The 288,358-nt window shown below is 44.1% G+C and overlaps 2 protein-coding genes and 2 pseudogenes across 5 annotated transcripts; 3 read left to right on the forward strand and 1 right to left on the reverse strand.

Annotated features, from left to right (window-relative positions):
- Positions 1–26,011: 26,011 nt before the first annotated feature.
- On the forward strand, positions 26,012–43,461 carry LOC129734852 (zinc finger protein 462-like). Its single transcript, XM_055700184.1, has 4 exons — positions 26,012–26,613; positions 28,850–28,986; positions 35,913–36,136; positions 40,195–43,461. The coding sequence occupies exons 2-4, from the start codon at positions 28,863–28,865 to the stop codon at positions 40,324–40,326; spliced, it is 480 nt and encodes a 159-aa protein (XP_055556159.1). The 5' UTR covers positions 26,012–26,613; positions 28,850–28,862; the 3' UTR covers positions 40,327–43,461.
- A 1,022-nt stretch (positions 43,462–44,483) lies between these two features.
- Positions 44,484–149,425, reverse strand: LOC129734833 (zinc finger protein 462-like). Of its 4 annotated transcripts, none has more exons than XM_055700125.1 (13): positions 149,138–149,425; positions 102,995–103,246; positions 97,040–102,504; positions 95,391–95,555; positions 93,838–93,941; positions 90,511–90,629; positions 78,401–78,592; positions 71,273–71,531; positions 68,900–69,036; positions 61,749–61,972; positions 57,564–57,690; positions 47,810–47,924; positions 44,484–46,659 (listed from the first exon to the last, which is right to left on the reverse strand). In XM_055700125.1, exons 2-13 carry the CDS (start codon positions 103,212–103,214, stop codon positions 46,455–46,457), a joined length of 7,332 nt encoding a protein of 2,443 aa, XP_055556100.1. In that variant the 5' UTR covers positions 103,215–103,246; positions 149,138–149,425; the 3' UTR covers positions 44,484–46,454. The 4 variants fall into 4 exon arrangements, 3 of the variants coding, with proteins under 3 accessions (XP_055556100.1, XP_055556099.1, XP_055556098.1); XM_055700124.1 differs by having other exon boundaries at positions 93,838–94,106; XM_055700123.1 differs by having other exon boundaries at positions 93,838–94,109.
- Positions 149,426–206,477: 57,052 nt separating this feature from the next.
- On the forward strand, positions 206,478–209,407 carry LOC129734948 (acrosin-like; annotated as a pseudogene).
- A 30,590-nt stretch (positions 209,408–239,997) lies between these two features.
- LOC129734949 (coiled-coil domain-containing protein 183-like) lies at positions 239,998–245,419 on the forward strand (annotated as a pseudogene).
- Positions 245,420–288,358: the final 42,939 nt, after the last annotated feature.

Below are 288,358 nucleotides of genomic sequence, written 5' to 3' on the forward strand. Positions count from 1 at the left end.
GGACTATGTCTATGTGACCCTTTTCAGCTAGCCAGTTATCCACACACCTCGAAGTGACTGTGTCTGTGGATGAGTCTATGCCGCAGCAGGTATACCTGGAGAGACTGTGGCTCATAGCTGACGCTCCACTTGGAGCAGGTTGCAGTCTGTGGATAAGTCCAAGCTGGAGCAGGGGCAAGGGGAGGAGTTCATTGCAATGTTAAACCCTGTGGGGTGGTCCAAACTTTCCATAGGTAGATATTGTAATGGATATACCTTTAAATTGTTGTAACCCATGGTTTGAGTTTCATGTTATAGGAATAAGTATAGTAGCAACCACCTGAACCATTGGAGGACAAGCCTTGCAAGAAGCAGTGCAAGTGCAGCAGTGACCCAACCTGAGCTGGCTTTGATGCCAAATAACCCCATACAACACACAACCTCTCTTCTCCTGAGTGACCACCATAAGAGATCGTGTTCATGGACTAAATGAACTCAAAGGACATTTTGTGGACATTTTATAGACATTTTTACAGGGGTGGTGCATAGACTAGGGGGATGATATCTGTGTATTATATCAAAGGATGGGAAGGGTGATGGTGGTTAATGAGGTGGTATTGGAAAGTGTGGCATGACGTAAATGGTATGGAATGAGGGGTGGATACTGTCCTGGTTTCAGCTGGGATAGAGTTAACTTTCTTCTTAGTAGCTAGTACAGTGCTGTGATTTGGCTATGATGTGAGAGCAATGTTGATAGAACATTGATGTTTTTAGTTGTTGCTGGGTGATGTTTATACTAAGTCAAGGACTTTTCAGTTCCTTGTGCCCTGCCAGCAAGAGGGCTGGAGGGGCACGGGAAATTGGGAGGGGACACACCTGCCTGCCCATGGGAAGTGGTGAATGAATTCTTTGCTTTGCTTTGCCTGCATGTGCAGCTTTTGCTTTACCTATTAAATTGTTCTTATATTAACCCTTGAGTTTTACATTCCTTTCCGATCCTCCTTCCCATCTCTCGGGGGGGGGAGTGAGCAAGTGGCTGGGGTGTGGGATGGGGGATGGGCATCAGAGTGAGAATCAAAGGTGGCTGTAGAGAGCTTTATGGCAAGTGCTGGAGGCCACCATGCCTGTAAAGGACCTTGAAGGCTAAAGAAGAAAGAAAGTAAGATCAGGTTGGCTGAACACCTGGAAGAAAAATGGGATATGAAGCAAGACTGGAGCAGATGCATGATGCCACATGCCACATCAACGGCTGGCTGAGAACATGAAACTCACAGAGATAAGAAGGAAGAGAGAAAAAAAAAATGCAATAAGTTCAGTGTGTTTGTAGCTTAGTAATTAACCAATTATATGTAGCCAAGAAGTGTGTGAACAGTATTGATTAACCAATGATATTTTAGTATGGTGCGTGTGAACAGCGAACAAGGATATATAAACGTGGGTTTTGGACTAATAAAAGGTCTTCTGGTTGGATTCAGGAGTCCGTGTCTTCATCTCCTCAGGTGGCTTTGATGCTGTGCAAGCACTGTTATGCAATAGCTAAAACATTGGTGTGTTGTTAACAAATCTAAAAGGCAGCACTGTATGGGCTGCTATGAAGGAAGTTGTTTCCATTCCAAGCAGACTCAGTACAAAAACAAACACTTTATTTCATATGTGCTTTATAGTATCTTCATTGCTAAGGAAACACATTTGGTTCTACCTAAGTCTGTATACAAAGATGGAGGTAGCACAATCTAGTAAATAATTATAGAATTTGTGAGGTACAAGCATAAATTTGTCTCTTAAATTTACTTCCTAAGCAATCAACCTGACCTTTGTAGTTTCTTCTCCAAAATTAGGTTCACCTATTTAGGCTAAGCTTATCAGTGCAATAATTATCATTATGCATTGGCCAGAGACCAAGACAACAGATTTTTTACTCCAAAGATAGTCAGTTCTATTCCACACTTCAGAAAGTTCTCTCGACACTGTTTGCTTAAACAAACATGAAGACATTAGAGGTAGCTTTCTGAAACTAAATAGTGTATGAACAGGCTGCGCATATGAAGTTCTGTATTAACCTGAACAGATGAATAGATTTCTGTAATGAAAGTAGAGCTCTGAGCAGTAGAAAACACTAAACTGTGCATATTTCAAGAACAGCAGCCAGATAGATTGGCTTTGGATTGTTCTTAGGAGGACCCCTTTTAGTTTCTAATGGAGTATTAATGGAGAAAGCTTGTGTTCTGTAAGCAATGACTCTTGCAAAATAAATTTTACTAGCCTGACCAAAATCTTTCAGTATTGTTAAGGAGACTTTTCACTTGAAGAATATTCCCCAAAGGAGAACTGCTTCAGACAGAGTAAAAGCAAATAGTAGTTTAAAATATAAACAGAAACAAGATACTTTTTTCTAAATAGTTCTAATATTGAGCATCAACATAGAAGCTTGAGGGGTAAAACAAGGGTATTTTAGATGCTGTCGTGGTTTAACCCCAGCTGGTATTTAAGTACCACGCAGACGCTCGCTCACTCCCCCATCACCCAGAGGGATGGGGAGGAGAATCGGAAAGGAATGTAAAACTCGAGGGTTGAGATAAGAACAATTTAATAATTGAAATAGAATAAAAATGAAAGAACAATAATAACAATGATGACATTAACAGTTATCATGAAAAGAGGAAGGAAAAGAATGACATCCAGAAGGAAAGGAAGAAAGGAACACGTGGTTCACAATGCAACTGCTCACCACCCACTGACAGATGCCCAGCAAGTCCCTGAGCAACAATCTGCCCACCCCGGCCAACCCCCCAGGTATATATACCAGCCATGACGTCCCATGGTATGGAATACCTCTTTGGCTAGTTTGGGTCAGCTGACCTGGCTGTGTCCCCTCCCAATTCCTTGTGCCCCTCCAGCCTTTTTGCTATCAGGGCCTGAGGAACTGAAGTGTCTCACTCACATCAAAGTCAAAACACAGCACCGTACTAGCTCCTAAGAAGATAATTAACTCCATCCCAGCTGAAACCAGTTCAGATGCCCACTATCAGAAGTTGAGATTGGGGGGAGACACCACACCACCACACACAAATGTGCATTTCAGCTCCAATTCCCTTATCAAGTTATGCCTCAGATTGAAACACAGATGAAATCACAGAGACAGGGAGAACTGTAATGAGTCAATCTTAACATTTTAGACGACACTCTTACCCAATGTGTCTATAGCAGCCAACTGTCCCCTCTTCTCCATGTTCATTTGTTGTTCCCTGCAGTGACAAACAAAAAAAACAGGAGAGCCTGGAAGGCTTCTTGGCTGATCCTTATAGTTGAAGAGACTTGCTGTATTTTACCCTCCTCCACCCAGAGAAGGGAGCAAGGCATAAAGCAGGAACATAACCCTGGACTTCAGAACAGACTTTGTCCTCTTCAGGAATCTGCTTGGAAGAATCCCATGGGATACAGCCCTGGAGAGAAAAGGGATCCAGGAGAGCTGGATCATTTTCAAGGATCACCTCCTCCAAGGTCAAGATTGGTTCATACCAATGAGCAGTAAATCAAGAAAAGTTGGAAGGATGACTAAATGAATGAACTCCTGACTAAATTCAGGCATAAAAAAGAAGTGTAAAAGAAGTAGAAGTATGGATAGGTGACTCAGGAGGAACATAGAGACACTGTCCAAGAGTGCATGGTTGCAGTTATAAAAGCTAAATCCTATATGGATTTGAATCTGGTGACGGATGTGAAGGCAATAAGAATTGCTTCTACAAGTTGTCTTTTCCTACTGAGCTGATATCGTTCAAGTAATTAGTCCAATGTCATAGGCCTACAGTTTGACCTTTGGTATATTGCTTTTTAGTTGTTAGAGATATAACTTTTGTTAGATAAAGCACAATTAGACAGGTGTTGTGATAAAAATGCATAATTGGCAGAAATAGGAAGATTAAACTTATACAAGAATATTTGCCCAACAACTCACTATACCAATTGAGTGACAGCTCAGAGTGGTCCACCAACCAATAAAAATCAGACAATCTGGAAGATGCTATCCACCTCATAAAACTCATCCACCTCAGCCTGAAGGGGAGCAGCACTTTACCTTTGGAGATGCCTGACTGCAGAGGATCTCCAGGGATACCTGGGACCAAGCTCGTGCAACCAGAACCAGCACACTCAGCACCCTTCTCCTGGCTACTGACAACTGCCACTCCAGTCAGCAAGGAAAGGCAAAGTAGAGTAATCACTTTTCTGTAGCTCTGAAGTGTTCTTTGTGTTATTAATCATACTTTCACAGAGGCAATAAATATCCAAACTCCTTCACACAGATCCAATTATTGCGCAGTAATTAATGTATGCATTTGGTCTGTCCTGACATAAACCATGACAAAAGCACATCAGGAGCAAAAGGAAGACTAGGGAAAATGTGGACCCGCTGCTGGGGGCAGGGATCCTAGTGACAAAGGACATGGAAAAGGTTGAGAATAGTCAGTGATTTGGTCTTTACTAGGAAGATTTGCCCTGGGGAATCCCAGGCCCCTGAGACTAGAGGAGAAGTCTGAAGCAATGAAAACTTACCCTTGGTAGAGGAATATTGGGTTAGGGAATATTTAAACAAACTGGACATACACAAGTTCATGGGACATGAAGAGATGCACCCATGAGTGCTGAGGGAGCTGACTGATGTCATTGCAAGGCCACTCTTGATAATCTTTGATTAATCATGGAGATTGGGGAACATTCCTGAGGACTGGAAGAAAGTGTCACTCCTATCTTCAAGAAGGAGGGTCTAGGAAACTAAAGACTGATCAGCATTACCTTAGTCCCTAGGAAGGTGATGGATCAAATCATCCTGGAAACCTTTTTTAAATGAATAGAGGATAAGAAGACAATTTGAAGTAGTCAGCAAGGATTTATGAAGCAGAAATCATCGTAATAGCTGTGGTGGGTTGACCATGGCTGCCTGCCACACCCCCACCCAGTCGCTATGTCACTCCTCTTCCTCAACAGGACAGGGGGAGAAAATAAGATGGAAAAGCTCATGGATTGAGATAAGGACAGGGAGTTCACTTACCAATTAGTCACAGGCAAAACAGACTTGACTTCCAGAAAATTAATTTTATTGCCAATTAAAATAGATTTGGATGTTGAGAAACAAAGACAAAAACTAAAACACCTTCCCCCCACCCCACCCTTTTTTTTCTCCAGGCTCAATTTCACTCCTCCATTCCTGACTGTTCTACCTCTCCCCACCCCCTGCAAGTGGTGCAGGAGGTATAGGGGGGTTGTGGTCAGTTCATAGCAGTTCTTCTCTGACACTCTTTCTTCCTCACACTTTTCCCCTGCTTCAGAATGGGTCTTCTCCCTAGGCTGCAGTCATTCAGGATAAATCTGCTTTAGCATGGGGCCTCTATAGGTCACAGTTCCTTCAGGAAATATCCACCTGTTCCTCCGTGGTCCCCTCCACAGGATGCAGGGAATTCCTGGTCCACTGTGATCTCCCAAAACTTGCACAGGCTGCAGAGGAATATCTGCTCCAGCACCTGGAGAACATCCTCCCTCTCCTTCTCCAACCTTGGTGTTTGCAGGACTGTTTCTCACACTCCCTGCCCCCATCTGTGCAGCATTTTACCCTTTCTAAAATGTTTTCATTCAAGTGCCACCAGCTTCACTGATTTGCTCAGCTTTGACTAGTGGTGGAGCCATTACAGAGCCAGCTGGAACCGGCTATTTCTGGCATATGGCAGCCCCTGGCCTCTTCTCACAGAGGCCACCCCTCCAGCCCCCACCCCTTTGCTACCAAAACATTACCACCTAAATCCAGTACAGCAGCCTGATACAGTGAGATGACTGGCTTGGTGGATGAGGGGAGAACAGTGGATAATGTTCATCTTGACTTCAGCAAGACTTTCAACACTGTCTCCAACAACATCCTCATGGACAAACTGATGAAGTATGGACTAGAGCACTGGACAGTGAGGCGAATTAGAAGCTGAACTGCTGACCTCAAAGGGTTGTGATCAGTAGCAGAACATCCAGATGGAGTCTGATCCCATTTAACCTCTTCATTAATGAACTGAATGATGTGACAGAATGCACCCTCAGCAAGTTTGCTGATGATCCAAAATTGGGAGGAGTATTGATACGAGACAGGTATGTTGCCATCCAGAGGGACCTTGACAAGCTGGAGAAATGGGCTGATGGGAAATTCATGAAGTTCAACAAAAGGAAGTGCAAAGTCCTGCACCTGAGGAGGAACAACCCCGTGCACCAGTATATGCTGGGGGCTGACCGACTGTAAAGCAGATTTGCAGAGAAGGACCTGGGGGTCCTGGCAGACACCAAGTTGTACATCAGCCAGCAACATGCCCTGGCTGCAAAGGTAGCCAACAGCATCCTGGGCTGCATTAGGCAGTAGAACAAGGGAGGTGATACTTCCCTTCTACTCAGCATTGGTGAGACCAGTTCTGGGCTCCACAGTACAAGAGAGACATGCAGGGACACAGATGATGAAGGCACTGGAGCATCTCTCCTATGAGGAAAGGCTGAAACAGCTGGGACTCTTCAGCCTGGAGAAGAGAAAGCTCAGGGAGGAATCTCATCAATGTATATAAATATCTGAAGGGAGGATCTGAAGAAATAGAGCCAGGCTCTTTTCAGTGGTATCCAGTGACAGGACAAGTGGCAGTGGGTACAAACTGAAACAAGGAAATTCCATTTAAACATAAGAAAAAACTTTTTTACTGTGAGGGTGATCAAGCACTGGAACAAGATGCCCAGAGAGGTTGTGGAGTTTCCATCCTTGAAGATGGTCAAAACCCAACTGGACACAGTCCTGGGCATCCTGCTCTAGATGACCCTGCCTCTGGCAGGGGTGGGGGTGAACTAGACAGTCTCCACAGGTCCCTTCCAACCTCAACAATTCTATGATCCTGTAAAGCAGAACATAATTTCTTTCGCTGCACCCACTTAAATAAGCAACTACCCTGTGAGCAACAGTGACCAAAGAAACAATTTTCCTTGATGGGAAAAGACATCAGCAGATGCTTCTTGAAGACCAATAACTTTATGTAGCTGTACAAGTATTAATTTAAAAATATTGGAGATACTTTAGAAATATAGTGAAATTGCATACAAAGCACTTACTAGTAAATTATGTACTTGTATGCAGGAGGGCAGAAATGAGGTTGTAAAAGGTAATATACTCTGGTTTAGATCACAGCAATCCTTAAATACCATTTACTCCCCACCCACCCCCACCCTCAATGACAAAGGTTCTATTGTCTGTACAAAGGACAGATTTTTTTGGGTACTGATTATAACTGTAAATTAAGCTTTAAATAAGGCACAGTCATGTACAGACCAATCTGTTATCACACACAGTCCATATATTTATCTTCATGGTTGTATTGGATTTATGTGGCAAAGTGTACTGCTTTTGGCTAGGATGGAGTTAATTTTCTTCATAGTAACTTGTATGGGGCTATGTTTTGGATTTGTGATGAAAACAGTGTGGATAACACAGGGATGTTATAGCTATTGCTGAGCAGTGCTTATACAGAGTCGAGGACTTTTCTGTTTCTTGCCCTATCTCACCAGTGAGTAGGCTGGGGGGCACAAGAAGTTGGCAGGGGACAGAGCCGGGACAGCTGACCCCAACTGACCAAAGGGATATTCCAGACCATATGACATCATGTTCAGCATATAAAGCTGGGGGAAGAAGAAGGAAGGGAGGATGTTTCGAGTTACAGCATTTGTCTTCCCAAGTAACCGTTACACATGATGGAGCCCTGCTTCCCTGGGGATGGCCGAACACCTGCCTGCCCATGGGGAGTGGTGAATGAGTTCCTTGCTTTGCTTTGCTTGCATGCACAGCTTTTGCTTTACCTATTAAATTGTTCTTATCTCAACCCTTGATTTTTATATTCCTTTCCGATTCTCTTCCCCATCCCTCCGGGTGAGGGGGAGTCAGCAAGCGGCTGCGTGGTACTTGGTTGCCAGCCAGGGTTAAACCATGACACATATTAATAACTCCATCCCTAAGAAACACATCTCTATTGAATTTTACTGGATTCTATGCGCTTTTATCTCCCCATTGAAATGGTGCTTACATCCCCTACACATCAAGATATATGTGCTCTCTGTTACAGCAGTTTCTTCTCAAAAAATATCCCTAAAAGCTGTACCATTTCCTCCCCTTTTTTTTTTTTTTTTCCTACAAAACCCAAACATGTGCCACTCATTTTTTCCTTATTACAGCTTCATTGGACCCCGCTCCATTTACACAATTCCTTTTGTCTGGAACCCACTCTCCAGTCATTTAGTTCAGCTTAGGTTAGTACCTAAATTAAATTTCTCAACCTAAAATGCAGCATTCTCCAACACCAGAAAGATATTATGTATACATTCAAAAAGTCCCAGTAGACATTTAACAATAAAACAAGGATGTACTAGATCATTTAGAAGTTGTTTCACATTTCCATAACTAAGTTTCCTATTGACAATTGTCTTAAATAAGCAAGCATTTCCTAGGCGTTTAAACACTGTGGCAGAACAGTGAAATTTGAGAACCCATATTACATTAACTAGAAATTGTCAGAGGACTATGGACACCCTGCATATTCCTTGTACCTCTCTGGACAATCAAAATGTTCAGTGAAACTGAAATAACATACTTATTTTCAATTCATAAACTTGATAAGGAATTTCAGAATATTTGCTGAGATTACAGCTTTTTTAAAGCATATTTCATGCCTATGTAATGGTAATTGCAGTTCCAAAATGGCATTCCCAGCAGCACTAGGCTTAGAAGCCCACAATGAGAAATGTCAACACTGCCACTGCAGTCAAGAAATGTAGCTACATAAGTCTGCATCAGTTTCAGGGTGTATTTTTTTTTCTAACGTACAGCTTAATGCACACACTGTTTCATAGATCAGGGGTCTCCAAAGTGGGGTGTGCAAGATGATCTGTTGAGGAGCAGGAAGAAAATATTAGAACTTTCATTTATACTTTTTTTTATCTAAAAAAAAAACCAAATTAAGCTTTACTAATATACAGTTTGACACTGGCGCCCTCACTCCATCCGTCTGTATGTCAGACAGTCCCGTATCACATACAGTAAGTAAGGTATCCTAAGGGAAGAGCAGGTGTTCCACAATGCAGAGGGGCTGACAGTGGCGCCCTCACTCGTCTTTGTTTTCAGCATGCTGCAATGTATTACAGTTTACCTGTGCCCGGTTAAGTGGACTTATGAATTATATTATCTAGTTTTAACTAAACTAATGGAAGATTTGGAGAAACAAGTATTAGAACAAATTACACATTGTGGGAGGTTGGCTATACAGTTGGATAAAAGGACAGATGTTTCTAACATGTCTAAGCTTACGGTACTTGCTAGATTCTGTTTCAATAATAAAATACACAAACTACTACTTTTTTTGTGAGCCACTAAAGGAAAGATGTACCAGAGAAGATATATTCTCAACAGTAAATTACTTCTTTAATAAAATAATGTGTTATGGAAAAATTCTGCAAGTGCAACCACTGATGGAGCAGCTACTTTGGCTGGAATAAAAAAAGGATTCTGGGGTACGGTTACAGAAATAGTGTGGAATTCATTCACTGCATCATTCATAGGCAAGCTATTGCAGCAAAGAAATTGGAGCCAGAAGTGCACAAAGTGCTACAGGATGTCATTGATGTGGTTGTTTTTATAAAAACAAGACCTTTAAATAACAGAACCTTTACAATACTTTGTAATGAGATGGAGATTGACCATGAAAATCTTTTGTAGCATGCAGAAGTTCACTGGTTATCTCCTGGCAAAGTGCTTAAAAGAGTTGTCAGACAGGTGTTCCAAATTTGCTGACCTTTTCTGTGATGACAGGTGGCTGTCAGTAGCATGCTACTCAGCAGATATTTTTTAAAAGAAAAAAAAGCCTACACAATCACAATGACTGAGAAAATAACTGTTTTTCAAAAGAAACTTGTGCTATGCAAAGACCATTTTGAAAAAGGTTGTTTGGAAATGTTTCCATTCTTACATTATTTTGATGCCAAAAACAATGTGCATCACCTATAAAAACTATCATATCTGCACACTTGAACTTGGAAATTGAATTTTCTAACCTGTTTAAAAATCTTCCAAATGAAGAGTTTCAGCAGCTTTTGAACCCATTTGTTAAAAACATAAAAATCTAACACCTTCTGATTAGTTTTCAAGAACAACTGATTGACATCAGAGAAGATGGAATTTTACTAGCCAAATTTGAAAAAAACCCTTCTCATAATTGGTGGGTGTGTACTCAACCAGCTTGCAGATATGTGATTAATAGAAGGCCAGTCTGTTATTTAACTTGACATTTAGACAAAATATATAAATATCTATAGTGAAGAACAGGAGAGAGTCTGAAAGACATCGGATGTTACAGAAAGTTGGTGTAACATGGCCTTGGGAGAAGGGATAGACACCATAAATAGGTCAAGCTGGGGCATAACAAGATAAGCTCAAGGAGAACCAAATAGATAATGAGACCAAGCAGAAAATTACTGGAACTATGTGTGAACTATCCTAATTATCATACTAAAAGATCCACCCTTGAGCAAAGAAAGCCCCCTACTAACAAAGCCCCCTCCCTGCAGAACATGCACAGTGAAAAAAAAAGAATACTGTACCTTTAAATGGAGACAAGGCTTGTAAGAACCAATAAGAATTAAGTGTGACTAAACGTAATTATAAGCAATTGTTCAAAGTGTATAAAGTGTTTTACTGTGTGTTAAGAGGTGTGCTAGCCTTGTGGATTTAGCACCTAGTACCCATCTCTGCAGACATGCAATAAACATATATCTCAACTCAGTGCATGGATTGGCTCTTGCACACCAGGATAATAAGACCATGGTCAGAAGGCTCGTGTGTCTGTGGTGCCAGTAACTGGAGAGACCAGAGTGAGTAAATTGAATACCAGCAGCTGGAGTAGAACCTCAGGTCACAGGGGCCTGTGTGTCCATAATGCCAGCACCTGCAGCAAGTATGGGTGTGTAAGTATGTGAGCACTAGAAAAGATCAAGCCAGACTTGTCAGCAAGTACTTGAAGGAACCTGGGAGCCAGGTGTATCTCTAAGGGTGAGATCACAGGGGGATTTGCTACTAGGGGACCAGAGGAGTCCTAGCCAGCTCTGTTTATGTGAGGAGGTCTACCAGCAACTGGAGTGGGGCTGTGGCCTCAAAGGCTCGTATGTCCAAGTTCTAGCAACTGGGGAGACTGGGATCCTGGGGCCAGCTACTGGAGAGATCTAAATTGTACACACACGTGGTTTTATTTATATAAAAACATACTATTATAAAAGAAATAAAATTATAATATATTTTTACACACACACACATATATATTCCCACTAGCAGGCCATCATCCTGATCAGCCAGAAAGGGGAATAAGATGAGGCCATTTGTACTGTTAGTGCAAGTGCTGAGTGTTTCTGTCTGTTATCTGTGTGGCTGGCTGGGTATGTGTTGTGTATTGGGGGGGTGACACACAGAATCACACTCTACAACTCAGAGTTAAAAAGCAGTGTGTTTATTACAGCACTAGGTGCAAGAAGGATCTCTCCTCCAAACTTACACACCTAGTTCAACTCACAGTGCACATTCATACAATTAAGTTGGTTAGTTCCGCCCAAACTCTACGCCTCCTAACTCGTTATTGGTCAGTTTCTTTCCCGCTTCTATTTAAAGATACAGCTCCGTTTCAATTCACTATACATGCTCCCCAAGCGGGGGATCTGCCTCCTTGGGGGGGGGGGGCGGGCATTTGAGTAGGAGGTCGTGATCTCCCACTATCACAATTACCTTTATCCTTCTTTAGCTCCTATTTCTAGTATCCTTGAGTCTTATCTCTTCAACAATTTGTTTCTTTTCAGAGTTAGCACGTCCTTGTCAGAAGGCTCCTTATCTACATTCTTATTGAGCTCATCTGCATCTGTGTTAACAACCCCCTCCTTGGAATGCTGAGTGGGCTGAGCTTCAAACCGCCTTTTGCAGACAATGGGGCTCCTGCTTGCCATTTGATGGCTCCTGTTATCTATGCAATTCCTGCCTGCGGCAGTTTTAGGGCTTGCAACAGAGTTTTAGGTTTCTTGCTATATTATTTTCCAGGTGTGTGGGGGTGTATGTGTGTGTGCTGGGAATACATAATACATACTCCTTGTTACTGGTTGGACCTGGGGGCATGGAGCTGTGGCAGCCTTGACTCTATCGGGCTGCCAGATTTGACCCTATTCCCTAACAGTAACTACATCTCCCATACAGAGCATGAGTACAATGTCGATTCCTACACGTTTCTTTCATAAGTTTCCTCTAAAATTTAGAAACCAGGACACATTTTCTCCATTCCATAGTGTCCTGGCTTCAGCTGTGATGGAGTTAATCTTCTTCGTAGTAGTTAGTACAGTGCTGTGTTTTGGCTGTGATGTGAGAACAATGTTGATAGGACACCGATGTTCTTAGTTGTTGCTGGGTAATGTTTATACTAAATGAAGGACTTTTCAGTTCCTTGGGCCCTGCCAGCCAGAGGGCTGGAGGGGCACGGGAAATTGGGAGGGGGATACAGCCAGGACAGGTGACTCAAACTAGACAAAGAGGTATTCCATACCATGTGATGTCATGCTGAGTATATAAACTGGGGGAAGGAGGATGAAGGTGGGGATGTTTGGTATTATGGCATTTGTTTTCCTGAGTAACCGTTATGCATGATGGAGCCCTGCTTTCCTGGAGATGGCTGAACACCTGCCTGCTGATGGAAAGTAGTGAATGAATTCCTTGCTTTGCTTGTGTGCGTGGCTTTTGCTTTACCTATTAAATTGTTCTTATCTCAACCCTTGAGTTTTACATTCCTTTCCGATCCTCCTTCCCATCCCTCTGGGTGGGGGGGAGTGAGCAAGTGGCTGTGTGGTGCTTGGTTGCTAGGGGTTAAACCATGACACATAGTTAATGAGCCTTGATTCTCAAATAATGGGGCCTCTAGCTAGTATTCTCTTAAACCACATTTTATAACAGTTCAGGTATTCTACTGTCACTGAAATTGGGAATAAAAACTCTTAACACCAATGTAGCATTAAGAAGCAGGCACTCCTTTATTGCAGCACTGGGTGCTCAGTAGAATCCCCACAAATCAAGCACAACTATGCAGATTTCACCATTATATTTATACACAAAAATTACAAGGTTGTACACTACCAGTTACAATGATTGGTCAGTAATTTGCATATAATTATAATATCTGCTTTGTCATCTTCTATTACTGCACTTGCCCAGAGGAAGGGTCTTCACCTGGGCAAGGGTCTTCTTGATTTGTGGGCGTGTTTTTTAGTATTATAATGAAGGTAGTTCACTTTGTGACACCTTAAAAGTAAGTTTTGTTGCCAAGACAATATATTTACTTTGCCAACTTGTCCAATAACTCATCCTATACACAATAGAACCTAGGTGCTCTGGTTATGGTCTAGAGGGTAAAGACTAAATTTATTATGGTCTATAGAATAGGGACTTCAAGTAACACAGTCTCGGATAACAAGCAGCACAGCAACCAATACATCATTGGTTAATAAGTGCTAACATAATGCTAACATGGAGGTTAACTCTTTAAAATCAAGGTGTTCCTATAGTTAACTGTTTCTCAAATAAACACAAAATATAGAAAGATTCAGCAAAACTTTAAGACAATCTGCAACGCTACAATCTTCATTTAGCACTTTCACAAACAGAACAGTTCATGCTTCAAGTCTACTATTAAGTGGAAATGCTCATTAAACCAATACTTTAAAACAAAAGTAAACAAAAACTGAAGTCACACTAACATTAAGGTTCTGAATTAAAATTCCAGCCACTTGATAATCCAGAAGAGAACAGTTACTTGTGTAAAAGCCATGACAAGAATTATGGCTGTTTATTATATTCTGAGTGGAATATACACTTAAATATGAAGCAATATACTTCAATATTTTCCTTATCACCAATAAGAGTTTTGAGCAATGAGCCTGAACCGCTGGATCAGCAAGATATTACTTTGCACTACAACATCAAGTATGTTTAAATTAAATTTATAGTAAGAATAGGGAAAGAAAATGTTAGAAACGGAAGCCAATTTTATATCAACAAGTTTCCCAGGCCTATCTCAACTAAATCAGATTTGACCATGTTACAGTACAAGGCAGAGCTCATAAACAAGTCTTGTCTAGCAGTGAAGTACACAAGTACAGTACAATAATTAAATAAAACATTTCCTGAACAAACAGAAGCTAACATATTCAACAGAAGTCACAAATTTAACTGAGGGCACTAAGCTATAAAAACCCTTTTTTCAAAATCAGACTAAAAGGGAACATTCAAGCAAATAGTTTTGAAACAGTTAACAAGGGCCATTTCAGTTTTTAAAAGAGGACCCAAAAACATTCTTTCCTTTTATTCAGTTGTACTACTTCAGTATTTTCCATATTTTTTTTAAAAAAAAGTTCATCCTTAATTTTCTAATTAGTACCTCAAGGAAATTTAAAGACACATTTTACCCCCACAGAATTAGAATTGGTAAGATCAACACTTCATCATGTACACTAACATAAAACACTCCTGGATCCTACCTGTATTCCCTACTGTCATTATGATTCCAAGCCGAGCCCTGAATTTACTGGGGAATATTCTTTGTTCAGTTATTGAACAACTGTAGAAATTCTATTTATACTTTGCAGAATGCTTTTCTATTTTCCCCATAGTCTAGCTTCTAGCTAATACATTGTGTGGTCTCAAACTAGAATGCTTGTTTGATTGGTGAACATTCCTTCAGTCCTGTCCTTGCTCATATTTCCCAGGACCTTACTAAATATTGAGAGCAGAAGAAAAAAACCACACAACTTTCTCAGAAGTAAATACTGGGGTTTTAAATCCCCAAAGGACTTTAACACATATTTCAATTAGACATTCACAATCTCCCTCAGTTATTCTGTCCAGGTTCAAGAAACTCTGTAACCTGATTTTAACTGTTCTCCCTTATTATGCTTTTGAGATGGAGGAAATTAATCAATCTTCAGAACATCAGTAGGAAAAGTTAAAGCCTTTCATAGCTTCACTGCCCAGATGTAATATAATAGACTGTTTCAAACACACCCCCAAAAGCCACACTCACCAAATTTCTTAAAGGAAGACAGCAGTAATGCTCAGATCTTACTGTAAGAGACAAGTATCCATATTCCTCAGGGGGAGTCATAAGAAACTTTCCAACCTTGAAAACACACTGAAGGCCCTTCTTCCCATCTCAGTATGACTGTACTTGCCTAAAGACTTTTCAAAAAACTCCAAGCACCAGCACAGAAACTCCTATCCACAAATAAATTATCTCCCCCTATCATGGTTTAACCCCAACCAGCAACTAAGCTCCACGCAGCTGCTAACTCACTCCCCACAGTGGGATGAAGGAGAGAATTGGAAGGGTAAAAGTAAGAAAACTCGTGGGTTGAAATGAGAACAGCTTAATACCTGAAATATAATTATAATAATAATGATAATTTCTAATGAAATGGAAAATAACAAAATAGAGAGAAAACCCAAGAAAAACAAGTGATGCAAATGAAAAACAGTTGCTTACCACCAACCGACCAATGCCCAGACAGTTCCTGAGCAGTGGCACCTGGCCAGCTTTCCCCCTAGTTTATATGCTGAACATTATGTCATATGGTCTGGAATATCCCTTTGGCCAGTTAGGATCAGCTGTCCTGGCTGAGTCCCCTCCCAACTTCTTGTACCCAGCCTGCTCACTGGCAGGGCAGCATTAGAAGCTGAAAAGTCCTTGACTTAGGGTAAACACTGCTCAGCAACAACTAAAACATCATTGTGTTATCAACATTATTCTCATCCTAAATCCAAAACACAGCACTGCACCAGCTACTAGGAAGAAAATTAACTCTATCTCAGCTGAAACCAGGACACGCTCTCTCCTTACAGAATTGCATAGTCATGGTAACTTACCAAGGAGAGAAACTGATTCTATTAGAAATCATAACATATAGCCAAACACCTGCTGAGCAGGAGCCACCAATTCACTCCCCAAAAGTGTCTAGCAGAATCTCAAATGCACCTGCTCACCCCACAGGGACAGAGTAATCATTATAGTCCGCATTGTAGGGTAAACAAGAAAGCCTTCCTACAGTCATCCTTCTTCCTCAGACATAGGTATCCTGCTCTCTGTAGGGTAAACAAGAAAGCCTTCCTACAGTCATCCTTCTTCCTCAGACATAGGTATCCTGCTCTCTGTACACACTAACCTCATCCAGTAGGAAAGCACAAGAACATCTAAGAGCAAACAACCACCAACTCCTCTTCAATGCATACTTCTGGCAGAAAGAACCCTACAACTTCCTCTGCTTCCTTCCCTCCTCTATACCTGCTCTCCAAAAGGCCATGACCCACTTCCAGTACTCCTTATACAAACCAACAAATGTTATAATTTATGCCCATTACCCACCCATAAGCACTCAGACATGATACTGAGAAAAAAAGGTTATAACACCATACAGTTCTCTTTGCCAACTTCCTCCAAAGAAAAAGGTACAGTTCGTGCTGTCCTCTATTTGCCATGCACAGACTTACTCCAATCAAATGAAAAAGGGCAGTACTGAGAGGGGCTATGGAGAACTGGACACACACACTGCCCCCCCCCCCTTCACTTCTTGCCCCTGCCTGCCAACCCCTAATAGTTATGGAGTAGAGCGTTCGCCTGTCCCACACACCCCACACAAACCCCTTTTCCAAGAAAGGAATGTGCAGCGCCTGCAGCAGGAGTGAACTGATGCAAGTTAAAAGAACAGAGTGCAAGAGAGCTCCCCCACCCTGGGGCCTGCACCATCTCTTTAGGGTCTATGTCAATCTTGAAAGTCTGTTGCAGCATTTTCAGCATGATCTGCATGGCGGTAGCAAAGCACACTTCATCAGTGTGATCTGCATGGTGGTAGCAAAGCACCCTTTGCACTCATTGTTCCCACAAGTTCCAGGACTGAGAGAAAGAAAAAGAATAAAGACAGAGAAGCTCCCACGGCGGCTGCTCACTCCTGGGCCCGGAGTCACATTCACTGCCTCTGAAAGAAGGGAGGAGGGGAAGACGGAGAAAGAACGCGCGCACAGGTTCTGTGTATGAAGACGAGGGGAAAGGAACAGCAGGCAATGGACGATCTTCGGGGACTAGAGGGAAGTGGAAAGGGAATAAGAAGGAAAGACGCGTACGCAAGCAGCAAGGGAAGACAATGGATGACAGTATGGAAAAAAAGTTTGAGGAACATGCACATAGGTACAAACATGTGCAAGCAAATGCATACCTTTTCTGAAGTTAGGAGCTACTTCATGTCTTGTCAGTTTTTGCTGTTATCACAGAATCGTTCAGGTTAGAAGATACCTCAGGAGGACTCTAGTCCGACCTCCTGCTCAAAGCAGAGGCAGTTGAGGTCAAAACAGGTTGCTCAGGGATTTTATCCAGTCTAGTCTTGAAAACATCTGTCCTGGTTTCAGCTGGGATAGAATTAATTTTCTTCCTAGTAGCTGGTAAGACATTGATGTTGTAGTTGTCACTAAGTAGTGTTTACCCTAAGTCAATGACTTTTCAGTCTGATATGCTCTGCCAGAGAGAAGGTGCACAAGAAGCCAGGAGGGAGCAGAACCAGGACAGCTGACCTGAGCTAGCCAAAGGGACATTCCATACCACAGAACATCATGCTCAGTATATAAACTAGGAGGCATTGGCTGGGGGCCACAAATTGCTGCTCATGGACTGGCTGGGCATCAGTCAGCGGGTGGTGAGCAATTGTATTGTGCACCACATGTTTTTCTTGGGCTTTATTCCTCTCTTTGTTATCCCCAACTCTGATTTTGCAAGTATTTAAATACTTGTATAATATTTGTCTAGTTATGAGAGGGTTTTAAATACTTTTTTCCCCTCTAATTTTCTGACTGCTTCTCTGTTTCTAATACTTAAACATTTACATGTGTTGTTCTGATTTGCTCTTATTGCTTGTTTTAGGTGGGCTGTTTTTAGTGTTTAGCTGTTGTGTCCATGTCCATTGATGGCTCTTAAAGTATCTACAAATAGATAGAGCATAATTTGACTTCCAAATAAGTTTTCTGTAACTGGATGAGAACCTTAATTTAAAATAATTTTTTCTTTCTGAAAGTACCACGGTTTCTCTTCTGTTAGGACTCTGGCACACATTTCATAGTTTCTATGTAGCATATAAAACTTGAATGTTCATTTCCCTTCAGCAGGGGGATTTTTTTAATATATTTTTCCCTTGTGTATGAACCTATGGTATCCAGGCATGTATGAAACCAATGTTTTCTGCATTCCGTTGTAGTGGAGACCATGAGTTCCTTTCATATATGTAGGCTCTTTTGAAAGAGATGATGACTTTCAGCAGAGTTGACAGACGGTTTGTGTAAGTTATTGTGCCTGTACTCTGGATAAATTTTTCAGAATGGCAAAATTACTTTTTAGGCACTTCTGGAAATATTGTCTCTCTCTTCCCCTTTCCGAGTCACTAAGACTTCCTTTGGCTTTCCAGTAAGCATACCAGCAAACTGCAGTAATTCATTGTTGCAGTTCGAGACCAAATTGACGGTGTGGAGACTAAATCGGCTCAGATACTAAAGCACTTTTAGTTGTAGTTATAATTAATGTTAACAAGTGATACAGCTTCCCTGTTCCATGGGAGGGACAACATAGTCCAGTAGAGAAGCTGGGTGGGTCAGCATAATGATTTCTAACATGACCTCCCTGTCCCACAGGGGAGACAGCATGATCCTGCATGAACCCAGTGGGAAGTTGGATGGGTCAGTGTAGCAGATCCAGCTGCACAATATGCAGTCTGACTGCAGGTCTGGGGGTCCCCACTCTTTGCTCTCAGGTGCTCCTAAGGCCTCTTGTGGGGTCTCTGTCAGGTCTCTCCCCGAGCAACAGCACACTATGTCAGTTATAAGATTGGGTAGAGAATGCCCAATTCTGATTGGCTAAAATTCCTGAAGTTCCTAACAATTGGCTGTTGCCTCACTGGTGCTCACTGTCTGCCCATCTGGAAGGGCAATGGTGCACATGTGGACAGTCATTTCTATTGCTTTCTGTTCAGAGAGCTACTTTCCCTTTTGGGTACGGGAACACTATTGTATTGAGATGCTGAAATCTTTTAGGTCCATAGTGCAGGCAGGACTTTAACATCTTGCTAATCTTGTTACTCTTTCTGTACAGGTAATCTCTAAGTAAGTTTTATAGTAAAAATTTCAGTAATGAGATTTGCAGCTTCCCTGTTGTTATTCTGTGTTTTTCTGCTTCAGTTATGGCTAAACTTGCCTCTTGACATATCTGTGGGTACCCTTTCTTTTACTTCAGACTGTGCCATGGTATTAGCTTGCTCAATACATTTTTGAAGTGGCCCACTAAGTTCCTCATGTTCATTCTATGTAAAATTCTTTATAAAAACAGATCTCAGTGGTATTCCTTTTCTTTGGCAATCAGCATCAAGTATTCCATTTGTTCCTCCTTGTGACAGGTTGTGGTGGGTTAACCTTGGCTGGATGCCAGGTGCCAATGAAGCTGCTTTCTCAATCCTCCTCAGCAGGGCAGGGGGAGAAAATATGATGAAAAAGCTCATAGGTTGCGATAAGGACAGGGAAATCCCTCACCAATTACTCTCACGGGCAAAACAGACTCAATTTGGGGAAGATGGATTTAATTTATTGCCAGTTACAAATAGAGTAGGATAGTGAGAAACAAAAGACAAAACTAAAAACACTTTCCCCCCATCTCTCCCTTCTTCCCAGGCTCAGCTTCACTCCTTCATTCCTGACTCTTCTTACCTCCTTCCCCCACCCCTGAGTGTTGCAGGAGGACAGGGAATGGGGACTGCCATCAGTTCATAACGCTTTGTCTCTGGTGCTCCTTCCTCATCATGATGTTCCCCTGCTCTAGTGTGGTGTCCCTCCCACAGGGTACAGTCCTTCAGGAACAGACTGCTCCAGCATACCCCCCCTCTTCCCCCCCTTTCTCCCTCCCCCCCCCCGGGCCACAGTTCCTGCTAGAAAACCTGATCCTGTGTGAGCTTCTCCATGGGCTACATCTTCCTTTAGGGAATATCCACTTGCTGCAGTATGGAGACCTCCATGGGCTGCAGTGAGGATAGCTGCTCTGGCGTGGTCCTCCATGGGCTGCAGGAGGAAAACCTGCTTCACCATGGTCTTCTTCACAGGCTGCAGGGGTATCTCTGCTCTGGCACCTGGAGCACCTCCTCCCCCTCCTTCTTCACTGACTTTGGTGTCTGCAGGGCTGTTTCCTATTTTTCTCACTCCTAACTCTCAAGGCTGCTGCACAGTGGGTTTTTACCCTTTCTTAAATATGTGATCACAGAGGCACCATCAATGCCATTGATTGTCTCAGGTTTGGGCAGCTTTGGGTCCATTTTGGAGCCAGCTGGAACTAGCTCTGTTGGACATGGGGGCAGCTCCTGGTGTCTTCTCACAGAAGCCACCCCTGCAGCACCCCTATGCTACCAAAATTTTGCCACATAAACCCAATACACCTGGCTAAAAATAAATTCTCTTATGTTCCCATACCAAATTTTTGATGGCAATTTGAGCCAAGTGGTTGGCCTGCTTATTTTGTTTCTCTTCTTGAGTTACCTTTGAATTTGGGATATGCGAGTTAATATGATGTATTAAAATAGGTCTTTGTTTCAGCTGTTGCATTGCTTTCCATTCTGCTGCTGCCCAAATTGGTTTTCCTTGCCACTACAAGTTAGCAGAATACAACCCCAATGCCCTCAGACACTCCTCATAGGACTTGTGCTCCAGACCCTTCACCAGCTTCGTTGCCCTTCTTTGGACACGCTCCAGCACCTCAATGTCTGTCTTGCAGTGAGGGGCCCAAACCTGAACACAGTATTTGAGGTGCAGCCTCACCAGTGCCGAGTACAGAGGGACGATCACTTCCCTAGTCCTGCTGGCCACACTGTTTCTGATACAAGCCCAGGATGCTATTGGCCTTCTTGGCCACTGGGCACACTGCTGGCTCATATTCAGCCGGCTGTCAACCAGCACCCTCAGGTCCTTTTCCGCCAGGCAGCTTTCCAGCCGCTGTTCCCCAAGCCTGTAGCGTTGCATGGAGGTGTTATGACCCAAGCAAGTGCAGGACCCGGCGCTTAGCCTTGTTGAACCTCATACAGTTGGCCTCGGCCCATCGATCCAGCCTGTCCAGATCCCTCTGTAGAGCCTTCCTACCCTCAAGGAGATCAACACTCCCCCCCCCCCCCCCCCCCATCTTTGCGTCATCTGCAAACTTACTGAGGGTGCACTCAATTCCTTCATCCAGATCGTTGATAAAGATATGAAACAGAACTGGCCCCACTACTGAGCCCTGGGGAATATCACATGTGACCGGCCACCAGCTGGATGTAACTCCATTCACCACCATGCTTTGGGCTTGGCTGCCCAGCCAGCTTTTTACCCAGCGCAGAGTACACCCGTCCAAGCCATGAACAGACGGTTTCTCCAGGAGAATGCTGTGGGAGACAGTCTCAAAGGCTTTACTAAAGTCCAGGTAAACAACATCCACAGCCTTTCCCTCATCCGCTAAGTGGGTTGCCTTGTCATAGAAGGAGATCAGGTTAGTCAAGAGGACCTGCCTCTCATAAACCCTTGCTGACTGGGCCTGATCACCTGGTTGTCCTGTACGTGCCGCATTGATGGCACTCAAGATGATGGGCTCCATAACCTTCCCCGGCACCAAGGTCAGACTGACAGGCCTGTAGTTCCCTGGTTACTCCTTCCGAAAACTGAAAACAGAATACAAGCATAAGTTACACTTAGCAAAACATAGCAATTGCAGTACACAGTTCAATCACAATACCAATGTGATTCCCATTACCGATCTCTATAATGTGACCACCCCCATGATTGTCAGGAAGGAAAATGTGGGTTGAAGCCAGCTCAAGCCTGTTGTTCTCTTTGACATTCTTTTGCTAGTTATTTTTTATATTTTATGATGGGATCAGCCACCCCCCCACGCCCACCCCCAGTCTGGCTAACTACAGGAGACATTCACACCCTTTTAATGAACACAACCAGTTGATTCACTCAACTGACATAGATGTTTATCTAAAACAAAGGCCACCCTCCTGTCCCCTTTATATTGAGATAAAATCAACTTCTTTGCATTAGTCTCTGAGCTTCATGGGCATGTCACCCTTGCCCATCTCCGCTGAGCCTTCTTCCATTGTAGAGGTTTATTGGTCAGTCACACGCACAGGAGCATGTTCTCAAGGCCATTACCTCTGCAAACTGATTGGAGTGTCCAGTCACTTTGTGTGATGCAGCTTCTCCTGTAGAGGGGTTCCAGGAAGTGGCTTGTCATCTCCTGTTTCCTGCTGTGATGTTACAGGATCTGCCAGTAAATGGACTCCGTTTATTTTTTACACTTAATTCATCATATGCTGGGGCATCAACTGTCCAAGGAGTTTAGTGTTCCTTCTACTGTTGATATGCTGGCCACTGACTAACAAGCTGAACTAATCCTGATCTGGAGCATGAACCAGTATGTGCCTACTGGGTAAGAGCCAGGACCCATTTTTGCCACATAGCAGTGGTTGCTCTTCCGCCAGTGGATTTTGAATCCTTAAACATAAAATTCAGGACCAGCAGTCTGGGGCATAACCACAGTGCCTGCTCTGTGCCTAATACTTCAGTGGCACACAGAACACCTCCATATGGAGCCAGGACTTCTTATTCTGGAGGGATATAATTATTTTCTACCCCTTTGTAACTCTGGCTCCAGAATCCCAATGGCCACCTTCCCATCTTGATGGGCTCATTGCCACAAGCTCCATATGATGCTGTTTTTTTTCCTGCACTAGTATATAACAAATGTTTTACATCACTACTTTCCCAGATAAGTCCTAATGCCATGGCATGGGCTATTTCCTGGTTGAGCTGCTCAAAAGCTTGCTGTTGTTCCTCTGCCTGTTCAAACTGATTCTTTCCAGGTTACTTGATATACAGATTTGGTCAGTTGGCTATAACCAGGGATGTGCATATGTCAAAACTCAGGGTATTTTGCATGAGGGCAGTGTGTGCTAGGGCATAATACTGTTGAGGTATCCAGATAGTCCAATAGATTCAGTTATCTCCCATTTTCTGCCAGGCCAGTGGTGAGGCCCCTATAATACGGTAAGTTCAGTTCAGGCACCCAAACAGTATATGGGCTGGAGGTGAGAGGAGGAGGAGGAGCTAATGGTTTAACTGAACATTGCCTTGCACTTGCAATTCCTTGACTCACAGTGCTAGATACCTAATGGGTTTTTTTCACCCCACTCAGCCATATTCTCCCCCTTTTCCTTCAGGACCATCCATAAGTCCTAGTGTGTAGGGTAGGAGCATGGAGAATTCCCATATTTTCCTGATGTTTTTTCCGAGGTCAACCAGACCACTGGTCTTTAGACATTACCAACGATGCTCTTCCTAGTACAGTACATATAGGTCACTCATTGATCAACAGGGCACCGAGCTGTCAGGTGATACCAAAAGGGCGTTAATAACTGTCTAACCATCAGAGCTATTGGGCCATGGCATCAGTGGCCACAGCCTTACTGGGGTTCCTCCTCCCCTTTGCCTGTGAACACATTCCATCAACCCAAGCAACTGCAGTTGATCACCTCCCTCTTCCCAGTCCCTCCATGGGGATATCTTATTTTTGAGAGCAGCAAGATCAGACCATTTCTTAACATATCCCTCTGTCAGCTGATCCCCAACCCCACCCCCATTACATAGGGCATAGGACACAAACCCCCAAGAGCTTTGCTCTGCTGAGCCATCAGCTATATCCCTCCTCCTCTGGTTTCTCAGTACCTCCATAGCCACTGCAAGGCAGTTTTCCCGAGTGTGTTGGCTGTAAGTTTCCCACACAGCCTTAATCTTGCTCTGAGTAAAGAACCTGTTGTGTGATCATGTTCTGGGGAACAATGCCCCTGTTTGCACAGGTCTACTTAATTACAGTAACTAGGGGCTGCCTGATAGGCTTCTGTTATTAATTCATCATTAGAGTCCCAAATATCATCATCCCAGGTTTAAGGATCCCAGTCCAGTCAACGTGTGCTTACTGACTGTTCCTGTAGTGGCTCGGTGCATTAGTCTTTAATCTGGCTAATTAGCACCACTATGTACTAAAGTCTGATTAAGGCTCTCCCTTTCGCACTGAGCATTTGCTACTGCTTCCTTTAGCAAACCGTTCCTCTGGGAGAGAATGGCAGCTTGATTTGCAACTTCTCTTGCAAATATTTTTGGAGCTCCACTTGAAGCCTACCTACAACGTGTGCTGGCATACCTTCACAGAAAGCAGCACATCTCTCTCCTAGTGTTTTATATGTATCCTCTTCTCTCTGCAAGGCCCAGGCTAATTTTCTTGGAGTCTGTACTGGGAGGTGGTCCAGGTTCCAGGCAACTAGAACATGGACATGAAGCAAGCACCATCCCATCTCCTCCCAATCATCTTCCCATACCAGTACCATTTTCTTGGGTCCCTTTGGACCCTTCTTTTCCCAGCTATTCAGTATTCACACTCACCCCCAAACACATAATGGGCCCACCACTCACACCACAGTACACCACCACAAATTCCCAATAGCAGAATCAAGGCTCCTTCTGGAGACTCAAAATCATTCCAATTATTCCAGATCCAGCCCATGACAGTTCCCGGTGTTGCCCACATTCTCTGCTAATTACCGTTGTGGGAAAAACAGTTTAAAGTTGGGAAATTTCACTTGTGTTAATTTATTGCCAACCAGCCCAAACCTCCCATCATTGATTTGGGCGTTGAGAAAAAAAGATGACACTTAGACAAACGCATAAACACCTATCCTCTCTCCTCTCCAGTCTCATCTTCCCTTATTTTCACAAGTTACACTCAGTCTGTCAAAATTCCTCTAATAAGGAATTGGGTGGTGTAGAAGGTTGAGGTGATATGTGTAACGGTTTCTGCCTTGTGTGCCTGCTCCAGCATGGGTTGCCCACACAGGCTGCATTCCCTTCAGAGGTGTATGTACCACACACACACACACACAAAGTACCTCTCCAGCCACCACTGGCTGCCTGTGTATTTCTTAAATATGTTTGAGCAGGAGTGCTGTGTACTTCTTTTATGGGATAACATTTTGGGTTTTTTCTTTCCCACAGTTTGCCTCATGGCAGGCTGGAAGCAGCTGAGAGTGACACAGGGCCTTAAGATTTGAACGGGTAGAACTCATTGTGAGCAAACCTGCTGTAGAAGTAATGAGAAGAAAGAGAATAAATATATTGTGATCCAGTCTCTGCTCATGCAACTGAGCTAGAAGAAACAAAAAAAAACCCTGAACTGTTTTACCAGAAGCTTTCATGTCTCTGCTGTATACCTGATGATGAAGCTGGGGAGCCTGGAGTCATTTTCCTCCTTAAGTTTTGGTTTTGTTTGGTACTTTTTGTTGTTGCTGTTGGCCTGTTTTTCATTTCTAAAGCATATATAGCTATCTCTATGCCAGTGAGGAAAGAAAGCAACCATTTTACTCTCTTGAAAACAGATGAAGTCCAGACACTGAGTGCTGTACAGGCCTGTTTGCCTTTTGTTTCTCTTTACTAATTGGTTAATTTCCAACAAGTATGTGTTTTAGAGAATTCATACATATGCAGCCTCAGGGAATTATACTTTGGAAATGAAGTACCTGTTAAAACATGAGGTGGCTAGTATACTTTGTATTCTGACTTTTTTTTTTAATCATCTTTTGTTTTCCTTTTCAAAAACATTAAGAAAAGAGCCTTTTGTTATCTTTTCAGGAATGTCACACTGAAATTCATCTGTGCTTTGTCTGCTTTCATTTGTACCATTCATGGGCAGTTGTGGATTAGATAGGACAAAGTAGCTGAATTCCTAACTTCCACATTCAAATCAAAGTATTGGGAAACTTCCAAGACTCACCTCCTTTTTTTTTTTTTTTTAAATAAAGTATTCTAGTTTTCAGTTTGTGTGATGAAACATATCTAGTCTGTGTTTTTTTAAATATCATTAAAATGGTGTGACAGCCTTGTGTTGGGTTGTATAAGGGCAAGGGAAATATTGTATCCATTTCCTTTTTCTTTCTGTCTTTAATAAGTTACTCTCATATATTTATCGCTCCCCAGATCAGATTTTAAAAGTCTAAGCTCAACTGACCACCTTTTACATTGTAGAATACAAATCGGGTTAGATGAAGAAATGGTAATCCACTTATTTCTTCAGAAGACTGTCTGCTGGAGCAGGCCTGGAACCTTTTTAAATTTCATTGACCCACCTGGAATGACAACCCTCCCTCTTTCTTTATAGACTCTTCATACTCGGAACCTCCTGATGTTCAGCAACAGTTGAACCATTACCAGTCTGCAGCTCTGGCCAGGAACAATATCAGCCGAATCCCACTTTCTGGGAGTGCTGCAGGAGTGGAAAAAACAGAAGCTATCCTTAACTGTGAATTTTGTGACTTCTCCTCGGGTTACATACAGAGCATTCGACGTCACTACCGTGACAAGCATGGAGGGAAGAAACTCTTCAAGTGCAAAGATTGTTCCTTTTATACAGGCTTTAAGTAAGTGTTGTGCAAAACAAACAAACTGAACTTCTAATGGTATATTTTTAGCGCTTCAAAAGACTTCTGAAATCTTTGTGTGAACTGGCTGTACCTAAGAGACACATGACCAGTGGTGACCAGGGAGAGGAACATAGGAAATGCCATACCAGATCACAGCAGCAGCCGTGTTAATTATTTTTCTTCATTCCTATAACAGCCTGTACCATCTGCTGAAGGGACAAGCATGAGAAACACTTGCAGTAGGCTGTACTCACTACAGTAAATAGTACAAAGAGTGGCGTTTTTTTCCTCCTCACAATTTGTAATTAGATGCTGGTCCTCACTATCAAGTATGAGGAGTTTTCTCTCAAAAAAATAAGGCATGTTTTTGGAACAGTTAGTATGAAGCATGGGGCAGTCAAATATTCTAGGTAGGTTATAGAATTTCTATTCCCTCTATGAAGAAAGCTCTCATAATACCTACCCCCCACAGTTTATCTGGCTGAGATATAAAGCATGCTCCAAAGTGCCTGATAGTATATAGAAACATTTCAGCAAATCCAATTAAACGTTGCATAATTTAAAGTTTCAGGTGTATGTTTAAGCCATGTTCCCTAAGGAAAAAAAGGTTTATGCAGTTGTGCTGTTTCTCAGTTTCCTTCGGATATTTTGAACCCTCAGTCATAGCCCCCTTAGCTGACATTCAAGGTCTCAAAGCTATTATGTCCTTAGGAGATTTGTGAAAACAGGTAGCGTGGTTGGATAAAGGAGACAGGTTCTGTTGAAGAGTTATGCTCAACCTTTCCTATTAGAATCATAAAATCACAGAATATCCTGAGTTGGAAGGGACCCATGAGGATCATCGAGTCCAACTCCTGTATGCTGGACGTTAGACATGAGAGACCTCATACAAGAGCAGCCTCAAGTTATACATTCATAAGGGATCAGGTTTTGTTGCTTCAGCTCCTTGCTAGTTATACGACACAACTTGCTGTTTAATTCCAATTACTATTACTATCGCTACTGCAGATTATTATTTGTTTAAGCATTTCCAACTCTTGATAGGTCCAATGTATCTTTTCACATTTTCCTATTGCCATTTTCTCCTACCAGGATTAAAAAAAAAAAGCCTTAAATCAAGCTGTAATTACATATGTTCATAGTTACATAAAGAGAGTTGTGTTCTTTATTGTGGAGTCTCAAACTTTCTGGGATTAAGTCTTTCCTCTTTAAATGTACAACATACACACATGAGCTCTTATTAAAAAAACCAACTTACAGTCACCACAGAGAATTAAAACACACAAAAGCATCCACTGAAGTTGGTAAAAAACTCACCTATTGGCTTCAATGACCATTGGATCAGGCCCAAAGCCAGTTGTGTTAGTAATCTGTTTTGCATTCAAGCCAACAGACTTTGAGAACTTTCAAAGGGGCTTTAAATTCTGTAATTTAATGCAGCCAGCAGCTTTGCTCTTGCAAGCTTTAGCACCACCTCAGGAAAAAAAATGACCTAATTCCCCCAAGTTTACAAACACCTCTCATTTTAGTATTTGACCTTATAGCTTGATAGGTGCATAGTTAATTTCCTCTGCGTGTATGTCTCTCATATCTTTTAAGTATGCAGCTAATGGTATGAGATTTGTTGTGCAAAAGTACTCTTCATTTGTACTCTTCGTTCTCAGTCTTGAGTTTTCAGGTCCTCATAATTGAGGCATCCAAACTAATCAGCTTGGTGTCAAATTTACTGTAGGTGCAAGTCTATTTCATATTGACTCTGAACATTTCAGCTGTTGTGGGGCTAGTCTTATAAAGAGAGAGACTGTTGAGGATTTTTTTTTTCCCCCCATGAGAAATAAGATTTTTTTCACCCTTCAAAGTCTAGGACAGTTGAAAGGATTTTACCCAACTTGCTAAAATGTCTCTCTTTGCCAAAGTCAAGCAAGTAACAAGCACAAAAGTTGGAAATACTTTTGCCATCTTAACTATAGCAATGTGACTATAGAGCAATCACTGCAAAAGAGTATCTTGTGCAGAATGTGTGTTCGGTTATTGGGGATATGAGCCTGCAAATGCTTATGCTCATGTAATATCCATGTGAGTAGTCCTGCTGAAATGCCATGTGGTTTTATAAAGCGAAGGCTGAGTGGTATCTGTACCATTTTATACAACGCTTCTGTAATAGAGCTGTGACACTTCAGCATTCCATACACACCTCTTCTGACTGCTTCCATGTCTCCCTCCCATTTCACAGATCTGCTTTTACTATGCACGTGGAAGCTGGACATTTGGCAGTTCCTGAGGAAGGACCCAAAGACCTTCGTTGTCCTCTTTGCCTATATCACACCAAATACAAACGTAACATGATTGATCATATAGTTCTGCACAGAGGTAAAGATGTTCCTGTATATATCTATATCTGACAAAGAGAATGCTGAACAGAACACCACTCTTTCAGATTGATCCATTAAGTTTGTTCTCTGTATGTCAGCTCAGATATGTTGACTAGATCAGGCCTAAGTACATCTTACTTTTCTGTGAAATAAAAAGTTTACCAATGTAGAAGTGGGACAGATTTAAAATTCTTTTTAAGCTTTTCCTCTAGAAGAGGTCAACAGTCGTCAAGTACCTATTTAGCAAGAGTTAGACTAAGTTACAACTCGGATCTAGGCCAAGGTTGTTTGCTATGTATGTGTTTTAAAGTGCTTGCTGTCATAAACACTGTGGTAGGAAGGTTTCAGTTAACTCTAGAGGCTTAAAAATAACCCTTGACTGCTTGCTTGAAATTTCTCTCTTCATAACATCTTCCTCACACATTTTTAAGAACAAGACAAAAATTAAAATGTTTATTTCTCTCCCCCACCCCCCCACCCCCCCTTTTTTTTCTCTTCTTTTCTTTTAATCCAGATAAAAGCAGGATTAGGGATTCCTATTCTATTAACTACAGGCAAGCTCAGAAGAGACATATTTTGTGGCACTCCGGGCTGAGATTCCTGCTGTTGTGGATTAACCCCAGTGGGCAGCTAAGTCCCATGTAGCCGCTCGCTCACTCCCCCTTCCAGTGGGATGGGGGGGAGAATCAGAAGGGTAAAAGTGAGAAAACTTGTGACGGTTGAGATAAAGACGGTTTAATAGGAAAATAAAAGCTGCGTGCGCAAGAAAAGCAAAACAAGGAATTCATTCACCACTTCCCATGGGCAGGCAGGTGTTCAGCCATCCCCAGGAAAGCAGGGCTCCATCTCGCATAACGGTTACTTGGGAAGACAATCACCATCACTCCAAACGTCCCCCCCTTCCTTCTTCTTCCCAAAGCTTTTATTGCTGAGCACAACATCGTATGGTCTGGAATATCCCTTTGGTCAGTTGTGGGGCCAGCTGTCCTGCCTGTGTCCCCTCCTGACTTCTTGTGCACCCCAGCCTACTCGCTGGTGAGGAAAGGCCTTGACGCTGTGTAAGCACTGCTCAGCAATAGCTAAAACATCTCTGTATTAATAACACCGTTTTCAGCGGAAATCCAAAACATAGCCCCATACAAGCTACTATGAAGAAAATTAATCCTGTCTCAGCCAGACTCAGTACATCTGCCCACAGCTATCACACTTGATGCTTGTAGGTCTGTCAGCAGCCAAAGTTCAAACCTGTTTGTTGGGATAGTACTCTACCAGCCTGCAGGCTGGGCTGAGTTTTTGAGCACTGTATTGCTGGTGAGCAAGCATGTTTCACATGTCATCTTTTTCTTGGAGAGCTTCTGGTATTGCAACCACTGTCATAATCCCTTGTAGCAAAACACTTTTCAATGGCAGCGAAGTAAACATATATCATTCAAACTTCTTTCTGCTGTATATGCTATTTTGAAGGGGCATTTGAGAAAAAGGCTAAGGGCTGCTCAAAGACCCAAAAGGCATATAACAAAGCTGTCTTAGTAAGTTTAAGGGTTCAAAGAGGTGCTTTTACTTAGGTGCAAGCTTGTCCTTGAAGGTATCATAGTGTTGTATTTTGCCCAGCTTCAGGGCATGCTGCAGGATTACTCCTCTGGAGAAAAGGGGGGGGGGGGGGGGGGGGGGGAGGAGGGGGAGGAGGGAGAGCAGGGAACAGAAACCCTGGGGCTCCAAATACTGGCTTAGGCCATATTGTGAGATCGTGTTTTCTGGTATGTGGTTGTGCCCAAGATCAAGCGGAGAAGTTCTGACAGTTTAAATGCAAATAAACAGAGAGGAAGATCTTGCTGGGCCTAGTTAGGCAAGCTTCCAGCAAAAGTAGACAATGCTATGAATGTCGAGATGCAACGGTGGAGTAGCACTTCATGGGTTCAAGCAGTTGTGCTGGTTTTACAGAGCTGTTTCTGACCAAATGCTAGGAAGCAGGGGTGGTTACCCGCGAATATGTGACACCGGATCTGTTCTTTTGTATAGCTGTGGCTTCAGTTGCACAAAGCACCCTTGAGCCCTTGTGCTGCTGAAGCAAAACTGTAATAGGAGGGTATGTGATTATACACTCACTAAAGTGTTGGGGGAGGTAAAACAGATCAAAGGCTTTAAAGCAAATGAAAATTTAGCCTTTAAAGTTTTATAGGCCCCTGAGGGAAGGGCAAGGATTTTTCTCAGGCATGTAGCACCCTGACTGTAAAGAAATTAAGGTCCTTTCTTAAAATTTTTCATTCTGGTGTATATATCCAGATTAAAACCTATTGTTGTGTCTAATTGTGGCAGCTAAAGCAGAGGATTTTGATGGGGTTTAATGTGCACAGAAAGAAGGTGCTGCTGTGCAGACAGGACTGAAGGATGTTGCACAGTCTCAGATAGCCTTCCTTACTTGTAGCCATTTGGATTGATAAAACAAGGACAGTCTCAAGCTGTGGTCTAAGCACACTTGTTCTCCAGGTAAAGGAAGCAGTATAAAGTCAGAAGACTGAAGGCTTTGATCCATTTTATCTTCTCTCCTATGCAAAAATCCCTATCCCTCCAGCAAAGTGAGAAAACACTTCTAGATCTCTAACTTACATTATAGCTTTCAAAATGGTGGCATCTCAAGTCCCTGATTTGGCAGCATGCAGTTGAAATGAAGACTATTTGCCTCTTAGTGAATAGCTACAGAAGTTGATTCTTACCAAGCTACAACATTTAAGTGTTATGGCCAGCAGGATGTTGCCAGTTTGCCACTGACAGCCTTCTGTCATGTGTCACCTACTCTGCTCAGTCAGTTCCTCAGAGTGATTTAACTTTGATTCATAGAATCATAGAAAAGTCTACATTGGAAGGGACTTCTGGAGATCATCTGGTCCAACCATCTGTTGGAAGCAGGACCTTAGATTAGGTTATCCAGGGCCCTGTCAAGCCAAGTCTTGAATATTTCCAGCAAGGGAGATTCCACTTCTTCTCTGGATAACCTATTCCAATGTCTAATTGTTTTCATGGTGAAGAATTTTCTTATATCCAGATGGAATTGCCCCTGAAGCAACTTGTGCCCATTGCCTTTTGTCCTGTCACCACACAGCCTTATGAAGGGAGTACCTCCATCTTCTCTATAACTACCTTTTAGGGATTGGTTTGCCTTCATTGTTACCAGGGCACACTGCTGTCTCATATTCAGCTTGCTGCCCATCAGGATCCCCAAGTACTTTACAGCAGAGTTCCACCCCAGCCAGTTAGACCCCAACCTGTACTGCTGCTTGGGATTATTCTGTTCCAGGTGCAGGACTTGACATTTATCTTTGTTAAACCTCAATCAATTCTTGTTGGCCCAGTCTTCCAGCCAGTCGAGGTCTCTGTAAGGTTGCTCTTCCTTCTGGTGTATCTACCTCTCCCCCCAGTTTAGTGTCATCTGCAAGCTTGGTGAGGGTGTATTCAATACTGTCATACAGATCATTTATAAAGATATTGAATAGTACCAGACCCAGAATCAACCTCTGAGGAACTCCACTCATGACTAGCTGCCAGTTTGACTTTTCTTACCTCAAAAGGTGGTAGTTAATGGCTCAGTTTATCCAGTTTTCTACCCAGCTTGTGATACATCTTTCCAGTCCAAATCTTGCCAGCTTGTCAACAAGGATGTTGTTGGAGACCATGTCAAAGACCATGCTAAAAATCAAGGTAGATGATGTCCACAGTTCTCCTCTCATCCACTGAGCAAATTATTTCATCATAGAAGGCAGTCTGGTTGGTCAAGCACAATTCATCCTTTGTGGGCTGAAGCAGGGAGTAAGTATGGAAATTACAAACTCAGTAGCTACTTTACAGGCAAACAATGAGAAGAGATTTGGCTCTTGAGTTCCTCTTGGCCTTCATAACAGGCAAATCTTGTGAGCTCTTGAAAGTTCCATAACGGAGAGTGAACTCCTGCTACGTGCCCAGCAGAGCTGTTGGCCTTTCATTTAGTCCAAGCAGTGCAATTAGTTTTTATTATCCTTGCCAGCAAATTTTCCCATCATGAAATGCCCTGATATTTTTCCAGCACTGAACACAACCCACCAAGATCAATAGTTAGGGTTTCTTGTTTATAACCCTCAAGGCATTTGTTTTTTAGTATTTATTTTACTATTTTTTCTTGGTATAAATAATTGTTTTGTCCTTCCATTTCATAGAATTGTCATCTGTTTCTCTGGAATAGTAAACTTTCATATATAAGGGCTTTAGAGTGTTAATGCTTTTTTTTTTTTTTTTTTTTTTTTCCTATGTTGTGAGAAAAACATATGCCTGCTTTGGCTTTACATACTATAAATATTTAGCGCATCATTCATTGCTTTTCTATTTAATCTCAGATCTGTATTACAAGTAGCCCAAATGTTTCAATCTAAGGCAGTGATTAAATTTCTTCAGAGATGATGCTGGAGGTGGGGGTGGGGCAGAGGTCCCCTTAGTCCTTTTGCTAAACTGTTCCATGGCATGTCATCTTTTTACAGCGCATACATGGTAGCCTTTGTGGGCACTGCTGAACTTTAATGAAATTTGTGTACAGAAGCCAAAGCTAAGTTTCACAGTTTCTGGATAGAACTCACCTATTTGTTGCAATTTTGCCAGTTGCTCAGATACAGTAAGTGTATAAATGAGTAGCCAAATATAGAAAATGGGGGTGGGGGTGTGATGAGAGACAGCTATTAAAGTGGTCAGAGATTATTAGAGCATCACCTTGCTAAATATGATGTTTTAAATTCAAATCACTTTGCAATTTTTAAGTTAATTGTTTGGATTAAGCTCACTGACATGAATACATGCACATTTAAGTTTACAGTCATTACTGTCATGGAGCAGCAAGTGCCAGCTGCTCCCAGGGAGTAGAGGAGGATAACATGGACAGTAGGGGTGGAGCCTTGCTGGCCAGGGCCCAGCCCCACAGTACCTGAGCAAGGCAAGCAGGACAGACCCAGAGATGATGGCCAGGTTCTACCAAGAGCCCAGATCATCAGGCAAATTTGCAGCGATGATACAGATCCAAGATCAAACCAGGAAGTTAAACCACAGGTCAGAACCAGATCCAGTGATTGCCAAGCAGGTCCATGGTGATAAGGCAAGTCCAAGATCAGGCTGGGAAGTCAGTCTATGTTGTGTTGCCTGTGATTTGGCAGATGTGTGGGTGGGTGATTGTCAGTGAGATGATGGGTTTTACTGATATGAATTAGGATGATGCATTGCTCCAAAGTGGTGGATAAAACCTTTTATACCATCCCCTGCTTTAGTGTTTTTTAAAAACATGTGTTATGTGCTAGAGAAAAATCTCATTTTCAGATGCTTTAGTGTTTCTTTTTTAAAAACTTTTAGTTGGAACTTTTTTTCACTTTTAAAAGCAGGTTACCTTATTTCAGTGAATTCAGTTGCACAGAGCTGTAAATACCTTTTAAAATATTCTTGTTATGTGTCCAAAATGACAGCTTTAACTCCTGTTATGTCTTAGAGCATGTGCACCCCCATCCCTTTTCCCACTTGATCCTGAATGGACACAACTTAGCATTTTTTTGCAACTTCTTTAGCTGGAGAGGACCCACACGTTTTCAGAGTCTCACTCAGATATAGCTTTGGGGAAAACTTCCACTTTTTAAAGTGCACAAAGAGAAAGTTCTGAGGTAGGAAAACTTCCTTGTTCAAAAAAAGGGGAGGACAGGGAGGAGAAGAAACTGAGGAGGGTGGAATATTTAGATGGGCTGTGGAAAATTAGACTCATGAGCAGTGGGGGTTATGCATTGGCCATAAACAAGTGGATGAATTATGTAGCTCTTGCCTCCCTATAGAAATTATGAGAGAGGTGTCAATGGACACAAGTCCCCTACCCTTCATGTTTACCCTCTAAGAATCAGGCCTGGGAATATTTTTGTTTGAAGATATCGTTAATGAGGAAGATCAAACTCTTCCTTTAATCTGCAGTCCATAAGGAAGAATAGTACTACATTTCAGTGTTCTACTTCAAAAGGACAGTTGAGTAACAAAAGCTGTAGTGAAGATCTTCTGGTGACCCTCTGCTGAAAGGTCAAATTTGGGATTTCCCCTTGCATGCACAGCTCAGAGAACCACAGTGGATGAATGTTACACACATCAGGATTCCGGCTCTATAGAAAGACTGAAATTAATTGTGCTGCCCTATTAAAAGTGTGTGTTTTGTATGAGAGGAAGGAAGTAGAGAGTTTAATAACTCAGTGAGAGCATTTTCAATACATGCTTGTAGCATAATCAGAATCGTGGGAAGCATGAAATTAAGTATGTGTGGATTTTGAATCTTAACTATTAAAAAGCTGAGGGTGTATTGAAAATTTCTGCCCCTGGCTGATTGCTGCACAACCAACTTCAGGAGAAGACACTGCTGTACGCAACCTCTCACTCCCACTTTGAGTAGCATTAAATGTGATGGTGAGAATACCAGCTCTGATCATCAGAAGCTGGGAGGGCGATGTATTTGGAATCACCCTACATGCTCCCTGTTTATTACAGTTCTAGCACCTTTTACTGGCTTGTGTCATGTATTGAGCCAGAATGGAGCTTGGTCTGACTGATTTATGTCTGTTTTTATATTCCTGGGCTCTGCTACTCTGTCTCACAAATTTGCCCCAACGCTCTTATCTGCCCCAAATCTCTTCTTCCCATCCTGTTCACCAATGAGTGGTTACATTTGCAAGGACACCTGCATTTGTAGTCATGTAGGATTAACTCTCTCTGTATAGAAAGGGAATTTTCTTGTATTTCTTTGTTGGTCCAGTTTTAGCTCGGCAGATGGATTGCATACACAAATAGCAGACCCTGTTTCTTGCGTGGCTGGTATGTTACAAGCTGTTGACACATTGCCTGATGGTTTTTATTTCTTAAAACTTAATAAACATTCCCCTCTCCCCACAGAAGAGCGGGTTGTTCCCATTGAAGTTTGCCGTTCCAAACTGTCAAAATACTTGCAGGGAGTTGTTTTCCGCTGTGATAAGTGTACCTTTACCTGCTCCAGTGATGAGAGTTTGCAGCAACACATAGAGAAACACAATGAACTTAAACCTTACAAATGTCAACTCTGCTACTATGAGACCAAACACACAGAGGAGCTGGGCACTCATCTTCGAGATGAGCACAAGGTAACATCCAAAGGGATTTAATTTGTAACAATCTACTTCTTGCAAATGCTATATCTACTTTATTTGCATGTCCACTCTGAATAGCCAACTTGCATTTTTTTTCCAAAATTTGGAGAAGGCGCCTGTGCTGGGCTTCAGTTTCTCTCAAGTTCTGAATTCTTTTAGAAATTCAAGATTGTGGGTTTCTAAAGCTGTTGAGATTGACCAGAATTCACTGACTATTGAATGTAGAGTATGATTATCTGGAAAAAAGCATTTGTATATTGTGAGCTATTTTTTTAAGTTAAGAAACAACATTAAGGCTATGTGATTCAGACACTCACAGGAGCTTCCAAAGTGTAAGCTTGATCTGGCAACTTAGGCAAAGTGACATGCCATGCATATTTTAAAAACACAAGTCAGTACATTCCAGTTTACGTTTAACGAGGGAAAGATAGAACTTACTGCTTAAGTTAAGGCTGCTTTGGTGTTTGTGTGGAACCTTCTGAGTACAGACCTGATCCATACTTGGAGAAGTCAAGCTTTCCACAGGCTTTCTGTCTGCTTTGGATTTCTGTGGTTCTTAGCTGTGTTGCTGTGAGAGTAGCAAAATTCTAGAACTGAGGCATGTTTATAGAGTGGGGGTTTTTGTTAGTTTGTGGAGACAGAACTCATTGAATCCAGGTATCAGGACCTGAGCTGCCTGACTGTCACTAAAAACTTGTTCACACTTTGTTGACTGAACAACATTTTGCCCCCCCTCCTCCCCCCCAAAATAAAAAAAATATGACAAAATGAGTGTCAAGAGCACCAGCAAAACTGAATGCGTTTTTTAAATGAACACTGTGAACTTATGTTGGCTTGGTATCCTTGTCTTCCTTTATTGATCCTTATTGCTACTTGAGAATCTTTCTACAGTTTAACTGGTATCTGAAATGTTGCACATCTCCCAGTGACCACAGCAAGGGTCCTAGGAGATCCAAGAAGCACTATTCCCCACCCCTCTGACTGAGTGCATCAGGCTGGGAAGATTTTCCCTCTACTTGAGTGTAGTAGGTTTGCATGGCAAGGTTTCAGTAGCGGGGGGACTACAGGGGTGGCTTCTGTGAGAAGATGCCAAAAAGCTTCCCTCGTGTCCAATGGAGCCAATGCCAGCCAGCTCCAAGACGGACCTGCCGCTGGCCATGGCCAAGCTAATCAGCAATGGTGGTAGCGCCACTGTGATAGCATATTAAGAAGGTGGTGGTGGTGGTGGGAATTCTGCACCAGCAGGAGAGAGGAGTGAGACTATGTGAGAGCAACAACTCTGCAGACACCAAGGTCAGGGAAGAAGGAGGGGGAGGAGGTGCTCCAGGTGCTGGAGCAGAGATTCCCTTGCAGCCTGTGGTGAAGACCATGGTGAGGCAGGCTGTGCCCCTGCAGCCCATGGAGGTCCATGGTGGAGCAGATATCCACCTGCAGCCTGTGGAGGGCCCCAGGCCAGAGCAGGGGGATGCCTGAAGGAGGCTGTGACTCCGCGGAGAACCTGCGCTGGAGCAGGCTCTTGGCAGGACCTGTGGAGAGAGGAGCCCAGGCTGGAGCAGCTTTGCTGGCAGGACTTGTGACCCCACGGGGGACCCACCCTGGAGCAGTCCATTCCTGAAGGGCTACACCCCCTGGAAGGGACCCATGCTGGAGCAGCGTGTGATGAACTGCAGCCCACGGGAAGGACTCACGTTGGAGAAGTTCATGGAGAACTGTCTCCCGTGGGAGGGACCCCACGCTGGAGAAGGGGAAGAGTGTGAGGAGGAAGGAGCAGCAGAGACGTGTGATGAACTGACTGTAACCCCCATTCCCCTGTGCCGCTCGGGGGGAGGAGGTAGAGAAATTGGGAATTGAGTTAAGCCCGGGAAGTAGGGAGGGGTGGGGGGAAGGTGGGGTTTTTTTCTGATTTGAATGGTAATAAATTCAACTTAATTCCCCCAAGTTGAGTCTGTTTTGCCTGTGATGGTAATTGCTGAGTGATCTCCCTGTCCTTATCTCGACCCATGAGCCTTTCATTATATTTTCTCTCCCCTATCTGGTTGAGGAGGGGAGTGATAGAGCGGCTTTGGTGGGTACCTGGCATTCAGCCAGGGTCAAACCACCACATTGGGTCTTCCTTCTCTCCAATAAAAAACCTGAAGTGACTACTCCCAGTAGTAACGATAATTTTCTCCCTGTCTTTCTTTAATATTTTCTAAATATTATCTGGCTAATTTGTGCCCACTCTCTGGGCTTAGGTGCACGATTGGCTTACTGCATCATAAAGAGTTTCTGTGCATGAGCTGAGTCACAGTAAGTGCCATGCATGTGGCTGCCTTTGCTTAAATCTGAATATGTAACTTGTTAAGTCAGAGCACCTCAACACAGCTGTCACTTCTAGGAACATGATACTAACACACTGCTGTATTTAGGGTAGCTTCCTATTTGCTGATATGCTACTGTGTGGTGGGTTGATCTTGGCTGGCAGGGAGAAGCCCACCCAGTCACTCTCTCAACTCAAACAGGACAGGAAGAAGGCGTTGTGGATTAACCCCAGTGGGCAGCTAAACTCCACGCAGCTGCTCGCTCACTCCCCCTTCCAGTGGGATGGGGGGGAGAATCAGAAGGGTAAAAGTGAGAAAACTCGTGGGTTGAGATAAAGGTGGCTTGATAGGAAAAGCAAAAGCCGCGCGTGCAAGCAAAGCAAAACAAGGAATTTATTCACCACTTCCCATGGGCAGGCAGGTGTTCAGCCATCTCCAGGAAAGCAGGGCTCCACCTCACATAACGGTTACTTGGGAAGACAATCGCCATCACTCCAAACGTCCCCCCCTTCCTTCTTCTTCCCAAAGCTTTTATTGCTGAGCACAACATCGTATGGTCTGGAATATCCCTTTGGTCAGTTGTGGGGCCAGCTGTCCTGCCTGTGTCCCCTCCTGACTTCTTGTGCACCCCAGCCTACTCGCTGGTGGGGCAGCATGAGAAGCAGAAAAGGCCTTGACGCTGTGTAAGCACTGCTCAGCAATAGCTAAAACATCTCTGTATTAATAACACTGTTTTCAGCAGAAATCCAAAACATAGCCCCATACAAGCTACTATGAAGAAAATTAATCCTGTCCCAGCCAAAACCAGTACGGGGAGAAAATATGATGAAAAAGCTCAGGAAAAGGTCAGGATAAAGACAGGGAGATCACTTACCAATTACTGTTGGGGCAAAACAGACTTGACTTGGGAAAAATTAAGTTAATTTATAGACAATTAAAATAGAGTTGGATGGTGACAAACAAAGACAAAAACCCCTTAAACACACACACACCCCACCCCACCCCACCCCCGTGGCTATTTTTCCCAAGCTCAGTTTCACTCCTTCCTTCCCAACTCCTCTGCCTTCTCCCCCCACCCTAAATGGCACAGAATGGCACGGGGGATATGGGGAATGGAGGTTGCAGTCATTTCGTAACAGTTCCTCTCTGCCGTTCCTTCCTCCTCACACTTTTCCTCAGCTCCAGTGTAGGGTCCCTACCGCAGGGCGCACAATCCTTCACAAACTGCTCGAGCATGGGTCCTTTCCAGAGGTTGCAGTTCCTGTCAGGAGAACCTGCTTCTGCATGGACTCTCCATGGGCCGCAGTTCCTTCGGGGAATATCCACCTGCTCCGGTGTGGTCTTCTCCATGAGCTGCAGGAGAATCTATGCTCTTGTGCCTAGAGCACCTCCTCCCATTCCTTCTTCTCTGGCCTTGGTGTCTGCAGGGTTGCTTCTCACACTTTTTTTTCCTTATGCCTCACACTGCCATGCAGTGTTTTACCCTTTCTTAAGTATGTTATCATAGAGGCACCTCAAAATGAGGGAAGCTTCTCAAATAACATCATTTTGAGAAGCAAAATGGAGAAATTTAGTATAAAAAAGGAAAGAAGAATCATTAACAGTGAATGTAATTGTGTTTGAGAGGAAACGAGTATTAATTTGACTAGGTGCCTGATAAATTTCCCATTTCAGCCTATAGGTTTGTTGGTGGGTTGTTTTTTTCAGTAGTTGATGGTGGCGGTTATTGTTGACAAAACCATTTCTTTTAAGGTGAGTCGTAATTTTGAGCTGGTTGGACGGGTTAATTTGGATCAGCTGGAACAAATGAAGGGGAAAACAGAGAGCTCCAGCAGCGATGAGGAAGAAAAAGAGTTAAGCCACAAGACTGAAGGCAGAGGTTAGTATAGTTGCTTTCTCTTTTATGCTGGATACTGTAATGGACACTGCCAGTTTTATCAAGCAAGACCAACTGTTGACTCAACAGCAGATTCCTTAAGTCATGGAAGCTTGTCAGTATGGGCAAAATGGAGCTTTTGTCAAGACACATTCCTCAAGGAATTTTGTGTTTCTAATGCTTATGACAAGATTTCTGTTTAAGAAAACCAAATCATGCTCCAAAAAAAAATGTTATGAGAAAATACTGGTAACATCTGTGACTGTGCAGATAACATCTATGAGGGCTTAGAAAAATACTAAGTAAGTGGAGTATTTTAGTGGGCTGTCAGATTATTCTGTGTTGGTAACCCATGTTCAGCTTTGCTGCTCCACATTATAGCCATGAGGGATATAGTTCAGTGGCCAAGTTTATTCTGGGGCTATTGTCTGCCCAGTGCTTACAAAGCATTCCTTCCCTCCTCTTTGTGGGAGCTGACCCTTTTGCCATCACTTTGGTTGGCAACTCTGAAGCCAGGGTAGTCCCATTCCTTACCTCCAAATCACCGTTCCAACTGTGTACTTTACATTTGTGCCTAAATTCACATCTATGAATAATCCCACTGGGTTCAGTTAAGTCTTATTCATGTGTTTATTGTTCAGATGGTTAGCTGAGTAGGGATAAAGAAAGGTAGTTCTTGGTGAATTGGACTCTGAGGGTTGTTGTGTGTTTTTGTGTTTGTTTGGGGTTTTTTTTGCCTTTAATATTAAAATAATTTTAGTGCAAATATCTGGTCCTGACTGGAATACTCCATGTTTTCTCACAGTCATCTGCCCTATAGTGCATGACTTCATCAATGGAATGCAGTATGTTTGCAATTCTTGTTCAACAGTAAAAGGAGCTTGATTTGAACTAATAACTGCAGTGAGCCTCGTCATGCCTAATCATCAGGTTCCAGGGGTCATCCAACCTCCTGATGCTGACTGCAGGCTGCCAAGTTTCTATGTACTTATAACTAAAAGCAAGCTGCCATGTTTACCTTTTTCCTTCTGAAATTTCAGTTTTCAATTGAAAACTCATTTCAAGTTCATTCAAGAGTTATTCACAAAAGAAAACATGTCTCCCTAGGTATTCTCAAACCTGTAAAAGGTAAAGATTGCTAGATTCACAAGCAGTTTACAAAACATGAAGGGGCCATTAACACTTCACTTTGTGACTGGTGATATCTTTATTTAATGAGGAAGAGAGTTAGATAGGAAACAACTTTTATTGAAAAACATCCTCCACGAGATCTTTGTTAGCAGCCCTAAAGGAAATCAGGAGAGGAGCAGGAGGGATGTTGATTTCACACATGTTCCAAAGTTTGACATTATTAGCGCTGCACCCTCATGCAGAAGTTTGTTCAAGTGTCTGTTCAGCGGGGGATGTGACCCTAAGAGCTTCAGAGCTGAAAGAATGAGTCTAATGCTTTGACTAAAGGACCAGCTTCCTCTAATTTGCAGCTGTAGCAGACATTAATGTTTTGTGTAGACCAACAGCTAGAAATGGATGAAGAGTCATGCTGTCTTTGTGAGGCTTGCATCAGCACTACACACAAGCGCAGGTGCTGAAATGACCCTGGAAACCATGGTATCCAGACAGAGAAAAAGAAGGTACTATCAGCTGAGCCTCATAAATCCCTATAAACTCTACTATGGGAGAAAAAAAATAAAACTAAGATCATCATTTAAATTGGCTTCAGGATACTTGAGATTCTTGACACTTATTATGAAAATGTAAGAATACCACCTTCTAGGTTGGAGATTAAAATTTGCAGGGAGAAACAGACATAACTGTGCTTTGTGTGATCAGTAATTAAGCTAGGTATAATGTTTTAGCAATTTTTATTTGATTTTATTTTTTCACCTGCAGTCTTCTGTAATATCTGTGATTGGCTGAAAAATCTGTATTTGACTGTTCAAATGAGTGGTCTAAAAATCATGCTTATTTCCCAAATTGTATTTCACCGCTGTTCTTTCCCAGCTTCCCTTTAGAAGTGACAGTTGTTAATTTTTCTCCTTTTCAGGTAATATCAGTTCTAATTTTTAATATTTTTTTTACTAGAGCAGATAAAAATACAGAAAGTCCTTATGCCATCTACAAAAGTCCAAGTTCTACTGACTTTATCTTTTGCAAAATGGTATCTTGCACCTGGTCTTCAAGTGTCCAACTGACACAGGTGCTGAAGACATGGCTACGTGGCTTGGGTGCAGTGTCACATGTTAGCATCATCTTCTAATTGATATTCAGAAGCTGCTTCCAATTCAAAAATATGGACTTCAAGAGAGCATACTTCAGCTTATTAAGGAAGTTGGTAGGTGGAATTGTTTGGGAGTCAGCACTGAAGGTCACGTGAGTCAGTGTTGAAGGGCAAAGGAGCTCAAGCAAGCTGGGAGATATTTTAGAATAACCTCCTCCAAAGCATGAGAATGGTCCATCCCAATACTCAGCAAAATGAGTAGATATATCAGGAGATGAGCTTGACTACACAAGGGACACATGACTGAGCTGCAGTGCAAAAAGAATGTATACAGGATGTGGAAGCGAGGACAGGCTATAAACGAGGGTTATAAAAGCATTGCCTAGGCACGAAGGGATGATGTTAGGAAACCCAAAGTCCAACTCGAGTTGAAGCTGGCAAGTTATAAAAAGGGCAACAAGAATTGCTTCTACCACCAGGTCACCAATAAAAGACCATACAAGGAAAATGTGGACCCACTCCTGATTGGGGCAGGTGATTTAGTGACAGGGGGTGCAGATAATACTGAAGTACTCAATGCCCTCTTTGCCTTGGTCTTCCGCCACAAGTCCTCCCAGGCCCCTGTGCCTAGAGACAGGATTCAAGAAGTAGAGGAACTACCAATAGTGGTGAAAGACCATTTCAGGAATCTCTTGAATGCAACCCATACAAGTCCATGGGACAAGTTGCATCTCAGGGCGCTAAGAAAATCGGCTGATATTCTTACAAGCCCACTCCCTATCATCTTTGAAAGGTTGTGGAGATCAGGGAAGATCCCTGGTGACTAGAGAAAGGCAAATGTTGCACCCATCTTCATAAAGGGCAGGAAAGGGGATCTGGGGAAGCTATAGGCCAGACAGCCTCACTTTGGGCCCTGGGGAAAAAAAAAAAAAAAAAAAAAAAAATCACAGAGCAAGTCCTCTAGGAAGCTGTTCTTGATCACATGAAGGAAAAGGTGAATCAGAATAGTCATCCATACTTGACCAACCCAATGTAATTTTATTGTGGAAGGTATAGGTCTATGCATGAGAGAGCAATGGATGTTGTATACCTTGACTTTAGGAAGGCTTTTTATATTGTCTCCCATAACATCTTTGTATCCATGTTGGGATGTTATGGTCCAGGTGGATGGGCTAACTGGATGAAAAATTGAGTGGATGATCAGGCTTAAAGGTGTATTGTCTAACAGGTCATACTCTACCTGGAAGCCCTGCAGGACTACTGCAGGGGTCTATCCTAGGACCTTGTCTGTGTAATGACCCTAATGTTGATCTAGTTGAGGCGACAGAATGCACCTCATCAAATTTGTGGATGACACCAAACTCAGGGGCTGCAGTTGATATGCCCAAGGGTAAAGCTGCCTTTTAGAGGGATCTAGGCAGACTGGAGGAATGGACTAACAACCACCTCATCAATTTTAACAAGGACAACTGCTAAGTCCTGCACCTGGGAAGAGCCCCTTGCAGTGATACAGGCTAGGGACTGAGTGACTGGCTGGGGAGCAGCTCTGCTGAAGAGACCTGAAAAACAGCAAGCCAAACATGGGTTAGCAGTATGCCCTGGCAGTGATTATGGCTAACAGTATTCTGGTCTGTATCAAGGAGTGTAGCCAGTAGACTCAGGGAAGTGATTATCTCCCTCTACTCAGCACTTGTTAGACTGCATCCAGCTCCCCATGAAAAATTAGTTATTTAAAAGTCAGGAAATACCAAGTGCTGAAGACAATGGGTTAGCATTTTGCCATTTATTTCCTTCTGCCAAACTCTGAAAAAATCTTTTGTATAAATAAAACAATGAAAAAATGTTATTTTCAATTCTATACCATTACAGTCAACATAATGCATCTAAAATGTGTCCACAATATATCAGGTACACATTTTTAGGAGAAGGAAAAAAACATTTCTAGGCTTGTTAAAAGGATAATGGTCCTGTATTTTTATTAATAGGTTTGCAAAACAAAATCTAATCGATTACAGTATTTACATGTTATTTGAAAAATAGTGATAAAAGCATGTCAATTGTTTCTTTTTTTCATTTTTGGTAACTATTACAAACACTCAATCCAGGTATGAAACTTTTTAAAGTCATTTGAAATGAGGCCAATTAAAAAACAAATACAGGCACAAAATTTACACTTTTCCCTCCATTGTGTTTTCTACATGATGCTCCCTCCCTCCTCCAAAAAAAAAAAAGCAACCCTTCCCAAACAAAGCTAAAAAAATCCTGCAAACCCACAACTGCTAGATCTTTAAAAGCAAAATACCATGCTTCAAGTAGCACTAATTCAAATAATGCAATTTTTGCCATCAATTTTATTTGAAGCTGTCTAGAGCAATATTTCCTCAGCAGCTTCTTCATCCCTCCCCAACAAACAAAAGTAACCCCAAGACAAAGACACATGCATTTCTAGAACTAGTTTTTAGTCAAGTATTTCCTACTTATTGGAAATAAGTTCTACATACCATGAGCACCAGATCCTGTATTCCTTATTCAAGGAAGATTGCTGTTGAGTTGAGTAGGATTTCCAAAGTGCAGGATCAGCCACAAGATATGTAGATTCTTATTCATTCTATACTGCTCCCCTCATGCTAAAAAGCTAAGGAGTAGGGGGAAAAATTAGCAACTCCCATCAACTCTCCAGACTCAATGTAGTATGTAACTATTTTACTTCTGCTCATGAAAAGATGCAAGCACTGACATCATTCCCTCCCACTATACCAAGACAAAAAAAAGCACACCCACCCCACAGAGTGGGGGGTGGGAAGAGACAACGATACCAATCTTGACAGAAAGTACTGGTGAGAGATGACTAGATGCTCATTTAAATATTGATATAATTATGAGGACCAATATGTTTGGCCCATAAGCAGCATAGCTGTTCTGTTAGCTTGGTTCTTGAGTTAAAAAAATACAATTTTTTAAAACACTAAACAGAAATAACAAGTTTTATATTAATGGGAATTCTTTTCCCTGTCCCCTTCCCCTTTGGAAAGTTACCACCACTCATTTTGCATGAGAAAGTTAATTGTGCCATTTTTGCAATAGTTAAAGCTGATAGGAAATAAACATATGGCAAACAAAACCACACAGTCACATTAGATCTATCAAATACTGAAGTTATAGGTGAATACTAATGAACAGCTTACCTGGAATAAAGGATGACAATTCACAAACCATTATCTAGAAATTAAAGACTTTTTATTTATTATTAAAAAAAATCACAGTATTTTAAGAAATTAAATCCACAGTGGGATTTTAAGCACAATTTGTTTTCCTTTAAAACTTTGTTGCTTCCTCCTTTCACCACCTTGCCCAGCAGTCTCTCAACTTTAAGCATAATGACAACAGGCAGTACTAATAAATGCAGAGATGTCCCTTTGTTAATTTTGAGGTATTAGGAAACAGGTGGCTGTTTTAAGCAAAGCAGTTTATCTTTTTTTTTTTTTAGATAAACAAAGTTGTGTTCAGTCTGGAAAGTAATCATGTATTGAAACTAGAAAAACACACAAAAATTTTTGTGTTGAAATGTTACACCACCATCCCCAACCATGCTCATTACACTTCTGTTTCCAAACAATGCAAGTCTCCACTGCAAAGCACATTGTGTAATGTAGAGACACAGGGAGTTGTTTCATTAGTCCAATATGAATGTAATTTCCCATTGTCAAGATCCAGAAGAAGAGATGCAGTGATGTAATGGAACCACTTATTCCATCATGTAAATAACTTTAATATACACACACTCACATAGGTACCAGTGCTTTGAAAATAGATCATTCATTCCTAAAAGCAGCTTTATTTCTTCCTTCTGCCCACCCCACCTGCCCATCCCTTCCAATTCACCACTGTTCAAGTAAGTTGATTAAAATAACACCAAATTTATTCATTATTGGCCTCTGAGGTCTCTTGGAGATGTTTGTCAGCAGCTACAACACTGACTGTAGTTTCACTGTTGTGGGACAAGTCCACCACCATTTTCTCAGTGCTTTCCTTTTCTTCTATTGTCAGTGTATTAACAGTCTTTTCTGTGTTCTCCTTCAGTTTGCTGTCCTCTCTGGTCCCTTCCTTACTTACATTCAGAGCCCTGAAAATCCAAGCAGCAGAAAATGGAAATCTTTACAATCCAAACATGCTTTGGATACAAGGAAGAGTACTTCTCCCAAGCAGTTAACACCAATAAATCTTATTAAATAGAAGTACTTCAAATGTTGCAAGTTTTAAACAGACGAGAAATAATACTTTCTCCTACCCTTTATCCCTCCACAGCCTAGCTACAATATTACATTCAAATGTCTTTCACATGCCAGTAATCCTGGCTGAGATCTCCTCTTGGAAGAAACTCTAGTCAGCAGAGACATCCGTTCTATTGAACAGATCTTTGTCAAGAGAAGGAAAATTAATGTTCCAGAGATGCCTATTATTTCACAGTAGACTGATTTATGAGCATGAGAAGAAAAGATCTTTACTATTAACTTCACTGTATGCTTTTTGGGGAAAGAGAACACTTATTGAGGTTTTCCTTCACTTGAAGCCCTTAACACTTCTCTGTACATAATTCTTTGCACTGGAACCTCAAGTTTAGTTGCAAGCATGCTAAAGAGAAATAATAAGGAAAAGAAAAAGCCAAAAGAAACCCAGATTCCATATAATTTGCTGTCATTTCCATGTTGCTCTTCTGGCAAGAAAACATCAATAAGACTCAAGTAATGTTAATTTTAGACCAACCAACTGGTATTCACCTCAAAATGAAGTTTAAGCTTTAGGATCATAAAGAACATTTATGTAACTAATTTGGATTTGATAACACTAGATTTTAACTCCCAGAGGCAATTTCTGGAATGATCTGTATTCCAGAAACCCTTGGCCATCTGTAGATAAGTTTCCTTCAGTTTGAGGTCTGATCTAGACCTGAAACTGGAATCATGTTTGGACATACAGAGATATTCAGGTAAAGGTTTAAAAACAGTTATCTTGGATTTCTGGGTTCCTAGGTCAAACAGGAAAGACAGAAACATCTTAGCTGAGTAAATACATCTGATAATTGCATCCAACAATGTTTGTTAGACAGAATTCTTCCCTTGTTAGAATTTGTCATATCCCTGTGTTTGCTTTCATTACAGGTTGTTTTGTGGGGTGTTTTTTTTGGGGGGGGAGGGGGGGAATGGATGGGGAGATGCACAAAGATCAGCTGTTATATTTCGCTGCTATGCAAAGGAGTCTACAAACCAACTTACATGCCATGCCTCAGGATATGTCGTTCCCACTCAGAGCCCTCTGTAAATGATCGGCCACAGAACTCACATGGAAAGCGCTTCTCTGGAGCTCCACTGTCAGGATACATCACGGACTCTGGGAGAGAACAAAATTATCTGCACATTCATGAGCATCAGGGCAAGAAGGGACCCTTATGATTATAATTATACTCTGATCTTCCCTGCTGCCCTTCAGGAAGAAAAAAAAATATCCCAAAGCATTAAAAGGAAAATCTTGTGCTAAGTAGGTGTTTCTGAAATTTGTCCTCCCTATCCTAAAAAAAATAAAAAAGTCATAGAATGGTTTTGGATGGAAGGGTGGATAATCTAGTTCCAACCCCCCTCCCCCCCTGCTATGGGCAGGGGCATCATCCACTAGACCATGTTGCTCAAAGCCCCATCCAGCCTGGCCTTCAATACTTCCAGGGATAGGGCATCCACAACTTCTCCAGGCAACCTGTTCCAGTACCTCACCACGCTCACAGTAAATAATTTCTTCCTTATATCTAGTCTGAATCTACCTTCTTTTAGTTTAAAACCATTACCCCTTGTCCTATCACTACAGACCCTACTAAAATGTCTATCCCCATCTTTCTTATAAGCCCCCTTTAGATACTGAAAAGCCACTATAAGGTGTCCCTGGAGCCTTCTCTTCTCTAGGCTGAATAACCCCAACTCTCTCAGTCTGTCTTCATAGAGGAGGTGCTCCAGCCCTCTGATCATGTTCATTATCCTTCTCTGGACTCCCTCCAACAGGTCCATGTCCTCCTTATGTTGGGGGCTCTAGAACTGAAGGAGCTCATTTTACTACTGAAAAATGCAAGGTGTGAAAATTCTATAGCCACCACTATGAGAAAAGGTCAATTAACTATAATATGGAAATGGGGGTGTGGGACTTTCAAAATAACAGAGTGCTTCCCACTCAGGTATTAATACAAAACCTTTGTTGTTCATGTAGGTACCTAAAAGTGAACTCAGGTTCTCTGAAGTGACCAAGATTCCAAGAAGCTACAGAGCCATTCTGAAAAGTCACAACATGCTGCATCTGAAAAATCCCATCCCTCATCTTAAGTCTGTTATATTTGCAGAGATGTTTTATTGCTCCCTGTATTTGAACAAGTAGAGAGATTGCAGGGTTTTACATTAAAACCAGCACTGAGAGTTTAGTGTGGAAATAGCTTGAAAGCAAAACCAAAAGGGAACACTGAGTCAATATATGATTTTGAAATCAGTGGTACAAATCTTAGGAAATGAACACTGGGTATACTTGGCATCTGAAACTCATAAGAGATTGTCATCCCTTCAACATGAAGTCTTATGAATAAGAGAGTATCACTGAAAGGATGGTATCTTAACTGCACAGGTGTTTCATCTGATCCTAATTTATACAAAACATTTACAGCCTCATTTGCAGAGATGTCAAGCACTTAGCTTTACATCCAAAGTTACTGACAGCTAAGGGAACAGCATTTCTGAAAGCCAATCTCAATGTCAAAAGAGCCAGTTTTAACAAAAGAAGAAACATTTTCTAATAAATATCAGCACATAAGCCTTTAAAAATAATTCCATGGACCATCTCACTTCATTCTTTTCACTAGAAAGGAGACAGCATATACTCAGAGCATTAATTTCATAGCAGGAATTACCTTAATTAAGAAGTCAACAGAATGTCTTTCTTACTCCTCCCAAATTACATCATGAAAGAAAAGGGATTTTACTTCATTTCGGTTCTTATATCTGCTCACTTGGTTTCTTCACTCTCAAGTTTACTCCATTAGAGATCAGCCTATAAACTCAGAACCACCCACGTGCTCACTTTTCTTCTCTATGTTAGGTATAGCCATATATAAAGATATAATACCTTCCATCTAGAAGAAAAAAAGCTTATTTCATATTTCTTGGTATCAGTGATTTACTACATGGTTAAACAACAACAAAGCAAGGCTCCCTTCTGATATGAACAACAGAAAGAAAGTGGGTACAATGGGCTCCATTTACATCTAGATCTGACTCCTGCAGTTAATATCATATACACAGTCCAAATTTATAAAATAACACCAAAACACATTACCCCTATACCATGACTAATCCAACACCTACAGAGAATAGATTTTCAGAGCCAACAGCTCCTCTTCAGTAAAAGAACAAAACTGTTGCAGCACAAACTGAACTAGCAAGCTGTAACAAAGCTTTACCATTAATCAGATTCTACTGTCCACACCATTTTTTTTCTGTCTTCCAAAGGCCAGACAACACTGCCCCATCTAAGTTCTTCCTTCTCCAAGCTCCCCCACCATACAACCTCCCTCTTCCACCCTCCTTAGAGCTATTTAACCACTTAGCAAGAACAAGCTACAGCTGCTCATCATCCATGTCAATCAACCCACTGCCTTCGAAGCAAGGCCACAGCTGCATATTATCAATGTTAATCAACCTACTGCCTTCATTCCTCTACACAAAACCAGAGTACAGTAGACAATACGAAATTTATTCTAGGACTGTGCAGACATAATAGAGCCTATTTTGCTCAAATGAACTGGGAGAATTTATAATTCACATTAACAAGCACTATCCTAATAATACTGCTGTCCCTTCTGAATATATTATATGAATATATTATATTCCCCATGAGTCCCTGATTAGTTTGGTTTCTTGGACTGTGAATTCAGATTGCCTCCCAGAAAGAGCAATCAGGCTGTGCACTTACCTGGGGTCTACAAAAGAGAGGTAACATATTGCATACACACCTGACTTGCATTTCATTTTCCCACATTACACACACAAGCACACATGCACACTTTATTTTCATGTACTGAAGAAAAAAAAACAGAGAAAAAGATTCAAGTTTCTTTTAAAAGTGAGATATAAAGGTCAATAGACACAAACAGTCCATCTGGGATACAACTTCTCGCAAGAACAGCTACTCTTTCCCTAGAGTATCTCAGAAGAATATCCATTTCCATGCTCATCTTCTTTTTCTAGGTCCAAATATTTTCTTTTGTCCTTTACCAGAAACCAATCTTTCCTTTCCTTTTTGAACTGGTTTTGGCTGGAATAAAGTTTTCTTCATAGTAGCTCGTATGGTGCTGTATTTTGGATCTGTAACCAAAACAGTGTTGATAACACAGGGATGTTTTAGTTATTGCTGAGCAGTGCTTACACAGCATTAAGGTCTTCTCTGCTTCTTGTACTGCCCCACCAATGAGCAGGCTGGGGGTGCGCAAGAAGTTGGGAGGGGACACAGCTGGGACAGCTGACCCCAGCTGACCAAAGGGATATTCCTCCAGGTAGAGTATGACCTGTTAGACAATACACCTTTAAGCCTGATCATCCACTCAATTTTTCATCCAGTTAGCCCATCCACCTGGACCATAACATCCCAACATGGATACAAAGATGTTATGGGAGACAATATAAAAAGCCTTCCTAAAGTCAAGGTATACAACATCCATTGCTCTCTCATGCATAGACCTATACCTTCCACAATAAAATTACATTGGGTTGGTCAAGTATGGATGACTATTCTGATTCACCTTTTCCTTCATGTGATCAAGAACAGCTTCCTAGAGGACTTGCTTGTGGATAACTGGCTAGCGGAAAAGGGTCACATAGACATAGTCCAGCTGGCTGGACAAAAATGCACATCGCTCTCAGCTTATCTGAAGTAAAGCAAAATACACTGTCTTTGGCTGTCCTTGTTACACAATAACAGGAAGATTTCGGTGGGAAAAGAATGTTGCAGGTGGGAACAGATAACTACAGAAGAGAAACTAGGGGCGGGCTTGGTATTTAGGCAACTAACCAATAATGAGCTTAACTTTTGTAATATGTATGAGCTAATTATAAGAAGGCATAAAAGGTGACTGTAAGGGACAATAAACGAAGTCTGCTGATCACTCATATTGAGTGACTGTGTCTTCCCTCCGTTGCGACAAATGGCGCCCGAACAGGGACCCTAGAGAGGGCTGAACCTGCGAGCCACGGTTCGACAGAGATTCGGGTACTGGTCCTGAAAGCAGCGCAGGAGGCGGAAGGGCACAGTCCCCGCGCCCGGGAGCACCTACAGAGGGTCCCGCCGGCCACGCGTCGCCGAAGTCTCGCAAAGGCTGCAACAGCGCTGACGAAGGTATGGGGAGACAAGCGACGTACGATTCGCTCATATGCTTTTTAGAAAAGCGGAGCGTTCGGGACATAGATTGTAAAAAGGAATTCCTGGGGTTATTAGCGTATGGCATAGCGTCCGGGACCCCTGCAGCAGCAGCGAGCGGCGGCGCAGCCCGGCCCGGCAGGCCCCTTCCTGGCCGCGGTTTCTCTCCAAGGCGGCACCCCCCCCCCTCCGATCGGCGCCATGGCGATGCAAGCGGCCAAGCGAGCTGACATCTGGCTGCCCCCAGAGGTCAATCGGGTCCTTTATATTCGGAACCTGCCGTATAAAATCACAGCGGAGGAAATGTATGATATTTTTGGGAAATACGGACCTATTCGACACATCAGAGTTGGAGACACTCCTGAAACAAGAGGAACAGCTTAAGCTTCTCAAGGAAAAATACGGAATTGATTACAAACCCACCAAAAAAAAAAAAAAAAAAAAAAAAAATGCTTCAGATGTCCCCTACAAGAAATGGGTTTCTGCCTTGAACTAGCAAACATCTCTGTGCTTAAAGAGAAGCCTTTTTGCCTTGATGGAGATAATTTATTCTGTATTCTGTATTTATGCTGTATTCTGAATGTGGAAATTGGTTGGGACTAGGAGGCTGGCTTAAAGGCATTTTGCAAACGGGATTATTATTTTTGATCATTATTGTAATAATAGTTTTTTGATCAAAACCAGCCAAAATTATTTGTAAGCATTAGGCATATCTGAAGAGAATGCTTTTATTTGAATCAGCAGTTAAGGTGTAGTTTAGTCTGAGGCTGTGGTTTTATCTGCTTCTGGTGAATTTTTGAAGTGATGAAATCAGAGATACAAGGTATACTAAGAGTTATGAGGTAATAAGGTAATAATCTAAGTAAGGGTGCTGTCTTTTATATCTACAAGTGCAACATGCTTTTATGTAGCAGAGAGAAACTTTAACAATAATGTTGCTTGAGCGAGATGTGCATGTGACAACTTGGGAAAAGGGATATCACAACTGGAGTGCAACAGTGTTTCTACGTCTGGCAGAGTGTAATCTTTCAAGACCTGAGTTTAGACAGTCTAAAATAAATTGTTAGTATTCAGAAAACCCATCTTAAGCCTCTTTTGCTTACATAGTGTTATGGAAGTCAACTGCTATTGTAGAGAATTAATGATTTTTTAATACATATTAACAAATACTACTATTTTAACTTGAGGCAGTTGAGTGAGAAATACTCACGTGTAGCATTTGAGGGAATGTCAGCATAAATCGCACTTACAGTAAGACTGCATTTTTAATTACTGTACTCGTTAAGATTCGATGATGCCATAAGGCTAAGGCCTTTTATCACAGATTGGTTCTGAACTAAAAGGTGTGTGCACATGTAGATATGCACATTTGTGTTATTTTCCTTAATTGGCTACAAAATAATATAATTAGGTTGGGGACTAGATCTTGGGAATTTGTCTATTATACTTCTGTTTGTTAAGGAACGTGCATAACATACAGCACCCATGTAGGCTTGGCTTGTGGCATAGTTGTCAAATTTAGCATAGACATTCAGACAGATAAGCAACGTACTCTTCTTGTGTGTATCACCTACAAGCCATTATGGCTTAGTGTGTAAATCTGTATGTAACTATTGAAAAATCCCCTTATGAATGTATATAGCTTAGAACTAATTTTTCCCCTTTGTTAATTCTTTGATATCAATGAGGTATTCTTCAGAAAATGTATGGACTGGTTGGTTGCATAAGGGCAGTTGTTATTTGGACAGAAAATTGTTAATGGTCAGGGATTTTCCACTTAAATATTTACAAATATTCCTAGTCAAACATCAGTTTGGTTTCTTTTTGGGTTTTGAGCTTGCATTAGTCCATGTTCAGAACTTTAAAATTACCTTTGAATTTTTTAAACTTTTTATATCACTGGAACAGAAAGAGCATCGAAATTAAAGCTTCAAGCTAACTTTATTTTTCAAGTATTTCAGGAATTATACTTCTGAACTGAGATTTTATAAGTTGGCTGTGTATTTTCCTGTGTTAAAACGCTGTTATTGAAAATGGTCAACCAAGCCTATGTCGCCCAAAATAAAAACTGGGGAATTGTGGATAACTGACTAGCTGAAAAGGGTTGCATAGACATAGTCCAGCTGGCTGGACAAAAATGCACATCGCTCTCAGCTTATCTGAAGTAAAGCAAAATACACTGTCTTTGGCTGTCCTTGTTACACAATAACAGGAAGATTTCGGTGGGAAAAGAATGTTGCAGGTGGGAACAGATAACTACAGAAGAGAAACTAGGGGCGGGCTTGGTATTTAGGCAACTAACCAATAATGAGCTTAACTTTTGTAATATGTATGAGCTAATTATAAGAAGGCATAAAAGGTGACTGTAAGGGACAATAAACGAAGTCTGCTGATCACTCATATTGAGTGACTGTGTCTTCCCTCCGTCGCGACACTTGCTCTGTGATTTTTTTTTCCCCAGGGCCCAAAGTGAGGCTGTCTGGCCTATAGCTTCCCCAGATCCCCTTTCCTGCCCTTTATGAAGATGGGTGCAACATTTGCCTTTCTCTAGTCACCAGGGATCTTCCCTGATCTCCACAACCTTTCAAAGATGATAGGGAGTGGGCTTGTAAGAATATCAGCCGATTTTCTTAGCGCCCTGAGATGCAACTTGTCCCATGGACTTGTATGGGTTGCATTCAAGAGATTCCTGAAATGGTCTTTCACCACTATTGGTAGTTCCTCTACTTCTTGAATCCTGTCTCTAGGCACAGGGGCCTGGGAGGACTTGTGGCGGAAGACCAAGGCAAAGAGGGCATTGAGTACTTCAGTATTATCTGCACCCCCTGTCACTAAATCACCTGCCCCAATCAGGAGTGGGTCCACATTTTCCTTGTATGGTCTTTTATTGGTGACCTGGTGGTAGAAGCAATTCTTGTTGCCCTTTTTATAACTTGCCAGCTTCAACTCGAGTTGGACTTTGGGTTTCCTAACATCATCCCTTCGTGCCTAGGCAATGCTTTTATAACCCTCGTTTATAGCCTGTCCTCGCTTCCACATCCTGTATACATTCTTTTTGCACTGCAGCTCAGTCATGTGTCCCTTGTGTAGTCAAGCTCATCTCCTGATATATCTACTCATTTTGCTGAGTATTGGGATGGACCATTCTCATGCTTTGGAGGAGGTTATTCTAAAATATCTCCCAGCTTGCTTGAGCTCCTTTGCCCTTCAACACTGACTCACGTGACCTTCAGTGCTGACTCCCAAACAATTCCACCTACCAACTTCCTTAATAAGCTGAAGTATGCTCTCTTGAAGTCCATATTTTTGAATTGGAAGCAGCTTCTGAATATCAATTAGAAGATGATGCTAACATGTGACACTGCACCCAAGCCACGTAGCCATGTCTTCAGCACCTGTGTCAGTTGGACACTTGAAGACCAGGTGCAAGATACCATTTTGCAAAAGATAAAGTCAGTAGAACTTGGACTTTTGTAGATGGCATAAGGACTTTCTGTATTTTTATCTGCTCTAGTAAAAAAAATATTAAAAATTAGAACTGATATTACCTGAAAAGGAGAAAAATTAACAACTGTCACTTCTAAAGGGAAGCTGGGAAAGAACAGCGGTGAAATACAATTTGGGAAATAAGCATGATTTTTAGACCACTCATTTGAACAGTCAAATACAGATTTTTCAGCCAATCACAGATATTACAGAAGACTGCAGGTGAAAAAATAAAATCAAATAAAAATTGCTAAAACATTATACCTAGCTTAATTACTGATCACACAAAGCACAGTTATGTCTGTTTCTCCCTGCAAATTTTAATCTCCAACCTAGAAGGTGGTATTCTTACATTTTCATAATAAGTGTCAAGAATCTCAAGTATCCTGAAGCCAATTTAAATGATGATCTTAGTTTTATTTTTTTTCTCCCATAGTAGAGTTTATAGGGATTTATGAGGCTCAGCTGATAGTACCTTCTTTTTCTCTGTCTGGATACCATGGTTTCCAGGGTCATTTCAGCACCTGCGCTTGTGTGTAGTGCTGATGCAAGCCTCACAAAGACAGCATGACTCTTCATCCATTTCTAGCTGTTGGTCTACACAAAACATTAATGTCTGCTACAGCTGCAAATTAGAGGAAGCTGGTCCTTTAGTCAAAGCATTAGACTCATTCTTTCAGCTCTGAAGCTCTTAGGGTCACATCCCCCGCTGAACAGACACTTGAACAAACTTCTGCATGAGGGTGCAGCGCTAATAATGTCAAACTTTGGAACATGTGTGAAATCAACATCCCTCCTGCTCCTCTCCTGATTTCCTTTAGGGCTGCTAACAAAGATCTCGTGGAGGATGTTTTTCAATAAAAGTTGTTTCCTATCTAACTCTCTTCCTCATTAAATAAAGATATCACCAGTCACAAAGTGAAGTGTTAATGGCCCCTTCATGTTTTGTAAACTGCTTGTGAATCTAGCAATCTTTACCTTTTACAGGTTTGAGAATACCTAGGGAGACATGTTTTCTTTTGTGAATAACTCTTGAATGAACTTGAAATGAGTTTTCAATTGAAAACTGAAATTTCAGAAGGAAAAAGGTAAACATGGCAGCTTGCTTTTAGTTATAAGTACATAGAAACTTGGCAGCCTGCAGTCAGCATCAGGAGGTTGGATGACCCCTGGAACCTGATGATTAGGCATGACGAGGCTCACTGCAGTTATTAGTTCAAATCAAGCTCCTTTTACTGTTGAACAAGAATTGCAAACATACTGCATTCCATTGATGAAGTCATGCACTATAGGGCAGATGACTGTGAGAAAACATGGAGTATTCCAGTCAGGACCAGATATTTGCACTAAAATTATTTTAATATTAAAGGCAAAAAAAACCCCAAACAAACACAAAAACACACAACAACCCTCAGAGTCCAATTCACCAAGAACTACCTTTCTTTATCCCTACTCAGCTAACCATCTGAACAATAAACACATGAATAAGACTTAACTGAACCCAGTGGGATTATTCATAGATGTGAATTTAGGCACAAATGTAAAGTACACAGTTGGAACGGTGATTTGGAGGTAAGGAATGGGACTACCCTGGCTTCAGAGTTGCCAACCAAAGTGATGGCAAAAGGGTCAGCTCCCACAAAGAGGAGGGAAGGAATGCTTTGTAAGCACTGGGCAGACAATAGCCCCAGAATAAACTTGGCCACTGAACTATATCCCTCATGGCTATAATGTGGAGCAGCAAAGCTGAACATGGGTTACCAACACAGAATAATCTGACAGCCCACTAAAATACTCCACTTACTTAGTATTTTTCTAAGCCCTCATAGATGTTATCTGCACAGTCACAGATGTTACCAGTATTTTCTCATAACATTTTTTTTTGGAGCATGATTTGGTTTTCTTAAACAGAAATCTTGTCATAAGCATTAGAAACACAAAATTCCTTGAGGAATGTGTCTTGACAAAAGCTCCATTTTGCCCATACTGACAAGCTTCCATGACTTAAGGAATCTGCTGTTGAGTCAACAGTTGGTCTTGCTTGATAAAACTGGCAGTGTCCATTACAGTATCCAGCATAAAAGAGAAAGCAACTATACTAACCTCTGCCTTCAGTCTTGTGGCTTAACTCTTTTTCTTCCTCATCGCTGCTGGAGCTCTCTGTTTTCCCCTTCATTTGTTCCAGCTGATCCAAATTAACCCGTCCAACCAGCTCAAAATTACGACTCACCTTAAAAGAAATGGTTTTGTCAACAATAACCGCCACCATCAACTACTGAAAAAAACAACCCACCAACAAACCTATAGGCTGAAATGGGAAATTTATCAGGCACCTAGTCAAATTAATACTCGTTTCCTCTCAAACACAATTACATTCACTGTTAATGATTCTTCTTTCCTTTTTTATACTAAATTTCTCCATTTTGCTTCTCAAAATGATGTTATTTGAGAAGCTTCCCTCATTTTGAGGTGCCTCTATGATAACATACTTAAGAAAGGGTAAAACACTGCATGGCAGTGTGAGGCATAAGGAAAAAAAAGTGTGAGAAGCAACCCTGCAGACACCAAGGCCAGAGAAGAAGGAATGGGAGGAGGTGCTCTAGGCACAAGAGCATAGATTCTCCTGCAGCTCATGGAGAAGACCACACCGGAGCAGGTGGATATTCCCCGAAGGAACTGCGGCCCATGGAGAGTCCATGCAGAAGCAGGTTCTCCTGACAGGAACTGCAACCTCTGGAAAGGACCCATGCTCGAGCAGTTTGTGAAGGATTGTGCGCCCTGCGGTAGGGACCCTACACTGGAGCTGAGGAAAAGTGTGAGGAGGAAGGAACGGCAGAGAGGAACTGTTACGAAATGACTGCAACCTCCATTCCCCATATCCCCCGTGCCATTCTGTGCCATTTAGGGTGGGGGGAGAAGGCAGAGGAGTTGGGAAGGAAGGAGTGAAACTGAGCTTGGGAAAAATAGCCACGGGGGTGGGGTGGGGTGGGGTGTGTGTGTGTTTAAGGGGTTTTTGTCTTTGTTTGTCACCATCCAACTCTATTTTAATTGTCTATAAATTAACTTAATTTTTCCCAAGTCAAGTCTGTTTTGCCCCAACAGTAATTGGTAAGTGATCTCCCTGTCTTTATCCTGACCTTTTCCTGAGCTTTTTCATCATATTTTCTCCCCGTACTGGTTTTGGCTGGGACAGGATTAATTTTCTTCATAGTAGCTTGTATGGGGCTATGTTTTGGATTTCTGCTGAAAACAGTGTTATTAATACAGAGATGTTTTAGCTATTGCTGAGCAGTGCTTACACAGCGTCAAGGCCTTTTCTGCTTCTCATGCTGCCCCACCAGCGAGTAGGCTGGGGTGCACAAGAAGTCAGGAGGGGACACAGGCAGGACAGCTGGCCCCACAACTGACCAAAGGGATATTCCAGACCATACGATGTTGTGCTCAGCAATAAAAGCTTTGGGAAGAAGAAGGAAGGGGGGGACGTTTGGAGTGATGGCGATTGTCTTCCCAAGTAACCGTTATGTGAGGTGGAGCCCTGCTTTCCTGGAGATGGCTGAACACCTGCCTGCCCATGGGAAGTGGTGAATAAATTCCTTGTTTTGCTTTGCTTGCACGCGCGGCTTTTGCTTTTCCTATCAAGCCACCTTTATCTCAACCCACGAGTTTTCTCACTTTTACCCTTCTGATTCTCCCCCCCATCCCACTGGAAGGGGGAGTGAGCGAGCAGCTGCGTGGAGTTTAGCTGCCCACTGGGGTTAATCCACAACGCCTTCTTCCTGTCCTGTTTGAGTTGAGAGAGTGACTGGGTGGGCTTCTCCCTGCCAGCCAAGATCAACCCACCACACAGTAGCATATCAGCAAATAGGAAGCTACCCTAAATACAGCAGTGTGTTAGTATCATGTTCCTAGAAGTGACAGCTGTGTTGAGGTGCTCTGACTTAACAAGTTACATATTCAGATTTAAGCAAAGGCAGCCACATGCATGGCACTTACTGTGACTCAGCTCATGCACAGAAACTCTTTATGATGCAGTAAGCCAATCGTGCACCTAAGCCCAGAGAGTGGGCACAAATTAGCCAGATAATATTTAGAAAATATTAAAGAAAGACAGGGAGAAAATTATCGTTACTACTGGGAGTAGTCACTTCAGGTTTTTTATTGGAGAGAAGGAAGACCCAATGTGGTGGTTTGACCCTGGCTGAATGCCAGGTACCCACCAAAGCCGCTCTATCACTCCCCTCCTCAACCAGATAGGGGAGAGAAAATATAATGAAAGGCTCATGGGTCGAGATAAGGACAGGGAGATCACTCAGCAATTACCATCACAGGCAAAACAGACTCAACTTGGGGGAATTAAGTTGAATTTATTACCATTCAAATCAGAAAAAAACCCCACCTTCCCCCCACCCCTCCCTACTTCCCGGGCTTAACTCAATTCCCAATTTCTCTACCTCCTCCCCCCGAGCGGCACAGGGGAATGGGGGTTACAGTCAGTTCATCACACGTCTCTGCTGCTCCTTCCTCCTCACACTCTTCCCCTTCTCCAGCGTGGGGTCCCTCCCACGGGAGACAGTTCTCCATGAACTTCTCCAACGTGAGTCCTTCCCGTGGGCTGCAGTTCATCACACGCTGCTCCAGCATGGGTCCCTTCCAGGGGGTGTAGCCCTTCAGGAATGGACTGCTCCAGGGTGGGTCCCCCGTGGGGTCACAAGTCCTGCCAGCAAAGCTGCTCCAGCCTGGGCTCCTCTCTCCACAGGTCCTGCCAAGAGCCTGCTCCAGCGCAGGTTCTCCGCGGAGTCACAGCCTCCTTCAGGCATCCCCCTGCTCTGGCCTGGGGCCCTCCACAGGCTGCAGGTGGATATCTGCTCCACCATGGACCTCCATGGGCTGCAGGGGCACAGCCTGCCTCACCATGGTCTTCACCACAGGCTGCAAGGGAATCTCTGCTCCAGCACCTGGAGCACCTCCTCCCCCTCCTTCTTCCCTGACCTTGGTGTCTGCAGAGTTGTTGCTCTCACATAGTCTCACTCCTCTCTCCTGCTGGTGCAGAATTCCCACCACCACCACCACCTTCTTAATATGCTATCACAGTGGCGCTACCACCATTGCTGATTAGCTTGGCCATGGCCAGCGGCAGGTCCGTCTTGGAGCTGGCTGGCATTGGCTCCATTGGACACGAGGGAAGCTTTTTGGCATCTTCTCACAGAAGCCACCCCTGTAGTCCCCCCGCTACTGAAACCTTGCCATGCAAACCTACTACACTCAAGTAGAGGGAAAATCTTCCCAGCCTGATGCACTCAGTCAGAGGGGTGGGGAATAGTGCTTCTTGGATCTCCTAGGACCCTTGCTGTGGTCACTGGGAGATGTGCAACATTTCAGATACCAGTTAAACTGTAGAAAGATTCTCAAGTAGCAATAAGGATCAATAAAGGAAGACAAGGATACCAAGCCAACATAAGTTCACAGTGTTCATTTAAAAAACGCATTCAGTTTTGCTGGTGCTCTTGACACTCATTTTGTCATATTTTTTTTATTTTGGGGGGGAGGAGGGGGGGCAAAATGTTGTTCAGTCAACAAAGTGTGAACAAGTTTTTAGTGACAGTCAGGCAGCTCAGGTCCTGATACCTGGATTCAATGAGTTCTGTCTCCACAAACTAACAAAAAACCCCACTCTATAAACATGCCTCAGTTCTAGAATTTTGCTACTCTCACAGCAACACAGCTAAGAACCACAGAAATCCAAAGCAGACAGAAAGCCTGTGGAAAGCTTGACTTCTCCAAGTATGGATCAGGTCTGTACTCAGAAGGTTCCACACAAACACCAAAGCAGCCTTAACTTAAGCAGTAAGTTCTATCTTTCCCTCGTTAAACGTAAACTGGAATGTACTGACTTGTGTTTTTAAAATATGCATGGCATGTCACTTTGCCTAAGTTGCCAGATCAAGCTTACACTTTGGAAGCTCCTGTGAGTGTCTGAATCACATAGCCTTAATGTTGTTTCTTAACTTAAAAAAATAGCTCACAATATACAAATGCTTTTTTCCAGATAATCATACTCTACATTCAATAGTCAGTGAATTCTGGTCAATCTCAACAGCTTTAGAAACCCACAATCTTGAATTTCTAAAAGAATTCAGAACTTGAGAGAAACTGAAGCCCAGCACAGGCGCCTTCTCCAAATTTTGGAAAAAAAATGCAAGTTGGCTATTCAGAGTGGACATGCAAATAAAGTAGATATAGCATTTGCAAGAAGTAGATTGTTACAAATTAAATCCCTTTGGATGTTACCTTGTGCTCATCTCGAAGATGAGTGCCCAGCTCCTCTGTGTGTTTGGTCTCATAGTAGCAGAGTTGACATTTGTAAGGTTTAAGTTCATTGTGTTTCTCTATGTGTTGCTGCAAACTCTCATCACTGGAGCAGGTAAAGGTACACTTATCACAGCGGAAAACAACTCCCTGCAAGTATTTTGACAGTTTGGAACGGCAAACTTCAATGGGAACAACCCGCTCTTCTGTGGGGAGAGGGGAATGTTTATTAAGTTTTAAGAAATAAAAACCATCAGGCAATGTGTCAACAGCTTGTAACATACCAGCCACGCAAGAAACAGGGTCTGCTATTTGTGTATGCAATCCATCTGCCGAGCTAAAACTGGACCAACAAAGAAATACAAGAAAATTCCCTTTCTATACAGAGAGAGTTAATCCTACATGACTACAAATGCAGGTGTCCTTGCAAATGTAACCACTCATTGGTGAACAGGATGGGAAGAAGAGATTTGGGGCAGATAAGAGCGTTGGGGCAAATTTGTGAGACAGAGTAGCAGAGCCCAGGAATATAAAAACAGACATAAATCAGTCAGACCAAGCTCCATTCTGGCTCAATACATGACACAAGCCAGTAAAAGGTGCTAGAACTGTAATAAACAGGGAGCATGTAGGGTGATTCCAAATACATCGCCCTCCCAGCTTCTGATGATCAGAGCTGGTATTCTCACCATCACATTTAATGCTACTCAAAGTGGGAGTGAGAGGTTGCGTACAGCAGTGTCTTCTCCTGAAGTTGGTTGTGCAGCAATCAGCCAGGGGCAGAAATTTTCAATACACCCTCAGCTTTTTAATAGTTAAGATTCAAAATCCACACATACTTAATTTCATGCTTCCCACGATTCTGATTATGCTACAAGCATGTATTGAAAATGCTCTCACTGAGTTATTAAACTCTCTACTTCCTTCCTCTCATACAAAACACACACTTTTAATAGGGCAGCACAATTAATTTCAGTCTTTCTATAGAGCCGGAATCCTGATGTGTGTAACATTCATCCACTGTGGTTCTCTGAGCTGTGCATGCAAGGGGAAATCCCAAATTTGACCTTTCAGCAGAGGGTCACCAGAAGATCTTCACTACAGCTTTTGTTACTCAACTGTCCTTTTGAAGTAGAACACTGAAATGTAGTACTATTCTTCCTTATGGACTGCAGATTAAAGGAAGAGTTTGATCTTCCTCATTAACGATATCTTCAAACAAAAATATTCCCAGGCCTGATTCTTAGAGGGTAAACATGAAGGGTAGGGGACTTGTGTCCATTGACACCTCTCTCATAATTTCTATAGGGAGGCAAGAGCTACATAATTCATCCACTTGTTTATGGCCAATGCATAACCCCCACTGCTCATGAGTCTAATTTTCCACAGCCCATCTAAATATTCCACCCTCCTCAGTTTCTTCTCCTCCCTGTCCTCCCCTTTTTTTGAACAAGGAAGTTTTCCTACCTCAGAACTTTCTCTTTGTGCACTTTAAAAAGTGGAAGTTTTCCCCAAAGCTATATCTGAGTGAGACTCTGAAAACGTGTGGGTCCTCTCCAGCTAAAGAAGTTGCAAAAAAATGCTAAGTTGTGTCCATTCAGGATCAAGTGGGAAAAGGGATGGGGGTGCACATGCTCTAAGACATAACAGGAGTTAAAGCTGTCATTTTGGACACATAACAAGAATATTTTAAAAGGTATTTACAGCTCTGTGCAACTGAATTCACTGAAATAAGGTAACCTGCTTTTAAAAGTGAAAAAAAGTTCCAACTAAAAGTTTTTAAAAAAGAAACACTAAAGCATCTGAAAATGAGATTTTTCTCTAGCACATAACACATGTTTTTAAAAAACACTAAAGCAGGGGATGGTATAAAAGGTTTTATCCACCACTTTGGAGCAATGCATCATCCTAATTCATATCAGTAAAACCCATCATCTCACTGACAATCACCCACCCACACATCTGCCAAATCACAGGCAACACAACATAGACTGACTTCCCAGCCTGATCTTGGACTTGCCTTATCACCATGGACCTGCTTGGCAATCACTGGATCTGGTTCTGACCTGTGGTTTAACTTCCTGGTTTGATCTTGGATCTGTATCATCGCTGCAAATTTGCCTGATGATCTGGGCTCTTGGTAGAACCTGGCCATCATCTCTGGGTCTGTCCTGCTTGCCTTGCTCAGGTACTGTGGGGCTGGGCCCTGGCCAGCAAGGCTCCACCCCTACTGTCCATGTTATCCTCCTCTACTCCCTGGGAGCAGCTGGCACTTGCTGCTCCATGACAGTAATGACTGTAAACTTAAATGTGCATGTATTCATGTCAGTGAGCTTAATCCAAACAATTAACTTAAAAATTGCAAAGTGATTTGAATTTAAAACATCATATTTAGCAAGGTGATGCTCTAATAATCTCTGACCACTTTAATAGCTGTCTCTCATCACACCCCCACCCCCATTTTCTATATTTGGCTACTCATTTATACACTTACTGTATCTGAGCAACTGGCAAAATTGCAACAAATAGGTGAGTTCTATCCAGAAACTGTGAAACTTAGCTTTGGCTTCTGTACACAAATTTCATTAAAGTTCAGCAGTGCCCACAAAGGCTACCATGTATGCGCTGTAAAAAGATGACATGCCATGGAACAGTTTAGCAAAAGGACTAAGGGGACCTCTGCCCCACCCCCACCTCCAGCATCATCTCTGAAGAAATTTAATCACTGCCTTAGATTGAAACATTTGGGCTACTTGTAATACAGATCTGAGATTAAATAGAAAAGCAATGAATGATGCGCTAAATATTTATAGTATGTAAAGCCAAAGCAGGCATATGTTTTTCTCACAACATAGGAAAAAAAAAAAAAAAAAAAAAAAAGCATTAACACTCTAAAGCCCTTATATATGAAAGTTTACTATTCCAGAGAAACAGATGACAATTCTATGAAATGGAAGGACAAAACAATTATTTATACCAAGAAAAAATAGTAAAATAAATACTAAAAAACAAATGCCTTGAGGGTTATAAACAAGAAACCCTAACTATTGATCTTGGTGGGTTGTGTTCAGTGCTGGAAAAATATCAGGGCATTTCATGATGGGAAAATTTGCTGGCAAGGATAATAAAAACTAATTGCACTGCTTGGACTAAATGAAAGGCCAACAGCTCTGCTGGGCACGTAGCAGGAGTTCACTCTCCGTTATGGAACTTTCAAGAGCTCACAAGATTTGCCTGTTATGAAGGCCAAGAGGAACTCAAGAGCCAAATCTCTTCTCATTGTTTGCCTGTAAAGTAGCTACTGAGTTTGTAATTTCCATACTTACTCCCTGCTTCAGCCCACAAAGGATGAATTGTGCTTGACCAACCAGACTGCCTTCTATGATGAAATAATTTGCTCAGTGGATGAGAGGAGAACTGTGGACATCATCTACCTTGATTTTTAGCATGGTCTTTGACATGGTCTCCAACAACATCCTTGTTGACAAGCTGGCAAGATTTGGACTGGAAAGATGTATCACAAGCTGGGTAGAAAACTGGATAAACTGAGCCATTAACTACCACCTTTTGAGGTAAGAAAAGTCAAACTGGCAGCTAGTCATGAGTGGAGTTCCTCAGAGGTTGATTCTGGGTCTGGTACTATTCAATATCTTTATAAATGATCTGTATGACAGTATTGAATACACCCTCACCAAGCTTGCAGATGACACTAAACTGGGGGGAGAGGTAGATACACCAGAAGGAAGAGCAACCTTACAGAGACCTCGACTGGCTGGAAGACTGGGCCAACAAGAATTGATTGAGGTTTAACAAAGATAAATGTCAAGTCCTGCACCTGGAACAGAATAATCCCAAGCAGCAGTACAGGTTGGGGTCTAACTGGCTGGGGTGGAACTCTGCTGTAAAGTACTTGGGGATCCTGATGGGCAGCAAGCTGAATATGAGACAGCAGTGTGCCCTGGTAACAATGAAGGCAAACCAATCCCTAAAAGGTAGTTATAGAGAAGATGGAGGTACTCCCTTCATAAGGCTGTGTGGTGACAGGACAAAAGGCAATGGGCACAAGTTGCTTCAGGGGCAATTCCATCTGGATATAAGAAAATTCTTCACCATGAAAACAATTAGACATTGGAATAGGTTATCCAGAGAAGAAGTGGAATCTCCCTTGCTGGAAATATTCAAGACTTGGCTTGACAGGGCCCTGGATAACCTAATCTAAGGTCCTGCTTCCAACAGATGGTTGGACCAGATGATCTCCAGAAGTCCCTTCCAATGTAGACTTTTCTATGATTCTATGAATCAAAGTTAAATCACTCTGAGGAACTGACTGAGCAGAGTAGGTGACACATGACAGAAGGCTGTCAGTGGCAAACTGGCAACATCCTGCTGGCCATAACACTTAAATGTTGTAGCTTGGTAAGAATCAACTTCTGTAGCTATTCACTAAGAGGCAAATAGTCTTCATTTCAACTGCATGCTGCCAAATCAGGGACTTGAGATGCCACCATTTTGAAAGCTATAATGTAAGTTAGAGATCTAGAAGTGTTTTCTCACTTTGCTGGAGGGATAGGGATTTTTGCATAGGAGAGAAGATAAAATGGATCAAAGCCTTCAGTCTTCTGACTTTATACTGCTTCCTTTACCTGGAGAACAAGTGTGCTTAGACCACAGCTTGAGACTGTCCTTGTTTTATCAATCCAAATGGCTACAAGTAAGGAAGGCTATCTGAGACTGTGCAACATCCTTCAGTCCTGTCTGCACAGCAGCACCTTCTTTCTGTGCACATTAAACCCCATCAAAATCCTCTGCTTTAGCTGCCACAATTAGACACAACAATAGGTTTTAATCTGGATATATACACCAGAATGAAAAATTTTAAGAAAGGACCTTAATTTCTTTACAGTCAGGGTGCTACATGCCTGAGAAAAATCCTTGCCCTTCCCTCAGGGGCCTATAAAACTTTAAAGGCTAAATTTTCATTTGCTTTAAAGCCTTTGATCTGTTTTACCTCCCCCAACACTTTAGTGAGTGTATAATCACATACCCTCCTATTACAGTTTTGCTTCAGCAGCACAAGGGCTCAAGGGTGCTTTGTGCAACTGAAGCCACAGCTATACAAAAGAACAGATCCGGTGTCACATATTCGCGGGTAACCACCCCTGCTTCCTAGCATTTGGTCAGAAACAGCTCTGTAAAACCAGCACAACTGCTTGAACCCATGAAGTGCTACTCCACCGTTGCATCTCGACATTCATAGCATTGTCTACTTTTGCTGGAAGCTTGCCTAACTAGGCCCAGCAAGATCTTCCTCTCTGTTTATTTGCATTTAAACTGTCAGAACTTCTCCGCTTGATCTTGGGCACAACCACATACCAGAAAACACGATCTCACAATATGGCCTAAGCCAGTATTTGGAGCCCCAGGGTTTCTGTTCCCTGCTCTCCCTCCTCCCCCTCCTCCCCCCCCCCCCCCCCCCCCCCCTTTTCTCCAGAGGAGTAATCCTGCAGCATGCCCTGAAGCTGGGCAAAATACAACACTATGATACCTTCAAGGACAAGCTTGCACCTAAGTAAAAGCACCTCTTTGAACCCTTAAACTTACTAAGACAGCTTTGTTATATGCCTTTTGGGTCTTTGAGCAGCCCTTAGCCTTTTTCTCAAATGCCCCTTCAAAATAGCATATACAGCAGAAAGAAGTTTGAATGATATATGTTTACTTCGCTGCCATTGAAAAGTGTTTTGCTACAAGGGATTATGACAGTGGTTGCAATACCAGAAGCTCTCCAAGAAAAAGATGACATGTGAAACATGCTTGCTCACCAGCAATACAGTGCTCAAAAACTCAGCCCAGCCTGCAGGCTGGTAGAGTACTATCCCAACAAACAGGTTTGAACTTTGGCTGCTGACAGACCTACAAGCATCAAGTGTGATAGCTGTGGGCAGATGTACTGAGTCTGGCTGAGACAGGATTAATTTTCTTCATAGTAGCTTGTATGGGGCTATGTTTTGGATTTCCGCTGAAAACGGTGTTATTAATACAGAGATGTTTTAGCTATTGCTGAGCAGTGCTTACACAGCGTCAAGGCCTTTCCTCACCAGCGAGTAGGCTGGGGTGCACAAGAAGTCAGGAGGGGACACAGGCAGGACAGCTGGCCCCACAACTGACCAAAGGGATATTCCAGACCATACGATGTTGTGCTCAGCAATAAAAGCTTTGGGAAGAAGAAGGAAGGGGGGGACGTTTGGAGTGATGGTGATTGTCTTCCCAAGTAACCGTTATGCGAGATGGAGCCCTGCTTTCCTGGGGATGGCTGAACACCTGCCTGCCCATGGGAAGTGGTGAATGAATTCCTTGTTTTGCTTTTCTTGCGCACGCAGCTTTTATTTTCCTATTAAACCGTCTTTATCTCAACCGTCACAAGTTTTCTCACTTTTACCCTTCTGATTCTCCCCCCCATCCCACTGGAAGGGGGAGTGAGCGAGCGGCTACATGGGACTTAGCTGCCCACTGGGGTTAATCCACAACAGCAGGAATCTCAGCCCGGAGTGCCACAAAATATGTCTCTTCTGAGCTTGCCTGTAGTTAATAGAATAGGAATCCCTAATCCTGCTTTTATCTGGATTAAAAGAAAAGAAGAGAAAAAAAAGGGGGGGTGGGGGGGGTGGGGGAGAGAAATAAACATTTTAATTTTTGTCTTGTTCTTAAAAATGTGTGAGGAAGATGTTATGAAGAGAGAAATTTCAAGCAAGCAGTCAAGGGTTATTTTTAAGCCTCTAGAGTTAACTGAAACCTTCCTACCACAGTGTTTATGACAGCAAGCACTTTAAAACACATACATAGCAAACAACCTTGGCCTAGATCCGAGTTGTAACTTAGTCTAACTCTTGCTAAATAGGTACTTGACGACTGTTGACCTCTTCTAGAGGAAAAGCTTAAAAAGAATTTTAAATCTGTCCCACTTCTACATTGGTAAACTTTTTATTTCACAGAAAAGTAAGATGTACTTAGGCCTGATCTAGTCAACATATCTGAGCTGACATACAGAGAACAAACTTAATGGATCAATCTGAAAGAGTGGTGTTCTGTTCAGCATTCTCTTTGTCAGATATAGATATATACAGGAACATCTTTACCTCTGTGCAGAACTATATGATCAATCATGTTACGTTTGTATTTGGTGTGATATAGGCAAAGAGGACAACGAAGGTCTTTGGGTCCTTCCTCAGGAACTGCCAAATGTCCAGCTTCCACGTGCATAGTAAAAGCAGATCTGTGAAATGGGAGGGAGACATGGAAGCAGTCAGAAGAGGTGTGTATGGAATGCTGAAGTGTCACAGCTCTATTACAGAAGCGTTGTATAAAATGGTACAGATACCACTCAGCCTTCGCTTTATAAAACCACATGGCATTTCAGCAGGACTACTCACATGGATATTACATGAGCATAAGCATTTGCAGGCTCATATCCCCAATAACCGAACACACATTCTGCACAAGATACTCTTTTGCAGTGATTGCTCTATAGTCACATTGCTATAGTTAAGATGGCAAAAGTATTTCCAACTTTTGTGCTTGTTACTTGCTTGACTTTGGCAAAGAGAGACATTTTAGCAAGTTGGGTAAAATCCTTTCAACTGTCCTAGACTTTGAAGGGTGAAAAAAATCTTATTTCTCATGGGGGGAAAAAAAAAATCCTCAACAGTCTCTCTCTTTATAAGACTAGCCCCACAACAGCTGAAATGTTCAGAGTCAATATGAAATAGACTTGCACCTACAGTAAATTTGACACCAAGCTGATTAGTTTGGATGCCTCAATTATGAGGACCTGAAAACTCAAGACTGAGAACGAAGAGTACAAATGAAGAGTACTTTTGCACAACAAATCTCATACCATTAGCTGCATACTTAAAAGATATGAGAGACATACACGCAGAGGAAATTAACTATGCACCTATCAAGCTATAAGGTCAAATACTAAAATGAGAGGTGTTTGTAAACTTGGGGGAATTAGGTCATTTTTTTTCCTGAGGTGGTGCTAAAGCTTGCAAGAGCAAAGCTGCTGGCTGCATTAAATTACAGAATTTAAAGCCCCTTTGAAAGTTCTCAAAGTCTGTTGGCTTGAATGCAAAACAGATTACTAACACAACTGGCTTTGGGCCTGATCCAATGGTCATTGAAGCCAATAGGTGAGTTTTTTACCAACTTCAGTGGATGCTTTTGTGTGTTTTAATTCTCTGTGGTGACTGTAAGTTGGTTTTTTTAATAAGAGCTCATGTGTGTATGTTGTACATTTAAAGAGGAAAGACTTAATCCCAGAAAGTTTGAGACTCCACAATAAAGAACACAACTCTCTTTATGTAACTATGAACATATGTAATTACAGCTTGATTTAAGGCTTTTTTTTTTTAATCCTGGTAGGAGAAAATGGCAATAGGAAAATGTGAAAAGATACATTGGACCTATCAAGAGTTGGAAATGCTTAAACAAATAATAATCTGCAGTAGCGATAGTAATAGTAATTGGAATTAAACAGCAAGTTGTGTCGTATAACTAGCAAGGAGCTGAAGCAACAAAACCTGATCCCTTATGAATGTATAACTTGAGGCTGCTCTTGTATGAGGTCTCTCATGTCTAACGTCCAGCATACAGGAGTTGGACTCGATGATCCTCATGGGTCCCTTCCAACTCAGGATATTCTGTGATTTTATGATTCTAATAGGAAAGGTTGAGCATAACTCTTCAACAGAACCTGTCTCCTTTATCCAACCACGCTACCTGTTTTCACAAATCTCCTAAGGACATAATAGCTTTGAGACCTTGAATGTCAGCTAAGGGGGCTATGACTGAGGGTTCAAAATATCCGAAGGAAACTGAGAAACAGCACAACTGCATAAACCTTTTTTTCCTTAGGGAACATGGCTTAAACATACACCTGAAACTTTAAATTATGCAACGTTTAATTGGATTTGCTGAAATGTTTCTATATACTATCAGGCACTTTGGAGCATGCTTTATATCTCAGCCAGATAAACTGTGGGGGGTAGGTATTATGAGAGCTTTCTTCATAGAGGGAATAGAAATTCTATAACCTACCTAGAATATTTGACTGCCCCATGCTTCATACTAACTGTTCCAAAAACATGCCTTATTTTTTTGAGAGAAAACTCCTCATACTTGATAGTGAGGACCAGCATCTAATTACAAATTGTGAGGAGGAAAAAAACGCCACTCTTTGTACTATTTACTGTAGTGAGTACAGCCTACTGCAAGTGTTTCTCATGCTTGTCCCTTCAGCAGATGGTACAGGCTGTTATAGGAATGAAGAAAAATAATTAACACGGCTGCTGCTGTGATCTGGTATGGCATTTCCTATGTTCCTCTCCCTGGTCACCACTGGTCATGTGTCTCTTAGGTACAGCCAGTTCACACAAAGATTTCAGAAGTCTTTTGAAGCGCTAAAAATATACCATTAGAAGTTCAGTTTGTTTGTTTTGCACAACACTTACTTAAAGCCTGTATAAAAGGAACAATCTTTGCACTTGAAGAGTTTCTTCCCTCCATGCTTGTCACGGTAGTGACGTCGAATGCTCTGTATGTAACCCGAGGAGAAGTCACAAAATTCACAGTTAAGGATAGCTTCTGTTTTTTCCACTCCTGCAGCACTCCCAGAAAGTGGGATTCGGCTGATATTGTTCCTGGCCAGAGCTGCAGACTGGTAATGGTTCAACTGTTGCTGAACATCAGGAGGTTCCGAGTATGAAGAGTCTATAAAGAAAGAGGGAGGGTTGTCATTCCAGGTGGGTCAATGAAATTTAAAAAGGTTCCAGGCCTGCTCCAGCAGACAGTCTTCTGAAGAAATAAGTGGATTACCATTTCTTCATCTAACCCGATTTGTATTCTACAATGTAAAAGGTGGTCAGTTGAGCTTAGACTTTTAAAATCTGATCTGGGGAGCGATAAATATATGAGAGTAACTTATTAAAGACAGAAAGAAAAAGGAAATGGATACAATATTTCCCTTGCCCTTATACAACCCAACACAAGGCTGTCACACCATTTTAATGATATTTAAAAAAACACAGACTAGATATGTTTCATCACACAAACTGAAAACTAGAATACTTTATTTAAAAAAAAAAAAAAAAGGAGGTGAGTCTTGGAAGTTTCCCAATACTTTGATTTGAATGTGGAAGTTAGGAATTCAGCTACTTTGTCCTATCTAATCCACAACTGCCCATGAATGGTACAAATGAAAGCAGACAAAGCACAGATGAATTTCAGTGTGACATTCCTGAAAAGATAACAAAAGGCTCTTTTCTTAATGTTTTTGAAAAGGAAAACAAAAGATGATTAAAAAAAAAAGTCAGAATACAAAGTATACTAGCCACCTCATGTTTTAACAGGTACTTCATTTCCAAAGTATAATTCCCTGAGGCTGCATATGTATGAATTCTCTAAAACACATACTTGTTGGAAATTAACCAATTAGTAAAGAGAAACAAAAGGCAAACAGGCCTGTACAGCACTCAGTGTCTGGACTTCATCTGTTTTCAAGAGAGTAAAATGGTTGCTTTCTTTCCTCACTGGCATAGAGATAGCTATATATGCTTTAGAAATGAAAAACAGGCCAACAGCAACAACAAAAAGTACCAAACAAAACCAAAACTTAAGGAGGAAAATGACTCCAGGCTCCCCAGCTTCATCATCAGGTATACAGCAGAGACATGAAAGCTTCTGGTAAAACAGTTCAGGGTTTTTTTTTGTTTCTTCTAGCTCAGTTGCATGAGCAGAGACTGGATCACAATATATTTATTCTCTTTCTTCTCATTACTTCTACAGCAGGTTTGCTCACAATGAGTTCTACCCGTTCAAATCTTAAGGCCCTGTGTCACTCTCAGCTGCTTCCAGCCTGCCATGAGGCAAACTGTGGGAAAGAAAAAACCCAAAATGTTATCCCATAAAAGAAGTACACAGCACTCCTGCTCAAACATATTTAAGAAATACACAGGCAGCCAGTGGTGGCTGGAGAGGTACTTTGTGTGTGTGTGTGTGTGGTACATACACCTCTGAAGGGAATGCAGCCTGTGTGGGCAACCCATGCTGGAGCAGGCACACAAGGCAGAAACCGTTACACATATCACCTCAACCTTCTACACCACCCAATTCCTTATTAGAGGAATTTTGACAGACTGAGTGTAACTTGTGAAAATAAGGGAAGATGAGACTGGAGAGGAGAGAGGATAGGTGTTTATGCGTTTGTCTAAGTGTCATCTTTTTTTCTCAACGCCCAAATCAATGATGGGAGGTTTGGGCTGGTTGGCAATAAATTAACACAAGTGAAATTTCCCAACTTTAAACTGTTTTTCCCACAACGGTAATTAGCAGAGAATGTGGGCAACACCGGGAACTGTCATGGGCTGGATCTGGAATAATTGGAATGATTTTGAGTCTCCAGAAGGAGCCTTGATTCTGCTATTGGGAATTTGTGGTGGTGTACTGTGGTGTGAGTGGTGGGCCCATTATGTGTTTGGGGGTGAGTGTGAATACTGAATAGCTGGGAAAAGAAGGGTCCAAAGGGACCCAAGAAAATGGTACTGGTATGGGAAGATGATTGGGAGGAGATGGGATGGTGCTTGCTTCATGTCCATGTTCTAGTTGCCTGGAACCTGGACCACCTCCCAGTACAGACTCCAAGAAAATTAGCCTGGGCCTTGCAGAGAGAAGAGGATACATATAAAACACTAGGAGAGAGATGTGCTGCTTTCTGTGAAGGTATGCCAGCACACGTTGTAGGTAGGCTTCAAGTGGAGCTCCAAAAATATTTGCAAGAGAAGTTGCAAATCAAGCTGCCATTCTCTCCCAGAGGAACGGTTTGCTAAAGGAAGCAGTAGCAAATGCTCAGTGCGAAAGGGAGAGCCTTAATCAGACTTTAGTACATAGTGGTGCTAATTAGCCAGATTAAAGACTAATGCACCGAGCCACTACAGGAACAGTCAGTAAGCACACGTTGACTGGACTGGGATCCTTAAACCTGGGATGATGATATTTGGGACTCTAATGATGAATTAATAACAGAAGCCTATCAGGCAGCCCCTAGTTACTGTAATTAAGTAGACCTGTGCAAACAGGGGCATTGTTCCCCAGAACATGATCACACAACAGGTTCTTTACTCAGAGCAAGATTAAGGCTGTGTGGGAAACTTACAGCCAACACACTCGGGAAAACTGCCTTGCAGTGGCTATGGAGGTACTGAGAAACCAGAGGAGGAGGGATATAGCTGATGGCTCAGCAGAGCAAAGCTCTTGGGGGTTTGTGTCCTATGCCCTATGTAATGGGGGTGGGGTTGGGGATCAGCTGACAGAGGGATATGTTAAGAAATGGTCTGATCTTGCTGCTCTCAAAAATAAGATATCCCCATGGAGGGACTGGGAAGAGGGAGGTGATCAACTGCAGTTGCTTGGGTTGATGGAATGTGTTCACAGGCAAAGGGGAGGAGGAACCCCAGTAAGGCTGTGGCCACTGATGCCATGGCCCAATAGCTCTGATGGTTAGACAGTTATTAACGCCCTTTTGGTATCACCTGACAGCTCGGTGCCCTGTTGATCAATGAGTGACCTATATGTACTGTACTAGGAAGAGCATCGTTGGTAATGTCTAAAGACCAGTGGTCTGGTTGACCTCGGAAAAAACATCAGGAAAATATGGGAATTCTCCATGCTCCTACCCTACACACTAGGACTTATGGATGGTCCTGAAGGAAAAGGGGGAGAATATGGCTGAGTGGGGTGAAAAAAACCCATTAGGTATCTAGCACTGTGAGTCAAGGAATTGCAAGTGCAAGGCAATGTTCAGTTAAACCATTAGCTCCTCCTCCTCCTCTCACCTCCAGCCCATATACTGTTTGGGTGCCTGAACTGAACTTACCGTATTATAGGGGCCTCACCACTGGCCTGGCAGAAAATGGGAGATAACTGAATCTATTGGACTATCTGGATACCTCAACAGTATTATGCCCTAGCACACACTGCCCTCATGCAAAATACCCTGAGTTTTGACATATGCACATCCCTGGTTATAGCCAACTGACCAAATCTGTATATCAAGTAACCTGGAAAGAATCAGTTTGAACAGGCAGAGGAACAACAGCAAGCTTTTGAGCAGCTCAACCAGGAAATAGCCCATGCCATGGCATTAGGACTTATCTGGGAAAGTAGTGATGTAAAACATTTGTTATATACTAGTGCAGGAAAAAAAACAGCATCATATGGAGCTTGTGGCAATGAGCCCATCAAGATGGGAAGGTGGCCATTGGGATTCTGGAGCCAGAGTTACAAAGGGGTAGAAAATAATTATATCCCTCCAGAATAAGAAGTCCTGGCTCCATATGGAGGTGTTCTGTGTGCCACTGAAGTATTAGGCACAGAGCAGGCACTGTGGTTATGCCCCAGACTGCTGGTCCTGAATTTTATGTTTAAGGATTCAAAATCCACTGGCGGAAGAGCAACCACTGCTATGTGGCAAAAATGGGTCCTGGCTCTTACCCAGTAGGCACATACTGGTTCATGCTCCAGATCAGGATTAGTTCAGCTTGTTAGTCAGTGGCCAGCATATCAACAGTAGAAGGAACACTAAACTCCTTGGACAGTTGATGCCCCAGCATATGATGAATTAAGTGTAAAAAATAAACGGAGTCCATTTACTGGCAGATCCTGTAACATCACAGCAGGAAACAGGAGATGACAAGCCACTTCCTGGAACCCCTCTACAGGAGAAGCTGCATCACACAAAGTGACTGGACACTCCAATCAGTTTGCAGAGGTAATGGCCTTGAGAACATGCTCCTGTGCGTGTGACTGACCAATAAACCTCTACAATGGAAGAAGGCTCAGCGGAGATGGGCAAGGGTGACATGCCCATGAAGCTCAGAGACTAATGCAAAGAAGTTGATTTTATCTCAATATAAAGGGGACAGGAGGGTGGCCTTTGTTTTAGATAAACATCTATGTCAGTTGAGTGAATCAACTGGTTGTGTTCATTAAAAGGGTGTGAATGTCTCCTGTAGTTAGCCAGACTGGGGGTGGGCGTGGGGGGGTGGCTGATCCCATCATAAAATATAAAAAATAACTAGCAAAAGAATGTCAAAGAGAACAACAGGCTTGAGCTGGCTTCAACCCACATTTTCCTTCCTGACAATCATGGGGGTGGTCACATTATAGAGATCGGTAATGGGAATCACATTGGTATTGTGATTGAACTGTGTACTGCAATTGCTATGTTTTGCTAAGTGTAACTTATGCTTGTATTCTGTTTTCAGTTTTCGGAAGGAGTAACCAGGGAACTACAGGCCTGTCAGTCTGACCTTGGTGCCGGGGAAGGTTATGGAGCCCATCATCTTGAGTGCCATCAATGCGGCACGTACAGGACAACCAGGTGATCAGGCCCAGTCAGCAAGGGTTTATGAGAGGCAGGTCCTCTTGACTAACCTGATCTCCTTCTATGACAAGGCAACCCACTTAGCGGATGAGGGAAAGGCTGTGGATGTTGTTTACCTGGACTTTAGTAAAGCCTTTGAGACTGTCTCCCACAGCATTCTCCTGGAGAAACCGTCTGTTCATGGCTTGGACGGGTGTACTCTGCGCTGGGTAAAAAGCTGGCTGGGCAGCCAAGCCCAAAGCATGGTGGTGAATGGAGTTACATCCAGCTGGTGGCCGGTCACATGTGATATTCCCCAGGGCTCAGTAGTGGGGCCAGTTCTGTTTCATATCTTTATCAACGATCTGGATGAAGGAATTGAGTGCACCCTCAGTAAGTTTGCAGATGACGCAAAGATGGGGGGGGGGGGGGGGGGGGGGAGTGTTGATCTCCTTGAGGGTAGGAAGGCTCTACAGAGGGATCTGGACAGGCTGGATCGATGGGCCGAGGCCAACTGTATGAGGTTCAACAAGGCTAAGCGCCGGGTCCTGCACTTGCTTGGGTCATAACACCTCCATGCAACGCTACAGGCTTGGGGAACAGCGGCTGGAAAGCTGCCTGGCGGAAAAGGACCTGAGGGTGCTGGTTGACAGCCGGCTGAATATGAGCCAGCAGTGTGCCCAGTGGCCAAGAAGGCCAATAGCATCCTGGGCTTGTATCAGAAACAGTGTGGCCAGCAGGACTAGGGAAGTGATCGTCCCTCTGTACTCGGCACTGGTGAGGCTGCACCTCAAATACTGTGTTCAGGTTTGGGCCCCTCACTGCAAGACAGACATTGAGGTGCTGGAGCGTGTCCAAAGAAGGGCAACGAAGCTGGTGAAGGGTCTGGAGCACAAGTCCTATGAGGAGTGTCTGAGGGCATTGGGGTTGTATTCTGCTAACTTGTAGTGGCAAGGAAAACCAATTTGGGCAGCAGCAGAATGGAAAGCAATGCAACAGCTGAAACAAAGACCTATTTTAATACATCATATTAACTCGCATATCCCAAATTCAAAGGTAACTCAAGAAGAGAAACAAAATAAGCAGGCCAACCACTTGGCTCAAATTGCCATCAAAAATTTGGTATGGGAACATAAGAGAATTTATTTTTAGCCAGGTGTATTGGGTTTATGTGGCAAAATTTTGGTAGCATAGGGGTGCTGCAGGGGTGGCTTCTGTGAGAAGACACCAGGAGCTGCCCCCATGTCCAACAGAGCTAGTTCCAGCTGGCTCCAAAATGGACCCAAAGCTGCCCAAACCTGAGACAATCAATGGCATTGATGGTGCCTCTGTGATCACATATTTAAGAAAGGGTAAAAACCCACTGTGCAGCAGCCTTGAGAGTTAGGAGTGAGAAAAATAGGAAACAGCCCTGCAGACACCAAAGTCAGTGAAGAAGGAGGGGGAGGAGGTGCTCCAGGTGCCAGAGCAGAGATACCCCTGCAGCCTGTGAAGAAGACCATGGTGAAGCAGGTTTTCCTCCTGCAGCCCATGGAGGACCACGCCAGAGCAGCTATCCTCACTGCAGCCCATGGAGGTCTCCATACTGCAGCAAGTGGATATTCCCTAAAGGAAGATGTAGCCCATGGAGAAGCTCACACAGGATCAGGTTTTCTAGCAGGAACTGTGGCCCGGGGGGGGGGGGAGGGAGAAAGGGGGGGAAGAGGGGGGGTATGCTGGAGCAGTCTGTTCCTGAAGGACTGTACCCTGTGGGAGGGACACCACACTAGAGCAGGGGAACATCATGATGAGGAAGGAGCACCAGAGACAAAGCGTTATGAACTGATGGCAGTCCCCATTCCCTGTCCTCCTGCAACACTCAGTGGCTTCACTAAACTGCTCTGCTAACAAGATAAAGGGGTGTTTTTAGAAATGCAAATGGAATTAGATGGTCTCTTTCCCACTGACTTAATGGGATCTCTGCCACTGAAATTTTCCCATGTTGTAAATCTTTGCTGAAAAGTAAAGTTAGCTTGACTTATTCCGAAGGCCAACCATTGGCAGTATAAGTTAGTAAAGAATAAACTGGTGAGATTCAACTGCAGGTCAAATACTAGAACACCACCTTTATGCTTGCTTTTCATGGAACTTTGGATTTTTCTTAATTGCTGCCTTAAATTTTTTTTAAATAAATATATTAAGTAATATTTTAGACAAATTTTTGCTCTAAGGCACCTCTTACCATTAGTGTCCTCCACCGCTTCAGCAGAGATGTGTTTCTTGGAGGTATGGTAGCCAAGTGAAGGTGAGAGGCTGACAACACGGGGTCTTGGTAGTGTCAGTGCTTTCCCATGCACTCTCAAGGAATGATCTTTCAGCTGGCCGATTGTCATGGTGGAAAATGTGCAGGAAGAACATTTGTAGGCATGTTCACCTGGATGAGTGAAATACAGGCAAGTCATCAGCTCACAAAAGAAACAAAATGGGATCCCCATTCTTTTCCTGCTGAACTCAGCAGGAAAATTCCTACCGTTTCCTTCAGTGTGAGACTTATTCCAAAGAGAAAAAACTATATACATCTCCCTGTTGAAACAGTCTGGACTCTGCAGGTACAGACACCCACTTTGGGACCAAAGTTTTTTTTTTCTGACAACTCTAGAACCTTGTTAAATGGCTGATGCAAGAAAACAAAGACCAGACTCTTAGCATGTCTGTGTTGTACAGTATAAGAAAATAGAATCTTGGATTCAAAAAGAGCTACCAGACTAGAGCATTTCCAAATTTCTTTGGGAGGAAAGCAAGGGTGAAGTCCTCTGTGTTTTTCCATGCAACACATCCAGAATCATTACTAAAGAAACTAGAAAAAGACTATAAAATGTTAACTAAGGTTCTTGAAAAAAAACCACCCAAAATTTAAAAAAAAAACAAAACAACAAACAAATCACCCACTGCCGCCTCCTGCACTTAATTTGAGGAGGATCCCATTTTCCTTATATGAAACTTGCCTCCAGGCAGGAATGAGCTCCATAGAAGTAGTAACCAAGTCAAAGTTGGTTTACTACAAGAAGTGGACATGGCAATACCAAAAGCAGTACATATTTATAGGGCTATGGGAAAGTATACTATGGAAAAATATTAAAAGAAGTGAAAGAAGAGAAATAATGAACAGTAGAGAATTTGGTTCCAAATACATTCCAAGTCATAAAGACAGAATACAATAGGAAATAAATTCCCAAGACAAGATTCGTTCTGTGTTAAGTATGGAGGCACCTGAAAGAAAAAGTGAAATGTCCAACCTAAGTGATGTGATATGTGTGGCAAGTAATTATTCTGGAAGTGTTGCTTCCGGGTAAAAGGGCCACACTGACTACATGCAAGTTGTACATAAAATGACAAAATTAATACAAGAGTGAAATATTCATGAACATTAATGGAAGGATAAGAGCTCTGGTTAGGAAAGAGACAGAAAAATGTTTTCCATTTCTCAACAAATTTAACAAACAAGGTTCTAGAACAGAATGGTTTCAAACATCAGAAATAAGTGAACAAAAAAAAGAACAAGAGAAAAAGAAGTATCACAGCCAGTCATACAAGCACATAAAGAGATTAGCACTCGTTCTATATGAAAATACCACACACACACCCCCCACAAAACTATGCTAATCACAGAGACAAACCATAGACTCTTAGAAATACACATTGGTGTACCTGAAAAAGATCAGTCTGAAATGTTGAAACAAAATGCCACACATGGTTTCTTTTCAAATTACATTCTGCACCTGAATATTATTGCCACAGAGGTATTGTTGGTTTACAAAGATAAAGAAAACAGTTTTCATAAAGCATGCATGATGGACTGATTAACATGAAAGGATGAACTAAAGACAAAAAGATATAAACCCCTAATATTTGCTAAATATAAACGATTCCTGGCAGGCATCAGTTGAGTTTTAACATAAAATCACAATAAGAAATTAAATAAAATTGAAGACTACTACAAATTAAGAAATTAGAAGACAGCTAGTAACTGTATTCCCTATTTATCAATAACAGTTCAGGTGGACAGTACCATGTGAAAATGTGTTTGGTTTCAGAGGCAAAACTATAGTTTTCATTAGTGTGATTCCACAGAAAAGTTAGGAAATTTTCTACTGTTAGTTTTGAATCTCATAATTATTATTTTGAAATATATAAATAAGTGTATTTTCACAATTTTTCTATGGGACTGTCTCAACACCTGAAATGTATCCAAAGCATCGTGTCCCAGATGATTTAGACTCTGGGCAAAAACTCTAGGTTACAGTCTGATTCAAAGTGAAAACAAATTACAGCACATTCAGAGATACTACACACAGTTCTGTTCTATGCCAAAGGAAGCAGTACATACTGAATGAGAACAAATGCTAGATGCTTACAAGAACCAAATGGCTTTGTAAAGGTATGTGGAAGGAAAGTTACTGTTCCTTTAAGGGTATCTGGTCAAGGACCTTTTTAAACACAAAAAAGGATAATAAGAAAAGGAGGAAGACATAAACAAGAACATCCATAGACACAAACCTGGCTGAAAAATGATAAGGGAGTCTGTGATGAGAACCAAACCTGGTTAGTCACACTATGAGTGTGAGAATGTTTATTCCAGCAAGGTTATCTTGTCAGTTGGGAAACCAAGGGAAAAAGAGGGAAACCAGAAACAAAAATATACAGAAACAAACCTGACAGAAAAAAACATGGAGACAATGACAAGAAACAAACCTCACTAGTCACACTTACTGATGGGCTACCAAGAAACCACAGGCTCCACTTCCAGGAAGATCAACCTGGACTTTGCAACTGATAAGACTGCAAACCCAGGGGGATATCCTGGATACTGGACTGGGAGGGGTGCAGGAATCTATAGAAGTATACAAACTCATGAGGTGACATGCAAGGGAAAGGGGAAGCAGGAAGGAACAAAAAGAGTGGTAGACAGAAAGGAGTATAAAAGGGACCAGTTGCATGTAAAACAGGGCCAGTTGGTACGCTTGCCTGACTGAGCCCTGCACCTGATCACCACAGTCTGTCCTTTCTTCTTACATCTTCTTATTAAATCTTTTCTTAAATATCTCTGCATAATCTCACTCTGTCCTGTGCGCATGTGTGCTGCAAGGACTAAGTGCCAGCTACCGGTGAGACCTGTGTGAATGGAATCTGGTGCCAGCTACTGGAGTCAGACTGGGAGTGTAGGTGCCCCTGGACTATACTGGCACGAGTGGGGGTCTTTAACCTCCAGCCACTGGGGTGGGAATGGTGTGTGTCTTGACAACCAGCTACTGGGAGGGACTGGTATGAGTGAGGAGAGTGAGAGGCTCTGTGCCAGTGGCTGGAGCATGGATCACAGCCCATGTGCCTGGTGCCAGGCTTCCTCAAACTGAGCGTGCACCAGGTGGGTGTGTATTCACTAGCAAATTTCAACCTGGACTAGCCACTGGTCCCAGTGGCCAGGCAGAAGGAAGTCCTGGGCTGGAACTGCTGGAGGAGGCAGCTGATCGTAACATCCCTTAACAGTTCTAGCTATTATGTAAGAATGCGTTTTATAATAAATGGAGTTTGACCACTCCCCAAAAGATAATGGACATGAGGAGGCACGTGGAATTTTACAACCACCAAGGCACTTCAAAAAAAATGTATGGGCATTATGCACATCTCTAAGAATAAATAACAAAATATCTACGAGAGAGAGTGAGGAAAAACACCTTTAACAAATGAAAGTCATAGAAATACTATATTACTGGAAGACTGGTGAAAAAAATCCACAAGGCTATTATTCAATAGGATATATTGCTAAAGAACTTACTGGAAACAAAACAGGAAAAAGAGTCCCAGAGAAAGAGAGCACACTACAAAGAGGGAGACTGTTTTGAACTCAGAGAAGTATATGTGTGACACAGATAGCACATACTCTAAAAGAGCATGCATGGCAAAGAAACCATGAAAGAGCATGTGACCAACCCAGAAAGACCACACGTGACCCAGAGAAACAGAGCATGAACAAGCCAAAGAAAAAGACACCCAGAGAAGGAGACAGAAAGAGCATGTGATCCAAAGAGGCAGAGAAAGCCTGTAACCCAAAGAGAGAGTGCATGACCCTGAGAGAGAAAGCACGACACAGACAGAGAAAGTGGGTGTGGTCAAGAGAGACAGAGAGCAAGCCTGACCCAGAGAGAACATGAATGTGGCCCAGAGAGAGAGGCAGTGTGAACCAGATAGAGTGCAACCCAAAGAAAGATATGAAGTGAGTGTGATACAGAGACAGAGACCCAGAGAGAGCAAGTGCAACCAAGAGAAAGAGACAGTGTCTGACCCAGAAAGACCAAGAAAGTGATGACAGAGAATGTGACCAAGAGCATCACCCACAGAGACAGAGAGAACATGGGGGGAGGGGGGAGAGAGCATGACCTAGAGGGGGGGAGACAGCATGACACAGAGGAGGGGGGGGGTGCATGACCCAGAGAGTGTGTGTGACAGAGAGAGAGAGAATGGACCATAAAGAACATGTGAGGGGAGGAGAGCGTGTGTGTGACTTAGAGTGCACTAGTGTGACTGAGAGAGAGTGTGACCCAGAGAGAGAGAGAGAATTGGAGGGAGAATGCACAGTACTCAGAAAGAGGAGAAAGAGAGCTTGACCCAGAGAGAGAGATGGTGAGGATGGCCCAGCAAGAGAGCAAGCATAGCCCAGAGAGAAAAAGTGATCCAGAGCAAAAGAGGGGGAAAAGACCACTGCCCAGAGCAAGTGACCACTCATACATAGGGGGCAACTCAAACAGAGAATGAGTTTGCATGACCCAGAAAGAGAGAGAAGCGCAGCTCAACCCAGAAAAAGAGCGAGCAAACCGCGGTGGGGGGTGGGGTGGTGTCCATAGGAAGAGAGAGCTTGCAGGCCAGAGAGAGAGGGAGAGGTCAGACAAGAATACATATGAGAGAGACAGAGGGGTGAATGTGGACAAAAGGGAGGGAGGGTGTGCATGACGCAGGGGTGGTGGTGTGGTGGCCCAGAGAGAGAGAGCAAGGAAGACAGAAGAGGGAGGGGAAGGGAGAGAGATAGATGTCCGGGGGGGGGGAAGAGGCAACCAAAAGAGAAAGACAGGCAGAGGTCAACCCAGAGAGAGAGCAGAGAGAGAGAGGGAGAGAGGGGTGGGTGGACCCAGAATGAGACCCAGAGAAAGAGTTTATACAAGAGAGAGAGGGACACAAAGAGCATGCCAGAGAAGTCAACCCAGAAAGAGCAAGAGGATGACTCAAAGAACGATGACCCAAAAGAGAGGTACAGCAACCCACAGAGAGAGGGTAACCCACACAGAGGGAGAGAAAGAGAGAGAAAGTGAGAGAGAGGTCAGCTAAGCAGGGGGGGTGGGGGGCATGAAGGATGGGGGGAGAGAGAAGACAAGCCAAAAAGGGGGTGGGGAACCAAAGGGAGGGAGAGGTGGCAACCCAGAGGGAGAGGTGGCAACCCAGAGGGAGGGAGAGTGGCCATGATAGACGTCAACTGAGAAAGAGAGAGATACCCAGAGGGAGGGGGGAGGGAGAAGTTTGGGGGGTAAATACAAGAGGTAAATACAGATAAAGGTTTGACCTGAGGAGAAAAAGAGACAGATTAACCCAAAGAGAAAGGGGAGGACAGGGAGGATGATCCAGAATGAAAGAGAGCAGCCCAGAAAGAGGGAGAGGGCAACCCAGAGATATAGAGAAAGGCAGGCAACCAAGAGAGAAAGACAGATAGAGGTCAAACTAAAGAGAAGGGGGGGGGGGGGGGGGGGGCAGACTGAGGGAGGGAGGGAGGGAGGGAGGGAGAGGATTACCCACTGAGGGTGGGTGACCCATAGGGAGCAATCAAGAGGGCAACCCAAAGACAGAGAGAGCACAATCCACAGAGAAAAAGAGAGAACACCTGACCCAGAGAGCGTGGTCCAGAGAGAGAAATACTGAGCATAACTCACTGAGAGAGTGGGTGTGACAGGTGAACCCAGAGAACATGAAAGAGGTTGACCCAGAGAGAAAGAGTGAGAAGGCAGCCCAAATGAGGTGGCAGCAATGCAAGGAGAGAGTGCAAAGAGAGAGGGTAACCCACAGAGAGAGTGTGACCCAGAAAGAGGCAGAGAAAGGGAGAACACAGGTGGCAAAGAGGCAGAAAGAGAGGTGGAGAGAGAAGGGGAGAGGGGGTGAGTAAGAGAGGATGAGGTCTGGAGTGGGGGGAAGAGAGCGGGTGTGAGAGAAGGCAATCCAGAGAGACAGCATGGTACACCCCAGAGGGGTGTCAAAAGAGAGAGAGACATCCAAACTGTGTGTGAGATATCAACCCAGAGAAAAGAGAGGACAGAGTGGCCCAGAGAGAGTGAGCAAGAGGAAGGGGAGGGGCAGCAAGCCATAGAGACAGGGCAACCCACAGAGAGGGAGAGAAGGAAAGATAATGGCCAAGAATGTGATAGAGATGGACAGATTGGCAGTGGGTGGGGTGGGTGTGTAGAAGATGAGCCAAAAAGGGGGTTGGGGACCAAAGTGGGAGAGAGCTGGCGACCCAGAGGGAGAGAGAAGGTGCAATAGGTGTCAACCCAGAGAGAGAGATGGGGGGGGGGCCACAACCAAGAGGGAAATACAGATAAAGGTTGACCCAAGGAGAAAGGGGGTGGGGTGTGACACACATGACCCAGAGAGAGAGAGGGCATGAGAGGGGGTGTGAGCCCAGAGAGAGGGAAGACATGAGACAGAGCACATGTAACCCAGCGGGAGGGAGAGACACAGAGAAACAGATAGTTTGTCCAAAGACAGAGAGAAAGAGAGCAATGGGGGGGGGGGGGGGGGGGGGGGGGGGGCAGCAGCATGGGTGTGGGGTGAGTGACCCAACAAGAGAGAAAGAGAGAGGCTAGCCCAGATAAAGCAAGAGAGGTTGGCCCAGAGAAAGAGAGAAGACAGCCCAAAGGAGGTGGCAGCAACCAATAGTCAGCAACTCTCAATTCAGAGGGAATGAACAAACACGACCCAGAAAAGAAAACCAGAGGGAAAGAAACCCAGAAAGAGAAAGAGGGTGCTCAGGGTGTGCACAGGGTGTGTGGGTGTGACCCAGAAAGAGAAAATCAGAGAGAATATGTTGCCCTGAGAGAGAAAAAGGGGGGCAGAGACACTGGCCTATAGGGAGAGTGCATGACACAGAGAGAGAATAACTCAGAGATGGAAGAGGGAGGCAGAGACAGAAAGCACACTTAAACCAAAGATACAAATAGAACCATAACCCAGAGAAAGAGAGCATAACCCAGAGGACAGAGTGAGCAATGTGTGTGACCCAGAGAGAGAGAGAAAGCACGTACATGACCCAAAAAGCAAGAGATTGCACAGGTCCCAAAGAATGTGAATGTGACCCAGAGAGCAAGAGTGACTGCATGCAACCCAAAGCTTATGACTCAGAGAGAGCATTTGACCCAGAGAGCAAGAGTGCACTCTCTTGAGGGAGAGCTCAAGCATAATAATATATAATTATAATATCAGGCTTGCCCATGACAAGCTGTTGGACAACACGCCAAGTTTAGAGGGATGGGGTGCTAGCAAAGGCCCTCAGCCTGTTGCTCTGAGATGTGCTGGGTACACTGCAGCACACTTGAAGTCTTACAGAGATAAGCTAGGGCAGGGGTCCTCAAACTACGGCCCGCGGGCCGGATACGGCCCCCCAGGGTCCTCAATCCGGCCCCCGGTATTTACAGAACACACACACCCCCACCCCCCCCCGCTGGGGGTTGGGGGGGGAAACCAAGCAGCCGCAGATGACTGCCTGCCACTTCATCCGCATGCCAGCCCCCTGCTTAAAAAGTTTGAGGACCCCTGCTCTATACCAATGCACACAGCACAGGCAACAAACAGGAGGAGTTGGAAACTACTGTGCTGCTAGAAAGCTATGATCTAGTTGCCATTACTGAAACCTGGTGGGACGAATCCCATGACTGGAGTGTGGCTATCAATGGCTACAGGCTGTTCAGAAGGGACAGGCGAGGAAGGAGGGATGGAGGAGTTGCCCTCTACATCAAGAAATGGATAGACTGTGAAGAGCTCTCTCTGAAGAATAGCTACAAGCAGGTTGAAAACTTATGGGTAAGAATTAGAGATCGAGGCAACAAAGGGAACCTTTGGTCGGTGTTTACTACAGGCTGCTCAATTAAGGGGAGCCTATTGACAAAGCCTTCTTACTCCAGCTAGAGGAGGCATCATGCTCGCAGGCTCTTGTCCTGCTGGGGGACTTCAACCACCCCAACATCTGATGGAAAAGCAGCATGGTAAGCTGTAGGCAATCCAGGAGACTCATGGAGCACATTGAGGATAACTTCTTAAGCCAGGTAATAGACAGCCCTACCAGAGGGGATACGTTACTGGACCTGATGGTCACCAATGCAAGTGATGTCAAGATTGGAGGCAGCCTGGGCTGCAGTGATCATGCACTGGTGGAGTTTGCAGTCCTGAGGGATATGGGACAGGCTAAAAGTCAGGGCACTGAATTTTAGGAAAGTAAACTTCCAGCTGTTCAAGAAGTTAGTCAATAGGACCCCCTGGGAAACTGCCCTCAGGGACAAGGGAGCAGAACAGAGCTGGCAGATCTTTAAGGATGCTTTCCATAGAGTGCAAGAGCTCTCAGTTCCCAGGTATAAGAAATCAGGAAAGGAAGGCAAGAGACTAGCATGGGTGAGTCTAGACCTGCTGGTCAAACTAAAGGGCAAGAAGGAAATGCACAGGCAGTGGAAGCAGGGACAGATATCCTGGGAAGAGTATAGGGATGCTGCCCAGATGTGTAGGGATGGGGCCAAGGCATGGATGGAGCTGAACTGGGCAAGGGATGCAAAGAATAATAAGAAGGGCTTCTATAGGTATGTCAGCCAGAAAAGGAAGGTCAAAGAAAGCATAGCGCCCTGATGAACACAACTAGCAAACTGGTAACAATGGATGAGGAGAAGGCTAAAGTACTCAACAACATTTTTGCCTCCATCTTCACTGGCAACCTCTCTTCCCACACCTCTCGAGTGGATGGACCTCAAGGCAGGTCCCAGGGGAGCAAAGTCCCTCCAACTATAAGAGAAGATCCGGTTTGAGACTAACTGAGGAACCTGAACATACAAAAGTCCATGGGACCCAATGAGATGCATCCCAGAGTCCAGAGGGAACTGGCTGATGTAGTTGCCAATCCACTCTCCATGATATTAAAAAAGTCGTGGCAGTCAGGTGAAGTCCCTGGTTCCTGGAAAAAGGGAAAGATTGCACCCATTTTTAAAAAGGGTAGAAAGGAGGATCCTGGGAACTACCGACCTGTCAGCCTCACCTCTGTGCCTGAGAATACCATGGAACAGATTGTCCTAGAACCTATGTTAAGGCACATGGAGGGTAGGTAGGGGATTCAAGACAGCCAACATGGCTTCACCAAGGCCAAGTATTGCCTGACCAACCTAGTGGCCTTCTATGATGGAGTGAAAACATCAGTGGACAAGAGAAGAGCTATGGATGTCATCTATCTGGACTTCTGTAAGGCCTTTGACACGATCCCCCACAACATCCTTCTCTCTAAATTGGAGAGATATGGATTTAATGAATGGACTCACAGTGGGTGAGGAATTGGTTGGCTGCATGGTTGCATCCAGAGGTTAGTGGTCAACAGCTCAATGTCTGCATGGAGATCAGTGATGAGTGGTGTCCCTCAGGGGTCTGTAATATCTTCATCAATGACTTGCGCTTGCAGACCAGAAAGCCAAGTGTGGCTAGCGGGTCGAGAGAGGTGATTCTCCCCCTCTACTCCGCTCTTGTGAAACCCCGCCTGGAGTACTGCATCCAGCTCTGAGGCCCACAGTACAAGAAAGACATGGACCAGTTAGAATGGGTCCAGAGGAAGGCTGTGAAAATGATCAGAGGGATGGAACATCTCTCCTATGAAGAAAGGCTGAGAGAGTTGAGGTGGTTTAGCCTGGAGAAGGGTCTAGGTAGACCTTATTGTGGTCTTTCAATATTTAAAAGGGGTTTATAAGAAAGATGGGGACAGACTTGTTACCAAGGCCTGTAGCGACAGGACAAGGTGCAAGGGTTTTAAACTGAAAGACAGTAGATTTAGATTAGATATTAGGAAGAAATTCTTTACTGTGAGGGTGGTGAGACACTGAAACAGGTTGCCCAGAGAAGTTGTGGATGGAAATCGCTGAAAACATTCAAGGTTGGACAGGGCTCTGAGCAACCTGATCTAGTTGAAGATGTCCTTGCTCATTGCAGGGGGTTTGGACTAGATGACCTTTAAAAGTCTCTTCCAACCCAAACTATTCTATGATTCTATGTGACCTAGAGAAAGACAAGAATGAATGCCCCAGAGAGTGAAAGAGGACGCACACCCCAGAGTGTGACACTGAGAAAAGCATGCATGACAAAATGAGCACACACATGATCCAGATAGACCAAGCAGGTGCCTGCCACTCAGAGATAGCAAGCATGAGCACGCACAACCCAGAGCAAGAGAGAGATCACAGCCTAAACCGAGAACGTGCAAGAGCATGTGCGTGTGATCAGGGGAGAGAGCACATGTGACCCAGAGTGAGAATGCACATGCACAACCAAAAGCAAGTGCATGTGCCCATTCCAGAGAAAACTCACATGGCCCACAGATCAAGTACATAACCCTGAGAGATCATGCAAGAATACACACACAACCCCAGGAGACAGAGTGGGTGCCCAAATGTAGCAGGGCCCAAAGGAGTGCACAATGTGGAGTGTACAACCAAGAGTGTACACCCCAGAGAGAGCATGTCCAACACAGATTGAGAGGATCACACAAGGCAGAGAGAGCACAAGACCCAGAGAGGGTATGTGAGAACATGCAGCCCACAGAGCAAATGTACAGTCCAGAGAGTACATGAATTACCAAGAGAGTACAGCCCAGAGAGAGCATGCAAGACCCAGAGAGAGAGCACGAGTGTGCAGCCCAGGGAGAACAAAGTGCAGCGAGACAGAAGCATGCAATGCAGGGAGAGAGCATGCATGTGTGCATGACCCAGGGAGAGAGAGCACACACACACACATGCCCCAGGGTGGAGGGGAGCAAAGATGCAACTAGAGGAAGAGTGTGTGCATGCAAGAGTGCACAACCCAAAGAATGAGCAAGAGTGTATGTGACCCAGAGTGGGCAAGCATGAGAGCAAAAACAAGAAAGCATGACACAAGACAAAATGAGCCAGTGCACACAACAGAGTTCCAGACTAGAGCAACAGGAAGAAAGACCAACACAGACTGAGACACTGTGTTCCAAAGACAGAAAGAGTGCATGACCATGACAGAGACAGAGAGAGGAAGAAGATGTGACTGATAGAGAGCATGTGCTGCAAGAAACAGAGTGCATGACCGAGAAAGAGAGCACGAGACCTTCACCAAGAGAGGAAGGGAAAGCTAGCAACACCAAACACATGACCGCTAGAAGGAGCACGTGAGAGGAAGAAACCACAAGAAAGAGAAACCTAGCCAGACTTGGAGAGAAATGTAGAGCCAGGTGACCAAGCACAATAGAGCACAGAAGGGAGCAATAGAGAGGGAGAACAAGTCTGTGACAGAGAGAGGGGAAGGGAGCATACACAGCCACACATGAGATACAGAGAGAACGTGACCCAGAGAGGGAAAGCAAACATCACTGTTGGGTGAGGGAGAGCATGCAACGGTCTGAGAGAGAGAGCGCCACAGTCTTTTATAAAGAATATTTGACCGAGTGAGGGAGAGCATGTGCCATCACACCCAAGAGAGGAACAGCAATGCACAACATAGAGAGGGAGAGTGAGCACACCACGCACAAGTTTCAGCAACAGGGAGCACGTGACTCAGAATGAGAGGAAGCAAGCAAGAAGCAGCTCATGAGAGCACAGCCGCACATGAAGAGGGAGAGCAAACACAATCATGAGAGTGAGCAAGAGAGGATAACACATGACAGAGACCAGACATAACCACACATGAGAGAGGGAGATGACCATCTAGATAGAGAGGGAGAGCGAGCATGACTGCATGTGAGGGAGAGAGGAAAAACAGGAGAACAAGTGCAACCATGCACAAGGTTGATTGAGAGGGGACACACAAAAATGAGAGGGGGCATGTGACCACACGTGAGAGAGGGAGAGCACCCAACCGCACAAGAGCTTGTGATCATGCAAGAGAGTGCGGAGAGCACGTGTAACTGCCCACAAGGGACAGAGAGAGAGAACAAGCATGACTGTGTGTGAGATTGAGCAAGAGGGAGCACACAAGAGAAAGTACATGTGCCTGACAGCAAGAAAAAGAGATTGAGAGAGGACAAGGGACAGCACAAGCAAGGAAGGGTTGACTTACCAGCATGAGCTTTGAGTATATGGGTTTTCAAGCGGCTATTGTAAGAGGACTTGAATGGACAGAGCTTGCAACGGAATGGCTTATGGTGCCCATGATGAGTCTGCATATGGCGATCCAGACTGACCAAAAGACAGACAAAAAAAAAAGGAAACAAAATAGTAAATCATTTTAGCTATTCCTTCAGATGCAAGCCAAAAAACAAGTAACAAAAATAAATTTTAAATAAGAGCAAGCCAGGCTCAGCTATCCTTCTCATGCTGGTTCTTTATATCCAACAGGTCTGCTTATAGAACAAGGCAGAATCTGATCTGAGTAAGAAAGAGATTTATCACCAATTTTATCACACAGAATGCTAGCCAATGTTATTCCAATCTACAAGAAGGGTGTGCAGGAAGACCCAGGAAACTATGGACCTGTTAATCTAATCTCAGTTCCTTGAAAAATTGTGGAGAAGATTATGCTGGGTACTATTGAAAGGCATTTAAAGGACAATGCAATCATCAGGCACAATCAACATGGGTTCACAAAGAGAAAGTCCTGTATAACTAATTTGCTATCCTTCCGTGATAAGGTCACCCACCTAGTGGATGAAGGGAAGGCAGTGGATGTAGTTTTTCTGGATTTTAGTAAGGCTTTTGATACTGTCCCTCACAGCATCCTTCTGGACAAGTTGTCCAACTGTGGGATAAGCAGGTTCATGGTGCACTAGGTGAAGAACTGGCTGAAGGGCAGGGCTCAAAGTGCTGTAGTGAATGGGGCTACACCTGGCTGGCAACCAGTCACCAGCAGTGTTCCTCAGGGTTAAATTCTAGGGCCAGTCCTGTTCAATATATTTATCAACAATCTGGATGCAGGAGTTGAATGCACCATTAGCAAGTTTGCTGATGATACCAAGTTGGGAGGTGCTGTTGACTCTCTTGAGGGACAGAAGGCTTTGCAGAGGGATCTAGATAGACTGGGGCATTAGGCCATGATTAATGGGATGAAATTTGACAAGTCAGAATGCTGAATCCTGCACCTGGGATGGAGTAATGCTGGGCACAAGTATAGAATTGGGAGAAGAGTGGCTGGAGAACAGCCCTGCAGAAAGGGATCTGGGGGTGCTGGTTGGCAGCAGTCTGAGTCAGCAGTGTGCCCTGGCAGCCAAGAGGCCAAACTGCATTCTGGGGTGCATCAAACACAGCTTTACCAGCTGGTTAAGAGAGGGGATTATCCCACTGTTTTCAGCATTGCTGCAGCCTCACCTTGAGCACTGCGTGCAGTTCTGGACCCCACAATTTAAGAAGGATGTTAAGGCACTTGAATGCATCCAGAGGAGGGCAACAAAGTTGGTGACAGGGCTGGAAGGCATGTCCTATGAAGAGCAGCTGAGGACTCTTGGTTTGTCTAGTTTGGAGAAAAGGAAGCTGAGGGGTGACCTCATTGTTCTCTGCAGCTTCCTGAGGAGGGGAAGTGGAGGGGGAGATGCTGAGCTCTTCTCCCTGGGATCCAGTGACAGGACATGTGGGAATGGTTCAAAGCTGCACCAGGGGAGGTTCAGACTTGACAGTAGGAAGCATTTCTTTATTGAGAGGCTGGTCAAACACTGGAACACCCTTCCTAGAGAGATGGTCGATGCCCCATGCCTGTCAGTGTTTAAAAGACATATGGACAATGCCCTTAATAATATGGTTTAACTTTTGGTCAGCCCTGAATTGGTCAGGCAGTTGGATTAGATGATCACTGCAGGTCCCTTCCAACTGTTCTGTTCTGTTCTATTCTAATTTATTCTATGTCTGGGGCTACAGGGAATGTCTAAGGCTTCTCACTGAGGATGGGGCAGAGGAAAACTGTCTCCTTGCCTACAGGAGGCGTGTTATCAGGTTAAAGAAGCTGCAGGAGATCAGACAACCGCACAGCATCAGAGATGAGAAAAAAATTAACAGGATCTTCTCAGAGATCCTGCAGAGACAAGAGTCCAAACTCCCAATTGTACTGAAGAAAGGGCAGCCAGTGTCTGTTTATCAGATTGGGAAATAGAGACTACCAAGATGGCAAAGGCTGGAAGCTTGTGATATCTGGCATTGGGAGGAAGGCACCTGCTTCACCAGCAGATCTGCAACTACAGAATAGGTTCTATAGTTCTGCATCTGATTGCAGATGAGGAGCTGGGAGCTCTGTCCAATGAAGCATCAGAGTTGGCTGTACCTGAACAATGTGACAGCACCAGGGGGAAGTGGTGAGTGATAGTAGTGGGAGACTCCCTTCTGCAGGGGAGATACCAACCTAATCTGCTGTACAGGGAGGTTTGCTGCTTGCCAGCTCAGATCCAGGATGTTAATGACAGACTGCTAAGGCCTGCCCAACCCTTGGACTATTATCCCCTGCTGCTTATCCACATAGGAACCATGCTGTGATACTGACAGAAATGCTGCTTTTCTAACACCAGGGTTTATAAATATTTCTTATATCATGCTTTCTTTCCCACCTACTTTTAATTGCAGAACAGTAACAACTTCACCCAATTTAAGGGTGTCACTGACAATGCTATCAATGCCTATGTTAAACAACCACCTGGATCTCCCTGGAGTGAAGAGGGACAGACACAGGATGGGGGGACATGACAGTTCTTCCCCCAGAAGCTACAGAAAAAATGTACATATGTTTGTCAGTCTAGGATGCCAGTAAAAAAACCCACAACAATAAACCGTATTTCTTTGTGGCAAGCCATGAATAAATATGATAAAAGAATTCTAAAGCTTCCTATTTGTAGGCAAAGAAATGTCATGAGGAATTTGATTATTTATTATGACCATGCATTTTTCATGGGTCACATCAGATAAGGGGTGATTTCCTCAACCCATTTCAAGAATACCACACTGATTTGAAGATTATGTTCATAGACTGAAATTTCATAACACAAATAAGAAAAGAAAAAAACTCTTAACTTTAAGATTGGCTTGTGATAGCTGTTCAACACTAGAAACGAAGTCACAGTACTATTTAAAAATAAGGTAGTTACATGGAAGGCTAGTGAAAAATACTTTTTCCTCTTTATGGCTTTTTTAATTTCATGCATTTAACAAGACTGCATAAGTGGTGGGCATCTTTTTGCTTGGTGTGCATTTCCCCTACACACAACAAAAAGAGAATTTGTATTCAAGATATAAAAATGGGACTTTTTACAGTCGACGATGGCAAAATGTTTGGGGGCATAGAAAATACCTAAATGCTGAGAAAGATAAAAACATGGCTTGAAATAAAATTGAATGCACTCTCCTTCAATGTCAACCAACATAAAAAAGTCATGCTAGTAGTCTGTGCCGTTGAAAACAAACCGTAACTTACTTGTGCCTGAAAGCAGAGACAAAGGAGCAATACTGGCAGCTGTACTTGTCTTCCCGGGTAAACATGGCCAGAGCCAAGTGACTCCTCTCATGAGATCGCAGACCCTGCATAGACATCAAAACCCGGTCACACTGGCTGCAGTGGTAGCCCCCAGGCCTGGTTTCATCTTCCAAGGATGCTCCAGATTCAGCTTCTGTAAATTCCACAGTGCCAGGGTCTTTGGCTCCCTCAAACCCCTCCAAAGTTGTGCTTGAAGAATCTTCAGCTTCCTGCTAAAAAACACATACCCCCCCAAAGCCATCAATTCTCTCTCCCTTCTGCCCCTCAATCTCTCCTATATATCCCAATGCATTCAGTTTCTAAGGGTATCCCTACCATACTACAATAATGACTTTTTGTATAAAGAGAGCCTAGTCTTTAATTATATATATATGTATATACATTAAAAAAACAAAAAACCCATCTCTTGGTCCATTTCCTAAGTGTTAACTAGCACAGCATGCATTCTGCAGCAACATTAAAACTGTTCATAGACTGAAATTGCATAACACAAATAAGAAAATGAAAAGTCTATTTATATGATGGTTTTAGGGTCTTGTATTTTAGTTTTTGTTCCCTGCTGTTTAGTATCTACTTGCTCAAAAGATGGTATTGAACCCTGTCCTGATTTCTGCTGGGATAGAGTTAATATTTCTTCCTAGCTAGTGCAGTGCTGTGTTTTGACATTGATAGAAGATAAGCATCCTATTCTGTCAGTAGTATTGGATAAGCTAAAGAAAGTTCAGTGGAAGGAGAATGAAAGCTCTTAGGTAGAATAATTTAGACTGTGAAGTACTCAGATACTTTACACAGCACACAGTTGATGTCATGAAATATGCATGCTTTAGTTAACATTCTGAGGACTTCAGAATAATATTTTGCTGAGTACTCATTGCAGCAAGAAAAGGAGGAAAACTGCATAACCAGTTTTGCAACCTTATTGCACCTGAACTCCCCCTGCTGATAGCCTGTAAAGCTGTCTGTGGAGCACAGCCTATCCTCAGAGACATTCTAGGTGGTCTCCACTTGAATAGGGAGGAAAGAGCAGCACATTTACAATTAACCACTTGAATTGGACCTCTGGCTCAGCTGGCTATTTGAATATGTGTTTGCAGCACTATAATTTCACTTTTGCATATGGGTTGGAGGAAAAAAAAACCCACTCCATACAGTAGGGGTCTAAGAAAGCAGAAAAGTAGTCCAGAACAGCTGAGGGAGAAGCTCCTGCTCATAAATCAAGCCTTTCAGTCATCCATGATATCAGTTCCTACATGGCAGATAAGAAATTAGAATTAAATAGTTTTTGTGCCCCAGACGAAGAACAGAAGAAAGGTAAAACATCTTAAAGTAAACAAAATGTGCTGCAGAAACCTGAAGAATTAGATTAGAATGTCATGCTTAACTGTTCAGAATACCCAATCCAAAACCCATTTGACTCCTTGGGACCCCTCTACAGGCTTTCAGTTAGACCTTAATAGCAAACAAAAAATGTTGTCAGTTCACAGAATTCTCACCTTTACTGTAGCTGACACAGAAGAAACATTTCCATACTGGACATGCTTACGGAGATGATTACAGATGGCTCGAAGCGTTGGATGAACTTCCACACAAAATTTACATTTGTAGCCAACTACTTTCCTCTCCTCAAGTTTTGAAGCATCTTCCAAGTGTCCAAAAGCCTATTGAAGCACATGAGTATTAATCAGTTATACTAACATAATATGCGAAACATGCTTCTGATATCTCACTTTTAGGAATATATCCAGACCAGATTTTGCACCTTAAGGGAAATTGCATTTAGTGTACATGTGTATTGGGTCTGGTTGAGATGAAGTTAATTTTCCCCATAGCAGCCCTCACAGTGCTGTGCTTGTATTGGTAGCTAGAAAGGTGGTGATAACACACCAGCGTTTTGACTACTGCTGAGAAATGCTCCCACAGCATCAAGGCTGCCTCTCCAACCTTCACCACCACCACCAAAGGCCAGTAGGCTGGGCGTGGGTAAGATCTTGGGAGGGAACATAGCCAGGAAAGCTGACCCAAAGTGACCAATGGGATATTCCATACCATATGACATCTACTCAGAAATAAACACTAAGAGAAGGGGAGGATTCGTTGTTATGACATTTGTCTTCCAGAGCAACCACTGCTTCCCAGGAAGTGGTTGGACATCACCTGCTGATGGGAAGTAGAGAATAAAACTTTTGTTTTCCTTTGCTTCCCCATGCGGCTTTTGCTTTTTTAAAACTGCCTTTATCTTGACCCACAAGTTTTTTTCCATCTTATTTTCTTCCCCTCCATCCTGCTGAGGAGGGGAGTGATAGAGTGGCTTGGTGGGTACCTGGCGTCTAGCCAAGGTCAACCCACTAAAACATGCTATTGTGCAAAACTTCGACCTCTATTTGCACTGACTTCTTAATAGAAGCCCTCAAAATAGGTGGACAGAATGTACACAGGAAAAACCTTGAATTTCTGCATAACAGTAGACCCCTATAAAACCATTCATTTTTAACTTATGAGACCAAGTCATGCTCTTTCACGGTTCCCACCCACCCAATTGTATACTTTTTTACAGCAAGTAGAGTTACTTCAGATGAGGAGAAGGGTACAGAAAAGAGTAGTAGAATTTGGTCTTCTGTTCACAGGAACACTTGCCCAAAACTTGAAGTTATTGGATAGATGCACATAAACATCAGGTTCTTTATCAGAAAACATACTGAAATTGGTAAGCTTGAGAAGGAAATTGGTATGTTATTTCAAGGTACACTGATGAACAGTAGAATGGGACATTTGCTAAAGAATCTATGAGGAAGCAAACAGCAGCCTTGCAACAGAAGAATAAATAACTGTCAGCCATCTATAAGGGTGAGAGAAAGGAAGAAAGATAGGGAAAATCCTGAAGGAAACAGTTGGAAGGAGCAGAGCTTCCCATGGAGCCTAGGAATAGGTGGAGAATGAAGGAAATTAAAGCAGAATGTGTAACTGACTATAGGGACCATTGACACGCTGAGTCATTAACCTGCACTCATTTGGCTGTCAAAGAGAACATGCAAGTGGGTATTAGTAATAAGGAGCCTCTTGGGGTATAGAAGAACAGCTTTTGGTTTGTTTTACTCCCTGGGGAGAGGAAGCAGAGAAGGAAACCAGATACACAGATCCTTACCCTCTCTTGTTTGAAATCTGTAAAAGCATCATCTGCATATTTCTGCTTGCTCAAAAGCTGTTTCCTCCTCTCCTGACGTTTGGCACGCTTCTGGAATTCTTCATTGTGACTATTCAAGTGTGAGGTTAGCTCTGCTGTGCTATGCAATTTAGTATCACAGTGCTTGCACTGATAGACAGCATTATGAGAGGGGGTGCCACTTCCCAGTATGGTAAAGTCTCTCTTCAAATCCTTGCTGTGGTGATCAGTGTAATGCATGCATAGCAGCTCTGCTGTGCTGAAGGACAGCTTGAAACATTTTATGCATCTGAAGGGAAGCCACTCAGTTTCCTGAGCCTCGCTCTCCACCTCAGTCTTTTCAAAGTCATTCCTTTCCTCAGCTGGAGTTGACTTTTCATGTTCATCAGCATACACAGCAGTGAAGTAACCCCCCAGCTTGCTCGCATGCTGCTTCTTAGGGAAAACACCAGGGTGACGCTTCATGTAGTGGGATACAATACCTTTTTTGCTAAAAGATTGAAAGGAACAAAGCGAGCATTTCTTCTTTTCCACAGCCCTCCTCAGCTCCTCACTTAACTGAGGAGTATCATCTTTGGGAGGAGATGGAATGATCACTTTATTGGGTTTATCACTTACTGTCCTGGAAGCTGCTAAACAATGAGTGTAGTAAGCATCAATGTCATGCCTTTTCTGGTAGTGTGCTGCAAGCCCTTTGCGGATAGGGTTGGTGTAGGAACACAAAGCACACTTGAAGAGGTTGTTCTTGCCTTCTGGCTGTGCTCGAACATTATTATGTTTGATGCGGTAGTGCCTGGCTATCCCCTTCCGGGTAGAACAGAAGTATTTGCAGAGCTGACACCGGAAAACTGTGTGAGACACTAAGTGAGAACTGGAGAAATGAGGTACCGAGACAGAGACTTCTCCAACGCTATCAGCAGCAATTTCTGGGGAGACCTTGATTTCAGTTACCATGTCTGGCTCCACTGAGGCAGACAGCTTTGGTGATGACTGAGCAAAAACATCAAATTCAGGCTGATTATGGTATTTCTCATAGTGAATTTTGAGCTTCTCCAGTGTGCCATGGGTGTAAGGGCATAGTTTGCACCGGTATGCACCATAGCCTTGCTTGAAAATCCTACTCATTTCTTCTATGTCATTCTGGGTGATGTCATTCGACTGTTCCACATCATGCACAAAGTCTTCAGCAGTGACCTTTACTGATGGGTGCCGTTTCTGGTAATGTGTGAGGACACCATGAATGCGTGTGTTAATGTATGGGCAATGTCTGCACTTGTACACAGCCCCTGGGTTAATGTCTATGTCCTGTGCAAAGTCAGCAGCTTTTACTTTCATGCCAGGATGCTTTTTGCCATAATGTGTCAGGAGGCCATGCAAGTTATTGTACTCAGACTGGCAAACTGTACACTGATATGGAATGGAAGAGATGGCAGGGTTTGCAGAAGCCAGTTGAATAATAGTTTTTTCCTGGGAAAGGCTGGGATCCTCCACATCCTGGTCCATCTGTGATGTTACCTTGTTTTCAGAATTAATCCTGGCCCTAACTTCATTAAGCTGTGTGCCAATTTTCTCAGCAGCATCTTTCTCCTTAATGATATCTAACAATACAGATTCATCCCCATTCATAGCCCAAGGGTGAAAAGCCTGGTAGTGATTAGTAATATCCCAAATGGAAGATGTTTCAAAAATGCAGTCTCTGCATTTATAGGTTTTTGCCTCTGATGGCATCACTGGGGTAGGAGGGGAAGGATCCGGACCTGCCCAGAGTTTAGTTGCCATATATGTATAGTCAACATAATGTTCAGGATGTCTCCTTTGGTAATGCACAAGCAAACCACTTGGTTCTGTATGTGAATAAATGCACCATTCACAGTGATAGCCAGCTTCTATCAAGCCATCCAAAAATGACCATCTCAGAATGGCCGTGACTGTGGCCTTCAGATTTGGGTGGTCTTTCTTAATATGCTTCCTCAACGCATAGAAGTAAGGTGATGTGTAGCTACATTGCCTGCATTTGAGGGCTCTCAGCTTTATCTTGTCCTGTTCAGTGTTGGAGGTGTGAGCAGGCAGGCTGCCAGATGATTTCTTCTGGTTACGATCACAAAGGCTTCTAATGGTGGCTGTATGCTGCCTAATCACATCTGCATTGGCTTTGAAATCACGATGCTTCTTTTGATAATGAATGAGCACACCTTTCACAGTCCGGTTCCCATAATCACAGTGCTGGCACAAGAACATTTCATTCTCAGGGGAATTCACACAGCTCTCAGAACTGCCCCGCCTCAACTGCTGCACTGACACTGGCAGTTTCTGAATCCCAGGTGGCAGCTCACCAGCCTTCATCATTGCTGCAGTAGGGGGTGCCTGCCTGATGTACTTGGCAGTGACTTTTATTTCCGGATGCCTTTTCTGGTAGTGGACAAGCACTCCCACAACTGAACGGTTGCTGTATGAACAGTGTTTGCAATAGTAGAGTTCAGAAGCAAGGTCTGGGGGCAGTGATGGGGGAGGTGGAGGTTGAGAAGCCAAGTTAGATAGTTTTGAGGAGACAGACACCCCCATCTCAAAAGACATTTGAGCCAGGGCAGAGCCCCTGTCAACAGAAGCTATATGCATGGTCTTCTGAATTCTGAAATATGATGCTTTTTGTTCAGGGTGTTTTTTCTGGTAATGCACCAGAACTGAATGCATGTTAGGGCTTGCAAATGAGCACACATCACAGTCATAAACAACCACAGAACTGACCGAAGGTGCCTTCTGATTTTCACATTCAGGACTAAAACTCTTTGTGGCACTTTTGTTAAAACTTGCTGGCACAGTAGTCCCATGAGCCACAGGGGTGGGGGTTGCCATAGTTTTTGGAGCAGAATTCAAGATCTCTCTCAGTGTCTGAGACTCTGTGTTTAACCCCTCTTGCTGCTCAACAAGATAGCTTGAAAATATCATTGCATTGTTAATTTTCACTGTTGGATGCATTCTTTGGTAATGCGGCATCAGGCTTCTAACATTAGGGCTAGTGTAAGAACAGAAGCGACAGCGGTAGATCAGATCAGAGTGATCGGAGTTCAATACATTCATAGCTTCAGGATGATGCTCTCCATAGTGTTGCTGCAGGTCTTCAAAGTTCGTATAGTCAATATAACACTCAAGGCATCTGTATACTGCACTGTGATCATTGGGATCCAAGATATACCTAAAGCTGAATTTTATGTAGGGGTGCATCCGTTGGTAGTGGGTGCTAACACTCCTGGCAGATTTGTTGCTAAAATCACAGTGTTTACAATAGTAAAGCCTGCCAGAGTCATTAATCTCCACATTTTCGTTGTTCTGATCAGGTCCATACATACTTGGCTGGCTTCCCAGAATGGAGGCATTAGGACTCTGTTGATCTTTCATGTTAATGGAAGAAAAATAATCTTCTTCATCTTCAGATAAAGTGAGCTCAATCTCTGCTCCATTGGTGGAAATATAATCATGATGCATGTTTTTAAATTTTGCATCCTTCTGGGAATCATTAGTCTCTCTCCCCCACATTTGCTGGGGTGCATAAGAACTAGAAACCTCCACCAGTGGCTCTGTTTGTTCTTCTTCTCTGTCTAATTCCACTTCTATCTCCACCTCATCTTCCTCCTCTTCCTCATCATCCTCTACATTAATCACAGCATCTTCTTGCTGTTTGTTTTTGTTTATTTTGCTCTGCAAGTTGCTTGCTATTTCATCAATTCTAGTTCTTTTCTTCACTGGTGAGAGATCCAAAGGACAGTCATTTGACACCTTCCGAGTGACTTTAGCAATAAAGTTATTTTTAGACGAGAGACCAAGAATTGAGGTCTGGCTTTTCTTCACTGTGCTAACAGAGGTGAGAGCATCTACCTCGCTCTCTTGTGGCACATTGAATGACTGTCCATCATATTTTGGTAAGTTGTCACAAAATGAGTGCTTGTGCTGCTGATGAACTCTGAGGCCTTTCAAAGTAGTGGTAGAATAGTTACACATTGTGCACTTATAAGGATGCTGTGAATGGGGTTGAGGCAACTGCTGCTGTTGCTGCTGCACTGTTTCCATCATCCCAGCTGACTTCCTTGCATTTATATTTCCACTTTCATAAGAAACTGTGTTGTCATTCAAAGTGGAGACAATGTTTTCACTCTGAGAATTCAGAGTGTCCCAGTCTGATGTTGTACTTGCATGACATTGCCTATGAGCTCCAAGCTTTAACGAACTCTTACAGGTGAAAGGGCATTCATTGCATTTGTATACAGTTGTCTTCCCAGACAGGTGGATATTCTCAATGTGACGGGAGATGCTTCGACGGTGCATTGTGAGGAAAGGGCAAAAAGGACATTGGAACCTGTTCATGTATCTTCTAAAGGGAATCCCTTTTGTTTCCAACAGCTTGTTGCCATCAGATCCCATCAGTTGCTCTGCAGATATTCCTGAAGTCTGGTGGTCCACAGAGTTCAAGCCATTCTCACTGTTGACTTCATTTAACTCTTCGTCTGAGCTGCAGTCATTTAGCATACTGTTTGTTTCCAATTCAGCAGAAGAATTTGTCATGTCAGCAACTCCATAGTGGGATCTGTCAGACAAATTAACTATGCCCGAGTTGTGAGGTAATTTAGACTTCATTTGAGGATAAGACACAGAGAAAAACTTAGAGGATATAGAAGAGTTGGGCCTGATAAGGGAATTGCCCATAGAGCTTCTGAAGTTTGAGACATCAGCATTCAACATATCACGTCCTGTCATATTCACAGAGATATAATTAGAGTTTGGGGAGGCATTCTGGACACACTTACTCTGCACATCAGACGCATTGGTTCTGTCTTGTTCCTGCCTCAAACTTGACAGTATTTTTACCATGCTGCGGTGCTTCTTCATCATATGGTCACACCAGCGCTCCCTTCGAGGTGTCTGGTAACTGCACCATTCACAGCAAAAGTTGCCTCTGGACTTTGTTAGAGGCTTGACCATGGACTCCAAAATGCTCCGTTCTACCACCTCCGCAGGTAATTCCTTGCAAGGCTCCTGCACTGGCACAGATGCAGATGTCAATTCAGATACAGCAGAGGTAGCAGTAGGAGTTAAACTCTCCTTCAGACTGTTTTTGTGATACATTTTCTGGTGCTTAATAATCCTTGCGCGCCTTGGTGATTTGTAGGTGCAGAACTGGCAAGAGAAAACTTTGCCAAACCCCTCGTGCATCATGATGTTGTAATTTAAAGATCCAGCAGTGTGTGACCCTACTGAGCTCCCCCCAACTTGTGCTCCATGAACCTTGCGAGTGTGCTCCATGAGGAGGTTTTTAGATCGGAAATAACGCACACAGAATTTGCACTGGAAAAACTTGTTGGTTGGTTTAGGATTTGGAGCCATATGTTGACCACAAAAACTTTGGCTCTGGCTATAATAACTTCCAGTCTCCATCTGAGTTGTTGCATTTTGCCCTAAAATAAGAATTAAAAAGTAAATATATAAATAAGTAAAATTAGACAGTTTACCCTCCATGTATGCATATGAACACACACACATCTTGAACATGTTAATCACACCAGGATTCCCTCACTTATTTATGATTAGACCTGTGCATATGAGAACATTCAGAAAACTAACAGATGGCACATAATTTGGGATAGACAATTTCCAAAATAAGCTTCTTGAAATAAAAAGGTACACTAATAAAGTTCAAAACTCTTCTAAAGCTCACGGTGGTGTAAAGCAAGAAAAAGAAGCAATATGACAAAGCATGTGAAAAATAGCAAGATGATGAATCCACACGTTTGCATTTACACAAAAAATATGGCTATAAGTAAACATCATCCAATTCACTACCATAGTGATAAAGATAACAGTTTTTAAAAATCACACTGAAACATACCAATTAAAATGCACTGAAATAAGTCACATGTGAGATAGGGGCTTAGGGTTGAAGTTTACCTGCTATTTTATCTGCAATTGTAAATTCATCCTTTACAGAAGAAAATTCAATCTCAGTCTGGTTGCTAGCACTCATGGAGCCAGACTTTGGTTGGCTAGGATTTTCCTCAGAAACATCTGTTGGCTGCAGAAAAGCAGTATGAACATCCTGAATGTGAGCTTTTAGGTCTTCATAGGATGGAGCTCGGAAATCACAGCCATCACACTGCAGCACCTCCATGGTTCAGGAATGATCTTTTGCATTAGAAAATTCTGCAAGAAAAACAATGAAAGGAGAAGGAAAGTGACAGGGGTTTGTTTTCCCTGTGTGGTTGTTTTTAGGAGTTGTTTTTTGTTGTTGTTTTTACAGAAATGCCATTCAGTGAATTCTGAAAATATACTAACACCAAGCTTCCTATCACATGACTTAATGATTTCCAGAAATTCCATAATTACTGCAGCCTAAAACTCAACATTTAAGAGACATCAAGGCCATTTTGATTCAAAGAAAGCCCTATCTAAGTAACTAGCAGGTTGCTGTTATCAATGCTACACTCAACCTTCTGACAAATAACTACTCTTTCAATGGACTTTGTCCTCTAGGCTTTTCCATTACTCAGGAGAGAGCTGGTAGGAAGTTTGCCTCATTCAGAGACAGCAGCTATATGCTAGAAGAACCACCACAATTACTCCCAAACATTCATCATGCACTGAAACTTACAAACAGATGACAATGGTTTCTGCTTATATAAGACCCACTCTAACCTTCTTGGAAGCTGAGAAAGTCCTGCCAGTTTCATTACCAGCAATTAAAAAAACCCTTAAAACTGAAACACTTGTCAGTCTTTTCAAAATGCTATAATTCCTGACTTCAATAGAAAACATAAGCATAATTGGAAAGTGAGATCTAAATATCTGTATCCAGAACAGAACGCTGTGCATTGGAATTAATTCCACCAAACACCAAGAACATCTCCATTCATTGTAATAACTAAGAGTTACATTATGGTCTGTGATTGGGGATGTATCCTTGGTGGAATAGGAGTTTGAGGAAGGGATGGACAGTAAAAAGAACAGGAATACTACAAAAGTACAATGAAAACATAAGAAACAGCAATCTTCCCTAAACACTTCAAGACTTCATTGATTAATCTCAAACCTCTGTATACTGTAATGCACAAAGTAACAAAATCTGGTAAGATCGAGTTCAGTATGTGACCAATTAATCCCACATCGTAGAACACTGGAGAGGAATTAATCACTAGACCCCCCTTAGCTTATTTATTGCCATAAAAAAGAGAGGACACAAAATACAAGAAACGCTTGAGAAATGCTGAGAGCCTCTTGCCCTGTACAGCAATTGGGAACAAAAGAAACCTCTTATTTTAAAGTAATAACTCATTTATTAAGTTTCCCACACATTGCATGAGGCCAAGATAACCTAGGAGTACCAGAGGTAAAAGAAGTAACAGCAGACAAAAACATTTTCCTGTGAAAATTCCAACTATTTACAGTAGAATGTAAAACTACTTCTAGCCAGATTAAAGACTAATGCACCAAGACACTAGAGGAAGAGTGACTAAGTACACATTGAGTGGACTGGGATCCTTAAAGCTGAGATGATGATATTTGGAACTCTAATATTGAATTAATAAGAGAAGACTATCAGGTAGCCACTAGAGCTGCAGACTGGTAATGGTTCAACTGTTGCTGAACATCAGGAGGTTCCGAGTATGAAGAGTCTATAAAGAAAGAGGGAGGGTTGTCATTCCAGGTGGGTCAATGAAATTTAAAAAGGTTCCAGGCCTGCTCCAGCAGACAGTCTTCTGAAGAAATAAGTGGATTACCATTTCTTCATCTAACCCGATTTGTATTCTACAATGTAAAAGGTGGTCAGTTGAGCTTAGACTTTTAAAATCTGATCTGGGGAGCGATAAATATATGAGAGTAACTTATTAAAGACAGAAAGAAAAAGGAAATGGATACAATATTTCCCTTGCCCTTATACAACCCAACACAAGGCTGTCACACCATTTTAATGATATTTAAAAAAACACAGACTAGATATGTTTCATCACACAAACTGAAAACTAGAATACTTTATTTAAAAAAAAAAAAAAAAGGAGGTGAGTCTTGGAAGTTTCCCAATACTTTGATTTGAATGTGGAAGTTAGGAATTCAGCTACTTTGTCCTATCTAATCCACAACTGCCCATGAATGGTACAAATGAAAGCAGACAAAGCACAGATGAATTTCAGTGTGACATTCCTGAAAAGATAACAAAAGGCTCTTTTCTTAATGTTTTTGAAAAGGAAAACAAAAGATGATTAAAAAAAAAAGTCAGAATACAAAGTATACTAGCCACCTCATGTTTTAACAGGTACTTCATTTCCAAAGTATAATTCCCTGAGGCTGCATATGTATGAATTCTCTAAAACACATACTTGTTGGAAATTAACCAATTAGTAAAGAGAAACAAAAGGCAAACAGGCCTGTACAGCACTCAGTGTCTGGACTTCATCTGTTTTCAAGAGAGTAAAATGGTTGCTTTCTTTCCTCACTGGCATAGAGATAGCTATATATGCTTTAGAAATGAAAAACAGGCCAACAGCAACAACAAAAAGTACCAAACAAAACCAAAACTTAAGGAGGAAAATGACTCCAGGCTCCCCAGCTTCATCATCAGGTATACAGCAGAGACATGAAAGCTTCTGGTAAAACAGTTCAGGGTTTTTTTTTGTTTCTTCTAGCTCAGTTGCATGAGCAGAGACTGGATCACAATATATTTATTCTCTTTCTTCTCATTACTTCTACAGCAGGTTTGCTCACAATGAGTTCTACCCGTTCAAATCTTAAGGCCCTGTGTCACTCTCAGCTGCTTCCAGCCTGCCATGAGGCAAACTGTGGGAAAGAAAAAACCCAAAATGTTATCCCATAAAAGAAGTACACAGCACTCCTGCTCAAACATATTTAAGAAATACACAGGCAGCCAGTGGTGGCTGGAGAGGTACTTTGTGTGTGTGTGTGTGTGGTACATACACCTCTGAAGGGAATGCAGCCTGTGTGGGCAACCCATGCTGGAGCAGGCACACAAGGCAGAAACCGTTACACATATCACCTCAACCTTCTACACCACCCAATTCCTTATTAGAGGAATTTTGACAGACTGAGTGTAACTTGTGAAAATAAGGGAAGATGAGACTGGAGAGGAGAGAGGATAGGTGTTTATGCGTTTGTCTAAGTGTCATCTTTTTTTCTCAACGCCCAAATCAATGATGGGAGGTTTGGGCTGGTTGGCAATAAATTAACACAAGTGAAATTTCCCAACTTTAAACTGTTTTTCCCACAACGGTAATTAGCAGAGAATGTGGGCAACACCGGGAACTGTCATGGGCTGGATCTGGAATAATTGGAATGATTTTGAGTCTCCAGAAGGAGCCTTGATTCTGCTATTGGGAATTTGTGGTGGTGTACTGTGGTGTGAGTGGTGGGCCCATTATGTGTTTGGGGGTGAGTGTGAATACTGAATAGCTGGGAAAAGAAGGGTCCAAAGGGACCCAAGAAAATGGTACTGGTATGGGAAGATGATTGGGAGGAGATGGGATGGTGCTTGCTTCATGTCCATGTTCTAGTTGCCTGGAACCTGGACCACCTCCCAGTACAGACTCCAAGAAAATTAGCCTGGGCCTTGCAGAGAGAAGAGGATACATATAAAACACTAGGAGAGAGATGTGCTGCTTTCTGTGAAGGTATGCCAGCACACGTTGTAGGTAGGCTTCAAGTGGAGCTCCAAAAATATTTGCAAGAGAAGTTGCAAATCAAGCTGCCATTCTCTCCCAGAGGAACGGTTTGCTAAAGGAAGCAGTAGCAAATGCTCAGTGCGAAAGGGAGAGCCTTAATCAGACTTTAGTACATAGTGGTGCTAATTAGCCAGATTAAAGACTAATGCACCGAGCCACTACAGGAACAGTCAGTAAGCACACGTTGACTGGACTGGGATCCTTAAACCTGGGATGATGATATTTGGGACTCTAATGATGAATTAATAACAGAAGCCTATCAGGCAGCCCCTAGTTACTGTAATTAAGTAGACTGTGCAAACAGGGGCATTGTTCCCCAGAACATGATCACACAACAGGTTCTTTACTCAGAGCAAGATTAAGGCTGTGTGGGAAACTTACAGCCAACACACTCGGGAAAACTGCCTTGCAGTGGCTATGGAGGTACTGAGAAACCAGAGGAGGAGGGATATAGCTGATGGCTCAGCAGAGCAAAGCTCTTGGGGGTTTGTGTCCTATGCCCTATGTAATGGGGGTGGGGTTGGGGATCAGCTGACAGAGGGATATGTTAAGAAATGGTCTGATCTTGCTGCTCTCAAAAATAAGATATCCCCATGGAGGGACTGGGAAGAGGGAGGTGATCAACTGCAGTTGCTTGGGTTGATGGAATGTGTTCACAGGCAAAGGGGAGGAGGAACCCCAGTAAGGCTGTGGCCACTGATGCCATGGCCCAATAGCTCTGATGGTTAGACAGTTATTAACGCCCTTTTGGTATCACCTGACAGCTCGGTGCCCTGTTGATCAATGAGTGACCTATATGTACTGTACTAGGAAGAGCATCGTTGGTAATGTCTAAAGACCAGTGGTCTGGTTGACCTCGGAAAAAACATCAGGAAAATATGGGAATTCTCCATGCTCCTACCCTACACACTAGGACTTATGGATGGTCCTGAAGGAAAAGGGGGAGAATATGGCTGAGTGGGGTGAAAAAAACCCATTAGGTATCTAGCACTGTGAGTCAAGGAATTGCAAGTGCAAGGCAATGTTCAGTTAAACCATTAGCTCCTCCTCCTCCTCTCACCTCCAGCCCATATACTGTTTGGGTGCCTGAACTGAACTTACCGTATTATAGGGGCCTCACCACTGGCCTGGCAGAAAATGGGAGATAACTGAATCTATTGGACTATCTGGATACCTCAACAGTATTATGCCCTAGCACACACTGCCCTCATGCAAAATACCCTGAGTTTTGACATATGCACATCCCTGGTTATAGCCAACTGACCAAATCTGTATATCAAGTAACCTGGAAAGAATCAGTTTGAACAGGCAGAGGAACAACAGCAAGCTTTTGAGCAGCTCAACCAGGAAATAGCCCATGCCATGGCATTAGGACTTATCTGGGAAAGTAGTGATGTAAAACATTTGTTATATACTAGTGCAGGAAAAAAAACAGCATCATATGGAGCTTGTGGCAATGAGCCCATCAAGATGGGAAGGTGGCCATTGGGATTCTGGAGCCAGAGTTACAAAGGGGTAGAAAATAATTATATCCCTCCAGAATAAGAAGTCCTGGCTCCATATGGAGGTGTTCTGTGTGCCACTGAAGTATTAGGCACAGAGCAGGCACTGTGGTTATGCCCCAGACTGCTGGTCCTGAATTTTATGTTTAAGGATTCAAAATCCACTGGCGGAAGAGCAACCACTGCTATGTGGCAAAAATGGGTCCTGGCTCTTACCCAGTAGGCACATACTGGTTCATGCTCCAGATCAGGATTAGTTCAGCTTGTTAGTCAGTGGCCAGCATATCAACAGTAGAAGGAACACTAAACTCCTTGGACAGTTGATGCCCCAGCATATGATGAATTAAGTGTAAAAAATAAACGGAGTCCATTTACTGGCAGATCCTGTAACATCACAGCAGGAAACAGGAGATGACAAGCCACTTCCTGGAACCCCTCTACAGGAGAAGCTGCATCACACAAAGTGACTGGACACTCCAATCAGTTTGCAGAGGTAATGGCCTTGAGAACATGCTCCTGTGCGTGTGACTGACCAATAAACCTCTACAATGGAAGAAGGCTCAGCGGAGATGGGCAAGGGTGACATGCCCATGAAGCTCAGAGACTAATGCAAAGAAGTTGATTTTATCTCAATATAAAGGGGACAGGAGGGTGGCCTTTGTTTTAGATAAACATCTATGTCAGTTGAGTGAATCAACTGGTTGTGTTCATTAAAAGGGTGTGAATGTCTCCTGTAGTTAGCCAGACTGGGGGTGGGCGTGGGGGGGTGGCTGATCCCATCATAAAATATAAAAAATAACTAGCAAAAGAATGTCAAAGAGAACAACAGGCTTGAGCTGGCTTCAACCCACATTTTCCTTCCTGACAATCATGGGGGTGGTCACATTATAGAGATCGGTAATGGGAATCACATTGGTATTGTGATTGAACTGTGTACTGCAATTGCTATGTTTTGCTAAGTGTAACTTATGCTTGTATTCTGTTTTCAGTTTTCGGAAGGAGTAACCAGGGAACTACAGGCCTGTCAGTCTGACCTTGGTGCCGGGGAAGGTTATGGAGCCCATCATCTTGAGTGCCATCAATGCGGCACGTACAGGACAACCAGGTGATCAGGCCCAGTCAGCAAGGGTTTATGAGAGGCAGGTCCTCTTGACTAACCTGATCTCCTTCTATGACAAGGCAACCCACTTAGCGGATGAGGGAAAGGCTGTGGATGTTGTTTACCTGGACTTTAGTAAAGCCTTTGAGACTGTCTCCCACAGCATTCTCCTGGAGAAACCGTCTGTTCATGGCTTGGACGGGTGTACTCTGCGCTGGGTAAAAAGCTGGCTGGGCAGCCAAGCCCAAAGCATGGTGGTGAATGGAGTTACATCCAGCTGGTGGCCGGTCACATGTGATATTCCCCAGGGCTCAGTAGTGGGGCCAGTTCTGTTTCATATCTTTATCAACGATCTGGATGAAGGAATTGAGTGCACCCTCAGTAAGTTTGCAGATGACGCAAAGATGGGGGGGGGGGGGGGGGGAGTGTTGATCTCCTTGAGGGTAGGAAGGCTCTACAGAGGGATCTGGACAGGCTGGATCGATGGGCCGAGGCCAACTGTATGAGGTTCAACAAGGCTAAGCGCCGGGTCCTGCACTTGCTTGGGTCATAACACCTCCATGCAACGCTACAGGCTTGGGGAACAGCGGCTGGAAAGCTGCCTGGCGGAAAAGGACCTGAGGGTGCTGGTTGACAGCCGGCTGAATATGAGCCAGCAGTGTGCCCAGTGGCCAAGAAGGCCAATAGCATCCTGGGCTTGTATCAGAAACAGTGTGGCCAGCAGGACTAGGGAAGTGATCGTCCCTCTGTACTCGGCACTGGTGAGGCTGCACCTCAAATACTGTGTTCAGGTTTGGGCCCCTCACTGCAAGACAGACATTGAGGTGCTGGAGCGTGTCCAAAGAAGGGCAACGAAGCTGGTGAAGGGTCTGGAGCACAAGTCCTATGAGGAGTGTCTGAGGGCATTGGGGTTGTATTCTGCTAACTTGTAGTGGCAAGGAAAACCAATTTGGGCAGCAGCAGAATGGAAAGCAATGCAACAGCTGAAACAAAGACCTATTTTAATACATCATATTAACTCGCATATCCCAAATTCAAAGGTAACTCAAGAAGAGAAACAAAATAAGCAGGCCAACCACTTGGCTCAAATTGCCATCAAAAATTTGGTATGGGAACATAAGAGAATTTATTTTTAGCCAGGTGTATTGGGTTTATGTGGCAAAATTTTGGTAGCATAGGGGTGCTGCAGGGGTGGCTTCTGTGAGAAGACACCAGGAGCTGCCCCCATGTCCAACAGAGCTAGTTCCAGCTGGCTCCAAAATGGACCCAAAGCTGCCCAAACCTGAGACAATCAATGGCATTGATGGTGCCTCTGTGATCACATATTTAAGAAAGGGTAAAAACCCACTGTGCAGCAGCCTTGAGAGTTAGGAGTGAGAAAAATAGGAAACAGCCCTGCAGACACCAAAGTCAGTGAAGAAGGAGGGGGAGGAGGTGCTCCAGGTGCCAGAGCAGAGATACCCCTGCAGCCTGTGAAGAAGACCATGGTGAAGCAGGTTTTCCTCCTGCAGCCCATGGAGGACCACGCCAGAGCAGCTATCCTCACTGCAGCCCATGGAGGTCTCCATACTGCAGCAAGTGGATATTCCCTAAAGGAAGATGTAGCCCATGGAGAAGCTCACACAGGATCAGGTTTTCTAGCAGGAACTGTGGCCCGGGGGGGGGGAGGGAGAAAGGGGGGGAAGAGGGGGGGTATGCTGGAGCAGTCTGTTCCTGAAGGACTGTACCCTGTGGGAGGGACACCACACTAGAGCAGGGGAACATCATGATGAGGAAGGAGCACCAGAGACAAAGCGTTATGAACTGATGGCAGTCCCCATTCCCTGTCCTCCTGCAACACTCAGGGGTGGGGGAAGGAGGTAAGAAGAGTCAGGAATGAAGGAGTGAAGCTGAGCCTGGGAAGAAGGGAGAGATGGGGGGAAAGTGTTTTTAGTTTTGTCTTTTGTTTCTCACTATCCTACTCTATTTGTAACTGGCAATAAATTAAATCCATCTTCCCCAAATTGAGTCTGTTTTGCCCGTGAGAGTAATTGGTGAGGGATTTCCCTGTCCTTATCGCAACCTATGAGCTTTTTCATCATATTTTCTCCCCCTGCCCTGCTGAGGAGGATTGAGAAAGCAGCTTCATTGGCACCTGGCATCCAGCCAAGGTTAACCCACCACAACCTGTCACAAGGAGGAACAAATGGAATACTTGATGCTGATTGCCAAAGAAAAGGAATACCACTGAGATCTGTTTTTATAAAGAATTTTACATAGAATGAACATGAGGAACTTAGTGGGCCACTTCAAAAATGTATTGAGCAAGCTAATACCATGGCACAGTCTGAAGTAAAAGAAAGGGTACCCACAGATATGTCAAGAGGCAAGTTTAGCCATAACTGAAGCAGAAAAACACAGAATAACAACAGGGAAGCTGCAAATCTCATTACTGAAATTTTTACTATAAAACTTACTTAGAGATTACCTGTACAGAAAGAGTAACAAGATTAGCAAGATGTTAAAGTCCTGCCTGCACTATGGACCTAAAAGATTTCAGCATCTCAATACAATAGTGTTCCCGTACCCAAAAGGGAAAGTAGCTCTCTGAACAGAAAGCAATAGAAATGACTGTCCACATGTGCACCATTGCCCTTCCAGATGGGCAGACAGTGAGCACCAGTGAGGCAACAGCCAATTGTTAGGAACTTCAGGAATTTTAGCCAATCAGAATTGGGCATTCTCTACCCAATCTTATAACTGACATAGTGTGCTGTTGCTCGGGGAGAGACCTGACAGAGACCCCACAAGAGGCCTTAGGAGCACCTGAGAGCAAAGAGTGGGGACCCCCAGACCTGCAGTCAGACTGCATATTGTGCAGCTGGATCTGCTACACTGACCCATCCAACTTCCCACTGGGTTCATGCAGGATCATGCTGTCTCCCCTGTGGGACAGGGAGGTCATGTTAGAAATCATTATGCTGACCCACCCAGCTTCTCTACTGGACTATGTTGTCCCTCCCATGGAACAGGGAAGCTGTATCACTTGTTAACATTAATTATAACTACAACTAAAAGTGCTTTAGTATCTGAGCCGATTTAGTCTCCACACCGTCAATTTGGTCTCGAACTGCAACAATGAATTACTGCAGTTTGCTGGTATGCTTACTGGAAAGCCAAAGGAAGTCTTAGTGACTCGGAAAGGGGAAGAGAGAGACAATATTTCCAGAAGTGCCTAAAAAGTAATTTTGCCATTCTGAAAAATTTATCCAGAGTACAGGCACAATAACTTACACAAACCGTCTGTCAACTCTGCTGAAAGTCATCATCTCTTTCAAAAGAGCCTACATATATGAAAGGAACTCATGGTCTCCACTACAACGGAATGCAGAAAACATTGGTTTCATACATGCCTGGATACCATAGGTTCATACACAAGGGAAAAATATATTAAAAAAATCCCCCTGCTGAAGGGAAATGAACATTCAAGTTTTATATGCTACATAGAAACTATGAAATGTGTGCCAGAGTCCTAACAGAAGAGAAACCGTGGTACTTTCAGAAAGAAAAAATTATTTTAAATTAAGGTTCTCATCCAGTTACAGAAAACTTATTTGGAAGTCAAATTATGCTCTATCTATTTGTAGATACTTTAAGAGCCATCAATGGACATGGACACAACAGCTAAACACTAAAAACAGCCCACCTAAAACAAGCAATAAGAGCAAATCAGAACAACACATGTAAATGTTTAAGTATTAGAAACAGAGAAGCAGTCAGAAAATTAGAGGGGAAAAAAGTATTTAAAACCCTCTCATAACTAGACAAATATTATACAAGTATTTAAATACTTGCAAAATCAGAGTTGGGGATGGAGGGGAAAATATTACTTAAGAAAAGCAATCGACTTGCTGGTTTGAGTGCGCTGATAAGTAAGCATATTATATCTGCAAAGTACTAATAAAGAAATATCTCAATGACCACAGGGAGCTCAGCAGATAAAATTAAATACATCACACTTTCCTGGTAAATCCATAATAGAATATCAACTACAGTGTTAGATAGATCAGCATCTATATGACAAAAGAAATACATCAAGGAGATGTTTAACTCCTGAGTTCAGAGCAAACATTGAGTGAGCGCACTAAATCTCAATGAGTATTTAAAAACTCTTGGGGTAAAATGGGAATGCAATATCAAATAGAAACCCAGCGCATTATAGATTGGTGAGAAGCCGCCCTAAAGACACTGAAAGGAAAATATCTGGAATGCTATTTAATTTAGTATGCATGGGTTCACATAAAGAGATATTCACAACAAAGAATGTTGGAGAAACATATAGGGGAAAAAAGCAGGAGACAAAAGGTTTCCTCTTTAGATAAAAATATGCTTGTGAAGACAAATCAAGATGAAGGACCACACAAACCCCACAAAATACATCCAAAAGCAAGTAGGATTTTACAAATAATAATTTTTAAAATAAATGAGAAAATGCTAAGCATGGGGAGATTTAATAGTAGTCTATGAGATTTCAGAGCATAATCACTGTTGAAATTCAATCGATCAAAATTACCATCGCATAAAGTGGTGGGAAAGCATATAGTCATGAGTTGCAACAGCTCGGAGAGTCGAAAGGTAAAAAAGAGGAGTGTCATACAAAGTCTGACAAGACTATATACATTTGTTCATTTTATGCCACACATCACTGACCTGAAATATAACATTCTGACATTAAACTAAACTGGGGTAAAGGGGAGGATACAGAACAGAACAAGATTCAGATTGATGCAACATAATGTTGAAGAGCAAGCTTAGGGAACCATACTGTGTAAAGAAGTTCTAACAGGTGCACACTTAAAAACTAAATTTGAACCTAATTCTGATTTATACTAAGGATACTTTACATTGCTAGGATGATGCAAACAAGATGTAACAGAAAAGTGTGTTATGTCCTGACTGTTTTTACACTCCAAAAAAGATAAATGAGAGTAATCACAATAGAAAGATTATAAGCCCCTAGAATATAATTCACATTTAAACGATTAATTTAAAAGTTTTGTTGAATATGCATTGTAAGAAGTCATGTCAGTACTATCAGGGCTGCTGTTGGAATATTTTCATGGAATCATACAATCATTTAGGTTGGAAAAGATTATCGACTCCAACCATAAACCTAACACTGCCAAGCCCACCACTAAACCACATCTCTAAGCACTGCAGCTACATGTCTGTTAAATATCTCCAGGGATGGTGATTCAACCACTTCCATGGGCAGCCTGTTCCAATGCTTGACAACATTTTCAGTGAAGACATTTTTCCTAATATCCAATCTAAACATCCCTTGGCACAATTTGAGGCTGTTTCCTCTTGTCCTATCACTTGCAATTTATCACTAGACTCTTAGCTTATGTACTGCCATAAACAAGAGGGGACACAAAATACAAGAAATGCAAAAGGCTGAGAGCCTCTTGCCCTGTACAGCAATTGGGAACAAAAGAAACCTATTATTTTAAAGTAATAACTAATTTATTAAGTTTCCCACACATCGCATGGGGCCAAGATAACGTAGGAGTTCCAGAGGTCCAAGACACAACAGCAGACAAAAACATTTTACTGTGAAAATTCCATCTATTTACTGTAGAATGTAAAACTACTTCTAAAGCAAGATGAAAACTCGTCGCAGGCAAACCAATCTCGACTCAGGGAATTTTACTTAATTTAGTTTATTGTCAACTAACATGAACTTTTAATTACTGATTTGGATATTGAGGAAGAAAGAAAACTGAAACAAACAATTAGGGAAACACCTTTCCTCCCTCTTCCCCAGGGTCAACTATAAGCCAGACACTTATCCACCACCACTCCCTTAGTTCTCAACTCCCCTTGGTTTTGCCACACATTACACCCAATCAGTTACAATTCCTTCAGCAAGGTGACAGGCAGCACAGGAGATTGAGGTCAGCACATAATGGTTTGTTTCTACCCCTCCTTGTTTCTTACTCATCTACCTCCACTGCTCCTTGCTTCTTACTGCTCTGCTCTAGTGTTGGTTCCACCATGGGCTGCAGTCCCTTTCAAGGGTGTCACTGCTCCCATGTGGAGCACCTCCTTCCCCTATTGGCAACCACCCTTTCTTAAATATGTTCAAGCAGAGGCACCATACTCTGATCCTTTGAAAGTCTGGCTCACAACGGGTTCTTTAGATTTGTTTTAGAACTGGCTGTTCACAGCCTCCTCCCACAATGCAGCCCCTTGCTACCAAAACCCAGCCATTTATGCCCAGTATAAAACCCAAAACCACTAGGGCACAAAGAGAGGACACTGCATAAAATAATGCTTTGTCTTATAGCCTGCTAAAATGTAATAAACGCAGTCATGATTCATGTCAAAAATAGAATGTAGTGCGATAAGTGTAATTGTTGTACCCTGCCTAAATCTAAAACCTGTATCACAATTGTAATGAATGGGCACGTGTGATTCTCCTTTGAGACAATGTAAAAGCTCCCGCTTCCTCTGAGGCAATCACTGCTTAGAAAAGCCTGCCAAAGGAGACAAGGAAAGCATGCCAGGGAAAGCCCGCTGCCGAAGGAGACAAAGACCCTGAGATTCAAACAAGCGCGCTAAAGGAGAGCCAATAGGAGGAGAAGGTGTACCCTAACGACCCAATGGTTAAAGAGCAGGACGAACATCCGGCGAGAAGAGATTGGTCAAGATCTGGGCATAAAAGACGCTGCATTTAGGACTCAGGTGTGCATGTGGTGGAACTAATTGAGTTCTCCACGCACCCAGCGCTGTTTTTGCTTATTGTTTCTCAACCTAAATTGATTGAACCCAAAATAAAATTGTTTTAATTGTTATTGTTTATAACATAAAACAAACTTCTGGCAAGTCTATTTCTGGACAGTGAGCACACAGACACTCCCATGTTTAATCTACATTACTGTGCTCACTGCAATGTGTCCCCCATCACCTCCAACAACAACAAAAAAAGCCAATCAAACAAACAAAAAAAAGAGCTGCTTTTCAGCTAGCAAAGATGCAATGATTAAGATACTTGAGCTTTTATTTGCAAGCCCCATATCAAACACTGTGGAAGAGGTTACTATCTGTTCTGAGACCAAATTACAGTAATGAGTGAAGCCCCACTCCATATCTCCTTTATCACAGTCCATTAGACTTGAAAATATTTTTTTTCCCATGGAGCAAATGACTTTGCATTTAGAGTACTTCACAGAAAAGCAGATCATCCATTTTTTGCTATCTATTCCCCGAGCTTAGTCTTCTCATCTCAACCAAACAAGCCATAGCTCTGCTGAATGTGTTTATTACACTTTCAGGAGGTATGAGCCCCTGCACCACTGAAGCTTTAAGATTCACTAAAAGCTGCCCTACTCCTCTGAGCTTTGGAAGCAGCCATTTTAGCTCAGACAACTGCACTCAGTAGCTCATAGCTTCTTGCCTGTGCACAACATGGCCTCAGTTATCTCTGATTGATTTTGGGTATACAAATTTTTTTTTTCCCCTTGGATGATACAAAAAAACCCCAAGCCAAAACCAAACCAAACCACCATTGTAAGAAATGGTCCAGCAATTTGTGTCAATAGAGGGTTTAAAAGGTAAACATTGGGACCTGGATCTAGGGGACAGGAGAACAAAGGAGTTTCAAAATGACTGTTAACTATCGCATGGGATGCTACACAAGTCTCTGACATCCAGCCAAGAGATTACCAAATAAGGAAGAAAAGGAAACTGAAGGACGACTGGAGGACAAAGCCTGGGAGGAAGACTGCGAGCCTTCAGCCCAAACGACCCCCAGAGGGACCACCGAGAACTGGTACGCATGGGCCAGTGGAAGGGGTCGAATTCCAGAAACTAATTGTAATAACCCTGCCTTTCTTAGAAGTAGTGATGAATATGCATTAGCTTAGGAACAAAAACCAGTGCCCTGTGCGTGTTAGAGGAGCCCTGACTCCCTGTGCACCCAGTGCTGATTACTTGCTTTTTATTAACCCCATAAATAAACCATATAAAACTAAAAATTTACTCGGAATTTATAACAACCATCATCTCAGAACAGGACTCTCTCTCTGTTGTATGATTTACCTCACACACACACACACACGAATAGTATGTGTTCTCATGTGCTGTCAAAACAGCACCTTTTCTCCCCGAAATTCCTGATTTGCAAAGATCTCCAAAAGTTCTTTTCACTCATGAATGATAAATGTGTTTATTAATTCCAGCAACACAGTCTTACACAGTTCTACGGACTTAATCAAAACACATTAACCTCCCAGCAGGAGGACCGGGAAGCAGAAAGAAGGTCCCCCTCCAGACTACCCTGTCCTCATCCCAAGGTCCCTTGGGAGTCATCTCTCTTCCCACAGAAGACACTCCACTCCCCTGCCAGATTCCAAGGTCTAATGACCTTTGTTTATCACCAGCCAGCCTGTCTGCATCAGCAAACCCCAGCAGCAGATACCCATTCAACGCAAAGGCTGTAACCATGCCTTTTAAAAGAGGTTCCCTGAAGCTCCATTATGTAGAAGAGGGAGGGAATCTCTCTTTAAACTTCAGCCCCTTCAGAAACAACACAAAAACCTTTATGTGTGTCTTTAGGGAAACTTTAAGCCAATTTACAAAATAAGAACCAGGAGGAGAGAGGGAAAAAAAAGAAATTTACGTTTTTAAAAGGATAAACGTAACCGCATCAGCCTGGCAAAATAAGAGTTAAAAAACAACCATCATAGTGTACAGTTAGCATTCTTTAATATTCTGACACTGTCGAGACAACAGCCAGCAACCTCGAGGATAACTTCAGAAAAATCTCTAACCCTTCTGCTACAAAGTAAAATAGAGTTGAGACCAGCAATAGCTACTGATTATAAAAAAGAACCTTTCTAATGAGTTCTAACTTTAATGTCACAACAATCTCTCCGACAAGAGTAGCGCAGAATCAGAAAAGGTTAATCTTATAGCACCTAAGAGCAACAAATATTAGGTACAGCTGAATAGCCTTCAATTCCATGTTTTTACCAAGCACCACGTTGAAGTCGGGATGAAGCATTTTGTAAGGAATTCTACTTTAATATTTGCACATTTTTCTGTAACATTCAGATACTGGTCAAAGGAGAATCAAAGACAGAAACTGTTAGTTCAAGCTACACTATCAAAAGAAACTGAAATACATGTGCCTGCCTTTGTTTTTTTTTCCTCTCCCCTCCTTTTTGTCCATGTGGCATACAGAACTGAGAATGGTGGCATATTTTCAAATAAGATGTTAATATCAGAACTATCACCTAGAGAGGTTTGCTGCCTGTTGTGGGGCCTGGATCCAGGACACTGTGGAGAGACAAAGCTCATCTGGCCCTCTGACTACTATCCCCTCCTGTTCTTCCCTGTGGGCACCAATGATAATGCTAGGGGCAACCTAGAGAGTATCAGAAGTGACTACAGAGCTCTGGGGACGATAATTAAAGGCATAGGGGGGCCTGGTGTTCTCCACAATCCTGCTGCTCAGGGGCAAGGGTGTGAGGGGGGAGGCATTCATAATGCATGTCAATAACTGGCTGCAGAACTGGTGTTGGCAACATGGTTTGGTGTTCTATGTCCATGGGACCCTGTTTGCAGATCAGTGTCCGCTTGGGAGAGATGGGATCTACCTCATTAAGCAGGGAAAGGATATTTTTGTTAAGAAAAAGGCTGACCTCATAAGGAAGACTTTAAACTAAGAATGACAGGTGAAGGAGAGTAACCAGCAGCCCTGTGAGAAAGCAATGGACAAGGTCCACAAGCAAAGGGCCTGGTGATATAACAGGAATGTAACACAAAATCAGCAAAAGGGGGCTTACCTCCAGCAATTGCATGTAAATGAAGGAGTCACTACAAGGCACCATTATAGAGAACTGACCTAAACCTTTTCTAAGAAGTCAACATGCCTCTGAAGTCCCTATACACTAATGCATGCAGTATGTGGAAGTTGGAGATCATGTGCAGTTGCAGGACTATGATTTTGTTGGAATTATGGAGACATGGTAGGATGGCTCCCATGACTGGAGTGCTGCAATGGAGGGATACAGGCTCTTTACAATGGAAAGGCTGGGAAGACAGCAGGGGGAGCTGCCCTTTGTGTGACAGAGCAGCTGGAATGCATGGAACTCTACTAGGGATGGATGAGGAGCCAACTGAGAGTTTATGGATTAGGACTAAAGAGAAGACAGGTAAGGGTGACAATTTATACAATCATACAATCATTTACGTTGGAAAATACCATTAAGATTATTGAGCCCAACCATAAACCTAACACTGCCAAGTCCATCACTAAACCATGTCCCCAAGCACCGCAGCTACATGTCTGTTAAATATCTCCAGGGATGGTGATTCAACCACTTCCATGGGCAGCCTGTTCCAATGCTTGACAACACTTTAAGTGAAGACATTTTTCCTAATATCCAATCTAAACATCCCCTGGCACAATTTGAGGCTGTTTCCTCTTGTCCTATTGCTTGCAACTGGGGAAAAGAGACCAACACTCACCTTGCTATAACCTCCTTTTGGGCAGTTGTAGAGAGCATAAGGTCTCCCCTGAGCCTCCTTTTCTCCAGACTAAACAACCCCCAACGCCCTCAGACACTCCTCATAGGACTTGTGCTCCAGACCCTTCACCAGCTTCGTTGCCCTTCTTTGGACACGCTCCAGCACCTCAATGTCTGTCTTGCAGTGAGGGGCCCAAACCTGAACACAGTATTTGAGGTGCAGCCTCACCAGTGCAGAGTACAGAGGGACGATCACTTCCCTAGTCCTGCTGGCCACACTGTTTCTGATACAAGCCCAGGATGCTATTGGCCTTCTTGGCCACTGGGCACACTGCTGGCTCATATTCAGCCGGCTGTCAACCAGCACCCTCAGGTCCTTTTCCGCCAGGCAGCTTTCCAGCCGCTGTTCCCCAAGCCTGTAGCGTTGCATGGAGGTGTTATGACCCAAGCAAGTGCAGGACCCGGCGCTTAGCCTTGTTGAACCTCATACAGTTGGCCTCGGCCCATCGATCCAGCCTGTCCAGATCCCTCTGTAGAGCCTTCCTACCCTCAAGGAGATCAACACTCCCCCCCCCCCCCCCCCCCCCCCATCTTTGCGTCATCTGCAAACTTACTGAGGGTGCACTCAATTCCTTCATCCAGATCGTTGATAAAGATATGAAACAGAACTGGCCCCACTACTGAGCCCTGGGGAATATCACATGTGACCGGCCACCAGCTGGATGTAACTCCATTCACCACCATGCTTTGGGCTTGGCTGCCCAGCCAGCTTTTTACCCAGCGCAGAGTACACCCGTCCAAGCCATGAACAGACGGTTTCTCCAGGAGAATGCTGTGGGAGACAGTCTCAAAGGCTTTACTAAAGTCCAGGTAAACAACATCCACAGCCTTTCCCTCATCCGCTAAGTGGGTTGCCTTGTCATAGAAGGAGATCAGGTTAGTCAAGAGGACCTGCCTCTCATAAACCCTTGCTGACTGGGCCTGATCACCTGGTTGTCCTGTACGTGCCGCATTGATGGCACTCAAGATGATGGGCTCCATAACCTTCCCGGGCACCAAGGTCAGACTGACAGGCCTGTAGTTCCCTGGATCCTCCTTCTAGCACTTCTTGTGGATGGACATCATGTTGACTAACCTCCAGTCTTCTGGGACCTCCCTGGTTAGCCAGGAGTGGTGATAAATCATGGAGAGTGGCTTGGCAAGCTCTTCCACCAGCTCACTCAGCACCATTGTCTGGATCCCATCTGGCCCCATAGACTTGTACATGTCTAAGTGGAGCATCAGGTCACTAACTATTTCTTCCTTTACTATGGGGGCTTCATTCTGCTCCTCACCTCTCTCTTCCAGCTCAGGGGGCTGGATACCCAGAGAACAACTGGTCTTACTTTTAAAGACTGAGGCAAAGGCGGCATTAAGTACCTCAGCCTTTTCCTCAGCCTCTGTCACTTTGTTTCCCCTCACATTCCATAAAGGATCGAGATTCTCCTTAGCCCTCCTTTTTTTGCTAATGTATTTATAGAAACATTTTTAATTGTCTTGTATGGCAGTAGCCAGGTTAAGTTCTAGCTGAGCTTTGGCCCTTCTAGTTTTCTCCCAGCATAACCTCACAACATCTTTGTACTCCTCCTGAGTCACTTGCCCCTTCCCCCAAAGGCCATAAATTGTCTTTTTTTTCCCCTGAGTTCCAGCCAAAGCTCTCTGTTCAGCCAGGCCAGTCTTCTTCCCCACCGGCTCATCATTCATCACATTGGGACGGCCTGCTCCTGCACTTTTAAGACTTCATTCTTAAAGAATGTCCTGCCTTCCTGGGCTCCTATGCCCTTCAGGACTGACTCCGAAGGCACTCTGCCAAGCAGGCCCCTAAACAGGCCAAAGTCTGCCCTCCGGAAGTCTAAGGTAATGGTTCTGCTGATCTCCCTCCTTACTTCTCCAAAAATTGAAAACTCTTATCATCTCGTGATTGCTATTCCCAAGATGGCCTCTGATTACCACATCACCCACAAGTCCTTCTCTGTTTGTAAAGAGCAGGTCCAGCGAGGCATCTCCCCTGGTTGGCTCACTCACCAGCTGTGTCAGGAAGTCATCTTCCACACACTCCATGAACCTTTTAGACTGTTTCCTCTCTGCTGTATTGTATTTCCAGCAGACATCCAGTAAGTTGAAGACCCCATGAGAACATGGGCTAGCAATTGTGAGACTTCTCCCAGCTGCTTGTAAAATATTTCATCTGTCTCTTCATCCTGGTTGGGTTGTCTATAATAGACTCCCACCAGGATGTCTGCCTTGTTGGCCTTTCCCCTGATCCTTACCCATAGACATTCAACCTTCTCGTTACCATCATTAAGCTCTAGGCAGTCAGAACACTCCTTGACAGAGAGAGCTATCCCACCGCCTCTCCTTCCTTGCCTGTCCCTTCTGAAGAGTTTATAGCCATCCATTGCAGCACTGCAGTTGTGTGAGTCATCCCACCATGTTTCCATGATGACAACTATGTCATTGTTTTCCTGCTGCACCAATGGCTTCCAGTTCCTCCTGTTTGTTGCCCATGCTTTGGACATTGGCATAGATGCACTTCAGTTGTGCTATTGATCCTGCCACCCTTTGGGGGGAGGAGCCCTAATTTCTACATGACCATTCTAAGGCACTTCTGTGATTTCTAACAGATCAGCAACCCTTGTATCTGTGTTGCTGAGTGGATCTCCATCCCCTACACCTCCACTGAAATGTAGATCAAATTACCTCCCTAGCACATAGTGAGGGGTCTGCTACAGGTCCCCTGACCAGGAAGAACAAGTGGATGAGGCCTTCTGCAGACAGCTAGGAGCAGCCTCACATTCACAGGCCCTGGTCCTCATGGGGGACTTCCACCACCTCATTATCTGCTGGAGGGATAACACAGCAGGGCATAAGCAATCCAGAAGGTTCCTGGAATGCATTGATGATAACTACCTCCTCCAAGTGACAGAGGAGCCAATGAGGAAAGGTGTTCTGCTGGACCTCATACTCGCCAACAAGGAGGGGCTTGCTGGGGATGTGAAGGTCAAAGGCAGCCTTGTCTGCAGTGACCATGAGATGGTGGAGTTCAGGATCCTGAGGGCAGGGAGGAGGGTGAAAAGTAAGCTCACGGACCTGGACTTAAGGAGAGCAGACTTAGGCCTCTTCAAGGTTCTGCTTGGAAGATACCAGTGGCATAAGGCCCTGGAAGGAAGAGGGGTCCACGAAAGCTGCTTAATATTCAAGGATCACCTCCTCCAAGCTCAAGAGAGCTCCACCCCAAGGAGTAAGAAGTCAGGCAAAAATGCCAGGAGGCCTGTTTGGATGAAGAAGGAGCTCCTGGTCAAACTCAAAACACAATAAGGAAGCATACAGAGGGTAGAAGCAAGAATGGGTAACAGGGGAGGAATACAGAAATGCTATCTGAGCATCCAGGGACAAAGTTAGGAAAGCTAAAATTCAAATCTAATTGAATCTGGCCAGGGATGTCAAAGACAACAAGAAGGGCTTCTCTAAGAACACAGGTGACAAAAGGAAGGCTAGGGAAAATGTGGGCCCCTTACTGAATGAGACAGGGGACCTGGTGACACAGTACATGGAAAAAACTGAGGTACTGAATGCTTTCTTTGCCTCAGGCTTTACTAGCAAGACCAACCTTCAGGAATTCCAGGTCCCAGAGACCAGGGGAAAACGTAGAGAAAGGTTGATGTACGCTTGGTGGAAGAGGATCAGGTCAGAGAATACTTAAGCAAACTGGACATACATAAATCCATGGGCCCTGATAGGGTGCACTCATGAGTGCTGAGGGGGCTGGCTGATGGCAATGCAAGGCCACTCCAGATAGTATTTAATCAATCATGGTGATAGGGAGAAGTGCCCTTAGACTGGAGGAAAGCAAATGTCACTCCTGTCTTCAGGTAGGGCAAGAAGGATACAAGGAACTACAGCATAATCAGCCTCACCTCGATTCCTGGGAAGGTGATGGAGCAGTTAATCCTGAAAATCATTTCCAGGCACATCAAGGGCAAGAAGGTGATCTGGAGTAGCCAGCATGGATTCACTAAGGGGAAGTTATGCTTGACCAACTTGATAACCTTCTATGATGAAGGGACTGGACTGGTAGATAAATGTCCCTGTCTTCCTCCTTCTTCCTTGGTGTAGTCGGCAGTTGATATTGTCTACCTGGACTTTAGTCTCTCTGAACTAGTTTTGGCTGGGACAGGATTAATTTTCTTCATAGTAGCTTGTATGGGGCTATGTTTTGGATTTCTGCTGAAAACAGTGTTATTAATACAGAGATGTTTTAGCTATTGCTCAGCCACACTTACACAGCGTCAAGGCCTTTTCTGCTTCTCATGCTGCCCCACCAGTGAGTAGGCTGGGGTGCACAAGAAGTCAGGAGGGGACACAGGCAGGACAGCTGGCCCCACAACTGACCAAAGGGATATTCCAGACCATACGATGTTGTGCTCAGCAATAAAAGCTTTGGGAAGAAGAAGGAAGGGGGGGACGTTTGGAGTGATGGTGATTGTCTTCCCAAGTAACCGTTATGTGAGGTGGAGCCCTGCTTTCCTGGGGATGGCTGAACACCTGCCTGCCCATGGGAAGTGGTGAATGAATTCCTTGTTTTGCTTTTCTTGCGCACGCAGCTTTTATTTTCCTATTAAACCGTCTTTATCTCAACCGTCACAAGTTTTCTCACTTTTACCCTTCTGATTCTCCCCCCCCCATCCCACTGGAAGGAGGAGGGAGTGAGCAGCTGCGTGGTGCTTAGTCGCTGGCTTAGGTTAAACCATGACACCAGGTACCCCTATACAATAGGTATGACGCTCTGGAACCTGAGGGCCAGGAAAATGATGATGTGGACAAAGTCCCGTCCAGGTTGGAGGGGTTGCCTAGGGTGAGTCAATGAAGTCCACACATCATGACTGCATCTGCTAAGAAAAAAAGGTGGTTGTCAGTGGTGACTCCACTCTGAGAGGAACAGAGGGCCCGATATTTTGACTGGACTCAACCCATAGGGAAGTCTGCTGCCTCCCTGGGGCCTGGGTAAGGGATGTTAGTAGAAAACTCTCTTGTCTAGTACGGCCCTCTGATTATTATCCAATACTGGTTTTCCAGGTGGGCAGCAATGAAGTCTAAACAACAAGAAGCCTGAGAGCAATCAAGAGAGACCTCAAGGACCTTGGGGTGACTGCTTGAGAGATCAGTAGCTCAAGTAGTGTTTTTGTCTATCGTGCCAGTCGCAGGGAATGATGGTGCATGTAACCGGAAGATCACAAAGATCAATACCTGGCTTCAGGCCTGGTGTCACCTGCTGAACTTTGATTTTTTTGATCATGGGTCAGTTTACATGGCACCAGGCTTGCTGGCAACAGATGGGGTTCACCTGTCCCAAAGGGGGGAAAAGGATTCTAGGTCATGAGTTAGCAGGGTTCATTAAGAGAGCTCTAAACTTGATTCAAACGGGGAAGAGGATTAAAACCAGGCTTGCTAGACATGAGCCTGGAGGTGGCATGCCAGTGTTGGAGGCAAGATCGATAGCACAACTGAAGTGCATCTATGCAAATGCCCAAAGCATGGACAACAAACAGGAGGAACTGGAAGCCATTGGTGCAGCAGGAAAACAATGACATAGTTGTCATCACGGAAACATGGTGGGATGACTCACACAACTGCAGTGCTGCAATGGATGGCTATAAACTCTTCAGAAGGGACAGGCAAGGAAGAAGAGTGAAAAATGTCCCTGTCCATGGCAGGGTGGTTGGACTAGATGATCTTTAAAAGTCCCTTCCAACTCAAATCATTCTATTATTTGCCCACTGACTCCCTGGTGGAACAGCAGCCAGCATCTTTGCCCCAGGAATGAGAATATACACTTCTGCAGCATTTGACAAATTGCCTTTAACAGTTATCTCACACCAGTGATTATCATTAGATTGCAAAAAATATCTTCTCACTACCAAAAGATCCTCTCCTCCTGCATAAATGCAAGGCTTCTGTCCATTTGGGACAATGATAGCAATGTACTGGTCACAACTTTGCTGAACAATGACATCCCTGAATGGAAGGAACAGTACTTTGTCACTAACATTTATATGTTGTCCAAAACACTTTACTTAGTCCCATATTTTAATTTCATATATACACACAATGAAATACAATACATTGGGAAGAAATAAGAACCTTGCTTCTTTCTCCTCCCCCTCAATTTCTGTCTCCTCCCACTTGCTTCTTTTCAAGAAACACTATTTTCTGTAGGTTTTGACAAGCCTAAATATAAAATATTTAAAATAAGGCAAGTATATTGGCTCAACTGTCATCATTTATGCAATACATAAATACTCATATCTAGCAGAAACTAAATGGACACAATGCACTTCAAGAAAAAGTCCTGTCTATAAAAGCAGCATGGGTTTTTTTTATTTATTTATTTTAATGCAGGAAACAAACAAACCCTCCGTTAACCTTGCATCTCATCTCAAATAGTTAACATACTAAACTTGTGGCTGCTGCTCTTTCCCCTATTCCAACATTCAAATTAAGGCGAGATCTTTTATTAAAGCTGAGTTATATCAATAGCGGCAAGATGTTAAAGTTTCTAATGGTGGTGTTCTGTCCCAGTTCATTACTTCTTGCCTTAAACAAGCTCTTTGAGGGTTAATCACCAAGATACAATTTCTTTTTTTTTCCTCCTGAGAAATACCAAACAGGAAATGGATCACAAGGGGGGGGGGGGGGGGGGGAAGAAGACAACTAAAACTTTCTTCATGTAAATGAAATGAGGCCCATAACTAGGGGGACAGAAATAATATCCAATTGTGTCTTTAAAAAAGCTACACTTCCTACATGTAGACACTAGAAATATATTGTGGCTATTTTCCCCTTTTTACAAATTCATTGCATAAATTTTATTTTTCCTGCCATTATGAATACCTCAAAATTTCAAGCATTTGAACCAAAGTAGTAAGCAAAAATAAATTTAAAATTAAGAAATGGCTTTCTACTGCTTTAGGCTTACTTTCACTTTGAGAATACCGGGACTACATTGGTTTCATTCTCAAAACATGGGTAAAAGTTGGGAAAGAAAATTAATGGCAGTTTCACAAAAACTTTATTCCTGGTAATATGTAGAAATAATCAAACATATGAGGAAAATTACCTTTCTTGTCACAAGGAGGGTCAAGATCTAGTGTATCAAAAGAGAAGTACCCTCCCCCTCCAATTCAGAATATATTGTTCTTACTTTCTACTTAACCCTATGAATTAAAGAAATGGCTTACTGTAATTTATAAATGGATCATTAACGATTTTAGCTACCTCAGGCCATGACCAACTTCAAACCTTGCCCTCATATGTTTTATTTAAATTATCTGAAGGAGAAAGGCACATCATTATGAAAAAATAAAATCATGGGACAGGGAACTTCAAAGAAAGACCTTGGATTAAGTTTCCTTAATCTTAGGAAATGTGTAATCTAGAGACTAACCCCAAAACCTTGATATTTTTAAGGCGGAAAGAGTAAATAATCCAATGCAGTTCCCCAGAGAGTGCTTAGTCTTAAAGGAAGGTAAACACATGAAGAGATTTTCATTTTTCCAGGCCTAAGAAGAGAGGCTGAAAAAATGAGTCCCAGGAAGAAGGACTTTTTGGAAAGCACATGAATATCCTTACTTGACAATGGGAACTTCTCAAAAGATGGAAAAAAAGTGCCCCAAAAATACATCAAGGTATTTAGATACATTCAAGAAAAGTCAAAGGGTCCAAAGGCAGGAAAGCCCTAAACTTGACCAGGATTTTGATTTTATATATATTTATGAAGAAGCAATGTAGTGAAGTCTAAAGAGAGGCACTATATAAAATGTCAAGAAAAAGCCATCTTAAGCTTTGGTTCCTTATTTTACTGCAACTCCAAACATGTAGTAGAAGATACAGTGCTGCTGGACATAAACTCTTTGCTGTCAATACTGTTTGCCACCACCAGAGAGGTTCATCAATACTTGGAAAGCAAACTAAGCAGTAGTTCTCAATCTCCACTGCCATGTTAGTCATGGCTTTATTTGGATTGACAGAAGGGGGGGCAGGCAGACAGAGCAGGAGAGCAAGAACGTGTGAGAGCATGCCAAGAGGGAGGGAGAGAGGCAGAAAGGGAGCCCACAGGTGACAGAAGGAAGGAGAAAGGCAGTGTCCTGGTTTAATCCCAGCTGGCAACTAAGTACCATGCAGCCACTCCTCACTGCTCACTCCCCACCCACCACAGAGGGATGGGGAAAAGAATCGGGAAAAGGTAAAACTCAAGGCTTGAGATAAGAACAATTTAATAATTGAAATAAAATAAAATAACAACAACAAATGTAATGAAAAGGAGAGAGAATGGGAGAGGAAGAAAATCCAAAGGGGTAGGGGAAAAAAAAACAAGTGATGCACAATATAATTGCTTACCAGTCCCTGAGCAGTGATCAGCAGGCCCTGGACAACTTCCCCCAGTTTATATACTCAGCATGACTGTTCCATGGCTAGTCCAGGTCAGCTGTCCTGGCTGTGTGCCCTCCCCATTTCCCATGCCCCTCCAGCCTTCTTGCAGGCAGGGCCTGAAAAACTGAAAAGTCCTTGACTTAGTATAAACATTACTTAGCAACAACTAAAAACATAAGTGTGTTATCAATATTGTTCTCAACCAAATCCAAAACACAGCACTGTACCAGCTACTAAAAAGAAAATTAACTCTATCCCAGCCAAAACCAGGACAGTAAGGAAGAGGGAATTATTTATGGAATACCAAAGGGAAACAAGACAATATGATGCAACTCAGGATTCCACTCATGTACTACAAATAAACCATTTAAAAAACAGTAAAACAACATAAATTGCTATGTCACAGAGACAAAAGACAAAAGCTGGCTTTCAGCCAGCTTCGAATTATTGAACATAATCTGAAGACTCACCTAATCTCTTGGTAGTACGTGAGAAACAAAAAGGCAGAATTATATATTCTAAGTAGCACATCTAATATCCATTTATATTCTGTGCAGTTGATACCCACTTATTTGAGTGATATAGGTTGAACACACACTTGGTGTTAGGCTCTGTGTGAAAAACAAGCTAAGTGAGCATCTTTACCATGAAGAGTCTTACTTCAACTAATTAGACAGAAGCACAGACTGGTGAACTGGACTGGCTCCAGATCACACAGTTGGTCCCTGGCAGAGCCAGAAACTGAATGTGGGCTTCCAGATTCCAGCCCCTCCCTGTTACACCACTTAACCTTTTTGTGCCTGGATCTCTAAAATCCCAACATTAAATTATTGCAACAATTACAAATAGAAGCTTCTGTAGCATACTAGAAGTTTACAGTTTAGCAGCAGGTAGTTAAATCATACACTACACACAAGGTAACAACTTTTGTTCTTTGTGGGTTTTGGCTTGGTTTTTTTTAATGCAGTTGCCATTTTCAGTGTGTTGTACAGAATCCAGGACTTCTGCTAAAGAATTTAGGCCAACTCAACCAAATGTCTGCAGAGCCTAGAATTAGAGCCCATGGGGGATGGGGAAGATGGAAAAGGGATAGACAATTTTAAAAGGGAGTTTTATAATGGGGATGGGGGAAAGAGTTTTCTTACCAAGGACTGACAACTAGTAACAAATGCAAAAAATTGTAGGGTCTGGGAGGCTTTTCTCTCAAAACCATTGTACCCAAACTGCTCCCCACCCTTTTGTTCTTTAGGAGTTGGCTTTTGGGGTTTTTTTAGTTTTGTTTTTGTGTTGGTGAGGTTGTGGTACTTTTCTTCTTTCTTTTTTTTTAAATTCATAGGAATACCCTACATATTCTGGGAAACTTATGAAGCAAATTCTCCTGGAAGCTATGCCCTTGCATATAGAGGACAGGACAAACAAGGTAATTGGGAACAGTCATGCCGGCCTACCTGATTGCCTTCTATTATAAAATGATTGGCTTGGTGGAGGAAGGGAGAGTAGTGGATGTTATCTTGATTACAGCACCTACATCAGGAGCTGCAGAAAACAGCATGAAGAATGCCTGACAATCATGTGGCTTTACTGCTTTTTCAGCTCTTGCTGAGAGGTCTCACACTCTTTACAAACTGGTATCCAGTGGTGCAGAAGCATTACATTTCTTCCTCTTTTGTTTTGAAGAACAAGACTCTTCATTTTTCATTGTCCATTGCTCTGAACTCAGTAATGGGTATAACTGTGTTCAGTCAAGATATCACATCTGTGCATGTATGCTATGTCTGGATCTTCAGAAAGGCAGCCTGATATTTTATTTTTAAACTTAAGCTCCTGTTGCAAAGCTCCACTCCTGAAGGTTGCAAAATGGTAGAGTATCCAGAGGAAAAAGAAAGCCACACAAGCCAACGCCACCAAGCAGATCAAGAACAAAATTATCTCCTAAACATTTCTTCCCCTCAAAAATATGAGGTCACCAAAAGATTAAGCCATGAGTATCATTCCATCCTCTTGCTCCTCTACCTTATTAGCTGCAAAATTATTACAAGTCTTGGTAACTGATATGCTTTGAAAGATTTCTCCCAATTTTTATTTCTGGAAATATAATGGAGCTCTGCTAGTTAAAGTCAGATCCTCAGGCTGGGGTAAAGTGGCACAGTATTTATTAGAGCCTTTTATTGTCAAGTGGAGGATTAAAATAGGAAAAAGTTGTTCCTTACCTCAAAGTAGAATCTGCAATGGATCTCAGGTCTCAGAAACTGAAGGAGGCAGAACCAGACCTGTTAATCATAGTACTGATGCTAAGTTAACCCTCTTTGAAGAACCTGCCTTTCAAATGTGTTCCAAAGCTGACAGACTAGCTTGTATCATATACCTGTAGCCATCTGCAGCACAAGAACATTTTGGCAATGAAGCTTTGCTGTCAAAAAAAGGAAAGAGTTTCCTTTTCAGCTGAGCACATGGAGATGTTTGTAGACTTGCATACTAGAAGGAAACATTAAAAACAAGAGATTCCTTTACAACTTCTCTCTGGAAGTAGGGATTTTATAAGAAGTATTGGAGAGAAGCAGGGAGACAACAGGTTGAAAAGTAGTTTTTACTTCCTTACCTTAACCTTATTCTGCATTTCACAATGGAAGACAGCCATTGATCCAAGCATTACTCATGAATTAAAATAATCACTCATTCAAACCAAGACAGACAAAGAAAACTCAGACCTCTTCCCCTTTCTTCATTCCTGAATTCCTTTGTTCTCCTATTTCCAACTCCTCCAATTAGACTACTGCAATACAACATTCCAAATCCTGAAAACAATTTCCCAAAATTGAAACTATGAGTTAAAAACCAAAAATATTTCGTCAATTCAAGAATCATAACCCTCTTTCCTCCTACTGAGGTAATTGCTTTATAAAAAGGAAAATATAGATACGCATTCACATGCACATACATATGCAAACACACTAAGTGAAGCTTTTACTACAGCATGAACTCCAGAACCATGCTAATGTATCATTTGTCTCAGTAAGACTTGATTGCACAACAGCTGCTAAAAAAAAAAAAACCAAAAAAGCCCACATCAAAAAAAACACACCAAAACTGAAAAAACAGAGATGATCTGAAGACCCAACCAACTCACATTCAAAGCCCTTGATTAGTAGGAACAGCAGATAAAACAGTCCCTACATTTCCTACATATCTTTCATAACAGACAAAAGTATCAGACTTTGAGAGATGTCTGACAGAAAAGCGAAACACATTAGAACTGACAGGTCTTTTAGATATCTGTAAAATGTTCTGATAATAGAAGTGATTTTTTTAATATGCATATACTTTTTTTTTTTTTAAAGAGTTTGGTCTCTCCAGGAAATTGACATGTTGTTGAATTCTACTTGAGTTTTTAATGCAACAATTACCTATAACTGAAGGATCAAAATCTCTAGTTCAGAACAGAACTACTCAGTTCTACTTGGGAAGAAGGGAGGGGTGGGGGGAAGGTGTTTTAAGATTCTGGGGTTTTTTTCTCATTACCCTAACTCTGATTTGATTGGCAATAAATTAACTTCTCCAAGTCAAGACTGTTTTGCCCGTGATGGTAATTGCTGAGTACTCACCCTGTCCTTATCTCGATCCATGAGACTTTCATTTTATTTTCTCCCCCCTGTCCAGCTGAGGAGGGGAGTGATAGACCACCTTTCATGGGCACCTGGCATCCAGCCAGGGTAAACCCACCACAAGTTCCTAGCTGTCAAAGCAAGACTGAAGTTCAGGATAACCAAAGTGTTTGATTGCAGACTCCTGAGGAAACCTGAAGTCTCTTCTATTTGGGGGATTACTGTCCTTGGAAACAACAATCTGAAAGGCTACAGTAGTGCTGCTAAGACTACCAATACCCTGTTCTATTTCTTATTTCCATAATGAAACTGAGAAAACAAAAAAGCACATAAATCCATGCAGAAGGCAGCTTTCACTAACCATGTTAATAGATTCTACTTTGAGACCAAAACACAAATCATTTCTATAGGTTTGAGCCTACATGGGGAGGTAGAGAAATAATCAGATTTCATAAAACAGATACCATAAGCCTGCAGTTAGCCTAATTTCGTTCAACTTTGATATAGAATTATAGAATGGTTTGGGTCGGAAGAGACCTTTAGAAGTCATCCAGCTCAACCCCCTTGTCTTGGGCAGGGACATCTTTCACTAGATCAGGTTGCTCAAAGCCCCATCCAACTCAACCTTGAACACATCCAATGATGAGGAATCTACAACTTCTCTGGGCAAGCTGTTTCAGAAATTTCTTTATGTCCAATCTAAATCTACCCTCTTTCAAGTTTAAAACCATTGCACTTTATCCTGTCACTACAGGCCTTGGTAAAAAGTCTCCACCTTTCTTATAAGCCCCCTTTAAGTACTGAAAAGCTGCTATAAGGTCTACCTGGACTCTTCTCGAGGCTGAACCTATGGTAGAATGAAGCTGGGCTAATTAGCATTGATAATTTACAACTGTGGGTTGGCTTCAGGGGCGGCAAGTTGGCCGATGTAGATAAGGTGTAGGTGTGGCTGGTTCTGTTAAGTGGTTGAGAGCCAATGAAGAGAGAGCAGCTGAGGAAGAAGTAGGAGAGATGAAGAAGCAAGAGGAGAGAGAACACATGCCCTGGATGAGAAGAGACTAGGAGAAGACAGCAGAGGGACTGTATGAAGAGTATGCTGGTATGAGGTGGTAAAAAGACCTTGTTGCAGCTTGATAGTTTGGAGAGTGCTGTGACAATTGGTGTCCTATGTGGGGACCCTCAGATTATGAGACTGAGTGTTATAAGCAGTGACAGTGGTGATTAGCTGTGCCAGGGCATGTTTGAAACAGTAATGGCAGTGACCTAATGTAGCAGAGGCAGGCAGGGATAGCCTGCGATCCAGATCATGTTGAGATAGGTGGGAAGAACCTGAGGATCCAGATCGGACACTGGTAAAGGTGAGCAGTTGGGATCAAAGAGGGGGAAGCCTGACTGCTATGGAGTTAAAAGACTGAGGGTAATGGGCAAAAGTGGCAGAGTACGTGGTCAGATGTGGCAGCAGCCTGCAGCAGCGGTGGGTCCAGAGTGGGTCTGGCTAGACAGTGATGATGGCTGTGCTGGGGGAAGGTACGGGAGCAGTGTGGTGCTGTGAGCGTCTCCCGCTGCTGCTGCTTGGCCTAGTGGTATTCCTGTCTGTGTCTATGTGCTTGTTGAAGGTGTCTCCAGTTGAAGAAGAAATGGGCAACCACAAAGATGTTAAGTTTTTCAGGACACAGAATGATGTTAGTGCTGTATTGCAGATCTGCTGCTGCTGAAAGCTCACTTGGGTTACTGTCCAGTATGATCCAAGAAGTGAAAGGACAAGGCACTATAAGTTCATCAGAACTGCCCTCTGAAGAAATCAAAATCCCAGATGCTAAGAAAGTAGATAAGAAGAAAGGTGATCAACCTGCAGAAGATGAAAAGCCCAAGATAAAGGTGAAGAAGGAATATGAGTTCAGGGACAAAGTTGTCTGAACTGTATGAAAAGTTTTTGTAAAAAGTTTGTGATGGTTGGTAAAAACATGAGATATGAAATGTTAAAAATTTGTAGAGGAGTTACAGGACTGTATGAAAAAATTATTTGTAAAAAGGTTGTAATGATTGTTAAACACTTTTTTAAAAAAGGGGAAGTGTAGTGGAATGAAGCTGGGCTAATTAGCATTGCTAATATACAATTGGGTTGGCTGATGTAGATAACAGAACCAGCCACACCTGCACCTTAAGTGGTTGAGAGCCAATGAAGAGAGAGCAGCTGATGAAGAAGCAAGAGGAGAAAGAACATATCCTCTGGATGAGGAGAGACTAGGAGAAGGCAGCAGAGGGACTGGTATGAAGAGTGTGCTGTTAAGATAGTAAAAGACCTTTTTGCAGCCGGCTAGTTTGGAGAGTGCTGTGACAGAACCATCCCAACTCTCTCAGCCTTTCTTCATAGGAGAGATGTTCCATCCCTCTGATCATTTTCACAGCCCTCCTTTAGACCCATTCGAACTGGTCCATGTTTTTCCTTGTACTGTGGGCCCCAGAGCTGGATGCAGTACTCCAGGTGGGGTTTCACAAGAGCGGAGTAGAGGGGGAGAATCACCTCTCTCGATCCACTAGCCACACTTGGCTTTCTGGCCTGCAAATGCACAGTGCCAGCTCATGTCCAATTTCTCATCCACCAATAGCCCCAACTCCTTCTCTGCAGGGCTGCTCTCCATCCATTCATCTCCCAGTCAGTAATGATACTGGCAATTGCCCTGACCATGGTGCAGGACCTTGCATTTGGCCTTGTTGAACTTAAAAAAGTTCATGTGCCCATTTCTCAAGCCTGTCAAAGTCCCTCTGGATGGCATCCCTTCCCTCTAGCATATCAGCTGCACCACTCAGCTTGGTATCATCTGCAAACTTGCTGAGTGTGCACTCAATACCACTATGCCATTGATGAGGATATTAAATAGTGCTGGTCCCAGCACAAATCCCTGAGGGATACCACTCACCACTGGTTTCCACTTGGGCATCGAGCCATTGACTGTAACTTTGGACACAGCCATCCAGCCAATTTCTCTGGGTAGGAAAACCTTGCTCACTAGAGTAGTAGATGGCATTTAGTATGTTTTTGGTGAAGCTCAATTGCCTACTTAGACCTCTCACTCCACAAATATTAAGGCATTTCCACCATCTATTCTTTGAGACAAGTTATCCCTGACCTGAAATGGGATATGGGGAGTGGTGGTGTAAAGATCATCTTTCCCAATGTTCACTGTCTACAGCTAGACAGCTGTCCATGTCTAACCTAATGTTAATAGTCTAAACTATTAGGCATTGTGGTAGGTTGACCTTGACTAGCTGCCAGGTGCTCACCAAGCTACTCTATCACTCCACTTGGGGAGGGGGAGTGCAGGAGTGGGCTGGAAACTAGGACCATGTGTGGCAATCAGTTAGCTGAGGGGAATGTGCTCGAGCTTGTCTAGACAACAATTAACATGATACAGAGCATAGGGGAGTGGGGGGACAGATGATGCCAAGGAAAGATAACACCTTGCTGTTAATTGATGGTAGTTAACCACCAATCAGGGATTGCCTAGTATGAGATGCTTAGATCAAAAGAACCAATCTGTTTAAAATGTGCAGCTTCTGAAAATATATATGAACTCATGTTTCTGTACAATAAATTGACATCTTGCTTGCATCAAGCTATGTCCCATCTCTTCATTCACTGCAGGGGAGGGGAGGGGGATGATAAGATGAAAAACAAACTCATGGCTTGAGATAAAGGCAGTTTAATAAAGAAAAGCAAAGGCCACAGACAGTAGCAAAGGAAAAAAGATGTTATTCTCTACTTCCCATCAGCAGGTGATGTCCAGCCACTTGCTGGGAAGCAGAGCCTCAAGTACACATAGCAGTTGCTTTGGAAAACAAATGCTTTAATAGCCAACATTGTCATCATGTCCCCCCTTTCTCTTAGCTTCTATTGCAGAGTACAATATGGTATGGTATATCTCTTTGGTCAGTTTGGGTCAGCTATCCTGGCTGTGTCCCCTCCTGGCCTCTTGCCCATTCCCAGCCTACTGGCCTGGGGGTGGGGGGTGGGCTCTGTGAAAAGATGCCAGAAGCTGCCCCCATGTTGTACAGAGCTAGTTCCAGCTGACTCCAAGATGGACTTGCCACTGCCCAAAGCTGAGACAATCAGCAACGGTGGTAGCACCTCTGGGATAACATATTTAAGAAGGGGGGAAATCTGCTGTGCAACAGCAGCAGGGAGAGAGGAGTGAGAATATGTGAGAAACAACTCTGCAGACATCAAGGTCAGGGAAGAAGGAGAGGGAGGAGGTGCTCCAAGCACTGGAGCAGAGATTCCCCTGCAACCCATAGTGAAGCAAGTGGTCCCCTTGCAGCCCATGGAGGTCCACAGTGAAGCAGATATCCTCCTACAGCCAGTGGAGGGCCCCATGCCAGAGGAGGTGGATGCCCGAAGGAGGCTGTGACCCCATAGGCAGATTGCACTGGAGCAGGCTTCTGGGGCAGGACCTGTAGCCCCATGGAGAGGAGCCCAGGCTGGAGCAGGTTTGCTGGCAGGACCTGTGACCCCATGGGGGACCCATGCTGGAGCAGTCTCTTCCTGAAGGACTGCACCCTATGGAAGGAAGCCATGCTGGAGCAGTTCATGAAGAACTGCAGCCTGTGGGAAGGGCCCACATTGGAGAAGTTTGTGAACTATCTCCTGTAGGTGGGACCCCACACTGGAACAGAAGAAAAACGTGAGGAGGAAGAAGTGGCAGAAACATGTAATGAACCGACTGCAAGCCCCATTCCCTGTCCCCCACATGGGGGAGGAGGTAGAGAAACCTGGAGTACAGTTGAGCCCAGGAAGAAGGGAGGGGTGGAGGGAAGGTGTTTTTAAGATTTGCTTTTATATCTCATTATCCTCCTCCATTATTAATTAGCAATAAATTAAATTCATTTCTCCAAGATTACTCTGTTTCACCCGTGACTGTAACTGCTGAGTACTCTCCCTGTGTCCTGGTTTCAGCTGGGATAGAGTTAATTTTCTTAGTAGCTAGTACAGTGCTGTGTTTTGGCTATAGTTATGTCTGTGCTGCAGCAGGTATGCCTCTGAAGGAATTGTGGCCCAAGGACAAGTCCATGCTGGAGAAGGTACACCTTGAAGCATCAGTGGCTGTGCGTGAGGTCATGCTGGAGCACCTCAAAGCGTGTGGCCATGGATAAGCCCATGACAGAGCAGGTACAGCCCTGGAGGCAGCCAGGGATAAGGCCAGGCTGGAGATGATTTACTTCTGAAGGGACTGTGGCTGTGGGTAAGGCCACATAGGAGCAGGTCTATATGGTCATGGCCCATGGAAGAGGCCATGTGGGAACAGGTGCACCTCAAAGTGACTGTATCAGTGGATGAGTCTATACCGCAGCAGGTATACCTCTGGAGAGACTGTGGCTTGTAGCCGACACTCCACTTGGAGCAGGTACAACCCTAAGGGACTGCAGTCTGTGGGTAAATCCAAGCCGGAGCAGGGGCAAGGGGAGGAGTTCATTGCAATGTTAAACCCTACAGACTGGTCCAAAGGGTCCAGGGGTGGAGACTGTAATGGATATACCTTTAAAATTCTTGTAACCCATGATTTGAGTTTCATGTTATAGGAAAGACTATAGCAGCAACCACCTGAACCATTGGAGGACAAGCCTTGCAAGAAGCAGTGCAAGTGCAGCAGTGACCCAACCTGAGCTGGCTTTGATGCCCAATAACCCCATACAACACACAACCTCTCTTCTACTGAGTGACCACCATAAGAGATCATTTTCATGGACTAAATGAACTCAATGGACATTTTGTGGACATTTTATAGACATTTTTACAGGGGTGGTGCATAGACTAGGGGAGTGATGTCAGTGTATTATGTCAAAGGATGGGAAGGGTGATGGTGGTTAATGAGGTGGTATCGTAAACTGTGGCATGACATAAATGGTATGGAATACTGTCCTGGTTTCAGCTGGGATAGAGTTAAATTTCTTCTTAGTAGTTAGTACAGTGCTGTGGTTTGGCTATGATGTGAGAACAATGTTGATAGGACACTGATGGTATTAGTTGTTGCTGGGTGTTGTTTATACTGAATCAAGGACTTTTCAGTTCCTTGGGCCCTGCCAGTCAGAGGGCTGGAGGGGCACAGGACACTGAGAGGGGACACAGCCAGGACAGGTGACCCAAGCTAGCCAAAGAGGTATTCCATACCATATGACATCACGTTGAGTATATAAACTGGGGGAAGAAGAAGGAAGGGGGTGACATGTGGCATTATGGCATTTGTCTTCCCAAATAACTGTTATGCATGATGGAGCCCTGCTTTCCTGGAGATGGCTGAACACCTGCCTGCCCGTGGGAAGTAGTAAATGAATTCCTTGTTTTGCTTTTCTTGCGTACGCAGCTTTTGCTTTACCCTTTATTCTCTGCCTTTCCTTTTTGTTATTATTATTATTGTTATTATTGTTGTTCTTACCTTTTAATTCTGTTTAAATTATTAAATTGTTCTTATCTCAAACCCTTGAGTTTTACATTCCTTTTCCGATTCTCCTCCCCATCCCTCTGAGTGAGGGGGAGTGAGCTGCATGGTGCTTGGTTGCCAGCCGGGATTAAACCACGACAAGCTCTTAGGAGCATATGAAGACAGTCATACTTTTGCAGAGCTATCAAAGAATAGCATTTAAGATGAGGATTCATTCAAGGGGAGCTACAATATTATTCTTTTAAAATCCTGCCAAATAGGCAACAAATTGCAACAGTTCTGGTTAGGAAGTCCAGCTCTGGCATGCCTGCCACAGAGTAAGTTCTAGTATACTAGAGCTTCCCAAGCTTAAAGTATAGGAAGATATCCCTGAACTTGGGGGGAAAAGCAACCCCACCCGCTGCCACCACTATGTACCACCAAGTTGACAGAAGACCAATCACTGGATTTTTAAGACTTAAAGAGTTGGGAGAGAGAGACCTAGGAAGTTTATTTATGAACTCTTCCTCTGCAAATTTAGACACTCCAGTATTTGGCTCATAAAAACTGGTGCCATGGTTAATTTAGCTTTAATCAAATAGAAAAAAAAATATTCAAGTAATAGGACATTCCTGCTAAGAAGAAAGCAGATGCAACTGCAACGTTTATATGGTTTCTTAGTAATTACATAATTATAAAGTTTATGCAGTATTACTTGTGGAATTTCATACTATTCTTTTTCATAAATGCAGTGCAAGATTCTTAAATTATTACAGCTTTTGAGCAAACTATCTCTATGCTAAAGCCATAAGGCTCTACAATGAAACTTCATCTGAAGCTCAGGACTTCCACATGACTGAACACTTATTCCTCCATATTTGGAGAGCAAAAGATTTGGGTTTGGAAGTGAAAGAATTACCTAGTGCATTAGCACCCATTGTCTCTTTACAAATGAACTACAACCATGCCCTCACACAGCCACAAACTACTTACAAGTGTTACTTGTTAAAAACAAATAACACCTCAATACATAAGATTATTTCCAAATGCCTCACTGAAAACTTCAAGATAGTCAATCCATGTAGCTAAGAACCTGATCCTCTGAATGTTTACTCACATGATTGATTGCAGTAAAACTCACAATTAAATCACAGGGACTATTCACAGAAATAACTTCTTGCAGGATAAAGGCTTCGGCCCCTATCGTTATTATCTGACAGATGTACTATGGTAACAAGAGTATACAATAGTAGCTCAGATCTGACCTAATAAAAAGTCTTTGTTTATGATCCGAACAGTGGTAGTAAGAATTTAATAAAGCATATGCACTTGCACACAAAACAAAATCCCAGAAGCATAAGAGTCCTGTAGAGGTTGCAGTTTCACTGCAAAAGAAAATAGGAAGTCAATTCATATAAAATCTAATCATAATAAAACTCTGCTCCTCATGGCTACCACTACCCTGCAGTGTCTCCAAAGCAGTACTGGATTCACTGTTCAGTTTGTTGCAACCACACATTTATTAAACAAGGTTTCCTCATCCTAAAGTTCCCAATCTCTGCAGAGCTGGGTTCTCAAACATGTTCAAACAAGCATTAGAGCACTACTACTATTCAGTTCCCTCTGCTGTGTTGGCCTACTGAGCTGACATCACTCAAGTAATTAAGCCAATGTCAGAGGCTCAGTTTGACCTTTGGTATGTTTCTCTCTAGTTGTTAGAGATGTAATTAAGCATAATTAGATAAGTTATGAAAAGAAAAAAAGCATAATTGGCAGAAATAGTAAAGTTAAGCTTATACAATAATATCTGCCCAATGACTTGTTACACCAATCAACAAGCAACAGCTCAGAGTGGCACACCAACCAATAAAAAAAATCAGATTAACTGGAAGATGCTGTCCACCTCATGAAACTCATCTACCTCAACCTGAAGGGAAGCAGCACATCTCTACCTTCTGGGATGCCTGACTCTGGAGGCCCTCCAGTGACACTTGGAACCAAGCTCATACAGCCATAACTGACATGCTCAGCACCCTGCTCTTTCCACCTACTGACAATTGCCACTCCTGTTAGCAAGGAAAGGGGAAACAGAGATAACACTTCAGAGCTACAGAAAAGTGGTTATTTGCATTATTAATCATTCTTTCACAGAGGCAATAAATATCCAAACTCCTTCACACGGATCCAATTGCTGAGTAGAAATTAATACATGCATTTAGTCTGTTCTGACCTAAACCACAACACCCACGTGGCTAACTTCTGACATGAAAAGAGGTCACAAATCAACCTCTTAGCATCCCTTAGGCAATTTCAAGAAAAAAAAAATACTTTTTTTTTTTAATTTAACCATTATTAGAAACATCACTTGGACATTAATTTCTCTCCAATTTGGAAGTGAACAGATCAGCAGGCATTGCTGTCAGACCATAAGCAGGCTGCTTATTTCACCTGTAAAGAGGTTTACTCTGCTGCATGTCAAGGTAGCAAGTATAGAAATAGACAGCATGACATTTTACCTCCATCCATCTTAAAAAACAAACCCTACTCTGAGAAAACGTTCACACCCTAAGTTACTACCTCATCATATGACTGGACTTCACTGCCACGAGACAGAAAAAATTCACTACATGGTAACATCGTCTATCCTTCAAACACATTAAAAACAGATTGTTCACCCCCTTGAGATCTTTGCAGCTTATCTGATCTTACAGTACATTAACAAACCTAAGTAGACATGAATTCTTAAAATAAATACAGATACAACCAGAATACCAGCAATTAAATTATACTAACATAAACCACTGAAGTGATATTGGTGAACTTGTGGAAGCACTGAAGAATGATGGAGGACAACCAGCATTTCATATTGATTTGCAAGAAAACACCATATGCGAGGTTTGGTCAATCTACCTGTCACAGAACCATAGAATGGTTGAGGTTGGAAGCAACCTGTGGAGATCATCTAGTTCAACCCCTCTACTCAAAGCAGGGTCAGCTAAAGCAGGTTTCTCAGGGCCATGTCCAGTCAGGTTTTTAATATTTCTAAAGGTGAAGACTCCACGACCTTTCTGGGCAACCTCTTCCAATGTTTGACCAACATCCTACACCAAGCAACTTCTGACTTAAAGCTTTGTCTTGAATGACATTTTCCAGTTATGACATCAACAGTTTTAACATGATTCCTTGGAAGCATAGCAAATGGAAAATCTTGTATCCCCCCTCCAGGGTGTTAGTCTCTTAGGTAATTTGTCAGAGACCCTTAAAACCCAATTATGAAGATTCACATGGCCACAATTCCAGCCGAATCTGAAAGGACCTGAATAATTCAAATTTAAGTTCAAATAAATAAATATTCAGATGTCACTAAGTTCTGGACAGAAGCAATCTGCCCAACACAACACAAGTCATCTTTGGAAACGATAGAGAAATATCCATAGCTGATTTACAGCATAGACCACAAGATCATCACTCTAAGCAGTCTCACAAGTTTAGCCTGGACTGGAACATCCACTTTGTTCAAATAAAGGAGGAATAAACTGTTAGCCAACCACTGAGTTAATTGACCATACCAGTCACTCTAGAACTTCTGCCTAGTGCAAGTCAGAAAATATGGAATTAAATTAACAAGAGGAAGAATACAGAAAAGAAAAAAAATACTTGCTTTTTCTTTAGCTTCATCACCAGACAACTGAAATGGCATCTGCAAATGTCATCTGACTGCAGTGAGCCTGTTACTAATGATTCTTTTCCCAGCTTAACATTAAATTAAAATGTTCAGCAGACCAACCATCTTTTAAGTAATTAAAAGGTAAATACACCACCCTGCATGTCAAACTACTCACTCTTGACCTGAATCTACAAGCACATACAGCCTTCCCTTAGCATTTTCCTTTTTTTAATAAATAAGCTACAGAAAAGAACACATACTTGCTGCTGTAATATACATTTCACTATCTCCTTCCTCCATCCTCCTTTCTTTTGCCAACAGAGATCAGGGAGCAATTTGCAGAAGAAACAGTTGTTACTTATCACAGGAGGCCCAAAGACACATCTTTAATCATGGCAACTGATTGTGTTCCAGCATCTACTTCCCAGCAAGCACTACTATCCTATGATGCTTTCTTCCCATGATTACTGGTATCATCCCAAAGCAAAACTATTTGAACCCTAAGAATTATTATCATCAGTAAAGACTTTGCTCATTGAACCAGGGCAATGAAGCCCTTATTGTCCACAAGACCATGGAAATAGTTAACACCTGATTCCATTTTCAGTACCTTTCAATACAAAATCTTCTCTTTCATATTATCAGGAGCATATTGAAATCTGTCTTTATCATTCTTTGTAATATCTGCTTTGTTTTCTCTTGCAAAATCATTCACCTGCCTTTCTATCCCATGCAATCACTATTAACAGCAGGTTTCTGCCATATCTAACTATGCCATGCCTTATCCTAGTCATCTTTTTGCTGAAGAGTTTGGCCTATTTTCTATTTCTACTAATGCTGACCCAAACTGTTTGTCTTCCTTGAAAGACCTTTCCCACCTCTTCACTGAATAAACTTTTAGCCCCAGTCAATCTCTTAATATATTTATTCTAGAAACCAACTGCCTGTGATTACATCATGAAGACTACTCAAAAACAAAGAGGTTTCTAGATCAAAGTGAAACAGAAAGCATGGCTTTTATTGCTGTATCTAGGATTGATGTTCAGTTAACCATCACATCTCAAAAACTACTACAGAGCAAATACAACCGCCCATGGTGGGAGGATTTTTTTTCCAAAACATTACTTAAAGTTTCTTCAATAAGCAATTAGGCAAGAATATTTTAAAAAGTACTGCAATAATTAGACACTACCATCTCAAGTTGAACAAACTACTACACAAACAATAAAGCACTCTTGCTAAACACAGAAAAATTTAAAATCACATATAAGCCTGAGTGTTTCAAATAGATTAAACTGGAAACAGAGAATCCTTTCTCCATCTCAAACACCCTCTTTCAAACCCCTTCCGAGTTGAGTTTGTACTGTGACATCTGGGATAGCTTCATAAAACTAAAGACATGAGTAGCAGACTTGGAGTCCTTGCTACTGCTTCTAAAGTTAAAAAAAAGCAAACAACAAAACAGTACAAAATCCAAAATAATCTCACTTGACTCTTTATTTACTCATGTATTCAGCTTCTCAAACACAAGCTTAACAGGCAGAATAATACTTCCAAAGCTCAGGACATAAATGAAGACTGAATTATTCTTATAAATCAAATCCTCTCATTCAGAAACTTCTATTAAAGCATTTTCACTACAACTAACAAGATAGCTCAACTTACAATAATCATCTCACTTCCTCCCCCTTTTCTCCTTTCAGTACTGGCATACAAACCATGCTATTTTCTCTCTTTTCCTGTTCTCCTAGGTGTTCTGGAACATTTTCTTTTCAACAGTCAACAAGTTCGGAGGAGTACTAAGCTGACATTCAACTCATAATGTCAACTGCATCTGCCAGCATCATCACACCACCCTGAATAAAGAATTTGTAGCACCTCTGTGTGAGGAGTCGTCGTCATCTCCATGGCACTAGAGCAGATATTCACTGCAGCCCATGGAGGATCCATGCCAGAACAGATGGATACTTCGTGAAGGAACTGCAGCATATGGAGAACCCACACTGGAGCAGACTTTTTTCCTGAAGGACTGCAGCCTGTGGGAGAGCCCACACTGGAGCAGGAGCAAAGTACGAAAGGGAAGGAACAGCAGAGAGGAAATGTTATGTACTGACCCTAACCCTTGTGCTGCTGGTGGGGAGTAAAGGAGTCTGGAGTGAAGAAATGAAGGTAGACATGGGAAAGGGGGGAAGGAAAGGTGTATCTTTTTGTTTCTCACTACCCAAATTATTTTAATTGGCAATAACTTAAAATAATTTTCCCAAAATTGATTCGGTTTTGCCCATGACTGTAATTGGTAAGCAATCTCCTTGTCTATTTCTTGACCCACAAGCCTTCTCATCCTATTCTTCTCCTGTCCCACTAAGGAGGGGGAGCAAGTGAGCAGTTGGGTGGGTGTCTGGCCCTTAGCCAAGGCTAACCCACAACAAAGTGTTAAGCAAACCATTCAGTTCTGTCGCTAGCAGAATAGCTTTTATCCAGAACAAGTTTACAAAATGGACTATTTCAGTCCAATAGAGAGAATCTTCCATTTAAACGTTTATATGACTTCTTACTATGATGCACTGTAAGTACAAAACAACATCTAAAACAACAAAATAGCTAAGACACAAAAACATTTTACAACTTAATGTTCTTTGTAGACTGTTCCTGAACTGTCAAAAGAGGATCTCCTTCCTCTACAATATTTCAAGGTATTCTTTTCAATATTTCAGTGCATTGGGTTTTTTAAATTATACATCCATATTTTTTGCCTGCACATTTGGTTAGTGATGGTTTCATAATAGCACAAAGCTTGCTAATGAACATTACAGTTATTCACCAGTTTTACAGATTTAAGTCCTTCCCCTCCCCCCAGTTTCATACTACAAAGCACCGTTTTGCTTATTTGAGAAGTTATCTGCCAGAACACACAGAGAAAGTGTTACTGCAAATTAGAAGAGTGTCAAATAATATTGTAATTCTACAGGTTTTATTTGTAAACCAAAAACCATCAGAGGAATAGAGTTTTTATACTTGTTCCTGGGTGTTCTAAACTTTAAGAAATATCTGGGAGTTAAGTAACCTTCTTCAAACTGTAGCTTATACTATAATAAAATTGGAGTGCTCCCAATTTCCTTTGTAAGCCTAAAAATTCAACTTGTCCATTCCTTACAACCAAACGTATTCTACATATATGTTCAGACATCTGACAGATGTTACAGTTCCCATCCAATGTTTCTTAACTAGCTATCTTACAATCCACTCATGGCTTCCATCAATCTTCCTTTAAGTCAAAGGCCACAACACTATTAAATTTGATTCTGTCTTTAGTGATAACTAATAATAATTTAAAAAAAACAACCACCCCAACACTTCTGCTTGCAGTAGCTCTGTAGCTCTACTTCCCATCCATCACCCAATTATGTACTCATATTCTTCATATCTTAATCACCCATACACAACATTTTTTACTTTCCCTCACATATCAAAATATAACTTCAAATTGATGAAAGAAATAAATGTTAAATGCAACCTGTTAAATCTGACATTTCTCAACAATACAATTAATTACGAGTCTAATAGTAACATATAAGGAAATCAAATGTTTAAAGTACTCTTTTTTTAAGTGGTGATCTGTGGACTATTTCTAATGGGCCTAAAAAAGGTAATCAAGAATTTCAAGTTAATATACTATAGAATAAATTATGAATGCAAAGTTTCTAGAAGGGCTAGCACTGTGGAAAGTTTCTGAATGCCCACAAATCTAAAGCTATTACAAACCATTGGTTTGAACCAAAAAATTAATGTCCAATTGCAAGATTCATGAGTTAACGGTGACTAGCATTTTTCAGTACAATTTTTCCAATGTTCCTTTAGCTCACTGGTGTGTAAATTAAAAAAAAAAAAAAAAAAAAAAGGTTTCTTAGCCAGTCTTCTGGCAGCAAGGTAAACTTCAATTTCAGTCTGGGTACAATTACTGCAAGAAACATCATTAGCAGAAATTATGAGACTTAAATCTCTTTAGAGAACAATGAAGAGTACCATCATGGAAATGAAACCACATTGACCACAACTCAAACATTATATCAGTTGTGATGACCTTTGGTTTACTAGAGTGTCTGTCACCAGGTGCGAGGAATATATAGGCCCTCCCATAAAGACCTTAATCTTAAATCTCATTTGCTCTTGGATAACATTTCATGTTCAAGTGCAATGCATCTGTACATCACGTTATAGCACTAGTACTGAGTTGATCTCTCAAAATATGAGGCAATTCACAATACAAAATACATATCTAAGAATACTCTATACATAACAGAGAGGATGGGCATTTAGAATTTGACCCAAACCAACACAGTTCAGTGAGAAACTTTTAGTTTCCCTCACTAGGTGCTGATTTAGGTCCATACTAAGGTTGGCAAATTGCATCCATCACCATCACATCAGGAAAAAAGTTAATTTTTCCCCTCTTCACTCAGTCACAGTATAACATTAAATGTAGGTGAAATTATACATTCCACAGCCCACCTCACAAAGGACTTTATTTAAAAAATATGGAGATAACTACAGTGTCTCAGTAATTTGGGTGGCACATCTGCAACCAGAACTAAATAAATACATAACTGATAAAGCAATATATTTTCAAAGTACATTACATTATATACGGAACGGTTTCTTGCTAGATAAACTAAAACGAGCATTAATTTTAACCTTGCAGCAGCTGGAATTCTAAAGTTCATCACTAACCACTACCATCTTTCTATTCCTGGTGCATGCATAGAAGCATGGTTACTTGTATTCATTCACTGGTCTCTCTCATCCTGTCATTTCTGCCATACATCCATCCATATTTCACATTTCCTCTTGAGCTCTTCTGAGTATTCCATCTTATACTTTCCCTATGGAGTTGCACTTTAAGGTGCTCACACTAAAGCATTTAATTTGAAATTTTGAGGAACTGTATCTACTATGCAAACGATGTGCAAAATTATGATATTGGGGGGAAAAAAGGCCACCCGTAAGACCACCCTAAACTATATCAGATGAAAAGGTAGGTTAAAAAAAAAAGACTGCCTGTTCAACTTCCATGACACAAAAGCTTCCAGCAACATCCCTGTTATGTTTTTTCAAAAAACATATAAGCATATTGTAAGATACCCAAAAAAGTTGGCACCATGAAAGTTGCCACCACACACACTGCAAGGAATTATACATTTTATGGTACTGAGAAGCTTCCTGAAAGCTTTCCAGTATTATAAATATGCAGCCTAGCGTGAAGGAGAATGTTCCATATTAAAGTACATCAAGATAAAGAATGCTTTTGAGCATCAGAAGATAAAATGCCAAAACTCAGGCCATTGTCACCACACAGAAGGTATGAGATTGCACAATGTTCTCTGGAAGAACCTGAGCAGCCTCAGGCTACAAATACTTTTCTCCAAATTTTATGTGTATTACACAAACACACGCTATTTCTTTACCTAACTGATCAAACCCTTAAATCCTAATAACTTTAACCAAAGCAAAATATATAGAAAAGTAACCTCAACACGAAACGTAAGTTAAAAACAACAAAATAAAAGTTTTTTCCTCTATGTGAAGGACAATCCAGGCAATTTCCTCCAGTTCTCATTTCCTGATAGCATGAAACCAGAAAGAATACCCATCACAGTCCTGCATATTGAAAAACTGAATAAATGGGGGAAGGGGGGGCTGTGCTGTGGAGAGATTGCTAGCAAAGCTTAAAAAAAATAAAAATTAAAAAACTGAGAGATCCATAACGTTAGGAGCACTTCCCATCTCAGCTTTGTCTACTGGAAGCCCGCTTGCTCTCCTCCATTTTCTAGTGGAGCTAGAGAACATGACATGGCTTACCTGACTCAGATCACAGCTCTCTGCCAAATTAGTCACTTCCTCTTATACATGCAAGCAAGCAGTTTCATGGGACACACATACACACACAGAGTCACACAAAAATAGCAGTAGAAAGCAACTCAAACTTGAAGATCTTTCTGTTTCCCAAACACTAGAAAACGAATGCAAAGCTCCCCCACCCCTTGGCGGCGGCCGGGGAAGTGAGGAATCTTAACAGATCACATCTATAGGAAACTCCAGGATGATCTGTGCGTAGGACAGAAACCACAATGTTAAGGGGGGGAAGTTAACTTCAAAAGACATAAAAAGACCGTAGAACGCATGCATGCATAAGAGAGAAGCTTTGTGTTGTGGAGTCTAAACTGAAACCAAAGCAAACAGCTTACAAACGGAGGACAGGGAGATAAAGAAATTGAAAGAGGGGAAAAGAGAGGAAAAGCTGCTCCGGGTGATGGAGAAAGGCGCAGGAGAAAACTCCTTCCTTGTCTGACTTAGAGACATCGGGGGACCGAACAAGAAGTGGGCTTCTTCCTTTCTTCCCTTCTCATCTCCCTCTCGAAAAAGGAGCAAAAGCGTGTGTAATGGCTTCAGCTCTCCAGCTGAACGCTATCATCCTCCTCCAAACAATGTCCTTCAAAGAAACCACTGCCCCTGCCCCCCCCCGGCCACACACACACACAAAGACAGAACCAGAAGCCCTCACATCCCAATGTCGGGGGGAAATAAATATCTGTGTGAGGAACCAGCTTTGCAAGAGGGGAAGAGAAGGGGGGTACGAGGATAAAAACAGAAAGGTCACCCGATTGCCTGAGTCGTGCTAGCACGGAGCTTTTCTCGCCTCTGTGGCTATCCCATCTCCGATCCAAGTTCACACACACACAGAGCACCATCCAGACAGCGCGCGCGCGCAAATACCCCCCACCCCAAAAGCTCTGCTCGTATCTCACTTATGTCTCCATATCCCACTTTAATGTAAGAACAAAAATTAATTAACCGCTTTCCTCCTCCCACTACCAGCACCTCCTCCTTCATGCAAGAGACCTCTCTCAAACAAAACACGCCGCTTTTTTTTTTTTTTTTTTCTTTTTCCTTGCTTCTTCCCCCCACCCCACCCCCTTTTCCTTCTCTGGCTGAATGAATGGATTTCACAGAAACATGGTGGAAAAAAACGGCATGCACACACGAATGAGAGAATCTCTCATGCCAAACGAGAGATGAGTTTTATTTGCAAGAACTTACAGGAGCGTCCCGACGCCACTGCCACCTCTTTCTCTCTGTCTAGCTCTTGTTATTGCTGTGGAAGTTGCTTTGTGAGATTCGTGCTCCTGGGCAGGCAATAGAGGATCGCCATCTTTTCCCTGATTCCCCTCCCCCCCCCCCCCCTTCTTTCACTGGTTTGCTGCGGATGACCTGAGATATCCGTGTCTCACATTCTGTGTTTCTGAATAATGATCTACTAGGGGAAGAGAAAAAAAACAATCTCCTATCACAGAAAATGCAAGAGCACCAGGGGATGCAAGAATCTTTTCTAACAACAACGTGTAGGGAAAGAGGAGGAAAAAGAAAGAACACAGAAGAGGAAAGAGCAAGAATAAAAAGGAGGAAGGAAATGGGAGAGGAGGGAAGAAAGTAGGAAAACAAGGAAGAGATCTATGAGGCAGAGCAGACAGATGTAAGAGAAGATGGGAGATGTCGAAAATGAAGGAGATTAAAGGGAGAAAAATAGTAACAAAAAGTTAAGGTTTGGGGCACTGAGTCACTCACAGGTCAGGAAGGAGGAGAAGAAGGGGGAAAGGTCTGAAGAGCTTTCCCTTCCCAGCTGTTGCATTCTCAAACCTTCCTGCACAGGGGCGCAGCAGCTCCTGCAGTGCTGGGGGAGCTGCTCGGGAGGAGCACTATGCTAGGTAATAGCTCTCTTCCAGCCATAGCAAAAAATGGCTTCCCTAAGCAAGTTTTTTTTACCCTATAAAATGGGGTGGAGGCATAACAGGTACTGGAGGTTGCAAAACATAAAACCAGATCTACCATGTGGCCAGTTTTAAATTCCCCTTCCAACTTACATTTCATGTAAAGAAACTCACATTGTCCATTTCTGGCATGTATTTTGAAGTCTTCTCCCAGAAATAAAGACAGGGTCATCTCTTTTTTTTTATTCCTCATAAGCATGTAGAAGAATACTACCAAGCACCAAAAATATTTCCTAGATTTGTGAAATGTTTTGGCTGCAAAATAAAATAAGCAATCCTATTTAAAACAGCAAACCTTCCAACCCCAAATTTCTGCGCTTTTGTGACTGATCATTTAAAACCATGGAAAGTAACAATAAAGGTTCATAATGAAATGCTGTCATTGTGATGGAGGTAAAAAAGCAAAGACAAAGCTGCCTTAGTCTGAATTTTTATTTAGTGTTGCTTGCATTAATAATAATCATTGTCCTGAGGTACCTCTTGTGCACATCTTCACACACACACACACTTCTTCCTACAGCACCATCAAATTCTTTCCAGTTTTACATCTAGCACTGGAGAGCATATGCATGCGGGTGGGAGGGATTAGGGGTTATATACATACTCACCAAAAAAATGTATGGGAGTGACTCAACAATTTGAGCACAAAGGGCATGACTAGTATTGGAACACTGCTGGGATTTCTTGAGCCCTCAAGCACTGCAATTTATATAGATAGAAGAGAGAGTAGAACCACACAGTAAGGGGGAAGATCTCTCCTCTGGTCTGAGGAAGTTTTATTGGAGTGTTGAAGCTGAGATAATCTTAAAGGAGCCAAGATTTTATTTGCCACAGAAGAGATCAGGTACATTAAAACTATCCCAGCTCAGTTACAGACCAAATTGTAGCAAGTACAAAGCACACAAACAGGGTCTCTCACATTAAATCTTTCTTTGAGCCGTACAAGTTCATTGCTAAACAGGAGCAAATTCTTACTCCTCCTTCTTTTTCCATCTTTCCCCACTCCCTTCAATGAAGGGTTGTAAGAAATAGGAGGAAGAATAATTTCTGGGCAGAAGGAGCACTGTTGGATTTAGTGAATTTAAGGAGGGATTGTCATTACAGCTGCCAGAACATGGATGTGTTCTGCCTGCAATTTTCTATAAATCATCCTCTTCACAGTAAGAGCATGCCTGGGCTTTGTACTCTTTGATGTACCATCAGCACGAAGGCAGATAATTTGCTTCTTTGTCTTTTAATATTACATTTTAAATTATAAAACAAACAAAACCCCACAACCACAAACCCCAAACACCCGACTTCTATCAAGCTATCCGCCAGGGAAATAATCCCATTTCAAAATGAAGGCTCTTGTGAGAACCTGTCATCAAGCCTAGGAAAAAAGGTCTTCATGGAGGCAGTCTGGAAAAGTTTCAACACTCTATCCCCTTCCTCCCACTGGTTCCAGGGAATCAAAGGCAGTTGTGATCTGCCCATTAGCTCTCCTTTAACACATGTTCAAGTTTTGCAAAGAGTTTTCCAAAAACCAAGTACTTCTTCATGGATATCGGGAGGAAATTTTTTCAACATGGGTGAGTAAATTAATCCATAACTCCTTTCTGGGGAGTTTCTTCCATCTCATGCTAGTTCTGAAGACTGTTAGCCCATGCTCTACCAAAGAGCAGTCACGGGGGGAAAAAAAAGAAAGAAAAGTTAAAAGAACTTTACAGGAGCAAAGTCATGAGCCATGGCACTGATTTTTATATGGAAACCTGTATTTCTAATGACGTGCGGAATTAGACTCTATAACTCGAAAGTTATAAAGTAGGTATGTTTATTGCGCGCAGATGCACGGAGGATCGCTCCTCCACAAGCGTGCATATCCGAAGTGACGAACCATCTCACATTTATACAATGAAACAAATGAATATTCAATTAACGCCTATACATATTCGTTACCTAAACCCCGCTTCGTATGTTAATTAGCTTATCAGTCTGTTGCCTGGAATGTGGTGGTCTTGCAGGTTTGTAGGTGATTCATGTTCTTGTGACCATCCGATCTTCTTCAGGTGATTGTGACCACCCAATCTTTTCCAGCAAGGAGACTTAGCACTCCCTCCCTCTAGATAGCATTTGAATGTCTCTCATCTTTTCTCATTCTCTTTTAAATAGCCCCTTTGTTAGAGAAAGAAGGGCAGGCGTCTCCCCTTTGTTAGAGGAAGAGGGGCAGGCGTCTCCCCGTCTCCCCTTTGTTAGAGGAGGAGGGGCAGGCGTCTCCTCAAAACTGTAGTTGACTCCTCAGAGCTGTGTGCCTAAGTGACCAGACACCACACCCATGACTAGTCACCATACCCACATTCCTTGAGCAGACACATACAATCACAATCGATGTCCATTATCCCCATTTCACACTATTTCTCCATATCACTAATACTTGTTCTGTTCACCTAAATTCTTGCAGATATTAATAGTTACAAGAGAGCCACTACTCCCAGATTAAGCAACTGCAGAGGAAATGCAGGGGTTTCCCTGGACTGCAGCTTGGAGTCCCACCAGTTTTAGCTGCTGAACTCACAAGTCTATGGCCAAATAGAGGAAGCAGCCCTACAGCTAAGAATAATCCCAATGCAATAATAATGCCAGTGTGCCAGAGCACACAGCCTGCCTGCTGAGCAGAAGTGCCAAAAGGTGACAAAGTTCATGCTCCATTTATCAGCAATAAAGAGGTTAACTGTGCTGACAACCCTGTGATCCTGAATTAGCCTTGCAAGTTAACAGTCCATTAGAGGACTTCCAGTAGGAATTAAGATAGTTTCCACCTTTCATACTGCTCTCATTTCAATCTCTGGTGACTCAATAGGACATCAGTGTGTAAACAAAAGGCACTGTTATCGCCTCAGCCAGGCAGCCCTGCTAGTTGCAGGGAGTATGGAAGCCTGGACAGAAGCTGTGGTAAATGTCAACTTTGCTCCTGGCCTCTTTGTCTTGTCACATCTGTGCCCTGGGGGACAGGATGGGACTTCAGGCTTGGTCCAGCTTCTTTGTTCATCTTTCCAGTAGAGATCAATGTCTACCACCTTGCAACACTTTAGGAAGTGTTGGTCTGGGTAAAAAAGTAAACAACTCAACCCGCACACCCACTTTAGCTGGGCAGATGGATGATATGCCCAGGGAATGGAAGTAAATAGGAAGATGCTTCAGGAACAGGTTCCAACCTCATGAACAGGGTACATCTACTCTGATCTAGGAAATTTAGTGGTAATGTCTACCTAGGCCAAAACATTTTGCTTCCAGGGCAGCTCTTTGTTAGTATGCACTGATTTCTAGGCAACTCTGTTGTGGAGATGCTGTCTGACACCAAAGTCCTGTTCTTGGAGACCCTGAAGCTAATAGGAATTGCTCAATGAACTACATAGCAGTTTTCTGCCAAAAGAAGGGAGATGAGCAGTACACAACAGGAAGCTCAAGATGTTAATTTTTTTTTTAATTTTATTGGTTTTCCTCTCAGCCAAAACTATTTCTTGAGAGGCTCTGATTAGCACTGATATAAGAATTTTCTTTAAAAAAGAAAAAGAGAGGGGGGGAAAAAGTAAATATCTATAGTGAAAAACAAAGAATTTGAAAACCAGAGGATGTTAGTTAAACCCTTGCAAACAGTTAATAAAACATGGCCTTGGGAGAAGGAATAGACACCATAAATATGTCAAGCTGGAGCACAACAAGATAAGCTCAAGGAGAACCGAATTGATAATGAGACTAAACAGAAAATTACTGGAACTACGTGTGGAATTCTCCTAATTAGCATACTAAAAGATCCACCCTCGAGCAAAGAAAGCCCCCTACTAACAAAGCCCCCTCCCCACAGAACACATGTGGTGAAAAACCAGAACACTGTACCTTTAAATGGAGACGAACCTTGTTCTTACATTACCAATGAGAATTAAGTGTGACTAAACGTAATTGTAAACAATTGTTCAAAGTGTATAAAAAGTTCTGCTATGTGTTATGAGGTGTGCCAGCTTTGTGGATTTACCACCTAGCACCCATCTCTGCACAGACAGCAATAAACAAATCTCTCTACTCTGTGTGCGGATTGGCTCCTGCACATTGGGTGAAGAACCCAGATTTGGGATTGTGGATAACTGGCTAGCTGAAAAAGTTCACATAAACATAGTACAGCTGGCTGGACAAAAATGCACATCCCTCTCAGCTTATCTGAAGTAAAGCAAAAATACACTGTCTTTGGCTGTCCTTGTTACACAATAACAGGAAGATCGCGGTGGGAAAAGAATGTTACAGGTGGGAACAGATAACTACAGAAGAGAAACTAGGGGCGGGCTTGATATTTAGGCAACTAACCTGCTGCGGGCATTTCGGGCGAGCGGGAGTCAGATTCAAATACTCACAGAGTTCAAGATCTGATCCGTTTATTGTACAAACCAGGTAGACTTTTATAAGGCATTCTATAAGCGTGCAATAATGTGGTTGGCTATTTTACAAGCGTATAATAATATGATTGGTTAACAATTGTTTACTGGGAAGATTTCTGTTTCTGCTTTCTCTGGCACGTAGGCTCCTTTCTGCGGTTTCCCAGCTCCTCTTATCACGTCCCGTTGGCCTTGCTTTTGAGCAAACATCTGCAATTTGCTCCTTTTTCTTCATCCCACTGTTCTGGCCGTAACCTCGTCTTATTTCTTCAGTATTTTTCCACTTGCTTCAGAGTTCAGTATAATCATTCAATACAGCAAGAGCCCCAACACCTCCCCCTTTCTTTTTAAATACAGCATTAATACTGCGTTCCACACAGCTCTGAAAACATTGTAAAAGGCAAGGCACTAAAAGTAACAAAAGAATAACAAACAACAATATAGACAGACCTTGTTTCAATAAATCCCTCAACCACCCTCAATTCTTGTTGAGGTAAATAAATTGATACATTTAAACGGTAAATCAACTGTTGCAAAAAATACATATTTTTAACAAGTGTAGTATTCCACCAGGTACAGTTATCACTAAAGCCAAAATTCGTGTCATTATACTTCTTATCTAACCAACCCCAATATGATTGATTTATAGCCGTATAGTTTACTCCCAAAGGCTCAAAAGCTAGTTCAAAGCAGAAACGCATTTCTTGTAGGTGACATCTGAAGCACTTTTTTTCCTTTTTTTTTTTTTTTTTTTTTCTTTTTTTTTCCTTTTTTTTTCTTTTTTTTTCTTTTTTTTTTTCTTTTTTTTTTCTTTTTTCTTTCTTTTTTTTTTCTTTCTTTTTTTTTCTTTTTTCTTTCTTTTTTTTCTCTTTTTTTTCTTTCTTTTTTTTTTCTTTTTTTCTTTTTTTTTCTTTTTTTTCCTTTCTTTTTTTTTCTTTTTTCTTTCTTTTTTTTTTCTTTTTTTCCTTTCTTTTTTTTTCTTTTTTCTTTCTTTTTTTTTCTTTTTTCTTTTTTTTTTTCTCTTTTTTTCTTTCTTTTTTTTTTTTTTTTTTTTTTTTTTTTTTTTTTTGGGGGGGGGAAGGGGTTTGTAATCAAGTCCGTATTTTTCCTTGAGAAGCTTAAGCTGTTCCTCTTGTTTTAGGAGAGTTTCCAACTCTGATTTGTCGAATAGGTCCGTATTTCCCAAATAAATCATACATTTCCTCCGCTGTGATTTTATACGGCAGGTTCCGAATATAAAGGATCCGATTGACCTCTGGGGGCAGCCAGATGTTAGCTCGCTTGGCCGCTTGCACTGCCATGGCGCCGATCGGAGCGCGGGGGGTGGAGGGGGGGTGCCGCCTTGGAGAGAAACCGCGGCCGGGACGGGGCCTGCCGGGCCGCACGCCGCCGCTCGCCGCTTGTTCCTTTTCAGGACACCAGGGTGGTAATTGCGCGACCATACCCCGTACAGCTCGATACGTGCGAGCCAAAGTCTTTACCCCCTTAGTCCCAACTTGCACAGATTCCCATAAGTCCTCTCCTACTTTCTTCCATGTTTCATTATTATATATATCTTGCGTAGAAGCAAGGTAACCACGGCGGCGACTCCAACATAGCAGATCAACTACTGCCTGCCGTGAGACTGGCGTTTCAGTTTTTTCTGCCAGTTTCATCAAACTGTCTACAGTTGCTTTTTCCACCACTGATGCAGTGATTCCCATCCTGCTTAAATTTCCTGACTCACCGGTCAGCCGTGCACGTTCCGCCTTTCTTCGGGCGCTCTCTCTCCGCTGGCAGCAGGATCCTCGCCGGCTCCGCAGCTTGTAACACGATCCTTAATGAATCTTCCTGACTTTTAACCGATCCTGTCGACCCTCATCGGATCACGTCGGGGGTCACCAGATGCTGCGGGCATTTCGGGCGAGCGGGAGTCAGATTCAAATACTCACAGAGTTCAAGATCTGATCCGTTTATTGTACAAACCAGGTAGACTTTTATAAGGCATTCTATAAGCGTGCAATAATGTGGTTGGCTATTTTACAAGCGTATAATAATATGATTGGTTAACAATTGTTTACTGGGAAGATTTCTGTTTCTGCTTTCTCTGGCACGTAGGCTCCTTTCTGCGGTTTCCCAGCTCCTCTTATCACGTCCCGTTGGCCTTGCTTTTGAGCAAACATCTGCAATTTGCTCCTTTTTCTTCATCCCACTGTTCTGGCCGTAACCTCGTCTTATTTCTTCAGTATTTTTCCACTTGCTTCAGAGTTCAGTATAATCATTCAATACAGCAAGAGCCCCAACACTAACCAATAATGAGCTTAACTTTTGTAATATGTATGAGCTAATTATAATAAGGTATAAAAGATGGCTGTAAGGCACAATAAATGAAGTCTGCTGATCACTCATATTGAGTGACTGTGTCTTCCCTCCGTTGCAACATGGGATAACAATAAAAGCATAATGAAATACACTAAACATTTAATAGATCGATTAAAATTACACTTTTAGTGGACTACGAACAGTTAAGGAAAATACGTTGAGAATTTGTATCAGTCTTTGAGGTCAGTTGATTAGCAAATATTTATAGGCCACAATTGTTAAATGTGTTTCCCTCTCCGTTGAGAAAGCTAATTCTGCAGTTGTCACATGTTTGGATAAACTAGAAGTGTGTCACTGGAGGATGTGACAGAAGTCATTCAAGAGGTGGAAACCACCTGGTTCCTAATCCTGAGTGAACTTTGAGATCTGTGCAAAGATTATGACCACCAGCCAGGTGAGCAAATTGCTTCCTGTTTGCTCCCGATGCTGGGATACTCGGGCTGACAGTCAGGAATTAGAGTGTAAGGAAGCCCAGCAGCCAGAATCCTTAGCTAGGGACTGGGGGATTGACAAAGAAATTAGATAAGAGGTGACAATATGCAGCCTTTAGCAGTGGCTCCTGTTGAGTGTAAAGGTGAGGTATACCCTTGTTATAAATTGAGACCACAATGGATCATAATCCAATTAAAATTTTTATTAATTACAGCAAGTAGAATACGAGCAAAGACAGCGCTGGACGGCAGGGGAGTCTGCGCTTCGCCAACTGCCGTACTGAGCAGTTCAAACAGTCCGTTTTTATACTTTTTTTACTTTCGTGTTCATGAAGTAGTGGAGGTGTTGACCCTTCATTCATATGCACAAGCGGCATCCTGGACACCTGGCGGTTACCTTATCTTTCACAAGTGGCATCCTGGACACCTGGCGGTTATCTTATCTTTTGTTGCCTAATCTTTACATTGGGCTTAACATAAATCTTAATAAACAATACCCTAGTGCATAGTTTCTTACACCCTCAAGCATGATCTTGTAAATGACTGAGGAAAGTAGACCACCACTTAGGAAGGTGTCCAATATCTGAGAGAATTAGCAGTGGTGGAGATCATCTACAGTGACCTGGGTGACAACCAGGTCTCCAAAGATCCAAATGGCATCCAGTGTACATGGGACATGTGGAGGGAGGTTTGTGCGAAATGCACTGGTGTTATATGCCATCCTGGTGATGATGGACTGGCCAGGCATCAAGATACCAACTGTGGAGAGACTGTCCTGCCAGCTCCAGCATTTGAAAAGAATCTTTTTTCTATTCTGTGTGGGCCACCCTCTAGGCTGTAGGAGCACCCCACAGAGTTTGCCTTCCCCTGCTGGAGGGAAAGGGAGTCACAGGTACATGCTGCATTCCACCCTCTGGTTCTCCCTGCGTGACTAGGAGAAGGATATGGGGAAGTGGGATGGTGAGCCTACCTTGAAGCTAGAAGCCTATGCATGTGACTTGTGGGGGAAGACAGCTGTTAAGAGGGGCCATCCAAGAAGACTGTCACTTCAGTTGTTATTGAGATGACAGAAGGCAACCAGCAATCTCCTAGACTTATAAGAAGGGCTAAGAACACCTCTCATCTTGATTTTGGTGAAGAGACTTCTGGTCTGACTCCAACAAGGAAGAGAGGGTCCCTATCTTAAGCCAGGCAGAGGAAAGGGATGACCAAATTTACTGGACTGTGTGGATCCAATGGCCTGCCACATCAGACCCACAGGAGTGTAAGGTTTGGTGGACACCCAGTGCACAGTGTACCCTAATGCCATCAAGGCACAAAGAGGTGGAACCCATCTGGATTTCTGAAGTGACATGGGGGTCCCAGCAGTTGTCTGTGTTGGAGGCCAAGGTGAGCCTAATATCAGACAAGTGGCAGAAGTATCCTACTATGACTGGCCTGGAGGCCTTGTTTATCTTCAGCATAGACTACTTCAGGATACAGTCTCTCAGAGACCCAAAATGGTATTGATGGACTTTGGTGTGGACACAAAGAAGATTAAAGGGCTATATACCTTTCCCAGTCTCTTGGAGGATCCCTCTGTTGTGGGGTTGCTGTGAGTTAAAGAATGGCAGGCGCTGATTGCTACCATGATGGTACACTGACAGCAGTATCACACTGAGACTCCCTGGTTCCTATCCATGAGCTGATAGATTGTCTGGAGAGCCAAGGAGTGATCAGCAAGACTTACTCACTGTTTAATAATCCCCATATGATCAGTGGAAAAGTCTTGACGGAAGATAGAGGCTAACAGTAGACTATTGTGGCCTGAACAAAGTCACACCATCACTGAGTGCTGCTGTACTGGACATACTAGAGGTCCAATATGAATTGGAGTCCAAGTCAGCCAAGTGGTATGCTACAATTAATGTTGCCAATGTGTTCTTGATTCCTTTGGCAGCAAAATGCAGGCCACAGTCTGCTTTCATGTGGAGGGGTGTCCAATACACCTGGAATTGACCACCCCAGGGTAGAAGCACAGTCCTACCATTTGTCATGGACTGATCCAGACTGCACCGGAACAAGGTGAAGCTTCAGAACACCTGCAATATATTGATGATGACATCATTGTGTGGGGTGACACAACAGAGGAAGTGTTTGAGAAAGGGTAAAAGAATAATCCAGACACTTCTGAAAGCTGGTTTTGCTGTAAAACAAAGCAAGGTCAGAGGACCTAAACAGACCTAGTTTTTAGGAATAAAATGGCAAAAAGTGTGTCATCACATCCCAATGGATGTGATCAATAATATAACAACTATGTCCCCACCAGCTAACAAAAAAGAAACCCAAGCCTTCCTAGGAGTTGTGGGTTCCTGGAGAATGCATATTCCAGGTTACAGTCAGCTTGTGAGCCCTCTCTATTGAGGGTCCTGAAAGAACTATTTTTTGTGGGGCCCTGAGCAGCTCCAAGCCTTTAAACAGATTAGACAGGCGATAGCTTGTGTGGTAGCCCTTGAACCAGTCCTGACAGGACAAGATGTAAGAAATGTGCATCACACTGCATCTAGGGAGCATGGCCTCATCTGCAGCCTCTGGCAAAAAGTACCTGGAGAGACTTGAGGTTGACCTCTAGGGTTTTGGAACCGAGTGTATAGAGGATCCAAGGCCCACCACACCCTGACCAGAAGAGAGATACTAGCAGCATATTGAATAGTGAATGCTGTACCTCTTATCTAAAAGGATGACGCACCTATGTTTAGCTAAAAGTCAGGAAATGTCCAAGAACCCTTATTGTTAACATGACGGATGTACAGACTGCTAAGTCCTTGAGTTGGTTATCTTTAGAAGGGACATTTTGTCTTAGATTCCTGTTGTACATGCAACGTGGCGAAGATGAAGACTTTAAACATGGCCACTAAGGAATAGAGTCTGCGCAGAGACAACTCCTCAAGGACATTGCGCAGGCACGAGATATGAAAATGAATTCTCAGAATTGTAATGAATATGTAAACGATTTCTTGGAAAACTAATGAATAGGTATGGGTAGCTTGTATAAAGGGGGGACTGAAAAGTCCCCTCGGTGTGCATGACTTTGGTGGAGCGATCCCCCATGCACCCAGCGCTGCCAAATAAAGATAACCTCCGCTCGCTCAAATATTGGTGACTGATTCTTTAAATCAATTTGGCGACCCAGATGGGACCTCCTCTACTAGGCTTGGAGAGCGGGGACTCCCTAGGGTACCCCCGGGGATTTTCCCAGAAGGGCTCCTGTCTCATCTGGATCACCGCAGGAGCAGACAAGGACTCCATCTTGTGGAGCAAAGGTACTGTCTTTATTCAAATATTATTTTCTGCTATGTTTTGAACAGTACTGTATCAGATATTTCTGTTCTGGGACCGGTCCATCTGTAAAGCTGTCCGTAACCCATAAGATCATTGTATGCTTAGGCAGGGTGGCATATGCCGGGTAGCTAGCACCGCAGGTATACATCTGATTCTGTTCTGGTACTCGTTCTGATATTAAGGTAATATTGGAACTCTGATTCTGTTCTGGTACTCGTTCTGATATTAAGGTAATATTTGAACTCTGATTCTGTTTTGGTCGGGAGACTAAAAAAAAAAAAAAAAAAAAAAAAAGAAGAACAAACCGTTTGATAATTTGAAGTCAATCTGTATATACAGGATTAATAATTATAGGGTTACTAATAATAATTGTTATATTCATTTTATGCTGGAAATGTGAGAACATTTCTGTATTAAGTATATTATAAATGTTGGTATGTGGTTATTGTCTTGAACATTTGAGGGGTGAATGTGAACCTCTATATGTTTTAAAGTGTATATGGTGTTGAATAGTGAATGCTGTACCACTTATGTAAAGGATGACGCACCTATGTTTAGTTAAAAGTCGGGAAATGCCCAAGGACCCTTATTGCCACATGACGGATGTACAGACTGCTAAGTCCTTGGGTTGGTTATCTTTAGAAGGGACATTTTGTCTTAGATTCCTGTTGTACATGAAACGTGGCGAAGATGGAGGCTTTAAACATGACCGCTAAGGAATAGAGTCTGCACAGAGACAACTCCTCAAGGACATTGCGCAGGCACGAGATATGAAAATGAATTCTCAGAATTGTAATGAATATGTAAACAATTTCTTGGAAAACTAATGAATAGGTATGAGTAGCCTGTATAAAGGGGGGACTGAAAAGTCCCCTCGGTGTGCATGACTTTGGTGGAGCGATCCCCCATGCACCCAGCGCTGCCGAATAAAGATAACCTCTGCTCGCCTGTATATTGCTGACTGATTCTTCAAATCAGTGTAAAGAATTATTGTATGTATGGTGGGGACAAGAAATTGAATGCCCTAACTGTAAGGTTTGGACGCCTTGGGATAAGAGAGAGAGAGCTGTAAGTGAAATTAGAGTGGTCTGTGGCTGGGATAGCGATTGAGATAATATGGGGGGAAAACAAAGTGGTGGAATAGTAAGAAAGATTCCGTTGGGATGTGTTCTAAGTCACTGGAAGGAAATAGGAGGGCAACCTGGAGGAAATGTGAATAAGAGGACTTTGGTTAGGTACTGCAATCCGTGGTGGCCCCTGTATAAGTTAGGGGTCGGAGAGAAATGGCCCTTAAATGGGTCACTGAATTATAATGTTTTATTACAGTTAATGTTATTCTTGAGGCGAGAGGAAAAATGGGATGAAGTGATGTGTGCAGATATGTTTTTCACTCTGAGAAATCACCCAGAGTGGTAAAAGGAGTGTGGTATTAACCTAGCTCCACAAGATCCTTTAATATTAGCAATGGAAAAGGAATGGGGGTGGGGTGGGGGGGTGGAGAATCAAAGACCCTGTGAAAGTGTTAAAGTATCGGGGTGAGTTTGTACAAACCCCCGTACTCCCTCGAAGGTGCGGCTGAGTCATGCTGGATGCATGGCAGGGTGTTTGCTGTTTGCCTGCAAAGGCATGATATGTAAGAACACAGGCTTAAAGCAACAAGTAGCAGATTTGCATTCAGGGTAAGAAGGAATTACAGCAGAAGTGCTGTTGCAGAGGCAGGCTTGTGTAACCTGCAGAGCAGGAAGAGCATCTCCTGCTCCAGTCCTTCTGCTGGTGAGGAGGAGGGGGTTGCTGTTGCTAACAATTGAGCAGAAGGACCTGAAAATGTTACCCCAAGTGCTGCAGCATTTGCAGTACAACAGGACCAGTAAGGGCCCCTTTAGGGCAGGCAATGGGTCTGAGGAGAATAAAGGTGAATCTTTGATGGGGAAATGTAGATGTTTGAAAGTTGGTAGTGAAAAACTTATCAGGATGACCTAATAGGACTAGATAAAGGTTTGAGTTGATTGTTACTAGATAATTGTGATGTAGAAATGTTGATAGAAGGAACAGGGAACGTGTACAGAAGGTAAGAGAAGAAGAGCTGGGTAGAGGCTAAACTGGTAGTGATATGGAGAAATAGTGTGAAATGGGGACAATGGACATCGATTGTGATTGTATATGTCTGCTCAAGGAATGTGGGTATGGTGACTGGTCATGGGTGTGGTGTCTGGTCACATAGCCACACAGCTTTGAGGAGACGCCTGCCCTTCTTCCTCTAACAAAGGGGCTATTTATAAAAAGGATGAGAAAAGGATGAGAGACATTCCAATGTTATCTAGAGGGAGGGAGTGCTAAGTCTTCTTGCTGGAGAAGGTCAGATGGTCACAAGGACATGAATCACCTACAAACCTGCAAGACCACCACATTCCAGGCAAAGGACTGATAAGCTAATTAACATACGAAGCGAGAGTAAGCGGGTTTAGGTAACGAATATGTATAGGCGTTAATTGAATATTCATTTGTTTTATTGTATAAATGTGAGATGGTTCGTCACTTCGGGCATGCACGCTTGTGGAGGAGCGATCCCCCGTGCATCTGCGCGCAATAAACATACCTACTTTATAACTTTCGAGTTATAGAGTCTAATTCTGTACATCAGTAGAGGAGAGGAGGCAGAGACAGAGGAGGAATGTCAGGCAGAAGTGAAAGAGTGAACCCCTCTCCTATGGGATCGGATCACTGTGCATATTGTAGGGAAAGTGGACACTGGAAGTGAGGTTGCCCTAAGCTAAAGAACCAGCAAGGGGTTCTGGTGAACTAGGGACTAGGAAAAATGAGGTGGAATTTTTAGTGAATACAAAAGCAACTTATTTGGTGTTAATCTTTAGTAAGAAAAGCATTTGTTACAGTTGTGGGAGCTGCTGGCCACCAGGATGTCTTCAAACATTGTAAATGATTGTTAATGCTACGAAAGCTAAGGAATGCTGGATATGTACCTTTCTTCCTAAAGGAGGCCTGGTAACACCCCTGTATGGGGTGGCCTCTCAAAACTGGAATTATCTCGATGACAAATGGCCTACCTGGCCAGACTTTTTGAAAAAGCCAGGCAATGGTGGAGGATATTGCCTATTTGATGATAAAACATATGAGTTGGGTCCCAGATTTAATTTACAAATATTAAACCTAACCACCACAATATTTATGAAAAGTGATAATAACTGTTGTTGGAAAGCTCGAAGCAAGACAGGGGGAGCATGTCCTGGAAACCCAGGGCAAAACACTTGTTCCCAATCTGATGGATGGAATGATTACTGGGTGTATACGTAGACCAAAGTTGTTGCAGAATGGCTGTGTGATCACGGCCATGACTCCCTTAAAGATCTTTGTGAAACAAAGTTAGTGTAAGTTAGCTGAAGCAGGCCTTGGAGCTGTGCTGAGGCATGCTGATAAGGAAGTTGAGAAAAACACACTGACCTTGTGCCTAATGTTGTAAATAACTTTGAGGAATTCGCGTAGACAAGAGAGAAAAAAAAAATATATGTAGCTAGCTAACCGCAGAAACCGCAAGTAGGAGGACGTATGAAAATGTAACCCTTTAGAGCTTAACCAATCAGCAGATGACTAGTAGGCATAATTAACTGGAACTGTATATAAGACATTATCGCGCCGTAATAAATTGAAGCTTGCTTTATCACTCATATTGAGTTTGCCCGCTTGACTTCCCTCGCCGTCAACAAGTGGCGCCCGAACAGGGACTGACGCCTTCATTATGTTCCCGTGAAGAGAGGACCCCCACTCCTCCTTCGGTGGACAGCGTGCTCGTTGAGGCCCCGGTTGCAGCATCCGGGAAGCGGGGAACTGGCTCCGAAGACATTGTTTGCTGTCTCCCTGCTTGGACCTTCGGCAATAAGGCGGGGTCTGCCAGCCGAGAAGGAGGCTACCTAGTGAAATCGCTGCTCTGGACCAGACAATAGGGAGGTTGCGGAAATCCAACCTCGCCGGACAAGAAGGGGGGCGAGACTACAGAGTGCGCGCATCATGGAAAGAGAGGTAGCCTTTGAATTATTAAGATGCTTTTTAGAAAAGCGGGGAGTAGGCCCTTTAAAAGATCTGGCCGGATTAATTACTATGGGAAAAGCGAAAGGGTTTTTTACAGACCCCGAAAAAATGTTTGAAGTAGAGGAGTGGCATGCGTTTGGAGACTGCTTGTGGGACTTAGTTATAGATAACGATAAGGCAGCAAAAAAATTAATGAAATCATGGCGTGAAGTAACTAATTGTATAAAAAGATATCAAGCAGAAAAGCGCCTTGCTGCAGCAGTAACAAGCCGACTTGCAAGCGCAGATCCTAATGCAGGAATAATTATGCCATGTGAAAATCACATTCCAATACCCCCTTTATCACAAACAGTGCCCTCTGCACCACCTATAGAGCCCACTGCACCACCTCCAGACCCTTCGTGTCCTCCACCCCCCACTCCGGCGCAGTAGCCTCGTGTCCTCCGCCCCCCCCCCTTCCGGCGCAGTAGCCTCGGGGGGGCCAGAGGGCGGAGACACATCTGATGAAAGTGCTGCTGAGGAAGAAAATAGCAGTGGGCAGTCAATACAAAATTCTAAAAAAAAAAAAATAATAAAAAAAAAATACAGTAAACAAACTGGTGCGTTCTACGCGCATTAATTGGCAAAAAATAGCACAGGAAGCGGCTGCTCAGGGAATATTTGATATTGCTGAGCAAGTCAACCCCCCACAAGCTTTCCCTGTAACGTATCAGATCAATGCCGCTAACCAAAGACAGGGAACCTGGGAGGCTTTGATTGGAAAATATTGAGTCAGTTACGTAGTACAGTGAATGAGTCAGGCCTCCACAGTGAGCCCACCAGACAAATGTTAAATTATATTTGGAGCAGTGATATATTGTGCCCCGAAGATATTAAAAACGTAATGCGTCTCATTTTGAAACAATCCCAGCAATTGTTGTGGCAAGCCCATTGGCAGCGGCTGTGTGAAGTATCTGCACATAGTCCAAGGCAGCAGGGTGATCCCCTATTAGGAGTCACCGTTGAGCAGCTAATGGGCACAGGGCCATTTCAAAGCGTCAACGCTCAACTGCACTTTACCCCTGAGGTAGCAGCCGAGTCCATGAGACTGGCCCGAGAAGCCCTGCAGAGAGTAAAAACTTCGCCACCCTCACCATCGTATTTATCTGTTAAACAGGGGAGAGATGAGTCTTTTGCATCCTTTGTTGACTGAGTAACTGATGCTATCAACTTAGCTGATATGCCTACCTTTATGAAAGGGCCGTTATTGCGCCAATGTATTTTGGAGAATAGTAACAGTTACACCAAAGGCATTTTAGTAACCCTGCCCTTAGATTCTTCTGTAGAAACAATGCTAGAGCGAATGAGTCAGGTGCCAGTAGGTCAGCAAGCCTTGCTAGTGGAAGCAATCCAAGCAGTAGGGAGAGATTTAGTGCAAGCCCAAAGTCAGGCTTTTGCAGCGCTTGCGCCTCTGCGCCCCCCTGGGGCTACCGCGCCCCCGAAGCCAGCGACCACCACGCGCCGAGACTTCCTCTGTTATAGATGCGGGAAGCCAGGACATACCCATGACCGATGTCGACAACATCAAGTGTGGTGCCAAAATTGTCAGCAAGGAACCCACAACACCAACGTCTGTCGGCAGTCAGCAGTCAACACAAAGTAATCAAATTGAAACAGATATCCAGAAGATATGGAACAAGTTTCAGATTTTACATGAAATTACCAAAGATTATTTATCATGGAATTTTAAGGCTATATGGGACAAATTAACTTTTTGGTTACCTAATCTGGAATGGTTAAAGCATGCTTTTGTTATAATACTCATTGTAATAGTTTTAGGAATACTAATATGTGTATTACTTCAATGTTTTTTTTGGTACTGTCAAAGAATGATCATAGGGAATAGTGATTTTTTATAGTTGTAAAAGAATTTACAATAGCTATTAGAAAAGGGGGGAATGAATAATGGGCCATATATGATTTATTTAAAGAACAGTGTGCTCATGTTTATCTGAGGAGACCCTTATTGTTAACTTGAGGATGTACTAAATCCTTAAATGGGTGACATAGGGAGTGTGCTAATTGTCCAGGCACAAGATATGTTAATATTGTTAACTTGAAGATACACTAGGTCCTTGAATGGGAATGTGCTAATTGTCCAGGTTCGAGATATGTTAATGAGTTCCCGGAAAGTTAATGAATAGACATGAGTGACTTGTATAAAGAGGGGGCTGAAAGGTTCCCATGGGGTGCATGACTTTGGTGGAGCGATCCCCCCATGCACCCAGCGCTGCCAAATAAAGATAACCTCTGCTTGCTTGTATATTGGTGAAGTGATTCTTCAAATCACTGGAATAGAGGGCGGTGGCTGGGATATCAATATGGCCAGGCCTGGAAGATTGACTGTATTGGACCATTGCCATAAACCTGCCAAGGCAAATGCTTGTTGTGATTTAACCCCAGCAGGTAAATAAATGACACACAGCCACTTGCTTATTCCCCCCTCACCCAGAGGGGTGGGGAGGAGAATTAGAAAGAGGGTTGATAAGAACAGTTTAATAACTGAGATAAAATGAAAACAAAAGAACAACAATAATAATCAACAATAACAGTTATAATGAAAAGGAGGGAGAAGGGTGAGAGGAATGAAATCCAAAGGGAAGGGAGAAAAGAAACCTAGTGACACACAATACAACTGCTCACCACCCGCTGACCAATGCCCAGCCAGTCCCCGAGCAACAATTGGCAGGTCCCAGCCAACACCACCGCCCCCAGTTTATATACCGAGCATGATGTCCCATGGTTTGGAATACCCCCCAAACCCAGTACAAACACTACTCAGCGACAACCAAAAACTTCAGCATGTTATCAGCACTGTTCCCACACCAAATCTGGAACACAGCACTGCAGTAGTGATGGGAGAAAATACAGTGAGAAACCTAAAACTCTGCTGCAGGCAGGAGTTGCATAGATAACAGGAACCACCCAACAGGCAAGCAGGAGCCTCACTGTCTGAGAGATAAGGTCTGGAGCTCGGCCCACTCAGCACTTCAAAAAGTGACAGTTAGTACAGATGTAGAAGAGCTCAAGAAGAATGTAAATAAGGAGCCTTCTGACAAGGACTTGCTAACTGCTAAAAGAAAACAAACTACTGAAATGATAAGACTCAAGGATACTAGGATAAAATAATTATGGTAGTGGGAGATCCGACCTCCTACTCAAATGCCCTCCCCCCCCCCCCCAAGAGGGTGGATCCTCTGCTCGGGGAACATGTGTAGTGAATTTAAAATGAAATGTAACTTTAAATTGAAGCAAGAAAGCAACTAACCAATAATTAGTTAGTACGTGTAGACTTTGGTCAGAACTAACGAACTTCACTGTATAAATATGTATTGTGAGTAAAACTAAGTGTGCAAGTTAGGAGGAGTGATCCCCCTTGCACCTGGTGCCGCAATAAACATACCTGCTTTATAACTCTCCTTGAGTTGTATAGTTTGATTCTGCACGTCACTAGCCACCCAGAAGAAAATTAAGTCTATCCCAGCCGAAACCAAGACAGTGCTATACGCTTAAAACGGTGGAAGCAACTACTGGATGCCTAGAAACATGCCCAACAAACCATGCCACTGCCCAGAACACCATTTTGGGCCTTGAAAGGCAAGTTCTATGGTAATACAGTACCCCAGAAAGAATCAAGTCAGACAAGGGGACTCATTTCCAAAGTAGACTCCTGGGCCAAGGAACACAGCATTGATTGGGTGTATCATATTCCCTGTTACCCACAAGTCTCTGGAAAGACTGAACGATACAATGGACTGTTAAAGACTATGCTGAAATCATTGGTCACTGAGGAATAAAAGCACTGGAATATAAATTTAGCAGAAGCCACTTGGCTGGCTGTTGCAGGAGAAGAATCATAGATTACTCAGAAAGATCTGATCTAGTAGTTGGTTTATTGAGTTCTAATCAGTAAGTTTAGGTATGTAAAATATTTAACAAGTACAGATGGATTGGTGGTCTGCAAGAGCAAAAATCATGGACTCAATGACATATCAATATGATCCTAGTTGAAGCTGCTTTACTTAAGTTTCTGCAAGCTTATATACAATTTTCATATTCATACACACGTCACAATTCTATTGGTTACATACACTGTTCACACGCTGCTATACAGATACTAATTGGTTAAAAGCATACAAGCGGTTAGTCTCATCTTTAAATTTGTTGACATCCTTGCGGTCATCAGTTCCCAGCTCAGCTCCTGTTTTTCTGCCTGCTTAACTGCCAAAGATCCTGTTTTCTTTGTTCCAGGTGTCTTTCTCACACAACCTTGTGGCCTTGCTGAGCAGATAAAGCTTTTAATCATGTCAAGCTGCTAAAGCAAGAGCAACTTTTGATAGTCCACATGTCCTTTTTCTTCCAAATACATTGCCACAGTGGTCAATACTCTGCTAATTGCTACACAAAGTTAGTATGGGATACAAAGATTATCACGTAAGCTTACTATATGTATCTTAAATGTTACATGCATGCAAATAATGTCACCAATCCATCGATGCCTGGTGTCAGGTAAAGGATCTCTCAGCCTGGAGGGGTAACCTTGAGAAGTATCCCTACTCAAGGGGAGATCACCATGTAGCCACCTGCTACAGAGAGAGAGCTGAATGGACCCTGATGGCTGCACATATTTATAGCATAAAGTGGTTGATTCATAGTCAGATTTTCTGCTGTTTTCATGCAGTTTTAGACACTTATCAGCCCAATGTCCAGCCAAACTGGTTATTTGGTTTTGGTGCTGGATTCTCATTGATAGCCTCACACAATAGGATTAACTTTGGTTAGGCCGACTTGCTGAGCATCTGCCTGAACCAAAATTCAGTTTGTTCAAACAGGCATGAATTTGTCGCACTGGCTAAGACCAGGGGATCTGCTAAACGCCCTGGTTCTGCCCAAACAAAGCCACAAAGCCCCTCTATAATGTGGGAGGAGATAATGTCCCTGTTCTGCACGTAGATAAGTGGCTGGGAAAGGCAGTGAGGGTTGCTCCTCCCTTGGGAAAAGGCAAGCTCACTCTTGGAACTGTCTTTGCTCAAGGACCTGGGTGCACTTGGTGGGTAATGCAGAAGGATGGGGAGATCTGGTGTATGCCTGAAGAAGTCTCAACCTCAGGGAAAAATAATCCCTTCTTTGACTTGTATATTATAGGAAGTGCTACAGCAGGAACCCCTTGAACCAACAGAGAATGAGCCTCACGAGGAGCCAGGTAAATGTGGTGGTGACCCAACACAAAGCGAGTCTTGGCTCCCAACAATCCAAAACACCCCTTCTCCTGTCCTGAGCAATCACATTGACAGATGGAGCCCAAGTCATTGCCTATTCTTATGAACAATGGAGAGGTTGTGTGTGATGGAATGAGGGAATAATATCTGTTTATTTGTCCAGGTTCTTCACACTGTGTGCAAGAGCCAATCCACACACACAGTAGAGAGATTTGTTTATTGCATGTCTGTGCAGAGATGGGTGGTAGGTGGTAATCCACAAAACTAGCACACCTCTTCACACATGGTAAAACTTTTTATACACTTTGAACAATTGTTTACAATTGTTGAAATAAAAAGAGAATTGATGGAAGCTCCAGCTTTAGGCTTACCTAATATGAATAACCCTTTTCAGCTCTATGTACATGAAAGACAACAAGTGGCATTGGGGATGTTAACTCAGACACTTGGTGATTGGAAGTGGTCAGTTGCTTACTTTTCTAAACAATTAAATGAAGATGGTAAAGGCTGGCCTGCTTGCCTGCAAGCTGTAGCTGCCACAGCATTGTTAATTGTAGAAGCCTGAAAATCAACTTTGGGACAACCAGTAACTGTCCTAGTGCCTTATGCAGTAACAGCCATTCTAGAACAGAAAGGACATCACTGGATCTCTCCTAGTCAACTAGCAAGATACCAAGCCATTTTGCCGGAACAAGATGACACCAGTCTTAAAACAGTAACCTCCCTAAACCCTGCCACCCTATTGCCCCTGCCAGAACGAGAACCTAATATTGGGAAATCAACGAGCAGAACCAGCAGCAAGAAGGGCAGCAATAAAAGGGTCAATACTAGGAGCACAAATACTCAAAAGAAAAATGAGTTTGGAGTTACCAAAATGTACAGAAAAGGAAGATAAATTGGCCGAAATACTAAAATGTTCCAAAAATTCTGAAGGATGGTGGGTGACACCTGATCATTAAGTATTAATGTCTGAAAATGATGAAAAAACTCATGCAGAAAATGCATAATGAAACCTATTTGGGAACTGAAGCCTTAGTAGATAGCATCAAAATATATACAGTAGGACCAAAAATGCAGACCCTTGCGGACATCACTGTAAAGAAATGCCAGATGTGTTGTATGAATAATCCTAAAATCCAAAAGAAACCACTGACAGGAGATGTGAAGAGAGGAATTGCTCCTGTGGAACACTGGCAAATAGATTTTTCTGAGTTACAGAGGTGCAATCAGTATATTTGCTTGGTTTCAGTAGATACCTTTTCAGGATGGCTGGAAGCTTTCCCTTGCCATACCAATCAGGTGAGAGAAGTTGTTAAGGTAATATTAAAGGAAATAATTCCTAGATTTGGATTCCAGAAGGATTTTCCTCTGATAATGCACCCATTTTGCCACAGAGATAGTCCAAGGAGTGCCCATATTCCCCCAGTTTAAATGGGGTTTGCACAGCCCTTGGAGACCATAATCTAGTGGGAAAATAGAAATGATGAATTAAACATTTAAGAGACAAATAATAAAATTGTGCTAGGAAACTCATATGAAATGGATTGAGGTATTACCTGTGGCCCTAATGAGAATTAGGATTGCCCCTAGAACAAAGTAAGGGGTAAGCCCATTTGAAATTTTATACACGAATTCAAATCCAATTAAAAGGCTAATCACAAGAGAGGAAAGGTGAAGAAATGTTGAGATATTTAATCTCTCTGTCATGAACCTTATTTTACCTACATAGATAATTAAGTCAAAGATGTTCTTTGCCTTTGGATTCACCAGTACATCAGTTTCAACCAGGAGAGAGATTTGGTTTACCTCAAAAGTTGAAAAGATGAACTTGTTATAAACGATAACAATTAAAACAGTTGTATTTTGGGTTCAATCAATTCAGGTTGAGAAACAATAAGCAAAAACAGTGCTGGGTGCGCGGAGAACTCAATTAGTTCCACCACACACACACCTGAGTCCTAAAAGCAACATCTTTTATGCCTGGATCTTGACCAATCTCTTCTCGCCGGATGTTCGCCCCCGCTCTTTCCCGATTGGGTCATTAGGGTACACCTTCTCCTCCTATTGGCTCTCCATTGGCACGCTTTTTCAAATTTAAAGGCCTTTGTCTCCTTCGGCAGTGGGCTTTCCCTGGTGTAGAAGAATGGCTGTCGTACCCTCCTCATCCTGAAACATCATCTGACGAATTGGAGGAAGAAGGCGGGGAGAAACTTTGTGATAACAATACAGAGAAATCCTTACAGGAGATAATAGATAAATTAAGAAACCTGGTAAAGCGAGTTAAAATGAACCTGCCTATTACTTCAATACCTGTAATTCCTCCAGTTAGCCCAACTACCCCACCGATGCTGAACTCGAGAAAAGATCCAATTCTACAGCGTTGGTCTGGTGTTATTCGTGATGCTATTTTGGAGGGTGATTGGCAGGTGACCAGCTTGTTAGCTTGTCCAGTACTGATTAATAATCGTGATGCACATAACTGGGACATGATCTATGGAAGGTTAATGATCATATTTTAGCGATGGGAGTGTTGCAACCTGCTCTTCCACCTTTTATGATGATCCCTCAGATTTGGCAAATCGTTGTGATAGACTTGAAAGACTGTTTTTTTCACGATTCCCTTATAGCCTGATGACACACAAATAGACTCACTAATGATGATTTGCAACCATTCCGATCCTGGTTGCATGGCACCAAAGCCAACAGTCCTTGAACTTGTTCACCAGAACAGCGGGCTGCCCTAGAAGTTGTGTCCTGCAAGATTCAGACAGGCTGGTATGGTCGCTGAATGGTGAGTCATCTGTTATCTTTTTAGGTTTGTATTGTTGCCACTTCACATTTTGCCCTTATTTTGCAATGGCAAAAGAAAAAGGGGGAAAATACGGCGATCGTTTTAGAGTGGTTGTTTTTGCCATCGCAACCCAGACATCGTATTTTAAGTCACCCTGAAGCAGTAGAGGCCTTGGTGAGAAAAGGAAGAGACAGGATTGTTGAAATTGATGGGACTGAACCGGCAGATATCAGTATTCCAGTCCGTGGTGATGATTATGAGTGGCTCCTGAGACATTCAACAGCCATACAGGAAGCCTTGATGGGCTATACAGGTGTTGTACACAACAACAGGCCAAAAGAACCTCTCTGGAAGATGTTAGAACATTACCAGTGGATTGTGAGACCGTTATGCTCAAAAAGACCAGTTGAAGGGCCAACGGTGTTTATAGATGCAGGACGAAAGATGAAGAAGGCTGCGTGTGTTTGGCAATCCGATAATCAGTGGCAGAAACAAGTGATCACCGGTGAACCAGGGGACAACCTTCAAACCTTAGAACTGAAAGCAGTGTGTTGGGCATTGGGAAGCTGGAACAATACACCTGTAAACATAGTATCAGACTCATTGTACGTAGTTGGTGTAGTACAGCGCATTGAAGATGCCTTGCTGAGAGACACAAAGAACCAACATCTTGGTGAAATGTTTATACAACTGCGTAGTATTCTTCGACAGAGAAAACATGAATTTTGTATTATGCATATTAGAAGGCATCAGTGGACCATTGGGTTGGCAAAGGTAATGCTAGAGCTGATGCAGCAGTCAGCTCTCTGGCAATAACTCCTCCAACAAATAAGTTTGAAGAAGCTCGTAACAGCCATGAGATGTTTCATCAGAATGCAGTCTTTACATCGACAGTATCAAATACCCGTAGCAGATGCAAAGGGTATTGTCCGCTCCTGTCCCTAATGTCACAATTGACACCTATTCTCATGTTATATGGGACACTGTACAAACCGGTGAAAAGGCATTACATGTGGAGAGACACTTAATGTCTTTTTTGGCTGTCATGGGAGTACCTGTAGAAATAAAGACAGGCAATGGTCCAGCGTATAGTAGTCAACGAGTTGCTAGGTTTGTGACAACTTGGGGAATTAAACACATTAAAGGGATTCCTCACTCCCCAACGGGGCAAGCACTTGTTGAAAGGGCAAACCATACCCTGAAGGATTATCTTCAGAGACAGAAAGTATTGCAGGACATAGATGTAACTAAACAGTTGACTGAGGTGTTGTTTACCTTAAACTATCTCTCCCTTAGGGAGGGTAGAGAGGGACCACCTGTTGTTATACATCACCAAACAGCGCAAGGGAACCAAACAACTACAGTTCCTGTTTTGAATGTTCTGTATAAAAATATGGCTTCAGGCATATGGGAAGGACCTAATCCGGTGTTATTTATCGGTAGAGGTTATTTTTGTATCTCCACAGATAAAGGACCTATATGGGTCCCTAGCAAGTTTGTGCAACCTGTATGTCAAGATCAGAAGACAGAAAAGAAGACTCAGAGCGAGCAGATGGAATAAACTGTCTATGTTGTAAGGGATGTAACCCGCGGGTATTGTGCCAATGTATGCTATGTGGGGTAAAACGGTTCTGTAAGCCAAAGCTTAAATGTAAATGGTGTAAAGAATGTATGTGTTTGATTAGTAACTGGGCATGAAGCAAGAGAAAGCATACAACTAGTGTAATACCATGCAGACAGTATACATCATCAGAATCTGTGGAAGCACAGATTTGTGGGGTGGAATGTAAAAAAAAAAAAAAGGGTGAAAAAAGAAAAAAAGTGGAAATTGTAGGACTAAACATGTTTAAGTGGTGGACTTGGTTTACGGTCCTGATGAATTTTTTACCCATTGGCCAAAGTATTTTTGACATCCTGCCTAGAACAAACATATGGGTGACATGGGCAAATATCACGGGGGTAACAGACATTTGTTTGAGTCTGCAACAAGCTGACATCCCCTTTAGAACTTGTTTAATTGGTATTCCCCTGCAAGAGAATGAAACAGATTTTGAATGGTTTTTGGAATGTTAAAACAGTGGATCTGACTTCCAATCAGAATGGTACATGTATGAGTCCGAATGGGCAATATGTTTGGCCTTCTATGCATGATGCAGCGTGGCAGAAGACAGTTATTGAGAATTTAAATCATCCACATCATTTACCTTTGCAGGAGTCAGACCTATTGGGTAGCATTGTACCTGTTGAATATGTTAATGTAACTGCAACTGGTATGGCAGACTGTACCCACATGTCACCACCACTTCAACCCGTGAGAATAGCACTAGAGTAATTTGGTTTGGTGAACCGTGGCAGTTATGGCTAACACATCAAGGTGAACGGGGGTTTTATACAGGGTTTCAAAATCTAACCGGTTCGCCTATTTGGGGTGAATTGAAAACTGGGAGTTTCCATGTAAATGTATCAGGGGGTTATCAGTTGCCATCGGGAGTCTTTTTGATATGTGGGGACAGAACGTGGCCAGGAATACCGATACATCCTGTCAGTGGACCATGCTATTATAGGGTGTTTGACTTTGTTTGCCCCACATATGAAAGACTTATTGAAAATGACTCCACAGTCTCATAGATCACGGAGGGCACTGCGCACCTTTGATGAAACATGTAATGACCGAGTCAATCTACAGTCTGTAACAGCAAATGTCTTAGCCTCCATATTTATGCCAGGAGCAATGACTGCATTAAACACTAAGAATATACAAAGGTTAGCGTGTTGGGGAGAGAAACAATTTAATCTTACATTGCAGATTTTAAGTTCGTTATCGCTTGACGTAGATAGTGTTAGGCATGCTACATTACAAAATAGAGCTGCAGTAGATTTTTTGTTACTAGCACATGGACACGGTTGTGAGGATTTTGAAGGGATGTGTTGTATGAACCTTTCCGATCATTCCATATCTATCCACAAGAAGTTGTCACAACTGCAGGGAAACATGAAGCATATTCTTGTTGATGATAATCCCTTTGATGAATGGTTGAGAGGATTGGGGATAACAGGTTGGTTAAAGACATTATTGATGGAAGGAATACGCTTTGTTATAATCATTGTTGTAATGCTTTTAGTTTTTAGCTGTGCTTTTTCTTGTTTAAAGAGAGTAGTTTTTAACGTAACCAATCAGGCCTGGCTTGTGCAAAAGAAAAAAGGGGGAATTGTAGAAGAATGGCTGCGGAAGCGTGGCCAAAGAATACCTTAAGTTCTGCACAATCCAGGCCTGGTATTAGAATAGGCCTGTAATCAGAATTGTGCTGAAGTTGCTGTGATGAAGATAACAAGAAAGGTAGCCTTGAGCTATTCTTGAATCCTGAGACCAAGTAATTATGTTGTGCCAACAGGCTGTGGCTGTAACAAGCTACAGCTGCTGGGAAAGCAGGTGCAGGGCCAAGAAAGATAGGGAGCGGTATGGGAATATATGGAGTAACAAACTACAAGGCTGAAGCATAGCAACACAATTAGCTACATGGATAGAATGCTTATTTTAGTCATGATAATTAGGGGTGTGAGAACCCCGCGCGCTTAGAGACTAATAACCAATCATATTTCTGCTTCACGAATATGCATGTGTATTGATTCTATATAAGTAGTGTTAGAAACTAATAAAGTGGAGCAAGATTCATAACTCATATTGAGCGTCTTCTTGACTCCGGCGATCCCTTCTTCCAACAGGATTCTATAATTTTGTTTTCATTGCTACATTTTCTAAGGCAATCTTCAATTGCTGCGACCAGGCTGGCTCCTAAAATTGCACAGACTATAGATTTGCCCTTACCTGATCTAACCTTAGCTTCAGCCTGTAAGGACATCGCTTGGTCCACTACATTCTGCGAGTTTGCCCAATTATCTCGAGCCCTATCTTCTCCGGGTACATAGTACTCCTCGTACCGTGCAGTTCTCCTTCCCAGGGTGTAGCTGTTCCTTTCAGTCCCAGGTTTCAGGGAGCGGCATAGTACTCCTCGTACCGTGCATTTCTCTTTCCCAGGGTCTTTGTGTCTTGGTGTCCATGAGGACCACATTCCATCTTCAGGTCTCTGTTGGCAATGTTGAGACAATATTGTTCTCTTTAGACCGACTCTTACACTACCTCAATATGTACCTTCGGAAATTTCAGTTCATTAGTCAGGAAACTGTTGTGCAGGGAGTTATGCTCCTCTTGAACCGGGCAAGAACAAACCAGCTACCATGACTGGTCTTTATTTTGATGCTTACCCTACATTCTTGCTGAATTACACACATGACAAGAAAGGCAAGCACGTACATTTTTTTGTTGAGAAATAAAATCAAGCTCCCTCTAACAGATAAAATAATCCTTAGTATTTGATTTGCAGAAAAAGACTCCTTCTATAGGGAAACTGCCTTCCCAGCACCAAGTTTGTACATCAGCTTAGATTAAGTTTCTGTAACTCAAGATCTTTAATCTGCAGCCATCCTATTGTGCTCTAGGTGCTGAACATAGAAAACAAAGAAATTATAGGACTGTGAAATCAAGTATTACCAACGCAGTATCATCCGAGGCTCTTAGTGTCTCATTTGCAGATTGATGGATTGCATGTTAGCGCTAATTGCCAGTGACAAGCTAAATATCAAGATTATCACCTTCAGTGCTTCATCAAGTATGCATGTAGAGATGGCCCTTTGAAAGACAAGCAGTGAAGGGTTTGTACACACAAGGAATCTTGCCAGTCTGTCCATGCATGTAGAGATGTCCCCATTGAGGCTGTGTCCACACAGCAGATAGAGTCATATGTCACGAAACTTTCCTAGGCAGCATTTAAACACCACGGAAGATTACCCTGATGGCAAGCGAAAGCATTTTAAAATAATGGATAAAATGGCTCAAGAATCTCCATCTCACTGGCCGTCAGCAAAACTCAGACTCTAGAGTGGACAGTCCTCCCAAAAATATTACTCAAGAAATGTAACCCAACCTTGCACAAGCTCATGCCAATAGACTGCTGAAGAAATCAGCTTCCAGGATGAAGCCTTTGACTAAGGATCTAGTCCTACAGGCCCTCTGCACCTGACACGTCAAACCTCTCCTCTTTCAGTTGACTTCAACTCTCCCTGTCCATATTCCCTGCCAACATCCTTCCCTTTTGCAAAACGCACATTGATTCTTCAAACATACATCATCTTATCCTGCTTTCCTTCCTGTCTTCAAAACATCATTAATTGCAACAAAGTATTATCATTTAAAGGTCCATTAATGGGCCATTTCTCCCCATCACCCAGTTTACAAAGAGGCCGCCATCGATGACAATACTTAATGTTCCTCAATCTACTGGCCCTCCTGGGGGCCAACCAATTTCTTCCTCAATCTACTGGCCCTCCTGGGGGCCCGCCAATTTCTTCCTAATGTTGTAGTCTACAGTCTTCATAATATTCCCTTGAGACGAGCCCATCCCGATGTTACCAAATTCTTTGACACAATCTTTAGTCAGAATAACAGAGCCAAAAGTTTAAAACCAGAAAAATCACCTGAAAGTCCTCAAACCAGACCAGGAATCTCTGGCTTTTGCCATGTGATTCAACCAGGAGGGGTCCAACCCCTGGGGTACCCCTTAGCCCAACGTTGCAGGGCTTTTGCCACTGTTTTACAGGCAGGCAGAACCAAAAAAAACCCCCAACCAAAAAACAAAAAACCAAAACAAACAAAAAAACCCCCATAAAAAACCAAACCAGAAAAGAATGCTTTAAACCTTACCAATACTCTTGGCTCCAAGACCATTGGCTCGGGAATCAGGGAGTCTCCTCAAGAAAGCTTCTCAGTGCTGGCTGGAGGGTCCACAATTCCCCAAGCCACTGATCGTTAGCAGTGATGTCCCATCTGGGGTGCTAAAATGAACTTTCTAAGACTTGTTTTGAAGTCACTTTTGACAGCCTCTATATCTTCCTGTGTGACATCAGGCACCAGATCATGGGCTGCAAGAAGCTGAAGCCACCCCCCACGGCAGTTGTGGCACCGATATCCCCTTCCGCGAGTGCTTGCTCCTGCATCTTTTTCCAGAATTTGGCAGGATCTGGTCCCGATGCTCTAACTTGGGCTGGTTGTTGAACATGACCTGAGGTCTCCTCCAATAAATCTATCACAGGTGGCTCGGGATCACAGACAGGCAACGGGACAATGACCAGATTCCCCTGTCACCCAGAAGGGAACAGACTCCGCCCGCTCAACCCGGCGCCGCTCCGCTCCTCCTGCTCACCCCGTTAATCAGGCAATGGCGGAGAATCTGGCGGCACCGAAGGTACCTTATCGGGCATCATCCCTGCAAATGGGGATGTGGCTGCTTCAACTGCAGCCTTTGTCTCCCTGTCTGCTTTTAATTGTTCTATTGAATCTAGGACCAATCTCCACGTTGTCAATGATGCTGTATCAATTTTGTCCCTTCTTTGTGGCAGCCCCAAAAAGTAACATTCCAGCGCTTTTCCATATCTGAATGCTGGAGACGTTTTTCACCATAACTGGCAAATCACTCCTTTTACACCACCCCAGCAGAGTTCTTATTGCCGTCTCATCATATTTTATGCCTCTACTTTCAAATATGTCTGTTAGCATTGTTAATATAGGGTTTGTCTCTCCGTCCACTTCTGATTGTTCTAGCAAATCTATGATGAATCTCCACATCGTTAACGAGGCTGTGGTAATTTTGTCTCCCCTCGAGGCAGCCTCAAAAAGTAACTTTCCAACACTCTGCCATGTCTGAATGCTGAAAACCTTTTTCGTTGTAACTAGCAAATCATACTTTTTACACCACACTAGCAGAATTCTTATTGCCGTTTTATCATACTTTACAACCTCTTTTTTCAAATATATCCATAAGCATTGCAAATATAGAATTTGTCTCCTTGTCCACTTTTAATTGTTCTAGTAAGTCTAAGACTAATCTCCACATCATTAACGAGGCTGTGGCAATTTTATTTCCCCCTCAAGGCAGCCTCAAAAAGTAATTTTCCAGCATTTTGCTGTGTCTGAACACTGGAGACATTTTTCAGCGTAACTAGCACATCATTTACTTTACAACATCCTAGCAAAGTTCTTATTGCCTTCTTGTTATATTTTAGGCTTCTTTTTTCAAATATATCTATAAGCATTGTTAACATAGAATTTTCTTCTTCTGAAATCTGCGCACCCATATCGATTAGTCCCCATCCACATTGGGTGCCAAAAGTTGCAATTTGAGTTAAGATGGACAACAAATATTGCAATACACCCTTATCAATTAGTTGTCAACAACTCACCTCTCACGGTGTCTGTTATGGGTCACAGGTTCTCCCACTTGCCTCAGCTACTTTGGGCACCAGTTGTTGCAGTCTGAGTCCAAGTCAGTTAGCCTCACTCACAGAGCACCAATTGTTGCAACACAAGCAAGCTATCAGGCTGCAACAAGGCTTTACAGTCGGTCAGATTCTACTTTCCATGCTGTTTCACCTTCTGATCGGGCCCAGCCAGCATGGGTTTATGAAAGGCAGGTCCTGCTTGACTGACCTGATCTCCTTTGCTGACAAGGTAACCTGTTTAGTGGATGAGGAAAACACTGTGGATGTTGTCTACCTGGACTTTACTAAAGCCTTTGACACCGTCTCCCACAGCACCCTCCTGGAGAAACTGGCTGCTCATGGCTTAGATGGGCGTACTCTTTGCTGGGTAAAAAGCTGGCTGGACAGCCGTGTCCAAGGAGTGGTGGTGAATGGACTTACATCTGGCTGGCAACTGGTCACAGGTGGGATTCCCCAGGGCTCAGTATTGGGGCCAGTTCTGTTTAATATCTTTATCAATGATCTGGAAGAGGGGATCAAGTGCACCCTCAGTAAGTTTGCAGATGACACCAAGTTGGCGGGAAGTGTTGATCTGTTTGAGGGTAGGAAGGCTCTGCAGAGGGATCTGGAAAGGCTGGATTGATGGGACAAGGCCAATTGTATGAGGTTCAACAAGGAGAAGTGCCGGGTCCTGCACTTGGGTCACAGCAACCCCACACAACGCTACAGGCTTGGGGAAGAGTGGCTGGAAAGCTGGGGATGTTGGTCAAGAGATGGCTGAATATGTGCCAGCAGTGTGCCCAGGTGGCCAAGAAGGCCAATAGCATCCTGGCTTGTATCAGAAATAGTGTGGCCAGCAGGACTAGGCAAGTCATTGTCCCCCTGTACTTGGCACCGGTGAGGCCACACTTCAAATACTGTGTTCAGGTTTGGACCTCTCGCTACAAGACAGACATTGAGGTGCTGGAGCACCCAAAGAAGGGCAATGAAGCTGGTGAAGTGTTTAGAGAACAAGTCTTATGAGGAGCAGCTGAGGGAAGTGGGATTGTTTAGTCTGGAGGAAAGGAAACTCAGGCGGGACCTTATTGCTCTCTACAAATACCTGAAAGGAGGTTGTAGTGAGGTGGGTGTTAGTCTCTTCTCTGAAGTAACAAGCAATAGGATGAGAGGAAATGGCCTCAAATTGCACCAGGGGAGGTTGAATATTAGGAAAATATTCTTCATCAAAAAGGTTGCCAAGCATTGGAACAGGCTGCCCAGGGAAGTGGTTGAGTCACCATCCCTGGAGGTATTTAAAAGCTGTGTAGATGTGGCACTTAGGGACATGGCTTAATGGTGGACTTGGCAGTGTTATGTTTAAGGGTGGACTCGATGATCTTAAATGTCTTTTCCAAGCTAAATCATTCTGTGATTCTATGATACTGGTAGTGCTCCCAGGGAGCCTTTTGTGCTGGCACTACCAAACTCAGCTTCAAAGGAGAAACCAAGCAATTCTGTAATCCAGCTGAAAAACGAACTCTATAGAAACACCCTTAGCTAGCAGCACATTAGATTCTACAAAGTCTAAAGTTGCAATTTCAAAGCAGGAAAAAAGTATATCACATCTGACTGAGGCCTAATCCAGCTCAATATCCTCTTTATAGCAGTAATAAAAAATAGATGCTGATGATTTTATACTATTCCTTATATGCCTGTGTGTCTTTCCCAGGCTATTCTGTCTTCCAGCCTTCAACAATCTGTGGTTTAGGCACTTCCTGAGCAAGAGGCTGCAGCTTAAACCAACTAAGTGAGCATCTCCATTACACCCTTCTCCCCTTCCACCCTCAAGTCCTTCATCTGCCTTTGCATTGGTACTGGTACTTTGGCAATCAAGCAGTGAGATGGCTCATGGAGAAAAATTTAAAATTCCTCTATCATGAAAAAAATCACTATCTCTCAGATGTCCAACTAGTCAGACTGATTCCCTACATAAGGACATAGATGTCAATGGTGCCTAAAAGAGAAGAGGGGCCAAAGACTACAGTTATTCTCAGCTGTAATGGGAACCACACACGTATACCTCTAAGGGGTGATTTAGTGATCACTTAAATAGTATGCTCAGCTCTCTCCATAACCTTTCAGCACTTTTCATCATTTAGTCATCTGTATTAAGGATAAGTTCTACATAAATAGTAGAAAAGGATGGTTACTGGACTGAAATACAGGTTTCCTAAAAGTTTAAATCAAGTTAACCAGGTGAATGAGGAAATACTTCCTCAGGGAATAGTATAAATTCTCGACTTGACCTATTGTAATGATTTTGCCAAAAATCAGAGCTCTTCCAATACTATACAGCACACTGGTTAAGAGTGGTAAGGTTAAGTTTTGAATTCCTGCACCACAACAATGCTCAAGAAAGAAAAATGTAGCAGAACAACAATTAGAACCAACTTCAACATTAAAATATAATATTTTACCATTTCACTTAAAGGTATTTACTACTACCAGAAGATATGCCAAAATCAATATAGTGTGGAAGGTATACATTTCCTAATTCACATTGGAATATTCTTTGGTAGGAAGGCTCCAAGTATGAGGAACAAAAAAGTTTGTGCTTTTATGTTTGCCAAAACTAGTTCAGATTTAAAGAAAGTGTTGTGAGAATAGTTCTTACAGAGGGGTGGCCTCTGTGAGAAGGCGGCAGGGGCTGCCCCATGCCAGACACTGCTGGTTCCAGCCAGCTCTGCAACAGACCCGCTGCAGACCACAGCTGAGCAAATCAGGAAAGCTAGTGGCACCTCTGTGAAAACATATTTAAGAAAGGGAAAAACATAGTACAGCAGTGGGGGAAGTGAGGGGAAAAAAGTGTGAGAAACAATCCTACAAACACTAAGGTAAAAGAATGAGGGGGAGGAGCAGGTATCCACACCCATGGAAAAGACTATTGCGGAGCAGGTGGATATTCCCTGAAAGAACTGTGGCCTGTGGAAAGTCCACACACGAACAGATTCTCCTGACAGGAACCACAGCCCATGGAGACAACTCACACAAGAGCAGGGGAAAAGTGCAAGGAGGAAGCAGCAGCAGAGAGCAACTGCTACGAACTGACTGCAGCCCTCCTCATTCCCCATTCCTCCTGCACCGCTGGGGGCAGGGGAGGAGGTAGAATGAAGGTGTTTTAGTTTGTCTGTTTCTCACCATCCAATTCCATTTTCATCACCAATAAAATAATTTTCCCCAAGCTGAGTCTGTTTTTCCCATGACGGTAATTCCTAAGTGATCTCCCTGTCTTTATCCCAACCTATGGGCTTTTTCATCTTATTTTCTGTCCCTGTCCTGTTAAGGAGGGGGAACGAGAGAGCGGCTAGGTGGGCCTGCCAAGGTCAACCCACCACACCTAAATTACAGTACAAAGGGAAGAGAACAAAATATTTGTTCACAAGTAGATTCATAATTGTATATCCTATCTCTTGGAAAAGGAATTGGCTGGATGGTTGCATCCAGAGAGTAGTGTTCAACAGCTCAATGTCTGCATGGAGATCAGTGATGAGTGGTGTCCCTCAGGGGTCTGTAATGGGACCAGCACTGTTTAATATCTTCATCAACAACATAGTGGGATCAAGTGCACCCTCAGCAAATTTCCAGACCACACCAAGCTGAGTGGTGCGGTTGACACACCTGAAGGACGGGATGCCATCCAGAGGGATCTGGACAAGCTAGGGAAGTGAGCTCATGTGAACCTCATCAGGTTCAACAAGGCAGAATGCAAGGTCCTGCACGTGGCTTGGGGCAACCCCTGGAATTGATACAGACTGGGGAATGAAGAGATGGAGAGCATCCCTGCGGGGAAGGACTTGGGGGTGTTGGTAGATGAAAAGCTGGACATGAGTGGACATTGTGCGCTCACAGCACTGGAAGCCAACCGTACCCTGGGCTGCATAAAAAGAAGCGTGGCCAGCAGGTCGAGGGAGGCGATTCTGCCAATCTGCTCTGGTGAGACCCCACCTAGAGTCCAACTCTGGAGTCCTCAGTACAGGAAAGACATGGACCTGTTGGAGTGGGTCCCGAGGAGGGCCAGAAAAATGCTCAGAGGGCTGGAGCACCTCTCCTATGAAGAAAGGCTGAGAGAGTTGGGGTTCTTCAGCCTGGATAAGAGAAGGCCCCAAGGAGACCTTATTGTGGCCTTTCAATACTTAAAGGGGGCTTATAAGAAACATGGGGACAAACTTTTTTGTAGGGCCTGTAGTGGTAGGACAAGGGATAATGGTTTTCAAACTAAAGGAGGGTAGCTTCAGACTAGATATAAGGAAGAAATTTTTTACAATGAGGGTGGTGAAACACTGGAGCAAGTTGCTTAGAGAGGTGGCAGAAGCCCCATCCCTGGAAGTGTTCAAGGTCAGGTTGGGCAGGGCTCTGAGCAACCTGATCTGGTTGAAGATGTCCCTGCTCATTGCAGAGGGTTAGACTAGATGACCTTTAAAGATCTCTTCCAACCCAAACCATTCTATGATTCTAATATCTCCATAGAGTCGCTTCCAGTGTCTGAAACTTTCTAGAGGAGTTGGATATACTAAGGTGGTAGAGGAAGAGAGGGTATATGTTTATCTGCAAACAGCTGTAGATCTTGCTAATCTAAATGTTTTTATAATCAGATATATCTTATTTTTTTAACCCCAACTATTTTTGACCACCAAAGGGACTAGACCCACTGTCTGTTTCTCTCCCATTGACTACCCTTCTGCCCACTGTGTGTTTTCCTCAACCTCAGTTATATCCTACTGCAATCTCATTTCCTGGAATCACTCCCCAAGCTGCAGCAACCATCTTGGGGCAGAGAACTGTTACTACTTTCATTTGCTTGAGCAGCTAGATTTCTTGCAGCAGGTGAGCTGGAGGGAGATATCGTGGATTTAGTCTTTGGGTCACTAGCAGAGAGAGGGGCATAATAGTTGCTTGAATATCATTAAGGTTAAGAATTGCTTTTATGTCAATGCTATAACATGAAGTACCACAAAGTACTGATAAGCAGGAGTGAAGCGAATGAGGAGGTTCATATAAATTAACATGATTTGAAGTGCTTTGAAGTCCATGGTTGGAACAGGAAACACACGCAGGCAGAAACTAGGCAAAATATAGAGATGCAGGAGAATAGAGACCACAACATAAAGAAGCTACCAGGGCAGGGTGAGAAGCAGCAAGAGAATTCCTTCCAGGAACCTTCTCCAGGGGAGCAGACCTGGACTTTCCCAATGTGCCAACTAGGCTCTGTAAGAAAGGAAAAAGTGAGTTGACCTATTCTTGGCTCAGAAAACAGGGAGCCCAAGGTTTCATTCTGTTAATAACATGGTTATTAGGGGACAGTGAAGTCCAGCGAGAGAATTCCTTCCCGGCACATTCTCCAGGGGAGCAGTGCCTTGACGTTTGCATTGAGCATTTGGGCCCCTTTTGAGTGCTAAAGCAAGGGGTCACTCTTCTCACCACAGAAAACAGGCAGCAGAACTTTTGTGGTGTCCTTCACATGGATACCAGGGCAGGGTGAGAACCAGAGAGAGAATTCCTTCATGGCACATTCTGTATGGGAGCAGTGCCTGGTCTTTCCCAATGTGCCAACTGGGCTCTGTAAGAGCGGGAAAGTGAGTCAACCTATTCCTGGCTCAGAAAACAGGGAGCCCAAGGTTTGGCTGTGTTAGCAACATGGCTACTAGGGGACAGTGAGATCCAGTGAGAGAATTCATTCCTGGCACCTTCTCCAGGGGAGCAGTGCCTGGACAGTCGCATTGAGCGTTTGGGCTCCTTTAGAGTACAAAAAGGAGGTGTCTATTTTCTTGCATCAGAAAGCAGAACTTTTCTTCAAATCACATGGCTACCAGGGCAGGGTGAGAAACAGCAAGAGAGTTCCTTTCTGACACCTTCTCCAGGGGGGGCAGTGCCTGGACAGTTCCAATGTGCTTTCGGGCTCCATGAGAGTGCAAAAGTGAGGGGTGACTTTTCCTCACCACAGAAAGCAGGTAGCAGAACTTTTGTGCTATCCCTCACATGGCTGCTAGGGCAGGGTGAGAACCAGCAAGAGAATTCCTTCCTGGTACATTCTCCAGGGGAACAGTGCCTAGACTATCCCAATGCGCAAACGGGGCTTTGTAAGAAAGGAAAGAGTGAGTTGACCTATTCTTGGCTCAGAAAAAAGGGAGGCCAAGGTTTGGTTCTGTTACTAACATGGTTAGTAGGGGACAGTGATAGCCACTGAGAGAATTCCTTCCTGGAACCTTCTCCAGGGGAGCAGTGCCTGGACAGCTCCAACGTGCTTTTGGGCTCCGTGAGAGTACAAAAGTGAGGAGTGACTTCTCACCACAGAAAGCAGGCAGCTGTCGCAACACAAGCAAGCTATCAGGCTGCAACAAGGCTTTACAGTCAGTCAGAATCTACTATCCATACTGTTTCTCCTTCCTCCAGAGGCAAGGCAAGGCAAGGCAAGGCAAGGCAAGGCAAGGCAAAGCAAGGCAAAGCAGGGCAGGGCAGGGCAGGGCAAGGCAAGGCAAGGCAGGGAAAGGCAGGGCAGGGCAGGGCAGGGCAAGGCAAGGCAAGGCAAGGCAAGGCACCGCCCAGTTGGTCGAGCAAATCTTTCCCCCTGCCACCAGTTTCATCCCTAAAATTCTTCCCCCTTCCACCTGGACCATCCCAAATTCTTTCTCCTCCCCCCCAATGTCCATCTTTAGAATCTTTTCCTTTGCCTATGGTATGTACTTGTAGTCCTTCCCTGCAAACCTGACACTCTGTCCCTGAAATTCTTCCCCCAGGCCCCTAGTCCATCTGCAAGGTCCCTTCTCTCAGCCCCCCCAGGACCCCCCCTAAAATCTTTGCTCCCACCCCCAGCCCAGCCTTATAATCCTTCCCCTTGTCCTCAGTCCGTTCCTAAAATCATTCGCCTGCTCCCCTGCTCCATCCCTAAAGTAATTTTTCCAAAGCCTCCATTCCATCCCTAAAACCTGTCCCTCCTGCTCCCTTGGTCCACCCCTATAGTCCTTCCAATGAAATCCCCCAGTCAGTCCTGAAAATCCTTCCCCTTGCCCCCCGGTCCATCCCGAAAATCCTTCCGTTTGCCCTTGGTTCTTATCCCAACACCGCCACTCCACCCCTAAAATCTTTGCTCCTGTTCCCAGTCCATCTCAAAAATCCTTCCCCTTGTTCCCAGGCTGTCCCTAAATTCTTTCCCCCTGCCTCACCACTCCATCCCCAAAAGCCTGCCCCCCGCTCTAATCTTCCATCACTAATATCCTTCACCTTGACCACTGTCCATCCCTAAAGCCCTTCGCCTTTTTCCTGTTCCCTCCCCTAAACTCCTTCAATCCAAAGCCTCCAGTCTGTCCCTAAAATCCTTCCCCCCAATGCCCCTGTCTGTGCCACTAATCTTTGCTCCGCACCCCCAATCCAAACCTAAAAACATTCCTTGACCCTGGGGGTCCATCCCCAAGTCCTTTCCCCTCAGTCTCCCAGTAATCCTGAAAATCCTTTTTTTTCCTTTTTTCCCACGCTCCTTCCCTATAGTCCTTCCCTCCAAAACCCCTGCTCCGTCCCTAAAGTCCTTCCCACCAACTTCCCCAGTCCATGCTCAAATCTTTCCCCCACAACCCCCCAGTCTAGCCATAAAAGTGTTTCCCCAGACTCCACCCATCTGTCCCGAACTGCCTTCACCCCAGACCCCAGGCTTCATCCCTAAAACTCTCCAGTCTGTGCCTACAATCTTTCTCCCTGCCCCCTTGGTCCGTCCCTAGAATTCTACCTCTTGCCCACATGCCATCCCCATAGTCCTTCCCCGCAAGCCCCCAGTCCGTCCCGAAAATCCTTCCCCCAGACTCTGCCCATCTGTCCCAAACTTCCTTCCCCCTAAACCCCATAGTTCATCCTGAAAATCGTTTCCCTTGCTCCCCCTTCTCCGTGCTTAAAATCCTTCCCCTTGCCCATAGTCCTTCCCCCAACTCCCCCAGTCCATCCCTAAAATCTTTGCTCCCATCCCAATCCATCCCTTAAATCCTTCCCCTTGTCCCTGGGCCATCCCTAAAATCATTCCCCCTGCCTGCCTTGTCCATCCTTAAAAACCTTCCTTGACCCTCCCCCCCCCTTTCATTACCTAAAATCCTCCCCCTACTACAGTCCGTCCCTAAAATCCTTCCCCTCAAATGCCCCTGTTCTTTCCTAAAATACTTCCCCTTGCCCTTGGTGCATCCTTAATGTTTCCAAAGCCACCAGTCAGTCCCTAAAATCCTTCCCCTTGCCCCGAGGCCCATCCCTAAAATCCCTTCCACCAGACCCCCGCTGCATTCCTACTTTCCTCAACCCCCCCCGTGTCTGTCCTTATAATCATTTCACTTGCCCACAGTCCTTCTCCCCAACCCCTCCAGCCTGTCCATAAAATCTTTGCTCCCATCCCCAGTCCATCCCTAAAACCTTCCCCCTCCATCACCCCCCCCCTTTCTGTTCCTAAATTCTTTCCCCCTGCCCTCCCATGTTAGCCCCTAGAATCCTTCCCCCTGCTCTCCCGGTCATCCCTATAATGATTTCACTTGCCCCTCATCTGTCTCTAAACTCTTGTCCCCCGCCCCTCGTGTGTCCCTAAAAACCTTCCTCAACCCCCCTGTTCATCCCTAAAATCCTTCCCCCCAAACATAAATCTGTCCTAAAATCTGTCCCCTTCCTCCTGCTCTATCCCTAAATTCCTTCTGACCAACCCCCCCACCCCCCCACCCCCATCCGTCCCTAAAATCTTTCTCCCTGTCCCCTCGGTCTGTCCCTAAATTCTTTACCCCCCGCCTCCCCAGTCTGTCTATAGAACCCTTCACCCCATCCCCCTGGTCCTTCCCTAAATTCCTTCCCCCCAACCCGGCTAGTCTGCTCCTAAAATCCTTCCCCTTCTCTGCAGTCCATGCCTAAAATCCTTCCCTTGCACCCAGTCTGTCTCTAAAATCCTTTCCCTTGCCCATAGTCATTCCCCTCAACCCCCAGTCCATCCCTAAAATCTTTGCTCCTACCCCCCCAAACCTCCTCCCACCTCCTGTCTCCTCCCCTAAAATCCTTCCCTTTGCCCATAGTCTGTCTCTAAATTCCTTCCCCCCAAATCCCCACTCTGTCACTAAAAACCTTCATTGACTCCCCTGTGTCTTTCCCAAAATCTTCCCCCCCTACACCCGGTGCCAGTCCCATAAAAATCCTTCCCTTGTCCCCTGTCCACCCCTAAAATCCTTTCTCTTCTGCAAAGAGTCTCACAGTGTCCCACCACCAGGTCCTATGGGTACCCTCTGGGCAGCCACTCCCAGAAGCCCAGGGGTCTGTGCCCACCCTAGAACTGTCCAAGGACCATGCTGCCCCAACATCATTTTCTCCTGGCAGTAATTCAGATGTTTCTTTGTAGCCCAGAAGCTGACCCTCCCTCCCTTGACAAAGGGCCTATGTCCCCACGCACAGCTGCCACCCATGTTCTGCAAAACTGCCCCATCATACAAGCACCTCAGTGATGGGCTTTCCCCACTAGCATCCATCTCCTTGGCCTGTCCCCTGTCCATTCCTAAAATCCTTTCTGTCTCTGACATTACATCCATAAAGTCCTTCCACTCAAAACCCCTAGGTCGTCCTGAAAATCCTTCTTCCCACTGCCCTGTGTCCAGCCCTAAAATGTTTCCTCCTGCCCCTCATCCTTACTTAAAATCCTTCCCCTTGCTTCTCGTCCATCCATTCCCAAAGTCCTTTCCCCCAAACCTCCAGTCCATCCCTAAAAACCTTCCTCAATCCCCCCATGTCTGTTCCTAAAATCCTTCCCCGAAACACCCCCAATCTGTCATGACCTGAGAGACTTCCTGCCTGCTACTTAGAGTGGGGAATCCACTTCACCAGTTGTGGGCCTGGGCGGTGCAGACCAACACAAGGACTCACAGTGCAATTAATATGATTACTTTAACACCATAAATCAATGCCTGCAAGCAAACCACTATCCCTATTAATATAATGGAGGCAGTGATCATATGCTGATCACCCTCGATAGTATTATATAAAAAGAACACACAGAAAGGTAAAAAGATAGACTACAGAGTTGATTAAAACATAGTAAGCTACAAGAAAATGAAATAAATAGACATACAACCTGCTCGGAGGGAAAGCGCAGTGTGACAATGCTTGGGAATCTCAGGCCAGCAGAAAGGGAGCTCAAAACCTTGAGGGCCAGACAGCAACAACCTGTCCCTATGTGCTTGATGTCCAGGCAGGCACAAGGGCGAGCCGCCGGGACGGTTTGGAGACCTGTACTTGCCCAGGCAGGCAGGCAGGCAGGCAGGCAGGCAAGCGAGCAGCCGCCACATTTGGGAGAGGTGTACTCGCGCAGGCAGGCAGGCAGGCAGGCAGGCAGGCAGGCAGGCAGGCGAGCAGCCGCCACGCTTTGGAGAGGTGTACTCGCCCAGGCAGGCAGGCAGGAAGCAGGCAGGAGAGAAGCCGCAATGGTTTGCAGAAGTGTACTCGCCCAAGCAGGCAGGCAGGCAGGCAGGCGAGCAGACGCCACGGTTTGGAGATGTGTACTCACCCAGGCAGTCAGGCGAATAGCTGCGAAGGATTGGAGACGTGTACTCGCCCAGGAAGGCAGGCAGGCAGGCGAGCAACCGCAACGGTTAGGAGACGTGTATTCGCCCAGGCAGGCAGGCAGGCAGGCAGGCGAGCAGCCGCCACGATTTGGAGACGTGTACTCGCCCAGGCAGGCAGGCAGGCAGGCAGGCAGGCGAGCAGGTGCGACCGTTTGGAAACGTGTACTCGCCAAGGCAGACAGGCAGGCAGGCAGGCAGGCATGTGAGCAGGCGCCACGCTTTGGAGATGTGTACTCGCCCAGGCAGGCAGGCAGGCAGGCGAGCAGCCGCCACGCTTTGGAAACTTGTACTTGCCCAGACAGGCAGGCAGATAGGCGAGCAGCTGCCACGCTTAGAGAGGTGTACGCACCCAGGGAGGTAGGCAGGTAGGCAAGCAGCCGCTATAGTTTGGAGAGATGTACTCGCCCAGGCAGGCAGGCAGGCAGGCAGGCGAACAGCCGCCCCGCTTTGGAGAGGTGTACTCGCCCAGGCAGGTAGGCAGGTAGGCAAGCAGCCGGGATGGTTTGGAGATGTGCAATCGCCCAGGCAGGCCGGAAGGCAGGCAGGCAGGCAAGGAGCTGCCATTGTTTGGAGAGATGTACTAGACCAGGCAGGCAGGCAGGCAGGCAGGCAAGCAGCCGCCAAGCTTTGGAGAGGTGTACTCGCCCAGGTAGGCAAGCAGGAAGGTGAGCCGCCGCCACGGTTTGGAGACTTGTACTTGCCTAGGCAGGCAGGCAGGCAGGAGAACAGCTGCCAAGGTTTGGAGACGTGTACTCGCCCAGGCAGGCAGGCAGGAACGCAGGCAGGCGAGCAGCCGCCACGCTTTGAAGACGTGTACTCGTCCAGGCAGGCAGGCAGGCAGGCAGGCAGGTGAGCAGCCGCCACGGTTTGCAGAGGTGTACTCGCCCAGGAACGCAGGCAGGAAGGCAGGCAGGTGAGCAGCCGCCACGGTTTGGAGACGTGTTCTCGCCCAGGCAGGCAGGCAGGCAGGCTAACAGCCACCCCGCTTTGGAGAGATGTAGTCGCCTAGGCAGGCGGGCAGGCAAGCAAGCAGCCGCCACATTTGAGAGAGGTGTACTCGCCCAGGCAGGCAGGCAGGCAGGCAGGCAGGCAGGCAGGCAGGCAGGCGAGCAGATGCCACGGTTTGGAGACCTGTACTCGCCCAGGCAGGCAGGCAGGCAGGCGAGCAGCGCGACGGTTAGGAGTATTGTACTCGCCCAGGAAGGCAGGATGGCAGGCAGGCAGGCAGGCGAGCAGCCGCCACGGTTTGGAGACGTGTACTCGCCCAGGCAGGCAGGAAGGCAGGCAGGCGAGCAGCCGCCACTGTTTGCAGAAATGTACTTTCCTAGGGAGGCAGGCGAGCAGCCGCCACGCTTTGGAGACGAGTACTCGCCCAGGAAGCAGGCAGGCAGGCGAGCAGCCACCACGTTTTGGAGACGTGTACTAGCCCAGGCAGGCAGGCAGGCAGGAAGGCAGGCGAGCAGCAGCCATGGTTTGGAAACGTGTACTCACCCAGGCAGGCAGGCAGGCGAGCAGCCGCCACGGTTTTGAGACGTGTGCTCGTTCAGGCAAGAAGCAGGGAGGCAGGCAAGCAACCGCCATGGTTTGGAGACGTGTACTCGCCCAGGCAGGCAGGCAGGAAGGATAGCAGCCTCTATTGTTTGGAGAGATTTACTATACCAGGCAGGCAGGCAGGCAGGCAGACAGGCAAGCAGCCGCCACGCTTTGGAGAGGTGTACTCGCCCAGGTAGGCAGGCATGCAGGCAAAAAGGTGCGACCGTTCGGAGACGTGTACTCGACTGGGCAGGCCAGTAGGCAGGCGAGCAGACGCAACGGTTTGGAGACGTGTACTCACCCAGGCAGGCAGGAAGGCAGGCAGGCGAGCAGCCGCGATGGTTTGGAGAGTTGTACTCACCCAGAAAGGCAGGCAGGCAGGCAGGCGAGCAGGCAGGACGGTTTGGAGATGTGTACTTGCCCAGGCAGGCAGGCAGGCAGGCAGGTGAGCAGCCGCGATGGTTTGTAGACGTGTACTCACCCAGGCAAACAGGCAGGCAGGCAAGCAGCCGCCACGGTTTGGAGACGTGTACTCACCCAGGCAGGCAGGCAGGCAGGCAGGCGAGCAGGCAGGACGGTTTGGAGATGTGTACTCGCCCAGGCAGGCAGGCAGGCAGGCAGGCGAGCAGCCGCGATGGTTTGGAGAGTTGTACTCACCCAGAAAGGCAGGCAGGCAGGCAGGCGAGCAGGCAGGACGGTTTGGAGATGTGTACTTGCCCAGGCAGGCAGGCAGGCAGGCAGGTGAGCAGCCGCGATGGTTTGTAGACGTGTACTCACCCAGGCAAACAGGCAGGCAGGCAAGCAGCTGCTATTGTTTGGAGAGATGTACAAGACCAGGCAGGCAGGCAGGCAGGCAAGCATCTGCCATGCTTTGGAGACTTGTACTCGCCCAGGCAGGCAGACAGGAAGGCAGGCAGGAAGGCGAGCAGCCGCCACGGTTCGGAGAGGTGTACTCGCCCAGGCAGGCAGGCAGGCAGGAGAGCAGCCACCACTGTTTGCAGAAATATACTTTCCTAGGGAGGCAGGCGAGCAGCCGCCACGCTTTGGAGACGTGTACTCGCCCAGGCAGGCAGGCAGGCAGGCGAGCAGCCGCAACGGTTAGGAGACGTGTACTCGCCCAGGCAGGCAGGAAGGCAGGCGAGCAGCCACCACGTTTTGGAGACGTGTACTAGCCCAGGCAGGCAGGCAGGCAGGAAGGCAGGCGAGCAGCAGCCATGGTTTGGAGACGTGTAATCGCCAAGGCATGTAGGCAGGCAGGCGAGCAGCCACCACGGTTTGGAAACGTGTGCTCATCCAGGCAAGAAGCAGGGAGGCAGGCAAGTAACCACCACGGTTTGGAGACGTGTACTCACCCAGGCAGTCAGGCAGGAAGGATAGCAGCCGCTATTGTTTGGAGAGATTTACTATACCAGGCAGGCAGGCAAGCAGGCACGCAAGCAGCCGTCACGCTTTGGAGACATGTACTCACCCAGAAAGGCAGGCAAGCAGGCAGGCGAGCAGTCGCGATGGTATGGAGAGCTGTACTCGCCCAGGCAGGCAGGCAGGCAGGCGAGCAGGCAGGACGGTTTGGAGATGTGTACTTGCCCAGGCAAACAGGCAGGCAGTTGAGCAGCCGCTATTGTTTGGAGACATGTACAAGCCCAGTCAGTCAGGCAGGCAGGCGAGCATCTGCCATGCTTTGGAGAGGTGTACTCGCCCAGGTAGGCAGGCAGGCAGGCAAGCAGCTGCCATGGTTTGGAGACCTGTACTCACCCAGGCAGGCAGGCAGGCAGGCAGGCGAGCAGCCGCCACGGTTTGAAGAGGTGTACTCGCCTAGGCAGTCAGGCAGGCAGGCGAGCAGCCGCCACATTTTGGAGACGTGTACGCACTCAGGCAGGCAGGCGAGCAGCCGCCACCCTTTGGAAAGGTGTACTCGCCCAGGCAGGCAGGCAGGCAGGAGAAAAGGTGCGACCGTTCAGAGACGTGTACTCGCCTAGACAGGCAGGCAGGCAGGCGAGCATCCGCCACCCTTTGGAGACGTGTACTCACCCAGGGAGGCAGGCAGGGAGGCAGGCAAGCAGCCGCCACCCTTTGGAGACGTGTACTCACCCAGGGAGGCAGGCAGGGAGGCAGGCAAGCAGCCGCCACGGTTTGGAGAGTTGTACTCGCCCAGGCAGGCAGGCAGGCAGGCAGACAAGCAGCCACCATGCTTTGTAGACGTGTACTCGCCCAGGCAGGCAGGCAGGCGAGCAGCCATTATTGTTTGGAGAGATGTACAAGCCCAGGCAGGCAGGCAGGCAGGCGAGCATCTGCCACGCTTTGGAGACTTGTACTCGCCCAGGTAACAGGGAGGCAGGCGAGCAGCCGCCATGGCTTGGAGACGTGTACTCACCCAGGCAGGCAGGCAGGCAGGCCAGCAGCCGCTATTGTTAGGAGAGATGTACTCGCCCTGGTAGGCAGGCAGGGAGGCGAGCAGCCACCACTTTTTGGAGACGTGTACTCACTGAGGCAGGCAGGGAGGCAGGCGAGCATCCGTCATGGTTTGGAGACGTGTACTCGCCCAGGCAGACAGGCAGGCAGGCGAGCAGCCGCTATTGTTTGGAGGGATGTACAAGCCCAGGCAGGCAGGCAGGCAGGCGAGCATCTGCCATGCTTTGGAGGCTTGTACTCGCCCAGGTAGGCAGGTGAACAGCCGCCACAGTTTGGAGACGTGTACTCGCCCAGGCAGGCAGGAAGGCAGGCAGGCGAGCAGCCGCCACGGTTTGGAAACGTGTACTCGCCCAGGCGGGCAGGCAGGCAGGCAGGCGAGCAGGCAGGATGGTTTGGAGATGTGTACTCGCCCATGCAGGCAGGTGAATAGCTGCCAAGGTTTAGAGACGTATACTCACTCAGGCAGGCAGGCAGGTAGGCAGGCAGGAAGGCGACGAGCCGCCACGCTTTGGAAAGTTGTACTCACCCAGGTAGACAGGCTGGAAGGCGAAAAGGTGAGACCGTTTGGAGACCTGTACTAGCCTAGGCAGGCAGGCAGGCAGGCGAGCAGGCACCACAGTTTGGAGACCTGTACTCGCCCAGGCAGGCAGGCAGGCGAGCATCCGCCACGCTTTGGAGACGTGTGCTCACCCAGTCAGGCAGGCAGGAAGGCAGGCAGGCGAGCAGCCGCAATGGTTTGGAGGTGTACTCGCCCAGGCAGGCAGGCAGGCAGGAAGGCAGGTGAGCAGGCAGGACAGTTTGGAGATGTGTACTCGCCCAGGCAGGCAGGCAGGCAGGCATTTGAGCAGGCGCCACGGTTTGGAGACGTATACTCGCCCAGGCAGGCAGGCAGGCAGGCAGGCGAGCAGCCGAAACGGTTTGGAGACGTACACTTGCCTAGGCAGGCAGGCAGGCAGGCGAGCAGCTGCCACGGTTTCAGAGGTGTACTTGCCGAGGCAGGCAGGCAGGCAGGTGAGCAGGCAGGACGGTTTGGAGATGTGTACTCGCCCACATAGGCAGGCAGGAAGGCAGGCCAGCAGCCGCGATGGTTTGGAGATGTGTACTCGCCCAGGCAGGCAGGCAGGCAGGCAGACGAGCAGCCGCCATGTTTTAAAGAGGTGCACTCACCCTGGCAGGCAGGCGAGCAGCCGCCACGGTTTGGAGAGGTGCACTCACCCAGGAAGGCAGTCAGGCAGGCGTGCAGCTGCCACAGTTTGGAGACGTGTACTCGCCCAGGCAGGCAGGCAGGCAGGTGAGCAGCCTCCACGGTTTGCAGAAGTGTACTCGCCCAGGTAGGCAGGCAGGCAGGCGAAAAGGTGCAACCGTTTGGAGATGTGTAGTCGCCTAGGCAGGCAGGAAGGCAGGCGAGCATCCGCGACACTTTGGAGATGTGTACTCTCCCAGGCAGGCAGGCAGGCGAGCAGCTGACACGCTTTGCAGAGGTGTACGCGCCCAGGCAGGCAGGCAGGCAGGCGAACAGGCAGGATGGTTTGGAGATCTGTACCCGCGCAGGCAGGCAGGCAGGCAGGCAGGCGAGCAGCCTCCACGGTTTGGAGACATGTACTCGCCCAGGCAGGAAGGCGAATATCTGCCAAGGTTTGGAGACATGTACTCGCCCAGGCAGGCAGGCAGGCAGGCGAGCAGCCACCACGGTTTGCAGAGGTGTACTTGCCTAGGCATGAAGGCAGGGAGGCGAGCAGCCGCCACGGTTTAGAGACGTGTAGTCGCCCAGGCAGGCAGGCAGGCAGGCGAGCAGCCACCACGGCTTGCAGAGGTGTACTTGCCTAAGCATGAAGGCAGGGAGGCGAGCACCCGCCACGGTTTAGAGACGTATACTCGCCTAGGCAGGCAGGCAGGCAGGCGAGCATCTGCGACGGTTTGGAGACGTGTACTCGCCCAGGCAGGCAGGCAGGCAGGCGAGCAGCCGCCACACTTTGGAGACGTGTACTCGCCCAGGCATGCAGGCAGGGAGGCAGGCGAGCAGTTGCCACGCTTTGGAGACTTGTGCTCACCCAGGCAGGCAGGGAGGCGAGAAGCCGCCACGCTTTGGAGAGGTGTACTCACCCATGCAGGCAGGCAGGCGAGCAGTTGCCACGCTTTGGAGACTTGTACTCACCCAGGAAGGCAGGCAGGCAGGCAGGCGAGCAGCCGTGACGGTTTGGAGATGTGTATTCGCCCAGGTAGGCAGGTAGGCAGGCGAGCAGGCAGGACGGTTTGGAGATGTGTACTCGCCCAGGCAGGCGGGCAGGTAGGCGAGCAGCCGCCAAGGTTTGCAGAGGTGTACTTGCCTAGGAAGGCAGGCAGGCGGGCGAGTCGCTGCCACGGTTTGGAGATGTGTGCTCGCCCAGGCAGGAAGGCAGGCAAGCGAAAAGGTGCGACCGTTTGGAGACATGTACTTGCCTAGGCAGGCAGGCAGGCAGGCAGGCGAGCAGCCGCGACGGTTTGGAGACGTGTACTCGCCCAGGCAGGCAGGCAGGTAGGCAGGCAGGCAGGCGAGGAGCTGCCACGCTTCGGAAAGGTGTACTCGCCCAGGTAGACAGGAAGGCAGGTGAAAAGGTGCGACCGTTTGGAGACGTGTACTCGCCCAGGCAGGCAGGCAGGCAGGCAGGCGAGCAGCCGCCACGGTTTGGAGACGTGTACTCGCCCAGTCAAGGAGGCAGGCAGGCGAGCAGGCAGGATGGTTTGGAGATCTGTACCTGCGCAGGCAGGCAGGCAGGCAGGCGAGCAGCCTCCACGGTTTGGAGACATGTACTCGCCCAGGCAGGAAGGCGAATATCTGCCAAGGTTTGGAGACATGTACTCGCCCAGGCAGGCAGGCAGGCAGGCGAGCAGCCACCACGGTTTGCAGAGGTGTACTTGCCTAGGCATGAAGGCAGGGAGGCGAGCAGCCGCCACTGTTTAGAGACGTGTAGTCGCCCAGGCAGGCAGGCAAGCAGGCGAGCATCTGCGACGGTTTGGAGACGTGTACTCGCCCAGGCAGGCAGGCAGGCAAGCAGCCGCCACTCTTTGGAGACATGTACTCGCCCAGGCAGGCAGGCAGTGAGGCAGGCAAGCAGCCACCACGGTTTGGAGATGTGTACTTGCCCAGGCAGGCAGGCAGGAGAGAAGCTGCCATGCTTTGGAGATGTGAAATCACCCAGGCAGGCAGGCAGGCAGGCAGGCAGGTAGGCGAGCAGCCGCGACGGTTTGGAGAGGCGTAATCGCCCAGGCAGGCAGGCAGGCAGGCGAGCAGGCAGGACAGTTTGGAGATGTGTACTCGCCCAGGCAGGCAGGCAGGCAGGCATTTGAGCAGGCGCCACGGTTTGGAGACGTATACTCGCCCAGGCAGGCAGGCAGGCAGGCAGGCGAGCAGCCGAAACGGTTTGGAGACGTACACTTGCCTAGGCAGGCAGGCAGGCAGGCGAGCAGCTGCCACGGTTTCAGAGGTGTACTTGCCGAGGCAGGCAGGCAGGCAGGTGAGCAGGCAGGACGGTTTGGAGATGTGTACTCGCCCACATAGGCAGGCAGGAAGGCAGGCGAGCAGCCGCGATGGTTTGGAGATGTGTACTCGCCCAGGCAGGCAGGCAGGCAGGCAGACGAGCAGCCGCCATGCTTTAAAGAGGTGCACTCGCCCAGGCAGGCAGGCAGGCAGGTGAGCAGCCGCCACGTTTTGGAGAGGTGCACTCACCCAGGAAGGCAGTCAGGCAGGCGAGCAGCTGCCACAGTTTGGAGACGTGTACTTGCCCAGGCAGGCAGGCAGGCAGGTGAGCAGCCTCCACGGTTTTCAGAGGTGTACTCGCCCAGGCAGGCAGGTAGGCAGGCAAGCGAGGATCCTCCACGCTTTGGAGAGGTGTACGCGCCCAGGCAGGCAGGGAGGCAGGCAAGCAGCCGCCATGGTTTGGAGACGTGTACTCGCCCAGGCAGGCAGGCAGGCAGGTGAGCAGCCGCCACGGTTTGCAGAGGTGTACTCGCCCAGGTAGGCAGGCAGGCAGGCGAAAAGTTGCAACCGTTTGGAGATGTGTAGTCGCCTAGGCAGGCAGGCAGGCAGGAAGGCAGGCGAGCATCCGTGAGACGGTTTGGAGACGTGTACTCGCCCAGGCAGGCAGGCAGGGAGGCAGGCAAGCAGCCGCCATGGTTTGGAGATGTGCACTCGCCCAGGCCGGCAGGCAGGCAAGCAGCCGCCACGCTTTGGAGACGTGTACTCACCCAGGCAGGCAAGAAGGCAGGTGAGCAGCCGCCACGCTTTGGAGAGGTGTACGCGCCCAGGCAGGCAGGCAGGTAGGATAGCAGCCGCTATTGTTTGTAGAGATGTACTCGCCCAGGCAGGCAGGCAAACAGCTGCCATGGTTTGGAGACGTGTACTCGCCCAGGCAGGCAGGCAGGCAGGTAGGCAGGGCGAGCAGCCTCAACAGTTTAGAGACCTGTACCCGCCGAGGCAGTCAGGCAGAAAGGCAGGCAGGCAGGGCGAGCAGATGAGACTGTTTAGACACCTGTGGGCGCCAAGGCAGGCAGGCAGGCAGGCAGGAAGGCAGGGCGAACAGCTGCGACTGTTTAGAGACCTGTATGCGCCGAGGCAGGCAGGCATGAAGGCAGGCAGGGCGAGCAGCCGCGACTGTCTAGAGACCTGTACTCGCCAAGGCAGGCAGGGAGGCAGGCAGGGCGAGAAGCTGCGGTGGTTTAGATATCTGTACTCGCTGAGGCAGGCAGGCAGGCAGGCAGGCAGGCAGGGCGAGCAGCTGTGACGGTTTAGAGACCTGTACTTCACCCAGACAGGCAGGCAGGCAGGCAGGCAGGGCGAGCAGCCTCGACGGTCTAGAGACCTATACTTGCCCGGGCAGGCAGGGCGAGCATCTGCGACGTTTAGAGACCTGTATGCGCCGAGGCAGGCAGGCAGGCAGGCAGGCAGGGTGAGCAGCCATGACGGTTAAGAGACTTGTACGCTTCGAGGCAGGCAGGGAGGCAGGCAGGGCGAGAAGCTGCGACGGTTTAGAGAACTGTACTCGCCCAGGCAGAAAGGCAGGCAGGCAGGCAGGCAGGGCGAGCAGCCGCGACGGTTTAGACACCTGTGCGCGCCGAGGCAGGCAGGCAGGCAGGCAGGCAGGGCGAGCAGCCGCCACGGTTTAGAGACCTGTACGTGCCGAGGCAGGCAGGCAGGCAGGGCAAGCAGGCAGGGCGAGCAGCCGCCACGGTTTAGAGACCTGTACGTGCCGAGGCAGGCAGGCAGGCAGGCAGGGCAAGCAGGCAGGGCGAGCATCCGCGACGGTTTAGAGACCTGTACTCGCCCAGGCAGGCACGCAGGCAGGCAGGGTGAGCAGCCGCGACGGTTTAGAGACCTGTCCGTGTCGAGGCTAGCAGACAGGCAGGCCGGGCGATCAGCAGTGATGGTTTAGAGACCTGTACTCGCTCAGGCAGGCAGGCAGGCAGGCAGGGCGAGCAGCCGCGACGGTTGAGAGACCTGTCCGCGCCAAGGCAGGCAGGCAGGATGAGCAGCCGCGACGGTTTAGAGACCTGTACGCGCCGAGGCAGGCAGGCAGGTAGGCAGGGTGAGCAGCCGCGATGGTTTAGAGACCTTAAAAATTTTAAGAAAATTTAGAAACTGGGATCCCATATGTCTGCAGAGGAAAAAAGTATATTGAGGATGTTTCAGCATATTTTGCAAAAAACAGAAGTTGTGTATGACAAAAGTAATCTGAGACTGTTGGTAGCCTGGTTAAAGAGCTAAGGCACCCCAGCTACCTTAACATGAATATTTGATATTAAAATGTTGGCGTCAGCAGCAGAGCAAATTTGGGAAAAGGCATCTCGAGGAGATTTAACTGCTACTCAAATTATGACTACTTGAAGATTAGTGTTTGAGACTTTGAAAGAGATGCGTGCAGAAAAACAGCTTGCAGCTATTGCTAAGGAGGCTTGGTCAGAGACTGAGAAGGGGCAGGAAGCCACTGTAACAAATCAATATGTTGCTCAGCAGATGGAACCGAATGAGAGCACAGCTGAGGCTGCAACTGAGCATGTTTCTGATGAACTAGCAGGAGCGGAGTTAGTGGACTCAGATGATGATAGTCAAGATGAAAATTTGTTAAATTTATGGTTGGAGGATTTGCAATTAAAAAAGGGACACTTGAGAGTAAGGCAGAAGCAACTGGTGCGGCATAGTGCTAATAAGGAAAGTAGTATTGATAATGAAAATTATATCGGGAGACAGATTAAAGATGGGTGGAGGAGAGTGCACTTAGAAAGTATGAAAGAGGGAATGCACACGTTTCCCGTAATATTACAAGATAGACACCCAGGCCAATATCAGCCGTTTCACTGGGAAATGATTAAGGAACTATAGAAAACGGTTATGCAGAATGGACTATATTCTCCTTTTACACAAACTTTATTAGAGAATGTGATGATGGGTCTGCAGCTAGTGACTCTGTTAGAATGGATCTGTGACAAAGTGCTGGACTTTCCACCTGATGACACTTTGCAAATTCCTGCCTGGCAAGCGGTCGGTCAGCAGACGATTGTATGATGCTGCCGCAGAGGGGGACTCCACGTCAGGAATGCATTTAGCATCTTGGTGGCAAATTCTGACTACTCTTTGCCAAGTGTGGACTAATTCTACTAACAGTGCTGCACCAGGGGAGGCTGTAAATTCCACCGACAGCGCGACTCTTCTCAACACACTGTCAATGATGGCAACTCCATCCACACTTCTTCTGCCCTCAAAGCTCCTGTCACTGATTGCAGCAACCCTCACAGCACAGGACCAAGCACGAGAACAGAACAACTCGGGCAATGATTCCATTGACACTGATAAACCTTTTGATCCAGGTCCTATAGAGCCGGAAAAGGGAGCTAGACCTTTTTCCTCCCACCACCACTCCCACCCCTCCCCCCGCAATGCATTGACTGTATTTTTGGGGAGGGTGAAAGGGGGTCTGAGGGACTGGTGGCAGGAATGCAAGTGGGAAGCGCTTAAGCAAGGGGATTTGGGAGTCGCTATGGCATGTTCAGTATTTTGTCAGACAAATCAACCTCCAGAGTGGCAGCCTGTGCAATATGAGGCTGCTGAAGAGTTAAGCAAAGCAGTGCAAGAAGGGAGGATTCATAATACATGTGCTATGTCCCTTCTTGAAGTGATGGCAGAGCCTTATACACTCACACTGCATGATTGGAAGTCATTGCTTTGTATAGTACTAACTCTGATGCAGTCTATGATGTGGTTATCTGATTTTTGTGAGCTATGTGTAGTGGCCTTGATTGAAAACCTTAATCGGGGAATTGCTGTTAACTATGAGCAGTTGGCTGGAGAAAATAATTGTGCCGATTCTGTGACTCAAGCAGGGTATCCCAGGGACAACTATTTGCAAATGAAGGAGATGGCTATTAAGGCAGTCCGGATGCGGGAGTCTTGCCACAGTCTTGCAGGGTCCTAGAGAGTCACTAACTTTAATACTAACTTGATTGATCAGCTTCAGAATATTTTGCAACAACAAGTCGAGCATGAGGAAGCTCAAGGGTTGCTTTTAAAACAACTAGCTATGATAATGCCAATGAAAATTGTAAACGTGCAATTTTCACAATCGCAACCCCAACATCTGTCAAATGATTATAACGCAGAACTCACAGCAGACTGTAACTCAGGTTGAGTTCTGGATGCAGCATAACACATTTTTTTTTGCTTCTCTAATCTCTTCTGTAAGAATAGTACACGCTCTTAACTTGCTTAGTAAATTAGGCTGCTAGCTTGCTAAACAAAGTAATACTATAAATATTATTTTTTTTCTGGCTTATTAACAGATGGTGATTCTGGCTGTCATATGTTGCTACAGAACCGAGTTGTTATTGATTTTTATTATTAGCACAGGGACATGAGTGTGAAGACTTTGATAGGATTTGTTACGTGAATCTGAGTGACCACTCTGAATCAATCCACAAAAGCATACAAAACTTAAAAGCCTTAAACAAAGATCTGCAGCAGAGCCAGGGGCGGGATGCCTTTGGTCTCTTCTCACGGCTGGGAAACTTTGGGCCGTGGATCAAAAGTATTACAGGATTTATTACAATTATCTTAACCACCTTATTGATGTTTGCCTTATATCTCCCATGTCTTTTTTCCTGTATTCAGTGTTTAGTTGATCGTAACATAAATCAGGTCATGGTCACCCAGCTACACACATATAACCTTTGCCTTGTCGCAATTAACAATCAAAAAAGAGGAGGATAGAGAATGTCTGAAGAGAGATATAGGAGATGAAGATGGAGAATATTTGACCTAACAAGAGATGAGAGAACAGCTAGGTATTGTGAAGGAGAGTAGGAAAGATGAACATGGTTCTGTAGTGATAAATAGGTGTCTGCATGCTTGTAGTGATATATAGCTATGTAACTGCTTGAATGGTTTCTGCCCTGAGCCTGGTGGTGCATACAGCTACGGTTTGTGTCCGGGCTCAGAGATGTAAATAGGGGCTTCTCTGTTATGGTAAAAGTGTTTCTCTTTGCATAAAAAAGATATAAATATGGGCTTCTCTGTTACAGTAAAGTGTCTCTGGTTTCACAAGAAAAAAAAAGGTGACTAAGCTATAAATACTGTATACTATTATCTTTCCTTTTTTTTAAGCAACTTTTTTATTTCCCTGTTTGTGTATAGTTATATATCTATATCTATAAAAAACAACAACCAACACAAAGCAACCAGAACATTTTGAGAAACTTCTATAGTTAACTTCTACATTTAATTCCAGTAACAATCTAAAGGTGTCCGTTCAGCTGTTTGTTTAATTCTAAGTTTTCATTGTATGCTTTCAGGTTCTTTAAAAAGCAGTAATAACAGTTGAACAATTATTTAAAGTAAAACTTTGTTCTGCACAATTTCCACTTCCATGCTTTAGAATGGAGGCACAGTGGAACACTCGCCCAAGTGCAAGATTTCAAGAGCTTTTAAGTAGGTTTTATCTTTTTTTTTTAGGATAGAAAATGTTTCTTAACAGCTTATATATAGAATTTACAAGTTAAACACAATTTCTCATGCTCATTTATTTGATTAGAAGTTTCTGATAAAATATTTTCATAAAATTTCCATAGCTTATTGCATGTTCTTATAAATAATCATAAACCTATAAGTTGACCTCTGTATGAAATGCGCTGATAACAAAAGTTTTGCATTTTGTGAACCTGATTGAAATGTACAAATGTACACGTAAAATAAGGCTAAAACTGGTAATTAAGTGATGATAAAAAAAAAAGGAATGAACAGTCCATAACGTGTTAAAGCAACCTTTTGGAAAAAAAAAAACACAAAAAAAAAACAAAAAGGGGAAATTGTACAGAATGGAGACAGTGGGTTGTTTTAACATTGATAATGTGCAGCTGTGGCCTTGCTTTGACTATGTGCAGCTGTGATCCTGCAGCAAAGAGGTAAATAACTTTGAGGGAGTATGAGAAGAAACCTGGGTGAGACAGAAAGAAAGGAGGAATGTGATCTCACCTCTAGAAGATAAGGAAACAGCATGAACAGTAGAGAGTAGCCTATAGTGAACAGCACTAAGGAATGTGTTGTATGAACCTTTCGGACCATTCAGAGGAGATGCACAGTCAGTTACAAAAATTGAAGGACATGTCAAAGGACTTATAGCATGAACTATTGAGAATTTGGTTGAGGAATCTTTTTAAGTCATGGGGAATCACTGGATGGCCGCAGGAGCTTATAGTATGCGGAGGAATGTTGTTATTGGTAATTGTAGCTATATTGATGGTTGTTCCCTGTATGTTGAATTGTATAAGATCTGTGATTCAAAAGCAGTTTAACCTGTACTATATGTTGTTTCTGTTTAAAATAAATAAGGGGGAATTGTAGAGATCTTTATAGCAGGTGCTGGAGGCCATGATGCCTGTGAAGGGCCTTGAAGGCTAAAAGAAGAAAGAGAATAAGATAAGGTTGGCTGGACGTCCAGAAGACAAACGGGATATGAAGCGAGGCTGGAGCGGATGTGCGATGCCATGTCGGCAGCTGGCTGAGAACATGAAACTTGCAGAGATAAGAAAGAAAATAGGAAAAACAAATGTAACAAGTTCAGTGTGTTTGGAACTTAGTAATTAACCAATTATATGTAGCCAAGAAGTGTGTGAACAGTATTGATTAACCAATGATATTTTAGTATGTTGCGTGTGATCAAAAAAAGAGATTATATAAGTGTGGATTTTGGACTAATAAAGGGTCTTCTGGTCAAATTCAGGAGTCCATGCCTCAGTCTCCTCACCGCATCGCCAGAATGGACTGTCAGGCAAGAAGGACCTTTACGTTTGAATTGACATTGAGAATCATAAAGTTGTAGGTTATGTCTCTCGCAATATAATCAGGCAGCACAAAAGTTAATGCAGATAGAGATGAAAACTGAATTCTAAAGTTAATGCAAGGGTTTGGTAAGATGGTTATGGTAAGAGGCACGAACTTCAAGTCATTTTTCAAAAAATAAAGCAACCTTGAGTCCAGTTTGTTTGGGTCCCAGTGCTGGTGCCTATGAAGTCGTGCTACACCTCAAGGGCCTTCAGAGCATGTCTTCCACTTTCAGACAGAGCCTGCCTGCTCATCCTAGGGACCAGGTTGCTCACTTAGCTGTGTGCCTTACGTCTATCCACACAAGCCAGGATGGCAGCAGGCAGCTCCTGCACCTTTCACAAGCTTTGAGGCTGCCATTCTTCAAGCCACTGCCCTCTACCCTCCAGGGACCTAACCCTGCTCAGCAAATGCAATGCACATAGCTGGCTTCTGTGGCTGGGCATACTATAAGATGAGGCTGATACGGGATTTACCAAAGCCGTGGGCAATGATGGCATGTGGAGCTTTAGAGCAGGAGCATCCTTCTCTGTCTAGAGCTTCAAATTGCATATCCTTGGCCACGTGTACCAGGTGCCACAACTGCCTTTGTCAGCATTGGTCCAGAACAGCAATCTAACTCACAGACAGCAAGGACACAAAGCCTGCCAGAGGGTGTTGTTGTGGCTGATATAGCCAGTGTGGACTGTGCTGCACCTGTGTTTTGCTGTGCTTTGTGGAGAAAGGTTAAAACTGCTTGGGTATGCTTGGCTTGTTTGGCTTGCACATCACTGCTTATTGGCTGTGGCCGTAAAAGGATTAGCTCTTCAACACCCAGACACGCATGTTACCGAAATCTTGGAATGAAGAACTTATCAACACCAATGTGATGCAGATAAGCAGACACTTCTTTATTGACAGCCAGGTGCGTGAGTGAGTCCTCTCACGATCAACGCACACCAAGCTTCAAAATCATACACCATATATAGAACTTATTCATCATATTCATTAAGTATCCATGCATAATCATAGTATTTCCCAGAAATCATTAGCATACTCTCCTCCCATATATGATTCTGCACAGTAAAAATTAGAAAGGTCCAGAAATGGGTCTGGGGTACAATTTGGGTAGGTGGTATATGAGTCGGTGGTCGCGATCTCCCCCTGCTGGAATTACCTTTTACTAAAGTTCACGGTTTCTTGGCAGGTAACTACAAGTTGTTCCAGTCGACTCTCCCCAGTTCCCATTAATTCTATATTCTGACATTTCAATACACTTTCTACATACAGAAGACTAGTCAAATACAAAGAAACCTTTCAAACCCTAAATTTATTACCTAAGTTTTAAACAATGATTCTAGCCCATTCTTCTGGCCTTGGTACAGGGCTGTACAAAGGATTTAATAGCAGCTTTTGCTGTGCAACTACAAGTTTCATTAAAATATATTTCTTATTCCAAATTATTTTATAAAATCAAATAAAGTCAATTAATTCTAACTTATTAGCAGATCTGTAACACGCGTATACTGCCTGTAGTAGTTAGGTTCTCTGGTAAATGTTTATTGGGAAGGACCTGGCAGCAAATTGCTGCAGAGAGCAGGGCGGCACTGAACATCCTAAAGAAGCTGTGATGCCACGTTTGCTTTTTTCCTGTGAGCAGTTAGCAGGCAGAGCTCAGAGCCAGTGCTGCCTGCCATGGGGCCTGCACATGCTCATCCCACAAGTAGCACATTCAGCAGGGCTCTGTTTGGGGTGCCTGATCCCAGCTTCTGCCTCCCCTCCTGCTTGAAACCCCTCATGTTGCCCCCCCCTCCCCCAAGAGACCACTATGCCCTGCACCTGGAACCAGCAACTCTGTGACATCAGCCCCGGGGCCAAGGGCACCCTAGGCAACATGACTACTGTGGGTACTACATCAGCATCTGCACTGGTGGTGACAAGTCCTCTTTCTTGCAGCTGCCCTGTGTCACTGGCAGTGATGGGTTTGTTCTGCCTCATCCTGCTGGCCATGTGCTGTCCTGCACATGGCACATGGGACAGCTGTGGGTAAATGGCCCGAGGCTCTGGGAGGGAGCTTGAGCAACCCTTATGGGGTTCACTGGAGGGTGTCTGCATATCCCCCATGACCACATCACAGGTTGCCAAACCCTGTGTGGGAGGCTCAGTTCCTTGCCAGTATGCAGGCTGTTGGCGCAATTCATCTACTGGGCTAAAGTAGAAATGAGGGGAAATGGGCTAATGTAGAAACTACAACAGAATAAAGGATGCATGTGCAAAAGCAGATAAGATGACAAGATCTCATAAAAATGTTGCAGATGACTATATTTATACTTCAGCTTGCTTGAACAGCCTGGCATTAGAAGAACCTACAGTTATCAAAAAGTACTTGTTGAAAGTTGCTGAGCTGTTTGAGAAACTCAGGAAGGTAGAGAGTAGAGTTTCGTCTGACGAAGACTTAAAGCTCTCAGAACTATTGAGATACTACATGCTCAATATGGGTTCCCCATGCTGGGTTCCCCAGACCTGTTGGCCACGCAACACCTTGTGGGGAGGGAAGATGGCTGACCTTCAGCCAGAATGGTGCAAGTCATTGAGCAGGACAGTAATGAGTTTCTGTTTACAGAGGGACCTGTGGGCTCCAGCCCATAGCTTTTCACTACAGCATGTTGTGCATCATGAGTGGCACAGCTGCCCAGCCAGGGGCCTGGCCCTGGATCATCAGCATCCAGGATCCCTGGCAAATTGGCACAGGTCATATATGTGGAGGGTCCTTCATCAGCCCACAGTGGTTCCTCACAGCAGCCCACTGCTTCATCGAGTCCAGGTAAGGTAGACCAGGGAATGGGGATATCCCCACAACACTAGCAGGTGCCCTGTCTGCAGCATTACATGCTACTCCCATCCTGTTTCCTTGCAGTACACCCAATGCCTGGGCACTCCAGAGCCCAGCTGAGACACTGCTCATAGAAGGCTGGACTCATGCCACAAGCCTCCAGCTTGACATTCCTTGAGCCTAAGGCATGCTAGAGCAGTCACACACTCCCTAGTGCTGCTTTCCTCTCTCCCTTGTGAAGCAGAAGGCAGGAGAACTGCTGGGCTACTGAAGCACATGGCTCTGCTCCCTCTGACCCCTCTCTCCATCTGCCTTCCAGGCACATCATGATGTGGCACATGGTGATTGGTGCCACCCAGTTGATTCAGCTGGGGTCTGAGGCCCAGATGCGCAACATCAAGCAACTATTTGTTCACAAATGCTACAGTAATATCACGCAGAGGAATGACATTGTGTTGCTGGAACTGGACCAGCCTGTCCAGTGCAATGACTATGTACAGTTTGCCTGTGTGTCCAAAGCCTCACTGAGAGTGTCAGAGCTGACAGCCTGCTACATCAGGGGCTGAGGTTCCAGGGCTGCAAGATGTGAGTTCCCAAAAAGTACTTGTGTCCTGAGTGCAAGCTTGGCACACTTGGGGAGACAGGTTGCACTTCCTGACAGCAGAGGCGAAGGCCAGAGTCAGGCTGTGGGATTATATGCCTCTGGAGAGATGGGCTTGACCCATTTACCCAGAGCAAGGCAGAAGGGAGACACCAGTACAACGCCTCTCAAGATGCAAAGCCAAACCCAGGGGAAGGGGTTCATCCAGACAGGGGAGAAGAACTGGCAAAGAGCATCTGGGTGTTAATTCCTTTCTGTGCTCACAGCTGGAGGATCAGCATATGTGCTGCAGGAGGCCAAGGTCTGCCTCATTGATGTCAACATCTGTAACAGCGGCGAGTGGTACAGAGGGGACATCCACACCCGCAACATGTGTGCTGGCTGTCCACAGTGTGATATTGACACCTGCCAGGTAGGAGCATGCTACAAGTAAAGCCCCAGCAGCACAGACAGCCCTACTACAACCACCCAAACATACCCTGGCACATGCTTTTCCTGGCTAGTCACCCTCCCACTTGCAGATCCCCACTGCTGTTGGGACTTACCTCCCCTTCCCCATCAGCAGGCCCTTGCCCAGTGCCCCTCCTGTCCCTCTTGTCCCAGAGGCCTGGGACTCTGCCCAGAAAGCCCATCTAGTGCTCTTGGAAGCCCATGGCTCCAGATCCCAAGCCTGGAACATCTGTCTTCCACACATCCAGGATCACCGTGCAAAGATGAGAGCGAGCCCTACCTTACAGGCCCACAACCCCTTCCCAGAAAAAAGTTCTACAGAGCCTTTTTTTGCAGTGCATACAGCTCTGGCAGGTGCTGTGAGAGAGGAGGAGCCAGCCAGAGTGCTAATGGTGGCCACCCAACAACCCCTTCATCCTCTCTTCGCTGCTGCAGGGTGACAGCAGTGTTCCTCTTGTGTGCGAAGATAACAGTGCTGACTATTCCTGGCTTGTTGGTGTGAGCAGCTGAGGAAAAGTTGTGCGAGAGAAAGGCAGCCTGGAGTCTACACCTCCACTCAGCACTCAGATCACACAACTGGATCCTAGTTCAGATGGGACTGCACCCAGCAGTAAGGGCTACTCCAACAGCACAGGCATAGAGTCATTTTGTCACCACCTCAACCCCTGTTCAGATACCAAGGCCAATACCAACACAATCAGGCAGGCTTAGCTCTTGCCCGTTTCCAGTCCAGAAGCTGGTGGAATCCTTTACTCGGGTGCAGGAGCTCCTGCAGGTTCTAAGGGGAAAAAAAGGTTGGAGCAGCAGGATGAACAGGATCCAGGACAGGCTGCAGTGTACCACCACCATTTCCTTCTGGGGCAATGCCTGCTGATGCAAAGGCAGCCTCGGTGTCAAAGGCCTGCTCTGTCCTGTCCACGCCCCTCTGAATGCACACAAATGCTCAAGTTGACTTAGTTCTTGATATAAAGTTTTTCAGTTTTCACAGCCAACTATGCTTCAGTCCAATTCAGTCTGCTGTGCAAGGCAAAGACTTCCACACCTAGCACCTGCAAAATGAGGCAGGCTGCAGGCAGACAAGTCAGGCACAAAGGGAAAGAGTCTCTGAAAAGGGCTGAAATTCTGCCTGTTCAGGGAGGAGGGAGAGGGTACACTGGAAGAAGGGAACACAGGTCATTGGGGGCTAGAGGTCTTGGGTAAAGCAGTTTGAAACACAGAATGTCTTAGGCTGGCTCCTGATGGGATCCTTGTGCACTTTTATACAATGCACTAGTGAACTTGAAACTGGACTCTCATGACCCAGGAAACATGGATCTAGAAAGATCCAAGGTTTGCACCAATGACTGGGTAAGGAGCTTGACTTCAAGCCCTAGTTTCATACTGTTATTTGAGGAATATATGAACATGCTGTGCTTATGAATCTAGGGAGTGAAGGTGTGTTTATGTTTCACTAGTAAACATGCAATCCTGATCATCTGGCAATGCAGAAAAAGACTGGACTGCATTCATATTTATGTAAGCAGTGGTTACATCTACATGGGTGCTTGTAAAGGTATTGCTTTGTCTATGTCAATCTGTTTTGCCCTTCACATTAATTGTGTAAGTCTCTCTGTGTGTTTGTGTGTCTGGCTCTTTGGAATGCAGCAACACACACCTAAGAACAGCGGCTGCCACATCCATCAGGCTGGGATAGGACAAGCCTCCCAGGTGTCCACCTCATTCAGCTCTACCGGACCTGAAAGGAGAAATCCCCCTGTGTTCAGAAGTCTACTGGATCTGGCTTCTCCATGACAGAATGGGGAAGGAAACCCAAAGAAACTGAAGCAGTGATCACAGGGGTGGACAGGGAGGCAGCAGAGTCTATGTTGTCTAAAATCCTGATTTATTGAACTCTCATTTAGTGCTAAACTCTGTTTAGTGTTTCACAAAATATTGAACTCTGACTTAGTGCTAAACTCTGATTTAGTGTTTAGCTATATGTTAAACATTTATGTGCTTAACACATAGTGTAGGTCAAGCTGACCCTCTAGAGTTGTCAAAATTGATGAAAGAAGGGACTTCTAATTAAGGGATTCAGCCTTTGGAAGGACGAGAGACAAAGAACAGAAGGTGAAAAAAACACTGTTATCTAAGAAAGAAGCCTTCAGGTGAGGAAGCTTGTGGCCACAGAAGACAAGCTGATAAGGAGTTGCAACCTATGAAATTCAGACTGTGCTTTGAAAAAAAAAAAAAAAGCATGCTGAAGAAGGGAAACTGCCATTGAAGCCATTAGACAGGAGCAGGACTGGGCGTAGGCCAGGTAGTTTCTCCTTTCTGAGGGCCTTGATCCCTACTGTGTATATGGGATAACACTGCCTCACTCACACCCTCCGTCTCAAAGAGAACAAAACCCAAAAGACAAAAACTATCTATCGGCTCAGGGGGAGCACACATCCAGTGTTGTAACACCTTTGTGTTGTAGCTAAACTGATAAAAAAGTCTTGCTTATTGAAGTTACTCATACAAAAAGCCTACATGACTGCAAGGGTATAAAATCTCGACTGTGAGAGCGCTCGATGGAGCTCCCTTTCTGCTGGCCTGAGATTCCCAAGCATTGTCACACTGCGCTTTCCCTCCGAGCAGGTTGTATGTCTATTTATTTCATTTTCTTGTAGCTTACTATGTTTTAATCAACTCTGTAGTCTATCTTTTTACCTTTCTGTGTGTTCTTTTTATATAATACTATCGAGGGTGATCAGCATATGATCACTGCCTCCATTATATTAATAGGGATAGTGGTTTGCTTGCAGGCATTGATTTATGGTGTTAAAGTAATCATATTAATTGCACTGTGAGTCCTTGTGTTGGTCTGCACCGCCCAGGCCCACAACTGGTGAAGTGGATTCCCCACTCTAAGTAGCAGGCAGGAAGTCTCTCAGGTCATGACAGATTGGGGGTGTTTCGGGGAAGGATTTTAGGAACAGACATGGGGGGATTGAGGAAGGTTTTTAGGGATGGACTGGAGGTTTGGGGGAAAGGACTTTGGGAATGGATGGACGAGAAGCAAGGGGAAGGATTTTAAGTAAGGATGAGGGGCAGGAGGAAACATTTTAGGGCTGGACACAGGGCAGTGGGAAGAAGGATTTTCAGGACGACCTAGGGGTTTTGAGTGGAAGGACTTTATGGATGTAATGTCAGAGACAGAAAGGATTTTAGGAATGGACAGGGGACAGGCCAAGGAGATGGATGCTAGTGGGGAAAGCCCATCACTGAGGTGCTTGTATGATGGGGCAGTTTTGCAGAACATGGGTGGCAGCTGTGCGTGGGGACATAGGCCCTTTGTCAAGGGAGGGAGGGTCAGCTTCTGGGCTACAAAGAAACATCTGAATTACTGCCAGGAGAAAATGATGTTGGGGCAGCATGGTCCTTGGACAGTTCTAGGGTGGGCACAGACCCCTGGGCTTCTGGGAGTGGCTGCCCAGAGGGTACCCATAGGACCTGGTGGTGGGACACTGTGAGACTCTTTGCAGAAGAGAAAGGATTTTAGGGGTGGACAGGGGACAAGGGAAGGATTTTTATGGGACTGGCACCGGGTGTAGGGGGGGAAGATTTTGGGAAAGACACAGGGGAGTCAATGAAGGTTTTTAGTGACAGAGTGGGGATTTGGGGGGAAGGAATTTAGAGACAGACTATGGGCAAAGGGAAGGATTTTAGGGGAGGAGACAGGAGGTGGGAGGAGGTTTGGGGGGGTAGGAGCAAAGATTTTAGGGATGGACTGGGGGTTGAGGGGAATGACTATGGGCAAGGGAAAGGATTTTAGAGACAGACTGGGTGCAAGGGAAGGATTTTAGGCATGGACTGCAGAGAAGGGGAAGGATTTTAGGAGCAGACTAGCCGGGTTGGGGGGAAGGAATTTAGGGAAGGACCAGGGGGATGGGGTGAAGGGTTCTATAGACAGACTGGGGAGGCGGGGGTAAAGAATTTAGGGACAGACCGAGGGGACAGGGAGAAAGATTTTAGGGACGGATGGGGGTGGGGGGGTGGGGGGGTTGGTCAGAAGGAATTTAGGGATAGAGCAGGAGGAAGGGGACAGATTTTAGGACAGATTTATGTTTGGGGGGAAGGATTTTAGGGATGAACAGGGGGGTTGAGGAAGGTTTTTAGGGACACACGAGGGGCGGGGGACAAGAGTTTAGAGACAGATGAGGGGCAAGTGAAATCATTATAGGGATGACCGGGAGAGCAGGGGGAAGGATTCTAGGGGCTAACATGGGAGGGCAGGGGGAAAGAATTTAGGAACAGAAAGGGGGGGGGTGATGGAGGGGGAAGGTTTTAGGGATGGACTGGGGATGGGAGCAAAGATTTTATGGACAGGCTGGAGGGGTTGGGGAGAAGGACTGTGGGCAAGTGAAATGATTATAAGGACAGACACGGGGGGGGTTGAGGAAAGTAGGAATGCAGCGGGGGTCTGGTGGAAGGGATTTTAGGGATGGGCCTCGGGGCAAGGGGAAGGATTTTAGGGACTGACTGGTGGCTTTGGAAACATTAAGGATGCACCAAGGGCAAGGGGAAGTATTTTAGGAAAGAACAGGGGCATTTGAGGGGAAGGATTTTAGGGACGGACTGTAGTAGGGGGAGGATTTTAGGTAATGAAAGGGGGGGGGAGGGTCAAGGAAGGTTTTTAAGGATGGACAAGGCAGGCAGGGGGAATGATTTTAGGGATGGCCCAGGGACAAGGGGAAGGATTTAAGGGATGGATTGGGATGGGAGCAAAGATTTTAGGGATGGACTGGGGGAGTTGGGGGAAGGACTATGGGCAAGGGGAAGGATTTTAAGCACGGAGAAGGGGGAGCAAGGGAAACGATTTTCAGGATGAACTATGGGGTTTAGGGGGAAGGAAGTTTGGGACAGATGGGCAGAGTCTGGGGGAAGGATTTTCGGGACGGACTGGGGGCTTGCGGGGAAGGACTATGGGGATGGCATGTGGGCAAGAGGTAGAATTCTAGGGACGGACCAAGGGGGCAGGGAGAAAGATTGTAGGCACAGACTGGAGAGTTTTAGGGATGAAGCCTGGGGTCTGGGGTGAAGGCAGTTCGGGACAGATGGGTGGAGTCTGGGGAAACACTTTTATGGCTAGACTGGGGGGTTGTGGGGGAAAGATTTGAGCATGGACTGGGGAAGTTGGTGGGAAGGACTTTAGGGACGGAGCAGGGGTTTTGGAGGGAAGGACTATAGGGAAGGAGCGTGGGAAAAAAGGAAAAAAAAGGATTTTCAGGATTACTGGGAGACTGAGGGGAAAGGACTTGGGGATGGACCCCCAGGGTCAAGGAATGTTTTTAGGTTTGGATTGGGGGTGCGGAGCAAAGATTAGTGGCACAGACAGGGGCATTGGGGGGAAGGATTTTAGGGACAGACTGGAGGCTTTGGATTGAAGGAGTTTAGGGGAGGGAACAGGAAAAAGGCGAAGGGCTTTAGGGATGGACAGTGGTCAAGGTGAAGGATATTAGTGATGGAAGATTAGAGCGGGGGGCAGGCTTTTGGGGATGGAGTGGTGAGGCAGGGGGAAAGAATTTAGGGACAGCCTGGGAACAAGGGGAAGGATTTTTGAGATGGACTGGGAACAGGAGCAAAGATTTTAGGGGTGGAGTGGCGGTGTTGGGATAAGAACCAAGGGCAAACGGAAGGATTTTCGGGATGGACCGGGGGGCAAGGGGAAGGATTTTCAGGACTGACTGGGGGATTTCATTGGAAGGACTATAGAGGTGGACCAAGGGAGCAGGAGGGACAGGTTTTAGGGATGGAATGGAGGCTTTGGAAAAATTACTTTAGGGATGGAGCAGGGGAGCAGGCGAATGATTTTAGGAACGGACTGAGGACAAGGGGAAGGATTATAAGGCTGGGCTGGGGGTGGGAGCAAAGATTTTAGGGGGGGTCCTGGGGGGGCTGAGAGAAGGGACCTTGCAGATGGACTAGGGGCCTGGGGGAAGAATTTCAGGGACAGAGTGTCAGGTTTGCAGGGAAGGACTACAAGTACATACCATAGGCAAAGGAAAAGATTCTAAAGATGGACATTGGGGGGGAGGAGAAAGAATTTGGGATGGTCCAGGTGGAAGGGGGAAGAATTTTAGGGATGAAACTGGTGGCAGGGGGAAAGATTTGCTCGACCAACTGGGCGGTGCCTTGCCTTGCCTTGCCTTGCCTTGCCCTGCCCTGCCCTGCCCTGCCTTTCCCTGCCTTGCCTTGCCTTGCCCTGCCCTGCCCTGCCCTGCTTTGCCTTGCTTTGCCTTGCCTTGCCTTGCCTTGCCTTGCCTTGCCTTGCCTCTGGAGGAAGGAGAAACAGTATGGATAGTAGATTCTGACTGACTGTAAAGCCTTGTTGCAGCCTGATAGCTTGCTTGTGTTGCGACAGCTGCCTGCTTTCTGTGGTGAGAAGTCACTCCTCACTTTTGTACTCTCACGGAGCCCAAAAGCACGTTGGAGCTGTCCAGGCACTGCTCCCCTGGAGAAGGTTCCAGGAAGGAATTCTCTCAGTGGCTATCACTGTCCCCTACTAACCATGTTAGTAACAGAACCAAACCTTGGCCTCCCTTTTTTCTGAGCCAAGAATAGGTCAACTCACTCTTTCCTTTCTTACAAAGCCCCGTTTGCGCATTGGGATAGTCTAGGCACTGTTCCCCTGGAGAATGTACCAGGAAGGAATTCTCTTGCTGGTTCTCACCCTGCCCTAGCAGCCATGTGAGGGATAGCACAAAAGTTCTGCTACCTGCTTTCTGTGGTGAGGAAAAGTCACCCCTCACTTTTGCACTCTCATGGAGCCCGAAAGCACATTGGAACTGTCCAGGCACTGCCCCCCCTGGAGAAGGTGTCAGAAAGGAACTCTCTTGCTGTTTCTCACCCTGCCCTGGTAGCCATGTGATTTGAAGAAAAGTTCTGCTTTCTGATGCAAGAAAATAGACACCTCCTTTTTGTACTCTAAAGGAGCCCAAACGCTCAATGCGACTGTCCAGGCACTGCTCCCCTGGAGAAGGTGCCAGGAATGAATTCTCTCACTGGATCTCACTGTCCCCTAGTAGCCATGTTGCTAACACAGCCAAACCTTGGGCTCCCTGTTTTCTGAGCCAGGAATAGGTTGACTCACTTTCCCGCTCTTACAGAGCCCAGTTGGCACATTGGGAAAGACCAGGCACTGCTCCCATACAGAATGTGCCATGAAGGAATTCTCTCTCTGGTTCTCACCCTGCCCTGGTATCCATGTGAAGGACACCACAAAAGTTCTGCTGCCTGTTTTCTGTGGTGAGAAGAGTGACCCCTTGCTTTAGCACTCAAAAGGGGCCCAAATGCTCAATGCAAACGTCAAGGCACTGCTCCCCTGGAGAATGTGCCGGGAAGGAATTCTCTCGCTGGACTTCACTGTCCCCTAATAACCATGTTATTAACAGAATGAAACCTTGGGCTCCCTGTTTTCTGAGCCAAGAATAGGTCAACTCACTTTTTCCTTTCTTACAGAGCCTAGTTGGCACATTGGGAAAGTCCAGGTCTGCTCCCCTGGAGAAGGTTCCTGGAAGGAATTCTCTTGCTGCTTCTCACCCTGCCCTGGTAGCTTCTTTATGTTGTGGTCTCTATTCTCCTGCATCTCTATATTTTGCCTAGTTTCTGCCTGCGTGTGTTTCCTGTTCCAACCATGGACTTCAAAGCACTTCAAATCATGTTAATTTATATGAACCTCCTCATTCGCTTCACTCCTGCTTATCAGTACTTTGTGGTACTTCATGTTATAGCATTGACATAAAAGCAATTCTTAACCTTAATGATATTCAAGCAACTATTATGCCCCTCTCTCTGCTAGTGACCCAAAGACTAAATCCACGATATCTCCCTCCAGCTCACCTGCTGCAAGAAATCTAGCTGCTCAAGCAAATGAAAGTAGTAACAGTTCTCTGCCCCAAGATGGTTGCTGCAGCTTGGGGAGTGATTCCAGGAAATGAGATTGCAGTAGGATATAACTGAGGTTGAGGAAAACACACAGTGGGCAGAAGGGTAGTCAATGGGAGAGAAACAGACAGTGGGTCTAGTCCCTTTGGTGGTCAAAAATAGTTGGGGTTAAAAAAATAAGATATATCTGATTATAAAAACATTTAGATTAGCAAGATCTACAGCTGTTTGCAGATAAACATATACCCTCTCTTCCTCTACCACCTTAGTATATCCAACTCCTCTAGAAAGTTTCAGACACTGGAAGCGACTCTATGGAGATATTAGAATCATAGAATGGTTTGGGTTGGAAGAGATCTTTAAAGGTCATCTAGTCTAACCCTCTGCAATGAGCAGGGACATCTTCAACCAGATCAGGTTGCTCAGAGCCCTGCCCAACCTGACCTTGAACACTTCCAGGGATGGGGCTTCTGCCACCTCTCTAAGCAACTTGCTCCAGTGTTTCACCACCCTCATTGTAAAAAATTTCTTCCTTATATCTAGTCTGAAGCTACCCTCCTTTAGTTTGAAAACCATTATCCCTTGTCCTACCACTACAGGCCCTACAAAAAAGTTTGTCCCCATGTTTCTTATAAGCCCCCTTTAAGTATTGAAAGGCCACAATAAGGTCTCCTTGGGGCCTTCTCTTATCCAGGCTGAAGAACCCCAACTCTCTCAGCCTTTCTTCATAGGAGAGGTGCTCCAGCCCTCTGAGCATTTTTCTGGCCCTCCTCGGGACCCACTCCAACAGGTCCATGTCTTTCCTGTACTGAGGACTCCAGAGTTGGACTCTAGGTGGGGTCTCACCAGAGCAGATTGGCAGAATCGCCTCCCTCGACCTGCTGGCCACGCTTCTTTTTATGCAGCCCAGGGTACGGTTGGCTTCCAGTGCTGTGAGCGCACAATGTCCACTCATGTCCAGCTTTTCATCTACCAACACCCCCAAGTCCTTCCCCGCAGGGATGCTCTCCATCTCTTCATTCCCCAGTCTGTATCAATTCCAGGGGTTGCCCCAAGCCACGTGCAGGACCTTGCATTCTGCCTTGTTGAACCTGATGAGGTTCACATGAGCTCACTTCCCTAGCTTGTCCAGATCCCTCTGGATGGCATCCCGTCCTTCAGGTGTGTCAACCGCACCACTCAGCTTGGTGTGGTCTGGAAATTTGCTGAGGGTGCACTTGATCCCACTATGTTGTTGATGAAGATATTAAACAGTGCTGGTCCCATTACAGACCCCTGAGGGACACCACTCATCACTGATCTCCATGCAGACATTGAGCTGTTGAACACTACTCTCTGGATGCAACCATCCAGCCAATTCCTTTTCCAAGAGATAGGATATACAATTATGAATCTACTTGTGAACAAATATTTTGTTCTCTTCCCTTTGTACTGTAATTTAGGTGTGGTGGGTTGACCTTGGCAGGCCCACCTAGCCGCTCTCTCGTTCCCCCTCCTTAACAGGACAGGGACAGAAAATAAGATGAAAAAGCCCATAGGTTGGGATAAAGACAGGGAGATCACTTAGGAATTACCGTCATGGGAAAAACAGACTCAGCTTGGGGAAAATTATTTTATTGGTGATGAAAATGGAATTGGATGGTGAGAAACAGACAAACTAAAACACCTTCATTCTACCTCCTCCCCTGCCCCCAGCGGTGCAGGAGGAATGGGGAATGAGGAGGGCTGCAGTCAGTTCGTAGCAGTTGCTCTCTGCTGCTGCTTCCTCCTTGCACTTTTCCCCTGCTCTTGTGTGAGTTGTCTCCATGGGCTGTGGTTCCTGTCAGGAGAATCTGTTCGTGTGTGGACTTTCCACAGGCCACAGTTCTTTCAGGGAATATCCACCTGCTCCGCAATAGTCTTTTCCATGGGTGTGGATACCTGCTCCTCCCCCTCATTCTTTTACCTTAGTGTTTGTAGGATTGTTTCTCACACTTTTTTCCCCTCACTTCCCCCACTGCTGTACTATGTTTTTCCCTTTCTTAAATATGTTTTCACAGAGGTGCCACTAGCTTTCCTGATTTGCTCAGCTGTGGTCTGCAGCGGGTCTGTTGCAGAGCTGGCTGGAACCAGCAGTGTCTGGCATGGGGCAGCCCCTGCCGCCTTCTCACAGAGGCCACCCCTCTGTAAGAACTATTCTCACAACACTTTCTTTAAATCTGAACTAGTTTTGGCAAACATAAAAGCACAAACTTTTTTGTTCCTCATACTTGGAGCCTTCCTACCAAAGAATATTCCAATGTGAATTAGGAAATGTATACCTTCCACACTATATTGATTTTGGCATATCTTCTGGTAGTAGTAAATACCTTTAAGTGAAATGGTAAAATATTATATTTTAATGTTGAAGTTGGTTCTAATTGTTGTTCTGCTACATTTTTCTTTCTTGAGCATTGTTGTGGTGCAGGAATTCAAAACTTAACCTTACCACTCTTAACCAGTGTGCTGTATAGTATTGGAAGAGCTCTGATTTTTGGCAAAATCATTACAATAGGTCAAGTCGAGAATTTATACTATTCCCTGAGGAAGTATTTCCTCATTCACCTGGTTAACTTGATTTAAACTTTTAGGAAACCTGTATTTCAGTCCAGTAACCATCCTTTTCTACTATTTATGTAGAACTTATCCTTAATACAGATGACTAAATGATGAAAAGTGCTGAAAGGTTATGGAGAGAGCTGAGCATACTATTTAAGTGATCACTAAATCACCCCTTAGAGGTATACGTGTGTGGTTCCCATTACAGCTGAGAATAACTGTAGTCTTTGGCCCCTCTTCTCTTTTAGGCACCATTGACATCTATGTCCTTATGTAGGGAATCAGTCTGACTAGTTGGACATCTGAGAGATAGTGATTTTTTTCATGATAGAGGAATTTTAAATTTTTCTCCATGAGCCATCTCACTGCTTGATTGCCAAAGTACCAGTACCAATGCAAAGGCAGATGAAGGACTTGAGGGTGGAAGGGGAGAAGGGTGTAATGGAGATGCTCACTTAGTTGGTTTAAGCTGCAGCCTCTTGCTCAGGAAGTGCCTAAACCACAGATTGTTGAAGGCTGGAAGACAGAATAGCCTGGGAAAGACACACAGGCATATAAGGAATAGTATAAAATCATCAGCATCTATTTTTTATTACTGCTATAAAGAGGATATTGAGCTGGATTAGGCCTCAGTCAGATGTGATATACTTTTTTCCTGCTTTGAAATTGCAACTTTAGACTTTGTAGAATCTAATGTGCTGCTAGCTAAGGGTGTTTCTATAGAGTTCGTTTTTCAGCTGGATTACAGAATTGCTTGGTTTCTCCTTTGAAGCTGAGTTTGGTAGTGCCAGCACAAAAGGCTCCCTGGGAGCACTACCAGTATCATAGAATCACAGAATGATTTAGCTTGGAAAAGACATTTAAGATCATCGAGTCCACCCTTAAACATAACACTGCCAAGTCCACCATTAAGCCATGTCCCTAAGTGCCACATCTACACAGCTTTTAAATACCTCCAGGGATGGTGACTCAACCACTTCCCTGGGCAGCCTGTTCCAATGCTTGGCAACCTTTTTGATGAAGAATATTTTCCTAATATTCAACCTCCCCTGGTGCAATTTGAGGCCATTTCCTCTCATCCTATTGCTTGTTACTTCAGAGAAGAGACTAACACCCACCTCACTACAACCTCCTTTCAGGTATTTGTAGAGAGCAATAAGGTCCCGCCTGAGTTTCCTTTCCTCCAGACTAAACAATCCCACTTCCCTCAGCTGCTCCTCATAAGACTTGTTCTCTAAACACTTCACCAGCTTCATTGCCCTTCTTTGGGTGCTCCAGCACCTCAATGTCTGTCTTGTAGCGAGAGGTCCAAACCTGAACACAGTATTTGAAGTGTGGCCTCACCGGTGCCAAGTACAGGGGGACAATGACTTGCCTAGTCCTGCTGGCCACACTATTTCTGATACAAGCCAGGATGCTATTGGCCTTCTTGGCCACCTGGGCACACTGCTGGCACATATTCAGCCATCTCTTGACCAACATCCCCAGCTTTCCAGCCACTCTTCCCCAAGCCTGTAGCGTTGTGTGGGGTTGCTGTGACCCAAGTGCAGGACCCGGCACTTCTCCTTGTTGAACCTCATACAATTGGCCTTGTCCCATCAATCCAGCCTTTCCAGATCCCTCTGCAGAGCCTTCCTACCCTCAAACAGATCAACACTTCCCGCCAACTTGGTGTCATCTGCAAACTTACTGAGGGTGCACTTGATCCCCTCTTCCAGATCATTGATAAAGATATTAAACAGAACTGGCCCCAATACTGAGCCCTGGGGAATCCCACCTGTGACCAGTTGCCAGCCAGATGTAAGTCCATTCACCACCACTCCTTGGACACGGCTGTCCAGCCAGCTTTTTACCCAGCAAAGAGTACGCCCATCTAAGCCATGAGCAGCCAGTTTCTCCAGGAGGGTGCTGTGGGAGACGGTGTCAAAGGCTTTAGTAAAGTCCAGGTAGACAACATCCACAGTGTTTTCCTCATCCACTAAACAGGTTACCTTGTCAGCAAAGGAGATCAGGTCAGTCAAGCAGGACCTGCCTTTCATAAACCCATGCTGGCTGGGCCCGATCAGAAGGTGAAACAGCATGGAAAGTAGAATCTGACCGACTGTAAAGCCTTGTTGCAGCCTGATAGCTTGCTTGTGTTGCAACAATTGGTGCTCTGTGAGTGAGGCTAACTGACTTGGACTCAGACTGCAACAACTGGTGCCCAAAGTAGCTGAGGCAAGTGGGAGAACCTGTGACCCATAACAGACACCGTGAGAGGTGAGTTGTTGACAACTAATTGATAAGGGTGTATTGCAATATTTGTTGTCCATCTTAACTCAAATTGCAACTTTTGGCACCCAATGTGGATGGGGACTAATCGATATGGGTGCGCAGATTTCAGAAGAAGAAAATTCTATGTTAACAATGCTTATAGATATATTTGAAAAAAGAAGCCTAAAATATAACAAGAAGGCAATAAGAACTTTGCTAGGATGTTGTAAAGTAAATGATGTGCTAGTTACGCTGAAAAATGTCTCCAGTGTTCAGACACAGCAAAATGCTGGAAAATTACTTTTTGAGGCTGCCTTGAGGGGGAAATAAAATTGCCACAGCCTCGTTAATGATGTGGAGATTAGTCTTAGACTTACTAGAACAATTAAAAGTGGACAAGGAGACAAATTCTATATTTGCAATGCTTATGGATATATTTGAAAAAAGAGGTTGTAAAGTATGATAAAACGGCAATAAGAATTCTGCTAGTGTGGTGTAAAAAGTATGATTTGCTAGTTACAACGAAAAAGGTTTTCAGCATTCAGACATGGCAGAGTGTTGGAAAGTTACTTTTTGAGGCTGCCTCGAGGGGAGACAAAATTACCACAGCCTCGTTAACGATGTGGAGATTCATCATAGATTTGCTAGAACAATCAGAAGTGGACGGAGAGACAAACCCTATATTAACAATGCTAACAGACATATTTGAAAGTAGAGGCATAAAATATGATGAGACGGCAATAAGAACTCTGCTGGGGTGGTGTAAAAGGAGTGATTTGCCAGTTATGGTGAAAAACGTCTCCAGCATTCAGATATGGAAAAGCGCTGGAATGTTACTTTTTGGGGCTGCCACAAAGAAGGGACAAAATTGATACAGCATCATTGACAACGTGGAGATTGGTCCTAGATTCAATAGAACAATTAAAAGCAGACAGGGAGACAAAGGCTGCAGTTGAAGCAGCCACATCCCCATTTGCAGGGATGATGCCCGATAAGGTACCTTCGGTGCCGCCAGATTCTCCGCCATTGCCTGATTAACGGGGTGAGCAGGAGGAGCGGAGCGGCGCCGGGTTGAGCGGGCGGAGTCTGTTCCCTTCTGGGTGACAGGGGAATCTGGTCATTGTCCCGTTGCCTGTCTGTGATCCCGAGCCACCTGTGATAGATTTATTGGAGGAGACCTCAGGTCATGTTCAACAACCAGCCCAAGTTAGAGCATCGGGACCAGATCCTGCCAAATTCTGGAAAAAGATGCAGGAGCAAGCACTCGCAGAAGGGGATATCGGTGCCACAACTGCCGTGGGGGGTGGCTTCAGCTTCTTGCAGCCCATGATCTGGTGCCTGATGTCACACAGGAAGATATAGAGGCTGTCAAAAGTGACTTCAAAACAAGTCTTAGAAAGTTCATTTTAGCACCCCAGATGGGACATCACTGCTAACGATCAGTGGCTTGGGGAATTGTGGACCCTCCAGCCAGCACTGAGAAGCTTTCTTGAGGAGACTCCCTGATTCCCGAGCCAATGGTCTTGGAGCCAAGAGTATTGGTAAGGTTTAAAGCATTCTTTTCTGGTTTGGTTTTTTATGGGGGTTTTTTTGTTTGTTTTGGTTTTTTGTTTTTTGGTTGGGGGTTTTTTTTGGTTCTGCCTGCCTGTAAAACAGTGGCGAAAGCCCTGCAACGTTGGGCTAAGGGGTACCCCAGGGGTTGGACCCCTCCTGGTTGAATCACATGGCAAAAGCCAGAGATTCCTGGTCTGGTTTGAGGACTTTCAGGTGATTTTTCTGGTTTTAAACTTTTGGCTCTGTTATTCTGACTAAAGATTGTGTCAAAGAATTTGGTAACATCGGGATGGGCTCGTCTCAAGGGAATATTATGAAGACTGTAGACTACAACATTAGGAAGAAAGCAAGGGGGGCGACTCGAATTTCCCGCATACCACACACACCTAGGACTTAGCACTCCAAACTCCGATTGAGGGCTCTGTCTGTTAGGATCCAACTAAAAGAGCTCGAAGTGCAAAAGGGGGAAAGTGCTAAAAAGGGGGGTTGCCCTCATGTTAATGAGAATTTGTCTGCTCTGCTTGGGAAAGTGAAGGGACAACCTTGTAGTAACTATAAGCTGCCTTCCCGAAGCAGATTTTTGGTCCCTTCAACTATTTGGGGAAGAGAAGAGCGACACAGCAGTGGCTGTGTGTTTTGTAACTAAGTCTAGCCTCCCCGAAGTGGGTTTGGTCCCTTCGTAGTAAGAATGGCCGGAAAAGCTGATAAACAAAATCCTTTGTTAATGAAAGACCGGGACATGTTTTGCACATTTCTGGCAAAGTATGGGGCTCGACCCTCTGTACCCGGAGAAGATTGGGCTTGAGATAATTGGGCAAACTCGCAGAATGTAGTGAACCGAGTGATGTCCTTACAGGCTGAAGCTAAGGTTAGATCAGGTAAGGGCAAATCTATAGTCTGTGCAATTTTAGGAGCCAACCTGGTCACAGCAATTGAAGATTGCCTTAGAAAATGTAGCAATGAAAACAAAATTATAGAATCCTGTTGGTAGAAGGGTTTGCCGGAGTCAAGAAGACGCTCAATATGAGTTATGCATCTTGCTCAACTTTATTAGTTTCTAACACTACTTATATAGAATTGATACACATGCATATTTGTAAAGCAGAAATATGATTGATTATTAGTCTCTAAGCGCGCGGGGTTCTCACACCCCTAATTATCATGACTAAAATAAGCATTCTATCCATGTAGCTAATTGTGTTGCTATGCTTCCGCCTTGTAGTTTGTTACTACATATATTCCCATACCGCTCCCTATCTTTCTTGGCCCTGCACCTGCTTTCCCAGCAGCTGTAGCTTGTTACAGCCACGGCCTGTTGGCACAACATAATTACTTGGTCTCAGGATTCAAGAATAGCTCAAGGCTACTTCCTTGTTATCTTCAGCACAGTAACTTCAGTACAATTCTGATTACACGCCTATTCTAATACCAGGCCTGGATTGTGCAGAACTTAAGGTATTCTATGGCCACGCTTCCGCAGCCATTCTTCTACAATTCCCCCTTTTTTCTTTTGCACAAGACAGGCCTGATTGGTTATGTTAAAAACTACTCTCTTTAAACAAGAAAATAAACAGCTAAAAACTAAAACCATTACAATAATGATTATAACAAAGTGTATTCCTTCCATCAATAACATCTTTAACCAACCTGTTATGCCCAATCCTCTCAACCATTCATCAAAGGGATTATCATCAACAAGAATATGCTTCATGTTTCCCTGCAGTTGTGACAACTTCTTGTGGATAGATATGGAATGATCGGAAAGGTTCACACAACACATCCCTTCAAAATCCTCACAACCGTGTCCATGTGCTAATAACAAAAAATCTACTGCAGCTCTATTTTGTAATGTAGCATGCCTAACACTATCTACGTCAAGCGATAACAAACTTAAAATCTGCAATGTAAGATTAAATTGTTTCTCTCCCCAACACGCTAACCTTCGTATATTCTTAGCGTTTAATGCAGTCATTGCTCCTGGCATAAATATGGAGGCTAGGACATTTGTTGTTACAGACTGCAGATCGACTCGGTCATTACATGTTTCATCAAAGGTGCGCAGTGCCCTCCGTGATTGTGGAGTCATTTTCAATAAGTCTTTCATATGTGGAGGAAACAAAGTTAAACGCCCTAAATAACATGGTCCACCGACAGGATACAAAGGAATCCCTGGCCATGCTCTATCTCCACATATCAAAAAGACTCCTGGTGGCAAGTGATAGCCCCCTGATACATTTACATGTAAGCCTCCAGCTTTCAGTTCACCCCAATTAGGTGAACCAGTTAAATTTTGAAACCTTGTATCAAACTCCCATTCACCTTGACGTGCTAGCCACAATCACCACGGTTCACCAAACCAAATTAATCCAGTGCCATTTACAGGTTGAAGTGGTGGTACCATGTCCTCGCATTCTGGCATTCCCGTTGCAGTTACGTTAACGTATTTAACGGGCGCAATGCTACCTAATAGGTCTAATTCCTGCAATGGCAAATGATATGGTCGATTTAAGTTCTCAATAACTGTTTTCTGCCATGCTGCATTACGCATAGAAGGCCAAACAAATTGCCCATTCGGACTCAGGCATGTTCCCTTTTCATTGGAAGTCAGATTCACTGTTTTGACATTCTGAAAACCATCAAAGTCCGCTTCATTCTCCTGCAGGGGAATACCAATTAAGCAAGTTCTAAAGGGGTTGTCTTCTTGCTGCAAACTTAAACAAAAGTCTGTTACCCCTGTAATATTCGCCCATGTCACCCATATGTTTGTCCTAGGCAAGATGTTAAAAATACCTTGGCCAACAGGTAACATATTCATCAAGACCATAAACCGAATCCACCATTTGAGCATGTTTAATCCTACAGAAATGTTACTTTCTGTGAGCTCTCCTTGCCCACTCATTCTGAGCCTTCCCCCACTTTTTGGCAGGGACAACATATTGTCGAGGTATAAAAATACCTTTACCACACTCCCTACTTATAATTTTAGTCTAACGTAGCAGCCTGAGGCCGTCCAAATATCTGCAAACCCGCCGCTGCCACTGTGCTCGATTCATGCTTTCAGTAGCTTCAAACAGGGCAAACAGATCTCAAGCAAACCGGTGGTTTCCTCCAGTCCCTTCTCACAATTCCCAAAAAGGATTTCTCTCTCTAATTTTCCATTTACACTGTAAACACCCTAAACCCGTTCGCAAGGTATATACAGAGACCCACCATACAAGTTTACATAAGCCACAAAGTAATAGAACCCAGCCACATTCCCTTTGTCCACAGTCACAGGCATGTAAGGAATAGTACAGAGTTCTATTCTCTAGTTCCGCCTGTAGCTGGTCACATGCATCCCTTGGGGAGGCCCAGATTGTCCTGTTCTGTAACAGCAGCGATGCCTCCAACGCCAGAGGCTGTGTGGCTAGATGCCACCGATGTAGCTCCCACTGGCGAGCTTCCGGTACCAGTTTTATGATTACTGGTATCAGCATGTGTCCATTTACTGGGTACCCATACTGGACCTGTAGGGGTGGAAACACACATATAACCTTGACCATTAAACAAAACAGGGGCAGGACCTGCCCATTCCCCTGACCACGGATTTCTATAATAAACAGATAATTCATTTCCTGGGGTTCCAGTATTTACACAAGTAGCATGAATGATAGCTGGGGGCTCTGAGTCGTCCCCAAACACACACAAGTGATTGAGAACAAACAAGGTTCTATGTAGACGCTCCTTTGGATATGTAATGTCCGCAAATTTCTGCAGATAATCCTTTAACGTTCTGTTTGTTCTTTCAACGATGGCTTGTCCCGTGGGAGAATGAGATATTCCGGTCTTATGCTGTACTCCCCACGTAATAAGAAATTTCCGCAGAACTTGACTGACATAGGCAGGACCATTATCCGTCTTAATCTGTTCTGGAACTCCCATGATGGCAAAACAGGCTGTTAGATGTTTACACACGTGCAAGGCCCTTTCCCCGGGTTGCACAGTTGCCCAAATAAATTTTGAATAGGTGTCCACCGTGACATATTTCAACCTGCCAAGTTCAGGAACATGAGTGACGTCCAAACATGAGTGACGTCCATCTGCCAGCTCTCTAATGCCCTCAGGCCTTGGGGATTGACCCCCATCCCTAGGCCAGGGCCATGGTGACTGCACTGCGGGCAACTCCTAACAATACCCTGTGCCTCAGCACGTCAGCCAAAATTGTCTTTTTAATCCCTTAGCATTTTGATGGAACTGAGTGTGGGAGATTCGTGCGGCTTCAAATTGATTGACGGGTGCAGTTCGTGTCAGGCTAACCAATTGATCTGCTCTGTGATTGCCTTCTCCTAAGCCTTCCTGCCATTTGTGGCTTCTGATATGGATGATACAGTATGGCACAGTCCTCTGCTTTGTAGCTCTTTGAAGTTGCTGGAATAACTCATTTAGTCATGGGTTGGTTACCTCTCTCAAAAGTGAATCCTCTATCCTTTGAGCTACTCCTGCCACATATAATGAATCGGTGACAATATTCACCGTGCGCCAGTTTGCCATAGCCCAACAAACTGCAAGCAGCTCCAATGTCTGTAAATTATCTTTAGGGTGGGCAACAATAATGTGTTGCTGCCAGAGTTCCATTTCCTTCCAGACCACAGCAGCCCTTCTAGTAGCCTTGCCTGCATCCGTGAACTCTGTAAGACCATCCCGAAGCGGAACAGATGAATGCTTATGTATTTCCATCCATGAATACATTCTCAAAAAGTGGATATCTTTCCCCTTTAGCTGTTCTCGTGATATCTGTCCCGAATATCCTAAAAGTGCCAATTGTAAAGCAGCAGAGTTTTGCAAAGCCCATTCTAGGTCTGCTCCCTTCATTGGCAGGTGAATATTAAATGTTTCTTCCCCTAAAATAGCTATCATCCTATCACAACCTTTTCGAATTACTTCGGCCATTGCTTCCATACGAGTTTGAAATGTTTTCTTAGGTTGAAGGGATAAAAATATCCATTCCAAGATATGGAAGAGGTCATCTCCCCCTTTTTTCTTTTGCCACTGCATGATAACAGCAAAAACAGAGACAGAGCGAGAAACCACCAGTCGTTGGAGGGGGAGGGTAGCGTTTCATCGAGCTGCCCATCGCGCTGATACTAGGCGACCAAGATGCTGTATACATTTCTGTTGTTCATTAGTGAGGTGAATGGATTTAGCTGCATCTGTGCCTTGTAAAAGAGGCCATAGGGGAGCTAGATCTTCATTAGTAATGCCCAGAAGGGGACGTACCCATTGTAAATCTCCCATCAGCATTTGTGCATCAGTAAGGGTTTTAATGTCAGTGGTAATGGTGGTTTTCTGTGGCGTTATGATGCTGTCATTAATCTTCCATCCCAGGTATCTGAATGGAGATTGCTTTTGAATCTTTTCTGGTGCCACTTGTAATCCTGCCTGCCCAAGTGTTTGCATAAGGTGTTGTAGGTTTTGTTCCGTAAAGGGTTGCGGTTGAGCTACTAAAATATCGTCCATATAATGATAAATGAGAGCATGGGCCACTGTTGACGTAAGGGTTGTAATGCTGCAGCCACGAAAAGTTGACACATGGTAGGACTGTTGCGCATTCCCTGTGGAAGGACCACCCATTTATAACGCTGAGCTGGTCGATCCTTGTTAATCGCTGGCAAGGTGAAGGCGAAGCGCGGTGTAGCTGCAGAATGTAATGGTATGGTAAAGAAACAGTCCTTTAGGTCTACAATTAATAAGTCCCAGTCTTTAGGTATCATAGTAGGAGTCAGTAATCTGAGCTGGAGCGCTCCCATGGCTTGCATTTGTTCATTCACCTTGCGTAAGTCATGAAGCAAGCGAAATTTACCAGACTTTTTTTGGAATAACAAAGATGGGGGTGTTCCAAGGTCTGGTTGATGGCTTAATATGGTGAGCTTTTAGTTGTTCTCCAACCAGACAGGCTCATCTGTAATCCAGGTGAGTTTTAGGATGGGAGGCTGCCCCGCAGGGGCCGCTGCCAGAAAACCGTACCAGGGGTAGTTAACACTACTCCCAACTGAGTCATTTCGCGGCCGATGAGGGCAGAGATGCCATCTGGTAAAGGTAAAATCAGTACATGTGCTGATGCTATTTTGTCTTCCACTTGAATAATGATCGGCTCCGTGCTAGAATGTGGGAGAGAGACACCCCCGACGCCGCTGACTCCTTCTGCAGCCGGTCTAGTAGGCCAATGTCTAGGCCACACATGTCGGGTGATGATAGTAACATCAGCTCCTGTGTCAAAAAGTGCAACAAAAGTACAAGTTTAATTTCCTCTCCGTAATGTGACTCTAGTTTCTGGGCAGTTGTTCATTGACATAGTGAAGCATACAAGTTCATTTGTAGACCCAAAGTTGTTATTCCCACGATTCGGCAAAGAGTCACAAGGTGGCGCACATACGCTATCAGTGAAATTTCTCATGGGAACTAATTGAGCAATTTTACTTCCGCGCGGTATGTGGAGAGGCGGATACAATGTGTAAACCACAATAACAATCTGTCCCGTATAATCCGCATCAATTAGTCCCGGAATTACAAAGATAACTTTTAGTCCAGCTGAAGATCGGCCTATCAGGAGAGCTCCAAATTGTTGACACGAGGAGTGTATCGGGCCAAAGGTCGTGGTTGGAATCTTTTGCGTTGTCATATTCAAACAGAGTGACATCTACTGCTGTCACCAAGTCGATTCCCAAGCTTCCCCGGGTTGCTGGGAGACCGGGGCCTGCGGTGGCGGGACCACTTTTGTCTGCACGCAGCCGCCGTTCGCGCTCCACAAGCAGTTACGACGGTGATGACCTTTCCCACCACAGCGAAAACAAGGTCCCGTATAAGCCTTTTGTGTAGTTCGCGGTCGCACGGCAGGTTTAAGAACAGCTGCCAGCGCCTGGGTATGGTTTTGCATGGCTGTAGATACAGCAGAACTTACAGCATCAGAGATGAAGGCGGCTTGCTGGGCAGATGCGCTGTTTACCATTCGCTCCAGCATTTCCACCACTGGAGCCGTTCGGGGAAGGGTGGACAGAATCGTCTGGCCCTTGGATTAGCATTTTCAAAAGCTAGCATCTGGAGCATTTGTACTTTAAGGTCCTCGGTCATACTGTGGTTTTGGTCCAAGGCGTGCACTAGCTGGTTTACAAAACTATCAAATGGCTCCGTTGTTCCCTGTTTGACTGTTGTAAAGGAAGGGGCCTTACGTTCAGACAAACAAGCATCAGGGCTTGTTTTGCAGTCAGGGCAGAGGCATTATGCATTTCCATGGAAAACGTTAATTGTACCTTAGGGTTGGCATAAATGTCCCCACCTAACAGCATGTCCTCTTTAACATCACACAGGGGATGCCCTTGAGCCCTGGGCTGCAGCAAAGTCTTACGCACTTGACGTTCCCATTCCTTTTCAAAAAGTAAATACTGTGCCGGAGTAAGTAGCAACCTAGCTAGCGAAGCACAGTCACTGGGTGTCATAATTTCCGAGTCAAACAAATAATTCAACAAGTGTTTGACTGGTTCAGATTGTAATCCATATTGTGTAACGGCTTGTCGTAGCTGCTGCATAAATTTCCAATCAAAAGGTTTCCACGCAGTGGGCACTGAACCATCTGGTAAAGTAGTAGTCCGTGATACCGATAAGTTAATAAGTTAAAATTGATTGATTCTATTTGATTAATTAATTGATTTTATAAAATCATTTAATAGAATTAAAATATAGAAGGATAAGGAAAAAAAATTTTATAGGAAACTTGCAGCTATGCAATAAGAGTTGTTATGGAATCTTTTGTACGTCTTGTACCAAGGCTAGAAGAAGAGCCTGGAACTATTGTAATAACTCTAGGGTTGAAAGGTTCCATTGTATTTAACCAGTCTTCTGTACGCAGAGGTGTATTGAAATGTCAGAATATGAGATTAATGGGAACTGGGGACAGTCGACTGGAACAGCTTGTAGGTGCCTGCCAAGAAACTGTGAACTTTAGTAAAAGGTAATTCCGGCAGGGGGAGATCGCGACCACCGACTCATATACCACCTACCCAAATCGTACCCTAGACCCATTTCTAGACCTTTCTAAGCTTTACTGCCCATAATCGGATATAGGAGGAGAGTATGTAAATGATTTACGGGAAATGTTATGATTATGCATGAATAATTAATGAATATGTATGAATAAGTTCTATATATGGAATCTGATTTTGGGACCTGGTGTGCGTTGATCGTGAGAGGACTCGCTCACGCACCCGGACGTCAATAAAGAAGTGTCTGCTTATCTACATCACATGGGTGTCGATAAGTTCTTCATTCCGAGATTTCGGTAACAGTTTTGGAGACCCAGATGGGACCTCGCTGAAGGAGACCGGAGGAGTCGGGGACCTGATCGGTTCCGGCCGGCACCGAGGATTTCTCGGGGACACCCATTGATCCCCGATCCGTAAGGCTCTTCGCGACGTTCCCTGGATTTTTGGGTAAGACACTTCTTTTTTTTAATTGTAGTAAGTAAGTGCACTATAATAATTGTATGGGAAAGAGTGGGATAGAGTCCCACCAGTGGGTTGGAGTCCCACTGAGTAAGTCTACCTGTCAGACGCGGTGAAAGAGCTGCGCAGGGTAGGACTAGGAGTCTGCCCGTAAGACATAAGCGAAAGCTATTGCAGGGTTGGACTAAAAGGATCCTTGTGGAAGTGGAAGCCTAGGTGTCTGCCCGTAAGACATAAGCAAAAGCTATTGCAGGGTTGGACAAAAGTGTAGACAAGAGAAACTATATGCTATAGTGTTCTCTAAGGTAGTGCCTCTAACAAGAAGTTAGAAGTTTTTGGTGTTTGTTGTTTTGTGAGTTTGTGTATTAAGAAGAAAATTAAGAGGTATAATATTGTGTTATACGTTTGTTTTCTTTGTTGTTTTGTGAGTTTGTGTATTAAGAAGAAAATTAAGAGGTATAATATTGTGTTATATGTTTGTTTAAAGTAACTGTGGGAAAGTGTGAGTGTGGCTGTAACAGTGAGACGTATAATTGAAAACGAAAGCGAGTGTGGAGTGTGGATCCGCGGATCGGAGTGATAGAGTTGAATAATTGTGTATTGTACTGTGGGTAATTACACCATGGCAACTAAGTTAACTCGGTTGTTTAAAAGTAAAAGCTTGGGTAATCTTGTGTTAAATGATAAAATCCCGAAAAATTCTCCATTGGGATGTTTATTGGCGCATTGGGGGGATTTATATGAGGATTTGCCAAAGAGCCAGATGATTGAATATTGTAATAATTGGTGGCCACTATATATATTAGAAGATCAGGAAAAGTGGCCCATGAACGGGACACTGAATTATAACACTATTTTGCAGTTAATGTTGTATTGTGAAAGAGAAGGGAAATGGAGTGAAATGCCATATGTGGATTTGTTCTTTTACTTGAGACAAAGAAAAGATTGGCAGGAGGAATGTAAGTTAACTATTGGAGATAATTTAGTAATGGCTGTAACCGCTGATAATAAGAAAGTGAAAAAGTGTTGTTCAACTTGTGAGATTGGGAAAGGTTGTTTGAAGAAAAGGATTGTTATTGAGAATGACGATGGACCAGAGTTAGATATATCCCCTCCTAGGAGAGAAATGAATCAGGGTCGAGAATTAAGGATACAAGAACCAGCGATTGAACCGGATAGCAGTGGAACGGGAGATGTGGGAGAAAGATTATCGGAGATTGTAATTCATACTCCTGTTTCACGGAGAACTCGGCAACAGACCCATACAATAGCTCCCCTGCGACAGGGAGTTGGCAGTGATGGACCAGTCTATGTGAAAATACCTTTTACAGCTACGGATTTGATGACTTGGAAACAGGCAGCAGGAAACTATAGAGAAGATCCTGAAAAAGTGGGCAAGGTGGTAGATACTATAATTAGAACACAGAATCCAGACTGGAATGATTTACAGGTGATCCTGGTTAATTTGTTAGATGATACAGAGAAGCAAATGGTATTAAAAGCCGGTAAAGCACAGGCAGAGTTGGATGTGATGAGTGGAATAACAGGTGGAACAATAGAATTTTCCATCTGGGGATCCGCAGTGGGATCCAAATAATGTGGCACATAGAGAAAGACTGAAGCGGTATCAAAAATGGGTTTTATATGGGATTAGACATGCCATGCCTAAATCTCTAAATTGGTCTAAATTATATGAAGTAAGACAAGATAAAAATGAATCTCCCTCAGCATTTTTGGAAAGATTAAAGGAAGCTGCTAGAAAATACACTGATTTGAGAGTGGAAACAGAGGCAGCACAGATACAATTGGCTTTGATCTTTATGGGACAATCGGCACCAGATATAAGGAAAAACTCCAGAAACTGGAGGGAGAGAATTCAAGGAGTTTAAATGCAATGTTGGAAGTGGCATGGAAGGTATATAATAACAGAGAAAAGGAAGAAAGAAGAACAAGGAGAATAGATTTATTGGCAGTAATGGCAGGAACAGCAGATAGAGGAAGGGGCAGAGGAAGAGGACGAGGATTTAATGGAAGAGGAGGGTATATGAATTGTGGTGATCGGAAATTTAATACCCTCTTAGGAATAAATCAGTGTGCCTTGTGTAGAGAGGAAGGACATTGGAAAAAGGACTGCCCCAGAAACAGGAGTGTTTCTCACGACCTTGCCAAAGTAATGGTTTTAGATGACTGAAGGGGACCGGAGGGGAACCCAGCTGAACCTCTGGTTAAAATTAAGCTGGGAGATAAAGAAGTTGAATTTTTAGTAGATACGGGAGCGACATTTTCAGTATTAAATACTTCTAAAGGAAAAATTGGAACAAAAACAGCCAATATAAAAGGAGCAACAGGGAAAGAAGAAAACAGGCCATTCCTACAACCCATAGATTTGAAATTTGGAAATAAAATAATTACACATGAATTTTTGTATGTACCAGAATGTCCGGTACCCTTGTTAGGAAGAGATTTATTATCTAAATTAAATGCACAAATTGTTTTTGATGAAGGAGAATTCTTTTTGAAGATACCCGAGTCAAAAACGGGAGAAGTTTTGATGATACAAGAAAAGGTAAAGGAACAAGAAATTCCACCGGAGGTGGATTTGGCAGTGATCCCTACTGTATGGGAGACAGATATACCTGGCAAATCGAAACTAGCAGAACCGGTTAAAGTAGATTTGAAGGAAGGCGCAGGAACAGTGAGAATTAAACAATATCCAATCAAATCAGAAGTGAGACAGGAATTGAAGAAATTGATTGATAAATTTTTGGAGTATAAAATTTTGGAAGAATGTGAATCTGAGTATAATACTCCTATTTTACCAGTCAGAAAACCTTTGGGTGAATATAGACTGGTACAAGACTTGAGAGCAGTAAATCAAATAGTTAAGGATATTTATCCTGTAGTAGCAAACCCTTATACACTGTTAACAGCATTGAGGGAGAATTATCAGTGGTTTACAGTGCTTGATTTAAAAGATGCTTTCTTTTGTATACCTTTGGAAAGGGAAAGCTGAAAACTGTTTGCTTTTGAATGGGAAAATCCTCAAACCGGGAGAAAGATGCAGCTGACATGGACTAGATTACCCAAGGATTTAAAAACAGTCCAACTATTTTTGGAAATCAATTAGCAAAGGAACTTGAAATCTGGAAACAGGATAAATCAAGGCCTGGACATTTACTCCTACAATATGTGGATGACATACTGATAGCTACAGAAGAAAGACTTACCTGTATACAGGTGACTATTGACCTCTTGAATTTTCTGGGACTAAATGGATATAAAGTGTCCAGAAAGAAAGCCCAGATAGCCTGCCAGACTGTGATATATCTGGGCTTTGAGATTTCAAAAGGACAACGACAATTAGGAAAAAAATCGCAAAGAAGCTATTTGTAGTATACCTGAGCCGAGAAATATTCATGAACTCAGAGCATTTTTGGGAATGACTGGGTGGTGTCGCCTTTGGATCATGAACTATGGGCTAATAGCTAAAACGCTGTATGAGGCCCAAAAGAACTCTCCCTTTGTATGGGGCCCACAACAACAAAAGGCTTTTATAGAGTTGAAACGTGCCTTAATGTCTGCACCTGCCTTGGGACTGCCGGATCTAACCAAAGATTTCCAGCTGTTTGTACATGAAAGACAACACCTTGCACTGAGCGTGTTAACCCAGAGGATAGGAAGTTGGAAACGACCAGTCGGATATTTCTCTAAACAACTGGACACAGTGAGTAAAGGGTGGCCGAACTGCCTTCGAGCAGTGGCCGCAACAGTGATGCTCATACAAGAAGCTCGGAAATTGACTTTGGGAAGAACAATAACAGTCTATGTTCCACACATGGTGATAACTGTCCTAGAACAGAAGGGGGGACACTGGCTGTCCCCCAGCCGAATGATGAAATACCAGATAGTATTGACTGAACAAGATGATGTGATTCTAAAGACAACTAACCTGGTAAATCCTGCAGTGTTTTTAAGTTCCATACAGGAAGAAGGACGACTGGAACATGATTGCTTGGCTACCATCGAGTATGTTTATTCCAGTCGTGAAGATCTGAAGGATGTGCCATTGGAGCGACCAGACTGGGAACTGTATACTGATGGAAGCAACTTCATGGAACAAGGAGTTCGATACGCTGGATATGCGGTAACAACAGAGACTACAGTTATAGAAGCAGGAGCATTGGCGAGTACCACATCAGCCCAAAAGGCAGAACTCATCGCTTTAATTCGAGCCTTAGAGATAAGCAAAGACAAGAGAGTAAATATCTGGACTGATTCAAAATATGCCTTTGGGGTAGTGCATGTCCATGGAGCTTTGTGGAAAGAGAGGGGGTTATTGTCCTCTCAAGGATCAAATATTAAGCATCAAACAGAGATCTTACGATTATTACAAGCAGTTCAAAAGCCAGATCAAGTAGCAATCATGCACTGTAAGGCACATCAGAGTGGGAATACAAAAATAATAGCTGGGAATAATTTAGCTGATAGGACTGCAAAAAGGGTAGCAAAGAAACAAGCATTGCAAATGGCAATAATTCCTTCTAAAACAGTAACCCTTCCTAGGGAAAAACCGAGATATTCAGAAGAAGATGACAAATTGGGTCAGTTATTAAATGCTAAGAAAAACTTAGCGGGATGGTGGGTAACTCCTAACGGGCAAGTAGTAATTCCACCTCTTTTGATGAGAGAGATAATTCAAATGAGACATCAAGAATGTCATTGGGGGGCAGAAGCCTTAGTAACATTTTTACGAAAGCAAGTAATATCAGTTAAGATGTTAGGAATAGCCAAAATGGTAACTGCAAAGTGTGAAGTATGTTTGAAAAATAATCCAATGATTAAGAAAAAGGTTCAAATGGGTAGACTGAAATCTGGTACAGAACCTGGAGATTACTGGCAAGTAGATTTTTCAGAGCTGCCTAGACAAAATGGGTACCGGTACATCCTGGTAAGGGTTGATACTTTTACAGGATGGCCAGAAGCCCTTCCCTGTCGCACCACACAAGCAAAAAGAGGTTGTGAAGTGGTTATTACAAGAAATAATTCCGAGATTTGGAGTTCCTATTGGAATTTCCTCTGACAGAGGTCCACACTTTTTTGCTGAAGTTGTCCAAAGTGTTAGCAAAGTATTGGGTATTAATTGGGATTTACATGCGTCTTGGAGACCACAATCTAGTGGGAAAGTGGAAAGGATGAATCAAACTTTGAAAGGACAAATAAGTAAAATTTGTCAAGAAACCAGTTTAAAGTGGCCTCAGGCACTTCCATTGGCGTTATTACGAATCAGAGTACAACCAAAGAGTGGAACCTCAGTCAGTCCTTATGAATTATTATATGGAAAACCATATGAGTCTCCATAACCAAATCCAAACATACACGTGAAAGGAAAGCAGGATGTATATAACTATTTGCTTTCTCTAGGAAAAACTTTGACTGCAATTCAGAGTGCAGTAATTTGGAATAGACCTTTATTCCAGGAAAATTCAGTGCATGATTTCCAGCCGGGAGACTATGTTTATGTGAAGAATTGGACCTCCGAACCTTTGCAGGAGCGCTGGAGAGGACCCTTCCAGATACTGCTAACCACTTTTACAGCTATCAAAATTGCAGAATCGGATGCTTGGATACATTATACTCGAGTGAAGAAAGCATCTATTCCGTGGAAGATTGTGAAACGTAGCTCAGAGACTTAAAATTGACTTTGAAACATGTTTAATTTTGCATATCAGGTTATGATTGGTTTTTGGATTTTCTTTTGGTTGGTAGTGTTGGTGGATAGGAACAAAAGACAAATAGAAACAGAACAAGTGATTGACATTCCCAAACAAATGGCTGAGAAAAATTTGATGGTAGGATTGATTAAAGAATTTGCCAATTTACAAAACATCACGCAGATCACTGCTTGTTTGCCAATATCGAGGGCAGTAGGTGAATCTATTCCATGGGGAATTTTAACTATGAATTTGACTAACCTGGAACATAAAAATGAAACCAATTATTGTGAACAGAGGCCAGTGACTCAATGGTATGAGCAAGTAAAAGTCACTAGAAAACAGTGGAAAACTCCAGGTAGTCTGGCGGATTGTGAAAAATTGTTAAACTATGTTTTTACCAAAATAGGAAGATTTAAGACTGTGGGATGGTGTTCTTATGATGAACAATTTAAAATTAACGTGAGCAAAAGTGTTATGGAATGGAAGTGTAACGAAACTGACCAGAGCACCCAGTTAGTAGACCAGTGGGACTCTATATGGTCTATGTCCATATTTTCCTATTTTCAGTATATAGCAAGAATTTCTTGGTGTTTTACCTGGGATGGAAAGGTTTTTTCAGTACTACCCTGGGTAGATGATAGGTCAACTACATCGGGAGAGAAGGAAAATAAAATAGTGCCATGGTGGAAATGTGAAAAAGTGTATGATTGTAGTAATGCAGACTTAGTAATTCAAAGAATTCCTCCGTTGGCTGCTGCTTTGAAATATGGTTGTTTTTGTCGAGGTCTTAAGAATACTTTCAATTTAACCAGCGCCTTTACAGTCAGAAGAGGAACTTTGTTTAGTTGTAGAAAATCTACTATTCGAAGTCCAGGACATTTAGTTTGGGCATTAAGTGATGGAACCTGGACAACACACCTACCATTAGATGTTAAGGTGAAACAAATCACATTAGGCATGCCAACATTGTGTCCGATTTGGAAGAAATCACCATTTAAAGGATCTCTAGAGAATCTAGAATTAAAACGAATAAAGAGATCAGGGATAAATGATGATATTTGGAATGAACCATCTACAGGAGTGAAAATTGGCTGGGCACTGGAATCACTTTTAAATCCTATAGCTTCATATAGAAACAGAGCATGGCTCTATCATTTAACTGGTCAAGTGGAAAAATTGGCAAACGTTACCAAGAAGGGGTTTAAGGAATTGAATATACAACTACAGGCAACTTCTAGAATGACTTTACAAAATAGAATGGCACTAGATATGCTCCTACTTAAAGAACATGGAGTGTGTGGATATCTTAAGGATAAACTGGACCACTGTTGTATCCACATTCCAAATGTCACTCAGGATGTGGAACATGATCTAGACCTATTAGGAAAAATTGAAAAAGAAACTGAAGCAATTCAAAAGGATATGTCAGAAGATTGGCTTGGGAAAATTTTTAACAAACTGGGATGGAAATTGAGCTCTTGGATACAATCTATAATTAAGATTTTGTTTCTGTTACTAGTTGTCTTTTTGATGAGCATGCTAGTATATGCATGTCTGAAGAAACAGTTTACCAATAGAATTGCAGTGAGTCGTATGATTATGAGAGAAGTACCAACTATTTCACCAAGACATGATCCATTACCCAAATATGTTGAAACAAAAGATATATGAATAATGTGAAAGTATTGAAATAATGATTTTCAACACTTTCAAAGGGGGGAAATGTTACCGATTAGTTAATAAGTTAAAATTGATTGATTCTATTTGATTAATTAATTGATTTTATAAAATCATTTAATAGAATTAAAATATAGAAGGATAAGGGAAAAAAATTTTATAGGAAACTTGCAGCTATGCAATAAGAGTTGTTATGGAATCTTTTGTACGTCTTGTACCAAGGCTAGAAGAAGAGCCTGGAACTATTGTAATAACTCTAGGGTTGAAAGGTTCCATTGTATTTAACCAGTCTTCTGTACGCAGAGGTGTATTGAAATGTCAGAATATGAGATTAATGGAAACCGGGGAGAGTCGACTGGAACAGCTTGTAGTTACCTGCCAAGAAACTGTGAACTTTAGTAAAAGGTAATTCCGGCAGGGGGAGATCGCGACCACCGACTCATATACCACCTACCCAAATCGTACCCTAGACCCATTTCTGGACCTTTCTAAGCTTTACTGCACATAATCAGATATAGGAGGAGAGTATGTAAATGATTTACGGGAAATGTTATGATTATGCATGAATAATTAATGAATATGTATGAATAAGTTCTATATATGGAATCTGATTTTGGGACCTGGTGTGCGTTGATCGTGAGAGGACTCGCTCACGCACCCGGACGTCAATAAAGAAGTGTCTGCTTATCTACATCACATGGGTGTCGATAAGTTCTTCATTCCGAGATTTTGGTAACATCCGCACCGGACATGCAACAGCAGAAGCAGCTTCCCACTCTCCCTCCTCTACTGAGTGGACCGTGACAGGTAGTAATAGACTCCTCTTGCCATTTGAAACCAGCTGGCAGCTTCCAGGAGAGTGCTGGTGGTGTGTTTGGGTATATATGTCCATGTATTTTCTCTGCACCTGCCCTCACGCTGTTTCTGGTGGGGGGCTTGGAGGGGTCCCCCAGCTGGGTGGGTTGCAACTGTTGCAGCCACGGTGCTGGGACCCTGCTGCCCGCCTTGCCTTTGGCTGCCTTAGTAATTGGTTCTTACTTAATCTGTTGCCCACAGAAGCAGAGAGGAAGGGGCCGTGGACGGCAATAGCTGAGCAGGAGGTGATGGCCGAGCAGGAGGTGTGTGGTGTGGCACTTGGAGGTGCCATGGCGACAGTTCTGCCAGTGCAGGGAGCTCAGCTCTGTGGTGTCACAGCCCAGCAATGTCCTCACAGCACGATGAAGGCATTTCCACAGGGCAGTAGAGCTGCAACAGCTGCCACAAGTGCAGCAAGGCTGGAGGGCTGAGGCAGGAGCACCAGCACCATGCGGGGCCACAAGGCAAACCTCAGCCAGCGTGTCCAGGAGCTGTGCTCTGCCATCGCCTTGCAAGGTGCTGCCCCTTTGGCGTTGCGGGGATGGCCCGGGACGGGCAGGGGGCTCTCAGTCCCCACGTTGTCCTGCACAGTACCAACAGTGCCTTCATGTCCCCCAGAGCAAGGGAGGAAGTTTTTCACACAGTCATGTAAGGAAAAGCTCAGTCAGAAGAGAGCTGCTCCCCCACCTGTGTGAGGCTGTGCAGGAGGACGTTCATGCCCTGGTTGTTATCCAGAAGGTACCAGCAGGTCCCTCCTGCTGTACCCCTGCCTGGTGCTGGCCCTGAAGAGCCAGCTCCTCCACCGGTCCTCTCAGGAGCGGGCTGCACAGGGCAACAATAGGATGTGACTGTCCCCAGGCTGGTGGTGATGTTCTCTCTGCCCCTCTCCTGCCCACAGCACAAGCAGCTCACTGTCTCAGAGACCTGCAGAGCGCAGAAGTACTTGAGGGCCACTTTGGCCAAGAAGATGGTGGAGGTAACGGCAGGGTCCAGCGGGCTTGGGCTGCTTGCAGGGGGCTAGGGGTCCAGGGATGCTCAGAAGAGCAGAGTGCATGGTAGAGGGACCTGGTGCCGGCACAAGGACAGCCCCCCAGGGATGGTGTGGTGTGACAGGCGGTGTTTGTGTGTGGTCCCATGGGTCCCTTTCCACTGTGGTACCTGTCTGTGCAGATCCTCCTTTAGCTCCCTCAGCAGATCTGTTGCCCCAGCAGAGCTCCTGGCTGTCCCACCCTCTGTGTCCCTGGGGCTGCCCAGGTTCCTGCAGATCCAGCTGCATCCCTGGGAGAGAGATGCTGTCTCTTCCCTTCAATGCCCATCCCAAGGTTATGAGCCGGTTATAAGCCACAAGGTGACACAGCCCTGGGTTTGGGTTATGCAGAGTCCCTAAGCCCGACCCACCACTGCCATCAGCAGATGCCCACCTCTGCCTTACCCCAACTAGCCCTACAGAACAAAGCTCTCCCAGACCCCATCCTGCCATGTGTGACCATGTCCCGGAGCAATGTCCCGGCATCCCTGGCTCTACCCTGGTGGGAGTTTTCCAGGCAGGACCCCCTTCTCCCATGGGTGCCCAGCAAGCCCTGTCTCCAGCCTGATGAACGCTCACATCCAGGTGGCCCAGGAGAAGCTCCGGGCTGAAATCTATGACCAGGTGAACACCTACAACATGCTTCTATACCAGGTGAGGCAGTGGAGCCAAGTCCAGGAGGAGCTGCTGCAGCAGCTGCTGCAGGATGCCAAGATGTGTGACAAGCGGCAGGCACAGACACAGGTACCCAGGACCCCTTCCTGGGGTGGCAGCATCTGAGGAGGGCTTTAATCTAGCCCCTGCACCCCCTGGCTGTGTGCAAGGCTTGGTGTGCGGGGTCACCTCGTGTACTCCCCTGTGTCTGCCCCAGGTGCTTTGCCAACTGGAGAAAAACATTGAGAAGATGCTCCTGAAAGTCCACACTGGACAGAAGGTGAGTGCTCTGTACCTGGTGGTGTGGGATGTCCTGAGGAAGGTGAGCTCCTCCCCACTATGCTATCATCCCGCCCGCTCCCCCTGCAAAGGCAAGGAGGTTCCCAAGGGGCTGTGCTGGTGGGACGCCCTCCTGCATCAGAGAGGTCCTCCTGCTCCCCTCCATCTGCTGTCACAGCATGGGGGACCCCTGGGGCTCAGTGGGGTGACATGCTGCAGCTCCCTGTGTCCCAGGAGCTGGCCCGCCTGCCTCCGCACCTGGACCTCCTGTGCAAGATGGCCAAGCTGTAGCGTGGGGAACTAGAAGATGTGTAGCTCATGGCCTTGGAGGCCCTCAAAGCTGCTGATGGAACCAAGATGAGATAGCTTGGGGCACCTTTCGGCCCTTTCCCACCCTCCAGAGCCCACCGACAGCACCATGTGCCCGAGCTGGTGAGTCTTCCTTCAATAAAGAGCAAAAGAGACTGAGCTGGACTTGCCCACAGCACCCCAATGACTCCATAGCTCCTCACAGGTCTTGCTCTTGGGCCAGGCTGCCCTGGGGCTGGGGACAGCCTGCCTGAAGCACCAGCCATGGTGAAGTCAGCATGCTCCACCCTCCAGCCCTCCTTGCCCAGCTTCCTTCCCAGCCTGCTTACATGGTAGGGGACAGGGGCGGGGGCTGGTCATTTTTGACCCTGGCCATCCCAGAAGTTCAGCTGACTTCCAAAGGTCTGTTCCAGCTTTGGCAAACACTTCTCCCTTCTCTGATACGCTCCACGAGGACATGGCCAGGAGGGGAAGCCAGTTCCTTGCAGAGAAAGCGTGCATGTACCGCTCCCTGGCCACCCAGAAGGTGCACGTAGACAGACTCTGGCTCAAGGAAACATACAAAAGGCATCTGAGAGCAGTGATCTGGGGGTCCCGACACAGGCCAGGCTGTGGGCAGATGGCAGGCATCAGTGCTGAACCCCCCACAGGTGGGGGGGCTGCAGGGCCAGCTCCCCTCAGGTGCCAGCAGCTTGGGGTGTGACAATGAACATCCTTGCAGCAAGCCAGGTATGAGCTCACCGTGGACTTCCCAACCTTGCACCCGCAGGACCCACTAGTGAGTGCCTGGTGGGGGTGCAAGGGGGTGGGACGCACACACAGCCGCAGGCTGTCCCTGCCACTTCCCTCCCACACCAGGCACCAGGCCAGAGGCCATTAGGTCCCAGATGTGTGGCAATGTTTTTGGAAGAAAAGGGACATGTGGCCTATCAAAAATTGCTCTTGCTTTAGCAGCTTGATATGATTAAAAGCTTTATCTGCTCAGCAAGGCCACAAGGTTGTGTGAGAAAGACACCTGGAACAAAGAAAACAGGATCTTTGGCAGTTAAGCAGGCAGAAAAACAGGAGCTGAGCTGGGAACTGATGACCACAAGGATGTCAACAATTTTAATGATGGGACTAACCGCTTGTATGCTTTTAACCAATTAGTATCTGTATAGCAGCGTGTGAACAGTGTATGTAACCAATAGAATTGTGTGACGTGTGTATGAATATGAAAATTGTATATAAGCTTGCAGAAACTTAAGTAAAGCGGCTTCAACTAGGATCATATTGATATGTCGTTGAGTCCATGATTTTGCTCCTGCACAGATGGAGTGTGAGGCCATGGTGACCGGGAAGATGGAGAAGGCCAAGGCTGTGGTGCAGTGCTCCAATTTCCAGGTAACGTAAAAACCCCTCTCTGGTAAAACTCATGGCTGCTCAGGCCCCAGGGAGCTGAGACCTCTCTTCTTGCTTTGTTTCATTGCGAGGCTCTCTGTTCTCCTCTGCCTCAGGAGCCCCCCAAAGGCCCTCTGGTGCGGGCAAGGATGGCGCTGCTCTTGTCTGTGACATGAGCTTGCATTGGTCCGTGGTACATGAACCTGCACGAGGCCACAGCCTGGATCCTGTACCCTGCAGGAGCACCATGGGCTGAGTTCTCATGCTCTCCCCTAGCCAGGACATACCCAGCAGGCTCGTGGCACAGCAAAAGTCCTCAGTGGGCCTGGAGCAGTACATCAAGGAATACAAGGAGAAGAAGCAGGCACTGAAGGAGAGGCTGCAGGAGCTGGAGCTGAAACAGGCTGAACTGAAGTTTCACCAGCCCTCACACACAAACAGGTGCTGCTGGTCTTGGGACAGTTGTGCCAACTGGGCCACTGCCCTTGGTGGGAGATATGTGCATCCCAGGTGCCCTGACACAATAGGGCACCCCTTCCTCCATCCCACTGCAGCCGCCCACCCCTCCTGCACCAGGAGGTTTTCTGAGCAAGGGGTTCCCCCAGCTCTGGGCCTGGCAAAACACCCAAAGCTCCTGGTGTTGCAGCAGGAGGACCCCCACTTCTTGCCTGGCATGGGAAGTAGTACCAGCAGTGTGGAGCTGGGTTGCAGGCAGCATCTCTGCTCTGCAGTTGGCAACCTGAGCAGCTTTTGCAACAGATTTAGGGTGTCACTGCACCTCTGTGCAGTTGTATGGATGTGAATGTGTTTCGCTCCAGGGTGCTGGAGGAGGAGCTGAGGATGAAACTGCAGTGGCAAGAGGCTCGGCTGAGGCAGATGTGAGCCCAGATACTGAGGAACCACGACCTCCTGGTCGAGTTTGAACATGGCATCAACAACCTCTTGGTCCACCTGCTTGGCATCACTGTGCCTGGCCAGGTACCCGCACAGCACTGGCACGAATATGGCCCTGGCTGGTGCCTGGTGGTGCAGTGGCACAGCACGGTGACACTTTGTGCAGTCACTGTCCCCCCAAGTGGCTCATTTTCCCCACAAAGGTGGTTGTTCTCTCTCTGACTCCAGGAGGATTCTGCCAAGGCCATGGGGGTGGAGGAGAAACTCTGGCACTGTGAGCAGAAGCTGCAGTACCTGGTGCAGCAGGTGGCCAACATGCTCCTCAACAGGCACAGCCCCAATGAGGACAACAAGGTGCGCAGGGGCTCCATCCCTGCTGTGGCCCTTGGGCACCCGTATGGGGCTTCCCCATATGGCCCATCCCAAGCCATCCTCTCAGCTGGGAGGATGGAGGTGGCCCCAAGGAAGGGCCATGGATCGACTCGGCCCCAGGTGGCACTGGACACTGCAGGGTGTGTCCCCCAGGGGGACATTGAGGTGGGGCGGAACAGCCCCTTCCCCTTCAGCAATTAACCTAGTATGTCTTTCACAGATTTTTGTGAAGGTCAGACATTTTCTGGAGAAAACAACTGCCAATGACTCACAGAACCTGAAGGTTTCCTTGGAGGATGCAGGCTGTAGCATCCAAGGTAGGAGAGCACAGCGGGGACATGTCCCACAGCAACCGTCCCAGCCCCTGCCCACTGGGATTTCTGGGCATCCTTGCCTATCTCCCACTGTCCCAGCAGAGCTCAGCCCATGAGCTGCCTCCAGAGATGTGGGGCAAAGAGGGAGAGCCTTGTCTTCAAAATCACCTGGTTGTGAAGAATAACCAGGGCTTGACTCTGCCTGTGGCCTCCTCCTATTGGCTGCTCTTGGAGGAGACCATGAGCTTTTGGCAGCTTACTACCTTTTTTTAACAAAGCTGTACCCACCACCTCCTAGCTCCAGACCTTTATGGGAAGCCCCAGCAGTACTGAAGATGGGCCACAGTGGTGGCATCCCCAGGTTCTGCAGGTCACCCTGGGATGCTGGGGTGGAAGAGCCAGTCGGCAGTGCCCATGCCTGAGGGCTCTTGCACAAGGGCTCTCTGGGCTGCCACCAGTCCTCCAAAATGTGCCGGCTTTCCCCAGGGACACGAGCACAGCGGAGGTGGCCCCACAGACCCTCCACAGCCCACTCCACTCTCTCCTCCAGATCCCTTTGATTCTGACGACGAAACCCATGGCCTTGTCCTCACCCAGGAAGACACCAAGAAGCAGGGGCTGCTCCTGATTGAAAGCAAGTAAAGGGGAAAGAAGTAGCAGTTTCTCCACGAGACTTTCTGATGCCCCAGACCCACCTGTTGTACTTTGGATACCCCAAAGCACCCATTGTGCTCTTTTTCCAGCAGCTTTAATAGAACAGATCTTTTTCATTCCTCACAGGCCTGTGGTAAAGCTGGAACGGGGGTCCTAGGTCACTTCTGGTATGTGGAACTCAGGGGGATCAAACACTGAGGGGTGCTGAGCTGGGTTTGGAGGCAGCCCCATCCCCCTGCCCCTTGCCCAGTTGCTCTCCCTGCAGAGGTAGGGATGGGCTGGGGTGGGGACAGCTTTCCCGGCCAAAGCAAAGCTGGGGTCAGGCTGCCTTTCTCCCCCTTGGTCCTGTGGGGCCAGCACCTTCCTGGGACCTCAGAGGGCTGGCATCTGTCCAAGGCAGCTATGGGGAAATGGGGTTCAGGGGCTGAGACCTGTACAAGGCATCAGACCTCAGGGTGGGTGTTTTCATGTGCATGCATGGGAGTGGAAGGGCAGATCCTGCCTTGGGAAGGGAGAGCTAAGTCTGAGCTGAAGACTCTAGTCTGGGGCTGTCTGACCTGTCTGTGGACCCTTCCTGCTTCTGCCCTCCCCTGGCCCCTGCACACACATCGTGCAACTCATACTCATAACCCTAAACTCAGAGCAAACTTTGGGCATTACCTCTGGGCTTCAGGGAAGTGCCTGGAGGTAAGGTCTAACCCAACATGACCTAGGACAGCAGAGGATGCTGCACCAAGCCTTTGGCTCCAGGATGGGATCCCCAGCCCTGCTTATGGTTCACAGACACGTAACCGTGGACTCCACGGTGTCTTCCCTACAGAGGCACTCGTAAAGCAATGCTGCAAATAGATGGTGCTGTTTCCCCAAGTACAGCCACCACTGAGGGCTTCTGCCAGGGACCTGTAGTCCTAGCTGGAGACCTGGGAGAGTGGCACCTCATCCACTTCAGCAGGGGGACATCAGCATCAGACCAAGCTTTCACTGTCATTTCTACTTGGTCCCTGCCAAGCCTTCATGCTGACGTCATTTGTGACATCAGCATCATTTCGGGGAAGGAATGGCTGTTTCTGCCAAGCCTCTCAGCAGACTGGCAGGTCACACTAAATGTTCTTGGTGGGTTTTGTGTAACTACAGGTATGGGGATTGTACCTCTCTGGGCATCATCCTGGCTGAACAAGCTTATGTTGATGTCTAACTTGAGCCTCCCAAACAGAAACCCAAGTCTACTGTCCCTTGTTCTGCCATGGCATTCTGACTTGTGGAAACAAACTTCACAACCCGTGGAAGGTTGTAAAGCAGGTATGTTTATTTGCAGCACTGAGTGCAAGGGAGATCATTCCTCCTAACTTGCACACCTAGCTCAACTCACAGTGCACATTTATACAATTAAGTTGGTTAGTTCTGCCCAGAGTCTACACCTCCTAACTCGTTATTGGTCAGTTTCTTTCCCGCTTCTATTTAAAGATACAGCTCCTTTTCAATTCACTACGCATGCTCCCCGAGCGGGGGATCCGCCTCCTTCGGGGGGGCCATTTGAGTAGGAGGTCGAGATCTCCCACTACCACAACTACCTTTACCCTTCTTTTGCTCCTATTTCTAGTATCCTTGAGTCTTATCTCTTCAACAATTTGTTTCTTTTCACAGTTAGCACGTCTTTGTCAGAAGGCTCCTTATCTATTGAGCTCGTCTGCATCAGTGCTAACAGCCCCCTCCTTGGACAATGGGGCTCCTGCTTGCGTATTGATGGTTCCTGTTATCTATGTAATTCCTGCCTGCGGCAGAATGTTAGGTCTTGCAACAGAGTTTTAGGTTTCTTGCTATATTATTTTCCTTATCAAGTCCTCCAAACGGTTGCAGCCCCCCTGCCCCAGTCCCACCAGTGGGCGGGTGCCCCAGGTCTCTCCCTCAGGGCTGTGACGCTCCCCTCCATTCCCGCGCTGGGACGGGCTCCCCAGGGTACAGACGCCCCCGGCCACTGCCGGTCCCAGACAGTCCCCGCTGCCACACTGCGGGGCACCCACCCACTGGGGACAGAGCCAGGAGCCCCCGGCCCCTCACCATCAGCGGGCTCAGCGACCCCAGCGACCCACCGGCAAATGCGCATTTTTTCAAAGTTTCATTTCTGAGAGAAATTCACTGAGAGAAGAGATCCTGCATAGGGTTCTACTTTATTTAAAAAAAAACCAACAAAACAACAAAAAAAACCGTCAAATCCCCAGAACTACCAGAAAGGACTGGCAGATTCCCTAACACTTCTGGCTGTACTGAAGCATGCAGAGGAACACATTTTTATGGTATCTCGACTGTTACAACCAAGAGCCCAGAGAGCAGCGATTTCATCAGCTTTTGGAAGACGGGCTGTGCTTGGGTCTTTGGAAGGACGTTTTTGTATGAGAGTAAAAAGTCTTGCTGCTGACGACTGCTACTGCCAAGTACATCATCTCTGAAGATCCACTCTGATGTTCATAAAATGCAACTTCTTTGAATGAGAAAGATTTCCATTTTGGAAAACCTCTTTCCAACTGGAATAAAAAAGCACATGCTGTAGGTTAAAAAAAAAAAAAAAGTAGAAAAAAGCAGTAACCCACCAAAACCACATCAGGACTCACTGTCAGTAGTTACGAGGCTGCTAATGCTTCTTGGGAAAGCCTGGATCACACATGGAAGCGACACCAGTTTGTCCCATTTTGTCCATGTCTCTTGGACCTTGATTGCTTTTATTACAGGTGTCAGTATATCAGTAAGGTTTTCAAGCACTGCTGTAAGATAATTTTAAAACTTATTGATGGTGTCCTGGTTTCAGCTGGGATAGAGTTAATTTTCTTCTTAGTAGTTACTACAGTGCTGTATTTTGGCTATGATGTGAGAACAATGTTGATAGGACACTGATGTTTTTAGTTGTTGCTGGGTAATGTTTATACTGAATCAAGGACTTTTCGGTTTCTCAGGCCCTGCCAGGGAGAGGGCTGGAAGGGACTGGGAAATTGGGAGGGGACACAGCCAGGACACCCAAGCTAGCCAAAGAGGTATTCCATACCATATGATGTCGTGCTGAGTATATAAACTGGGGGAAGAAGAAGGAAGAGGGGGACATTTGGCATTATGGCATTTGTTTTCCCTAGTAACCGTTATGCGTGATGGAGCCCTGCTTTCCTGGGGATGGCTGAACACCTGACTGTCCATGGGAAGTAGTGAATGAATTCCTTGTTTTGCTTTGCTTGCATGCACCGCTCTTGCTTTACCTATTAAATTGTTCTTATCTCAACCCTTGAGTTTTACATTCCTTTCTGATTTTCCTTACCGTCCCTCTGGGTGGAGGGGAGTGAGCAAGTGGCTGCATGGTGCTTGGTTGCTGGCTGGGGTTAAACCACAACAGATGGAAAAAGCATAAAGCTTTTATCATGAAAACAAAGCCTGTTTCTTCTGAACATCTGAACTCTTAGTTTCTTTCCTCTTTTAGCAAAATATTATTTTCAGTATTGTTGCAGATTATCTTAAAGTTTTACTGAATATTTCTATATTTTCTGTTTGTGAAACAGCTATAGGAATGATATGGAGAAATAGTGTGAAATGGGGACAATGGACATCGATTGTGATTGTATATGTCTGCTCAAGGAATGTGGGTATGGTGACTGGTCATGGGTGTGGTGTCTGGTCACATAGCCACACAGCTTTGAGGAGACACCTACCCTTCTTCCTCTGACAAAGGGGCTATTTATAAAAAGAATGAGAAAAGGATGAGAGACATTCCAATGTTATCTAGAGGGAGGGAGTGCTAAGTCTTCTTGCTGGCAAAGATCAGATGGTCACAAGGACATGAATCACCTACAAACCTGCAAGACCACCACATTCCAGGCAAAGGACTGATAAGCTAATTAACATACGAAGCGAGAGTAAGGGGGTTTAGGTAACGAATATGTATAGGCGTTAATTGAACATTCATTTGTTTTATTGTATAAATGTGAGATGGTTCATCACTTCGGGCATGCACGCTTGTGGAGGAGCGATCCCCCGTGCATCTGCGCCCAATAAACATACCTACTTTATAACTTTTGAGTTATAGAGTTTAATTCCGTACATCAGGAACATCTTGATTTTAAGGAGTTAACCCCCATGTTAGAATTATGTTAGCAGTTATTAACCAATGATGTATGAGTTGCTGTGCTGCTTGTTATCTGAGACCGTGTTACTTGAAGTCCCCATTCTATAGACCATAATAACCTCACTCTCTAGACCATAACCAGAGCACCTAGGTTCTATTGTGTATAGGATGAATTATTGGACAACTTGGCAAGGCAGATATCCAGCCATCCAACTTGGCAACAAAACTCACTTTTAAGGTGTCCTGAAGTGAACTACCTTCATTATAATACTAAAAATCACACCCACAGGTCAAGAAGACCCTTGCCCAGGTGAAAATCCTTCCCCTGCACAAGTGTAGTAACAGAAGAGGATGACACAGCAGATATTACAATTATATGCAAATTACTAACCAATCGTTGTAACTGGGAGTGTACAACCTTGTAATTCTGTGTATAAATGTAATGGTGAAATCTACACAGGTGTGCTTGATTTGTGGAGATGCCACCGAGCACCCAGTGCTGCAATAAAGGAGTGCCTGCTTCTTAATGCTACACTGGTGTTAAGAAGTTTGATTCCCGATTTCGGTGACAGTATCATTTAATAGTAAGCACACAGAAATAGAAGATGATGCTTTCAGGAAGAGAAAATAAAATGGAGGAATGTAAGCTTTACATAGATAGGCATAACATGCTCCAGAACAGGCCTTATTTTACTTTTAGTATGTGCTAAAATACCTCCTATAAAAACTACAGTAGGAGAGTTGGCATGTTCTTAATATTAACTTTCAAGTCCATACTACAAGCACTGTAGGAAAAACACAGGCATGCATTGTAGACGTACCTTGTACTCGCCAACCGCTGTGGATCCTTTCCATCTGTCTGATACTTTCATGGCAGAAGAAAGGGTGACCATGGTGAAATGATGGCAGCTGACATTTTGCTGAAAAAGAAAAAACAAAGTTTCACCAGCCCTCACACACAAGCAGGTGCTGCTGGTCTTGGGACAGGGTTGCCAACTGGGCCACTGCCCTTGGTGGGGGGATATGTGCATCATGGCAAATTCTGATGAAAAAACTCTTTAGAACTGATTTAAAAGGGAGTAATTTTTGCTTTGAGCTGTTTTTTTAGTATAGAATCTTCTTTGAAAAATGTCGTTTAAAACAAGTTCTGCAAAATAGATTTGTCAGTTTCATGACAAATTTTGTATTGACAGGTAATGAAGGTGATAAATTCTTCTAATGAACATGTAATTAGCACAGGAGCCAGTTTTAATACTAAAGCAGATACTCAGTGTGTGTGCAGAATAAGGATGGTGTCTATCACATACAAACAGACATCCTAGGAAAGATAAGCAGCCTAGTTTGGCTTGTGGGGAACAATCTCATTTCTTGAGTAGAAATGAAAGGTTAGTGTTCAGGTTGTAGGGCAAATATGTATTCCCAGTAGTTTGGACAAAATTTCAGTGTTCTCGCAGCTAAGCACAAAATAAAATAAATAAATAAATAATAAAATGAAATTTTGATATCTTTTATCAACACTTAGGTACCTTTTATAAAAGTTACATTAAATGAAGGTTAATACTTTTCTCTTTGTTTCCAAATGCTTATGTTTTCAGACATAATAATTATTTTACCCCTTTCCAAATTTAAATTAGTGTTAATTGGCAATATATTTGTAGATATAGACAAATAGTCTTTGTAACTGAATATATAATACGTACCAGTGAGCATCTCCATACAACTAGCAAACTGATACAACCACATGTACAGTAAAGAGCTGTGCAGAGGTACCTTTGAGATTTTGAAAGGCATACAGCTGTGTCACATGGCAGTGCATCTGGATCAATTGGTCATGCTTCTCAGCAAGGCCTGTTAGTTGGAGAGGAATTCCAGACAGATATGGCTGTAGTTGACGTGCAGAATTAAACTCAGGATAAGTTATAAAGCAGGTATGTTTATTGCAGCTCTGGGTGCAAGGAGGATTGCTCCTCCTAACTTGCACACTTAGTTTTACTCACAATACATATTTATACAGTGAAGTTGGTTAGTTGCGCCCAAAGTCTACACCTACTAATTATTGGTTAGTTGCTTTCTCGCTTCAATTTAAAGGAAGAGTTCATTTTAAATTTCCTGCCCATGCTCCCTGAGCAGGGGATTCACTCTCTTGGGGGTGTGTGTGGTGGTGTCATTTGAGTAGGAGGTCGATCTCCCACTACCACAATTATTTTACCCTAGTGTCCTTGAGTCTTATCACTTCAGCGGTTTTTTTCTTTTAACAGTTAGCAGGTCCTTGTCAGAAGGCTACTTATTTACATTCTTGTGGAGTTCATCTACATCTGTACTAACTGTCCCTTTTTGAAGTGTGGAGTGGACGAGCTCCAGACCTTCTCTCCCAGACAGTGAGGCTCCTGGTTGCCTGTTGATGGTTCTTGTTATCTATGCAGCTCCTGCCTGCAGCAGACTTTTAGGTTTTTCACTAAATTTTCTCCCATCATAGTCTTACTGGTATTTGAAATTCTGTTCTATGCTTCAAACAAAACCATGCTAAATAGATATGCTTAATGAAGTACTATATACAGATTAACTAATCCCAAACTAACAAATTTATGCAAAAGGTTGTAGCACTGGAAAAAAAGATTACATAATTGAATTTCTACTCCTTTTAGTACCACTGAAATTGATCTAAACTTCAGGAATATCTTCTGTAAATAAATTTAAAAGTTGTGTAGCATGTAATTCATGTTAAAAACACTTTCTTTAACTATTTCTCCTCTTTGCATACTGTGCTTGTTCAGCTTGCCTATGTTGTACATCTGCCAACATCTTATGGGAATGTTGTATGCCTTCACAAAATAAGTTAGGGAAGCTGATCTTTTTTGTTAAGGTCTGATTTGATATGGAGAAATAGTGTGAAATGGGGACAATGGACATCGATTGTGATTGTATATGTCTGCTCAAGGAATGTGGGTATGGTGACTAGTCATGGGTGCGGTGTCTGGTCACATAGGCACACAGCCTTGAGGAGACGCCTACAGTTTTGAGGAGACACCTGCCCTTCTTCCTCTAACAAAGGGGCTATTTTAAAAAAGAATGAGAAAAGGATGAGAGATATTCCAGTGCTATCTAGAGGGAGGGAGTGCTAAGTCTCCTTGCTGAAGAAGATCAGATGGTCACAAGAACATGAATCACCTACAAACCTGCAAGACCACCACATTCCAGGCAACAGACTGATAAGCTAATTAACATACGAAGTGAGAGTAAGCGGGTTTAGGTAACGAATATGTATAGGCGTTAATTGAATATTCATTTGTTTTATTGTATAAATGTGAGATGGTTCATCACTTCGGGCATGCATGCTTGTGGAGGAGCGATCCCCCGTGCATCTGTGCGCAATAAACATACCTACTTTATAATTTTCGAGTTATAGAGTTTAATTCCGCACGTCAGTTTGGCGAGCCAGGCAGGAGGATTTCTGCTCGGCTGAGGGACCAGCTGCGGAGCGGACGCTCCTAGGCGCGCCCCGGGAGATTTCCTCGGAGGAGCCTCCTCTTCTCAGCTGTTCACCCGGGAGCAGAAGAGAAACCCCTGGATCCACGGATAAAACGGTATGTTTAGAAACGGGGCGGCTGGTGAGACGCACGGAGATGTCCGGCGCGCAGCGTAGTCCCCAGGAGGAAAGGTACCTTGGGAGAGGGTTTGCTGACCAAGGGGTGGCCGCTAGCAATCTTGAGGGCAGATCGAGCAAACCCGAGGTTGCTGCCATTCCTAAAAGCCCGGAGGCCTTGTGATGGAAAGCGGGGGGCGGGACGGAATAAGGCGGAATCTCACAGTAACAAGAGGGACATCATAGCAAAAGTAAAAGGGAAACTTTGCGTAGGAAAAAAATGAAAAAAAAGAAGAAAATAAAAAAAAAAAAAATGGGGGGAAGCTAAAAACTTCCTTTAGGTTGTCTTAAGAATTGGGGAATTCCTAGAATGTAACAACTGAAATAGCGCTCTGTGTCTTGTTTGTTCTATGTGCTGTCTTGTTACATGTTCAAAACTTGGACGTATGAAATGTATGTTGAAAAATAATAATATTCTGGTAATTCTTGGCAAATAGCGGAAAACTTAACACTCTGCTTAAGACCAGGAAAAATTTGGGGTTTTTTGTTTGTTGTTTGTTTTTTTGGCAATTGTTCATTGAAATGCATACTTTGTGAACTGTTAGTGTTCCTAAAAGTTGTACATAAGTGCACGGTACCATATAACATACTGCTTGTGTGACTGAGGGCTACCCGGAGAGTGTTAATGGTGTGATTGAGATGCACATTTTGATTTTCCGTGTATAGCTTAATTATTTTGACTGAGTGTGAGTGCAAGAGTGCTTGAGACACGTGTTTGAGTGCAAAACGAGTAAGGGGCTCTATCCGCGTTTCCGACCTTGGGTGGCTAAGGCGGCCGGAGAAAAACAAAGTAATTAAAATTGCGAAATGGGAAATGGAAGGAGTAAGCCCTGTGAAAAATCGCCCATAGGTTGTATATTAAAACATTGGAGGGATATCGTAGGACAGGGTGGCACCAAAAATAGAAGGAAATTTATTAAATATTGTAATCGCTGGTGGCCTTTGTATAAATTGGGGAGTGATGCGAAATGGCTTCAGGAGGGAGGAACGTTAGATTATAACACTCTCCTGCAATTAATGTTGTGTCTGAGAAAAGAAGGAAAATGGGACGAAGTATCGTATGCAGACATGTTCTTCGTCCTCCAGGACAAACCTGAGTGGCAAAAGGACTGTGGATTAGTACCCCCTCGGGATCCTATGGTACTAGCACTAGAAAGAGTGCGGGATTAACATCACCTGATCTTTGATTGTGGCTCTAGAAAAGTATAGGAAAAACCTGAGACCTAAACTAGAAAGATGTTCTTGTTGAAATTTTTGAGTTAAAATGCTCAGGTTGTGGTTCCTTCTGTGGAGCAACCAGAATGAAACACGTTGTAAGATAAAAACCTGAGGCAGGGGGCAGGGGGAGGGGGTGGAGAATCAAAGACCTTGTGAAAGTGTTAAAGTATTGGGGTGAGTTTGTACAAACCCCCGTACCCCCTCGACGGTGCGGCTGAGTCCTGCTGGACGCATGGCAGGATGTTTTCTGTTTGCCTGCAAAGGCATGATACATAAGAACACAGACTTAAAGCAACAAGTAGCAGATTTGCATTCAGGGTAAGAAAGAGTTAAAGCAGAAATGCTGTTGAAGAGGCAGGCTTGTGTAACCTGCAGAGCAGGAAGAGCATCTCCTGCCCCGAACCCTTCTGCTGGGGAGGAGGAGGGGGTTGCTATTGCTGACGATTGAGCAGATGGACCCGACAATGCCAACTCAATTGCTGCAGCATTTGCAGTACAACAGGACCGGTAACGGCCCCTCTAGGGCAGTAAATGGGTATGAGAATAAAGGTGAATCTTTGATGGGAAATTTAGATGTTTGAAAGTTGGTTATGAAAGATTTGTCAGGATGATCTAATAGGACTAGATAAAGTTTCGAGTTACTAGGTAAGCGTGATATAAAGCGAGATCGCCCTAAGCTAAAGAACCATCAAGGGGTTCTGGTGAACTAGGGACTAGGAAAAATGAGGTGGAATTTTAGTGAATACAAAAACAACTTATTTGTTAAACTTCAGTAAAAAAAAATAATAATTTGTTACAGTTGTGGGAGCTACTGGCCACCAGGAAAACATCCTGAAACCTTTAAAGTACAAACTAAGAAAACAAATAAGAATGCCAAATTCACCAAAATCTTTGTTGGGATGAGATTTATTAGAACATCTAGACGTTTAAAGAAGGAGAAATGAAACTAAAAGTTAAAAATGATCAAGTAATTGAAATATTGAGCTTATCTTTAATTCAACAGAAAAGAGGAAAAGAGGACCTCCCTGAAGTAAAAGAAAATTTTAACCAGGTGTATCTGAAAATAAATTCCAGGAAAGGTGAAAAATGCTTTACCTGTTACAGTAAAAATGATAAGGGGGAGGCTTGCCCAGTTCAGATAAAAACAATATCCCTTGGTCAGCAAGGCTGTGGGGGGTATTGGCAGAAAAACTGAAATAAAATACACTCTGTAGTAGATCTACTAATGTAAATCTGTGCGTTTTGCCATGACAGTGACTTGTTATGGGATGTGCAGATGAAACTCTGCATTGACAACAAAGTACAAGGAATAAGGTTGGTCAGGTGCCTCCTACCATAGTCAAGGGCAAGACTGGGTTGGCCTCTGTGTTTGCCACCAAGAAGAATCTTGAGCTCCGCTGTTGGCTGCAACCCAGTAGGCGTTGAGCGGTGGGAACATATGCCATGCCAGACCTTGATGTGAGGAATGGCCCCCTCTGTTATAAGAGGGTCATCCAGGAAGAAAGAACATAAGATGGCCCATTGAGGCACTGATTTGGAAACTGGAAACCACCTGGCCGACCATGAGGTCAGACAAGTAACAGAGGAGGTAGGAAAGGAGGAATTATCCTTAATACCAGACGATAAAATCCAAACTGTAAGTACAGATCAGGAGCCAAACTATTCTAAAGAAAACTTAAAGGTAATTCAGGACATGAATGATAAAATAAAAATAAATAAGTGGACTTATTTAAGGGATGGTCGTATAGTGGTACCATCCAATTTAATATGGACCACAGCCCTATTATTAATAAGACGCGTTGGGGAGCTGATACTTTATATAAAAGTCTAAATCAGAAATTGATAGGGCGAAACTTGTATACTGTAATAAAACAGGTGACTCAGCAATGTGAAGTGTGTTTACGCAATAATCCCAATACAGCAAATAAAATAAAACTAGGGAACATTAGTAGAGGAAATTATCCAGGACAACAGTGGCAAGCTGATTTTCCGAACTCCCAAGAAAAGGGGGGTACCAATATTTATTAGTTATGTCTGATATGTTTTCAGGCTGGCCAAAAACCTTTCCTTGTCGAACAAATGAAGCAAGAGAGGTAACGAAGGGATTGTTAAATGAAATTATCCCCCGCTTTGGGGTTCCGGCAACAATCTCTTCCAATAGAGACTCACACTTTTGTGCCAAAATAGTACAAGTGAGTACAGTATTGGGAATAGATTGGCAATTACGTACTCCTTATTACTTCAATGTTCTGTTTGGTGCTGTCGAAGAATGATCAGAAAGCATAATGATCAGAGAGCATAATGATAGTTTTTAGAACAGGGGGGATTGAATAATGAGCTACGTACAATGAGTGATGAATGGTATACTACTTTTTAGAAAATGATGTGCTTATATATAATTACCCAAAGTTGGGAGGTGTTCAAGGACCCTTATTGTCAACATGATGAATACACCAAGACCCTTAAGTGTCAGCACCACGGATGTACTAGACACAAGGTCCTTGGATTCGTTACCTTTATAAGGGCCATCTGGTCCTAAGTCTCTGTTGTGTATATAACGCTACCTAAACAAGGAATTTGAATCATGCTCATTAGTCTATCGAGGAACAGAGTCTGCGCAGAAACAAGAAGGTAAAAAAGGTTCACTGGGAGAAGACTCCTGATCTTCATCCTGAAGACCCCCAGACGACCACTCCTCAAGGACATTGCGCAGGAGTGAAATATGTAAATGAATTCCCAGAATTGTAATGAATACGTAAATGATTTCCTGATGGAAACCATAATTGGTGGGATACTCTCTTTGGCTGGTCACCTTCTGCATCAGGAATTCTTAACGCTATGGTACACCCCATTGTGATCTTATTGATCAGTTTAGGAATTTCCTTAATACTAACCATTATGTTATATTTGTGGGTTTGGAGAATGTTTAAAAGGGTAACACTTATGTATGATGCTTTATATCATTAGGGAAGACTGCTTAAGTAAAAGAATTTACTTAGTTTGATAGAAAAGGGGGGATTGATATGGAGAAATAGTGTGAAATGGGGACAATGGACATCGATTGTGATTGTATATGTCTGCTCAAGGAATGTGGGTATGGTGACTAGTCATGGGTGCGGTGTCTGGTCACATAGGCACACAGCCTTGAGGAGACGCCTACAGTTTTGAGGAGACACCTGCCCTTCTTCCTCTAACAAAAGGGGCTATTTTAAAAAAGAATGAGAAAAGGATGAGAGATATTCCAGTGCTATCTAGAGGGAGGGAGTGCTAAGTCTCCTTGCTGAAAAAGATCGGATGGTCACAAGAACATGAATCACCTACAAACCTGCAAGACCACCACATTCCAGGCAACAGACTGATAAGCTAATTAACATACGAAGTGAGAGTAAGCGGGTTTAGGTAACGAATATGTATAGGCGTTAATTGAATATTCATTTGTTTTATTGTATAAATGTGAGATGGTTCATCACTTCGGGCATGCATGCTTGTGGAGGAGCGATCCCCTGTGCATCTGCGCGCAATAAACATACCTACTTTATAACTTTAGAGTTATAGAGTCTAATTCTGCACGTCAGATTGAACATTCTTTTCTCTTTAGAGAGTTATGTTTCATATAATCCTAACTACAAACTTGAGTGATATGTGGTAGTACTCACTTTTATCTACTTTTCTAGATGCAGGTGCAAGTTTTGTGGTGTTTAACGGAGCCTTGAAAACATGCTCAGGATTTCTATCTAAATCCAGAAGGTAAGAATGTTGTGCTATGTAGTTTCTTAAAGAATTTTAAAGTGTATATGTATAGATATATGATTAGTAGTCATGTACAAGACCTTTATTCCACAGTGAGTTAAACTTTTTCTTTTCAGGATTTTTAACTTTGTGGAAAATCTATTGCAAAAAAATAATGCTATTGCCTGTTTTGATATATATTGGGTTTTAACTCTCCACTTAATTAAGGCAATCTAAGTATTTCCTTCATGGATGCATACATCTGGAAGTATTTTCATTGCTGTATTGATGGAAATGCATATTTTGATACATAAATACCAAAATCTTGTTAAGATCTATTAGTCTAACTAGACAAGCTTTTGTAACTTTCTATTTCATTTAGTATCTAATGCTGTAATTGGAGGACAGAGTCCAAGTTAAGACTTCATGTATGTTTATTGAGGAGTTGTAGTAGAGGGTCCCTCCCAGTAGGATCTAAGCCAAGATTCTACTAAAATGTTCTGCTACTTTTTCTGTAGATAAGTAAGAATTTTAACTGACTTCTTCTAGGTGGACTAGCAGTACAAATAACGCAAGAAACAATGGAAACCCTACTTTACACATTGAAAGCCAAGGACTTTAAAGTAACTTGTGGCAAAATGGTGGCAGGAGACCTAAAAGAACAAGTAGATGTTTTCTGGGTAGTAGCTTAAGAAAAAAAAGAGTAAATCTGTTAGCAAAACAAAACATTATGTAGAATTCTTTTGTTCCCAACTCTTCGATATCTACTTTTTATTTCAAGGAATTCCTCTAAAGCATTTTTATTGAAAGAACAGATTTAATACTTAAAACCTGTAAGGGAATAGGACAGTAAACTACCTGCAATCATCTAGATGTCACTAGCAGAACAATTTTGCTTGTAGCATTCATCAAAACTAATACTTCCTCTGTTGTGGAAGTTGACAGGAAGATATTGTGATAAACACAGTCATGATTCATGTAAAAAAAATAGAATGTACTGTGATAAGTGTAATTGTTGTACCCTGTGTAAATCTGGGACCTGTATCGCAGTTGTGGTGAGTGGGCACGTGTGGTTCTCCTTTAAGACTATGTGATGGCTTCCCCTTCCCCTGAGGCAATCGCTGCCTGGAAAAGCCCACCAATGAACCAGATAAGGAAAGCAAACCATGCCAGAGAAGGCCCGCCAAAGGAGACAAAGACCTTGAGATTTGAAAAAGCGCGCCAAAGGAGAGCCAATGGGGGAGAAGGTGTACCCTAACGACCCAATGGGAAAAAGCAGGACGAACATCCAGCGAGAAGAGATTGGTCAAGATCTGGGGATAAAAGACGCTGCTTTTAGGACTCAGGTGTGTGTGTGGTGGAGCTAAGGGGGCTCTCTGCGCACCCAGTGCTGTTTTTGCTTATTGTTTCTCAGCCTAAATTGATTGAACCCAAAATAAATTTGTTTTAATTGTTATCGTTTATAACAATATGAACCCTCAGTTTCCTTCAAGTCCTCTGTCAAAGTAATAATCAATTTGAGGATGGAATTGATCTCTTAAATTCACTTGTTAGCTGGGCTTAGAAGTGCACAATACTGCCTTTGCCCACTCAGAGCTTGGAATGCCAGCATTCAGTCAGGCAAAGTGGGATGCAAGACATCCTTAAACCATATAACATGAATGGTTGCTCATATAGGTTCAAACATTAATTGGGATTTAATTACACATCACTAATGCAAAGCTAAATGTATTGTTTCTCAAGCCACGGGCTTGATTTGATATGTCTTTTCTTGAGGCTTTTCTGGCCAATTAGAACAAATGGGTTTTATCTAAGAAGGTTTCTAGCATCTTCAACACATGAGTTTTGATTCAATAAGTGGTGGGCTATGTGTGTTCCCTAAGATGCTTGTTCTTGTAGCATCTGTATGTTCATGATGAAAATCCTGTACTAGATTTTGTTATATAGCTGTTTAATCTGTCTTAAAGGCTATTTAAACCCTGCTTGAAGTTTGTTGGATGCACAAAACAGTGGAGAAATACAAAACTCAATAATGCTGGTGGTGCCCATGGTGACCAGAGCAGACACAAGAAGCGGAGGGTAGAGGTCCAGTGGTTTGTGTTGCCATGGCACTGGGGAGGAACGTGGAGCGATATGGAAGCTGAGCGATTCCGTCCTGCTTTCACCTGATACCAAGAAATGTTTTGTGCTACCAAAAAAAAATATTTTGTGCAAGCAGTTTGCAATGCAACCACACGGAAGGAAGGTTTGACTACAATCCCACCCATGCACTTTTCACAATAATAGTTAATGAGATATAAATCTACCCCAATTTCATATCTAATTTGGGGATGAATTCAAAACCAAGTTGCAGGGAAAGATCGACTGGTTTGTCCTTCTCGCCCCCCCCCCCCCCCCTCCCCGAAAGGACGCCTTTTGATAAGACTCTCATTCTAGGCTACATCAAGTGCTTCCCCAGGAAATCAAGTTTGTGATTGCAATAGTATTTTAGTGCTATAGGTATTCTGCCATTTAGTGCATTTATCGCTGGCAATCCTAAAGAACCGTATATGTTGCATATGAATAAACTGACCGGACTGCCTCTTTTGAATGCAACTGGACTTATAGTTGGCAAACTGTTCATGCATCCAGCGTCTGGCCTATAGTTATGACAGTAATTGACATACCTATTAAGAGATAAGTCCAGCCACCCCTAGCCCTTCTAACCTCTGAGGACCAGCTAGAACGCAAGGGGATTAATCTCTTACCAAATTTATCCTTCACTAACTGCAAAAAAGTTGAATAGCATATAGGAAATAAAATGCTGGTGTTAACCATGTCATTATCTTTCACAGAATTTAAAGCCCAGTAGATGGAAAATTGTTAAAAGGAACTTGGAGTGAAAAAGGAACCACAAGACAGACTTTGAAACAGAAGGAAGTTTTATTAAGTGTACTGAAGTTAGTAAATAACATTGTACTTGAGCTTTTTTTTACCACCTAGCTATTCTAAAAAGTAGTAAAGTGGATAGAGATGCTACTGATATAAAATGATTAATAAATTTGAATGTATTGTTAGCAGTTTTACTTTAAGACAATTAGACCGAATGACTTCTTAAGGGTTAATTCAGTTTACAAACAGTTTGTATGTCCTGTTAAGCGCTTCGTTAAGCACCGGCAAACCCTTTTGTTTAGAAAAGGAACTTCACAAAGGAAGCACCCCCACAAAACAGATGAGCTGGTAGGAAGCTCATCACAAGCAATGAGCTCAGCAAAACCAGGGGAAAGGTAATTCCGGCAGGGGGAGATCGAGACTACCAACTCGTTGACCACACTCAAGAAATCCCCTAGACCCGAAAGAAGATGAAATTGAGTATGCGAACTAATTAACATGAGAAGCGAGAGAATTATTTGACAAACTGGAAACGGAGTACTAAGTAAAGAAGGAGTTGTGTAGCTTGTAATCAATGAAGGCTGATGTGTTTGTATGCTCAACTGTATAAGTAGTGTAAAGTTTTGACAGTTGGGGAGCTAGGCATTTGTGGGTTACCACCTAGCTCCCCATTTTGTCCAAACTAGAATAAAGAGGTAAGGAATACCTCAACTCAGTGTGTGAATTGGTGCTGTGCACCGAGTAATGAACCCGCCTACGGGACAACACTACCAAAGAAATAAACTTATTTGATGTGTGACCATACCAATATGCAAGAAGTTTTCTTTAACTATTTCATGAGTTTACATGTGTCCAGGTTGCAGCTGGGTAGAGTTAATTTTCTTCTTAGTAGCTGGTGCAGTGATGTGTTTGGGATTTGGTATGAGAACAATGTTGATGGCACAGTGATGGTTTTAGTTGTTGCTGGGTAATGTTTATACTAAGTCAAGGACCTTTCTCAGGCCCTGCCATCAACAAGGCTGGAGGGGCAGGGGAAACTGGGAGGGGACACAGCCAGGACAGCTGATCTGAATTATCCAAAGAGGTATTCCATTCCATATGATGACATGCTGAGTATATATAAGCTGGGGGAAGAAGGAAGGTGGGGACATATGGCATTATGGTGTTTGTCTTCCCAAGTAACTGTCACGCATGATGGAGCCCTGCTTTCCTGGAGATGGCTGAACTTCGTTGTGCTATTCAGTTTCACCAGGCTCCAATAGCTTCACCAGGCTCCCCCTCCCCAGCAACCCACTGGTCAGTCTCAGGATCTGCTCCTGACACCCCTTACCGGGGTCACATCGGCACAGTCTCAGGGTCTCCTTATGATACCCCTTACTGGGATCACATTGGCATGTCACAGTCACCAAATTTGGCAATGCAAATCGAGGCGGACTGAAAAACACTATGTCTACGTGGCTGGGTTCAGACAAAATGGCAAAAAAGTCCTTTATTGTTTATACATATTTCTGATATATCTTAGATAGTGTGATAAACATAGTCATGATTCATGTCAAAATAGAATATAGTGTGATAAGTGTAATTGTTGTACCCTGTGTAAATCTAAAATAGTTTGTGACCACTATAACCTGTATCACAATTGTAATGAATAGGCGCATGTGCTTCTCCTTTAAGACAATGTAACCACTTCTTAGAAAACTCCCCCTTCCCCTGAGGCAATCGCTACTTAGAAAAGCATGCCAAGAAGACAAAGACAGCACACCCAGGGAAAGGGGCCAAGAAGACAAAGACCCTGAGACTCTCAAAAGCGTGCCAAAGAAGACCCAATAGGAGGAGAAAGTGTACCCTAGTAACACAGACGACCCAATGGAGAAGGAGCAGGACAATTATCTGGCGAGAAGAGATTGGTCAAGGTGCTGGTATAAAAAACACTGTTTTCAGAACTCTGGGTGCTTGTGGTGGAGCTAAGGGGGCTCTCTGCGCACCCAGTGCTGTTTTTACTTATTGTTTCTCAGCCTAAATTGATTGAACCCAAATAAAATCATGTTAATTGTTATTGTTTATAACAATTTGGTGACCCTGACGTGATCTCGCTGTGATTTCCTGGACTGTGACTCCTCGAGGGGCGCCTCACAGATTGTGGCTTGGGAGTAGCAGTCTGAGTCAGTCTCCGGAGATCAACAAAAAAGAGAGAAACAATAAATAAAAGGGATTGGAGCTCCTAGGGAAAAACTGCAGTATAAAGGACCCGTAATTCTGGTGCATGAAGATCCAAATGAAGACGATGGAGTTGTGAGTATAAGGGAAACTGTTCAGCTGGGTGGGATTGGTTTCTTGTGTGTAAGAGTGTGATTGAGACAGAACCTAATTCTGGAAACAGACTCTAGGTTTGGAGCCAGAATTTGAGTTCCGAAGCGAGTGTGGAGGTCTTCTAACCGTGGTTCCAAACTCCCGCGAGGGACTTGGCCGGTGAAGGACTGAAGCGGATCCTATAGGATTCGTGGGTGGGAGCACGATTCCTATAGGATATGTGGGTGGGTGAAGGGTTCAACCCCCTGCAAGATGCTCTTACCGGTAACTAAGGGCAATAGGAAGCCACTGTAATAGTCCTAGGATTCGCAGGTGGGTGGTAGGTCCAACCCCCCCTGTAGACATTGGTATTGGCAACCAAAGGTGTAACACTCCCGGATATCGTAGTTGGGTGCAGACCCCCTGCAAGACACTTATTGGGTTCTAAGGGCGATAGGAATTGCCGCAAAATTCCTAAAATGGGCCAATATGAGTCAAATTTTGAAGAGGAAACAAAGGAAGAAAAAGAACACCCAAAAATTATTCCCCTAGAGAGTTCCTTAGGAACAATGCTCAGGCACTGGGGTTTCTGGCCATCTCAAGTGGGAAAAACAAAGAAAAAAAAGGACAATTACTGTATGGAAGTGTGGACGAGAGAGGAAATTCAAACCGATTATGTATATTGGCCAATATTTGGATCTTTTGATGACTGGCTTGTAAGACATTGAATTTATATGTGAATAGTAAAGAACCCTTTAGTCAGGAAGAAAGTGAATATGCTGCACTGTGGAGAGGGTCAGAGACAGGAAGATTGGTTTCATTATTTCCTTTGAGAGAAAAGAAAGAAAAGGAAACAAAAGAGAAACTAAACCAACCATGTTATTGTGGGAGCCATTAGACATTTTACCCCTGCCTTATTTAAGGCAGGACACGGAAGGCCATCAGGAGAGAATATATCCCAAATTGCCTCCTGACCCCGTTCCGTCGTCTCCCCCACTGCCTCCTGACCCCGTTCCTTCAGCTCCCCCACTCTCTCCTCCGTCTAGTCACACCAGGAGTAAACGGTACAGAGAGAGAGAGATAAAATTTATGAAAAAGAAGAAGCAGTGACTCTGGCTCCCCTTCAAGAGGTACCGATGGGAGGAGATATAGGAGGAATTAGATTTGTATTGGTACCTTTGAATGACAGGAGATGTGAGATTCTTTAAAAAGGAAATAGGTCGTCTGCTAGATGATCCTTTGGGAGTCTCTGAACAATTAGACTAGTTCCTAGGTCCTAATACCTATACCTGGGAAGAAATACAATCTATTTTAGGAATATCATTTACAGTCAAAGAAGGATCTATGATTAGACAGGCAGGAATATGGATGTGGGAAAGAAGGCATCAACAAGGTCCTCCTGGGGAACAGAAATGGCCTAACCAGAACCTGAACTGGAGTAACCAAAATATGTCAGATTTGAGAGAACTGATTATCCAAGGAATCAGGGACGCAGTCCCAAGGGGGCAGAATATTAATAAGGCCTTTAGTGAACATCAGGGAAAGAACGAGTCCCCTATGGACTGGTTAGAGAAACTGAGGAAAAATTTACAAATGTATTTGGGGTTGGACCCAGCCTCTTCACTTGGAGAAGCAATATTAAAAACCCAATTTGTGGCCAGATAATGGGGGTATATAAGAAAGAAACTGGAGAAGTTGGATGATTGGCAAGATCGAGTATTACAAGAATTGTTGAAGGAAGCTCAGAAAGTGTATGTACAGAGGGATGAGGAAAAATGAAAAGTGAAAGCAAAAATGCTTGTAGCGGCAGTCCGGGAAACTCAGCAAAGGGAACAGCAAAAAATGATCTCAAAGATTCCCAGATCAGAAGATGTAAAAAGACAGCTGATGATTCCAGAGAAGAGGAATAAGGATTCCCCTAGGAAAATGCCCAAATGTTATTATTGTGGGCAGAGGGGGCATTTCAAAAAGGACTGTTGGAAGTGAATGGAGGACAAACAGATGTTTAATGAAGATGAATAAAGGTGTCAGGGGATATACATTCTGGGGAAAAAATCAACATCTGAGCCCTTGATAAATTTAAATATTGGTCGCCAAGAGGAGGATGTAGAGGGATTTTTAAAGGACCGAGGACATATGTAACCATTGTCCGGTTTGGACAACCCAGGCCTGTTAGTTGAAGCTGCAGAGCAGTTTTAAATAGTCCTGGGAACAAGCAGTGGGAGAAGGAAAACAAGCTATGCACAAACAAGAAGCCAGGTGCAGAGCAAGCCCTGGGAACCGCGAAATCAGCACACTCTCATTGGCACACTCTGATAAGGCACCTGCAGCATGCCCACCAGTCAGCGACACGGACCCCCACGTGGCCCAGAGACTTTTATCCAATCACCTGTGTGTAAAGTCGGGTGAGCGGTCGGTTTAAGTTATAAATATGACCTGTTTATTTAATAAAGTGAGCACGGCATGTAGCCATATTGGTGTGATTGTGTTGACTTGGCCGACTCTCCACAGGGGACCCTCTTCATCTGGTGCCTGAACAGGGACCCATTTATTCACTTAAATGCGGTATGCTTAAATGCGGTTTAGCTTAAATGCTGTTCGCTTAAATGTGGAAGTCTCCGTGCATCGGACCCGAAGGGAGGTTGTCCGATTAGGGAGCTGGAGGTCAGAGTCAAAAAGCGGAGTCCAGAGTTCGGTGTAGAGCTGCAGATCGCACCCCCGCTGGAGGTAAGACCGCGACGAATAAAACGTGCCAGGGCTCTCCACTGATATCCTCTCTGTGGGAGGGGAGGGCACTAAGGAAGACCGCAATGGAATTAGACGTGTTAATTAAGCTCTTAACTAATACCCTCTTTAAGAGAGGTGAGAGCGCTAAAGAAACAGAAATGGAGGCTTTAGTTCGCTGGGCATGAAAAAAGAATAAGATTCCCGATCCCACATTATTGTTTAGTATTATGGAATGGAGAGAAGTGGGAAATTGCCTCTGGGATACTACGATCGAGGGAGGCAAAGAAGGAAAAAAAGCTAAAGTGTTAGGAGCTACGTGGTGGTTGATACTTAACGCTATGGAAACTATGAAGGCGGAAAAAAAAGTAGCAGCGGCAGCTATAGAAGCGTTGAGGGGAGATGTGGTAGAAAAGCCGGTGGAGCAGAAGGGTGATTCACCTAAGCCTTCTCTCATGGCTACATTTTTCGGAGTTGGGCATGCTCGTCCTAGGAAGGGTATGTCCGCCCCTGCGTGTTCAACAGTGCCGGAGCTTTTAGATAAGACAGCGGACAAATCGGAAGTTACTCCTCAGGGGTCTGTTGTAACTGAGCCCAACCCAGAAGAGGCTGCTGAGCCTCACCAGGAAGGCGGGGCAGTGAGTCCTGCTGCACCAGTCAGAGCTGTGGGTGGGGCAAGACCAAAACGGAGGGTGGCGACAACTCATAGGTCACGTCAGGGCGGGCAAAAGCACTGTCTGATGTTGTATCCTCCTCTTCATGAAACATCATCGGAGGAATTTGAGGAAGAAGGTGGGGAGAGGCCTTGTGATAACAATACAGAGAAATCCTTACGGGAGGTAATAGATAAATTAAGAAACCTGGTAAAGCGAGTTGAAATGAACCTGCCTACTACTTCAATACCTGTAGTTCCTGCGGCTAGCCCAACTATGCCACCGATGCTGAACTCGAGAAAAGATTCAATTCTACAGCGCTGGTCTGGTGGTGTTTGTGATGCTATCTTGGAGGGTGACTGGCAGGTGACCAGCTCGTTAGCTTGTCCAGTACTGATTAATAATCTTGATGCACATAACTGGGACATGATTTATGGAAGGTTAATGATCAGATTTTAGCAATGGGAGTGTTGCAACCTGCTCTTCCACCTTTTATGATGATCCCTCAGATTTGGCAAATTGTTGAAAGACTGTTCTGGGTTTTTTTCACGATTCCCTTACACCCTGATGACACACAAAGAGACTCACTAACGATGATTTGCAACTGTTCCGATCCTGGTTGCATGGCACCAAAGCCAACAGGCCTCGAACTTGTTCACCAGAGCAGCGGGCTGTCCTGAAAGTTGTGTCCCGCAAGATTCAGACTGGCTGGTGTGGTCGCCGAATGGCAAATCATCCGTTATCTTTTTTGGTTTGTAATGTTGCCACTTGACCTTTTGCCCTTATTTTGCAATGGCAAAAGAAAAAGGGGGAAAATACGGCAATCATTTTAGAGTGGTTGTTTTTGCCATTGCAACCCAGACATCGTATTTTAAGTCGCCCTGAAGCAGTAGCGGCCTTGGTGAGAAAAGGAAGAGACAGGATTATTGAAATTGATGGGACTGAACCGGCAGATATCAGTATTCCAGTCCGTGGTGATGATTATGAGTGGCTCCTGAGACATTCAACAGCCATACAGGAAGCCTTGATGGGCTATACAGGTGTTGTACACAACAACAGGCCAAAAGGACCTCTCTGGAAGATGTTAGAACATTACCAGTGGATTGCGAGACCGTTATGCTCAAAAAGACCAGTTGACGGGCCAAGGTTGTTTACAGATGCAGGACGAAAGATGAAGAAGGCTGCGTGTGTTTGGCAATCCGATAATCAGTGGCAGAAACAAGTGATCACCGGTGAACCAGGGGACAACCTTCAAACCTTAGAACTGAAAGCAGTGTGTTGGGCATTGGGATGCTGGAGCAATACACCTGTAAACATAGTATCAGACTCATTGTACGTAGTTGGTGTAGTACAGCGCATTGAAGATGCCTTGCTGAGAGACACAAAGAACCAACATCTTGGTGAAATGTTTATACAACTGCGTAGTACTCTTCGACAGAGAAAACATGAATTTTGTATTATGCATATTAGAAGTCATCAGTGGACCGTTGGTTTGGGCGAAGGTAATGCTAGAGCTGATGCAGCAGTCAGCTCTCTGGCAATAACTCCTCCAACAAATAAGTTTGAAGAAGCTCGTAACAGCCACGAGATATTTCATCAGAATGCAAAGTCTTTACATCGACAGTATCAAATACCCGTAGCAGATGCAAAGGGTATTGTCCGCTCCTGTCCCTGATGTAGTCATCATGGACCTGGTTTAGGGGTGGGCACTAACCCAAAAGGTCTGAAGGCACTTCAGGTTTGGCAAATGGATGTAAAACATGCACCTGACTTTGGGAAGCTTAAGTATGTGCATGTCACAATTGACACCTATTCTCATTTTATATGGGCCATTGCACAAACCGGTGATAAAGGCATTACATGTGGAGAGACACTTAATGTCTTGTTTGGCTGTCATGGGAGTACCTGTAGAAATACAGACAGACAATGGTCCAGCGTATAGTAGTCAACGAGTCTCTAGGTTTGTGACAACTTGTGGAATTAAGCATGTTAAAGGGATTCCTCACTCCCCAACGGGGCAAGCACTTGTTGAAAGGGCAAACTGTACCCTGAAGGATTATCTTCAGAGACAGAAAGTATCGCAGGACATAGACGTAACTAAACAGTTGTCTAAGGTGTTGTTAACCTTAAACTCTCTCTCCCTTACGGAGGGTAGAGAGGGACCACCTGTTGTTATACATCACCAAACAGCACGAGGGAACCAAACCACTACAGTTCCTGGTCTGAATGTTCTGTATAAAAATACGGCTTCAGGCGTATGGGAAGGACCTAATCCGGTGTTATTTATCGGTAGAGGTTATTTTTGTATCTCCACAGATAAAGGACCTATATGAGTCCCTAGCAAGTTTGTGCGACCTGTATGTCAAGATCAGAAGACGGAAGAGAAGACTCAGAGCGAGCAGACGGAATAAACTGTCTATGTTGTAAGGGATGTAAACCACGGGTATTGTGCCAATGTATGCTATGTGGGGTAAAACGGTTCTGTAAGCCAAAGCTTAAATGTAAATGGTGTAAAGAGTGTATGTGTTTGATTAGTAACCGGGCATGAAGCAAGAGAAAGCATACAACTAGTGTAATACCATGCTGATTGGAGACAGTATACATCATCAGAATCTGTGAAAGTACAGATTTGTGGGGTGGAATGTAAAAAAAAAAGAAAAAAAAAAAGGTGGAAATTGTAGGACTAAACATGTTTAAGTGGTGGACTTGGTTTACGGTCTTGATGAATTTTTTACCCATCGGCCAAAATATTTTTACATCTTGCCTAGGACAAACATATGGTTGACATGGGCAAATTTCATGGAAATAACAGACTTCTGTTTAAGTCTGCAACAAGCAGACAACCCCTATAGAACTTGTTTAATTGGTATTCCCCTGCAAGAGAATGAAACAAATTTTGAATGGTTTTTTAAATGTTAAAACAGTGGATCTGACTTCCAATCAGAATGGTACATGTATGAGTCCAAATGGGCAATATGTTTGGTGTTCTATGCATGATGCAGCGTGGCAGAAGACAGTTATTGAGAATTTAAATCAGCCACATCATTTACCTTTGCAGAAGTTAGACCTATTGTCTAGTGTTGTACCTGTTGAATATGTTAATGTAACTGCAACTGGTATGGCAGACTGTACCCACATGCCATCACCACTTCAACCCGTGAATGGCACTGGAGTAACTTGGTTTGGTGACCCGTGGGAGTTATGGCTAAAACGTCAAGGTGAACGGGGGTTTTATACAGTGTTTCAAAATGTAACTGGTTCACCTATTTGGGGTGCATTGAAATCTGGGAGTTTCCATGTAGATGTATCAGGGCGTTATCAGTTGCCACCAGGAGTCTTTCTGATATGTGGGGACAGAGCGTGGCCAGGGATTCCTTTGTATCCTGTGGGTGTACCATGTTACTTAGGGTGTTTAACTTCGTTTGCTCCACATATGAAAGGCTAGTGTTGTACTGTGGATAACTGGCTAGCTCAGAAAGGTCACATAGACATAGTCCAGCTTGCTGGACAAAAATGCACATCGCTCTCAGCTTATCTGAAGTAAAGCAAAAATACACTATCCTTGGCTGTTCTTGTTACACAATAACAGGAAGATTGCGGTGGGAAAAGAATGTTGCAGGTGGGAACAGATAACTACAGAAGAGAAACTAGGGGCGGGCTTGGTATTTAGGCAACTAACCAATAATGAGCTTAACTTTTGTAATATGTATGAGCTAATTATAAGAAGGCATAAAAGATGACTGTAAGGCACAATAAACGAAGTCTGCTGATCACTCATATTGAGTGACTGTGTCTTCCCTCCGTCGCGACATTTTACCTGTTGAATATGTTAATGTAACTGCAACTGGTATGGCAGACTGTACCCACATGTCATCACCACTTCAACCCGTGAACGGCACTGGAGTAATTTGGTTTGGTGACCCTTGGAGGTTATGGCTAAAACGTCAAGGTGAACAGGGGTTTTATACAGGGTTTCAAAATGTAACCGGTTCACCTATTTGGGGTGAATTGAAATCTGGGAGTTTCCATGTATATGTATCAGGGGGTTATCAGTTGCCACCAGGAGTCTTTCTGATATGTGGGGACAGAGCGTGGCCAGGGATTCCTTTGTATCCTGTCGGTGGACCATGTTATTTAGGGCGTTTAACTTTGTTTGCTCCACATATGAAAGACTTATTGAAAATGACTCCACAATCTCATAGATCACGGAGGGCACTGCGCACCTTTGATGAAACATGTAATGACCGAGTCGATCTGCAGTCTGTAACAACAAATGTCCTAGCCTCCATATTTATGCTGGGAGCAATGGCAGCATTAAATGCTAAGAATATACGAAGGTTAGTGTGTTGGGGAGAGAAATAATTTAATCTTGCATCACAGATTTTAAGTTCGTTATCGCTTGATGTACATAGTGTTAGGCATGCTACATTACAAAATAGAGCTGCAATAGATTTTTTGTTATTAGCACATGGACACGGTTGTGAGGATTTTGAAGGGATGTGTTGTATGAACCTTTCCGATCATTCCATATCGATGCACAAGAAGTTGTCACAACTGCAGGGAAACATGAAGCATATTCTTGCTGATGATAATCCCTTTGATGAATGGTTGAGAGGATTGGGCATAACAGGTTGGTTAAAGACGTTATTGATGGAAGGAATATGCTTTGTTATAATCATTATTGTAATGCTTTTAGTTTTTAGCTGTTTATTTTCTTGTCTGAAGAAAGGTTTAACATCTATTGTGAAACAGACATGGGTTGTCCAAAAAGAAAAAGGGGGATATGTAGAGGGATTTTTAAAGGACCGAGGACATATGTTACCATTGTCCGGTTTGGACAACCCAGGCCTGTTAGTTGAAGCTGCAGAGCAGTTTTAAATAGTCCTGGGAACAAGCAGTGGGAGAAGGAAAACAAGCTATGCACAAACAAGAAGCCAGGTGCAGAGCAAGCCCTGGGAACCGCGAAATCAGCACACTCTCATTGGCACACTCTGATGAGGCACCTGCAGCATGCCCACCAGTCAGTGACACGGACCCCCATGTGGCCCAGAGACTTTTATCCAATCACCTGTGTGTAAAGTCGGGTGAGCGGTCGGTTTAAGTTATAAATATGACCTGTTTATTTAATAAAGTGAGCACGGCATGTAGCCATATTGGTGTGATTGTGTTGACTTGGCCGACTCTCCACAGGGGACCCTCTTCGGGAGGAAGTAATGTTTTTAGTTGATATGGGAGCTGAACGATATATAGTTCAGCACATCCCTTTGGGATGTCGAGCAAGTAGAGATACAGCTTTAGTAGTAGGAGCAATAGGGGAACCTTTCAGGGTTCCTATTATTAAAAATGTAAAGATTGAATCTAAAACCAAACTTTGTGTAGGAAATTTATTATTAGTGGAAGAAGCAGAAAATAATTTATTAGGACAAGATTTGATTATACAATTAGGAATAAACTTGGAAGTGGAAAAGGGAACAATCACGGTAAACTTATATCAATTAACAGAAAAAGATGAAGAATGCATAAACCTGACAGTCTGGTATAACCAATAAGAAATAGTAAAATTGAATATTGAACCGCTGGAAGTGGAAATAATGGATCCAAGAGAACCAATTAGAATTAGGCAATATCCTATCTCGATAGAAGGGAGAAAAGGATTAAAACCAATAATTGAAGATTTACTCCAGAAAGGGGCTTTAGAACCTTGTATGTCCCCACATAATACACCCATCCTTCCAGTTAAGAAAGCAGACGGTAGTTACAGACTAGTTCAGGATTTGAGAGCTGTTAACCGAAGAACCATTACTAGGTTCCCGGTAGTGGCAAATCCATACGCTTTATTGAATCAGGTATCCCCTGAACATACATGGTACAGTGTAATAGATTTAAAGGATGCCTTCTGGGCCTGCCCACTATCGGAAGCCAGTAGGGATTATTTCGCATTCGAATGGGAGCATTCGGACACAGGCAGTAAACAACAACAAATAAGGTGGACAGTATTACCTCAAGGCTTCACTGAATCTCCAAATCTGTTTGGACAAGCACTAGAAAAATTACTCACGTCTTTTGAAACTAAAGGTGAAGTGAAGCTCCTACAATATGTAGATGATCTATTAATAGCGGGGAAATTGGAAAAGAAGGTTTGGGAAATCACTATAGGTTTATTGAATTTTCTGGGAGAAAGGGGGCTAAAAGTGTCATGGACTAAGTTACAATTTACTGAGCCGGAGGTAAAATACTTTAGCACACTGGATCACAAAAGGAAGAAAGAAATTAGACCCAGACAGGATAGCAGGGATAGTTGCCTTGCCAGTTCCTAAAACTAAAAGAGAAATATGGCAATTATTGAGATTGTAGGGATACTGCCGACAACGGATAGAGGGATTCAGTGAAAAGGTGAAGTTTTTATATGAAAAACTTACCTCAGACGTGATAAAGTGGTCGTCACAAGATGATGAAAAATTCCAATGCCTTAAAGATAACCTGGTAACAGCTCCTGTATTGAGCCTCCCGAATTTAAATAAACAATTTCAACTCTTTGTAAACACCTTGGTAAAAACTGGAGAGGGCAAGACTGGAGGGAATCGGTGCTGCAGCTGACAAGGTCTGCCGAGGGCTACAACCCCTGGGGCGATGACCGCTGAGCATTATGATCCTGACCGGACCTCTCTTGATATGGGTCCTGATTGGAACCCTGTGAGAACATGTGGACACCCTTTATACTTCCAAATTTATATTAAGAAAACAGAGGGATGGATAAAGAAAGAAGAAGATAAAGATCATCGTTTGTTATTTAGCTTGTTTTATCATGAGATGGAAACGAGAGTCAAATATGAAGTTCCCACAGTTGCTAAAAAACTGTTTGTAAAACTTGTCAAAAATATAACAAAGAGTAACTAGTTATTATGTGTGTGGAGAGACACACTTGGATTTGTGGAAAATTAGCATTTACATCTTTGCCAAAGAATTGGGTTGGGTTATGTATAGTAGGTACAATAAAACCTAGCTTCTTCCTGTTACCAATAAGTAGGAGAGAGCGACTGGGGTTCCAGTATAGCACTGGACTACCTGTTGGCACAGGAAGGGGGAGTTTGTTGGAAATTTAATCTTACCAATTGTTGTATGTAATTGGGTTACCGAAGTGAGTATTGTACTCCTGGGAATATTTGGGGGGGTTGTTACTTATCCCTTGTTTAATTCAATGTTTTATTTGATTAATACTATCAGCGGTACAGATTATGCAACTAGAAATAAGGAATGACTACAACACAAAAAGCTATTATCGAATTGGAAACCAAGACATGAATCAATGAGAAAAAAAAAAAAAAAAGGGGGGGAATTGTGATAAACATAGTCATGATTCATGTCAAAATAGAATATAGTGTGATAAGTGTAATTGTTGTACCCTGTGTAAATCTAAAATAGTTTGTGACCACTATAACCTGTATCACAATTGTAATGAATAGGCGCATGTGCTTCTCCTTTAAGACAATGTAACCACTTCTTAGAAAACTCCCCCTTCCCCTGAGGCAATCGCTACTTAGAAAAGCATGCCAAGAAGACAAAGACAGCACACCAGGGAAAGGGGCCAAGAAGACAAAGACCCTGAGACTCTCAAAAGCGCGCCAAAGAAGACCCATTAGGAGGAGAAGGTGTACATAGTAACACAAACGACCCAGTGGAGAAAGAGCAGGACGATTATCCATTGAGAAGAGATTGGTCAAGGTGCTGGTATAAAAGACACTGTTTTCAGAACTCTAGGTGCTTGTGGTGGAGCTAAGGGGGCTCTCTGCGCACCCAGTGCTGTTTTTGCTTATTGTTTCTCAGCCTAAATTGATTGAACCCAAATAAAATAATTTTAATTGTTATCGTTTATAACAATAGTACATGTGTCAGACCCTGATAAGCTTTCTGTCTTCTTGCTTGCTAGTTGCTGTAGGTGCCCGTATGCTGTGGTTCTATGTTCCGATTCTTCACAATGTAATAAGTAACTAATGGTAATTAGCTGATCAAACAAGTTAAGCAAGAGGAATGGACCCATTGTGGTGGTCTTGAGAACTTCCTGTTTAACAAGAAGAGACATGTCCACAGTGTTATCTTGCTACACCAAACATGGGAACGTCCTGTTTGACAAGAAACCACGATAACACAAGCAGCAGAGGGGCATACCGAAGATGTCAGAAGCGACCTTGGTGAAGATAAAAAGAGCTGCTCAACTTGCTTGGATTTGCGAGCCCTTGGTGGAGCTGCGACTCCCCGGCTGCCCAGCGCTGCTTTTGCTTTCCTACCTTAATAAATATTTAGTGAATCCGTTTCGGACTCGATTTGTTTAAATTCAACTATAACAAATTTGGTGCCGTGACTCGGATCCAGACAGCCGACTCAGAATTCAGCTCTGGGAGGGCACCCCATCTTCGGATGGTCCCAGAGGAGATTCCAATTTAGCTCACCTGGATTTTCCGAACTGAGATAGGAAAGCAAAAAGAAAGAGAAAGGAGATACTGCAGTTCCCCGTAATTTTTGTGCACGAAGAGCCAGACGAAGACTCGGGAGTGAGTGAGTATACTGTGGTTCCATTCGGTCGGGGATTGGGTACCCGGAGTGCGAGTGAGTAAGTCCACTGGGCTTAGTAGTCCACCGGGCGAAGTGAGTGTGGACCTCCTAATAGTGCGGTTCCCATTGTCCGTGAGGGCATGGGCCACGAATAGAGGGAAGTGAGTGAATTTTGAGTGAAAGAAGGCACTCTCAGAAGATGGGACAGAAGAAGAGTAAGTCTTCTGGTTCCATGCAGGAGATACAGGGTGGGGGTGGGCTCCCCGTTATACCCCAAGATAGCCCGTTAGGCCTAATGATCCAATGTTAGGGTACTTCCCCTTCTCTAAAGGGGAAGTCCAAGGAGAAAATGGTTCATTATTGTATGGAAGTATGGGGAGAAAAACAAATAAGAAAAGATTTATATTGGCCAATTTATGGATCTTTTGAGGATTGGATATGTCAACAATTAAACATATATGTTAACAACAAATGACCATTTAATAAGGAGGAGAGCGAGTATGCCTTTTTATGGATCCTGGGCATAGCTCAGACCGCTAATTTGTTCCCATTAAAAGAAAAGAAAAATGATAGAAAGAAAAGGCAGGATGTAGACGAGCCTCCAGCGTCTCCCCCACCCTATATTCCCCCTCCTCCGCTACCACAAGGTCCTGAGCATGATCTTCTTCCAACAGCACCCCCCCATCTGAGGAAGAGGCCCCTCCTAATCGAAGAATGTCTAGAAGTCAAACTAGAGAAAGGAGGGAGGAAAATCTATTGTATCCATTAAGGGAGACTGCTATGGGGGGACCACAACCCGGAGTTGGATTTGTATCTGTACCCCTCAGCTCCGGGGATGTGATGGAATTTAAGAAAGAAATGGGACACTTGTTAGAGGACCCATTAGGGGTAGCCGAACGTTTTGATCAGTTCCTCGGGCCTAACATTTATACTTGGGATGAAATGGAGTCTATTTTAAAGATCTTGTTTACAAACGAAGAACGAGGAATGATCAGAACAGCAGGTATGAGACACTGGGACCAGAGACATCAGCAAGGTCCCGCCGGAGATGAAAAATGGCCCCTGCAAAGGCCCAATTGGAACAATCAAGACCTCGTACATAGAAATAATATGGTAGATCTCCGGGATATGATAATTCAGAGGATTAGAGAACTCCAAGTAATTGGTGCAAAGGAGGAACCTTTCAAAGTGCCCCTGAAAAGGAATGTAACAATAGAAGCTCCAAATAAATATGGGGTGGGAACATTTTTATTGGTCCCAGAAGCTGAATATAACCTTCTGGGACGAGACCTGATGGTGGAATTAGGAATCAATTTGGAAGTAGATCAAGAGGAATTAAAAATAAGATTATGCTTATTAACCACGGAAGATGAAGCCAAGATTAATCCAGAAACTTGGTATAGCCCAGGGTCGGTGGGAAAATTAAATATCAAACCGATCACGGTCTCCATAAAAGACCCAGACCAGCCAATTAGGATAAAACAGTATCCCATCTCTAGAGAGGGGAGAGAAGGGTTGCAGCCAGTAATTGAGGGACTTTTGGCCCAAGGGCTTTTGGAACCCTGTATGTCTCCCCACAATACTCCCATATTGCCCGTAAAGAAGCCGGATGGGTCTTATCGTTTAGTACAAGATCTGAGAGCTGTAAATGAATGAACCATTACCCGGTTCCCTGTGGTGGCTAACCAGCACACTATACTTAATCAGTTAAGTCCAGATTGTAAATGGTATAGTGTTATAGATCTAAAAGATGCTTTTTGGGCTTGTCCCTTAGAAGAAAAATGTAGGGACTATTTTGCTTTCGAGTGGGAGAACCCCAAGACCCATAGAAAACAACAATTACGGTGGAGCGTTTTGCCCCAGGGATTCACAGAGTCTCCAAACTTGTTTGGACAAGCTCTGGAACAGTTACTGGAATTTTATGAATTAAGTCAGGGACTAATTCTAATACAATATGTGGATGATTTATTGATCTCTGGAAAAACTCAAGAAGGAGTCAGAAATGAGAGCATCAAATTATTGAACTTTTTAGGCCTCAAGGGATTAAAGGTTTCTAAGTCCAAATTACAGTTTACTGAAGAAGAGGTAAAATATTTGGGACATTGGCTCACAAAGGGACACAAGAAATTAGATCCCGAAAGAGTAAAAGGAATTTTGTCTCTAACAGCGCCCACTAATAAAAGACAGATAAGACAGTTATTGGGATTATTAGGGTATTGTCGACAGTGGATAGAAAATTACAGCAGTAAAGTAAAATTCTTATACGAAAAATTAACTAAAAACGGGTTGGTAAAATGATCCCTTGAAGATGAGAATCGTTGGGAAAATATAAAAAGAGATCTCGTAGAAGCACCTGTCCTCAGTTTACCCGATATCCGTAAACCCTTTCAACTTTTTATCAATGTGGATAACGGGACAGCTTATGGGGTTCTGACCCAAGGATGGGCAGGACAGAGAAAGCCTGTAGGATATTATTCTAAAATACTGGATCCTGTAAGCCCCGGGTGGCCCACCTGCTTGCAAGCAATAGTGGCCACTGCATTATTGGTAGAAGAAGTTGGAAAAGTCACCTTAGGAGGTGAACTAAAAGTATACACCCCTCATAACATTCGAGGAGTATTACAACAACAGGCTGATAAGTGGCTTACAGATAGTCGATTGCTAAAATATGAGGGAATTTTAATTAACTCCCCTAGGCTAGAAATGGAAACCACTTCTATTCAGAATCCTGCCCAATTTTTATACGGAGAACCTAAAGAAGATTTGACACATGACTGCCTCCAACTAATAAATTTGCAGACTAAAATAAGGGAGGACTTAGAAGAAGATGAATTAGACGAAGGAGAAAAATTATTTGTGGACGGCTCCTCACGAGTGGTTGAAGGACAACGTAAATCAGGATATGCTATTGTGGATGGGTATACTTTTAAGATAAAAGAATCAGGACCATTAAGTAAAGCTTGGTCCGCACAAGCGTGTGAGTTATATGCTATGTTAAGAGCGTTAAAACTCTTAAAAAAATAAAATTGGAACTATTTATACAGATTCAAAGTATGCCTTTGGGGTGATACATGCTTTTGGAAAAATTTGGGAAGAGAGAGGCTTAATTAATTTTTGTGGTGATTGCTTTGCTAATATTTATAGGATGTGTGACATACTATCGCAGAGAGTGTTTTGGTTGATTGTTATCGCCGCCCTTAATACTAAGGGAAACTCCTGTACCCCCCTCCTTGAACAGAGGTGGCAAAATGGATTTATAACTTTAGGCCAACAAGTGGCCAATGCTTCCAATTTGACAAACTGTTGGGTATGTGGGAGTCCTTTAGGATTCAGGGACTGGCCACAGATGTCAAAACCGATATCCCCAAGATGGCTTGTAAGTGATTTAAGTGATACACGATTGGCAATAATTCGCTATATTGGAATGAAGAAATGGAACCATGGAAAATCCAGTTTCCGGGAAAAGGAGAGTATTGTCTTAATCGTAATGATAGCAATAGAGTTTTTGTGGGTCATAGTATATGTAATTGGACATTTAAATATGGGGATCCCTGTATCATCCCTGGGTGTCGACCCATTAATTAATCAACTTATGACCATTCCTCCTCCCATCCTGTCGAAGGTGACATGTTATGGCGTTTGTATTATAACACCTATGACGAAAATCTCATCCCCTGACAATCAAGGTGGGCATGGGTCAATGAAACTGGGCATAAAAACCAATTTGATAGCTTTTGGTCTAGAACCAATCTCACAGGGATCGTGAAATTGGGGGAAGCTAATTTTGTAACTTGTGCCATAAGTGGTATAGTTGGCCAAACAGTCACCATTAAATGCAACTATATCAGTCGAATAGGAGCATGGAAATGTAATCTTTGGATTAATGGAGTAAAATCAAACAGTCACATTAAACACCCTTTGGGTTTGAAAAACACCACCTATTTTGAGTCTCTTTGTAATTCCAACCTAAGACAGAAAGGGAAAGGACCATTTGCAAATGGAATTTGGGCTTTAAAAGGTCACTATTGTATTTGTGGTCATTATGCATATCGAAAATTACCAAGTAATTGGAGTGGGACATGTTATGTAGGCTTTATACGCCCCTTCTTTTTTTATTACCAGACCAAAAGGGAAACAAATTGGGAGTTAAGGTATATGATGACCTAAATCGACATCGACGGTCCTTTGATACTTCTATGACAAGTGGAAGTAGCCAATCCTGGGGAAAATGAATGGACACCCCAACATATCATACAGTATTATGGACCTGTGACTTGGAATCCCAATGAACTCATTAGCGGTGCTCGAGAACCTATCTACAATCCGAATCGTATCATTCGGCTACAGGCTGTCTTGGAAATTATTACTAACCAAACAGCTAAAGCTCTTGACTTACTGGCAGACCAAGCAACTCAAATGCGAAATGCAATTTATCAACACAGGATGGTTCTCGATTACCTGCTAGCCGAAGAAGGAGGTGTTTGTGGTAAATTAAATGTTTCCAAATGTTGTTTGAAAATCGATGACAATGGTGAGGTAGTTAAACAAATCACATCTGAAATACGAATGTTAGCCCATGTTCCCATCCAAACTTGGAAAGACTGGAACATTGACTTGTTTTCCTGGCTTCCCGGGAGCCCCTGGGTAAAATGAATTTTATTTTATTTGTTATGTGGATTAGCCACCTTATTGTTTTTGCCATGTGCTGTTCCATGTTTTATAAGATTAATTCAACACGTTATAACTAACATGCAATTTGCTACTATGGTTTCACCCGATGGCGTTAAACAAATTCGAGTGGTATGCCGAAATGTACAGTCGAAAATACAGATTATATAGTTAACACAATAAAAATTTAATAGCAAACAGGAATCTGGGAACAGTCGACTATTAACAATTCATATAACAATGTAGGCTGAGTAAAAATAAAAATAGAATAGCAAAGAAAACAACCGCCAGGAACGCATAGACGAGGATGTGGTAACGTCTTTTATACTTTTCCACCTCCGCCATAAGTTCTTGACACGTGACAGTAGAAAAACGCACCCTCTGCCTAAACAACAACAACAACAACAACAAAGGGATTTGATTCCCCTTTATAATGAACCATATAGGTTAGACGTTTAAAAAACACTCACCTTATGGGATGTTCAGACGGGAAAATGTGCACTCCAGACCCTTCCTCCCTGGCAGGTGACGTGGCAGTCTGATGGTGAGAAAACATTATACATTGAAAGCAAAGACCTGTCATTTGGCCATAGTGCCATAAATGTTACTATTAACAGACTTACCGGAGTGGTATGCTCGGGAAGTGGGTCCGGGACTTCATCTGGACACGCAGCAGCCATCTTTTATCACACGAATGATCCATGTATGCCTTTGAACGTGCACATGCACAATTTTAAAGCCCCATGGAATGTGTTGGAAAAATCTGGAAAGACCGCGCATGCGAAATCCCTATAATCTAGCCATGATAGTGATGCATGAAAAAAAAAAAAAAAAAAAAAAAGGGAATGTGTTAAGAAACTATAGTGTTTATAGTTCATTTAAATAATATTGATTGTTATTATTACCGAAGTGAAACTGTTACAGATTTTCTAATAAGTTAAGATTGATTGACTTTATTTGATTATTTGATTTTATAAAATCATTTTATAGAATAGAAATATAGAAGGATAAGAAATATATTTTAATGAAGCTTATAGTTATATAGTAAAAGCTGCTATGAGATCCTCTGTATAGTCCCGTACCAAGGCCAGAAGAATGGGCTAGAATCATTGTTAAAACTTAGGCAATAAATTTAGGGTTTGAAAGGTTTCTTTGTAGTTAACTAGTCTTCCATATGTAGAAACTGCATTGAAATGTCAGAATATAGGATTAATGGGAACTGGGGAGAGTCAACTGGAACAGCTTGTAGTTACCTGCCAAGAAACTGTGAACTTTAGTAAAAGGTAATTCCGGCAGGGGGAGATCGCGACCACCGACTCATATACCACCTACCCAAATCGTACCCCAGACCCATTTCTGGACCTTTCTAAGCTCTACTGCGCAGAATCAGATATGGGAGGAGAATATGTTAATGATTTATGGGAAATATTATGATTATGCATGAATATTTAATGAATGTGTATGAATAAGTTCTATATATGGTGTCTGATTTTGAGACTTGGTGTGTGTTGATCATGAGAGGACTCACTCACGCACCCGGCCGTCAATAAAGAAGTGTCTGCTTATCTACATCACATTGGTGTTGATAAGTTCTTCATTCCGAGATTTTGGTAACAAAACGTATAGCTATAAGTATTGGTTTATGTTTTGGTTTTTGTAGGTTATTAATATAATTATTACCCAACCCTTTTGATTTATTTTGAAAACCGTGTGTTGGACACAAAGTAAATTCAAGGAATCATTTGACAACCAGTAAACAACAAATAACAATTTATTAACAAACATGAACTAGAAGTTGAATAACAGAATAACAGTCCAGAAAAGTCTCATGTGACGTGGAAAACAGGCTTCTTCACTCGTGAGTCCAGCACAGTCCTGAATAACGTTGGGGTGGTAACTCCATCTGTTCCCTCCATGATAGTCCATGCCTGGTCCTTGGTATTTTTCTTCACGAGGTAACGAAGATGAACAGAAACGAACAACAAGTCACATGGTAACTTTGCTGGAGATCAACAGTTTTTGTTTGTATATATAACAGTCTCATGCACTCTGCTTTGGTATCCCATTGGTTCCACTACTCCAGGCAGATTGCGAGGAAGAGATCGCACTCTTCTGTACCGGCGTGACCAAAAACACTCGCAAAAGCACATTCTGATGGTTACTGTAGTCACGATGAGACAAAGGCTGAACAGCAAAACCGTACAAAGTGTGTTGTCTCCTGCTCCCATCTTTTCCAAAATGATAAGGATTGTTTGTGGCGAGACAAACAAATTGGTCCGTGACCCTCCTGATCGAGATTCAGGCTAACGCCCTGACCAAAACTGCACAATGAAAACGCATGCACAGCCTAAACTTAAAGGGGCATGAAAATTTACCCTTTTAAATGCCCACCTCTTGCCTCTTGATTCTTAACCCCCACAAACAAACCTTATATATGCTAAGAAATGTTTTATTTTGTTTTGTTATGTAATCTTGTTATGATAATGTTTTGAAATTAGCTTATGACATGTTTGAGTTTTGAATTGTTAGCTAACGTTTGTTAGAGATTTATAGTTATTGTTAGTCATTTTTAGTTATTGCCTGTTGATAATGGTAAATGGTTTTAATACTTAGATAAAGATTGTTAACCTCGTTTGTATAGCTGACATAATCTTTTCTCTATCTCTATCTATGCCACCCATGGAGCAGCAATGTTGAGCCACTAGGTGGTGTGAAGGACGTTATTGGGACTGTGCTATCTGTCTCAACATTGCTGGCTGACCGAAAAACAACACAGAGAGGGAGATACCTGAATCACCCAGAATAGGAGATCTCTGGGGAATACCCTGCTTAAAACACCCTACTTCCGGACATTTATGTTGGGTTGTTTGCCGATGTCTAAATTGTAATAGAGATTGGTCCTGTGTTTCATTTAAGAGACAACCTTACTGTATGAAATGTCACAATGATTTGATATGTACCAGGGGACCAGAGGATCAAGTGGAAATTCGTAAATTATTTTGTGGATGGGAACTGTCAGTACCTGAACTTTGGGAAGTATATGAAACAGACTGGTATAGAGTTTTAAGACAGTGTACTATAAGATTTGCCTGGAAACGGACACAACAAACAAACAGGTGGAACTATATTTAAGAGATAACTAACTCTTTAGACCTTGGAAATTATTGACAGGATAACAGCAAAATTCCCCAGAAGACTACCTGCTGCTGCTGAGAAGATATTGATATCCCGTTGCTCTCTGCAAAAGAGTAGACGAGGAAGGCAGAGAGGTACTGAACAGTGGGGAAATGAAAGCTGGTATCCTATTAATGGTATTGATTACCATGACTTTAAAAAAAAAAAGAACATCAACCCTTCAATTGGACCTTAGGTCGATGGGAAGATTCAATAGAAGTTTGGTATAATGTGACAGCCAGACCCCCAAAATTCCAAGTTAAATTGGAAGATTTAGTCTTTTATGAACTAGACCCACTGCGTCGATGAGAAAGAGCAATAAAACCTTTTTATCTCTACCCCAGTTCGAAACCAGGGAAAAGCTATTTTAATTTCCCTAATCACTATTACTGTGCATATTGGGGATGTGAAACCATAGCTTCAAACTGGGACGTAGCCATTAAAGATAGATTTTTAAATATAACATGGGGACCCAGAGGATGCAATCCGCCAGCTCCTAGCTGGGATGGACACATAGAGGGCCCCCATCTTGGCAACTGTATGCATGTTATTCTAGAAATCCTGCAGCCTAACGACCACGGATGGCTATTAGGACGAACCTGGGGAATAAGATATTGGGAACCTGGAACTGATAGAGGGGTCTTAATATTTATTCAGAAACATGAACTAAAAACGCCACAAGCAGTGGGACCCAACAGAGTCATTAAAGAACAAAAAGGTAAAAAGAAAAAGCTAAAGGTAAAGAATTTTACAACCACAGTCACCCTGGCTGACTACTTTAATTTCTACTTTGGCAGGACCCGTCATAATGTTATTGGCTCTGACTTTCGGACTCTGTATCATTAATAAATTTGTAACTTTTGTTTAAAAGCAGGTTGGAAAAAGTGCAGCTAATGGTGATGAAGCAATCAGAACTGGAGATGAAAATCATACCAAATGAAAATCCTGAATTCGATGCAGCTTGTGAGGTATTGTCTAGGTTTGATCAGCAAATCACTTATAAATAAAAGAAGAGGGGAACTGTAATAAGTAACTAACGGTAATTTGCTGATCAAACAAGTTAAGCAAGAGGAATGGACCCATTGTGCTGGTCTTGAGAACTTCCTGTTTAACAAGAAGAGACATGTCCACAGTGCTATCTTGCTACACCAAACATGGGAACGTCCTGTTTGACAAGAAACCACGATAACAGAAGCAGAAGAGGGGCGTACCGAAGATGTCAGAAGCGACCTCGGTGAAGATAAAAAGAGCTGCTCAACTTGCTTGGATTTGCGAGCCCTTGGTGGAGCTGCGACTCCCCGGCTGCCCAGAGCTGCTTTTGCTTTCCTACCTTAATAAATATTTAGTAAATCCATTTTGGACTTGATTTATTTAAATTAAACTATAACAACAACATGTTTACATACCTGACAATTTGTGGCTGTCTTAAAGGTACACGACTAAGTCTTTAAAGTCAACTAACTCGTCTGCAGTCCCTCTCCAGACCCCAACAAAACACTCCTCCACTACTTCTCCTTTCTTGTCTATCCCTTCTGAAGAGTTTGTAGCCATCCATTGCAGCACTCTGGTCATGCAAGTTATCTCACCATGTTTCCGTGATATATATGTTTGTAGATTGCACTCAGCTGGGCTGATTGTTTTTGCCTGCTTACATCTCCTGGCTGCTGGGTGCAAGTTCAGCCCTTTGCTGTCTCTTCCAATCACTGGGTCGGGTTGCTTTGGGAACGCCCCCTGTTTGGACAAGCCTCTACTTGTCCACATGTATCCTGCCACTGCTGGTGCTCCTCTCGCTGCTCTAGTGTCCCTTGCGATCAGTTTTGTGTGCATCTTTGTTTTACAATTTGATCTGGCAAAGAGCTTAAACATCAGCTTAAGTCGGCAAGACACGCTAAAGTTCATGATACCATCCAATGAACTTTGAGATTAAGGTCTTTGTGTTCAGGGACTTTATGAAAAAGGATGCAATTTTTTAAAAATCTAAAATGAGATATGAGTCTCAGTCATGAGTTGTTGAACTGGGGTCTGACAGTGTGGGTGGAGATTGCATTATGAACAAAGAGATGACAGCCCGCACAGAAGAAATGTTAGTACACAAAACTCTGTTTAATGCAGACTGGGGACATTATAGCCTGTCCTGGTTGCAGCTGGGATAGAGTTAATTTTCTTCTTAGTAGCTAGTACAGTGCTGTGTTTTGGCTATGATGTGAGAACAGTGTTGATAACATATTGATGTTTTTAGTTGTTGCTGGGTAATGTTTATACTAAGTCAAGGACTTTTCAGTTTCTCATGCCCTGCCAGTAAGAAGGCTGGAGGGGCACAAGAAATTGGGAGGGGACACAGCCAGGCCAGCTGACCCAAAGTAGCCAAAGAGGTATTCCATACTGTGGGATGTCATGCTGAGTATATAAACTTGGGGGGGGGGTGTGTTACCTGCTGATTGCTGATCATTGCTCGGGGACTGGCTGGGCATCAGGCATCAGTCAGTGGGTGGTGAGCAATTATATTGTGCATCATTTGTTTTCTTTTCTCCCCTCCCTTCCCTTTGGATCTCATTCCTTTCCCCCTCTCCCTCCTTTTTCATTATAACAGTTATTGTTATTATTATTATTGTTCTTTCATTTTTATTTTATTTTAGTTATTAAACTGTTCTTATCTTAACCCTTAAGTTTTACATTCCTTTCGGACTCTCCGCCTCATCTCTCTGGGTGAGGGGGTGTCCTGGTTTCAGCTGGGATAGAGTTAATTTTCTTCTTAATAGCTGGTGCAGTGCTGTGTTTCAGTTTTGGTGTGAAAACAATGTTGATAGGACACTGATGTTCTTAGTTGTTGCTGGGTAATGTTTATACTAAATCAAGGACTTTTCAGTTTCCTGAGCACTGCCAGCCAGAGGGCTGGAGGGGCAGGGGAAACTGGGAGGGGACACAGCCAGGACAGCTGACCCAAACTCACCAAAGAGGTATTCTATACCATATGACGTCATGCTGAGTATATAAACTGGGGGAAGAAGAAGGAAGAGGGGGACATCTGGCATTATGGCGTCTGTCTTCCCAAGTAACCGTTATGCGTGATGGAGCCCTGCTTTCCTGGGGATGGCCGAACACCTACTTGCCCATGGGAAGTGGTAAATGAATTCCTTGCCTTGCTTTGCTTGTGTGCATGGCTTTTGCTTTACCTACAAAATTGTTCTTCTCTCAAGCCTTGAGTTTTACATTCCTTTCTGAGCCTCCTTCCCATCTATCTGGGTGAGGGGGAGTGAGGAAGTGGCTGCATGGTGCTTTGTTGACAGCTGGGGTTAAACCACGACAAGGGGGAATTAGCGAGCAGCTTCGTGGCACTTAATTACCAGCTCAGGTTAAACCATGACATAGCCAGAGCAAAAGATATGACACAATCATAAAGTATTTGGTTTTGCTGAGTATGAAAGGAAAAGCTGGCTTCTGTTTTCATTGCCGATTCCTGCACAGGGCAGATTTGTTGTTGCAAAAAAAAAAAACAGATACTGCTGTTGAGGTCATATTTGTATACTCATGTTATATCAAGAGATCTTCAAATGGCTTCTTTGGATCAATACCAAAAATATAGTGTTGGGTTGATAAAAAGTGCATGTGGGGGTACTTAAAATACTAGGTAGTCCAGATGCATTGATATGAGGTGGCTGCTTTGCTTTTAATTATGGTGGACATGCATGGGGCTCTCATTAATCTGAAGAAGTCGTAACACTTTTGGGGAAATATGTCTATGTTTTATAAAGTTTTTTATAAAGTTTCACAAAGCTGAGATTGGAATTAAGAATTTGCCAAGTATAATTCAAGAAATACTAAATGTACAAAGGAAAAAGGGTTTTGATGTGTGGGATTTTTTAAAAGCTGGTTAGCATTGGCCTCTGTGTTCCTGTAAGCCTTTAATAAATGTTCAGCTTCAGTGGGAGCAGAGTTTGGTGAATGAAATTGCATTTACTTGTTGGCACTTCCACCCATTGTGTATTATTTCTTCTAGTACTTTACCACTATGCAGCTATAGTGTAGTTGACCAGCTTGCAGATACGTGATTAATAAAGGCCAGTCTGTTATTTAACTTGAAATTTAGACAAAATATATAAATATCTATAGTGAAGAACAGGAGAGAGTCTGAAAGACAGAGGATGTTACAGACAGTTGGCGGAACATGGCCTTGGGAGAAGGGATAAACACCATAAATATGTCAAGCTGCGGAATAACAAGATAAGCTCAATGTGACCTGGGGAAACAAACTTCACAACCCGTGGAAGGTTGTAAAGCAGGTATGTTTATTAATCTGATTAATAAACATTAATCTGAAGAAGTCGTAACACTTTGGGGGAAATATGTCTATGTTTTATAAAGTTTCACATGAAATGGAAACGGGAGTCAAATATGAAATTCCCACAGTTGCTAAATATCTGTTTGTAAACCTTGCCGAAAATATAGCAAAAGCACTAAGCGTAACTAATTGTTATGTGTGTGGTGGGACAAATCAGGGAGAACACTGGCCTTGGGAAGCTTTGGAGAGCAATATAACTGACCATAAAATCTGGAAGGTAAATAGTCAAGATAGGAGATAACAGTGGATTTTACAAAATAATGTAATAGGGAGAAGCTGTTTCCAACACCTAGCTAATAAAGGGGAACCGGTAGGAAATTTAATTTGTGAAGGAGGATATATATGGAATAAAACAAGGAAAGACTGGGATAAATGGGGGGACCCAATGAAGATAAATCCACAAGTGGCCAACTGGACAAATGGGAACAATATACCAACTGGTTGGCCTGCACCGGAGGGACGCTATTGGATTTGTGGAAAATTAGCATTTGCATCTTTGCCAAAGAATTGGGTTGGGTCATGTATAGTAGGTACAATTAGACCTAGCTTCTTCCTGTTGCCAATAGGTAGGGGAGAGCAATTGGGGGATCCAGTATATACAGAATCTGGTGAGTTTCAGAGATACAAGAGAGATTTACAAATTGGGAATTGGAAAGAGAATGAATGGCCTCCAGAGAGAATAATAGCCTATTATGATCCAGCTACATGGGCAGAGGATGGATCCTGGGGCTACCAAACTCCGATATATTTGTTAAACAGAATTATACGGCTACAAGCAGTAGTTGAAACAGTGGTAAACAAAACCAGAGATGCCTTAAGTCTACTTGCAAAACAAAATGCAAAAATGAGAACGGCTTAGAGTGACTGAGTCCTGTCGCGACGGAGGGAAGACACAGTCACTCAATATGAGTGATCAGCAGACTTCGTTTATTGTGCCTTACAGTCATCTTTTATGCCTTGTTATAAT

This window comes from Falco cherrug (genome assembly GCF_023634085.1).
Source record: "Falco cherrug isolate bFalChe1 chromosome W unlocalized genomic scaffold, bFalChe1.pri SUPER_W_unloc_1, whole genome shotgun sequence".
Lineage (NCBI taxonomy): Eukaryota > Metazoa > Chordata > Aves > Falconiformes > Falconidae > Falco > Falco cherrug.

Bases quoted from the DNA above. Each gene is read 5' to 3' on its own strand.
- LOC129734833 (XM_055700123.1), bottom strand. From the start codon at position 103,214: ATGGAGGTGCTGCAGTGTGATGGCTGTGATTTCCGAGCTCCATCCTAT. The intron at 78,593-90,510 runs GTAAGTCAACCC...TCACTCATCCAG, and splicing joins TATACTCAAAGCTCATGCTG to GTGAACATGCCTACAAATGT. The intron at 46,660-47,809 runs GTAAGTTGGTTT...TTGGATTTTCAG, and splicing joins CATATCCTGAGGCATGGCAT to GGCTCTGAATGTAAGTAAGG.
- LOC129734852 (XM_055700184.1), top strand. From the start codon at position 28,863: ATGCACGTGGAAGCTGGACATTTGGCAGTTCCTGAGGAAGGACCCAAA. The intron at 28,987-35,912 runs GTAAAGATGTTC...CTCTCCCCACAG, and splicing joins TCATATAGTTCTGCACAGAG to AAGAGCGGGTTGTTCCCATT. The intron at 36,137-40,194 runs GTAACATCCAAA...ATTTCTTTTAAG, and splicing joins ATCTTCGAGATGAGCACAAG to GTGAGTCGTAATTTTGAGCT.